The following is a 215,813-nucleotide window of genomic DNA, read 5'->3' on the forward strand; positions in this document are numbered from 1 at the left end:
CTTGGGCTAATATATGAGGGACAAGGCAGCCCGGAGGGAGCCTGGTGCGTGAAAGGCCTGGCCGGGCCCGCCTCCCCCACCAGACCTGGGAGTGGGGACAGGGGGACCAAGGCCTGGACCCTGCCCTCTGGCTCATGGCCACGGCCCAGATGAGCCTGGGAAAAGAAGAGGGAGGAAGGCAGGAGGCATGGAACAGCCTCGGCGAAGCCTGGGAATGCACCTCCTGGCCCAGAGACTTCCTTTGGCCAGGCTCTGGGGGGCAGGCCAGGGGGCAGGCGCCAGGGAGACCCTGGCAGGAGCCCAGCGGGCAGGAGGGGGCTCGGGCTGGGGCAGCCCAGGCCTCAGGCCTCTGGAAACCCCAGCAGGGTGGGGCTCCAGATGTGCTGACATGGGTGGGCCCTGGCTCCGGCCCGAGGAACATGGCTGCCGAGAGGGTCCAGGAGAGGCCTTCCGAGAACAGGTCCTCAGAGCCCTCCTCCCCCCACAGGATCCAGACCTCCCAGCGAGGCCCGTTAAGGCCCTGGCTGACCCTGTCTCCCTCTCCTCAAGCCGCAGCGTCTTGTCTTGTGGCTGAAACAGCTTGAAGGGTAAAGGGCCTTTGCTCACTGTTCCCTTTATACATGTGCTCAGTAGGTCATTCATCGAACGCTTGCTGAGGCCTCCCGGGGGCCAGAGGCCCACCAAGGCTCCGTGCACGCACACAGAGCGAGTGGTGTGGGTGTGTTCTGTCCTTCCGCAGTCCAGGGGGCAGTAGACTTGTCAAAGCCTCCCTGGGAAGGGGAGGCCAGTGCAGCCTTGTGACATACAAGGGGGGAACCCATGTCCAGGGGAATCCTTAACCCACTGAGCAAGGCCACGGATCGAACCCGCAGACTCATGGATACCAGTTGGATTCACAGCGGGAACTCCCACTCACGTGTATTTTGCGATTCGTCACCTTGACACATGAGGCTGTAGGCGGTGTGGCCTGCTGCTGCGTGGTTTTCTGGTACGAGCGCAGCAAAGCTCACGGGAGCCCGCGTGGGTCCTGGCTGCAGGCCGTTTTCACTAGGATTGCTGCTGGGCACATTGGCACGCGGGCCAGGCTTCCCCTGGGGGCTCCTGGGTGTTCAGTTTCACCAGTGTTCGGGATGGGCTGCCCTCTGGCCACCTCAGGAGCAGGCAGCCCGGTCCCGCTGCTCCTTGTCCACGTGGGCGGGCAGTTGGTGTCGTGCAGATCTTGGATTTGTGAGAATGTCAAGGAAGAAACCTCTTTGAGCGTTTACTGGTGTTTCCCTCTGTTACCAAAGAAATGGAGGCGTTCCTGTCATGGCACAGCCGAAATGAACCTGACCGGCATCCCTGAGGACGCGGGTTCAACCCCTGGCCTTGCTCAGTGGGTCGGGGATCAGGCGTTGCCTGAGCTGTGGTGTAGGTCGCAGGTGCAGCTCAGATCCCACGTAGCTGTGGCTGTGGTGGAGGCCGGCAGCAGTAGCTTCGATTTGACCCCTGGCGTGAGAACTTCCATATGCTGTGGGTGCAGCCCTAAAAAGCCAAAAAAAAAGAAAGAAAAAAGAAAGAAAAAAGAAATGGAGTCTTTCCTGTTTTCTGTGAATCATCTGTTCAAATCTTTAGTTCATTCTCCAGGGAGTTTTTGTTTTTTCCTTATTAATTTGTAGGAATGCCTTTTTTATCTTTTTTTTTTTTTTTTTTTGGCCACGCCTGCGGCATGCGGAAATTCCCAGACCAGGGATTGAACCCAAGACACAGCAGTGACCATGCCGGATGCTTTAACCACTAGGCCGCCAGGGAACTCCTGCAGGAGTCCTTTGTGTATACTCTGCATTTTTTTTTCTTTTTTGCCAATGCAGGTAGTACGCAGAAGTTCCTGGTTCAGGGATGGAACCCACGTGACATAGCAGCAATCGGAGCCATAGTGGTGAGAATGCTGGGTTCAATCGCTGGCCCAGGAATTTTTGTATGTTGTGGAGGCAGCCAAAAGAGGTATGTGTTAAGATTTCTCTCTGTGATGGGGAATGTGTCAATTTTTCTTTATAGTTGTATATTGCATATATAAAGCTATAACCTGTAATACAGTAGCCAGAGCAAGCCATTGACATTGGTACAATCTAAGGAGCTGCTGTTTCACCAGTTTTACATGCACTCATTTTGTGTGTGCGTGTAGTTTTCTGCAATTTTACCACGTGTTGTTGCCTTTTCTCCTCATTGGCTGTGCCAGTGGCATTCAGAAGTTCCTGGGCAGGGACTGAACCCGCACCACAGCAGCCACCAGAACCACAGCAGTGATATGCCAGATCCTTAACCCGCTGAGCCGCCAGGGAACTCTCGATGCCATGGCCTTCTGCAATCACCACCCCAACCGGAAACTCCTCTGACCCATCCCCACGAGACCCCTCGCATGACCCCTTCAGCCACCCATGTCCCTCCGTCACCATCATCACCTCATCCCACCCCCGGTGTGTGAGCGGATCACACATAATGAACCCCTGGGAGGCTGGTTTTCACCACCCGCATAGTTTCCAAGGTTCATCCCCGTTGGTACGGGTGCCCAGAGCTCCCTCCCATCTGTTGCTGAGCTGTGGATGGACCAGGGTTTGTTCAAACAATCACCCACAGGAGGACAGACGCTGAGCGCTTCCCAGTTTGGGGCCGTTACCCATAAAGCAGCGCTGAGAGTCCCTGTACGTGTTCCTGCGTGAAAATACATCTTTGTTTTTCTGGGATAAATGCCCAGGAATGACGTCGTTGTGTGTACGTTGGATTAGTCAGGATATTCCCAAGAAAGGAAAGAGAACCAACAGGCCTGTATATTTGGGGAGGAGGGAGAGAAACGGGCTTATTTGAAGAAAGTGGCTCCGCCCATGTGGGAGCTGCCCGGTCTGAAGTCTACAAAGCAGCTCAGCACGTTAGAACCCAGGGAAGCCTTGACATAGCAAACGTGAGTGCAAAGGCCTCTGCAGACCGGCTTCCTTCCTTTGGGCCTTCGACTGATTAGATCAGGCCCACCCATACCTGGAGGACAGGCTGCTGTGCTCAAAGCCGACTGCCGTCAATGCCAATCACATCAAAAACTTGCCTCCGGGGAGTTCCCACTGTGGCTCAGCAGAACTAGACGAGTACCCATGAGGACGCAGGTTCGGTCCCTGGCCTCGATCAGTGGGTTAAAGACATGGCATTGCCGTGAGCTGTGGTGTAGGCCAGGAGCTACAGCTCTGATTCGACCCCTAGCCTGGGAACTTCCATATGCCACAGGTGCGGCCCTAAAAAGATGAAATAATAATAATAATACCGCATACCTTCACAGCAACATCTGTGTCTGGCCAAACACCTGGGCACCGTCCCCTAGCCAAGCTGACATGAGATGAACTGTCACGTATGTTGAGTCAGTTTTGGTTTTCAAAGGAATTTCCTAATTATTTCCAGAGTAGTGTATCATTTAACATTTCCAAATTTCAGTTTTGTTTCTTTTCGGTCTTTTTTTTTTTTTTTTTTTTTTTTTGCTATTTCTTTGGGCCGCTCCTGCGGCATATGGAGGTTCCCAGGCTAGGGGTCGAATCGGAGCTGTAGCTGCCAGCCTACGCCAGAGCCACAGCAACGCAGGATCCAAGCCGCGTCTGCAATCTACACCACAGCTCACGGCAACGCCGGATCGTTAACCCACTGAGCAAGGGCAGGGACCGAACCCACAACCTCATGGTTCCTAGTCGGATTCGTTAACCACTGCGCCACGACGGGAACTCCTGTTTCTTTTCTTTCTTTTTTCTTGGCCTCGCCCATGGCTTGTGGAAATTCCTGGGCCAGGGATCAGACCTGAGCCACAGCAGTGACCCAAGCCACTGCATTGAAAATGCTGGATCCTTAACCCCCTGCACCACAAGACCACAGGAGAACTCCCCCAATTTTATTTTTTAATTGTTTATTTTATTTATGTGTTTATTTATTTTAGGGCTGCACCTGCAGCATATGGGAAGTGCCCAGGCTAGGTGTCGAATCGGAGCTGCAGCTGGCAGCCTACACCACAGCCACCCACAGCCATGCCACATCTGAGCCGCATCTGCAACCTGTGCTGTAGCTTTTGGCAACGCCTGATCCTTGACCCACTGAGCAAGGCCAGGGATCAAACGTGCATCCTTATGGATACAAGTCGGGTTTGTAACCCGCTGAGCCACAATGGGAACGCTCAATTTTTTTTCTTTTCTTTTGTTCCCCCCAGTTTTAGTTTTAAAAGGAATTACCAAATTATTTTCCGGGGGGATCGTACCATTTGACATTCCCACCAGCAGCGTGTGCGGGATCCCGTTTCTGCGCATCCTCGCCAGCATACAGAGTTGCAGTTTCTCACGTCAGCCGTTCTGACTGGGGTGCGGCTATTCTCACTGCAGTTTGTTGTTGTTGCTGTTGTTGTTTTCGTCTTTTGAGCTTTCAGGGCCGCACCCGCAGCCTAAGGATGTTCCCAGACTAGGGGTCGAATCGGAGCTGTTGCTGCCGGCCTACGCCACAGCCCCAGCAACACCAGATCTGAGCCGTGTCTGCAACCTACACCACAGCTCACGGCAACGCCGGATCCTTAACCCTCGGAGCGAGGCCAGGGACCGAACCCTCAACCTCATGGTTCCTCGTCGGATTCGTTCACCACTGCGCCACGACGCGAACTCCCTTTCACTGTAGTTTTAATCAGCATTTTTCTAATGGCTAATAATAGTGAACATTTTTTCATGTGCTTATATGCCATCTGCATGTCTTCCTTCGTGAAATGTCTGCATATCTTCAGGATTTATATTTTGTTATTGGGTGATTACAGCTTTGGGGTTGCTACATCTTACAGGTAAATTCAACTTTTTAGTATTAGGTGCGGGGAGCCGAGAAGATAGAAGGAGCCAAGGAAGGGAGCTTGCCTGGACGGCGCAATTCCGAGGACAGGCCCCAAAAGACAATAAGGCTCGCCCGCTGACCTTGGGGGAGAACCAAATTTTCCAGAAAACAATTTCCATTTTGCGCTGCCAAGTGGGGCTTGTTCCATGGATGACTTAGTCTTTTCTGTTATTCACTTGTTATTCTTATTTTTCATTCTTATTTTCCTGTGGTGATTTGTGATTTAACAAAGTTACAACAATAATATAATAAGGAGTTCCCGTCGTGGCGCAATGGTGAACGAATCCGACTAGGAACCATGACGTTACGGGTTCGGTCCCTGCCCTTGCTCAGTGGGTTGGGGATCCGGCGTTGCCGTGAGCTGTGGTGTAGGTTGCAGACGCGGCTCGGATGCCGTGTTGCTGTGGCTCTGGCGTAGGCCGGTGGCTACAGCTCCGATTGGACCCCTAGCCTGGGAACCTCCCTATGCTGCGAGAGCGGCCCGAGAAATGGCAAAAAGACAAAAAAAAAAAAAAAAAAAGTATATATATATATATATATATATATATATATATATATATATAATAAAAATTTCATCCTGAAGGACTTTCCCCTATTAAAATCCAACTTAATTAAAACACAGTGTTTATCTACTAACTAGTTACACAGTAAACTTTAGAGTTAGGATTTTAATGAGGTTCATGGACGTTAGACATATGTCATTCAAGACCCAGAGACACCTAGCTATGCGTTATAGAGGCTTTTAAGTGATAGCTAGGTGAGGTGGTTTATATTTCCTTACACTGTCTCCCTGCCATAACGCTTTAAAGATACGCGTCAGTCTAAAAACAGGATTTGTCAATGCCCAGTTCCTGTGTCCGTGGCCTCTTCCACTTGTGGAGCCCGGCTGGCCCTGGGATGATTGGCACTGCGTCTCCTCCTTTCCACAGGGTGTATTGTACCTAATTGCCCTTCAGTTGTACTCACTAAGTTCAGTGAAGAAAAAGATCTTAGAACGTGCTGTGTACTACAGATGTAATCAATTCGTTTGAGTAATAAAAAAAATGGAAAAAAAGGGCGTGATGCAGAGCTGCTGTACCACGTAAAGTTAACCAATGTACTTTCAATACTGCGATGTCATCTGTAGCGAAAACCTGTCTATATCATCAACCACTTATGCCAATAAAGTCTGAGCAGTCCAGCGCCCCGAAAGAAGGGACAAAGGGGCTGGCTCCATATGTACATTTTGCCACCGCCGCCCCCTCCGAAGGGGAAAGCGTCCACTCCCTGGCCGCCGGAGCTGGCCTCCGGCAATTCGGTAGCTACTCTCTTCGTCGCTTCCTCAGAGACGAATGTCTCTTTGCCTTAAAATATGTTTTGTTTTATGAATACAACTATTCGATCATTGTTTTTTGGTGCCATTATAGTATAGGCGTGCCTCTTACAACAGCTCATATCTGAGTTTTTAAAGATCCGATCTTGGAGTTCCCGCTGTGGCTCACCAGTAAGGAACCCGACTGGTATCCATAAGGACGCAGGTTCTATCCCTGGCCTCGAGCCTGGGGGTGAAGGATCTGGTGTGGCTGCGACCTGTGGTGTAGGTCGCAGATGCGGCTCGGATCCCGGGTCGATACAGACCAGCAGCTGCAGCTCCGATTCGACTCCAGCCTCGGAACTTTCCTATGCGCGGCCCTAAAAAAAGACTAAATAAATGAATAAAAATCGACTCTGATGACTCTTTCACTAGAGTTTAGCCCAGTCACGTGCGGTGTGACTTCAGAGGTCTTTCTTTTTTTCCTTCTCAAGTTGAACGTCCTTCCCCGTTTCCCCCATTTCGCCGCCCCGCCCCTCGCGGGGAGGTATCGCTGGCTTGCTCTCCTTTCAGCCGCTTCTCCCGGTCAGCTGAACACACATCCTTAATAGAGGCTGAGGTTGGCCTCGCCCCCGCCGCTGGAACCATTAGGATGCTTGAGCTCGGATCACTCCTCCCGACCTCTAGGTGCTACTCATCCGCGGGATTCGGGCTCCCCTCGCCCGCCCCCCGCAGCCCCATCACAGTTGTGATGCTGGCAGCGTCTTGCAAGTGGGGCCTGCCGCCCTGGTCAGCCTCCCAGGAGACCGCCTCCCCCAGGCCAGAGCCGCCCGGTCTTTAACCCACCGAGACACAGGAAAGGAAGTGTAGCTTTGAGCCACTAAGTTATTGTGAGTTGACTTGTTCTGCAGCAGCAGAAAATTCAGCCCTTCTTGAATTTCACCTCCAAAGTCCTTCCTCTGGAGCTTCCTAGAGTCGAGTGCTCTTGGCAGCCGACTCTCAACTTCGGTTCGTTTGAACAGGTTTTGGTGTTGCCGCAGCAGGAACTCCGAAACGAAACTGATTTTTTTTTTTTTTGTCTTTTAGGGCTACACCTGCAGCATGTGGATGTTCCCGGGTCAGGGGTTGATTCTGAGCTGCCGCTGCCAGCCTACACCACAGCCACAGCAACGCCAGGTCTGAGCCACATCTTCGACCTACACTGCAGCTGGTAGCAACACCAGATCCTTAACCCACTGAGTGGGGCCAGGGATCGAACCTGCATCCTCACGGATACCAGTTGGGTTCTTATCCTGCTGAGCCACAAGAACTCCAAGATTATACTTTTTTTTTTTTTTAAATAGAATAAGAAACTGTAAAGACGATTCCTTATTATTATTTTCAAAGACTTTTTTATTTCTTCAGACATACAAAACATAGTTATATTCTCCGGTTATTTGAATATCTGCAATGGCTATCGAATCTGCTGTTTCTGCTGGCTCTCATGGCTTTCCTTATGGTGTTTGTGAAAAGTTTTTTAAGCTGGAGATGCTCCTTTTCCTTGGTTCTTGATCCACAGGAAATCCTTGGTGGCCTGGTGGAGCTGCACTGCTCTGGAGTAGATGCCCAGCTAAGGGCCATTGCCCCTGCCGCCCCCAGGCCTCAGCAGCGTTTTGGTTGTCAGGGATGAGAGAGTGTGTGTGTGTGTTTCTGGCACCTTGTGGATGGAGGCCAGGATGTTGCTAAACAGCCTGCAGTGCAAGGATGGCTCCGCCAAGTCTTATGGCCCCAACGTCCCCTAAGAACCGCCGCTCCAGGCAGGGCGCCTCTTGCTTCTGCCGGCCGCTGCCAACCTGGGGCCAGGTAGAATTCTCCCTTTGATGTCTCGAGCCACACATACAGCCAGGTTTCAGGCTGTAAAAGAAGAGGTCTTTGCCCTGCGTGGAAGGCCAGCGCCGCCAGAAGCCTCTCCCTGAGTCTCCGGTTTACTCCTCATTGGCCCTGCAGCTGAAGGTCGGCGCCAGGGGGGCGGGGGGAGGCACCCCTGGGCTCCTGCTGTTCAGCTGCCCAAGCTCCGTAAAGACCCGGGCGGAAGCAGACGCCCTCAGGGCCAAGTCCTGCCGCCTTTGCTGTTTCGGCCCCTGACAATTGCACAGCCCAGAGTGGGCAAGCCTCGCTGGTGGCAGGGGGGCAGGGGTCTGGGGGGAACGGCTGAGCCTGCTCAGGGCTTGGGCCCGCCCTGCGTCCTGGAGGATTAGGGGCAGGGGAGGGGCAGTTTTTAGCTCTGGAACTAGCGAGGGCCATTTGGAGAGCCTGCAAGCAGAGGGACCCCTGGTGAGGGTGGCTCAGGGCCCAGGCTGGTGTGGGGGACCGGCCATGAAGGAAGAGAGGAACAGACCCAAGAACCAGGGGAAAGGCAGCCTTGGGAAGGTCCTGGTGGTGGGAGGACCTCTCCTGGGTGGACACTGGTCTAATGACCACACCGCAGGTCTGCTTGGGGCTGCAGGTGACATCTGGCCTTTGGGACCATGTCTCCTTCCTGTCTCCCACTCCCATCCGGAGCGGGGAGCACATGTCCTGGGCGGACTTGGGCCTGACGGGAACAACCCGAGGGCCGTGTGGGGAGCGGCCTCAGCCAGGTTGCTGCTGGTGTGGCCCAGGGTGGGGCTGGCAGGAGCTGCCACCCTGCACCCAGTGCCCCTCCGCTGTGATCAAGCCGGCTCCGTGCTGTGCTCCATACACGCCCACATGGGACCAGGGCCCAGAACCACTCAGCCTGCCTGAAATGTTATTGTCCTCTTAGCCTGGGGGGCGGTAGTGGGGGCACCGCCCCGCCTGAGATGCTATTGGCAGGCCCAGCTGCGTAGCGGCCCCCCTAGAGCAGGCCTGGTGGTGGGCACAGGCCATGACCCCCCAACAGGACCCTCTGCCAGCCCCTTCCAGAGTCCTGAGTCCCCGACCCAGGGCCAAGCTGAGAGTGGGAAGATGGGGGGTTTGGCAGGTCCGCATACCTGCAGAACCTTGAATCTGGTGGGAGGGGCCTGGGTAAGGTGCTCAGCACATGGGCGCCCCCGTGGTGACCACAGCCCCAGCCAGGTCACCGGGCAGGCCGCAGGCTCTGGGCCTGGGTCACAGGGTGCTCGGTGATCTTGCCCAGGAGGGAAGACAGCTGACTCCCTTGTTTAGCACCTAAGGTCTGTGGGGAGAGCAAGCAGGCCAGCACAAATCCAGGACACCATTCCTGGGTCGGGGGCTCCCCTGGAACCGGACACAAGTAGATCCCTCCTGGAGGCCACCTCCGCTGGTCCTGGCTGAGGAACAGCTTCCTTTCTGGAGCGGGGAAGAGGCCCTTGGACCCCCGGGCCCGGCGCGCCCCAGGCCGCGGGATACCCCAAACCCCAGCCCTTTGGGCGGCCGGGTGGTGGCGACCGGTGCGCGCAGCTCCCTCTGCTGGCCGCTCTTGGAAGTGCAGTGCGGTGTGACCAGTGCCTTTTAGGACAATGGCAGCAGCAGCAGCTTCAGGCTGTGCGGGCTCGTTGGAGTCCCACCCAGGTCAGCCCGAGACCAAGGTGGAGTCTGCTGAGGCCTCAGGACACCCTGCGGTGGGAGGAGGCCTGGGGAGAGCTTGGAGGAGCCCAGACTGAAAGGGAGAAGGGCAGGCGATGTCCGGGTGTCCGGGCTGGCCAGGGCGTCCTCAGCCTCAGAGGTGGGGCACAAGGAAGTGCCCGCCTGGGGAGGAGGGCCAGGCCGGGCTGCGGGGCCCCGTGTCCGTGCCTGTGGCAGGCTAGATGAAGGTGGAGTCCAGAGGCCCAGCGTCCTGCTGGGTGAGGGCGCGGGCCTCGAACAGCTGCTTGATGAGGGCGGATTTCTCCTGCTCCAGCTGCGTGATGCGCTCGCTCTTGTCCGTCACCTCCTGGGCAGGAGGAGGCCAGTCAGGCCGCCGGGCCCTTGGTCCCGCCCCACCCCCTCTCCGCACCTCACCTGGGTGAGCAGCCGGTTCTGCTCTTTCAGCATGAGAATGGTCTGCTGCTGCCAGCCTGGGGCCGAGGGTGACGCAGGGGCCGCGACAGGGCCCAGGGGCCCCACGGAGGATGAGGCCAGCGCCTATAGGAGGGCACAGTCAGGCAGCCCTGGCACAGCCTCTAGGGCAGAGTGAGGGCTGGGGCTGGGGCCGGGGCACTCACCCTGCCAGCACAGGCTGCAGCCAGCAGCTCCCCCAGGCACCGGGCCACCTCCTGCACCTTGGGCAGCAGCTGTCCCAGCAGGCGGGGGCTCCCCTCAGCCCCAAAGTCCTGGGAGGAAGGCAGGGCAGGGGTGCTCAGAGAGCAGAGCCTGCCCAGGGTCAGCACCAGTGCCTGCCCTGGGCGTCCTCATGGGGGGGCGGGGGGGAGTTACTGCCCAGAGCTGAGGGGGGTGGTATTGGGGATGGTGGGACAGCCATTGTGCCCGGGAACAGGACAGTCTCCTGCCCACTTGGGGGTGCCTGTGTTTGGGTGGGTGATCACATGTGGGTCACTCTGCCTGGGGGATGGATGCCCGGGGCAGCGACACTCACGGCGCTGGCCCTGCTCTGGCCCAGGCGGCGCTGGCGCTCCTGCACGCGCTGCAGCTGCTGCTGGTACCACTCCCGGCCCCGCGCCATCATCTCCAGACCCTGCAGCAGCACCTCCTGCTCCTGCTCCAGCTCCTTCATCTGCTTCAGCTGTCACACAGGGACCAAAGCCACCAAGCCCACAGTGGGTGCGTGCCTGCACCCGCCTACATGTGCTGGAGGAGCCCCAGCCATGCGACGTGTACCAGCCTACACGGACACGGGCCGAGCGGCACGTGCGCACACATCATGCACGTGCGAGCCCTCGCGTGCTGCTGCACTGGGGAGCTCGGCCCCATGTCCCCTCCTGGGGGCTCCTGGCCTTCCTCAGCCCCTTCACACAAGCAGCCCCGGGGAAGCTTCCCTTCTCTTTACAGCAGGGGCCGGGCACTCAGCAGGGCGGGGAGGCACGCTGCTGGGGAGGGGGCCAGGCCTTTCCCCTAAAGGACTTCCTGACCTGACCCTGGGCCACCATCTGGGGGTCCCGGGCAGAGCGGTGCTCCTGGAGACCCAGTGTGGGGGCCAAGTCCAATCCCAGGCCAGGGGGAGGCGTCCCAGAGCCCCGGGCCCCTGCTCACCAGGTCACAGTCCACACCGTTGGTGATGGTGTGTCGCCGACGCTCCCCTCGGGCCCGGGGGCCCCGCCGGGCGTCCCCCACGCCCAGCTCCCAGACCCTGCAGGCCACCGCACCTGCAGCAAAGAGGTGAGGGCCTGGCTCACTTCCGGGCCTGTCGAGTCAAGCTCCCCAACCCCACGAGGCCTGGCTTCTAGGTCCATCCCGGACCCACCCCGCAACCACCTGTGGCCATGCAAAGCCAGGTGTCCTGGCCTGCGTGCCTCTGGGATCGTCTGAAGTTCAGAGCCTCTGCAGGGCCTTCGGGCACCAGCCTGACCTGGCCCACCCCTCGCCGGTGCCTGGGGGGCCTGGTCCTCTGTCGACTCCATGCTCCCCTGACACACACCTTGGAGATCGTCGTGTGGCCACTGAGGCCGCACATCTGCACGCACGCTTCAGGCGTGAGCTCCTTGAGGGCAGGGGCTTCGCCATCTCTGCACCCCCAGGGGCCCGAACACTTCAGGCTCACCTGGGCTCAAAGGCTGCCAGGCACAGGGTGAGCAAGGAGGCCTCTCGTCTGCACAGGCCCTTTATGGGAGGCGGAGTTCGTGCAGGAGAAATGCAGGTGCCGGCAGGACAGTGCTCACGGCCCGCCCTCCGTGCAGCTGGTTTGAGGCCAGAAAGCCAGGTGTTTCCCTGTGAGCACCCTCTGGAAGCCTGCAGCTACTGGGGGAGGCGGGAGCATGTGCAGGGCTGTGGGGGTGGGGGTGCCGGTGGGGAGGAGGGCCCCCTCCCCCGACTCCCTAGCCCTATGCCCTGCTGGGCAGAGTGGTGGGTAGGCGATGCAAGAAGAGGGCACAGGCATGCCCCCTAGGGACTCATCCAGAGGGCTGGCACCAGCCAGCCAGCCCTGGCAGACAGGCTCCAGCAGGCCCAGTTCCAGTTCTAACCTGCCGTGCTGTACAGCAAGCAGAGGTGGCATAGCAGGGCAGAGGGTGCACCCCGGAACCCCTGGGCCCGTCTGCACCGCCAGGTCCACAGGGCAGCTCCGGGCCCCCAGATGGCAGCATGCCGGACGTCCAGCTGGCTGCACAGCAGGCAGAGGCAGCCCTGCCTTGTCTGGGCCTCTGGCACAGCCTACAGGGCACTGCGAGCACCAGCGGGGACAAGGAAGGAGGGCCTGCACTCTGGGAGGCTCGGGGGCCCTCTCTTCCTGGGGAGTGGGGGCTCTCAGGGCTCCAGGTTTGGCTCCCAGTGTCTGTCAACGGCCCCCTGCCTGGCCTCTGCCTGTAAAATATGCCAGTGAGAGCCCTGTCCTGTGAGTCACTCAGAGGGACTAGAATGAACGCTGTGCCATGGTGGGCACTGACCATGTGCGCAACCCTGGACCTCAGAGCCGTGTGGAAAGGCCCATACCACACAGGCCATCAGGGCAGAGCGGGGCTGTGCCACAGGCCTGAGGCCTCCAAACCCCATCCCATGGCTGATCTGCACCTGTGCGTGACACATGGCTGGTACGGGCCACGCACTCAGGGCCGGCCACACCCCCAGACTCAGACGGACGGCTGGATTAGGTCACCAGGGAGGCTGGGGGCTACCGCAGCTCCATCTCGCAGCTATAGGGCTGGGGGATTTGGCTGAGGCCAGGCAGGGGGTCCAATGAGGCTGGCAGAGTGGTGGGCAGCACAAAAAGGCTGGCAGCTGCCCTGGCGGAAGGCCTGCACCTGCACGGGCTGAATGGGAGTCCCCGCCCCCGGCCATAATGCAGGTCTTGTTCCCAGGGCAAGCTCTGGGGGACAAACAGGGGACCATTCAGCCACCTCCTGTCCCTGCCAACTGGACTGGAAGGCGGGCCATCCCCAGGGGCCCTGGCGGCCCCTCCCAGGTGTCAGGGGCGCCACAGCTCCAGGTCTGGAAGATTGGGCTGGAGACCACCCACCCCTATACTCTCCCTGGCAAGCTGGCCAGGTCCTCCTGTCCCACCTCTGGCAGCTCCTGCCTGTGCTGGCCTCACAGGGCAGTGAGGCCAGGCTCTCAGCGGAGCTACCAGATGGAGAAGGTTGCAAGGGCCCTTCCCCACATTCCCGGGGTCTGCCCCTACCACAGCAGGAACTGTGCCTGCCCAAGCCACCAGAAATGAGCCCAAGGGCCCAGGGGTCCCCAGGTGTATGCAGGAGACAGGGTGCAGAGCCTTCTCACACAGACAGGTTTCCCAGTGGGGTTTGCAAACCCCCTTGGCTGGTGGCCCCGAGCACCCCGGGATGGGGACGAGGCTTCTTTCCCTCCGGGCCACGAGGTGTGTTTCAGGCTCACAAGCCCACGAAGCTTTGCCCGCCTCGTCCCCCGCGGCTCCGGCAGCACCTCTCGGGCTGCGGCCACAGGCGCTGGCGGCGGGGGTTGTGCGGGGAGCTACGAGGCGGGGCTGGGGGCCGCCCCGCACTCACCAGTGTCTGTGCTCGGACTCCGCTCCAGCGCCGCGCCCTGGGGCCGCTCCGGCTCCGCAGGGCCGGGCGCCGCCTCGGCCGGGCCACACAGCTTCTCTAGGCTCCGGGCCGCGCCGCCGGGGCCGACCGGCGGAGGGCGCGCGCCCAGCGGCAGGGGCTTCCTCTCCAGGACCGTCCGCGGCTCGTCGGCCGGCGCGAACACCAAGCGCTGCGGCGGCAGCGGCGGCGGCGGCTGGCCCCCGGGCCGCGCCGAGCAGCCTCCCCGGGCCGGGGCGCGCGCCGGGGCCCGGGTGGCGCTGTCGGTGCTCAGCAGAGAGGCGCGCAGGCCGGCCACGAAGCGCTCGAAGGTCAGGTAGCCACTGGCCGGGGCCACCTGGCGCAGGCCCTCGAGCACGCCGCGGGGCAGCTCGCGCGCGTCGGCGCCCTGCCAGCGGGACTCGATCTCTCGCAGGTGCACGAAGCCGCGCCGCCGGTCGTCCAGGATGTCGAAGAGGGTGCGCAGGCTCTGCAGGAAGGCGCGCGGCAGCCCCTCTGTGCCGGGCGCGGGCACCGGCGCGGGGGGCGGCCCGCGGCCGGGTTCAGCCATTGCGGCTCCGGCCATGGGCGCCCGCCGGCGGGGCTCGGTCCTCTGCCGGCCGCGCACCGGTCCCCGCGCTGCCAGACGGAGGGCCCGGCGGCGTACAATCAGCCCCGACAATAGCGGCGACTTTTTGAATGGGCCTCCTCGTGGCGTCAGCGGTCATTAGCATTCTCGGCAGCCATTGGTCGAGACCGGCCTGTCTCCTCTCCGATTGGCTGAGAAGCCAACAGCCAGGTTTGATTTTCGGGCCGAGGGGCCAGCGCCTCGCGCGCTCCCGCCGTGCCTGGAGGGGCCGGGCGCGCGCATTGGCCCCAGGCTAGTGGGGGCTGGGGTCTGCCTCCGCTCTCGACTTCGCCGGTAGGGGAGGAGTCCTCAAACAGCCCCATTAAACTCCTCCACCCCTGCCACACCCGCCCTTCCGCCGCATCTTAGCCCTCGCCGGGTTTGGCTGCCCAGCCTACCTCTCCGAAGGGCGGGGCCAGGCGCCCAGCAGAAAATCTGTCCCCAGGTGGCCTTATGGGATAAGGATAAGGAGCACAACCCTCCAGGGATCCACCATCCCCTCCAGTTCCCAGGGGCACTCTTTGCTGAGGGTCCCCCGGCACAAGCTCCGCCTACCCTGGGGCCCCTTTCTCTTGTGCCAGGCCAGCCCCGGGAGGACTGTGGGTTCCAGCCAGCTGGGCGCTTCCCTTCACAGGGGCCTCTCTGTCTCCACTGCTGCTAGCTCCTCCTCTGGCCCCTAGGGATAGCCTCGCCTTTCCTGCTGGCCGTAGGACAAAGGCACTTTCCCTGTGTCCCCAGATCCCCATCTGGTGACCAGCTCCCTTCTCCCAAGGTCCTCTGCTCTGGCCCCTTCCTCAGCTGGGCACCTCCTCCAGCGGCTCTCCTGGCCTCCTCGGGCTGGCCAGGCAGCCCTGTGTCCCCCGCCCCCCTTCACTGCCCTGCTTCATGTCCAGCGGTGATCTGGGCACTGTCTCATCAGTCTGCAAGGGGACCAGGACTTCAGCTCTGGGAGCCCATCTCAGGGCCAACTGGTGGGACCCTCCCAAAGCCAGAGAGGTGCCCCAGATGCTGTCTGCCTGGACCCCTTGCCCTAGCCCACCCAGGCCCTGCCCTGCACGCTACCCCTCTGCAGTGGTTTTCCCAGATGCCTCCATGCCACAGGCACCTTGCCACTGAGCATTGCACAGGTATTATCTGCTGCTGGAGAAGCAGACTGTCCACCTCCAGGGATCAAACAGCACACCTCCTCCAGACAGGCTCCTGGCACAGGGCTCCGCTCCACCCTCTGGGTGGCCTGCCTACCTAGACTTCTGTGTCCTTGGGTCCCAAGGCACTGGTCTATGTCTCAGGCTGTAAGGGCAGCTGCCCTCGCTAGGGAATGTCCTGGCTCCACTTCTCTCCTGGGGTTACCCCTCAAAGTGAGGGCTCTTTGGTGGTAAGGAATTGGAGGGGGTACCTAGAAAGCTGTGAGCCAGAGTCCCCCCGTGGAGCCTGGTCTGTCCCTGCCTCCCCTTTAGTGGCAGCATTCAAGCCATTTGTCCTGCAGCTCATGGCTCCTTACCTTCTCTGCCTCCAGTACCACCCATCCATCCCACCCCTGCCCCAGTCCCAGTCCTTCTGGTATCAGCATTCCCTCCCCTCTGGGCTTTTGCACATGGTGGCTTTCCAACCAGGGTTGCTCTTCCCATGGGCTCCTGGCTGATCCCTGGTGCCCTTTGGGGGCAGGGCCCGGCCCACAGAGGTGCTCGGCAGATGGCCAGCCCACAGGAAACCATCCTGGAGGTTGCAGCAGAAAGCACCTTTGGGTGGGACACTGAGCCAGGGTGAGGCCTGTGGGATGCGGAGGCCTGGGGACAGCTCTGTGGGGGTGAGTGTGCATGTGGGGGCCGCCGGCTGGCAGCAGGTGATGCTGCTGCTGCTGCAGCATGGCCAGTGGTACCCAGGCTAGGCCAAATGCCCCTGTGAGCCTGAGCCCACCGTGAGAACAAACAAGGGTTTCTCAGGGCATCCGGAGCTGTGGGGAAGGCGGGCCTGGCTGACCCTTGGTTTGTGCACTTTCCCAAACTGGAGCCAGTGCCAGCTCTGGGTGTGGGACTGAGGCCTGGCCCCCTGTCCTTCTGATCCTGAACTCTGAGCACTTCCTCCTTCTGCTGCTTTCCAGCCTGGCCCAGCCCTTTCCCACCTGTAGCTTTCAGCCTTGCTGTCCCACTGTGGGGGAGGGGGCGAGCTTCCCAGACCCCCAGCCACGTGAGCCCTCTGGGGTCCGTGTACTTTTTGAGGGAGCCTTCCCATTGTAATTTTCACTGTGCCAGCCCTGCGTTCCTTGGAGTGGGCAGGGGCACTGCGCTTCTCTGTCCCCTGCTTAGCCCGGGGCCTGAAGGACAGGCACCTACCTCTCAGCCCAGGAGCATGGCCAGGGCTCTGTGGTCTCCGCTCCTCTGCTGTGACAACCAGGAACCCATGCCAGCCTCTGGGTCCTGCTCCCCTGAACCCATTGGACGAGGCCCCAGGACAAAGAGAAGGGGACTGCTTGGCCGCAGGCCTCCCTCTGGCAGGTGGTCCCAGAAGTTATCACCCACCTCTGCCTCACTGGTCCTCCGGCTGGCCTGTGCGCCCACCTGCCCAGGTGGGTCAGCTCCCCTTCTTTCCGCCCCACAGATGCCTCTGGCTGCACAGTCCCAACTGTCCTAACCCTTCCACTCTCAGCTCCACCCCCACCTTGGAGTGAGGTTTAGGGGTTACCTGGCCACCATGGGCCGCCAGGTCATGTCCTGACACCTGCCTTCAAGGGCACGTTGCAGGGGCAATAAAAGTCTCTGTGGACTCTGGCCTGGGGTGCAGCGCCTGCTCTGCTCTGATTCACTTCCTCCCACACGCAGCTCCTGCCTCCACCATCTGCCCTGGACCTACCGGAGCACTCCCTTCCCTCCGCTAGCTCACTCAGTGCGTGCTCCCACAGATCTGTGCAGCCCAGTCGCTTCTCGGGACCCAACATTCTCACTCCATCGCCTAACATCCACTGAGTGCCCACTGTGTGCTGGGCGGGGATCTAGAGTGATGGGGCGGAGCAGGAACCACACCGCATCCCGGTCTCATGGAATTTCCATCTCATGGGGAAGTCAGGAGTGGGGAACGCAGAAAGGCAGGAGGGGGCAGAAGAGGATGGGAGGGTCTCCCCACAGGGGGACTTGTCAGGAGAGATCTGGCCAAGTGGGGCAAGAAGTCCTGCGGCTTCCTGAGTTAGAGCCATTCAGGCAGGGAGAAGAGCAAGTGCAAAGGCCCTGGGGCAGGCCTATTTCTGTCAAGTCCATAGGAATGTATACCAGGGCCCCAGGGGGCTGTGAAGCTCCACTCCTAGGCCTGGAAGGTATGAGGACTCTATGAGCAGAACTGCCTGCTGGGGGAGCAATTGCTTTAACAGAGTTCCCTGGGATGGGGCGGGGGCGAGATCTTACTTCTCCTCTCAGGTCCTAAAGCACCATTGGAACTTTTTTTTTTTTTTTTTCGTCTTTTTGCCTTTTCTAGGGCCGCTCCTGTGGCGTGTGGAGGTTCCCAGGCTAGGGGTTCTAATCAGAGCTGTAGCCACCGGCCTACACCAGAGCCAAAGCAATGCAGGATCCGAGCCGCGTCTGCGACCTACACCGCAGGTCACACAACACCGGATCCTTAACCCACTGAGCAAGGCCAGGGATCAAACCTGCAACCTCGTGGTTCATAGTCTGATTTGTTAACCACTGAGCCACGATGAGAACTCCCCATTTGAACTTCTTTTAATCATGTGCATGTATTACTTACAGGCTTAATAAACCTAGTTTCTTTTCCTTTTTTCTTTTGGTCGCATCTGCCAAAAAAATATCCCTGTGCCACAGCAGGGACAGCGCCGGATCCTTAATGGGCTGCGCCACCAGGGAACCGCAAGACTCAATAAAACTAGTTTCTAAAAGAAAGTGGCTGGAGCTACTGTTTCATATTTTTCACAAGGTAGTTCATAAACAGCAAGACGCTGAAAACCTGATCGTTTTAATAACAAGGCAGGCTGGGGCACCTCCTCCAAGGTTCTGGTCCCCTGGCGACGGGAAGGTGAAGGATGGGAAGGAGGGAGCCCCCAAGGATGCAGGGTGGCCTTCTGGGGGCCTAGATGACTTTCGGACACCCAGCCCTGCTGGCGACCTGGCTCTACCGTCCCCAGGCCAGCCCAGCCCTGAGTCTGGAGGTCTCTTCACGGAGCCCCTGGCGCCAGGCGTCTTGATTCCCGCGAACACGGCCACGGGCAGGGACAGACCCCAGCCTCCCCGTCCCTGTGGGCAGTGGGGCTGAAACACAGCCGAAGCCAGCCCTTCAGCGCCTGGGTGGACAGGGGACTGGGCTCCAAGCGGCCTCCCGGGGCGGGGCCGAAGGGCGGCGGGGGGCGGGGGGCCGGGGCGGGGTCAAGGCGGGGTCAAGGCGGGGCGTTCTGGGCCCGCCCCTCTGGGGGTCGACCCCGCCCGCCGGGTCCCGTGACGCTGGTGGGAGCGCGCAGGTCACGAGTGCCAGCGCGGGCTACCGTGGCGGCGGCGACATGACCTCGGAGCGAGACGTGCGCGCCCGGCTGCAGCGCGCGGGCCAGGAGCACCTCCTGCGCTTCTGCGCCGAGCTGGCGCCGGGGCCGCGCGCCGCGCTGCTGGCCCAGCTGGAGCCCCTGGAGCCGGAGGCGCTGCGCGAGCACTGCCGGCGCGCGGCCGACGCCTGCGCGCGCCCCCCGGGCCCGCCGCCCGACCTGGCCGCGCGCCTGCGGCCTCTGCCTCCCGAGCGCGTGGGCAGCGCGATCGGGGGCGACCCCGAGACGCTGCGGCTCTGGGAGGAGGAAGGTAGGTGGGGCGGGGGTCCCGGCGGCGGGCGCCCCGGGCCGGCCGGAAGGGGCCTCGCCCGCACTGCTTGGTGAGAGGAGAGGTTGTGCTCAGGGTTTAGTTTGCCCTCTTACTTGGCAAAATCTCGGAGCCTCCTCGCACAGACCGGCTGGGGGCTGGGTATGGGAACCCGCCAACGCTGCCTCCAGGCGGCGTTCCCTAGGGAGAGCGTTTTGGGCATGGGCACACCTGGATGGCCAGCTGCCCAGCCCACGCATTGGCAGCAGGGGACGCCTTGGACACTTGCACAAGCTCCTCGTCACACCTGTGGAGGGGAGGCGGTGGCCCCTGGAGGCCAGGCCCCCTGTTGTGCAGCTCCGGCCCGGTGGACTCCGTGTTTCAGCTGAAGGACTCAGACTGGGAATGAACCCAGAGGACGTGGTCACAGCCTCCGCAGGGCCAGGGTCGGGCAAGGTTAGGTTTGGGTGAGGCCCTGGCCCAGATCAGAATGTTATCTGGAGATTTCTGTTCTGTGCTGCTCAGACTCAGGCGCTGCTTTGATTTGCTCTAAAATGAAAGGGGGGTTGTGTGGTGGGTTCCAGGCGTCCCCTCATGGCGCCCCATGCCCCCAGGTTTCCACCAGATCGCCCTGAACAAGGTGGCGGTGCTGCTGCTGGCTGGGGGGCAGGGCACTCGCCTGGGCGTGGCCTACCCCAAGGGCATGTATCAGGTGGGGCTGCCCAGCCGGAAGACCCTGTATCAGCTGCAGGCGGAGCGGATTCGGCGGGTGGAGCAACTGGCTGGCGAGCACTATGGGACCCGCTGCACCGTGCCCTGGTGTGCCCTCTGCATTACCCTGGCCCCAGAGGGATCCCCTCCGGTAGCCCCAGCCCTGCCCCACACCAGACCTGAACCCCAACCCCAGCACAGCCCCAGACAGAGCCCAGCACCCGCCCAGATGGAGGCCTGACTGCTGCGCTGAGGCTGGACCCTGCTGCCAGCCCCACATGCCAGCGGGGCCAGGCCCTCCGGAAGGCAGGTTCAGCCTCTCGTCCCCTTGCAGGTACATCATGACCAGTGAGTTCACGCTGGGGCCCACGGCCAAGTTCTTCAAGGAGCATGACTTCTTCCACTTGGACCCGGACAACGTGGTCATGTTCGAACAGCGCATGCTGCCTGCCGTGACCTTCGATGGCAAGGCCATCCTAGAGCAGAAAGACAAGGTTGCCATGGCCCCAGGTATGTCCCATCTCTGAGGCGGAAGGAGCTGCCTTGCCTACTCCCAGGGGTCAGGAGGCCTGGGACCGAGGCCGGACGACGCTGCCCGGAGGCTGCACGGTCCTGAGCAAGTGGCCTCCCTTGTCCGGGCCTTGATTCTCATCTGCCACGTGGAACAACCGCAGGGCTCCTTGGATAGTGACAGAGAGCTGCCTCAGGCACAAGGTCCAGCCCCGAGGGGCCTCCGCGGCCTCTGGCTGGCTGGGGCGGGGCTGGAGCCCTCTCAAGGCCCGTCCTTTCTTCCTGCAGACGGCAATGGGGGCCTGTACTGCGCGCTGGCAGACAACCAGATCTTAGAGGACATGGAGCGGCGAGGAGTGGAGTTTGTGCACGTGTACTGCGTGGACAACATCCTCGTGCGGCTGGCGGACCCGGTCTTCATCGGCTTCTGCGTGCTGCGCGGTGCAGACTGTGGCGCCAAAGTGAGCCCGCGGGGGCTCCCCGCTCGCCCCGCCCTCTGGCCCCGCCCCCGAAAGCCCCGCCTCCTCCGGCCCCGCCCCGCCCGTCAGCCCTCCCTTGGTGGCGGCAGGTGGTGGAGAAGGCCTACCCCGAGGAGCCCGTGGGCGTCGTGTGCCAGGTGGACGGCGTCCCCCAGGTGGTGGAGTACAGCGAGATCAGCCCCGAGACGGCGCGACGGCGCGCACCCGGCGGGGGCCTGCTCTACAACGCGGGCAACATCTGCAACCACTTCTTCACGCGAGACTTCCTCCAGAGGGTCACTAGGTGTGCATGGCAGGTGGCCGCCCGGCCAGCCAGGCAGATCTGAGCTGGGCAGGGACTCTGGGCTGGGGTGGAGAAAGGGGCTTGCGTCTACACAAGAGCCCCCTGGCAGCTGGTGCAAGGCTCTGTGGCCACCCTGGCTTGGCCCTCTCTCTGGTGGAGTGGTTTTGCCCACCGGCACCACCTCCAGCCGGTGGCTTGCCGGCTGCCACCGCGCTTGGGCGGGGATGGGGCTGGTGGTGCAGGAGCGCGCCCTGCCCTCCCCGAGACAGGCCTCGGCCCGCTGCTCTGTGCCTGGGGTCTGTCGCCCACCGGCCCCAGCAGCAGAGAGGCAGGGTGCGGCTGTAAGCTGTCCTGTCTGAACTGCGTGTTCCCTCCCCTTGTCCCCGGCCCCCCAGGGAGTTGGAGCCCTTGCTGAAGCCACATGTAGCTGTGAAGAAGGTCCCCTACGTGGACGAGGAGGGGACTCCAGTAAAGCCGCTCGAGCCCAACGGGATAAAGATGGAGAAGTTTGTGTTTGACGTGCTCCCGTTTGCCAAGTACGCAACGTTCTCTGTTTTGCTCTTCTTCCCACCCCCGCTTTGGCGGTGGGTTCCGAGGCGCAGCCGGGCAGGGGCGTGGAGGTGGGGGCTTCCCAGTGGGAGAGCCCCTTTGCGGGGGCTGGAGGGCTGCAGGCTGGTCTCAGGGCAAGAAGGCCCGAGGGAGCAGGCCCTGGGGGGGAGCCTCGGGACGAGGGGCAGTCAGAGCCTTGGGGTTGGGCCTGTGCCACCACCTGCCTCTGGCCTGGGGCTGGGAAGCTGTTTCCAGGCAGGGTTGCCGAGGGCTCCAGAGTGTTTGGCCCCCACTCTGGGGTCCCCAGTTCTGGGGGTGTGGCTGGGGGGAAAGGAGGACTTGAGGCAACTTGGGGTCTCAGGAACAGACCCCCATGGTGTCTGTGGGGCCCTCCCTGGCCTGCTGCCTGCAGAACAGACCCCCACACACACTTAGTCACTGTAACCCTGGCCTGGCCTTCACCTGCCCAGGACCAGGGCCTCTGGGCCAGGACGTTGGGTCCCCAGCTGTTGTCCCTGCCAGGAACTTCGTGGCCTTCCAAGTGCTGCGGGAGGACGAGTTCTCCCCGCTGAAGAACGCTGACTCCGCCGACAGAGACAACCCCTCCACGGCCCGGCGGGCCCTGCTCACGCAGCACTACCGGTGGGCCCTGCAGGCCGGAGCCCACTTCCTGGACGCACACGGGGCCCGGCTCCCCGAGAAGCCCAGGTGAGTGTGGGCTGCAGGGTGCCGCCAGAGGACAGGGCATCGGGGTGTTTGTCACGGCCCAACCCCCAGGCGCAGGCCAGCCCTCGAGGTCTGCTCAGGGCCCTGGGGAGGCGCGGGTGGCATCCTTCCCGGCTCATTTAGAAGTTCTGAAGCTGAAACCCAGCGTGACATCCAGAAAGCAGCAGGCAGGCCACTTTTCAGGGCTGGGAAAGAAGAGGACTTAGGTTCCCGCTTCCTGACTGTCCCCTCCACCACCTAAAGCCGGCTGCCCCGGTGCCGCGTGGGATGCCTGTGGGAGGGAGGGGGGTTTCCCAGCTCCAATCAGGCCCTTCGCTCAGACAGAGCTCGGGGGTCCGGGGAAGGGGAGATCGCTGAGAAAAGGGGGCGTCGTGGACAGCCTGGCCCAGGCCGGGACTGAGCCCGCTCCCGTGATGGGTGGTGCCGGGGAGGGGGGGCTGGGGTGCACGCCCCTGAGCAGGTGCTGACAAGTGGGCTCCCCCAGCCTGCCCAGCAGCGGAGAGCCTCCGGCCATCTGCGAGATCTCGCCCCTGGTGTCCTACTCTGGAGAGGTGAGAGGCACCTGGCCCATCTGGGCCTTTCTGGGGTCAGGCTTGTGTGATCGGAGGTGGACAGGGAGGGGCGCTCAGGTGGGTGCTCGGACAGAAAGTCACAGCTCTGCCCCATTGGCCAGTGCGGTACCCAGCCTCTCAAGGGGCAGAGGACGTCCTGGGTCAGGAGGTGTGGTGAGGGCTCGAGAGCCTGGGGGGGCTGGGATGACAAGCCAGAATCTGGGGTCTGACACTAGGGTTCAGAGCAGCCAGGCTTTGGCGGGATCCTTGCTGGCTCCCCCCCCCAGTAAGTTCTGGCCTCCACTCATGGGAGGGCCCATGCCAGCCCCGTGCTGGCCTGAGGTCTCGTGGTGGCCTATAGCCCTTGACCCTGGAAGGAAGCCCTTGATCTCCGGCCCCGCCCTCACCAGCTCCCGGCTGAACTGGGACCCACCCAGGGTCTCGGACGTGGACACTTGACCCTGTTCACGCCTTGTTCCTTCCCAGGGACTGGAGGTGTACCTGCAAGGCCGGGAGTTCGGATCCCCGCTCATCCTAGACGAGAACCAGGCCAGGGCGCTGAAGCCCTGACTCCCTCCTGGACCTGCCAGCCCCAGGGCCCCCAAGGCTGAGGACGCAGCCCTGGCCTGGGCTCCGGGAAGGAAAGCAGGCCGCTGAGTTTCTGAAACACAGATCACAGAAGGGAGCCTGCCGGTTTACCCCACGAGGGCGGGGACTCTGCCGTCACCCCGCCCCCTGGACACAAGTGCCCCCAGACCTGCCTCGGGCCCTGCGGGCTTTCCAGCTTGGGGTCTGGGTGGGAAGCAGAGGCCCTCAGGACCCTGGACACTGGGTTCAGAGGAGGCTGGGGCGGGGCCCGAGGGAGGGTGGCATCCTGTCTGAGGCAGATCCAAGAGGACAGGATGGCGGCCCCTTGGCCCCGCCCATGCCCCCCGGGGTGAGGAGGGAACACAGGAGGGACGGTGTCCTCCCCTCACAGGGTGACAGGCTTGAAGGGACAGCCCCTCCCACCTGGCAGCTGAACCTGGGGGGTCACAGCCAGCCCCCCGTCCCCGCCCAGCTTGAGGCCACAACAGAAGGTCCCCGACCCGTCGCTGAGCAGGGCTGGTTGCAACAGCGAGCCGCGGCTGTGGGGCAGCTTGGCCCACATGCCCGGGGCTGAATGCTCCCCATCTCTGCCCAAGGCCTCGGGCCCTGGGTCTCCTCTGCGGTGGGTTGGGGCTCCTGAGTTTGTGCCTCCCTCCGGGAACCAGGGGCCTCCGCAGTGGTTGGTGAATCTGGAATGTACTCACCAGGGGGCTGCTGCATCCTCTGCCTGGCCTGCCTGTAGCTGTGACGGATCTTGGGGCTCAGGCCCCTTGGGGAGGGGGGCATAACCTCCCAACTTGGGGCGGCAGACCCCTGCCTGCAGCCCGGCTGAGGCTGGAAGGAACCAGCTGGTCCTGGTCCCTTGCCTGGCTTAGCTGCTCTGGGCCCCGCTGCCGGCTTCTCTGTCTGGAAAGCGGTGCAGGGTACCTGCCTCTTCTGCGGATGCGGATGCGTCCACATGGCTGCCACTGGGCCTCGGCCGCGTGCCTCTCCCCCCGGGAAGGGTGTGCCCGGCCGGTGGGCTCAGGTGCTGTCTTCCCTCCAGTGGCCTGGAGTGGACACTGGGCGCACCCACATCCCTGACCTGGGCGTGATGGCAGGGTCAGGGCCACGGTGGCGACCCCGAAGACATCTCTGCACCGTCCAGGCTGCCTGGCTTTCCAAACCCCAGAACCCAACATTGTGCCTGAGCTGCCTTCTCCCTGCTGCTCCGCAGGCAGGCAGAGGAGGGTCCCGCCCCGGTCCAGGGCCACCACTGCTGCCACCGCCGCAGCCCCGAGGAACCCTTTGCTACAAGGGGAACTGGTTGGGCAAACTAGTCAAAGAGCTTGAGTCTGAAGAATCTTTTGTTTTCATATAATTGTGCCTTTATGTAAAGTTTCAAAGCACAGGGAGGTCTGGGGACCCCACGCATCAGGCCCGCAACATCTTGCGTCGTCTGTGATTGCGGGACACTGCAAGCCAGCCAGGAGACGCTGAGGGGCTCCCCACAGCTGTGGCTCCCCGCGCCCCCGCCTGTCCCACCCCCACGAGGCCCTCCTGCTACCTCGATGGCCACACACCCGCACCGTCCCCAACCCAGACAACCTCGAATGAAGCAGCTGAGTTTGGAAAGATGGCCAGACTCGTGACCTTGCATGTGATGCGGGGATTTCGAATAAACACAGGGTGCTGTGATCTCCTGGCCTGGGGAGGGCAGGTCTTGCGCAGCACAGGTCGCGGGAGTAGCACCAGGCATTCCCAGGTCTGTGTCCTTCTGAGGGCAGGAGTTTGTGGAGGCCCTCTGGGAACAAGAGCCCTCGCACTGAGCCCATGCCACCCTGGGCGGCCCAGGAACCTCCCTTGCTGCCACCAGCTCTCTCCCAGGGTCTCGGGGGAGCCTGAGACAACCTAGGGGGTCAGGCACCTGGAGGCAGCCCAGACCTGCCCCTTGGACCAGCTCTCCAGGGGTGGCCTCCTGGGCCCTCAGACCGGAGACCCTGGGGCTCCCGCTGCTGCATGTGCGCCCTCCAGATGCCACCGTTTCCCTGGCAATGGGCTGTGCAGGGAGGGGAGCGAGAGGGCACCGCCGGAAGGGCCGGCAGGGCTGGGTGCAGGCAAAGCCCTGCCGGGGCCTCAGGGGTGACCCCTAGAAGGGAAGGGCAGGCAAGGAGGAAGATCTTTCTGGAGCAGGTTCTGACAAGCCTGAACTGAGCAGGAGGCACACGCCCTCCCGGTGCCCAGAAAGGTCACAGCTGGGATGGCAGGAAGCGGTGGGCAGCCTGGCCTGGAGAGCACGAGGGAGGGCTGAGTTTGAGCTCAGGGGAGCTCGCCCAGCAGGCGCTGAGCTGGCGATCCTCCGGGAGGCCTGCAGGGGGCGGTCGTGGCCCTGTACCCTCCTCCCGCTCCCGTCTCCGGGCTGGAGGAAGGTTTGCTTCCCGCCCCGCGGAGCCCAGCCAATGAGGCCGATTGGGAGGCTCATCTTAGCTGGTACCTGGAACCTTCCAGACACATCCAGGCCTCCGAAGTTTCTTTAAAAAGTGCCGCCCCTGGAGTTCTTGCCGGGGCGCGACGGTATCGGCAGCACCTCTGTAGTGTTGGGACGCAGGCTCGATCCCTGGCCCCGCACAGTGGGTTAAGGATCCATTGTTGCCGCCACTGCGGCTTGGGTAGCGACTGCATCTGGGATCTGATCCCTGGCCCGGGAACTCCACATGCCATGGGTTGGCCCAAAGAAACAAACAAAACAAAATGCCACTCCTAAACTAACAGGCGAGCAAAGGACGGAAAGAAGATGAAATGGAGGTCCTGTCGTGGTGCACGAAAACGATTCTGACGGAACCATGAGGCTGCGGGTTCGATCCCTGGCCTTGCTCAGTGGGTTAAAGGGTCCGGCGTGGCTGTGGTGGAGGCCGGCAGCTGTAGCTCAGAATAGACCCTTAGCCTGGGAACTTCCATATGCTGCAAGTGTGGCCATAAAAAGCAAATAAAAAATAAAAAAGATGAAATGGCTTCTGAGGTTCTTGCCCCCCCAACTCGGCCACTCCCTCCTTCTAAGCGTCTTGCTGGACTTCCCTTTTTCTCCAGATCTCTCCCTGATTCCCCCTCCCCCAAACTTATGAAAGTTGAGCTTTCTGGGGGCTCAAATGCTAAATCCCTAGTTTTTGTTTTGTTGTTTGCTTTTTAGGGCCACACCTGCAGCACATGGAGGTGCCCAGACTACGGGTCGAATCAGACCTGTAGCTGCCGGTCTGCGCCACAGCCACAGCAATGCTGGGTCCTTAACCCACTGAGTGAGGCCAGGGACCCAACTCGAAAATCCCTCATTTTTTATGTTCCCTGAACTAAATAAAGTTGAACTGTGAGCCACAGTCAAAGATTCTCCCCAAGTAACTGGGGACACCCGCAGGTTCGCTGCAGAAGTGACATTAGGTGTCCAAACTTAACCAAGCCGGCTCTGCGGGTTTGTACCAGTCAAGTCCATGTGCTTGTTGGTGTCCCTTTAGGGCAACACTGGAGGAAACCTGCCAGGTGGGAAAACCTCAAAGGGGCTTTCTGACCGTTGACAGACAGCCCCAGGACTCTCTGGAGGTCATTACCGAGCAATTTCAAAAGGTTTCCCTCAGTCTGTTGATGGAAAAACGATTCAGGCTTTCACACCATGATCCAACAGACCTGTCTACCTGTTCACGAGCATTACAGCGATGCCTTTAAAGAAAACGCCGCTCTTCCTTTGGGGGCTGAACCCACTCAGGCAGCTGTTAGGTACCTCTGTGCTCGTGACTGGCTGAACTGGGTCCCCCCTCCTACCCAACGGACTGCAGGGGGGCGGAAAGCCCTGTCTGCTGCAGAGTCAGCTGACCTCGCCCAGCAACTCACCTGCACCCTGGATGATCCGACCAGGAGGAAGGCATTTAAACATTTTTTTTTTTTTTTGGCCACACCCTATGACCTATGGAGGTCCTGGGCCAGGGATCGAAGCCAGAATTGCGACCTAAGCTGCAGCTTCGGCAACGCTGGATCCTTAACCCACTGCCCGAGGCCGGAAACCGAACCTGTGTACCAACGCTCCAGAGATGCGGCCCATCCTGCTGCGCCTCAGCAGGAACTCCTCAAACGCTTAGCCTTCAGCTCTGGCACATGGAGGCCCCTAAGCCAAACCCAAACCCTCCCGGTTTCTGCTACTGCCTGGAGCCAGGCCACTGGACAACAGACTGTCACAAGCGCATGAGCCTCCTGCCCCCGGCATGGGGCTCCGAGGATGTACCGCGTTCTCCCCTCGCTCCCTCTGAATCAGCTCAGATAAACCACCCTCAGGCCCGGGGCAGAAGCGCTCTCACTGGCACCAGAGCCACCCTCTCAGGGCTCACCAGCGAGAAAGCGGTCCTCACCTCGGACTCAAATGGCCCAAGTAGGGGGGAGCTCCCAGGAGCACCCACAGAGCCCCACCTCTGAACCGGCTCCCTTTGGTTGAGCCCCCCTCCCAGAGACGCCGCCCGCCTGCCTCGGCTGGTCCCCCCATCACATTCGCTTATTAGGCTGGGGCGTCACCGAAAACGTCAAGCTGGATTTTCTTCCCCCCCAAAGGGAGAGATACTTCGAGAATTTGACAGTAAGAATCAAAACAGCCAGACAAGCGGATGAAGCGGCACTTCGCCGTCTCTGCTTTGTCTCTGACGGTCCTGACGCTGATTCTGGAGACACGGATCATTGGTCCCTATTGGATCAGCTACTGCCCTCCTTCCTCTTGGGCAAAATCCACAGAACTCTTCCCGCCCAGAACCCAACAGATCTCTCAAAACCTCTCGGCAGAACCAATCAAGACCAACAAATAGGAGTTCCATTGTGGCTCAGTGGTAACAAACCCAACTAGTGTCCATGAGGACACAGGTTCAATCCCTGGCCCTGCTCAGTGGGTTAAGGATCTGGGGTTGCTGTGAGCTGGGGTGTAGGTCACAGGCGTGGCTCAGGTCTGGCATTGCCGTGGCTGTGGTGCAGGCCGGCAGCTGTAGCTTCAATTCTACCCCTAGCCTGGGAACTTCCATATGTCACAGGTGTGGTCCTAAAAAAATGACCAAAAAAAAAAAAAAAAATCTGAGTCTCCCTCTTCTCACCAGTGTACATGCATTAAACCACATGAACCAGCACTGGTGGGGAAATATTAATAAGGCCACAAAAAACATCCCCCTTGCCTGCCCACTTGTCCAAAATATGATCCAGAGAAACCTTTCTGCTCTGCTCCCAGACATTTTTTTCATAGGCACACTATTTTATTAACTTAAATTTCAGAGTTTCTGTTGTGATGCAGTGGAAACTAATCTGACTAGGAACCATGAGGTTGCTGGTTCAATCCCCACCCTTGCTCAGTGGGTTAAGGATCCAGCATTGCTGTGAGCTGTGGTGTAGGCCGGCAGCTACAGCTCCGATTAGACCCCTAGCCTGGGAATATCCATATGCCGCAGGTGCAGCCCTAAAAAGACAAAAAATAAATATAAATTTAAAAAAAAACACTTAAATTTCACTATCAAACAATGCTGGCCATGCCTTGTTCAGACTCCTGACATCAAGACACACGGACAGAGTTTTAAGGGCACAGGGTTCAACGCAGCGTAACATGCTAACAGAAAACCTAAGAGGTGGCAAAACGACGCTTTTGCTCGCAAGTATGGGGACAAGCCCCGCGACTGGAGGACAAACCTGGACCGAACAGAGGGGCCCTTGGCTCCCAGACCCTCCGCACCGCCTCGCGAGCCCTGGAGGCCACCGTGGGTCCGAGTCTGGGCTACCTCGCGCTGTACGTTTTCTCACCGGACCAACGTGTCCCCTGTGCACAGGCCGCCGCTTCTTCCGAGGCCAACCCTTTGTTAGAAAGGAGTATCCTTCCCTGAGGGCCCCCCTCAAACTTCCCCGTGACGGGGGGACCACTGTACGGGTCTCCGACTTCGACGAGGCTCCCCTGTTGGGCGGGCTTTGCACTTTCCCGCCTCTCTGGCCCCAGGCTGCAGGCTCCGTTGAATGCACCACTGGCACCACCAACTCCCACCCGGCAGGATTTACAGGGAAACTCCCACCTGGCAGGATTTACAGAGAAACTCCCACCTGGCAGGATTTACAGAGACCCCTTCCCCCCGCCCCACGGTGGCCCAAAGCATCGCCACGTACCCTTCTCCCTCCCTCCCAGAGCCACTCCCTCGAGATGGGCCTCTTTTGACCCGCGGCGAAGGGAGCTGTTCCTCCTCATCCTGAAGGCCTGAGAGCTCCTGCTGGAAACGGTCCCGCTCTGGGAGGGCCGTCTGCTCGCCGGGCGCTCCCGGGAGCCGAGGAGCCCAAGGATCACACCTGCCACCCAGAGACTTTGTCTTTTGGAGAAGACGCCTCCGGAAGGACTCCCTTCCACCCCACTGGCAAGACCCCACTACTCAGCCACTGCTAACCCACCCGTGCTGCCAACTGACACACCTGGCAAAGCACCCACCGTCGACGGAGCTGCACACCGTCTGGTGACCCGGAAGCAGAGATGCCACGGAACTGAATGGATGACCCCTGACAGACGTCAGGACCAGGCCTGCAGGCCCTTCCCTCGCTGTTGCTTCTGCCCCATCTTCTCCCTCTTCTCTGGACCCTTATCTGCATTTCCCCATTTACTGCAAAGCAGGGAACCGGAGTTCCTGTCGTGGCACAGCAGTTAATGCATCTGACTAGCATCCATGAGGTTGCAGGTTCGATCCCTGGCCTCGCTCAATGGGTTAAGGGTCCTGCGTTGCTGTGGCTGTGGTGTAGGCTGGCGGCTACAGCTCTGATTCAACCCCTAGCCTGAGAACCTCCATATGCCACGGGTTCGGCCCTAAAAAGACAAAAAAGAAAAAAGGAAAAAAGAAATCTTTTCCTAACATGAGACCAGCTGGCCAATTCCCCAGCCGAGGGCGTGGCAGCCATCACTTAACTTGTTGGCTAAATTAGTTTTGACAAATGCAGCCACTCGTCCACCTACTTGCTCAGCAAGAAAGCATCTGTGTGATATCAAAGACTACCTGCTCTTTCTGGAGAGGAGAAATTCTGTCGCAAAATCAGGGAGCAGGTGCAGTGGTTGCATTAAATTGTCCTGATTCTCTGGTCCTTTGATTTCTTCAGCTGGCCATCTTTAGGCCTAGGATCATGGGTTAGAACCATCATATAATTTGGAATTATCACATTACTTAAAATTTTACTGTTTTTATGCTATTATTGTCATTATCTTGGGCTGTGCTCATGGCACGCACAAGTTCCCTGGCCAGGGATCAACCTGGAGCCACAGCCACAGCAGTGACAATGCCTAACCCTAACCCTAATTAATGCCTTGCACACTTTTTAGCCACATGCTCAGCGTATCCAAGTTCCTGGGCCAGGGACCAACCCTTCACTGTTTGCAGCCTGCACCCCAGCTGCAGCAGTGTTGGATCCTTACCTGTGCGCCCCAAGGGAACTTCCTGCACAATCACTTTTAACCTTTGTACCTGTTTCCTGTGGAGCCTTTGTAGAAAGGACACCTAAAGGGTGGTGTTGCTCAACTCTCGGGGGAGGAGCTCCCAGGCTACAGCCCTGCCGAGGTATGGACCTCAGACGGGAATGCCTGAGGCTGAGGCTCCCTGCTCACCTTCCTTCTCTCGTCAATGTGGCCTTAATGGGCTCCACGTGTGGTGCACTTTCCCTCTGACGGGGACGTCACAGCCGGGAAAGGCCCTTCCTGACACCAAGAGACAAGATGTACTAAACGGAAAACCTGATTCTCGATCAGTGATGCTTTCAAAGTTCCTGATCACAGCAGCACCGAATCCTTAACCCGCTGAGCGAGGCCAGGGATCAAACCCACATCCTCAGGGTTACACGTCAGATTCACAGCCCGCGGAGCCACGACGGGAACTCCGACCTTTCACATTCCCCCTTTCACATTCCCGGGCAAGAGGCTGCTTACTACCCAGCAGGAGGAAGATTTCCTTTCCGCCAGGCAACAAACAGTTCACCATTGAGAGATGAGACCAGCCAACGAGAAGCCACTAGATTTACAACTCCCAGTTTCCTCTAACGGACTCTGTTTAGAACAGCACCTACAATTTCCACTTCTTAGGAACAAAAAATGTATACTTCTTGGTTTCTGCGGACTCGCCTGTAGTTTTTCTATAAGAAGTTTACCCCAAATTGCAATTCTCTGTTTTTCCTGAGTGAACCCATTTTTTCTGATAACTGGCTGTTTAATTTGGCCCTGGCTGCACCACGTGAAAGTTCCCTGGCCAGGGAGGGAACCCACGCCACAGGAGGGACCCAAGCCGAATCGCTGCAGTGACAACTCGGGATCCTTAACCCACTAGTCGCAGACCTCCGCTGGCTATTTTATTTTTAAGGTCAACGGAGGTGTTGGGAGAAAGCAGCCCCTCCCAACTTTTTTTCTGTGCAAAATAACATCCCTTGGTTTCTAGCCTTGCATATTATTTGTAGACGTTGGACGTCCGTAATTGCAGTTTCTCTGCCGTTCCTGAATAATTTTACTTTGCGGGCAAAAGCGCTGACTAGACTATTAAGGTTCACAGGGCCAATGGCTTAAAACTCCGAGAGCCTCTGACTGCACCGGGCACTCAGATCCCTCGCTCGGCCGGACCCCAGGTGCAGGCTGGCACACGCCTCAAAATCCACCGGCTGGGCGGGCGAGGTCCAGACCTGGGGTCCGGGGTCTCACTGATCTCGAGAGACCCGGCCACCACCGCCCACAGGCCCTGAAGAAGCACGGCCCCGGGGAGCAAGCACCAGCAGGGCGGAGGAGACCCTCTGCAGCGGAGCCTCGGCACCTCCGCAGCCAGGAAGCGCGGCTGAGGTGGGCGCAGGCGCGCGCGCGCCGAGGGCGTGAGGTCACCGCGCACGCAAGCACGCACAGACGCGAGCGTCGTAGGACGTAGGGCGCCGCCGGAGAGGCGGCGGGCGGCGGGCGCAGGCGCAGAGGGACGCGGGGGCGCGGCAGAGGCGCATTGGTGGCGCCGCGCGATGGGCGGGGAGTGGTCCGCGCTGCGATGGCAGCTCCCGGCAGCAGCAGGACCGGCCGGCCTCTCAGCCCCGCTCGGAGCCCAGCCTCCTGACGCCGCCCGGGGGCGAGGTCTCGCGGACCTCCGCCGCTGTCATGTATCCGCCGCCGCCGGAGCCGCGTCGGGATTTCATCTCGGTGACGCTGAGCTCTGGCCGGAGCTACGACGACAGCAAGGGCCCGAGACGGCGCTCCTGCTGGCGGGTGAGGCGCGGGCCGGGCGGGGGCCTGGTTTGGGGCGCGAGTCGGGGGCCCAGCGGGTCCGGGCGGCGACAAAGCCACAAGGGGGCCTGAGCCGGGACGCTCGGGAGGCCGGTCCTCCTCCACGGGCCACGCACGGGGCCTGACGCTTTCAGGGCACGTTTTCCGTCCCCTCCTACGTGGACCAGGGCGACGTGTCACCTGCGGGGTCCCGGCAGCCTGGGACCCCTGCGGAGAGGGAACTGGCCGCGGCTCGGAAACAGCGGGGCTTCTGAATCTCTCGGCGTCCCGGCAGAGTCTGGAGCACGGGGAGAGGGCTCCAGTTGGGCCATTTTCGGTGAAACGCGTGCTCGCCCGTCCCTCTCGTAGCAATGGAAGCAGCTGTCGAGGTTACAGCGGAACGTGATTCTCCTCCTGCTGGCGTTTCTCGCGCTCTGCGGCCTCCTGTCCTTCGTCAGCCTGGCTGAGGAGTGGAAAGGTACCAGCTGCTGCGGGCGGCCTGAAGGGAGGCGTGTGGTCACGGAGGGGGACAAGACAGGGGCAGCGGTGGTCCTGCAGCGGCAGGAGGCAGGGGCCGCAGCGGATGGGCAGGAGGAGGCAGGAAGGAGAAGCCTCGGGGGTTTCCACACAGCCCCCCGGCCGGAGGGTGGCCGTGGCTCAGAGGCTGTGTGCTGTTCCCAAGGGCCCGGGCAAGGGCTGGCCTCGCGGCCCGGCTCCGGTCAGGGAGGGTCCGGTCCCGAGGTCGGACGCTCAGTGTCACCGCGTTCGTGCGCCTCTACCACGGGCCACCGGGTGTTCGGGAAGGCCGGGGCCGGGCCGGTGTGGCTGGAGAGGCCCCGTCTGCACTGCCCTGAGCTTGCTTCTCTGAGGAGGACAGCCAAGCGCCTCTGTGGGGAGCTCCCTCTGTGCCCCGAGGTGGAGACGGTGGCAGCAGGGAGCCGGGCTGTGGGCGGGGAGAAGGGCGAACCCCGGAGGCTCTAGAGAAGGTGGGATTCCCTCGGCCGTTCTCGGCTCCCGGCACCTGCTTTCCGGTGGTTCCGCTGCGTCCTCCTCCTTGTGCAGGAGTCAGGGCCGGGCGTGCGGTGCTCAGCCACCTGCCCCGCTCTCCTCCAGGCCTGGTGGCCTGTCTCGGGTGACCTAGGTTCTCTTGCTCAGCCCTGGAGGGCAGGTCGTCGGAAGAACTGAACGTGAGACCAGCCAACCCACCCATCCTGCCAGCTCCTCGGAAAGCAGAGGCGAAGCCGGAAACCCTCCCGGGGGGCCCACCGCAGGTACTGTGACTCAGCCGTACGTGGGGCTGTGGCCGGGTCCTTTCCAGAAGCCCTGGAGAACAGCGGGTGCCGTTTCAGATGGACGGGGAGGGTTCTGATCCTCAGCCCGCGTGTGAGGGTTGAGCCTCAGGTGTCTCGCGGTGGGCTGGTTGGACGGAGGATTCCTGGGGAGAGGAGGAGGGGCCCTCTCTCCTTCCTCCTCTTTGCAGGCCTGCTGGGCAGGCTCCTGGTAGGTGTGAAGGAGACGGGTCCCCTGTCCCTGGGAGCTGCTGGCCGGGGGCACTCAGGCAGGTGGCCGAGTTGCCAGGGCCCCGAGTGGCAGGGTCGGGCTTGGGACTCCTCGGGTGCGGGGTGCGTGTCCTCCTAGTCCTGCTCCACTGCTGCCCTTACGGGGGGGCTGGGCAGGTGGGCAGGGAGTAGGGGGTGTAGGGCCCAGGGGGTGGGAGGCTGCCACAGAGCCTGGGAAGGTCCCTGCAGAGGGAGGGAGGGGGCTCCAGGGGGGTGGCCCCGAGAACCCGGGTGCTGTGCAGCTGGGGACGCCCGGCACTGCCGAGGCCCCCCAGGGAGAGTCCCCGGGCCAGCTGCCTGCCAGACTCCCTGCTGCAGGGCTGCCGGCGGGATGGGGGCGGGGGGCTGCCCACAACCTGTCTTCCTGGAGGGGCTGCGTGTGAAAGAGCCGGCGGGCGTTCTTTCCTCCTCTTCTTTGTTCCACGGGAAGGTGGACGCGGCCTCCTCCGGGAAGGGACAGCCTCTTGGGGTCCACCCGCAGCGTGGGGCCGGCCCTGAGCCGGAGGCAGGTTCCAGCTGCAAGAGAACCAGCAGTTGAGTCGTTTCACGCGTGACTCTTGTGTTTGCGCAGAGGCCTCAGAGGCATTTCCGCCGGGGACCCCCCAAGCTGCAGATGAGAGCCCCCGAGAGCGACGCCAAGGACAGGGGGCAGGATGCGGCGGCCCCGGGGGCGGGGGCGGGCGGCGCTGGCTGGGAAGGCGCCGCGCAGAGAACCAGGTACCAGGAGCGGGCGGGGGTCTGAGTGTGGGAGACCAGGTCCTTCTCTGGGGCAGCTCTTCTCCGAAAAGCAGGGGGAAGCACCGGGCCGGGGAGGAGGGCTTACCCTTGAGGCGGCTGCCTGCGGGTGGCGCTCCCACCTGGGGTCTGAGCCAAACCGCAGCGCCCCGTGCCTGTGCTCCGGCTCTGAGCGCCCCTCCTCGTCCGTCCCCTCCAGCTGGAGAGGAGCCGCGACAGAGCCGGAGCAGGGCACCCGAGACCCCTTGAGGAAGGCAGAGGGCACCCCCAAGCCTTCCCCGCAGGCTGCGAGGATCCCACAGGATCCAGGTGAGCTTGCACCCGGGCCCCGGGGCCTCTCCTGGGCCTTCGGACGTTGGGGGCGAGGGGGCACAGAGGAGCATCGGGCGAGGGGGTGGCTCCCGCCGCCGTGCCCCGTGCCACTCTCCCTCGGACACCCCGCGGGCCCCGGTCCTCGGGTCGGGCCCTTAGAGCTCTGGTGACGACAGTGGCTCCTGGGCGGCCTGGCGGCCTGGGCCGAGCACTGCAGCCACGGGAGGCACACGCCAGAGGAGGCGCGTTTCTGGGCCGGTGTCCGGGGGGCGGGGTCCTGGGTCCGAGGCCTGTGGGCACATAGCTGGCCCTCATGGTGCCCCCGGGCCGACAGCTGTGGGCGACCTCGCGGGATCCCCGCCTCCGGCCCCGGTGGGTGGGGGCCGGCAGGGCTGGCGCCCTGTGAGCGCTGCGTGGCCTGGCCCCGTGTGGCATCGGGAATGGGCGCATGGCTGTGGGTATCGACACGGGTGGCCTGGAACACGTGAAGGGGCAGCTGTGGCCACACACGACCCCCGCATGGTCGCCCGTGTGCACGTGGTCTTGAGAGGGCGCCGTGGGAGGGTTCCTCGCGGCCTTGGCGGTGCTGGTAGCCTATCGCGTCCCCTGCGGACGCGCCCGGAGCTGATGGAGCCGGGGGTGGGCACTGGGAGATGAGGTGTCCTGTCCCCGGCACCCGTCCTACGTTGCGTCCCCAAGCCCAGATGGCGCAGGCAGCAGCACTGGTTCTGTGGCCTCGGCTGCCTTTGCCCGCTGAGTGTCCCCTGCCCTGAGGGTCGCGAGGGCAGGAGGGCAGCGGGCGTGGCTCTGAGCGTCGGTCCTGCAGCACCGCCTCCTGTCCCCCGCTGGTGCTCCTGGGGCCCTCGGAGGCATCCCCACGGCCCGCTTCCCTCCTCCCAGCCCAGCAGAACGAGCGCCAGCAGGCCGTGGTGGAGGCCTTCCGCCACGCGTGGGCCGGGTACCACAAGTTTGCCTGGGGCCACGACGAGCTGAAGCCCGTGTCGCGGTCCTTCGCCGAGTGGTTCGGCCTCGGCCTCACGCTGATCGACTCCTTGGACACCATGTGGATTCTGGGCCTGAAGAAAGGTACCCGCTCACGCCTGGCGCGCGGCCGGGTTCCCGCGGGTGCCCCTCGGCAGGCAGCCAGACAGCTTCCCGGGACGTCTTCCCTCCCGGGTCCTTCTGGGGCCGCGTTTGCCCTCGTCCTGGGTGCCGGGGTGGACGTGCTGGGGCCCGGGGGCGGTTCCTCTGTCCCCTGCTGTCCACTCGTTGGGGTGCTGTGTCTCGGGTTTCTGCGCTGGTGACGTCAGCACCGGTTTTCAGCCTGGTGATTGGGCTGAAGGCTGCCCGCCCCCCAGTTGCTCTGCGGTGCTCCTTTGTGTCGTGGCCTTGGATGGTCCGGCATTTGTCCTAAGCTGCCAGGCTGTGCCCAGCCGCGTTCCGCCCCCCGCCCCACATATTTGGCGCCGGGACGTGACAGCCCCGCAGGGACAGAGGCCCCGCAGGGACAGAGCTCTCCAAGGGCCGCGCGCGTGTCCCGCCGTGGCTCTTGACGCTCTTGACGCGTCCTGTACCGCTGCTGTCTCGTGTGTCAGAATTTGCAGAGGCCAGGGAGTGGGTGTCCGAGAAACTGTGGTTTCAGAAGAACGTGGACGTCAATCTGTTTGAGAGCACGATCCGGATCCTGGGGGGGCTCCTGAGCGCCTTCCACCTGTCGGGGGACGACCTCTTCCTGGAGAAGGCTGTGAGTGTCCAGTGCTCCACAGTCGTGCTCGGCTCGTGGGGTCCGGGGCGGGCGTTTGCTCCCACCTCCCGGCTCCGATCGATGCACACGAGTCGGTCCCCGCACACGTGCGTGTCAGCGCCTGCGGGAGAACCTTCCTGCGCTGCTGGAGTCCAGCTCGGTGTCTGCTGCCGTTGGGTGTTGGGGCCCCGGGGGGCCCCAAGCTCATGCTTTTCCACTTAATTGGATGAAAACGGGTGACGGGCCAGCGTGTGACGTGGAGGCAGGGCCGCTGGGGGGCAGCAGTGAGTGACTCCTCGCTGTATTGTGTCAGGAGGACTTTGGAAATCGCTTGATGCCTGCGTTCCAAACACCCTCGAAGATTCCGTACTCCGACGTCAACATCGGCACTGGAGTTGCTCACCCGCCCCGATGGACCTCCGACAGCACGGTGGCCGAGGTGACAAGCATTCAGCTGGAGTTCCGGGAGCTGTCCCGTCTCACGGGCAACAAGAAGTTTCAGGTACGGAGGGGCTGCGTTTCTGGCTGGAGCGGGTTTGTCGCGGGAGCTGCCTCTGCTCATCGCAGCGGGTGCAGTTTGCGTGGCCGGTGGGCTGGGCCAAGAGACGATGTTGTTTGGGGGACTGTCCCCATTCTTTCTTGGAGGACGGCAGCGTCTTGTGGTACCAGGCGCGCGGGCATGAAAGGCATCGACTGGGAGGGTCCTGTGCCCGGCCCGCCCTCGCTCGTGCCCGTCCCTAGGGCGCTGCCGGCGGACGGCCTGTCGTGCAGCGCTCTGCGGGGCCCCGGTTCCCCCCACGGTTGTCCTGGGGCCCGCCTGTGCCCTCGTGCGGGGTGGCCCTGTCGCGGTCACGTGCTGCGGGATGTGTTGAGAGGCCGGGTTTCTGTGGCCAATTCTGTGCTGGCGACCTGGTGGTCGTCCCTGCGGGGGCTCCCGGGGTGGGCGCCGTGCACACGTCTGCCCTGGTGCGTGGTCAGTACAGACCTGTCCGTGGATGGAGGACCCCCTGTAACAGCTGTCTTGCCCCCCGTTGCCTGAGTCCTCAGCAGTCACTGTCCCAGTCACCCGGGCCCCTGTGGACCAGTTCGCAGCATGTGGCTTTTCTCCACGTTGATCTGTTTCATCAGCTTTGCTTTTCTTGAGGTTGGCGTGGGGTCTAATTGGGGAGCCCGGCCTCTCCCGTGCACGCTGCGTGTTCTCCCGTGTTTGCTGCTGTCACCGTCATCTGCTTTTAGGAAGATGCCTGGCACTCTTGGCGCCTCGCCTGGTCGCTGCTCAGCCCTAGGTGGCTGCACGAGGCTTTGCTCTGGCGGTTCCTCCTCGTGGGGCTCTCCCGTCAGACGGCAGTGGCGGTCTGTCTGCCCCCCGGGCTCTCTGCTCTGCAGCTGCGGCCTTGTCACTGGGCTTCCTTTTCCTGGGCAGCAGTCTCTCCTCCTCCCTCCGTCACGCGGGCCTTGACCTATTTGCCGCCAGGGACATGAGCAACAGGCTTCCTGCCCTGGTCCCGCCCCGCAAAGGGTGCATCTTGCCGCAGCACAGACCGAACACGTACCGCCTGGTGCGGGGTGAGCCGGCTGGAGTTGCACGTGCCCTCACTGACCATTTGCAGAGCGCCGCGTGTGAGCGGTCGGCGTGCGCGTGTCCTCTGTGTACAGCTGTGGGTCCCGGTCCCCTGCCCGTTACTGGACTGAAGCGTTGGTGTTTTCTGTGTTGTTGGCAAACCCTCACCCAGGGTCTCGGGAGCGTGCTCCTGTGACATCTCTCAGGACCTGGGCAGACACCGCCCCTGCACTGGGGCTGGGAGTTGTCCCCGGGACCCGAGCAGCCCCGTCGGCAGGGCCCGCGGCCTCCGCGGCCCAGCGAGGCAGCCGCGTCTGTGGGTGGCCGCAGACCTGGGCGCCGTGCGGTGCGGCCGCTTCTCCAAAACCCCCCGGAGTGGCGGGGCGGAGCCGCTCACCCGCACCCCCTGGTGCCCGCAGGAGGCGGTGGAGCAGGTGGCGAGGCACGTGCACTCCCTGTCGGGCAAGAAGGACGGGCTGGTGCCCATGTTCATCAACACCAACAGCGGGCTCTTCACCCACCTGGGCGTGTTCACCTTGGGCGCCAGGGCCGACAGCTACTACGAGTACCTGCTGAAGCAGTGGATCCAGGGCGGGAAGACGGAGACGCAGTGAGGCCCGCTCCTCTGCCTCGGGGCCCCAGCGCTCGGGCAGGGCACGGCGGCCTCCCCAGGCCGGGCCTCGGCGCCTCCGTGGGCGGCCTCTCTCCCCACGGCCTGCGTGCAGAGGCAGGGCCTGGCCGGACCCCGGGGGCGGCGCGTGGTCCGCGCCAGGCGGGCCCGGGTCTTCCTTGGGGCCCAGCACCCGGCGGAGGGAGGGCAGCCGGGAAGGTCCGGGCCTCCTCTGCTCAGCACCCTGCCGCTCAGCCCGCACGCTGTCCTGGGAAGCAGCGCGGCAGCTCACGGTCCGGCCTGGAACAGGCAGACGAGCCCTCGTGAGGGTGCTGGCTCCGCCCCGGGGTGACCGTGACCCCGACTCGGGGGCGGGGCAGCCCCAGGCCGATGCCCGGGGGAGACACGAGGGTTGTGCCCCTGGGAGCCCGTGGGGTGGGCTCAAGAACCGGCGTGGGCGTGAAGGGTCCCGGGCTCTGCCCGGGCTGGTCTGGGGGGCCCTGGGGGCTATGGAGGCGGGACCCCTGGGGGGCGAGCCAGGCCTGGCGGCCCCTGGAACACACACAGCAGCTCAGGCTGTGCCCTGTCCCCGGGAGGCTGGGGCCGAGCAGCCGCCGGGCCTGAGCACGGGGCCCTGCTGTCTGCACAGGCTGCGGGACGACTACCTGGAAGCCGTGGAGGGGATCAGGAGGCACCTCCTGGGCAGGTCGGAGCCCCGGAAGCTCACCTTCGTGGGGGAGCTTGCCCACGGCCACTTCAGCGCCAAGATGGTGAGCAGGAGCCTGGTCCAGCGGGGCCTTGGCGCCCCCCCCCCCAACTTGTCCTTGACGCCCGATGGTGGAGGGAGCCGTGCGATTCTGGCCACAGAGCAGGAGCTGTCGGGGCGGCCTTGGGCTGCAGGGCCTGGGGTGTCCCGGGCCGGCAGGGGGAGCCGAGGTCTGTGGGGTGCCAGCGCCCCTCCCGCCCCCCGGCCCCTCCCCTGCCCCCGGGGCCCAGCCCTCCACTCCCAGCCCCGCCTGCAGCCCCGGCCCTCCTGTCGGCACTTGGGGCGGGGGTGGGGGAGCCCCGGATCAGGCGGGCGGTCCTCCCGGCAGCTTCTCCCTGCCCACGTGGAGCCCTGGGGGCTCTGCCTGCGGTTCAGCGCCCTGTCCGAGCCCTGCGGGCCCGCAGGCCTCCTGGGGTCCCCGGGGGGCGGGAGCGGAGGGGGCGCCGGCCCGCCGTGGAGGCCGTGCTGGTGGAGACCCTCTGGTTTCAGGACCACCTGGTGTGCTTCCTGCCGGGGACACTGGCTCTGGGCGCCCACCACGGCCTGCCCGCTGACCACATGGAGCTGGCCCGGGCGCTCATGGACACCTGCTACCAGATGAACCGTCAGATGGAGACGGGGCTGAGCCCCGAAATCGCGCACTTCAACCTGTATTCCCAGAAGGCCGCGAAGGACGTGCAGGTCAAGGTGAGCTGGCGGCGGAGGGGGGCGGTGCTGGGGGGGAGCGAGGGGGGCGCAGGGAGGCGAACCCTGAGCCCGCGTCCTCCCCAGCCGGCTGACAGGCACAACCTGCTGCGGCCCGAGACGGTCGAGAGCCTCTTCTACCTGTACCGCTTCACGGGCGAGCGCAAGTACCAGGACTGGGGCTGGGAGATCCTGCAGAGCTTCAACGCGTACACCAGGGTGAGCGTCCCCGGCTCCCGCCCGTCCCCTGCCCTGGCCTCGCCGTTCAGGGTGCACGGGACCCGGGGGCCAGGGGGCCGGGCCCGCCTCCTTCCGGTCTCGAGGGGCCAGCCCGTGTCGGGAGGGTCCCTGCAGCGGCCCGAGGCCACAGAGCGGGTCCTTTGCGGGTCCCCCATGTGGCCCGCGCAGCACTTTGCACCTGGTCACTGGAGGGCTGCTGGCACCCCAGGGCGCCTCGGGAGGAGCCCCGCCGGGCCCCCGGGCGGGCTGCGGTGCGTGGGCTCGGAGGGCGCCTCGGCCGGCCGCCCCGCACGGCCGACCTGCGCTCGTGACCCGGCGGCCTGGGCTCTCGCGCAGGTCCCCTCGGGCGGCTACTCGTCCATCGGCAACGTCCAGGATGCCCGCAACCCCCAGCCCAGGGACAAGATGGAGAGCTTCTTCCTCGGGGAGACCCTCAAGTACCTGTACCTGCTCTTCTCCGACGACCCGGACCTGCTCAGCCTGGACGCCTACGTCTTCAACACCGAGGCGCACCCCCTGCCCATCTGGGCCCCCGCCTAGGGCGGGCCCGCTGCCCGGTGGGCGCGGCTCGGGGCTCTGCCGCGCGTGGTCGCCGAGGGCGCCTGTCGGCAAGACCCTGGCCCTGCCCTCGGCTGTGCGGCGCCCACCCAGCTGGCGGGACGTGCTCCGGGCCGGGCCGATGGCAGAGGCCAGCGGCCGTCCGGCCCGGGACGTTTCGGGTCCTCGGAGGCGCTTGAGGGGGCTGCTGGCGCCCGCGCTCCGCCTCTGGCTCCGGGCGCCTCGCCTGGTTGTCATCAGGACACTGGCCATCAGGAGCCCGTCGGAACACGTCAGCGCTGTGATGTGGGGAGGCCCTGCCCCCGGGAGCCTTCCGCCTCCTTCCTGAGAAGATCAGATTCTGACTCGATTCCCGAGGCCCGGGTGCCTCCTGCTGCTGCGCCGCGCACGGGCTCCGTGGGGGTCCCGGGGCCTGCGGTCACCCTGGGCCACTCGGGGTCCCCGGAGGCGCGATGTGGTGGTCAGAGACGGGAGCCGAGGGGCCAGCCCGGGTGCGGCTCAGCCTCGAGGTCTCAGAGCCTGTGGACGTGCCCTGACCCCAGGGTCTCGGGGTGTCCGTGACCTTATGGGCAGCAGCCGGGCTCCGGCAGCTGCAGTGTTTACACGTTGGACTCAGGGATCCTCCCCCTGCCCTGCAGGTGCGGGGCGGGGCGGGGCGGGGCTGGGCGGGAAGGTCACCTGCTCCCAGGCCAGCTCCGTGGAGGGACTTTTCAGTCAGGATAAATGTACGTTTGTTTTAACTGGTGTCTGCGTCTTTTATTCCCTGAAGTGCCTGTGCGGTCTGCGGAAGGGGCAGAGTTTAGGTCAGGCCTCGTGTGTTGAGGTCAGCTTTGCTTGCTTGCTTGCTTTCAGAACCTGCACCATGTGCAAGTTTCCAGGCCAGATTGTTGAACTTGAGTCCAAGCTGCGACACCACCACTTCTGGAGTGCCAGATCCGTACCTCTGTGCCAAGGGTCGAACTGGTGTCTCCGGAAAGACAAGCTGGTCCATTAACCTGGTGTGCCAGGCTGGGAGCCCGAGATCAGCTTTGTTTCTGCCTGCAGGGGTGGGGCTGGGGGCGTCTGAAGCAGGAGCCCCATGTGCAGGCACTGGGCACTCGTGCTGGGTAAAGATGTGGCCGCAGTGGGTCCCAGCTGCCTCACCAGCATCCTTGGTACATGGGGTTTCTCCTGCGGCTCTTTAGGGTCCTGGCCAGCCCTGTCCTCCCTCCTTGACTCCCAGAGTAGGTGTCCCTTAGGCCTGACAGGGTATGGGTTTCCAGAATGAGGACAAGAAAGCTGTCCCTGGCCTGGCCGCCTGCCCAGGACCCGATGCCCGAGTGGCTCAGGCCCGGCCTTCCCTGCATGTACGATTGGGCGTGGTTCTCGCCAGCCCCGGAGCATGGCTTTCTCAGCAGCCTCTGCACCCGTGCGGCCCAGTACCAGGCAGGACCTGCCCCCCGGTGGCTCCTCTGCCGCCCTGCGGGGCTGCTTCCTTCCCTGGCCCCGGGCCCTGCAGCTTTCTGTCCTTAGCTGTGCGAGGCCTGCCTTGTCCAGGCCCTCATGGCTGCTGGCTCCCTGCCCTGCAGGGCCCAGCTGGACGATATGCAGTGGTCCCTGTCCCCCAGCCCGGGAGCTGCCTTGGCAGGGCTCCCAGGCTCCCCACTCGGATCTGTCCCCACCCAGGGCCTGAGGTAGCTGAGTGAAGCTGCTTGTCCAGCCCACCCTCAGGCCTAGCTCCCAGCAGGTGGATGGAGCCTGTGTGGCTCCCCGCCAGCCACTGCGTGGTCCTGGATGGAAAGGAGCTGGGGAGGCGCCGGGGTGGCCTCTTGTCTCGGTGTCACAGGTCGGGCTGCTGAGGAACAGGCCCACGTCCCGTCACCCGAGACAGCAAACAGTGGAGCCGAGTCTGCTTTATTGAAGAGCTGAATAGTGGAAGTTGTGTGAGCAGGTTCACGGTGTCCCAGGCTTCAGCTGGGACCAGACACGGGCCAGGACGCCCCTGCCAGGTCACCAGTTGTTTGACCTCTCTCTCGGGTGAGGCCCTGCCCACACTGGGGGTGTGGGGGGGCTCTGGGTTCAGGAAGTTGGGTCTTGGCTCCTCCCCTTGACTGTGCAAGGAGCCCAGCAAGTCCTCCACTCCTGCCAGGGGAGCATCCTCAGCCTCTGTGCTCTGGGTGCTGTGCCAGCCTCAGCCGCTGCTCCCGCCTGGACGCCTCAACCCACTTGCCGATGAGGGTGGCCTCCAACCTGCGAGCCTCCACGACGGATGCGGGGTCTGCTGGGTGGGACGCCCTGAGGAATGGGCATGGGGGGCCCTCAGCTGGGAGGGCAGGCCTCACGCTCCCCTGTCCCACCTCCAGCCATCAGCCCAAGGCAGGGACCACACCCCTTCCCAGGCAGGACTGCACCTGAGGTCCAGGTGATGTGCCCCCCCATGGATGGTGATGGCGAGGACTGAGGCACTCAGGTTGCTCTGGATCTGGGTTGTTAGGGAGACTTGTCATCAGGAGCACGGCACATGGTCTGGGCTTCACCCCTTGTAGCACCACTTGCTGATAGCTGCTTGTCCCAGCTTGTGGGGGCGCAGCTAAATCAGTAGCTTGAGGCAACTGCATAGCCACATAGCCTTGAATGATCTCATTACAAATTAGATGCACATTAATGAGTTAGGTTAATTAATGGTCAGATCCCCATAAGAAGTCAGCAACAGAACCAAATAAAGGAGAGGAGAACACAAATTTTGAAGCAAGATGAAGGAGCTACAGAGCCAAGAGCGCTGGGGTCCACAAAGGGGCAGGGCTGCCTGGCTGTGACTCACCCCACCCCTTGCCCAGGGGTCCAGGTCACCATTGGAGAAGATGATGTTGCTGGCAGCTGTGAGTTCTGAAAGGGACAGAGTAAGCAGTGGTGGGGACTGGGTGTGGCCCCCCGAATCTGTGATGCAGGGGCCAGATCAGACTCCAGCTGTATCCTGGGAGTGGGAAACAGCCCCCACCCCCCTGCATGCAGCCTCACCGCCCCCCCCAAAGCTGGTCTGCAGCCAGTCCTGCCGGGGCCACACGCCCCACATGTCCAGGCAGTACTGCTGGCGGAGAGTTTCCGTGAAAGGCAGGTCAGGGAAGATGTCCGATACATTGTTGCTGGAAAAAGTCAGGTTGATCTCAGTGCAGGCCTGTGGGATACCCACACCACCATCAGGCTCATGGAGCACGGCACCTCATTTAGCACCCTCACCCCCACTAGTGCCAGGCCCCCAGTTTCCCCATACCTGGTAGTCCCAGGCCTTGGCATTGGGACCTGAGCCACAGCCTGTGGGGTCTGCACAGGCCTGGTACTGCGCATAGATGTCATAGCAGGGCACCGTGCCAGAGGAGTTGTACACCAGCCCTGGGGGAGAACCTTGCTGGCGCCAGGTGCCTGGACACCCAGCCTGCTCCCTGTTGGGAGTTCTGGGATCCCATGGCTCAGGAGGAGTGGAGTGCCTGGGTTTGTACTATCAGCTACTGCCAGGCTGCTAGGGGCGGCTGGGCAGCCCTCCTGATGCTCCCCCTACAGCAGGGTGGGCTGGGGTGGGGTGTGCTCACCTTCGCACCTGGGGACCTCCCGGAGAGCCACGGGGCAGTGCTAGGTCACTAGGAGGATGGTCACTTCCTGCACTAGGCTTCTGTGTCCCCTGTCCCCCCACAGCCCTCACTGGGCCTGGCGGTCCCTTCACCCTCCTGCTCCCATATGCCAACTCAGCACTGGCCTGTGCAGGTGGGCAGATGTACCCGTCAGCTCTCGGAGCCCCTTGATCCTCTGGCTCTTGCTCAGCAGTCGGTCACAGGCCACCTGGGGAGCCAGCGGGATGCCTCAGCGGCAGCCCCCACTCAAGACCTTCCGTGGCCCCAGGTCCTCGAGTGGGTTCAAGGCCCTCAGGCTGACCAGCTCTGGCCACTCCAGGGCAGCTGGGCCCTTCCCTGTCCATGGGGCACTGCCCTCCCCAGCACCCAGCGAGCCAGAAGCAGGCGCCTCGCCTGGACGGGGTTGGCAGGAAGGTGCGCCACGAAGTCGGTGGGGTACGGGTAATCCATCATGGCCAGCAGGGTGAAGGCGTTCCGGGCAAAGCCAAAGAGCTGGGTCAGGTCCTTCTGGCCCGAGAGCGGCTGGCAGGTGCCGAACTCCTGGCTGACCGTGTCATAGGCTGCCAGGACAAGAGTGTTGGGAGGCTGCAGGCATGTGGGGGGGGGGGCGGGGAGGCCTGGGGGGCAGCCTCCTCACCTCCCTGTAGGAACAGGTCCTTGATCTGCCGGAAGGCGTCCCGCACGCCCTGGGCACACTCGGGACCCTGGCCCTCAAAGTCCTGGAGGAAGGAAGGGAGTGGCTTCACCCAGGTTGCCCAGCAGCAGGGGTGGGGGCGGGGGGCAGAGCCCTCACTTACTGCTGAGACGTCCCGGAAGAACTGGTAGGGGTCCCCAAGGCCTGCCACGGAGACAACAGGTGCGCTGGCCGCCAGTGCCCCCGCCACCAGGTGGGGGTACTTCATCCTCAGGTAGGCGCTGAGCATTCCCCCGTAGCTGGGCGGGGGCACCAGATTAGCATGGTGCCCCCCACCCGCGCCCACCACCCACCACTCTGCGCCACCTCCCGCCGGCTGGAGCGCATCTCGGACCCCACTCCCCCCTCTACCTTCCGTGGAGCTCCCCCACCCTCTGCCCCCGAAGCAGGTAAAACTCAGACCCACAGAATCTCTGGCCAGGACCAAACACGCCTTTGTCCCAGGAGAGAAAGGAGGTGAGGACACACCTCCCACCAAAGGCGATGGCGGGGGCATCCTGGGCCCCAAGGTCCTGCCGCAGTGCCCGGAGCAGCCTCGCGAAGTCAGCCAGGGCCTGCTCCACCGTCAGCAGCTCCGTGTAGCCGCGCCACGTGGACCGCTCACCGAATGGGAGCGACTTCCCATAGTACCGCTGTGGGCAGGCGACCGGCAGACGCTGAGCCCGCGCCCGCCCTCGCTGGGTCCCGCCCTGCCCAGGCGACCCCGCTGGTACCCACGTGCTCAGCAAAGACGACCAGGGCCGCCTGCTGCGCCGCCAGCTCCAGGATGAACCCCGAGTTGTTGGCGAAGGACCACACGTCCCCCTCGTTGCCCGTGTAGAAGAACAAAGGCCCCTCGCCCTTCTTCCAGAACTTGTCTGTTGGAGGAAGGCGAGGGGCCGGGTGAGGGGTGTAGCCGTAGGTTCTCCCCCGACACCCTGAGCGGTCCCCAAGTGACCTCACCTGACACCAGGAACCTCTGGCGAAAGGTCTTGTTTCCAAACCTCTCGAAGTTGAAATGATCCAGGAGCTGCTCGAAGTAGACCTCCCGAAAGCCGGGCTCTGGGGGGCTGTGGGCTGGAGGGCGCGACCTCAGCGTCTGAGGGGGCGGGGCGGGGTGTGGGGGGGGGCGGAGGGGTCGGGGACCGGACCGAGGGGAGGGGCGGGGCGGGGGTGGGAAGCGGAGGGAGGGGGCGGGGCGGGCTGTGGGGGGGGGCGGAGGGGTCGGGGACCGGACCGAGGGGAGGGGACGGGACGGGGCGGACGGGGCGGGCGGGGCGGGGGTGGGAAGCGGAGGGCACGGGGCCCGCGGGTCTGCACTTACCCGCCGCCGCCAGGCTGCGCAGCTGCAGCGCCAGCAGAAGGGCCAGGGCCCAGGGCAGGGCCGGGGGGGGCTGCGAGCTCATGTCCAGGTCGCCTGCCGGCTTCTGTCGCGAGGGCGGGCTCACGTGACCGGCGGGCCCCTCACGTGACGGCCTGGGCGGGGCAGCGAGCCCTTTCCTCCCGCCGCTCAGCTTCCGCTGCTTTCCGCCCCGGTCCTCAAGCTTCCGGCGGCGCCGGCGTCGCCGTGGAGACGGTCGCCGCGGGCCCCGCCCTGGGCAGGGGACGAGTGTGCCCGGGCCCCGTCCTCCGGCGGCCCCTGCTCAGGGCCGGACCCACCTCCGGCAGTGGGAGCCGCGGAGGCGAGGAGGCTGCTGGGCGAGACGTGACCGCCTGCTGCTCGGCGCCGTCGCAGCCCGCAGCCGGTCCCGGCCCGCGCCCCGGGGGAGGGCCTGCGGCTCCGCGGGAGCCTGGGTGGGGAGGGGCCTGAGCGAGACGGCGGAGGGGGGCCTCTCGCTGAGGGTCAGCGGCGTCTGGCCAAGCGATCCTGAGGGCCCCGGCGGCGGCGGCGGCGGCGGCGGGGGGCGGGCGGGGCCTTGGCAGTCGCTGGGGTCGCTCCGGGGGCCGAGAAGGCGGGGAGGCCAAGGCTGGGACCTGCCACCCTCTCCCCTCCCCCTTGAGCCAGTCCCCTCCCTGGCTCCGCAGTGGGACAGGGCCTCGGGGGGCACCGGCGCCCAAGGACACAAGGGCCGCTTTTTCCCAGTGTCCAGGTCAGTGCCCGGAGAGGCCAGACTGGCAGAGCTGGGGACATGGGCAGTGAGCCAGGCCCCGAGCAAGTGGGGGAACGTGGTCTCTCCCAGACAGCAGAGGGAAGGGGAGTCACCTGTCCTCACTCCCAGGACTGTCCCTGGCCAGCGTGACCCCCGGTCTGGGGGATGGCCTGGGACGCTGGCTGCAGCCAGGAAACCAGAGAGCCGGCCAGCCTGGGGCTGCCTGGGCAGCAGCACTTGAAGGGGGCTTAGGCTTCCCCTGCACTGATCCAGGACTGTGGCTGTGGCAGTCAGCATGGTGACCACAGCTGTCCATCATGTGACACCATCCTATGGGTGTGGTCACTGTGAGGTCACCCCAGTGCCACACCACAATCAACCCAGTCCCTGACCCATCCCCATGTCCCTGTGTCCCCGTCCCTGTGTCCCTATCCCTGTGTCCCCATGTTCCCGTGTCCCGTTGTGCCAGCCCCCATGTCCCCGCCCTTGTGCCCCTGTCCCTCCGTGTCCCCGCCCCTGTGCCCCCATGCCTGTGTGCCCACTCCCATGTCCCCGTCCCTGCGTCCCCATCCCCCCGTGTCCCCGCCCTTGTGCCCCTATCCCCCCGTGTCCCCGTCCCTCTGTCCGTGTCCCTGTGTGCACACTCCCGTGTCCCCGCCCTTGTGCCCCTGTCCCTCCGTGTCCCCGCTCCTGTGTCCCCATCCCCCCGTGTCCCCGCCCCTGTGCCCCCATGCCTGTGTGCCCACTCCCATGTCCCCGTCCCTGTGTCCCCATCCCCCCGTGTCCCCGCCCCTGTGCCCCCATCCCCCCGTGTCCCCGCCCCTGTGCCCCCATGCCTGTGTGCCCACTCCCATGTCCCCGTCCCTGTGTCCCCATCCCCCCGTGTCCCCGCCCCTGTGCCCCCATGCCTGTGTGCCCACTCCCATGTCCCCGTCCCTGTGTCCCCATCCCCCCGTGTCCCCGCCCCTGTGCCCCCATGCCTGTGTTCCCACTCCCATGTCCCCGTCCCTGTGTCCCCATCCCCCCGTGTCCCCATCCCTCTGTCCTTGTCCCTGTGTGCACACTCCCGTGTCCCCGTCCCTGTGTCCCCATCCCCCCATGTCCCCGTCCCTCTGTCCCCGCACCTGTGTTCCCACTCCCATGTCCCCATCCCTGTGTCCCCATGTTCCCGTCCTGTCTTTGTGTTCCCAGGTTCCCATGTTCCCACATCCCTGTATCCCCGTGCCTGTGTCCCCATCCCCACACCTAGGGATGCCTGTCCTGTTTTGAGAGAGCTGTCCTTGCGGGCCCCCCCACGGCCTCTTCAGGGTGGGGGCCAGGGCAAGACTCAAGGACTTGCAGCCCTTCCCCAGGCTGTCCCCGCTCCCATCCCTTCCTCTGTCAGCTCAGGGGCCTGAGCCCAGCACCCCTCCCCCACCCTGCAGACCGCCGGGTCCCCCCCCCAAACCATCCGGGCAGCTCCCCTGTGCCTGGGGTGGCACCAGGAAGGTGCATTCTGACTCCCTCTGGGCCTGTCCTGCCACACCTGGTGGCCCTGCGCATGCGGGTATGTCTGGGGGTCCAGGAGCCCTTCCCCCCACTGGCCGGGGCCACTGACTTTGGGAACAAAGCTGGGGCCTGATCCCCCTCCACAGCCCACATTTTTGGGGAGCCAGGCCCCAGCTTTGTCTCAACACAACCTGCTCTGCCCCTTTCAGACCTCAAGGCTGCCAGGAACCGGGGGTAGGGATGGGGGGGGTCCCTAAGCAGTTCCACGGCTCTCAGCTCTGACTCAGACAACCCCTGCAATGATGGCCACGCTCGTGTGTGTCTCCTTCAAACTCTGTCTGACCTTATGGGCTGTAAGTACACCCCCGCTGTTGTGCACCTGCCGTCCTAACCTGTTTCCAAGACCGCTTCGTCTTCCCGCACCAGAAACTCCCCTCGTTCGACAGCTCCTCGCCACCCTCCCCGGCCGGGTGCCCGCTGTTGTCCTTTCTGTCTCTGCGTTTGCCTGTTCCGACACCTCATCAGTGGGATCGCACAGAATCTTCTTTTTGTGTCCACCTTGTCTCACTCAGCATAACATCTTCCGGGTCCACCCATGTCGAAACGTGTTAGAATCGCCTTCCTTTTTTTTAAAAAAAAAACTCAATGAATTGTATTATATGTTAGTTTTATTGCCTTCCTTTTTATTTATTTATTTTTTCCTTTTCAGGGCCACACCTGCAGCACATGGAGGTTCCCAGGCTAGGGGTCCAATTGGAGTTGTAGCTGCCGGCCTATGGCACGGCCACAGCCGCGCCGATTTGTGCCGTGCCTGCGACCTACACCCCAGCTCACGGCAATGCCGGGTCCTTAACCCATGGAGCAAGGCCAGGGATCGAACCTGCAACGTCATGGTTCCTAGTCGGATTCGTTTCCGTGGCGCCACGACGGGAACTCCCTTGCCTTCCTTTTTAAAGGTAAATAGTGTTCCACTGTGCGCACGGGCCCCATTGTGCATGTCCAGTCGTCCGTCAGTGGACTTGGGGTTGTTTCCTCCTCTTGGCTGTGGTTAAAGATGCCGCTGTGGACCTGGGTGTGCAAATATCTTTTCAAGACCCTGCTTTCAGTGCGGGGGACGTATGCCCAGAAATGGGATTGCAGGAGCCTATGGTAATTCCATTTCATTTTTTGAAAAACTGCCAACCTGTTTTTCACAGCAGCTGCACCATTTTACATTCCACCCAGCTGTGCCCAGATGCTCTAATTTGTCCAAATCCTCGCCAACACTTGCTTTGTTTGTTTGTTTGGGGGGCCATGCCCACAGCATGAGGAAGTGTCCGGACCAGGGATCCAACCTGCACCACAGCAGCGACTCAAGCCAAAGTGGTGATGCTGCTGGGTCCCTAACCTGCTAGGCCGCTAGGGACCTCCCATTTGCCGCCCAGCGGTCTCCATCCCAGTGGGTGCGAGGTGCTCCCTCTTCGCGACGGGGCTGTGCCTGTTCCGGATGGTTAGGATGGTTAGCGATGTTGAGCATCTTCTCATGCGCTTAGTGAACACTTACGAATCTTCCCTAAGGAAGTGTCTGTTCAGGCCCTTGCCTGTTCTCGAATGGGCACAGGCTCTCCCCAAGCAGGTCCCAGTGCCGCCAGCTCTAGCCCACCTGCCGCTGTGTCCGCGCGCGTGTGTGCAGGTGTGTTACACTAGACAAGGCGCCCTGTTAACGTCCCACAAGATCTTTTCATTCCTTGTTTATTCATTGTCGAGTCTTAGGAGTGTTTTTGTTGTTGAATTTGGGGTTTTGTTTGCTTTTGAGGATTTTTTTGTTGAGGTTCAAGAGCTTTTGCTGCTGAGTTTTTAAACGTCTAAAAATATAGTCGGGTTAGGAAACCCCTATCAGATTTATCGTTTGCAAATATTTTCTCCCATTCTGTGGGCTGCCTTTTTACTCTTGATTGTGTCTTTTGGTGCTCAAACATTTTTTATTTTGGCGAAGTCTTACTCATCGCTCTCTGTCTTTCTTTTGCAGCACCGGCACCAAATGGAAGCTCCCAGGCTACGGGTCGAATTGGAGCTGCAGCTGCCAGCCTATGCCACAGCCTCAGCAACACCAGATCCAAGCTGATTCCGTGACCTACACTGCAGCTTGCAGCAACACCATATCATAAACCCACTGAATGAGGCCAGGGATCAAACCTGTATCCTCATGGATACTAGTCAGGTTCTTAACCTGCTGAGCTACAACAGGGACTCCCAGGTCAGTGTCTTTTATTGCTTGTGCTTTTGGAGTTTTATCTAAGAATCCAAGGTCAAATCAAGGTTGTGAAGATTAACCTGTTTTTTTCCTAGGGTTTTTATGGTTTCAGCTCTTATATTTAGATCATTGATTCATTTTGAATTAACTTTTTGATTATGGTGTGAGGTAGGGGTCCAACTTCATTCTTTGCAAGTAGAAATCCTGTTTTCCCGGCATCCTTTGCTGAAGAAACATTATTTCCCCCATTGAGTAGACTTACTATCCTTGTACAAATCCACGGGCCATAGACGTGTGAGTTTATTTCTGGCCTCTCAAGTGCATTTCATCGGTCTATATGGCCATCCTCACGCCAACACTACCCTGGTTGAACACTGCGCCTTTGGAGGAAGTGTTGGAATTAGGAAACGTGTGTCCTCCAACTTTGTTCTTAAGATTGATTTTGGAGTAGAAATTGGCAGAATGCTGTAAATCAGCTACAATGGAAAAAATTAAAATCTTATTAAAAAAGGATTTATTGGGGCGATTCAGGGCCCCTTGCAATTCTGTGTGGATTTAGGGATTGACTTTTCAATTTCTGCAAAAAAAAAAAAAACAAAATGCTGTTGGAATTTGCACAGGGATTGCGTTGAACACGTCGGTCACTTCGGGCAGTTCTCACGTCTTGAAGCCCACCCACCTGTGAACAAAGGGTGTCTGCATGTATTGAGGCCGGCTTTTTTGTTTTGTCTCTGGCCTTTTCTAGGGTCGCTCCCGTGGCACACGGAGGGTCCCAGGCTAGGGGTCCAATTGGAGCTGTAGCCACTGGCCTACACCGCAGCCACAGCAACACAGGATGCTTAACCCACTGAGTGAGGCCAGGGATCGAACCCAAAACCTCATGGTTCCTAGTCAGATTCGTTAACCACTGTGCCATGGCGGGAACTCCGAGGTCTGCTTTAATTCTCTTTCAGCAGCGCGCCACCGTTTCTAGCGTGCAATTGAAGCATCCCTTGGTTACACTTATGTCTAGTTATTGTAATCTTTTAGAGTTTGGTTGGTTGGTTGGTTTTGTTGTCGGCTCCACCTGCCAAAAGGGCAGGCCAGGGATCAAACTGTGCCACAGTTGAGACCTGCACCTCAGCTGTGGCAACGCCGGATCCTTAACCCACTGTGGTGGGCCGGGGATCACACCTGCGTCCCAGGGCTGCAGCGACACCGCTGGTCCCGTTGTGCCATGGTGGGGACTCTGAACGAAACGGGCTTCGTTGATCTAGTAGCCTGCACCTTTGCTGAGGCTGTCAGCTCCGTAGCTTTCTCGTGGATTCTCGTGTGTGCGTCTTCCAGGTATTTCCCTTGATTACCACGGAGATTGCACGTACCATCGCAGGTGTGTGACGACGGGCATCAGAAGGACAAGGACGTGCCTCGTGTGCCCCTCAGCGCCCCGCCCTCTCCCCTCTGTTACTGTCTGCGAACTACACACCTGTGCGCGCGCAGTAAAATTGATGTGTGACCATCGCTTATGCGTTTGCCTTCGAAATCCGGCAGCAAATAAAAAGTGGAGTCAAAACTGAAAACAGGCCTGGCTTTGTACTTGCCCTGCTCTCGCCTTTTGCAGAGATCTTCACTCCTGCCCACGGCTCTGAGGCACTCGTGTCTTCCATTCAGTCTGAAGGACGCAGCGTCACTGAGGCTCAGCAGAAACAAACCCGACTCGCATCCATGAGGACGCAGGTTCCATCCCCGGCCTCACTCAGTGGGTTGAGGATCCCGTGTTGCCGTGAGCTGTGGAGTAGGTCGCAGACGTGGCTCGGATCTGGCGTGGCTGTGGCTGTGGCGCAGGCCAGTGGCCACAGCTCCAATTTGACCCCTGGCCTGGGAACCTTCATATGCTGCGTGTGCGGCCCTAAAAAGACAGAAAAAAAAAAAATCTGAGGCACTCCTATGAGCACTTCTTGCAGGTCAGGTCTGGCGGCAGCAAACTGCTTTAGCTATTATTTATCTGGGATGCCTTAGATTCTCCCATTTGAAGGTCACCCTTGCAGATTTCTGGGCTGGCACTTTTTCCCTCCATCACGTTAAACCTCGTACCACTGTCTTCTGATCTCCATGAGCGTCCGGTACCGAGTTACCTGTTAACCTCACTGCAGACGCTGCTTAGGCAGCGCAAGCCATTTCTCTGGTGCTCCTTTCAGGACATTTTGTCTTTCAACAGTTTGATCTGTCTTGGTGTGATTTTTTTTTTTTTTTTTTTTTGTCTTTTTAGGGCATACCCGTGGCACATGGAGGTTCCCAGACTAGGGCTCCAACTGGAGCTACAGCTGCCGGCCTACACCAGAGCCACAGCAACGCAGGATCTGAGCCACATCTGTGACCTGCAGCACAGCGCATGGCACCGCCGGGTCCTGAACCACCTGAGTGAGGCCAGGGATGGAACCTGGGTCCTCATGGGTGCTCATCGGGTTCATTAACCGCTGAGCCACAACGGGAACTCCTGAGATTCTAGCTCTTTTAACGATTTCTCTTTACGATATTCTCATTTTGTTCATACACAGTTTTCTGATTTCCTTTACGTCTAGGAGCGTATTTCCCTTGAGCTTGAGCTCTCTTGGCATTTTTTGGCCTTTCTGAATTCTCTTTATTAATTCTTGTGGTTTCTATAGATTTGTTTCTGTGTACAATGATGTCATCTGCTAATACTGTTGGTTTCATTTCTTCTCTTCCAATTTTATCTTTAAAATATATTTTATTGGAGTTGATTTACGATGTATTAACTTATACTGTGCAGCAAAGTGATTCCGAAATACGTATATATCCTTTTTTCCTTTTTTTAAAAATTACAGTTGATCTACAAACACTGCCAATTTCTGCGGCATGGCAAAGTCACCCAGTCCTATGCACATTTTTTTGCTTCATATTGTCCCCCATCATGTTCTATCCCGAGAGACGTGACTGGAGTTCCCTGTGCTGCACAGCAGGACCTCACTGCTCATTCATTCTAAATGGAATGGTTTGCATCTACTCACCCCAAACGCCCCGTCCACCCCGCCCCCACCCACCTCCCCCTTGGCAACCACAAGTCTGTTCTCCACGTCTCCGGGTCTTTCTGCTCTGTAGACAGGTTCATTTGTGCCTTATTTTAGATTCCACATGCAAGTGATATCATATGGTGTTTCTCTTCCTGACCTGTTTCATTTAGTATGAGAGTCTCTAGTTGCATCCATGTTGCTGCAAATGGCATTATTTTTCCTTTTTATGGCCGAGTAGTATTCCATTGTGTGTGTGTACATCTTCTTCATCCATCCATCTGCTGATGGACATTTAGGTTGTTTCCATGTCTTGGCTTTTGCGAATAGTGCTGCCGTGAACACAGGGGTGCAGGTATCATTTTGAATTCAACTTTAATCTGGATACATGCTCAGAAGTGGGATTGCTGGACGATATGGTAGTTCTGTATTTAGTTTTCTGAGGAAATTCCGTTCTGTTGTCCAGAGTGGTTGTACCACCTTACATGACCACCCAGAGTGCAGGAGCGTTCCCTGTTCCTCACGCCCCCTCCAGCTTTTGTTATTTGTGGACATATTAATGATAGCCACGCTGACAGGTGTGAGGTGGCACCTCGCTGGGGTTTTGATTTGCATGTCTCTAATGATTGCCTACAGCATCAGGACATTTCTCTTAAAAGTCCTTTGCTAATAATTCGAGCGTCTGCAGTTGCTCAGGGAGGGTCTCTATCAACTAATTTTGTTCCTTGGAGTGGACCATGCTTTCCTGCTTTAAAATTTTCCTGTGACTTTGTTGTTGCTGGTGTTGAAAGTGGGCTCTGATGGTTCTGGTTTTTTGTTGTCGTCGTTGTTTTGTTTTTTGGTCGTGGTGTGCAGCAGCTTGCTGTGGGATCTCAGGTCCTAGACAAGGAATTGAACGTGGGTGTAGGAATTCCCTTCTGGTGTGGTGGAAACGCATCCAACTAGCATCCATGAGGATGCAAGTTAATCCCTGGCCTCATTCAGTGGGTTAAGGATCCGGCGTTGCTGTGAGCTGTGGTGTAGGTTGCAGATGCGGCTCGTATCCTGTGTTGCTGTGTCTGTGGTGTAGGCCGGTGGCTACAGCTCCGATTGGACTCCTAGCCTGTGAAGCACCATATGCTGTGGGTGCAGCCCTAAAAAGACAAAAAGCAAACAAAAAAACCCAACCTAGGTGCAGAAGTGAAAGTGCCAAGTCCTAAACACTAGACCTCCAGGGAACACCCTGATTTAAAATAAAACATTCCCATTGGGGGAACGGGAGCTCAGAGCTGCCGCCCGGCTGCTGGCTGACGACCGTCTCTCTGCTTTGGCTTTGCTGGTCTCTCCCATCATCCTAAGTTCTTTAATTCATTAACTTCTGTTCCACAAAAGTGACCACACCCCTTGGCACTTGTTTCTGTGGTGAGCTGGGTAGGATGGCACTGCCCCACCTAAAACTGAACATGCATCCTGACATGAAAACAGGGAAGCTGCAGGTGTATTATCCTAAGGACCGAGGAGCAGATGGAAACGGGGGTCTCGGGGGCTGAATGTGGAGGTGAGACCATCAAAATTTTGGTCTCCCCATCCACACCCAAACAATATCAATTTCACCAAAACCGAGATCCTACGGACACGGAACATCACACTTGGAGCAAACTGCTTTTCTCCCCACGAGAAGTCCCTCACGGAGCTGGCCTGGGAGCAGGTGGCCTTCCCGCCCAGCCCCGCCCCGCCCCGCCCCGCACCTGCAGGGCAGGGGGAGGATCCCTGAGTCCAACGTGTAAACACTGCAGCTGCCTGGAGCCAGCTGCTGTCCATAAGGTCACGGACACCCCCTGAGACCCTGGGGTCAGGGCACGTCCACAGGCTCTGAGACCTCGAGGCTGAGCCGCACCCGGGCTGGCCCCTCGGCTCCCGTCTCTGACCACCACATCGCGCCTCCGGGGACCCCGAGTGGCCCAGGGTGACCGCAGGCCCCGGGACCCCCACGGAGCCCGTGCGCGGCGCAGCAGCAGGAGGCACCCGGGCCTCGGGAATCGAGTCAGAATCTGATCTTCTCAGGAAGGAGGCGGAAGGCTCCCGGGGGCAGGGCCTCCCCGCATCACAGCGCTGACGTGTTCCGACGGGCTCCTGGCGGCCGGCGTCCTGAGGACAACCAGGCGAGGCGCCCGGAGCCAGAGGCGGAGCGCGGGCGCCAGCAGCCCCCTCAAGCGCCTCCGAGGACCCGAAACGTCCCGGGTCGGACGGCCGCTGGCCTCTGCCATCGGCCCGGCCCGGAGCACGTCCCGCCAGCTGGGTGGGCGCCGCACAGCCGAGGGCAGGGCCAGGGTCTTGCCGACAGGCGCCCTCGGCGACCACGCGCGGCAGAGCCCCGAGCCGCGCCCACCGGGCAGCGGGCCCGCCCTAGGCGGGGGCCCAGATGGGCAGGGGGTGCGCCTCGGTGTTGAAGACGTAGGCGTCCAGGCTGAGCAGGTCCGGGTCGTCGGAGAAGAGCAGGTACAGGTACTTGAGGGTCTCCCCGAGGAAGAAGCTCTCCATCTTGTCCCTGGGCTGGGGGTTGCGGGCATCCTGGACGTTGCCGATGGACGAGTAGCCGCCCGAGGGGACCTGCGCGAGAGCCCAGGCCGCCGGGTCACGAGCGCAGGTCGGCCGTGCGGGGCGGCCGGCCGAGGCGCCCTCCGAGCCCACGCACCGCAGCCCGCCCGGGGGCCCGGCGGGGCTCCTCCCGAGGCGCCCTGGGGTGCCAGCAGCCCTCCAGTGACCAGGTGCAAAGTGCTGCGCGGGCCACATGGGGGACCCGCAAAGGACCCGCTCTGTGGCCTCGGGCCGCTGCAGGGACCCTCCCGACACGGGCTGGCCCCTCGAGACCGGAAGGAGGCGGGCCCGGCCCCCTGGCCCCCGGGTCCCGTGCACCCTGAACGGCGAGGCCAGGGCAGGGGACGGGCGGGAGCCGGGGACGCTCACCCTGGTGTACGCGTTGAAGCTCTGCAGGATCTCCCAGCCCCAGTCCTGGTACTTGCGCTCGCCCGTGAAGCGGTACAGGTAGAAGAGGCTCTCGACCGTCTCGGGCCGCAGCAGGTTGTGCCTGTCAGCCGGCTGGGGAGGACGCGGGCTCAGGGTTCGCCTCCCTGCGCCCCCCTCGCTCCCCCCCAGCACCGCCCCCCTCCGCCGCCAGCTCACCTTGACCTGCACGTCCTTCGCGGCCTTCTGGGAATACAGGTTGAAGTGCGCGATTTCGGGGCTCAGCCCCGTCTCCATCTGACGGTTCATCTGGTAGCAGGTGTCCATGAGCGCCCGGGCCAGCTCCATGTGGTCAGCGGGCAGGCCGTGGTGGGCGCCCAGAGCCAGTGTCCCCGGCAGGAAGCACACCAGGTGGTCCTGAAACCAGAGGGTCTCCACCAGCACGGCCTCCACGGCGGGCCGGCGCCCCCTCCGCTCCCGCCCCCCGGGGACCCCAGGAGGCCTGCGGGCCCGCAGGGCTCGGACAGGGCGCTGAACCGCAGGCAGAGCCCCCAGGGCTCCACGTGGGCAGGGAGAAGCTGCCGGGAGGACCGCCCGCCTGATCCGGGGCTCCCCCACCCCCGCCCCAAGTGCCGACAGGAGGGCCGGGGCTGCAGGCGGGGCTGGGAGTGGAGGGCTGGGCCCCGGGGGCAGGGGAGGGGCCGGGGGGCGGGAGGGGCGCTGGCACCCCACAGACCTCGGCTCCCCCTGCCGGCCCGGGACACCCCAGGCCCTGCAGCCCAAGGCCGCCCCGACAGCTCCTGCTCTGTGGCCAGAATCGCACGGCTCCCTCCACCATCGGGCGTCAAGGACAAGTTGGGGGGGGGGGCGCCAAGGCCCCGCTGGACCAGGCTCCTGCTCACCATCTTGGCGCTGAAGTGGCCGTGGGCAAGCTCCCCCACGAAGGTGAGCTTCCGGGGCTCCGACCTGCCCAGGAGGTGCCTCCTGATCCCCTCCACGGCTTCCAGGTAGTCGTCCCGCAGCCTGTGCAGACAGCAGGGCCCCGTGCTCAGGCCCGGCGGCTGCTCGGCCCCAGCCTCCCGGGGACAGGGCACAGCCTGAGCTGCTGTGTGTGTTCCAGGGGCCGCCAGGCCTGGCTCGCCCCCCAGGGGTCCCGCCTCCATAGCCCCCAGGGCCCCCCAGACCAGCCCGGGCAGAGCCCGGGACCCTTCACGCCCACGCCGGTTCTTGAGCCCACCCCACGGGCTCCCAGGGGCACAACCCTCGTGTCTCCCCCGGGCATCGGCCTGGGGCTGCCCCGCCCCCGAGTCGGGGTCACGGTCACCCCGGGGCGGAGCCAGCACCCTCACGAGGGCTCGTCTGCCTGTTCCAGGCCGGACCGTGAGCTGCCGCGCTGCTTCCCAGGACAGCGTGCGGGCTGAGCGGCAGGGTGCTGAGCAGAGGAGGCCCGGACCTTCCCGGCTGCCCTCCCTCCGCCGGGTGCTGGGCCCCAAGGAAGACCCGGGCCCGCCTGGCGCGGACCACGCGCCGCCCCCGGGGTCCGGCCAGGCCCTGCCTCTGCACGCAGGCCGTGGGGAGAGAGGCCGCCCACGGAGGCGCCGAGGCCCGGCCTGGGGAGGCCGCCGTGCCCTGCCCGAGCGCTGGGGCCCCGAGGCAGAGGAGCGGGCCTCACTGCGTCTCCGTCTTCCCGCCCTGGATCCACTGCTTCAGCAGGTACTCGTAGTAGCTGTCGGCCCTGGCGCCCAAGGTGAACACGCCCAGGTGGGTGAAGAGCCCGCTGTTGGTGTTGATGAACATGGGCACCAGCCCGTCCTTCTTGCCCGACAGGGAGTGCACGTGCCTCGCCACCTGCTCCACCGCCTCCTGCGGGCACCAGGGGGTGCGGGTGAGCGGCTCCGCCCCGCCACTCCGGGGGGTTTTGGAGAAGCGGCCGCACCGCACGGCGCCCAGGTCTGCGGCCACCCACAGATGCGGCTGCCTCGCTGGGCCGCGGAGGCCGCGGGCCCTGCCGACGGGGCTGCTCGGGTCCCGGGGACAACTCCCAGCCCCAGTGCAGGGGCGGTGTCTGCCCAGGTCCTGAGAGATGTCACAGGAGCACGCTGCCGAGACCCTGGGTGAGGGTTTGCCAACAACACAGAAAACACCAACGCTTCAGTCCAGTAACGGGCAGGGGACCGGGACCCACAGCTGTACACAGAGGACACGCGCACGCCGACCGCTCACACGCGGCGCTCTGCAAATGGTCAGTGAGGGCACGTGCAACTCCAGCCGGCTCACCCCGCACCAGGCGGTACGTGTTCGGTCTGTGCTGCGGCAAGATGCACCCTTTGCGGGGCGGGACCAGGGCAGGAAGCCTGTTGCTCATGTCCCTGGCGGCAAATAGGTCAAGGCCCGCGTGACGGAGGGAGGAGGAGAGACTGCTGCCCAGGAAAAGGAAGCCCAGTGACAAGGCCGCAGCTGCAGAGCAGAGAGCCCGGGGGGCAGACAGACCGCCACTGCCGTCTGACGGGAGAGCCCCACGAGGAGGAACCGCCAGAGCAAAGCCTCGTGCAGCCACCTAGGGCTGAGCAGCGACCAGGCGAGGCGCCAAGAGTGCCAGGCATCTTCCTAAAAGCAGATGACGGTGACAGCAGCAAACACGGGAGAACACGCAGCGTGCACGGGAGAGGCCGGGCTCCCCAATTAGACCCCACGCCAACCTCAAGAAAAGCAAAGCTGATGAAACAGATCAACGTGGAGAAAAGCCACATGCTGCGAACTGGTCCACAGGGGCCCGGGTGACTGGGACAGTGACTGCTGAGGACTCAGGCAACGGGGGGCAAGACAGCTGTTACAGGGGGTCCTCCATCCACGGACAGGTCTGTACTGACCACGCACCAGGGCAGACGTGTGCACGGCGCCCACCCCGGGAGCCCCCGCAGGGACGACCACCAGGTCGCCAGCACAGAATTGGCCACAGAAACCCGGCCTCTCAACACATCCCGCAGCACGTGACCGCGACAGGGCCACCCCGCACGAGGGCACAGGCGGGCCCCAGGACAACCGTGGGGGGAACCGGGGCCCCGCAGAGCGCTGCACGACAGGCCGTCCGCCGGCAGCGCCCTAGGGACGGGCACGAGCGAGGGCGGGCCGGGCACAGGACCCTCCCAGTCGATGCCTTTCATGCCCGCGCGCCTGGTACCACAAGACGCTGCCGTCCTCCAAGAAAGAATGGGGACAGTCCCCCAAACAACATCGTCTCTTGGCCCAGCCCACCGGCCACGCAAACTGCACCCGCTGCGATGAGCAGAGGCAGCTCCCGCGACAAACCCGCTCCAGCCAGAAACGCAGCCCCTCCGTACCTGAAACTTCTTGTTGCCCGTGAGACGGGACAGCTCCCGGAACTCCAGCTGAATGCTTGTCACCTCGGCCACCGTGCTGTCGGAGGTCCATCGGGGCGGGTGAGCAACTCCAGTGCCGATGTTGACGTCGGAGTACGGAATCTTCGAGGGTGTTTGGAACGCAGGCATCAAGCGATTTCCAAAGTCCTCCTGACACAATACAGCGAGGAGTCACTCACTGCTGCCCCCCAGCGGCCCTGCCTCCACGTCACACGCTGGCCCGTCACCCGTTTTCATCCAATTAAGTGGAAAAGCATGAGCTTGGGGCCCCCCGGGGCCCCAACACCCAACGGCAGCAGACACCGAGCTGGACTCCAGCAGCGCGGGAAGGTTCTCCCGCAGGCGCTGACACGCACGTGTGCGGGGACCGACTCGTGTGCATCGATCGGAGCCGGGAGGTGGGAGCAAACGCCCGCCCCGGACCCCACGAGCCGAGCACGACTGTGGAGCACTGGACACTCACAGCCTTCTCCAGGAAGAGGTCGTCCCCCGACAGGTGGAAGGCGCTCAGGAGCCCCCCCAGGATCCGGATCGTGCTCTCAAACAGATTGACGTCCACGTTCTTCTGAAACCACAGTTTCTCGGACACCCACTCCCTGGCCTCTGCAAATTCTGACACACGAGACAGCAGCGGTACAGGACGCGTCAAGAGCGTCAAGAGCCACGGCGGGACACGCGCGCGGCCCTTGGAGAGCTCTGTCCCTGCGGGGCCTCTGTCCCTGCGGGGCTGTCACGTCCCGGCGCCAAATATGTGGGGCGGGGGGCGGAACGCGGCTGGGCACAGCCTGGCAGCTTAGGACAAATGCCGGACCATCCAAGGCCACGACACAAAGGAGCACCGCAGAGCAACTGGGGGGCGGGCAGCCTTCAGCCCAATCACCAGGCTGAAAACCGGTGCTGACGTCACCAGCGCAGAAACCCGAGACACAGCACCCCAACGAGTGGACAGCAGGGGACAGAGGAACCGCCCCCGGGCCCCAGCACGTCCACCCCGGCACCCAGGACGAGGGCAAACGCGGCCCCAGAAGGACCCGGGAGGGAAGACGTCCCGGGAAGCTGTCTGGCTGCCTGCCGAGGGGCACCCGCGGGAACCCGGCCGCGCGCCAGGCGTGAGCGGGTACCTTTCTTCAGGCCCAGAATCCACATGGTGTCCAAGGAGTCGATCAGCGTGAGGCCGAGGCCGAACCACTCGGCGAAGGACCGCGACACGGGCTTCAGCTCGTCGTGGCCCCAGGCAAACTTGTGGTACCCGGCCCACGCGTGGCGGAAGGCCTCCACCACGGCCTGCTGGCGCTCGTTCTGCTGGGCTGGGAGGAGGGAAGCGGGCCGTGGGGATGCCTCCGAGGGCCCCAGGAGCACCAGCGGGGGACAGGAGGCGGTGCTGCAGGACCGACGCTCAGAGCCACGCCCGCTGCCCTCCTGCCCTCGCGACCCTCAGGGCAGGGGACACTCAGCGGGCAAAGGCAGCCGAGGCCACAGAACCAGTGCTGCTGCCTGCGCCATCTGGGCTTGGGGACGCAACGTAGGACGGGTGCCGGGGACAGGACACCTCATCTCCCAGTGCCCACCCCCGGCTCCATCAGCTCCGGGCGCGTCCGCAGGGGACGCGATAGGCTACCAGCACCGCCAAGGCCGCGAGGAACCCTCCCACGGCGCCCTCTCAAGACCACGTGCACACGGGCGACCATGCGGGGGTCGTGTGTGGCCACAGCTGCCCCTTCACGTGTTCCAGGCCACCCGTGTCGATACCCACAGCCATGCGCCCATTCCCGATGCCACACGGGGCCAGGCCACGCAGCGCTCACAGGGCGCCAGCCCTGCCGGCCCCCACCCACCGGGGCCGGAGGCGGGGATCCCGCGAGGTCGCCCACAGCTGTCGGCCCGGGGGCACCATGAGGGCCAGCTATGTGCCCACAGGCCTCGGACCCAGGACCCCGCCCCCCGGACACCGGCCCAGAAACGCGCCTCCTCTGGCGTGTGCCTCCCGTGGCTGCAGTGCTCGGCCCAGGCCGCCAGGCCGCCCAGGAGCCACTGTCGTCACCAGAGCTCTAAGGGCCCGACCCGAGGACCGGGGCCCGCGGGGTGTCCGAGGGAGAGTGGCACGGGGCACGGCGGCGGGAGCCACCCCCTCGCCCGATGCTCCTCTGTGCCCCCTCGCCCCCAACGTCCGAAGGCCCAGGAGAGGCCCCGGGGCCCGGGTGCAAGCTCACCTGGATCCTGTGGGATCCTCGCAGCCTGCGGGGAAGGCTTGGGGGTGCCCTCTGCCTTCCTCAAGGGGTCTCGGGTGCCCTGCTCCGGCTCTGTCGCGGCTCCTCTCCAGCTGGAGGGGACGGACGAGGAGGGGCGCTCAGAGCCGGAGCACAGGCACGGGGCGCTGCGGTTTGGCTCAGACCCCAGGTGGGAGCGCCACCCGCAGGCAGCCGCCTCAAGGGTAAGCCCTCCTCCCCGGCCCGGTGCTTCCCCCTGCTTTTCGGAGAAGAGCTGCCCCAGAGAAGGACCTGGTCTCCCACACTCAGACCCCCGCCCGCTCCTGGTACCTGGTTCTCTGCGCGGCGCCTTCCCAGCCAGCGCCGCCCGCCCCCGCCCCCGGGGCCGCCGCATCCTGCCCCCTGTCCTTGGCATCGCTCTCGGGGGCTCTCATCTGCAGCTTGGGGGGTCCCCGGCGGAAATGCCTCTGAGGCCTCTGCGCAAACACAAGAGTCACGCGTGAAACGACTCAACTGCTGGTTCTCTTGCAGCTGGAACCTGCCTCCGGCTCAGGGCCGGCCCCACGCTGCGGGTGGACCCTGAGAGGCTGTCCCTTCCCGGAGGAGGCCGCGTCCACCTTCCCGTGGAACAAAGAAGAGGAGGAAAGAACGCCCGCCGGCTCTTTCGCACGCAGCCCCTCCAGGAAGACAGGTTGTGGGCAGCCCCCCGCCCCCATCCCGCCGGCAGCCCTGCAGCAGGGAGTCTGGCAGGCAGCTGGCCCGGGGACTCTCCCTGGGGGGCCTCGGCAGTGCCGGGCGTCCCCAGCTGCACAGCACCCGGGTTCTCGGGGCCACCCCCCTGGAGCCCCCTCCCTCCCTCTGCAGGGACCTTCCCAGGCTCTGTGGCAGCCTCCCATCCCCTGGGCCCTACACCCCCTACTCCCCACCCACCTGCCCAGTGCCCCCCCCCGTAAGGGCGGCGGGGGGGCATGACTAGGAGGACATGCACCCCGCACCTGAGGAGTCCCAAGCCCATCTCCCAGGCCCGACCCTGCCACTCGGGGCCCTGGCAACTCGGTGGGGGCAGGTCCACACGGAGCACCTGCCTGAGTGCCCCCGGCCAGCAACTCCCAGGGACAGGGGACCCGTCTCCTTCACACCTACCAGGAGCCTGCCCAGCAGGCCTGCAAAGAGGAGGAAGGAGAGAGGGCCCCTCCTCCTCTCCCCAGGAATCCTCCGTCCAACCAGCCCACCGCGAGACACCTGAGGCTCAACCCTCACACGCGGGCTGAGGATCAGAACCCTCCCCGTCCATCTGAAACGGCACCCGCTGTTCTCCAGGGCTTCTGGAAAGGACCCGGCCACAGCCCCACGTACGGCTGAGTCACAGTACCTGCGGTGGGCCCCCCGGGAGGGTTTCCGGCTTCGCCTCTGCTTTCCGAGGAGCTGGCAGGATGGGTGGGTTGGCTGGTCTCACGTTCAGTTCTTCCGACGACCTGCCCTCCAGGGCTGAGCAAGAGAACCTAGGTCACCCGAGACAGGCCACCAGGCCTGGAGGAGAGCGGGGCAGGTGGCTGAGCACCGCACGCCCGGCCCTGACTCCTGCACAAGGAGGAGGACGCAGCGGAACCACCGGAAAGCAGGTGCCGGGAGCCGAGAACGGCCGAGGGAATCCCACCTTCTCTAGAGCCTCCGGGGTTCGCCCTTCTCCCCGCCCACAGCCCGGCTCCCTGCTGCCACCGTCTCCACCTCGGGGCACAGAGGGAGCTCCCCACAGAGGCGCTTGGCTGTCCTCCTCAGAGAAGCAAGCTCAGGGCAGTGCAGACGGGGCCTCTCCAGCCACACCGGCCCGGCCCCGGCCTTCCCGAACACCCGGTGGCCCGTGGTAGAGGCGCACGAACGCGGTGACACTGAGCGTCCGACCTCGGGACCGGACCCTCCCTGACCGGAGCCGGGCCGCGAGGCCAGCCCTTGCCCGGGCCCTTGGGAACAGCACACAGCCTCTGAGCCACGGCCACCCTCCGGCCGGGGGGCTGTGTGGAAACCCCCGAGGCTTCTCCTTCCTGCCTCCTCCTGCCCATCCGCTGCGGCCCCTGCCTCCTGCCGCTGCAGGACCACCGCTGCCCCTGTCTTGTCCCCCTCCGTGACCACACGCCTCCCTTCAGGCCGCCCGCAGCAGCTGGTACCTTTCCACTCCTCAGCCAGGCTGACGAAGGACAGGAGGCCGCAGAGCGCGAGAAACGCCAGCAGGAGGAGAATCACGTTCCGCTGTAACCTCGACAGCTGCTTCCATTGCTACGAGAGGGACGGGCGAGCACGCGTTTCACCGAAAATGGCCCAACTGGAGCCCTCTCCCCGTGCTCCAGACTCTGCCGGGACGCCGAGAGATTCAGCAGCCCCGCTGTTTCCGAGCCGCGGCCAGTTCCCTCTCCGCAGGGGTCTCAGGCTGCCGGGACCCCGCAGGTGACACGTCGCCCTGGTCCACGTAGGAGAGGACGGAAAACGTGCCCTGAAAGCGTCAGGCCCCGTGCGTGGCCCGTGGAGGAGGACCGGCCTCCCGAGCATCCTGGCCCAGGCCCCATCCGGGCCTTGCCGCTGCTCAGATGCGCTGGGCCCAGGCCCGCAGCCCAGGACCAGCGTGCAGCAAGGGCCGTCGGCTCATACCCCATCGCCCCTTCGGTGTGGATAAGATCCTTGTCTGGCATCCTGACTCCTTGCCAGTCATCTTTAGAACAAACGGAAGGGAAATGACTGACTGGTTGGCCCTGTGTGGTTGGCCACGGGACACTCCCGGCTCCCCAGGCCTGGTGATGGGACCTCAGTGAGCTCAGCAGACACCTTTTATTGCAGTGATGTCCCGTTCAACTTTCAGGACTGCAGTCTGGGACCAGAGATGTGAAGGCAACTTAAGAAGCAGAGGGACTTGGGACAAGGCATTAAGAGTTTTGTTTCTCCTCAAATATTCTGAGACAACGGGAATCAGAAATTACAGAATGAAGGTCGGGAAGATCAAGTTAGGCTGGGGGGTTTTGGTGTCCCGTCAGTAGCGCGACAAAACCCTCTTATTCCGGGCAAAAAAGCAGCCCTCCGGACATACACCTGAGTCCGAGCAAGACATCCTTCGAAGGTTTTAAGCGGCGACCAGGGCAATGTTTCTCTAAAGGAAGTGGGTTTGAGAAGATAGTTTATGAGTGTCTTAGCTCTAGAGGCCAGCTGGAGCAGGTACGGACAGACGCCATCAGGACATGACAAGCGGACAGAGAAGCATCAGCAAGCTGATGTTAGGGACCAGGGGAAAAGGGCGTCAAATTAAAACAGACATCCCATCTGACCGGAAAACCAAAATCCCACTGAGGGTCTTATTCCCAGGCGCGCGCACGCAGAGCGATGCCGAGGGTGTCACTGAAACACAAGCTAAAGTCGGCGTGAACTCACTCCCCAGGCAAGGGACAGACAGGGACACGGGGGTCTCGGCTGGGCACCGCTGCCAAGTCCAGGGTCCAGTCCAAGGCTCTTCTGCCAAAGACCACACAAACAAGCGTGGTCATCGGGTGGCTTTACGACTCCCCGCCACCACAGAGAGTCACACCGCGGGGGACTTGGGGCTGGTCAGGAGGAGGGTGCCAGGAGAAACCTATACAGGATTTGAGCGCTGCCTGGGAGGTGTGGGGGAGGTTCTGCTCCAGACAGGCCGCCGGCAGAAGGCGGGTAGTTCTTCGACGGGGTCCTCGGCGGGTGGCAGAATGGCCTCGGCTGCAGCTGTGGAGCTCAGGCCAGGGTGAGGTCCCTGCCTCATCCCTCGTCGTGGCCTGGGACCACCCGCCACACGCCCCATCTGCCCCGTCGCCGGGAACAGCGCAGCCGCCGTCCGTCCTCGGCGGCCCCTCCCCGCGGCGCGGGGGCGCCTCACCCGCCAGAACCAGCAGCCGCAGCAGCTGCCGCCGTCGGGGCTCCGGCCCAGACTCGACGCCAGCACCCCGAAGCCCCCACGCGGCGCGAGCCACGAGTCCCTGACAGCGGGCGGCCCTGGCGCCTCAGGAGGCCAGGCTCCCGGCCGCGCCCAGCGCTCAGCCGGCCCGACGCTGCGGGCGGCCCCCGCAGCGCCTAGACCGCCAGCCTCGGAGGCCGCGGCGCGCCTGCGCGGGAGCGGGACCCGAGCCGCGGTCTTCTGCGCCTGCGCCGGACCTTGCCCAGCCCGGCCGTGGCCATGGCAACGGGAGGAGCCTGCATCCGCGCCTCCGGGTCTCCGGGCGCTTCTGGGATGGAGCCCTTCCGCGCCCCCCGCCCGACTGCCCCAAGGCCTGCGGGCCGTGGGCTGCGGCCGGACCTTCTCGATGGCGCTGACCCCAGGCAGATGTCCACCGCTCCGCCACATCTCCAGGGAGCCTCTGTGCTCCACCCCAGGTCTTGACTCTGCCCCCCGCCACCACCAACCAGGTGATTTGACACAGGTGCCTGGCTGTCGGGCGAGGGGCCGGGCTCCGTTAGAGGACAGAGGTCCCGTGAAGAGTCAGAGTCAGGCCAGCTCTTGGGGTCTTTTTTTTTTTTTTAAATAGTTGATTTACAATGTTCTGTCAATTGCTGCTGCTCAGCAAGGTAACCCAGTCACATATATATATATATAATTTCATATCCTTTTTAATATTATCTTTCGTCATGTTCTGTCACAAGCGATTGGATGTAGTTCCCTGTGCTACACAGCAAGGCTCTTGGGGTCTTGATCCACTGGGCCTAAGAAAATTAAAGGGGAACCTCATTAAAATGGAGTCGGGGGTGCTCTCACACCCTAGTCGCAGCCTCAGCTGCAAACCCCACCAAGGGTTACCACTTACTCAGCAGGAGGAAAAATTTCTCTCTCCGGCGACAGCAGCCCAGCCAATGAGAGCGGGTCACAGCGCAGCCAATGTAAGCCCACTAGTTTCCAACTCCCTGTCCCCTCCTGTGGACTCCATTTAGAACAGACCCCTCCCAACTCCCCCTCCCACTGCCAACGAGTTTTTCTGTTCCCTGCACTTGCTTGTGGTTTGCACTTGGTTGCTTCCCCTGAATTCCACTGCTTTACTGTTCCCGAATTCAACCCATTTTGCTGGTAAAACAACAGTTTTCTTGTTTCAGGTCAACAATTACAAGCTATGACGGAAGAATCATGACAGGAAAGAATCATCCATCAGGCCCCAACAGGAGAAGACGTGCAATGCAGCGCCCACAGACAACGACCAGAGCAACTTAACCAATGAGAAACCTTCCTTGCTCTGAACTCTCACTCTTTTCCAATGAGCTTGCTTGCTTGCTTTTTTTTTTTTTTTTTTTTTTTTGAGGCCTGCAGGTGCGGCATATGGAAGTTCCCAGGCTAGGAGTCTAGACGGAGCTGCATCTGCTGCCCTGTGCCAGCCACAGCAACACAAGATCCAAGCTGCATTGCTGACCTACACCATAGCTCTGGGCAATGCTGGATCCTTAACTCACTGAGTGGGACTAGCATTCAAACCCATGTCCTCATGGGTACTCCTTGCATTAATTACTGCAGAGCCCGCCCTAATGGGCTTTCATTTAATTAATTAATTTATTTATCTTTTTAGGGCCGCATCTCTGGCATATGGAAGTTCCCAGGCTAGGGGTTGAATCGAGCTATAACTGCCAGCCTATGCCACAGCCACAGCAATGCCAGATCCGAGCCACATCTGCAACCTACACCACAGCTCATGGCAACACCGGATCCTTAACCCACGGAGCAAGGCTAGGGATTGAACCCGCAACCTCATGGTTCCTAGTCAGATTCGTTTCCGCTGTGCCGCAAGGGGAACTCTTGGATTGTTATTCTTAAGATCAAAAGATTCAGTCAGGAGTTCCTGTCGAGGCTCAGTGGTTAGCGAATCCAACTAGGAACCATGAGGTTGCGGGTTCGATCCCTGGCCTTGCTCCATGGGTTAAGGATCCGGCGTTGCCGTGAGCTGTGGTGAGGGTTGCAGACGCGGCTCGGATCCTGCGTTGCTGTGGCTCTGGTGTAGGCCGGCAGCTGCAGCTCTGATTTGACCCCTAGCCTGGGAACCTCCATATGCCGCAGGAGCAGCCCCCAAAATAGCAAAAAGACCAAAAAAAAAAAAAAAAATTCAGTCGTCTGCAGGGCACATTAAAGGTTGTGCCCTTGGTTGTGAGCAGGTTTTCCCTAAAAACACATGGCAGAACCGCCCCGTGCTGCCCAAGATCGCTGAGCGTAGGGCCCTGCCCAATGCTTTTTGCTGCCAGACTTCAAACTCAGCCCTCCCTCGTGCTTTCCAGGCCAGGCTGCCCAGTGCCCTGGTGGGTGAGCCCACCGCTTCCTGCCATCCCAGCTGTGACCTTTCTGGGCACCGGGAGGGCGTGTGCCTCCTGCTCAGTTCAGGCTTGTCGGAACCTGCTCCAGAAAGATCTTCCTCTTCGCCTGCCCTTCCCTTCTAGGAGTCACCCCTGAGGCCCCCGCAGGGCTTTGCCTGCACCCAGCCTTGCCGGCCCTTCCGGCGGTGCCCTCACGCTCCCCTCCCTGCACAGCCCATTGCCAGGGAAACGGTGGCATCTGGAGGGTGCACGTGCAGCAGCGGGAGCCCCAGGGTCTCCGGGCTGAGGGCCCAGGAGGCCACCCCTGGAGAGCTGGTCCAAGGGGCAGGTCTGGGCTGCCTCCAGGTGCCTGACCCCCTAGGTTGTCTCAGGCTCCCCCGAGACCCTGGGAGAGAGCTGGTGGCAGCACGGGAGGTTCCTGGGCCGCCCAGGGTGGCATGGGCTCAGTGCGAGGGCTCTTGTTCCCAGAGGGCCTCCACAGACTCCCGCCTTCAGAGGACGCAGACCTGGGAACACCTGGTGCTACTCCCGCGACCTGTGCTGCGCAAGACCTGCCCTCCCCAGGCCAGGAGATCACAGCACCCTGTGTTTATTCGAAATCCCCGCATCACATGCAAGGTCACGAGTCTGGCCATCTTTCCAAACTCAGCTGCTTCATTTGAGGTTGTCTGGGTTGGGGATGGTGCAGGTGTGCGGCCATTGAGGTAGCAGAAGGGAGGTCCTCGTGGGGGTGGGACGGGCGGGGGCGCGGGGAGCCACAGCTGTGTGGAGCCCCTCAGCATCTCCTGGCTGCTTGCAGTGTCCTGCAATCACAGACGACACAAAATGTTGCGGGCCCACGGCATGGGGTCCTTCTCAAAATCTTCTGAAAGACTGAACAGGAGGGACCACTCCCATCCTATGAAGTCACCACCACCCTGCTAACAAAATCAGACAGACTACCAAGAGAGAAAATTTTAGGCCAATAGCTTTGGCGAATACAGATGCAAAAATTCTCAACATAATATTGGCAAACTGAATCCAACAACACATGAATAAATCATACAGGAGTTCCCGTCGTGGCACAGCGGAAATGAATCTGACTAGGAACCGTGAGGTTGTGGGTTCAGTCCCTGGCCTCGCTCAGTGGGTTAAGGATCTGCCATTACCATGAGCTGTGGTGTAGGTCACAGATGTGGCTCAGATCTGGCGTTGCTGTGGCTGTGGCTGTGGCTGGCAGCTATAGCTCTGATTCGACCCCTAGCCTGGGAACCTCCATATGCCATGGCTGTGTCCCTAAAAAAGAGACAAAAAGACACAAAAAAAATACAATCTTTTGCCATATGATCAAGTTGGATTCATCCTAGGGTCTCAAGGATGGCTCAGCACCTGAAAGTCAATCACTGCGATTCACCATATTAACAAAAGAAAAGACAAAACCACATGAATGTCTCAATAGATGCAGCGAAAGCATTTGATAAAATTCAAACTCTTAACAAAGTGAGTATAGAGGGAACATATTGCAGCATAATAAAAGCCGTTTATGGCAAACCCACGGCCAACATGACGCTCAGCAGCAAAAACTGAAAGCCTTCCTGCTGAAATCTACTCTCACCATATTTCTATTCGACATAGTATTGGAAGATCTGGCCTCAGAAATCAGACAAGAAAAAGAATGTAAAGATACCCAAATTGAAGGAACGTAGTAAAATTATCATTGTAATCAGATGACATGATTTTATATATGGAAAACCCTAAAGACTCCATAGAAAAACTACTAGAATTGATTTTTAAAAATTTAGCGAGGTAGCAGGATATATGATTAACATATAGAAATCTGCTGCATTTCTTTAACAATGACATATGAGAAAAGGAAAGTAAGAAAACCATCCCTTTTAAAACCACAGCAAGAGAGGTCCCTTGTGGCACAGTCAGTTAAGGATCTGGCATTGTCACTGCAGTGGTTCTGGTCACTGCTCTGGCATGGGTTTGATCCCTGGCCTGGGAAATTCCATACACCACAGGTGTAGCCAAAAACAAAAACAGTTGATTAAATTGAAGACAATTCAAAGAAATAGGAAGATATCCCATGCTCTCAGATTGGAAGAATAAATATTGTCAAAATAGCCATGTTGCCCAAAACAATCTGTAGATTTAATGTGATCCATATCAAATTACCTGTGACGTTTTTCACAGAGCTAGCACAAATAATCCTAAAACTTATATTGAACCATAAAAGATCTGGAATTGCCAAAGCAATTCTGAGGAAAAAGAACAAAGCTAGAGGCATAACCCTCCCAGACTTCAGATAATACTACAAAGCTACAGTAAACAAAACAGTACGGTATCGGCATGAAAACAAACGTGGGAGTTCCCATTGTGGTGCAGTGGAAACAAATCCAACTAGCATCCACAAGGTTGCGGGTTTGATCCCTGGCCTTGCTCAGTGGGTTAAGGATCCAGTGCTGCCGTGAGCTGTGGTGTAGGTCACAGACACGGCTCGGATCTGGCATTGCTGTGGCTGTGGTATAGGCGAGCAGGTGCAGCTCGGATTAGACCCCTAGCCTGGGAACCTCCCCATGATGTAGGTGCAGCCCTAAAAATAAAAAAAAAATTAATTAATTTTAAAGAAATAATAATAAAAGAAAATTTAAAAACCAGCCCAACCCAGAAGACCTAAATCAACGTTTCTCCAAAGAGGACACACAGGTGGCCCATAAGCACAAGAGGAGATGGGCGGAGTTGCAAATGAACAGTGGGATGGAGTCACGTTCCCATCTCGGCTCACTGGGCTGAGGACTCAACGTTGTCTCTGAGGATGCAGTACCATCCCCGGCCTCACTCAGAGTTGCCACAAGCTGCGGTGTAGGTCAGAGATGTGGCTTGGATTGAGTATCGATGTCACCGTGGCATAGGCCTCAAGTGCAGCTCCCATCTGACCCCTAGCCTGGGACTTTCCATATGCTGCTGCTGAGGCCGTTAGAAAAAGAATCTGTCAAGACATCAGCCAGGGTTGCAAAATCACTTGAAGGCTGGAGGGCCTCTGGTTCACTCCACTGCTGGCAACTAGGTGCCAGCCACGGGCAGGAGGCCATGGCAAGGAGTCCTCTCCACACTGGCCTCCCCCGAGCAGGTGACCCAGGAAGGACAGTGCCAGACAGAAGCTGATCTTTCCAGACCTTATCTCGGACGTCACGCATCCTCACTCCTGCCATGTTCCAGGCAGTGGCAGAGTCATTTAATCCGTCCCACACACAAGGAGGGGGGACCTGCGCCCCCCTTTCGAAGGGCGTGCGTCAAAGAAATTGCAGGAGTGTAAGAACCACCCACACAGCTCCGCCGGCCCGTCATCTTATCCGCTTTCTTTCTTCCTCAGAGGACATCTTGCCATCTGAAATGGTCTAAGGTGTTTATTGGTTTGCCACGTGCCAAGTCAGGGATCTAATTGTCCGCTGCTGTACCCCAATCATTCAGAGCAATGCCTGCCACCCCTGCGGGCACATGTCTGTGAGTTAAGTGTGAAAGTCCAGCCACGCCTACGGTGGGGTCTGTGGGGACGTTGTGGAGCTGGGAAAGTGGGCTTTGGAAAGAGGAAGGGGGCTGATTGGGTCTCGTGGTGGAGGCGGGCAGGAGAACCGCGTGGACAAAGGTGTGTGAGTAGAAATCACCAGGAGGCCACACAAGGTGGCACGGTGGGTATCTGCCACTGTCCTCCGCGAGGGGTCCTTGGCTCCCCTAGATCGAGGACAGAGTCCCAGGGGCCAGGCCTGCTGACAGCCAGCCCCGCTTCCCCAGGCCTGACCTGGAGGCCTGGCCCTTGCAGCGGCAGGACACCAGACGGAGGCTCATCCTCTGCCCGCATGGCTGGCCACAGGCAAGGTGTCTGGACGTGGCACCTACCAGCCTGTCAGCTTCCTCCTCTCCATCTTGCTTCTTCATGATGGAAATGCGTCCGTGGGTGGCTCAATTCTCAGACCTTCACCTCCAGAGAAAACAGAGCGGGTTCTTGCCCTAGTTTCTGATCTGGCCAAAATTGTAGGGAAGACCCCTGAGTGGTCGGCTTGGGTTGTGTGACAATCTTTCGGTCAAGTGACCGAGGCCAAGGAGGGGCAGGGTCATGGTGGACAGCCCTTGCTGGAGCCCCTTGGTTGGAGTGGGAAAGGGGGAGTAGGCGCTCCCTGCCTGCGGGGCTGCAGTCCCCAGAGGAAGGAAAGGATTGCGAGGAATGTAGGCAGGTACCCGGAGGGCTCCTCCCTGTGGGGCAGACCGGGCCTCCCTCCCAGCTGGAGGCCCGAGGCAGCAGGTCTCCTTGCCCTCCCCCCCTCCCCCAGATTTGATGCAGATTTGAGGCGGGCTCCAAGTCCTAGCAGTGCCTTTCAGAGCGAAGGCAAAGCAAGGTCAAAGCCGTCTGCAGCCGCGCCCCCTGGCTGGGTGCTGGCCTGTGGAAGAAGCCACAGGCAAACGGGAGAACAGGACACAGGAGAGGCTGGGCGGGGGGGGGCTGAGGCCTGGGACGTGCAAGGGGCTCCAGACAGAAGCCTGAGCACCGACAGCCTGCGGAAGGCAGTGGTGTGTTGGTAAACTGGCTTCTCAAGGGAAAAGCAGAGCCCTGATTTGCGGGGACTGGCCAATTCTGTCACACAAGCACTCCGACCACGGCCAAGTTCAAGCTCCCAGCTGGGTAACAGCCAGTTCACAGGCTTCTGAGCATTTAGAAATTGTCTCCCCAGGGCCAGCAGGGGCCTCTCCGCACCCCAGTGGGGAAGTGGGGCGGACATGAGGGGCCAGACACCCTGGCGGCAGCTCTTGCTGATGTCCTTCCTCCTTGAACTGGGCTGGAGCTGCGGGCCACCCCAGAGCTGGCCACTCCATGCAGCAGCCACGCGCTGAGCGACCAGAGGCCACAGACCCTGCGGTGATGGGGCCAGCTCTGGGCCTCTGAGCACACCCTGCCTGCCTCCCTGAGACCCCACAGGAGGAGGAAATGTCGCCAGGGCTGGTTCTCCTTCCACTACGGACCTCAATCCCAGAACAGAGAGAGGTGGGGGCCTGCAGCCAGACGCAGGCGGATGAGCCCCCCAGCAAGGCTTTCCTCACCTTGAGAGAGACGGGGACCAGAAAGGGCATGTGCCAAGCACGGCAGCCACTTCCTCAAAGCCCAGGGTCCCGCAGCGTCTGTGTTGGGTGGGGGTGGGGAGGGCAGCCTAGTGGTGAGAACTGCAGGGGACAGGAGTGGGACTGCGTGGAGAGGGACAAGGCTCTTCCCTCTCGGCTGCTCAGGACGTCCCTCAGGTGTGGGGACAACCCTGCTTTGTCCCCATTGGGGGCTTTTGATGTTGGGTCTGCAGGATCCTCAGTTGCTATTGGAAACGGTGATGTCACTGGCAGGGGGCGGAGCTTGAGCTATGCTCTGAGTTAGGGAGAGGAAAGCTCACTCGCGCGTGGGGAGTGGCGAGGACAATGAATTGGGGGGATGAGGACCAGAAGGACAAGGGGCAGGAGGGGCGCTGGGAGTGAATCAGGAGCAGGGGCGCTGGGGAGGGAGAGTGGAGCGGGCAAGGCATGCCTGCCCTCGCTGAGGTCTAGCCTTGGTCCCCTCCGCTGCAGACACCACTCCCTCTGGATCTGGTCTCTCCACGACTGGTTTGGGTTCAGACCCCCAGCCTCTCCTGGAAGGTCCGGTTCAACCTGGGGCAGCCTCTGTCACCCTTTCTGTTCTTCTCAGCCCTCTGGGGGTGTCCAGATCACGTGGCCAGGCAGATGGGGGTCTGCCGCCCATTCATGAGCCTTCTGGAGAAGAGAGCCCCACTGCGTCTGTCCCCGCCGCACGGCTGAGGGCCTCTCCGCACGCGCAGTCAGGGCCGTCCGGCCCCAAAATGTCACTCCCTCTGGGTGAGGACTCGTGCCCGAGCGTGCGCGCACACACGCAAATTGGCACGACTCATTCCGTCATCTCAAAAGACACGCAGGCTGCACGGGTGACACAGACCCTCTCACCTCACCCTCGGCTCCCTGCAGGTTCGAGGCAGCCCAGGCACCGTCTCGGCGACCTCTCCGCGCACCCGCGCGCACACGGGCGGCCCCCCTCGCGCTCTGAAAAGCGCTCGCACCAACGCAGGCGCGCACTCTGGCGCGGGAGGCGCCCCCGCTCCGGCTCCGCGTTGGGAAGCGGGGGCGGCGGGAGGGGTCGGAGACGTCGGCCCCGCTCGACGCGCCGCAGTCGCCGCAGCCGCCGCAGCGTCGGGACCGCGACCAGCGAAGCCCGCGCGGGGGCTGCCGCCGCGGTGTCCTCTCGGCGCGGGGCGCCCGGAGCGAGGCGGAGACCCGCTTCAGCACCGCGGACAGCGCCGGCGGCGCGGGCGGAGCGCCGGGCAGCCCCGCGCGCCCCGGGAAGCCCCCGCCGGCCCCAGGCTCGCCGCCCCCTCCGCTCTCGCAGGCGTCCCGGGACTAAGGCTCCAGGGAAGACGTGGCGCCCTCGGCTCGCGGGAGCCGGCGCGCGCAGGACGGCCGGCGCGTCCCGCTGGGAATGCGCCAAGGGCCCCGAGGTTGCGCTGCCCGGAGCCCATGAGCACCATGCGCCTGCTGACGCTCGCCCTGCTTTTTTCCTGCTCCTTCGCCCGCGCCGCCTGCGACCCCAAGATCGTCAACATCGGCGCGGTGCTGAGCACGCGGAAGCACGAGCAGATGTTCCGCGAGGCTGTGAACCAGGCCAACAAGCGGCATGGCTCCTGGAAGATCCAGCTCAACGCCACCTCCGTCACCCACAAGCCCAACGCCATCCAGATGGCCTTGTCGGTGTGCGAAGACCTCATCTCCAGCCAGGTGCCCGCCCCCCCCAGGGCTCACGCTGGGCCAGCTCCTGCCCCTCCCCCGCCGCCCCGCCATCCTCGCTCCTTCACCCTCGAGCCTCCCGCCGGCCCGCTTTCATCCCATCCTTTCCTCCCCTCTCTCCCTCCCCCTGGGAGGGGACTCGGAGGGCTGGTCTCGCTGCCCGTCCCCCATCTTAGCCCCAGACCGGTCACCTGCCACCCTGGCTTGTCATCACAAGGGTTCCAGGGCTCGGGGAGCAGATTGGTGTGTGCAGACCTGTGGCCATTTGGCGGGTGGGTGTCAGTGTGGGGGCGGGCATGCTGCGCCTGCCTAGGAGGTGCTGGTCCCAGCTACATGCAGGACCGCAGGGCGTGAAACTGGATGGGGCCCGGGGCCATCTTTGTTCCTGCTTCCAGGGCCTCTTCCTGTCCTCCTCGCCTTCCCACCCCTCTCGGGTCTGCCTGCCATGGGAAGTGGCCCAGGCGGGAAGCAGGGTGCTCCACGGGGCGGGGGTGGGGACTGCATGAGGGGGGAGGCATCTGGCAGCCGGCACTGCGGGGGAGGACACGACTCCAGGATTGTGCCTGTCGGAGCTGTCCGCCCCTGGGCGCACTGCCTGCTGAATTCCAATGAAGCTGTGGGATCACTGCAATGCAGCCCTTTACGTAAGAGGCGAGACCAACACCGGGCCCTGCCTTGCTCACACACGCTCACCTGACAGGCTCGCTACACCCATGGGCAGGGCTCACGCGTGCACACATATTCATCCATGTTTGGGCACTGAGATGCCTAGACTTACGCGAGCACCCGCTCACGCACACCAGCATCCCACAATCAATTGCACACGCTCATTCATACCGACACCTGCCCCCCCATGACTATCCATGGACACACATTCTTGCACCACACTCGTGCTCACACACACTCACTCAGGCATCTGTGTGCACATGCACATACACACGCGTTGTGGCATGCAGTTTACACATGCATACCCAGCACACACTCATGAGCACCTGCGTGGTCACATGCGTGCACACACACGCCTATGAAGACATCGACCAGGCAGGGTGCAGAGTGGAGCGGGGCTGGGGGGGGGAGCAAGAGCCGGTCCAAGCAGCTCCAGCTGCAGAAGTCAGGTCAGCGCTTTACTCAGAAAGATCCCTGTCTCCACCTCACCAGCCACCACCATGCTCCAGCCCAGAGCACCACAGGGACAGGGGGGGCTGGCATCGCTGCGCAGGGGAGGGGCAGGAATATGAGCAGTCAGGTAGGGCCCTTTCCCCCCTCCAGCTGACAGCATGGCTGCCTGTGGGCATGGTTTTCCCGGGAAACAGCCAGTGCCAGGAGCAAAGATGACAGCAGCAGTTGTCACCTACGGTCACACCCTGTGGGCCAGGCACTGCCAGGCATGGCAACCATCGCCCCCACCACGTGGGACGAGCACACCCCCAGCCCCACCTGCACAAGCATGTAGGCTTGTGGACCAGAGAGGGGAAAGCAGAACTGGGACAGACACAGGTCCTTCCAATGTGAGGGCAGCACGGAACTGCCAAGCCACCTACCCCGTATCCCTGCCCCAGGGCCTGAGCCATCGGCTTCAGACCTGTCTGCAGGTGCCTTGGTCCAGACAGGAAGGCTGGGCTTCCTTGAGGCCGTGGTCAGTGCTGTGTCAGCACCAACCTTGCTCCCACCCCACAGGGCTCAGCCTGCTGTGGACAACACCAGCAAAGGGGCCCAGGCCTCTGGGGGGGGGCCTCGCCCAGCTTCTGCTAGTGTTTGGTCGGCCATGTCCAAGGCAGGCCTTCTGAAGCTGCTTCCACCTGTGGAACCATGGCCTCCGTCCATCTCTGAGCAGGATGAGGCTCAGGGGGTGGTCTGGGTGTGGTTCTCCCATGAGGGGGCCTCGCATAGAGCTCCAGGACGCCAGAAGGACAGGTCTTTGCCCTCCCCCCTCAAGGTCTCACTACCCACCTCTCGGTGACCCTCCAGCCTGTGTGGGAACCCGGGACAGGGGAAGCATGGGGAGGGGATCTGTCGACTCCCCGTGGGTTTTCTTGGTCCCTGGAGTCTCGCCCTGCTTCTGCCTCACCCCCATGCTCTGTTTACCCTCAGGAGGTGCTATGGGGTCTGGCACTCCTGCCGCGTGGGCAGGTGCCCCCTGGACACCCAGCCGTTCGTTCAGCCTCTGCTGCTTCTGGAGATCCCGCTCCAGTGCAGAGCCCCGCCTGCCCCTGCTCGAGCTGACCCTGTCCCCTGTGTCCACAGGTCTACGCCATCCTAGTTAGCCACCCACCTACCCCCAACGACCACTTCACTCCCACCCCCGTCTCCTACACAGCCGGCTTCTACCGCATCCCCGTCCTGGGGCTCACCACCCGCATGTCCATCTACTCAGACAAGGTAAGCCTGACCGCTCGACGGGACCCGGCCAGGGGCCACAGGCGCAGGTGCTCAGACCAGGGGCTCTGGGCTCCAGGTGTGGCAGGGTGATGCATTCAGCACGCCCACGCATTCCCACCCCACACACCCCTCGTCTCGCGGACACACTCACCAGCACTCATGCACACCAACACACGGACGCACAGACACAAATCTACACACTCACACCTACACACACTCCCCGGGACACTCGCACACTCTTGTGCACCCACACACTCACATTCACGCCCATCGGCACAGCATCAGACACTCACGCTCACGTGCCCGCTCCCACCCCCCTCAGTCACACTCAGACCCTCCCACACACACACTGACACACAAGCCCACCCACACTGCGGCAGACAGCCCACCAACAGGGGACAGGTGCCAAGAGCAAGCCCTCAGAGGCCACAGAGGTCCTCATGGGCCAGAAGAAGGCATAGACAGGGCAGCTTCCTGCACAGCAAGACAGGTGGACTTTGGAGAAGGTGGGGCTGCAGGAGGAGGAAAAGCCCAGAAGGGGCTGGTACAGAGGCAGCAACGAGGGCGTGGATACCAGCCCTTCTCACAGCAGGGCAGGTGCAGCGGGTGGGGGGGGGGTGGCTGGACGAGGAGGCGGCTCGTGGCCGGAGGGGCTGGCCTGGGGGCGGCAGGCACCACCACTCAGCATCATCGCCCCAGGCTGGGGTGGGGGACACATCTGGCTGGAGCCGTGCAATCCTGGAGCGGCAGCTGAGAGAGCTGAGAAGTCACTGAGTCAATTTTGCAGGCAATACCCCCACAGCGGTGGGGAACTTGGACTAGTTCACACCACTCTCCCACAGTGTCTGCTTGCGACTCTGGGAGGATTGGTCAGCTGGGGATGCAAACTGGCCACCAAGAGGCTGAGAGGGGCAGCGCTGCCCTACGCATCCCTCCCTGCCTGGGGCCACCTGCAGACGCCTGAGAGGCCAGAGGCAGGGCTGTTGGAGGGCGCTTCCCAGCTCCCCCCCAGCTTCCCCAGCTTCACACTGCTGGGGGCCCTGGGTCCGAGATAACACTTCCTGCCCCACGGAGGGCATCTCAGCCGGGGATGGGTTTGCCTGGGGGCAACAGGGAAGCAAGGCCAGATGGGGGTTCTCTGGGACAGCCCATGGGAGGAGGCCAGTGGAGGCTGGAGCAGCCCCCAACTCCTGTGGCACAGAATTCCCCACCCCCAGCAGAGGCCCCCAGCCAGACAGCTCCTGCCCACACCTCCCAGCCTTGCTGCCTTCCTCTCTCCGGGCACCAGTCCCCTCGTAGACAAGTGGGAGAAAAATTCCTCTACTGGGGAGAGGCTGGAAAGGGGAGCCCTCTCCCAGGGCAGGAATCAGCCCATCACGTGCCCCACCCAGATCCAGGTTGTGGCCCCACTCCCCAGCCCAGCGTGAGGGCAAACCTCATGGCCAAATCTCCGAGTGCCACCTCGATGCCACTCATGGTACCCACCCATAGACCCATCTGAGCCCAACACGTGAACCACAAAGGCTGGGCCAGAGCCAACCCAAGACCCCAAAGGCAATCCCCTTGCAGCTCTGTCACCTGTTGCATGACAGACAGAGGCAAAGGGGCATTACTATTATTGCTATTGTTATTTTTGCTTTTGAGGGCTGCACCCGCAGCATATGGAGGTTCCCAGGCAAGGGGTCCAATCGGAGCTGTAGCCACCGGCCTACGCCACAGCCACAGACAGCAACGCAGGATCCCAGCCGTGACTTCAGCCTACCCCACAGCTCATGGCAAAGCCGGATCCTTAACCCACTGAGCGAGGCCAGGGATCGAACCTGCAACCTCATGGTTCCTAGTCCAATTTGTTTCCGCTGTACCTCGCCAAACTCCCAGAGGGGCATTCTTGCACTCAGATTCCAAGGCCCCAGGAGGGAGCAGGCGAAAGAAGAACCTGGAGGGCTCAGAGGACCCCCAGATGGGTGCGGGTCTGAGCTGCGGAAGGCGGAGCCTGCTCCACCCCCCGCCCCAGCAGTTAGCGTTAGAGAAGCAAGGCTGGGCCAGGCCGCTAACAACCCCTGGACTTGCCCAAGAGTGAAGACTTCCCAAAAAGACTAGTTCTGCGGTCTGGGAAGGAGCCGGTGGGATCTCGGAGAGGCTCACGTCAGCACGAACTTTCCGAGCCCAAGCAGCCCAGCAGGGGCTGTGGCCGCTGCGGAGGTGGGGAGCCACCCAGAATCAAGGCCGCAGGCAGGGTGCTGCGAGCCCCGAGCCTCTGTGTCTCGGGCTGGACGGGAGGAGCGCGGAGGCGGCCGGTGCGCCGGCGCCCCCTGGCGGAGGTCGCGGTCGCGGCCCCTCAGCCTGCCTGTGCCCCGCAGAGCATCCACCTGAGCTTCCTGCGCACCGTGCCGCCCTACTCCCACCAGTCGAGCGTCTGGTTCGAGATGATGCGCGTCTACAGCTGGAACCACATCATCCTCCTGGTCAGCGACGACCACGAGGGCCGGGCGGCCCAGAAGCGCCTGGAGACGCTGCTGGAGGAGCGCGAGTCCAAGGTGAGGCCCGGGCCGGGGCGCCCCGCGCAGGAGCAGGAGCCGGCGAGCCGCCGCTGTGTCTGTGGCCCGTGTGAACACCCTTCTCTTTCCATCGTGCATGGTCAGCACCACTACGTCTGGCGAGCGCCCGCCCCAGCCTGTCCTCGGCTCATTTCACTCGCTTTTGCCATTAGTCGAAATCTCCTTCGTGTCAGTCCCTGCGGGGCGAGGGCAGGACCACCTGGAGCTCCGCAAACACCCCGCCCCGCCCACGCACCCCTCCCGCCGCCCCGCGGCGCCCACAAGTCCGAGGCCGAGGCCGGGCAGGGAACGCGGGGCGCCGCCCCCGCCCCTCCCAGCCGCTCCCCTAGGGCACCCACTCAGTGTGACCGCACCACGTACCCCGTCCCCCCTCCCCGAGGGACCCAGTCCCCTCTCTGCTGTGACCCATTCCATGTTCCCGCGCTGGCCTCACTCCGCCGCAGCCCTCCACCTCCCTGCTGCCCATCACCCTCACCAAAGCCCCATCCCCGGCCATCTGCCCCCCCACCCCCCACCCCCAGTCTTGGCCCTGCCCCTCGTCAGGCTTCCCCGTCCCCGCTGCACCTCGGGCCCCTCCTCTCCTCACCACCCACCAGGGGGCGGCCTATGACGCCTCCTGGGGACCCATTAGACGCCGGGCTCTAACTGACCCTTCTGCCCCAGCCGCGCCCCTGGCTGTGGGCTGTGGAGAGATCAGAGGGGCGTTTCGGAGGGTCCAGGCGACCCCCACCGCCCCTGCCCGCCCCCACTGCCGGCCTGAGGAGGAGCTGGTGCTCACAGAGGAGGCCCAGGGCCCCGCCCTTGCCCTGGGCGCTCAGCACCCGGGCCATGGCCCCTGGGTTGGGTGGAGGCCAAGCTGGGCAGAGAGGGAGGGAGGCCCAGGCTCGGGAGGGCCCGGGAGGCCAGACCAGCGGGAGGCCGGGAGCATATGCTCTGCCTGCGAAATCAGTTGGCTTCACTAAGCTGAGTGCCAACGCGGGCCCTGAAGGGAATGGAGGGCCCCGGCCGGGGGTGGAGTCAGAGGGGAGACCCGGAGGGCCCTGGGGGTCCTGCTGTGGGGGACTGGCTGAGTCGGGGAGGGGGGTTCCAGGCCCGCAGGGCCTCCGGAGACAGCACCCCAGCCCCAGATGGGCGAGTCACCTCCTGGTGTGCCCGCTGTGGCCGCACACCTGCCTGGGGCATGCTCACACACCTGCACACCCAGCCACACACACCCCCTCTCACAGGTGCACGCGGTCGCCCCCGAGACAGTCCCTTCACGCTCCGCTCCCCCTGCCACAGACTCAGACCACGCGCGCCCTCCTCGTGCCCCCACCGTTCAGCCCAGGCTGGCGCACGGCACCGGCCCACAGGCTGGCTTGCCTTTGACCCGCTCGCCCACACGCCCGCACACCTGCCCAGACACACAGCTGCTCAGGCGGCACTGGCCCCTACTCCCACCCCAGCACAGGCCAAGGCAGGCTGTGCTCCAGGCAGACACCCACTGACCTGCACGGCCTCACCAACTCCGGTCATACCAGCCCTCCAGCGCCCATGTGGGCCGATGGGGCCGCCCATCTCACACCAGTCAGTGGGAGCAGAACACCCAGACCTCTGAGGGGCACAGGGGGGTGCTGGGAGGGAAGGGAAATAGGGGACAGGGCTGGGGGAGGGGCTGTCACCCCCGTTCAGGACTGACGTAGGTGGGCTGGGAACTGCTGGGGCCACACAGCAGGTGCATGTCAGGGGCGGGGCGGGGGGCAGATGGGACCCCCAGGGGATGCGTTTGGCCTGGGCACAGACAGGGCCTCCCTTTCTCCCGAGCGTGACCGTTTCCAAGAGCACAGCTCCGTGGCAGGGAGCCTCCGTGGCCCCCGTGGCCCCTTGTCCCCCAGCACCGCCCCGGCCCCCAGCCCGCCCCGGGCCTCGGTGTTTGCGAGCTCCAGGAACGTGCCCGTCTGCAGACGTGCCGAGGAGGTGGTGTGATTGCTTTAGCGCCGTCATTTTCAACCGTTTATAATCTTCTTCTGTGTCTGCATATTTTCTCTGTGCACATTATTCATCAGAGTAAAAAAAGGAACTATGAAAACCTCGACCAACTGTCCTATGACAACAAGCGCGGACCCAAGGTATATATGCATGGACGTGCACGCCACCCACCGACTAGGGAGCCCTGGCCTCGGCGCCTCGGCCACGAGGGCCGCTGTCCGGCCCAGCGCGCCGCGCCGCCGGCCTGCGCAGAGAGGAGAGGAGCTCGTGAGGCAGGCAGCCGTAGGCAGGAGAGGACAGGTGCCGGCTGCGGGGGTGCCTGCGGCCCACCCCCCGTGGCCTCGGCCTGCGCCCGCGAGGCAGGCCCGGCCGCAGAGGAGCTGCTCTCTGGGAAGTGCATGCGAATCTCTGGGACCCCCAGGGTTTCCTCGTGGAGCCCAGGAGGGAGCCCACGGCCCAGCCGCCCGCCTGCCTGCGGTCCGGGCCGCTCCGGCAGGGCCTGCGGACCAGGCCCGAGAGGAACTCCCGTGGTTTTGAAAAAGTCGGCCCCGTCTCTGCTCCCGATTGCATTCCAAAACTGTTTTCTGTTTCCTGTCCGCTGCACGCCTCTTTCGGAGTCTCGGTCCACTTCAGCTTGCATGCTCGGTGCAAAAGTGAGGCCAGGAGTGAGAGGTGGAGAGAGGCACGCAGAGCAGAGAGTGAGCCCAGGCGAGCGAGCAGGCTGAAGAAAGGACGAGCGAGGCCAGCCGGGCCTGGCGAGGAGCCAGGAAGGCAGGTGGACAGAGCAGGTGCAGGTGCAGGTGCAGGTGCAGGTGCAGGCCGTGGCAGCCCTAGCTAAGCTGCCTCGGGGTTCCTAGCGGCTGTGGCTCGACTCTTGCCCCCGAGGCGCTGTGTGCCCTACCCCGGCCACCTGCTAACACTCCCGCTCACACCGCAGGCTGAGAAGGTGCTGCAGTTCGACCCGGGGACCAAGAACGTGACGGCCCTGCTGATGGAGGCGCGGGAGCTGGAGGCCCGGGTCATCATCCTCTCTGCCAGGTGAGGCCCCTCCGCCCGCTTCACCCAGGGCCAATGTCGGGCATCAGCCTCTAAGACGCCCTCACAAAAGACAGCTGTCCGGCACGAGCACACTGGGCCTTGGAGATGGGGCTGGACATCCCCGCCCTGGGAAAAAGCAGACGCAGCCCTGGGGATAGAGGGGGCAGCACGGGGCTCTGGGAGCTGGGTTCAGGGAAAGGGCCTAGGGAGGGGACGTGCAGCCCGCAGGTGGAGCTGGGCGGGAGGACCCACAGTGGGAAGAAGCCGGGGTCCTGGGACCGAAGGGCTGGAGCAGCCGCAATGGGTGGTGCGGGAGGGGAACCAATTAGGGACCCTAACTCCAGGCTGCTGCCGGCTGAGCCTGGCCCCGACTGTGACCTTGGGGATGAGCCCACGGTAAAAAATCTCCCTTTTTGCAAATGGCTCTGTCCTCCTGGGAGGGGAAAGCCCAGGTCACCAGAATGGGAAAAGGACGAGCCTCGCCCCATGAGACATGGCCCGACCCCGCTGTCTGCCTGTCCCAGAAGCTGTGCGGGCTCCAGCGGTGTGGAGGAAAACAGCAGGGGCCACCCTGCAGCAGGCCAGAAAGAACCAGCCACACTCTGAGCAGCAGGGCAGGTGCCTGTTGGCATGGTCAGTCAACAAACCTTTGGTCCAGTGCCAGGTGCACCCCTCCTCCTGGGACAGAGCAGGGGGCGGCCAGCCAGGGCTCCTTGGGCTGGAAGGCAGGGAGCAGCCCCTTCTCGTATTCAGTGGGGCCAGATGGCTGGGACAGGTCAGCACAGATCTCCCACTGTCCTCTGCCTGTGTGCACAACCACACGCTCACACACACAGACATGAACACGAATCACACACACACGTGCCTTGTGTGATGAGACCCATTTCCACCCACACATACACGCGTCCATGCCGGACGCACAGGACCCGACCCCCCCAGCTCCAGGAAGCCAGGCTGTCCCCCGGGATCTCCTTGACCTTGGCCTCCAACCCGACACACTTGGATCCTCCTCCCGAGGCCGCTGGGAGCATTTTGCAGGACGAGTCCCACGAAGTCCGTCCTACTCTCTGACGCTTTTCTACTGACTGCCTCGGAGTTTCTCCTTCGTTTCCAAAACTTAATTTTTTTTCCAGGAAATCGACAGAACAATGTAAATCAATGATAAGTTAAACAATTTTTAAGAAAAAATTTTGTTCTGGAAACTGTCCTGGAGTCAGTTACTTCCATGAACCATGTCCAGGTTGATCAGGCCTTTGTCTGTGACTGTTCCATCAATTTACACGGACACAGCAGGGCTGCGGGCTCCCCCCAAGTCCAGCGTCACAGACCTGGCAGACAGGCCTCCCCGCCAGGCTTTGAGGGCACAGCTGACAGCGGGCTGCTGCCCTGACATGCACAAACCGGTGTCACCGGCCGTCTTGGCTGGATACCAGCTGGACCGACTCTTATTCTGTCGCTTCCATCCCAGGGCGGCAGTTCCATTCAGAGCAAAATGAGCAGCTGCATTTCTCCCTGGGGAAACTGGGGGTGGGCCCCCCGGACCCCTGGGGCCATCTCGTTTCCAGGGCCGGTAGTTGTGAAGCTCTCTCGGCACTCAGACAATCTGCCCAGACTCTCTGTACCCCGCTGCCCACTGCCTGAGAGGAGCAAAGTGCCTGGTATGGTCCAGGTCCACCTAGGCCAGGCAGGGATGAGAAGGCAGTGCCCGCAGACTTGGGGTCCTTGTCCTGTGGACCCTAGAGGACTGGGTCCACAGAGGCTTGCCCATGAGGACACACCAAGAGCTTAGGACCACGTGTGCCCAAAGGGCTGGGCCTGTGCTCTGCCCTACTGGTGGCCCCAGCCCTGGGCCCGGGAGTGCACAGCTGCTTGTGTGGACCCCAGAAGGGGAGCAGGAGCCCTCACCTCTCTACAGTGGCATCTGCCGCGATGCTCGGGGCAGCTCCCAGGCACGCGGTCCCAGAAACATCTGACCGACCAGAAAGCTGCCAGCCCCTCACCTCACAGGTTCAGACATGGAGACCAGAGAGGGTATGGCTTGTCCAGGAAGTCGCAGGAGCAAGGGTGCAGGGGTGGACAGTCCCCGCACAGACCTGACGCTGCCACTTACCACCTGTGCCCTGGGCACCTTGGTTTCACCTCCTGCCACAGGGGTAGCACTAAGGCCTGCTCACAGGGATGATGTACGAATTAACTGAGAGAGTCCATGGAAAGCATTCAGAATAGTGCCTGGGACCCGGTGAGAGAGTTATCAATCGTTAATGACCCAGCCCCACATCTCATGACCCCTAACCCTGCCCACCACAGGCGAAGGGCCTGCAAGAGACCCTGGGAAGCTCTGGGGGTCTGGGCCCCACCCCCATCACCTCTGTGGGGGTCTCCTGGCCCAGATGTGGTGCAGGCTGGGGGTGGGGGCCGGGGTGGGGGCCTCCCCCCACCTCTGCAGTGTCTCCCAGCCTGGGTCCCGTCAGGGGAGGGGCTGGGAAGAGGCAGGGGCAGACCACACTGCAGGAGGGCCCTGGAGTCTGGAGCCGCTGCCGCGGGCCACGGGTGGGGAGGGTTGGAGTCCTGGCCCGTCACCCCCCTCTGCCCCACAGCGAGGACGACGCTGCCACTGTGTACCGAGCAGCCGCGATGCTGAACATGACCGGCTCGGGGTACGTGTGGCTGGTCGGGGAGCGCGAGATCTCCGGGAACGCCCTGCGCTACGCCCCAGACGGTGAGTGCTGGGCTCCCGGGGCCGGTGGACAGGAGCCGTCCACGGGCTCTAAGCAGACACTCCCCTCAGGCATCATCGGACTGCAGCTCATCAACGGCAAGAACGAGTCGGCCCACATCAGCGATGCCGTGGGCGTGGTGGCCCAGGCAGTGCACGAGCTTCTTGAAAAGGAGAACATCACCGACCCGCCGCGGGGCTGCGTGGGCAACACCAACATCTGGAAGACAGGGCCGCTCTTCAAGAGGTAGGCGGGGCCGCTCTTCCCACGTGGGCGGGGGCTCACCTCTGAGGTGGGCGTGACCGCTCCTCCCGTGTGGGCGGGGCCTCACCTCTGAGGTGGGCGTGGCCGCTCCTCCCAGGTGGGCGGGGATCGTTCTTCCCAGGTGGGCGGGGCTCACCTCTGAGGTGGGCGTGGCCTCTCCTCCCAGCTGGGCGGGGCCTCGCCTCTGAGGTGGGGGAGCCTCCGTTCTGGAATTGGCCCTCCTCACTGGGTGGTCCCGCCCAGCTTGCTGAATCCTACAGATCAAGCCACCGTCCCCAGTTTTCTCCTCTACCTCCACCTCCCCTCCGCCAGCACTTCCGTCTCTAGTGCGAAAATCATTTGCCGCATTTCCCACGCTGACACCGGTGCCTTGAAGGTCATGGCTGGCGTCATGGCTGCCTTCATGGCTCCTGCCCCCACCTTTTAGCGCTGCAGCCCACCCTGAGACCCCACCCCACTCCCTAGGGTGGCTAACAGCCCTGGGGAGGAGGGTCCTGCTGCAGCTGAGGATGGGGAGCGTCCTCAGACACTGAACGCACCCAAGCCGTAGAGAGACGGGGTTAGGCGGAGGCCCAAGTGGATGGCAGAGTGGGGCAATAGCCAACTCACAGAACCCTGGATGACATGCCCCTCGGGGGGCAGGGAGGCCCCGCCCATCCGCAGCACCCCCACCCCCAAGTAGCATGTGCAGAGCCACAGTGCCTGGTGGCACAACAGGAGTACACATACAACAGGCAGCATATGTGCACACAGGCACCTGCATGTGTACACAGGCAAATTCACACACGTGCCACAAGTACGTGCTTCTGATTGCACCCCACACAAAGATCTTGTGTGCACACATATATGGCCCAGTGGACACCACACACACACACACGTAGGTGTGCGCAGGTGGAAGACGGGACCTCAACCCTGCCTCCCCTGCTCGCTGGTGAATGGGCCACTGCATCCCTCTGGGCTTCTGCCTTCTCAGCTATTGAGCCAGGGCAGCTGCTCTAAGAATCAAACACCCCAACACACAGAAAGCCTTCAGGGAGTTCCTGTGGTGGCGCAGTGGAAACAAATCTGACGAGGAACCATGAGGTTGCAGGTTCATTCCCTGGCCTCATTCAGTGGGTTAAGGATCTGGCGCTGCCATGAGCTGTGGTGCAGGCTGGCAGCTGTAGCTCAAATTAGACCTATACGCCTGGGAACCTACACATGCCGTGAGTGCGGCTCTGGGAAAAAAAAAAAAAAAAAAAAAAAAAAAAAAAGCAAAATAAATAAATGACTAAATTTGGAAAAAAAAAAAAAAAAAGCCTTCAGAACAGGACTCAGCACCCTGGAGCTGCTTGGCTGGCCCGGCTGTGCTGTCCATCTGGTGCTGGCAGCCGGGCCCGCCATCCGCCAGACTCACAGGGTGAGGGTCTGACATGCCCTGAAAAGTCCAACCCCCACCGCCCTGTCCAGGGTGCTCATGTCTTCCAAGTACGCGGATGGGGTGACCGGCCGCGTGGAATTCAATGAGGACGGGGACCGGAAGTTTGCCAACTACAGCATCATGAACCTGCAGAACCGCAAGCTGGTACAAGTGGGCATCTACAACGGCACCCATGTAGGTGGGGGTCATGAGGGGGTGGGGGCTGGGGCCTTAGGGTCCTGGGGCCAAGACCCCTGCGTGGCCACCCTCCATCTCATACTCCCACCCCCAGGTCATTCCCAACGACAGGAAGATCATCTGGCCGGGTGGAGAGACAGAGAAGCCCCGAGGCTACCAGATGTCCACCAGGCTGAAGGTGGGGCCTGCCGCGCTGGCCTGGGCTCCACACCCATGCACTCCATCCAGCCCCTCAGGGGCAGAGCGGTGGGCAGTGAGGTCACTGAAAGTGACTAAAGGAAGTGGGGACGGGGCCAGCAGCAGGATTGCACTGCAGAGGAAGCTGGGGAGTGAGGGGAGGGAAAGGAAGCTGCCAGTGCCTCCAGGGCTCCCTCCAGGCCCCTCCTGCCCCAACCCCACTTAAATCTGGGGGAGCCGGGTGGGCAAAGACTCCCCTGAGGATGAGCCAGTCAGAGGCAGAGGGACGGCCCGGTGGTCCTTCTGGGATCGTCAGCTTCAGGACTCTCTGTGCGGAGCCCTGGCCCTGGAGCCAACACCCCACATTCTTCCTCGCCAGCCCTCAGCCCCAGCCTCATGGCCTCTGGGTCAAGCTCTCCTTCCGAGTCTGGCCTCCCAGCAGCAGCCCAGGGGCTGGCTGACCCCTCTGTGACTCCCTGGGCTCTGGGAGCGACTGCCTTGGGTGGTCTTCTATTTATTTATTTATTTATTATTATTTTTTTTTAGTACCTCATTTTTTTTTTCCCCACTGTACAGCAAGGGGGTCAGGTTATCCTTACATCTATACATTACAATTACATTTTTCCCCCACCCTTTCTTCTGTTGCAACATGAGTATCTAGACAAAGTTCTCAATGCTATTCAGCAGGATCTCCTTGTAAATCTATTCTAAGTTGTGTCTGATAAGCCCACGCTCCCGATCCCTCCCACTCCCTCCCCCTCCCATCAGGCAGCCACAAGTCTCTTCTCCAAGTCCATGATTTTCTTTTCTGAGGAGATGTTCATTTGTGCTGGATATTAGATTCCAGTTATAAGTGATATCATATGGTATTTGTCTTTGTCTTTCTGGCTCATTTCACTCAGTATGAGATTCTCTAGTTCCATCCATGTTGCTGCAAATGGCATTATATCATTCTTTTTTATGGCTGAGTAGTATTCCACTGTGTATATATACCACCTCTTCCGAATCCAATCATCTGTCGATGGACATTTGGGTTGTTTCCATGTCCTGGCTATTGTGAATAGTGCTGCAATGAACATGCGGGTGCACGTGGCTCTTTTAAGTAGAGTTTTGTCCGGATAGATGCCCAAGAGTGGGATTGCGGGGTCATATGGAAGTTCTATGCATAGATTTCTAAGGTATCTCCAAACTGTTCTCCATAGTGGCTGTACCAGTTTACATTCCCACCAGCAGTGCAGGAGGGTTCCCTTTTCTCCACAGCCCCTCCAGCACTTGTTATTTGTGGATTTATTAATGATGGCCATTGTGACTGGTGTGAGGTGGTATCTCATGGTAGTTTTGATTTGCATTTCTCTTATAATCAGCGATGTTGAGCATTTTTTCATGTGTTTGCTGGCCATCTGTGTATCTTCTTTGGAGAAATGTCTATTCAGGTCTTTTGCCCATTTTTCCATTGATTGATTGGCTTTTTTGCTGTTGAGTTGTATAAGTTGTTTATATATTCTAGAGATTAAGCCCTTGTTATTTATTTATTTTATTACTCAAATGAATTGATCACATCTGTAGCTGTATAATGATCATAACAATCCAATTTCACAGGATTTCCATCCCACAGCCCAGGCACATCCCCTCACCCCCCCAACTGTCTCCTCCGGAGACCATAAGTTTTTCAAGGTCTGTGAGTCAGCATCTGTTGTGCCAAGAAGTCCCGTCTGTCCTTTTTTCGGATTCCACATGTCAGTGACAGCATTGGATGTTGGTGTCTCGTTGTCTGACTGACTTCACTTAGCATGATAATTTCTAGGTCCATCCATGTTGCTAAAAATGCTGGTCTTTCGTTCCTTTTAATGGCTGAGTCATATTCCGTGGTGTATATGTACCACATCTTCTGGATCCACTCCTCTGTCGATGGACATTGAGGTTGTTTCCATGTCTTGGCCATTGCAAATAGTGCTGCAATGAACACTGGAGTACATGTGTCTTTGCGAGTCGTGGTTTTCTCTGGGTAGATGCCCAGGAGTGGGATTGCTGGATCACATGGCAGTTCTATGTTTAGTTTTCTGAGGACTCTCCTTACTGCTTTCCACAGTGGTTGCACCCGTTCACAATCCCACCGACAGTGTCACAGGGTTCCTTTTTCTCCACACCCTCTCCAGCACTTACTGTTTGCAGACTTTTGGATGATGGCCATTCTGGCTGGTGTAAGGTGGTGGTACCTCCGAGTGGTTTTGATGTGCATCTCTCTAATAATGAGTGAGGTTGAACATCTTTTCATGTGTTTTTTTGCCATCTGTATGTCTTCTTTGGAGAACTGTCTGTTTAGATCTTCGGCCCATTTTTTGATAGGCTTGTTTGTTTTATTGGTATGGAGCTGCAGAAGGTGTTTCTAAATTTTGGAGATGAATCCCTTGTCAGCTGATTCACTTGCAAAGATGTTCTCCCATTCTGTGGGTTGTCTTTTTGTGTTGTTTAGGGTTTCCTTTTGGTGTGCAGAAACTTGGAAGTTTGATTAGGTCCCATTTGTTTATTTTTGCTTTTGTTGTCAATACTCTGAGAGGTGGATCTGAGAAGATGTTGCTGTCGTTTATGTCCTGGGGGGCCTTCTTGCTCACAGCTTCTCTTCCTTGGCCTGACTCCTCCATGCTCCTTTGGGCTCATCCCGGGCCCCCCCTCCTCCCAGGGTGCTCTCCCGAGACCCGCCCACACGGACTCACAGCCGCATGGGATGGTATCTTAGCTCACTGAATACAACCTCCCCAACCGGCCTTCTCCCAGTGTCCCCAGGTCCTCAAATGTCTCCTGACCTTGTCACCTTTCTGAGCTGACCCCTCGTGGCCTCTCATGTGGACCCCCTCTCACCTGGACCTGCACCCACCCCCTCAACAGGCAGAGTAGTTTCCCAAAGCCACTTTTCTGTCGTGTTGCAGTCGGAAAGTAAAACAGCCAAAACGGATGTCCAGGTGGCTTCGAGAGTCAGACGGCTTTTTGCAAATTTTTGGTCTCACTGATTGTGCACAAGCACACTGCTTAATTGTAGAAAACCATGAGGAAAATTTTAAAGGCAAATACGCTCCTTGAGAGCCCTCCAGCCCCCTCGTCTTAGCCGGGGCGTGGGCCTGCCCACCCTGCAGGCAAAGGGGCCTCTCCCACCAGCCCCTGTTCAGCTTGCAGGCTCAAAACCAGCGTCCCTTCCCCTGGGACCCCTCATCACAGGCCGGGCTGGGTTCAGCCCCCTCTGCCCATATCAGTCCTCCTCACCCCCCGGCTCCAGGGAAAGGACAGGGCCGAGAGCCCCAGCCCAAGCCCCAGGAGCCTCCAGACTGTAGAGGCAGGCCATGGGCGAGAGGGCCGCACCAGCAGGCGAAGGAGGAAAGGAGGAAGGACAGAAGGTCTGACCAAGACCCGCTGCCGGGGGAGGCCAGGGGTCAGGAGAGGCCCGCTGATCGGATGAGGGCAATGCCTGCAGGTCCCTGGTCCTGGGCAGGCTCTGAGTGGACCTGCCCCGTCCTTGGGGCAGGGGGCAGGCTCTGGGTCGGAGCAGGGAGTCTGTCATCCCTGACCAGTCTGAGAAGGGACCCAGGGCGGACTGGACATGCAGACGCCTCTGATGGAGGGACAGACTCTCAGGAAGCTAGACGTCTTTGGAACGCTGGGGAGGCCTGGGCCGCGAGGCCCCTCCTTCTTCCGGAGGCAGGGCGACTGGCTACTCGGAGCTTCAGAAGAGGGCAGAGTCGAGAAAGCTGGGAGGGGGGAGGCCTGGGGCCCGGTGGGGGGCGCGGCTGGGGGGCTCCCGGAGAGGACAGCCCCCAGGCAGCCCTGCGCAGGTGGTCCACCCTGAGCCCACCCCCGCCCCCGCGCCCCCCGCAGATCGTGACAATCCACCAGGAGCCCTTCGTGTACGTCAAGCCCACGCTGAGCGACGGCACGTGCAAGGAGGAGTTCACCGTCAACGGGGATCCTGTCAAGAAGGTCATCTGCACCGGGCCCAACGACACGTCGCCGGGCAGCCGTGAGTGCGGGGCCGGGGCGGGCGGCGGGGCGCGCGGGGCCGCGGCGCCCCCGGAGCCCCTGCTTACCGCGCCCCGCCGCCGCCGCTTCCCCAGCGCGCCACACCGTGCCTCAGTGCTGCTACGGCTTCTGCATCGACCTACTCATCAAGCTGGCGCGGACCATGAACTTCACGTATGAGGTGCACCTGGTGGCCGATGGCAAGTTCGGGACGCAGGAGCGGGTGCGTCCGAGCGGGGCCCTGGGAGCCGGCGAGGGACGCGGTCCAGGGGGGGCCCGGTCCCGCCAGGGGGCCGTCTGGGGTGGGCGTGGGGGGCCGCTGAGCCAGGGCGGCGTCCAGAGCGGGCGACCCCGGAGACGGGAGAGTTCGGGCGGGAGCGGGACCGCCGGCGTCCGCGTCCCCACCGTCTGTGTTGCCCCGCAGGTGAACAACAGCAACAAGAAGGAGTGGAACGGCATGATGGGCGAGCTGCTCAGCGGGCAGGCGGACATGATCGTGGCGCCCCTGACCATCAACAACGAGCGCGCCCAGTACATCGAGTTCTCCAAGCCCTTCAAGTACCAGGGCCTGACCATTCTGGTCAAGAAGGTGCGCAGGGGCCCGGCGGGGCGGGGCGGGGTCCTGGGCGGAGCTGGGCGGCGCTGACGGCCCGTCCGCCTGCAGGAAATCCCCCGGAGCACGCTGGACTCGTTCATGCAGCCCTTCCAGAGCACGCTGTGGCTGCTGGTGGGGCTGTCGGTGCACGTGGTGGCCGTGATGCTGTACTTGCTGGACCGCTTCAGGTGAGCGCCGCCCGCCCGGGGGCGGACCCTCCACCCGCGGGGCCGGCCGAGCGCCGAGGGGCGGGGCAGGGCTGCCTCTCCCGCCCTCTCCCGCCCGCCCTCTGCGCCCCCGCAGCCCCTTCGGACGGTTCAAGGTGAACAGCGAGGAGGAGGAGGAGGACGCGCTGACCCTGTCTTCCGCCATGTGGTTCTCCTGGGGCGTCCTGCTCAACTCGGGCATCGGGGAAGGTGAGGCCACGCCCGGCCCGGCTCAACCCCGGCCTCGCCGACCCGCGCGGCGCTGACCTTCCCCTGCCCGCAGGCGCCCCTCGAAGCTTCTCGGCGCGCATCCTGGGCATGGTGTGGGCTGGGTTCGCCATGATCATTGTGGCCTCCTACACCGCCAACCTGGCGGCCTTCCTGGTGCTGGACCGGCCCGAAGAACGCATCACCGGCATCAACGACCCGCGAGTGAGGCCCGGCCCGCGGGGGCGGGGGCGGGAGGCCAGCGGCCGTCGGGGCGGGGCCGGGGAGCAGCCCCGAGCCCCGCCCTCGGACCCCGCCCTCGGACCCCGCCCTCTGACCCCGCCCTCGGGCCCGCAGCTGCGGAATCCCTCGGACAAGTTCATCTACGCCACGGTGAAGCAGAGCTCGGTGGACATCTACTTCCGGCGGCAGGTGGAGCTGAGCACCATGTACCGGCACATGGAGAAGCACAACTACGAGAGCGCGGCCGAGGCCATCCAGGCCGTGCGCGACAAGTGAGGGGTGGGGAGGGGCCCCGGGCCGGGCGGCTGGACAAGGGGGCGCCCGCCTTCACAAAGCCAGAGGGTCCCGGCCGCCTGGGAATCACAGGAGGGTGGACGCGAGGCGTCCAGGCTGGCGGGGGCGGGGGGGGGGGGCGCTGCGAGGGGGACAGGGCAGCTGGGGCGCGCCGGCTCCAGCGACGCCCACCCCTGCCCACAGCAAGCTGCATGCCTTCATCTGGGACTCGGCGGTGCTGGAGTTTGAGGCCTCGCAGAAGTGCGACCTGGTGACCACGGGCGAGCTGTTCTTCCGCTCCGGCTTTGGCATCGGCATGCGCAAGGACAGCCCCTGGAAGCAGAATGTCTCCCTGTCCATCCTCAAGTGAGTCTGCTCCCTGCCACCTCGGCGCCCCACTCCTCCCTCCCCCGAGGCATGCCAGCGCCCAGCGCGCCCGCCTGCCCTGCCCGGCTCACTGCCCTGCCGCCCAGGTCCCACGAGAACGGCTTCATGGAAGACCTGGACAAGACGTGGGTGCGGTACCAGGAGTGCGACTCCCGCAGCAACGCCCCTGCTACCCTCACCTTCGAGAACATGGCAGGTGGGCCCCCCACCCTGACGCCCCAGCTGACGCCGGGTGGGCCCCCCGGGGACCCGCTGCCCGGCCAGCCCGCAGCTGAGGCGCTGGGTCCTGGCCCCCAGGAGTCTTCATGCTGGTGGCTGGCGGCATCGTGGCCGGCATCTTCCTCATCTTCATTGAGATCGCCTACAAGCGGCACAAGGACGCGCGCCGGAAGCAGATGCAGCTGGCCTTCGCGGCGGTGAACGTGTGGAGGAAGAACCTGCAGGTAGGGGGGGCCACCCTCTGAGGCCTGGTGCCCATGGCCCGGCCTGGCCCCGGCCCTCCTCCATCCCCACAGGCCGGAGCGCGGGTCTGGCTTCCAGGAGCCCGTGTGGGAAGGACTGGAGCTAGGAGCCGCAGCCAAGGGCAGCGCTGGCGGGGGGCCGCCTGCAGGTGGCCGCCGCCGCCAAGCCGGGCTCCAAGCGTCCGCCTGGCCCCTCTGTCTCCAGAGCCGCCCGCTGGCGCCCATTCCATAGGAAGGCAAACTGAGGCAGGGTAAGACAGGGACCCACCTGGGTGTAGCATGCCAGTCCAAGACGCATTCTGCCCTCGCCGCCCCACACCCCGCCTTGGCGCCCTCCAGGGGACCCCCTTCCCTGCTGCCCTGCTGCGTCCTGAGCTCCACTCTGACTCCCGTCTCGACTGGCCGGCTGGTCCTGCCTGGCAGCCCAGGCTGTGTCTGTGGGAATTTGCTGCCAGCGGGGGACAGGCTGCGTGTGGGGTTGGCACAGCCCACCGGGGATGGGCTGGTGCCCCACTGTCCTGCCCCGCTCTGCCCCATCTCTTCTCTTTCTCTGGGTGCCTCCCCAGAGCCTGCGTTCTGGGAGGAAGCTGGTGTTGCCGAGGAGGGCGGGGGGACAGGGATGCTGGAGCCCCCATGCCTCTCATCTGCCCACTCTTGCTCTTGGGACCTGGCCGCTGCTCTCACCGCTGGGCGCAGCACCATCCTGGCCGCCAGACCCGAGGCCGGGGCCCGGGAGCCGCCTCTGTCTCTCAACCGCTCCAATTCATCTTCAGCCCCTCAGCCCCTTCCAGAATCTTGCTGTGCTTCCTCGGGGGTCGGCGTGGCCGGCGGGGCCCGTGGGGCCCCCCCTCCAGTGCTCGGAGGGCTCCTCCTCCCTGGGACGCCCGGAAGCCAGGGGCGCCTAGGAGCCAGGCGGACCTCCCAGGAAGAGAGCCAGACGGGACCCCCAAGCCCAGCCCCAGCACGAGCAAGCTCAGGCCCGGGCCCTGGGCAGGAGCAGAGGCCGCCAGCACGTGTGCGCCGGCCGGCCGGTCCATCCAGCGCAGAGAGGCAGGCAGGAGTGAGGGCCCGCGTGGCCAGCCAGGCCGGGCAGCAGCCCCCAAGGAGCAGGCGGGGGCAGGTGTGGCCGCCACCTTAGCCATCTAATCACTTATACATATTCATTTTAGGATAGAAAGAGTGGTAGAGCAGAGCCCGACCCTAAAAAGAAAGCCACATTTAGGGCTATCACCTCCACCCTGGCTTCCAGCTTCAAGAGACGTAGGTCCTCCAAAGACACGGTAAGGGGAAGAGCGCCCAGTTCCACGTCTCCGACTCTGATCTCGCCTCCGTGTCTGTGTCCCGTGCGTCAGGCGTGCCCGCTCCCTCTCCCCGCCATCCCACCCCGCCTCGACCGCCGTGGCCCCTCTGCCCTCACCTCCACGTGCCCAGCACACCAGGTCTTCTCTCTCCGACTCTCTCGACCCTCCTCTGGTCTTTCTCCTGCCGGCCCTCGCCGGCTCCTCCTCCCGTGTGTCTCTGCGTTAGTCTCCCCCCCCATGCCATGACGCCACACACCATCTTGAAGCTGTGTCGTGTCGCTGGTCAGCCAGTCAGCCTCACCCCCTCGGGCTGTGCCCGGGGCCCCGGGAGCCGCCCTGTGCCAGGCTCCCCACCGTCAGGAGGCCACGCCACCTCTCTGTACGTCCGTTTCTCCAGCCCTCGCAGAGGGCCCAGCACCCTCTCTCCCTCCCTGCGACGTCCGTGGAGGGGGGGCTGTGGTGTCCCATCCGTCCATCTGTCTGGCTGCCAGCCCTGCCACCCAGACACCTGTCTCACGTGTCTCACCAGAGCCATGCCTGTTGCATCCCCTCCATGTGGTCTCTGTGTGGGCCGGGGCTGGGGGCCGGGCCTGGCTCCATCTGGGTGGACGGCTGGGGCCTGGAGTTGGAACAGGCCCCTGGCCACGGGGACCATCAGGTGGGGAACGGCGGGGGGGACCAGAGGCGGCGGCTCCCACCCCAGGCCGAGCAGGGGCCCTGCAGGAGGTGTGCCGGCGGCACCCGGGGTCTGAGAGGGGGCTCTGGGGCTCCCAGACAGAGGCCCAGGAAAGGAAGGTCTCCCCGGAGGAGACTCGTGCCTCAGCTCCCCAGCCCCAGCCACTCGCAGTCTAGGCCTTCTGCCCCGGGGCCCAGCACTGCCTGCCCTCCTGCCTGGGGCAGCCTGTCACTGCCCCAGATGGGCGTGGTCAGTCAGACCAAAGGCCCCGACCCCGACTGCCGCAGCCCGGCTAGGGAGCATCCCCAGGTGAGCAGGGGGCCACCCAGCCCTCAGCCCGGTGGCCTCCCTGCCGTCCAGGGCGGGCAGGCCTCCAGCCCACAGGAAGCCCCCAGTTCACGGGCAGCGCCACCCCACAGAGTCTTAAGCCCCAAGGCCGAAGCAGGATTTGCAGCCCCCACCCCAGCGCACGGGGAGAGGGGCAGACACAGGACCCAGACAGGGATCGGCCCAGAGCCATCTGAGTCCAGGGCAGAGCCAGCAGCCTGCCCCAAGAGGGGCCCGTAAGGCCTGGCTGCTCCGCTTCCCGGAGGTCAGCACAGGAGGGTGGGCGGACGGGGAAGGCCTGCGGGGCTGGGAGAACCGGCCTGGGGCTGTCCAGGCCCCTGGACAGCGGGCAGAGCCCGAGACAGGAAGAGGAGGGCCAGAGGGAGCAGAGCCGGGGCGCGGTCCCAGCAGGAGGGGAGCATGGCAGTCCAGCAGGCAGTGGGCCGCTTTCCGAGGGCACGACTGAGCCCCCCAGCCCCCGCCCGGAGCAGACACGCAGGCCCCTTAGCTGTTCGGGTGCAGCTCAGCCACCCTCACAGTCCTTTCCCGGGTCACGCTCCCAGCAGACTCCTTGCCCGAGCCTCCCCAGGGACCATCCTCCAGGCCAGCTCTGGCACCACGTAGCCTCTGGGGCTGGCCTGCCCCGCAGGGGTGACTGGGGACACTGCCCGCTGGCAGCTGGGTGGGGGAGGGCAGCCCAGCTCCCACCGGTTCGGGCTGGGCGCCTGCTCGGAGGGAGGCCTGGGTGGGGGGCTCTGTCGGGAGGGGTGGGGTCAGTCCGGCTGCTGAGATCCTCTGCCTCTGTCCCGTGGCCGGTCTGGCCCAGGGCGGCACTGGGCGCTCAGGGCTGGGGTCCCTGGCGGCCGGCGGGGCCAGCGGGTATTGATTGTTGGTTCTTATTTATAGAGCACCGGGGGTGGACGCGGCGCTTTGCAAAACCAAAAAGACACAGTGCTGCCGCGACGCGCTATTGAGAGGGAGGAGGGCCAGCTGCAGATGTGTGCCCGTCATAGGGAGAGCTGAGACGCCCTGCCCGCCCTCCTCTGCCCCCCTCCCCCGCAGACAGACAGACAGACGGACGGGACAGCGGCCCGGCCCACGCAGAGTCCCGGAGCACGACGGGGTCCGGGGGAGGAGCGCCCCCCAGCCTCCCCCAGGCCGCGCCCGCCTGCCCGCCGGTTGGCCGGCTGGCCGGTCCACCCGTCCCGGCCCCGCGCGTGCCCCTGAGTGTCGGGCTAACGGGCACCTTGTCTGTGTATTTCTATTTTGCAGCAGTACCATCCCACTGATATCACGGGCCCGCTCAACCTCTCAGATCCCTCGGTCAGCACCGTGGTGTGAGGCCCCCGGAGGCGCCCACCTGCCCAGTTAGCCCGGCCAAGGACACTGAGGGGTCCTGCTGCTCGGGAAGGCCTGAGGGAAGCCCACCCGCCAGAGACTGCCCACCCCGGGCCTCCCGTCCGTCCGTCTGCCCTGCTGCCTGGCGGGCAGCCCCTGCTGGACTCAGGCGCGGGCCAGAGCTGAGCTGGCTGGGCAGGGCTGCAGGGCACTCCGGCAGAGGCAGGGCCCTGGGGTCTCTGAGCAGGGGAGACGGGCTACCTTGGCCCCCGGGCGGAGGGGCCTGGAGCAGAGACTGAAGCCCCATCCTTCCCCAGCCACTACCAGCGCCACCGTGGGGGCCCCTGGCCCCAGCTGGCGGGGTCGCCTCCTCCTGCAGCGCCCGCACCTCCCAGCCTCCGCTCCACCTCTCTCCTCTTCTTGCCCACACCCTCCTCCGCTGGACCCTGCCCTTGCCCACTGCAAACCCTGACCCCCCCCTTCCCCTGCCAGCCGGCGGCCGCCTCCCAGGGGCGCGCGCTCGGGCTCCCCACTGCCTCGCACCTTCTCCGGACTCCGCGAGGGCTGAGCCTTCTCTTGGCCTCCTCTGGCCTGCTGCCCAGGATGGGCCTCCCCAGACGCTAGCTCGGGACTGTCCTCAGCCCTGCGCGCCGCCTTGTACAGGCCCAGCCCTTCCCGTGTCCAGGCGCGTGCCTCCCCCGCTCCTCGTGCGCGACCGCGCGCTGCCCCGCTGCCCCAGGGGCCCGGCGCGCACCGACCCCCGACCCGGTGTGTGCAGTGGTGATGCCAAAAGGAATGTCACGAAACTTTCGCTCAGTGTCGCTTGTTGCCTGCAGGGAGTGTGAAAGAGGGGACCGGGCAAGAGCCGAGGGCAGCCGCAGCCCGCTCACGCTTGGGCGGTGCCGGCCGCGGGGCTCCCGGGGTCCGCGGGCGAGGCGGTGCCGGAACCGGGCTCCGGCAGTCTCTTCAGCGGGTGGCGGGCGGCGGCGGCGGCGCGGTGGCGGCGCGCGCGGCAGGCGGTGAGCAGCGAGCCCAGCCCCAGGCAGGTGGCCAGGCTGGCGAGGAAGGAGGCCGGCCCGAGCGCGTAGACCACGGCCAGGTCGCGCAGGGCAAGCGGCTGTGCGCAGCGGCTGAAGGCGGCGTCGGGGAGAGCGGCCAAGGGGCTGAACGTCAGGCGCCCGGGTGACACGCAGAGCAGCGTCTCGGCCTCTGCGGGACACGGGCGCGGCGTCAGGCGGCGGCGGCGGCGGCGGCGAGGGCCCGGCCCCGCCCGCGCTCCCGAGGGCTCACCTGGCGCGCTGCTCGGGTGCCGGCGCAGCCAGGCGCAGAGCGGGCGCAGCGCGCAGCCGCAGGCCCAGGGGTTGCCGCGCAGGCGCAGCGTGTCGAGGGCGGGCAGGCCGGCCAGGAGGCCCCGCGCGAGCGCCGGCAGCTCGTTGTCCCGCAGGTTGAGCGCGCGCAGCAGCGGGAGCGCGCCCAGCGCGGCGGGCTCCAGGCGCGCCAGCCGGTTACCCGCCAGCGAGAGGTCGCGCAGCGCCCGCAGTGGCACGAAGGTGCCGGGCACCAGCACCTCCAGCTGGTTGGCGCTGAGGTCGAGCTGCTGCAGCGCGCCCAGGCCCCAGAAGGCCCACGCGTGCACCCAGCGCAGGCCGTTCTCGTGCAGGTCCAGACGTAGCAGCGCGCCAGCGCCCACGAAGGCGCCGGGAGGCAGCGCCCGCACGCGGTTGTGGTCCAGCAGCAGAATACGCACGCTCTTTCTCAGGCCCCCCGGCACGGCGGGCAGCGCGCGCCCGGAGCAGTTGGCCTGGCCGCCCGGCGCGCACACGCACGCCTCCGGGCAGTCCGGGGCGCCCGGGGGTCCGGAGGGGGTGGCTGCTGGGAGCGCCTGGGTCCAGACTGGCCACGGCGACAGCAGCAGTAGCCACAGCGGCGGCAGCCGCCGCGAGAAAAAGGAGGGGCTGCCCATGGGGGCACCAGTTGGAGGCCAGCTGCCGGCGCGTCTCTGGAGCCTGTCCGTCCCCGGGGCGCCGGCACAAATATTAACTCTCCGGCCCAAGTGCAGGCAGTTCCTGTCCCACAGCTGGTCCCGCGCCTAGGGCGGAGGCTGGGCACACAGCCAGCGCCGGGCACTGCCAGCCACCTGTCCCGAAGCTCTGAGCTCTCCTTGGCTCCACTCCAGCAGCAGTACTGACAAGAAGCCACCCCTCTCTTGACCTGACCATGGGCGTGGTCCACCACCCCACACCCTGGCGAGGCCTGAGCAACTGGACCACACCGTCCGTCGCCCCCCCACCAAACTCAAACTCAGGGATGGACACACGGAATGGGACCTGGAGGGAGCCCAGTCTCCGCCTGTCTCTGGCACCACAACGTGATCCTGGCGCACACATGCACACGCAGTCCCATGGCGAATGACTGCTGGGGCACAAGCACCCTATTCAGCCCGAGCCCGGAGGACAGGCGAGGGGGGCAGAGGGCTGCACACCTGCAGAAGCGGGGGCATTGTCACCCCTGCCCAACCTTGCCCTCCAAGGACTCTCCCGGAACTTCAAGGAGACTGTGGGTGGCGCAGGGGCACCAGCCCAAATCCTCCTGTCAAACACTGCTCCCTCTGGAGTCACTGGAGTTGCATCGGTTCCCTGGGGTGGGGGTGGGTGGCAAGGGCCCACCCGGGCCTGCCAGCTTCAGGGACAAAGCAGCAGGAACGAGCCGGGCTGAGGCCACGACAGGAGGAAGTGGAAGGACCAGGGGTGGGGCTCCCTACCCTGGAAGGTGGACAGGAGGCGCCTAGCACGGGCACTGGGCACCCCACTGAGGATGAAGGAGGCGACCCGAGTGTGTGTGCCCACACCCCTCCCACGGCCCAGAAGGCATCTGCACAGGGGCTCCCGGGGGCAGCAGGGGGAGGCTCAGAAGCACTAAATACTATTTATTTCCCCTCCCTGAGCTGCCCCAAGCCCTACTCAGGTGGTGGGGGCGGGCGGCTCCTCCAGGTTCCCGGAGTCCATGGTGATAGCTGTGAGGCCTTGATCTTCCAGGGGAGGCATCATGGAGGCGTCCAGGTCGGGGTCCATGAGGTGGGACTCCACGTGCACCGTGTGCAGGTCCATGCGATCCTCCTGAACCCCAAAGTGCCCCACCAACCTGCACAGCACGGTCCAGGTCAGGCAGCCTGACGTATCCGAGCCACCCTCCCCGGGGCCAGCAGCAGGGGCCCCAGCTCACCCTCAGGGTCCTCCCCTGGGGTCACTCACCTGCTGTCCATGTGTCCAGGGCATGTTTCACTGGGGAGCAAAGATAAGATGTGAGTCCGGGAACAGTGGGGGTGGCCTCCAAGAGCCCAGAAGTGCTCCGCACACCTCTCCCCAGTCCAGCCTGGGAAACGCCATTCCCAAGTCCCTGGTGACCTCGCCCAGGAGCAGAGGGCCCTCCCCCGGCAAGACCAAGGGCCTGGGATGGGCAGCGTAGCTCAGAGGCCCTCATCCACCCACCCTGACCCCGGGGCTCACGCACCCCTTGGCTCGAATGACGCCCATCGCCACAATGACGAGGGCGCAGAAGCAGCTGGCGCTGACACCCGCCAGCACCACCAGCAGGGCAATGAGGGCCTCGCGGCTGAGGCCAAGGCTGCACTCGCAGTAGGTTCCAGCTGCAGAGACAGGGCCCACAAGGCCAAGGGTCTGTCGTCACCTGCCAGCGGATGGCCCCAGAGGCCACCCCGCACCCCGGTGGCCAGCAGGACGAGGGAGGGGCCCTGGCTGGGGGCGGGGCTTGGGGACAAGAGGAGGCACCTGCAGCAGGGATGGACAAAAGGGACAAACACAGCAGGCCAAGCGGGCTGCCAAGCAGGCAGGAGTCAGGCTGGGGACAGGGGGCCATGTCCAGCCCCCGCCCCGCGGCACACCTCTGGACGGAACTCATCGGAAGGTGCTGACCTCACAGTGGGGCTGTGAGGCCGGGGGCGGGGGCAGGGCCCGTGCGCTGCACTGCCCTCGGGCGCTGGGATTCGAGGCGCCCTGGGCGGGCGGCCCCGGCGCAGGGGGCAGGGGCCTGGGAGTCATCCAGGTGTGCCTGGCCGGGTCCAAGGCAGAGGCTGGCAGGGCTGCCCTGGTCTTGGAGGGACAGCGCTTCATAGTGAAGGGGGCAGGGCCTGCAGCTGGGCCCTGGGGCTGCGGGGGCAGTGGTCGGGAAACCCAGCGGGTCCACGGTGGTCGACCCAGGTCAGGATAAGGACCGCTGTGGGTCACCATCCTCCCCCCAAGACTGGGACAAGCAGGGACCTAGGGCGGCTGGGGGTGGGCCTGCCCCCACACTGGCCGAGCACTGTTCCCAGGCACCCTCTAGAACAGGCAGCTCAGAAACGGACACAGACAGCACCGGAGGCTCTGGCTAAAATGTGTCATTACAGCCAGACCCCACTGCCCCCTCTGAGGTCTGTTCCCCACGCAGCTTCCCGCAGAACAGGCAAGCACTGCCCACAGGAGGCTGGCTCCCCGCCCTCCTCCCCTAAGGCCCTGCCAAGCAAACCCAGGCAGCAGGAGGAAATACCAGCACCACGGCTGACCCTACAGGGAACGGGGGGGCAGGGCGGAGGGCACCACTGGGTTACAGCCAACCCCTAGTCACTGGGGACCTCCCCGACCCTCACACAGGTGCCCCTCCTGGTGGCAGCTCCTGGCACACCTCTGCACCTGTTGGGTGATGTATGACCTGAGACACTGGGTTTTACCACACTTGTCCACAAACAAGTCCGAAGGGACACAGAGCAGGTGTGTCCATGCCTGGCAGCTGGCACTACCATCCTGCCAGGCCAGTCCAGCGGGTCTGCCTCCTGGCTGGGGAGGCAAAGGCAAGGCCAGCCCAGTGCCAGGCAAAAAGCCCCCCTTGTGACCAAGAGCATAGCCTGCCCCAGCGGGGTGGGCCAGGTGGAGCCCAGGTGGGGGGGCGCTTGGCCTGTCTGTCCCCACGGCGCTAAAGCCGAGCGTCTCGTCCCTTCTTCCTCTGTGGCAAACGGAATCCTCTGGCTAAGAAGGCAAAGCCCCAGAATTGGGACCCACGTTAGGGCCCCCGTGCAGAACAGGCCAAAGAGGAGGGCAGGGGGGCTGTGGCCCAGCCTGCCTGAAGCTGGTGTCAGGCCTGGGAATGCAGTGGGCAGGACAGAGGAGACGCTCGTCCCAAAGGGCCACTGTCACCTGCGGGGACAGGGACACCAGGCTAGAGCGGCTCCAGCCTGACAAAGCAACATCGGGGCCATGGAGGCTGCACTGCTCAGCACAATTCTGAAGGCCCCAGGGCTGGCAGAGCCAATGCCTTCCCTGCCTCCTGGAACCTCAGCACAAGGACAACGCTGGCACCCAGTACTGGCCTTGGAGACGACAGGCCTGTGCGGCAGCCCGCAGACAGCTGGATTCACTGGGCCCCCGGCTGGCTCCTGACCCTGTAGTGGGGCTGGGGCAAGAACTGGCCTTTTTTTTCTTTCTGGCTGCACCCACGACCTCCTCATTCCCAGGCCGGGTGAGCCACAGCAGTGACAACTCCACGTCCTTAAGCGCTGAGCCACCAGGGAACTCCAGGAATTGGTCTTGCTGAAAGCACATGTCACTGTAAGCCACCTGACCCTAAGCAAGTCCCAGGCAGCTCCTCGTGCCTTGGCTTAACTGGGGACTCCCGGCCACCACACACCCCACATGTTCTGACAGCGCCCACAGGCCCCAGCAGCAGCCGTGGGGAGCTGGACCCTCAGGACAGACAGATCGAGGGTGACCTAAGGGTTCCTGTCTGGGGCCAGAGGGGTGCAGAGTTCCCCGGTGGCCCAGCACTTAAGGATTCAGCACTGTCACTGAACTCAGGCTGGATCCCTGGCCCGGTAGCTTCTGCATGCTACAGGTGTGGCCAAAAAAAAAAAAAAAAAAAAAGGCCCGAGCAGTGAGGCTCGAGCTGGAGCCAGGCTGCTGAGCCCTGTGAGCTCCAGCCAAGCCACAGGCCTGGCCGAGCCACAAGCCTGACGTGCCAGGACCCCTCCTGGCCTGGAACCCAAACAGCCGCGCGGCTTCCTGCATGTGCCCCCCGGGGGCCAGGCCCCGCCAGAGGGACAACCTGCATCACGTGCCCGCAAGGGCCCACAAAGCCAGCAGGACAGCGAGAGGCAGAGGAAAGGTCTGCTTTACTCGGCGCGGGGCGGGCGTGTCAGCCGCAGCTCTTGGGCAGGCGGTAGACGCCGGCGGCGTAGACGAGCTGCTGGTCCCGCACTTTCTTCTGCAGGAAGCCCTGGAGCTCCTGCAGGTCGATCTCAGCCAGCGCGGGGCCGGTCACCACGAACATGCGCAGCATGCTGTAGATGCGCTCCAGCGAGAGGCTCTCCAGGTTGGTCAGCATGGCCTGGATGTACGTCCAGAAGAGCTGGGGGACAGCGGCGGCTCAGCGGGCGGGCAGGCCCCCCGCAGGGCCGCCACCTCACGGGGGCCAAGCCCGGCGCCGCCCCCGCCCCCGGCGCACCAGCAGCTCCTCCTCCTTCTGGTCGGCCTGCGAGGCCATGCCCGAGTCGCTCTCATCGTCACTGTCGATGAGCACCATGCTGTCCCGGTCCTGGGGCCGCTCCTCCTCCACCACCGAGAAGGTGCCGGCCGGCTCCTCGCGCAGCACACCCTGCTGCAGCCACACCGACATGCGCCGCCGCAGCAGCGCCACGGGCATCTTCACTGCCTTGCTCAGCTCCTCCAGGGTCCAGCTGGCTGTGGGCGGGGGGGGCAGGCACACTGGGTGCACTGGGGGCCACCGTGCCTCCCAGAACCTGGGACCCAGCTCAGCAGGACTCAGACGGCCCAGCTGGGCGAGGGGGTGGGGGGCACAGGAAGGGGTTGTTGCCTGCGTGGCCTTGGGCCACCTGGGCCCGGGCCGCCCTCTGCAGACACAGAGCAGTGCCCGGCACCGGCCCTGGGAGCATGGGCTCACCTTGGTCCTGGAAGTACAGCAAGACCACTGCCTGCACAGGGGTCACGGCCACAGACAGGGTGCGGTCGGCCAGCTCCACATCCATGGTTACCAGGCCCAGGGTGTGCTTCCAGCTGAGTGTCCGCATGGCCTGGGGAGGGCTGGGGTCAGCACAGGCAGCCCAGCTGCTCTGCTGGCTCAGGCCCCCCTCCCCACCACCACAGGCAGAGGAGCTGCGCAGCAGCTCAACCGAGTGGGGAGGGCCGCCATGCCCCCGGGACGTCCCGTCTCAATCCCGGACCTCAGATTGTGACCTGACGTGGGAACAGTGCCTCTGCAGATGTCACAAGTGAAGACGAGGCTGGTGGTCCTGGAGTAACGTGGGCCCTCACCTACCACCACTGGTGGCCCAGAGCGCGGTGGCTGCACACACACGGGGGAAGACAGAGGCGCCTCTGCGGCTGCACGAGGCAAGAGGGCTCGCCTGCGGCCCCCAGAAGGCACACAGCCAGGCTGACAGCTCCAGCCCAGACCCTGGCCTCCGCCACTATGTTCCTGTCGTTCTAAGCCACCTGCTTCTTGGTCCTTTGTGACAGCAGCCCCAGGAGGAGGCTGAGGGTGCTGCTGTTACAAACTTCAAGAAAAAAAAAAGTGCAAGCAGCCGTGGTGTTGAGGGGCAGGGGGAGCTGGGAGAGCTGGGAGCTGCGCGCTCCCAAAAGCCTGGATTGCCCCGCGGAGAGCCTTGGTAGAGAGACGGCAGAGGCCGTCCTCAAGAGGTCTGCTGAAAGGAGGACCCTGTCGCTGGAGCTGGAGGACAGGCAAGCTTGTTGTGCAGTGGCAGGGACGGGTCGTGGAGGGTGGCAAGCGGCACCTGACGTTTGGCTGCGATTTCCAAGCCGGGAAGGTGTGGCCTGGCTGCTCCTTACAGTTTGCAGGCCACGGGAGGGAAACCAGGAAGAAATTGGTACAAGCACCAGGAACCAGCACCCGGCGCCTGGCATCTTCCCACGTGCTCTGGGGAGTCGAGGGGCCCCAGAGGTGATGTACGTCAGGGTGGCAGCAACCAGCAGCGGCCGCCAGCAGGAAAGCCAGGACGGTCAGAGCCCCATGGAGGGACTGGACCGTGAACTGCGCGGAGGTCAACAAGGGTTCGGAGAACTTTCTACCAGTGGAAACGACATCAGCCTGAACGGAAAGGGAGGGCCGGCCAGGCAGGAGACTGGCTCGGCTCGGGCAGAGCCTCGGAGATGTAGATACCAGATGCCTGGCCTGGCCGAGCGCGCCCCAGCCCAGCCCAGCCGCGGGGCCAAATTCCCTCCCCGGATTTCAGCCCTGCTCAGGGGCGGGCCCTTCCCTGTCGCCCGTGGAGCGGGGCTGTCTGCCCATCACCAGACGTGGGAAGCAGCGAGGTGCTCAGCTGGCTTCACAGGTTCACAGCTGAAGAACTGTGCCCCAGTTCTCCCCTCACCCAGCCTAGATGCTATTTGTTTGCTTTAAACTTTCTTTTTGGCCACGCCCTTGGGACGTGGACGGTCCAGGTCAGGGATGGAACCCACGCCACAGCAGAGACCTGAGCCGCTGCAGTGACAGCGTCAGGTCCTTACCCCGCTGTCCAACAGGGGAGCTCGCAGACATGGTTTATATGTGGAGGTTTGGGCTCTGAGCTGCTGGAAGGGGAACACTCCAGGAAGGCTCAGCTGGGCTGAATGTACTCTGCACGTGAGAAGGATGTGAGGTTTGGGGGTCCAGAGGACAGGCTCCTATGGCCTGAAGTGCGACCCCCCCAAAAAAGATGCTGAAGCCCTGACCCCCGGGGCCTCCGAAGCTACCTGGGAAATGAAGTTCTTCCCATGTGGTTAAAGCGAGGTCGTCCTGGGGTACAGTGGGCCCTTAATCCGGTAGGACTGGTGTCCTTGTAAGAAGAGGGACAGGGACAGCAGGAGAGGCCGTGGGCCAAGACGCAGGGGACAGAGCGATGCGCCTACAGGCCAAGGAGTGAGGCCTGAAAGAGGCAGGGACGCCCTCTCTTGGAGCCTCAGGAGGGAGCCCTGTGGACCCCGATCCTCAGCTTCTGGCCGCCTGACCTGAGACGAGAGCTCCGTGCTGCCTAAGGCCCATCTGCGGGGCTCGGTCCTGGCCGCCACGCCGGGCCAGGCGCTGCTGGGTCGGCCCACAGCCCCTTAGCTCTGAGTGGGGAGGCAAGGACCCAAGCCCACTTCGTGGAGAGAAAACGGAGACACGGCTGGCAGCTCGCCCGGGTCACCAGCAGGCCCTCTGGCACCAAGGCCATGACCTTTACCACCCTCACGCCAGCCCAGAGTCGGGCAGGTGCGAGGCACGAGGTCGGCACAGCCCTGGGGCTGGGAGCCTGGCTGGAGGGAGTCAGAGGCACACGGCCGCGGGCCTGCCTCTGGCCCAGCTCCGGGGCTGGCTGTGGCCACTCTGGTGTCCGGCTGGGTTTAGACCAGGTGTCCTGGGCTGCGTCTGGGTCAGGACGGAACTCGGGTGGAAGGCAGTGGGGCCTCCGCTGGCAGGTGTGCTGGAGCAGCGGGAGGCCGTGTGCAGCACAGGGCGCCGAGCACACGGGCTGCCACACAGACATCTCCCACCAGGAAGGTGGGCGTGCAGTGCCAAGGCCCCACACCCAGGTAAGAGCAGGGAGCGTGGGGGGGCCCTGCACCTCCCTCCTGCGGGGCTGACCACACCCCGGCTCCCCGCCAGGCCACCCCCCGCAGGGACCGGCCGCCCTGCACCGTCCTGTCCCTCAAGGACGAGGCGCCTTAACAGCAGCCGCATCTAGACAGCTAAGCTGGACGAGCCGCCACCCCTCTCGCTGGCCTGGCCCTGCCGCTCCGGTGCGAGGGGTCTCCGAGCCCTGACTTCTGGCCCCCCATCTCCAGGGGTGTCCCAGGTCCCTCCAGGGCTGGGGGTCTGCACCCTGGAGACCTGTGGCCACGCGGGCCCCACACCCCAGTCAGCCTGATGGGCCAGAACCTGCCTCTCCACCTGCGCCCAGAAACCCGGGAGAGCCTCCTGGCCCCGCCTCTCTGCCGAGGCGCCTGCGCAGAGCCCTCCGGGGAAGGAAGGGTCCTCCGGGCCGCAGACCCCGCCCAGGCCAGGCTCCACCCACCCTCGCCTCTGCCCCAGACGCCGACCCGGGCCCCAGGACGGATGGGATGAGGGAGACACTCGGCCGAGGGGCCCCCCTCACACTCTCGCCCGATCCTGGGGCATCCTGACCCCAAGGAGCAGCTCCCAGGGACGAAGCCGCGGAGGCGCGGGATGGGGAGGGTCACGGAGCTCAAGCGCCTCAGGCGCAACCGGAGGCTACCCTGGAGGCGGCTCCCGGGCAGACACCCCCGGGGGAGGCCTGGCCCCCGACTCTGTGAGCACAGCAGCGGCCCCTAGTCCTGAGGCCGAGGGGGCAGGCGCGGCAGTACCTTGAGCTTCTCGTACTTCCTGCAGTAAACCTCCAGCGCCTCCCGGATGTCCTCCGGGACCTCCAGCTTCTCGTCCTTGAAGGGCGGCCAGAACTCGCTGGACAGGATGACGGCGTAAACCCCGAACGGCGGCTGCTCCTCCGGCGGCCGCTTCTCGTCCTCCTCGCGGATGTTGGCGTTGATGCGGCGCGAGTCTGCCATGTCCTGGGGTTGGAGGGGGGGAGACGGGGCCTCGTGACGGCCGGGGCCGCGGGGCGGGGGCCGGGCTGCGGCGGGGAGCTCCGGGCGCCCACCTTGAGCATGACTTCGCAGAAGTGCATCGGGGCCTCGCCAAAGCGCAGCTTCAGCAGCTCCACGTTGCGGATCTCCCTGGAAGGACGCCGCGTCAGAGGGGGCGCCGTGCCCACCCAGCCAGCCCCTGCAGCCATGCACTGTGTCCCCAGGGGCTGCAGCCGCCCTCCCAGGGCAGGACACACCCGGGCAGGAGGCGAGGCCGAGCCCTGCGCCTGCCCCATCCCCAGGAGGCCAGGAAGTCCCGCGTCCCACAGCCCCTCGCCCCCGGCCCCCCGGGGCAGCAGCTGAGCACAGGCCCACCCTGCCAGGCTTCAGGGGCCCCGCGCGCGGCGCCCCAGGGCTGACAGACGCCGTGGAGGCCCTGCCTCCCGAGGCTCAGGGGCGCAGCAGGCCTCACCGCTCGGGGCTGAAGCTGAACTGGTGCAGGAGGCGGTCGGCCAGCAGCGAGCGGTACTCGTTGATGAAGAGGTCCTTGCTGCCGTAGATGCTGACCAGCAGGCTGATGATGTCCGAGGAGCGCCGTCTGGAGCTGGACTTGCCTGCACGGCACAGGGCACCGCTGGCGCCTCCGGAGATGGAGGCGGGGCCCGCCCGAGGCACACAAAGCACCTGGGGAGCCAGGCCGAGGCGGGCACAGCCCCCGGGCTCCCTCAAGCTCCAGAGCAACCAACAGAGCAGAGCGCTGGCCCAGCTGCACCCGCCCCACAGCTTGGAGCCCGGCGGGCAGGCAGGCTCTGACCTGGGTCTGCGTCCACAGGGTCGGGCACCCAGTCCTCCGGCTCGCCAGAGTCGTCCTCGCTGTCCTGGCCGGTCTCCAGGCTTGCCGGGTCTGTCTTGGACAGCTCGACAGCCAGGTCCCCCGTGCCATCCGAGTCCCCGGTCAGCCCCGCCACGATCTGCCGCACCGTGTCCTCACGCGTCCTGCCAGGTGCGAGGGCCTCACTGCCGGCCCCGCCGGCCCCCACGACCCCCCGTGACGCCAGCAGCCGGCAGCCGACGGCCACATGCTAACGGTGAGCCTGTGTGACCGCTCCCCCCCCTCCTTGATTAGAAAGCCACGGTCGTCCGAGAGCAGGAGCCAAGGACTACACAGACCCAAGGCCAGGCCACTGGTGGCCGAGGCAGCAGCCGTGAATCGGGCCAGCTCTAGATGCTGCCCGCAGGCACTGGGTGGCTGGGCGGGACCCCGCTTCGCGCGCTCTTTTGCTCTCTCTCTCACACACAGACACATAAGACACACACTCTGTCTCCAACAGACAAGCGGAGTCTATCCTTCGCGGGAGAAAAAGCAGAACACGAGGCGTCTCACTGCTGCTCAGCCCGGAGCCCAGTGAGGGCCAGGCACCGCTGCGCAGGGCGGGGGTGGGGGTGTGAGGTGCGTAGTGACGCTGGGCAGCGCCCGGGTCGGCCCGCGGGGCCCACCTCAGGTAACGGCGGATGGGCTCACAGGCCACGTCCAGGACGACCATGGATGGGTCCAGCGCGCGCAGCGCCTTGATGGCAGAGATGTACAGGGTGATGATGTCGCAGGTGCTCACGCCTGGCCGGGTGGGGGGACCAAGGTCACAGGAGGGAGACCCAGGTGATGGGCGGGGAGCGGCCCGTGTTCGCCGCCGCCCCCTCCACGTTCCCCTCCCGGGCAGGGGCTACTCTGAGCCAGGAGTGCCCAGGGCCGCCTCTTCACCCCACCCGCCGCAGGCCCCGGGGTTGGGAGCCTGGACCCCTGGCTCCCGGGTCTGGGCCCCGAGATGATGGGCGAGCCGGCAGCCGCGGCGGACCTGGGTGGAGGAGCCGCGTCTCCAGAGCAGCCTTGAGGGACACGAGCAGCTGCTGCCGCTGGTCGGTCCTCTCCAGGCAGTATTTGAGGTCCTCGATGGCCGGCCGGGAGTCTGGGAAGTCTGTGGGAAGAGGCCTGGTCCTGGCACACGCACACGGGCACGCACACACTGTGCACGTAGAAAGACGCTCGGCAGCAGCCCAGAGCGAGCAGCCAGGCCTCTGCGGGCTGCGGCAAGGCGCCTGCTCGGGCCTCGTGCAGCCCTCACGCTTCCTGCGCCCGCACACTTGACCACCGCCACCCCGGGGAGACAAAGTGATGCCCAGAGCCAGCCCAGAGCTGCCCAAAGGGCCTGCCCAGAACAGAGACCAGGCTCCAGACCCCGGGCTGGGGCCAGCTCTGCTCAAGACCCCAAGGCCCAGATCTGCCCCCCACAGCACCCCCTGCCAAGAGCTGAAGAACAGAGGGGCTGGGAAGGTGCCCCGGGCGGGCGGGGCTGACCTCGGATGATGCTGAAGAGCTCCTCGATGCGCAGACCCGCGTAGATGCGGTAGAAGAACCTCTGCACGTGGCAGCGCCAGCGGCGCAGCGTGCTGCCGGCCTCCGCCGACGCGGGCCTGGAGGGGCCTTCCTGCAGGAACACCTTGCCCAGCCAGCCGACCACCCTCTCGATCCACTGGGGGGAGAGCACAGCCGTGGGGTGGGGGGGAATCCCCGAGGCCAGAGCACCCGGAACCCACGCTCACCTCTGCCAACAGTGGCCCTGATGCAGGGCGCCACATCCGGGTGGACAGACACACCCGGCGGGTGACACACCCAGCAAGCCCCCCAGGCAGCGTTTGGCAGGACGTCCCTGAGGGTGGGCAGGTGGGCTGACAGGAGGCGCTGCGGCACGGAGGCCTCGCGTGTCCCCCACCGCTGCCTGGGCGCGGCAGACCTTCCCTGGGGCCTTGGGCTCGCACCAGACCCCACAGCGGGCATGCTCATTTTAAACACCACTGCCACGCGCAGCTCATCCACAGTCAGGAAACCCAGGCCAGGACGCGGGGGAGGGGACAGGGGAAGTGGGAGCAGCGTGGTGGGCCCCAGAGCAGAGCCCTGAACCACGCCCCACAGCCTGGATATCCCGAAGCCCCCTCAGTGGGACACCTCAGGCCCTGGCACTGCCTCCAGCCATGTGATCCTGCACAGACCTCACGGCAACGGCATAGACGCCTCCTCGCTGTCACCGGGGTGGGCACAAAATGGCCAGCCTCCACCCAGCACCAAAACAGCTTCCATCCCCAGCAAAGTGCTAATTCACCCCAGTCTCCACACACTGACCACTTTTCTTTTGTCTCTTTAGGGCCGCACCCGAGGCACACAGAGGTTCCCAGGCTAGAGGTCTAATAAGGGCTACAGCTGCCGGCCTACACCACAGCTCACGACAACGCCAGATCCCTTACCCACTGAGTGAGGCCAGGGATCGAACCCGCAACCTCACAGTTCCTAGTCGGATTCGTTACCCACTGCGCCGCGACGGGAACTCCAGACCAGCCCCTTCTAAGTCCAAGAAACCTCCACCCTAGTCTCCGGGGACAGAGCCCGAGGCGCCTCACCTTGTGGAACTCGCGCAAGAAGGAGCGCTCGTACTCGCCCCGGCAGCGGTCCTCCATCCTCTCCCGGGTCGCCTGGCGCAGGGAGCTGGTCACGGCCTCCGCGCTGACCCGCTCCAGCAGACTGAGCCTGTGTCTGGAGGGGGGTCCTGGCCGTGGAGCCCACAGAGCACACATGCACCCGCCCTCGCCCCGCCTCCCCAGGGCCGCCCTCTCCGGGGCACAGCTGTTCCATGGGCTCAGAGGAAAAGCCGCCAGGAGGACAAAGCACTGGCAAATCCCTGCTGCCCTCCCCTGCGGGCCTCTGCCCAGGCTGGGGCGAGGGCCTCCCCCACGTAATCGCCATGGCTGGCTGCTGGGGCCGAGGACGCCTCTCCTGGAAGGGGCCCTCAGACAACGGCTAAATACAGCACTACTCTGGCCACATACAAATAACTGCAGCTGCCTGAGTCATCGACGCATGTCGTGACTGCGACAGCAAGACTCCCGAGAAGTACAGGTTCTGTGTAATGGGCCACACCTCGGTCCAGCCCAAAGCCTAAAGCTGCACTGCTGCCCCTTCACTGAAAGGAACAAAACTGTCCCAAGTGGCCACTGAGAGCAGAGGGTCCACACGACAAGACCTGGCTGTGACACCAACAAAGTCCTCTCCTTTCAAAGGCCGCAAAAGCAACCTGTTCGCCCAGCCTGTCGGGCTCATCTCCTAACTTGTCTTAAAGACAGAAGAACAGCAAGCCCATCTTTCGCGAGTACAGGCAGGATAAACGTCATTCCCCCACCGCCACCCCGACAGGCTACAGAAGGCACAGCAGAGCGCTGTAGGGCCCAGAAAATTTGGGATCCTGTCGGTCTTAACGGAAGCAACGTGTGAAACCCTGAGCTAGTGTGAGTGACAAACACGCCTGTGACCAGGTGGAAAGGCATAAACTCCCAGCACAATGTTCCCGGAGCCCCTCCTGTGGCCATGTCCCTGACTTCCAGGACAGGTGACAGAGACCGCCCCCAGCCGGCTCGCCAGCTCTCTCCAGAGGAGCAAGCAGGAGCCAGGAGGAACAGGCAACGCAGGTGCAAGTACTCACAGGACTTGGCTGAGGTGGTGGAACTGCTCCAGCGCCTGGCGGCACCAGCACTGTTGCTTGTCACTGCCACACCCGGCGCACAGCGGGCTCTGCAGAAGGCGGTAGTACCGGCGACGGGCGTACCTGCTGTCCAACTCCCCCTCCAGTTCAGGATCTGTGCCCCCTTCCCCTTTTCTCTTACTCTGCATGTATACCCTCAAAAAGCGCCCATAGAGACGCTGGATCATCTCCTGGAAAGGTCTGGGGGTGGAAAAGAACAGGACGCCCCGCACGGTGGTGTGGACCTTTTCGCGAAGGCCCTGGGCACCAGTGCCCATGAGCAAGCCCAGGCGAGTCCACTTCTCCAGGAGCTCTAGACTCCGCAGGTAGGGATCCAGGCGGCTCTCCAGCAGACCGAAAGCATCGAGGAGCAGCAGAAGGCACTGGGGCTCGTCCGCGCAGTTCTCGCGCTGGGAGATGGTATTCCAGAACTCGAGGGCGATGCTGGCCTGCAGGTCATTCTGGAGCACCTCTACGAACCATTCCTCCAGGACCGAGTGCAGTCCGTGGCTCCTGAGAACCTCCACCGCCGCCCGGAGCTCCTCCTCCTTTGGAGGGACCGCGCCGCTGGTCCGGGAGGATGCCTGGATTACAGAAAACTGTGAGTGGAAGGAAACACCACGCAGAGATGGAGAAGACGGTTACTGGCAGGCAAAGGCGGGAAAGGCAGAGAGGAGGGGAGCCCACGGAAACGCCGCTGCGCTTCGTCGCAGGGATGCACGGCCGACTCTCGGAAAGGGCTGTCGAACCAGGAGGGAGTCTGGAGAAAAGCGGCACAGGGACCCGTAGAAACCCGAGGAGAGGCCGCGCAGGGTCCTGGGCACCCCACGCGGGCCCGCCGCCCTCTTCTCGGGCCTCACCAGTCCCAGTGCGGCCGGCGGCACCAGCCCGGTGCTCACGGTATTCCACGCTACCAGCAGCTCCTGGGCAGGCCCGGGGTCGTTCTGCTGCTCCGCCGCCGCCATCTGCGCCCACCAGCTCCCAGAGCCGCCCCGTGTGGCGCGGGGAGATGACGCAGGGCTGGGCGCGCGCGCGCGCGGCGGTGACGTAATCCGGGCCCGCCGGCAGGGATGCGGTAGCGGCGGTTGGAGCGGCCGGGACCCCGGACGGCCACCATGACCCAGCAGGGCGCGGCGCTGCAGAACTACAACAACGAGCTGGTCAAATGTGCGCGGCCGCGCGGCGGGGCTCCCTGGGCTGGCGGGGAGGGCGTGGCGTCGCCGGCCCGCAGGGCCCGGGCGGTGGTCGGCTCGCAGCGCGCGGCCGAGTGTGTTGTACAGTCCGTAAGCGGCTGTTCCTGTCCGGGCGGCGCCAGCGCCGTCGGACCTGCCCGACGCACAGCCCCGGTGTGGGGCCCGCCCCGGGCGCTTGGTATCTGTGGAGCGAGCGAAGGACAAGCGGCTTGAGCACGCACGGCCTCCCAGCCCCGCGCCGAGGGTTCTGGTGCGGTGCCTACTTTAACCCTGAGTCCCCCGGGACGTAAGACACTGGCCTGGCTCGGGCGGAAGGTGGTCCAGCCGGCAGCCGGTCCTCCGCTGCCTTTCTCTCTCCTACCGAGCAGCGGGCTTCAGAGTTGGGGGGTGGGGGGCGGTGCCTTCTTGCCTGCCCTGGGCCCACAGCCCCTGCCCCTCTCGGCCCACCCCAGGCATCGAGGAGCTGTGTCAGAAGCGGGAAGAGTTGTGTCGACAGATCCAGCAGGAGGAGGATGAGAAGCAGCGGCTGCAGAATGAAGTGAGGCAGCTGACCGAGAAGCTGGCCCGAGTCAACGAGAATCTGGCCCGAAAGATCGCCTCTCGTAACGAGTTTGATCGGACCATCGCGGAGACAGAGGCCGCCTACCTCAAGGTGGGACTTGGGGCCTGCATGTTGGGACAAGTCCCAGAAGGGCCCACCGACAGGCAGGCCGAGGGCCCACTGTGGAGTGACAGAGCAGCTGCTAGCGTGGCTTGGACGGTACTTCTTCCTGCGTAACTCCCTAAGACCAGCAGGAGCCAGAGCGACTCTGCAGGGAGCGTAGGGTAGACTCAGGAGGAAAAGGGCCCTGGCAGGGAAGGGCTGTGGGAGCTTCCCAGAGGGGGGATGGTGTAACCACTGGCGTTTCTGCTCCCAGATCCTGGAGAGCTCGCAGACTCTGCTTAGCGTTCTGAAGAGGGAAGCAGGGAACCTGACCAAGGCCACAGCTTCAGAACAGAAGAGCAGTGGAGGCAAGGATAGCTGACAAGGCCGCCGGCAGAGGGGCCCGCCTCCACCGCGCCCACCTAGGGCTTCGCCTCCAGCAAGTCTTCACGGCCTCTTTGTTCTTCACGGCAGCGGCTGCTTTCTCTCCTTGTTCTGGGTGCCGAGAGGCAGCTGCCAGCCACCACTGGCTCTGGGTGACAAGGAAGGCCTCGCTGCAGCCCACCAGCTGGGTGTCCTGGCCCTGTGCTCACACAGGTTCTGGGTCGGTCAGTTCTGCTCGGCCTCTGAGGGCCCCCCCACACCCCTGGGCTGCAGGGAAGACCCCGCTTCTAGTCTCGGCATCATGTCACCCTCACCTTATCACTTGGCCAGCAGGTGCCCAGGCAAGTGGGAAGGGGCCAGGGCCCTCCTTCACCTCAGAGCTGACCCTGGGGCCGTAACGTCAATAAAGGTTGTCTTTGTTAAGATACACGCCACCCTGCCGCCTGTGTCCTGGGTGGGGCTGCTGGCCACCCTAAGCCGGAACACAAACCCCTGCTCAGCTGTAGTGGGGCTCCTCTGTGAGCGGGCGAGGAGAGGGCCTGGCATGACTTTCCCTGTGACTGGCCTTGCTGGCCTTGGGGACCGCTAGGGGTGCCGCTAAGCATGTCCCGAGACGCTTGTCGCCCACCTTCCCCCTCAGAACTGCTGACCCCTTCCCCAAGCCCAGCACCCAGCCCAGCTTCAGGGAAGGCACTCTGGCCGTGGGCCGTGGTCTCGGCCTGGTGCAGGGAGACACTCTTCCTGGGGCCGGGTCCCCCGGCCAGGGATGCAGCCCAGCTCTGACTGCTGACTGCCCCACCCTCCCTGGTCACACTGCCTGGGGCCCAGCTCTCATCCCGAGTCCCCTCCGGGTCCCTCTCTCTTCACCTGTCTGTCCCTTTGGGGGTGGGGTGGAGGTTGGAGGTTGGGAAGCACGTGTTGTTGACCGAGTCTGGAGAAAGCTGGGCCCGCCGCTCCCAGGAAAGTGCCTTCCTCCAGCCCAGGCCTGGCCGGGGCGTCTCCCAGATGTGTCTCTCCAGGAGGAAAAGCCCTGCATTGGCTGCTGCACCGGGGTGGCCTGGCTCCCCAGGGCGGCCATCCTGCTCCCTGGGGGCAGTTCCATCCGCCACCTCTCTAAACCCATCGATTTCCCTGCTGGCCCCGCCCCAGGGGAGTGGTCTGCCTGTGGCGCAGGGACCCTTCCAGTCCAAGCAGAAGCCAAGGCCCTCTGAGCTCTGCCTACCCCAGGCTCCTGTCCCCTCAGGGAAACTGCCAGAGCCCCAGCCCCTGGGCACACAGTTCCAGAGCCCTGCCTCCGCCACAGCCCCCACTATGCCACCTCTGGGGACAAGGGGAGCCCCTCTCCCGGCCGGGGTGGGGAGAGCCTGGGTCACGAGGACTGACGTTTGAAGGTACTGCCAGGGCCACCTCCCCCTGGCACAGAAGGCCCCGCTGGGCCTTCATCACAGCCTGTGTGGGTGGCCGCCTCACTGCGGTGCCGCCCCGCTGGCCCCCCGCTCCCCCTTTCCCAGGCCCAGGACCACGCAGGGAAGGCAGAGGCAGCCTCACCCAATGCTGTTTATTGAGTCCATCATCGGGCAGAAGAGAGACTCCCATTCATCACAAAGGGAGTGGCCGACGGGGGACGTGGCGGGACTCAGCGTCCTGTCAGCCCCGACGACACACACGCAGTGGCCACAGGCAGCCCCGGGTGCCCCGGGCCAGGCTGAGGGCAGGCCCGCCGGTGAGGCCCCAGGGCGGGGAGCGGCCGTGGGAGGCATCCTGGAAGGGCCGGGTCAGAAGTAGAGGGCTGGCTCGCTTCGGAAGTCGGAGAAGTCGCTGGGACTGGCAGGGGTGAGCTGAGGGGACACGCGGGCAGCAGATGGCGCTCATCCGGGTGTTAGTGAGCCCCCCCCCTGCCCCCCGAGGCCGCGGCCCCCTGGCCCCTGCTCACCATGACCTCCGGGCCCGGGGGCTCCACCACGCTTGCCGCTGCCGCCGCCGGCTCCTGCCACTTGCTGAAGGCCACGGAGTGCTTCGGCGTGTAGTGGGACAGGCCTGCGGGCCGAGGGGCACAGGGGGACGGGTGGACACGTGCCCAGGCTGCCCACGGCGTCACCCGTCCCGCAGGCGGGGGCACTCACCTGAGCGGCCGGCCGGCAGCCGAGGGCTCTCGGGCCCCGCGCTGCTCACCAACGAGGCGCGCGGCAGGAAGAGCACAAAGGGCTTCTCGGCTGCCCCGCCGGGGCCGGGGCCGGGGCCCTCCTCCTCGTCCTCGTCCTCCTCGTCCTCCGCCTCGGCCTCCCTCTCCTCTGCCTCGGCCTCCTCCTCCTGCAGGGAGCCCTCGGCCGGGTACTCAAACGTGGTCTGCAGACTCTTGTCGTTGAAGGAGATCTTCATCTGGGGGCGGAAGGCCCGTCAGCCCGGCCCCGCCGCCCGGCCGCCCACCCGGGCTCCTCCAGCCCGGCTGAGCCAGCGCGGCCACGACCCCGCGGGGGCCGGGGGGGTTAGACCAGGGCACGAGCAGGACACGCCACTGGCCCTTGGGAGGTTCCGGCGCGAGGGGGCTGCCCCCCATCAGGGAAGACCTCCGCTCTCACTCTGCAGGCCCCATCACACCCCGCTGAGTGACCCCCCCCCTCCCAGAAGCCTCTGGAGAGCCGCTTCCCGGGGCTGCAGGGCTGCCTTCTCGGGGGAGCCGGGCACCAGCCAGTGGCTCCACGGCAGGAGTGGGGTCCAGCTGCACCCGGCGAGCCCATCTCTGGGGGGACCCGTGTCTCCAGGGAGTCGGGGGCGGGGGCTCATCCTTCAGCTTCCGGCAGCTACTCCTGCTGGCTGGGGCCTCTCCAGAGCTGAGTTCCTGTCCCAGCCAGCTGGGCACCAGGACGCTGCTGCCCGCCCAGTGCAGCAGGGACCCCACTGCTCCGCCAGGCACACCCAAGGGCCCATGTGCCAGCCAGGTGGTGGCCACGTGCCAGCGCCAGGAAGGGGGCACCAAGAGCTGCCACCCCATTTCACAGACTGCGTCAGGCTGCCCACAGGGCCCTCGTCCACCCCGCCCGCTCTGCAGGATCCAGGCAAATCCTTTGTGTCTCCACAAGGCCTCAGAGCCCAGACCGGGCTGCCGAGCCAAGGGGCGATGCAGACAAGGCAACAGAAGGACTCCTCACCCTCTGCGACCCAGGACCAGGCCCCCCCCCCAAGAGCCGCAGTCCCCCCAAGGCCTGCTCAGCAGAGCTCAGCCAGGCCCGGCGGGTTAGTAATAAACATGAGAGCCGCCCTTGCGGCAGATGGGAGCGGCCCTGCTGGAGCTCGAAATATTAAACTCCTGGGCACAGGACGCCGGCAGGCGGCTCAAGTTCCTCCTCTTCCCCCTGGAAGGAGCCAGGGGCGGAGCCAGGCCCCCGGGCAGAGAGCTTGGGGCCCAGGGCCAGCGGGACGGGGAGGGGCCTTGCAGGAGGGCTGGGCCTGCAACACTGGGCGGCAGAGGGACCCTGGCCTCAGGGGACACCGTAGTGCCGGCCAGAGCAGAAGGCACTGCCCTGCCGAGCCGGTGTCCAGAAAAAAGGGTACCCACAGCCGAGGGCAGCTCCTGGACCCCTCATCTCAGCACGGTTCACAGACGCCTGCGGACCAAGTCCAGCCCGGCCGCAGCTCCCCTCCGCCCGACCGTCTGCAGACGAGCGGTCAGGGTCACGAGTGGACATGCAAGGCCACCATCAGCGTGGATGGAGATGGGTGCTTCTGTCCACATCCTGCTTGGTTCCCAGACAGACCCCCCCAACCCCCCCCGGGGAGGCCAAACAGGGCAGAGGCCTAGCCCGAGGGTGCCCATCCACTGCCCAGAGACCACTGGAACGGGCCTGGACCCTCCTCCACTCAGCTTCCTCGCTGGCAGGAGCCTGACCCGGCCTGGGGACTGCTCCTGACGGGGCGTCTCGCTTGGAAGGCTGTGGGAACTTTTCAGGGGCCTGCAGGGCAGTCCTGCGGCCTGCTGGGGAGGGGCCACCTGTCCCCCACGCGGGACTGGCGCTGAGACTGAAGGACAGAGCGCCCAGGAGGAGCCCTGGGCAGGATGGGGCCTCCCCTGACCCACGGCCCCAGAGGACACGGGGCTCTGGAGACCCGGCTTGGCCCCGCCGCCCCTGGGCCCTCTGGCCCCGCCCCCACTGCTGAAGACGAGGGACGGGCCGCCGGATTAGCGCGGCCTCATCAGTCCGCGTGACCAGCTCCTTGCCGGCGCACAGAGGGGGCTGGGAGCAAGTAGGCACTGAGCCTGGCACGGCCTGGCCAGGCAGGGGCGGGCGGGGCTCCCAAGCCTGTCCGCCCCCAGCCGGGGCCTGGGGCTCCGGTCACATCCCGCCTCCCGCCGCCCTCCTTGTGAGTGCAGGTCCATGTGGGTCACAGGACACCCTGTGACTCAGCTGGGGGGGAGCGGGTGTGGCCAGGGGCTGGCACTTGTACACACCTGGCCACTCGGCTCTCAAGGACTTTGCCCGCTGTGCTGCGCCTCCTTCCCACCTCCCCCGGGGAGAGGCCCCCTGTGCCCCGCACCCCGCCCTTGCGCACCCAGCGCCGGCTACTGCAGGGCGTCCACCCCGGACTCTGGGCTGGGAGCTGGCTCTCCCCACCAGCCCGCCCGCCCCAGCGCGGGCTTGCCTGCTCCCATCCCCCACTCAGCCTGAGCTCCAGGGGCCACGGGACCAGCCCACATGGCCCCTGAGGGGCTGCCACCCTGCCAGCGGGGAAGCCGAGTGGAGGGAGATGTGGGCCTGCTCCACTGGTCCCTGGGCTCTAGAAAGACCTGGGGTGGCACCTGCAGGAAGAGCAGCGGAGCGGGCAGGAGTGGCCCCACCAGGAGGAACGGTGGGGGCAGGCCCCTGAGAGCAGCAATACCACCACCAGACATGGCAGACGAGGGCGAGGGGTGTGGAGGCTCAAGCCCTGGGGACAAGGCCCGTTGGGCTAGACAGGAACCAACAGGAAAGAAGGCGAGGAGGACCAAGGACCGGCCAGACAGGCAGGAGCCTGGCCAGCTGGCACCTCACAAAGGGGAGAGGCCCGGAGCGCCAGCCCCAGGGAAGGCAGGTGTGCAGAGCTGCTGGATGGCCCCACCCGCCAGGACAGCCTGGGGGCCAGGCAGGGTCGAGGAGGCATGGCCACCATGTCCCGCAGAGGCAGCCACCGCTGGACCATCAAGGGCAGGAGAGGCAGAGATAACTAAGTGGGGACGTGTGCCCCCCAGGCATGCCTCCCGGTACTTGGCTGCCTTGGTGCCCCCATCACCCAGCCCTCCAAGGCCAGGCGAGTGCACAGCACCAGCAGTGAGGTGACAACCAGAGCCATGCTCTGCCCCCCACCCCCCTCCCCCGGCAAAGGCACCAGCACCTCCCACCACTGCCCTGGGTGGTCCCCAAGTTCCCACTCGCTTCCAGGCCACCACACCCCTGAAAGGTGGGACAGTGATGCAAACAGCGGCTGGCCAGAGGCCCAGCGGCCCTGGGCCTGGGGAGCAGCAGGCAAGTGGGACGACAGGGGACCGGCAGAGCTGAGAGGTAGCCCAAGGTCATTCTGAAGGGCTGGGCGGTCCCAGCCTCCCTCCCACCCAACGGACGTTCAGCTCTTCCTGGTCAGGGCAGCTGGTGTGTGCCCAGGCAGAAGATCACCCCAGCAGGTCCTGCTGCTCTGGCAGGGCCGTGGCCAGGCCTCTCCATCTGGACCCCCAACCCCTCGGGCTGGCACAGAGATGGCGGCCGGGCTGGCCCGAGCGCTTCTTCATCCGGGCCAGGGCCTGCTTCCTCCCTCCGCATCCCCCAGCCCCCACAGGCCTTCTCACCCCCGACCCAGCCCAGTGACGCGCACAGCTCTGCCCCGGCTGGGGCCAGAGTGACAGGCTGTGGGCTGCAGCCCCCCAGCCCAGGAAGCAGGCAGGCTCACAGCACATGGCAGCCCGGTGAGGGCAGGGGCTCTGAAGCGCAGCCCATTAGCTCCCGGCCCACAAGCTCCGTGACTCCCGCCACCCCCAGCTTCTTCATCTCGAAGCAGGGAGCTGCCATCACTTCCACTGCCAGTATCTGCCTCCAGGGCGGCTGGGGTCAAGGGTCAGGAAGCAGAGGGAGCAGACAGGGTGGAGGGCGAGCACGGGGCTGGGGCTGGGGCTGGTGACCCTGGCTACTGGATGACCGCAGCGTGGAACAGAGGACGAGGCGCAGCACATAGGGTGGGGCGAGGTGGGGCCGGAGCCCGGAAGCGCTGCGGGAGACGGGCGTGGATGCCTGGCCGGCAGATGGAGCCGGCAGGAGGGCCAATGTCCTCGCCCACAGAGAGGAAGAGGCAGGGAGGAAGGGCAGTGCCAAGGCCACTCCCGAGGCAGGAAAACACGTCTAATTAGCACAGGGGGCCCGCAGGTAAGGGGGCTTCTGTGACACAAGGCACATCACCGCCCCCCACTGCCCCAAGGAAACCGAGACTGGGGGGCAGAAGTGGCCTAACCCTAACCCTAACCCTAAGGGGAATGAGCCGAGATGCCAAGAGCCAGCAGAGAAGAGCCTGCCAGCCACCACCCTGGTTCCAGGGGGAGGTGCACCCACCTGCCCAGTGAGCCTGCTGATGGGAGTCACATGGGGCTGGCCTTGGAATCTGCCCCCAGGGCCAGACACGGGTGCTGGGTGCTAGACGCCAGAATGACCGGGAAGAATCTGAAGAACTTTTCCTTGTGGGCAGAGGGTTCCAGGCCACAAAGCAGCCCTGACAGGAAAGCTCCAATGGGCCTCGCCTCCCAGCCAGGAGTGTCTCCCAGCACCGCAGCCTAGGCTCAGACCTGGCCTGGCACACACTAGGTGCTCAACAAACACTCGCAGGAGACCACGTCCTGCCAAGCTCGGGCCAGTACGCCTTCGGGGGAGCCGAGAGCCCTCCCGTGCATGGCTCCCGGCACCCAATACTGCACCCTGGGAGAGGTGTGGCTCTGCCCAAATCAAAGGCCTCCTGCTCTTTCCACTTCCGTGCCAGTACCTGCTACCAGATAGTCGGGACTCCAGAAGAACAAGCCAGGCCACTCCTCAAAGCCAGGCCAGGGTGGAGCCCACAGCAGGACCCACGACGGGACAGGCCTGCCCAGCCAAATCCAGACACAGCCACAAGAAGCAAGAGGTAGAGATGCTGCTTTCGTGGGGTTTTTTTGGTTTTTGGTTTTTTTCCTTTTTAGGGCCACACTGGTAGCATATGGAAGTTCCAAGGCTAGGGATCGAATCGGAGCTATAGCTGCTGGCCTACACCATAGCTCACAGAAATGCTGGCTCCCTAACCCACCGAGTGAGGCCAGGGATTGAACCCGCTTCCTCACGGATGCTAGTCGGGTTCATCGCCACTGAGCCACAAAGGGAAGTCCCTGGGACGCCGCTTTGGGAAAGAGCCCGGGGCTCTCCTTACTTGCTGCAAGAAATAAAGCCTTCTTTCTCCCGCAACCAAACAAAACCCAACAGTCAGACGCGGCGCTGGCTGGACTGACCCTCCCCACCAGCCCTTCAAGGTACAGAGCAGGCAGGCCGTCCCCATGGTCCCTGCGCTTCCACTGGAACCCAGGTTCCCCTGGCTCAACCTCTCCTGGAGTGGGCACGGCCGCCCAGCCCAGCTCTCCTGTGGTCCAAGGAGAAGCTGTCCCACACGCAGGCCAGGTGTCCTGGGAACAAGGAGCTCCGTCACCTCCCCGGCCGCCCTGCTGGGGGTTCTGTCCCCACCACTGACCTTCTTTCTCGAGGAGCCAGCCTTGGTGAGGCAGGACTTCTGCAGAGCCAGATAACCACCAATCACCTCGATCTCGTGCACGGTCGGGTAGCGCTTCTTCAGGGAGGGTCCCAGGGCAGCAGGGGGCTCTGAAAGGCCACCCGGCCCCTCTTCCTCGGCCTCCCTTGGCCTGGCCTCCCCATTGGCCTGCAGGGCCACAGGCTTCCTCTTCGGCACCACTGTGAAGGTGTTGCCAGTTCGGTGCTGGAGCTCTGCCAGGTGCCCGGGCCCAGAGGGATGCGGGTGATACTGGGGAGGCGCACTGGCCCCAGAGCAGGGCAGTTTGGCTTCTTGGGGGACCTCGTCCTCCGAGTCCACCTCATCAATGAAGGTGACTGGCAGCCCTGGCCGCCCAGACTCCCTGCCATTCTTGGCCAAGCTGGGAACCTTGAAGCCCTGGGCAGGCTCAGCTTCAGTGGCAGCCAGTGGAGACGGTGGTGGGGAGGAGGGCCGCTGGCACCTAACGGCCCGGTCCACAAGGGCAGTGGCTGGCCTAGGGCAGCCCCCCTGCTCGACTCCCAAAGGGCTCCTCCCACCGGCACACACACCATCCGCTCCAGGCACCAGTTGGGCTTCATGCTCCTGGTGCCGCAGGGAAGCCCAGCCAGCTTCTCCCTCCGGAGGCCCCACGGACTGCCTCCCTTCCGCAGGGGGGGTCCCAGAGGCCTTGCGCTTGGGGATGAACACGAAAGAGTTTCCAGAGTTCATGCGAAGGTTGGCCAGGGCCCGGGCCTGAAGGTCCTCAGTGGGGATGGTGTCCATGTCGGGCTTGGAGGCTGGCCGTATCTCGAAGGAGTCGTTGGCGCTGGTGGCCGCAGAGACCCACTGGCGCTGGCTGGGAGTGGCACTGGCAGGGCTGAGAGTGGGCAAGGCCAGGGGTGCGGCTGGACTGGCACTGGGGGTCCCGGGGCTGAGGGGCGGGTGGGAAGGGGCCTCCGCCACCTCCACCTTTGGCTTCCGTTCACCCGGCCCAGGCGCAGAGCCCGCCAGGCCGTTGGCAGCGCCAGCCCGGGGATCGGGGGCCGCGGGCCCGTTGGGGAGTGGGCGAGTGCCTGCGCTGCGGCTCAGGCCCCGCGGATGGACAGTGAAGGAGTTGCTGCCGGTCTTGTGCAGGAAGTCGCTGCGCCGGGGTCCGGGGCCAGGGCTTGAGCCGCAGCGCTCGGGCTCCGGCTTGAAGCAGGCGGCGCGCTCGCCCACGCGCGGGACGGACCGGCCAGGGGAGGGCGGCGGCGCTGGGCGGCCGCGCTCTGGGCTCCCGCGGCGGCACGGCGCGGCCGGCGGGTCGAACTTCTGGAGCAGGCGACTGACGCGACCGGGAGGCGGCGGCGCCTCGTACACGAGCACCTCGGCGGCGCGGATGCGGGCAGCCGGGCCCGGGCCGGGGCCGGGCTCGGGCGCAGGAGCCGGCGGGAAGCCGGGCGCCGACTCGATGATGAGGATGTTGTCGGCGCGGATGGTGCGCACGCCAGGCACGCAGCGGTACAGCTCCAGCAGCGGCGGCGCCTGCCGCGCCCCCTGACCCGCCACGCCCGCGCCCCCGCCGTACCGCGCTCCACGCCGCCGCTCCGACTCGAGCCGCATGAACGGGTTCTCGCGGAGCGGGCCCAGGCTCTCGGCCAGCACCAGCCGCTCGGCCGCCGGCCCCGGGGGCTCCGCCGCGCCCGCCCCGGCGCCCGGCGCCGCGCCCCCACCCAAGGCCGCCAGTTTGGCCCGCTTCCGCTCCAGGATCTCTCGCTTCCAGGCGGGCATCGCGGTGCGGGATCCCGGGCCCGGCCGCCCCAGGCCGGCCATGCTGCAGAGCGGCCGCCGGAGCCAGCGAGGGCCAGGAACTGCGGCCACCGCCCGCCGCCGGCCTTCGCGCCGCGGCCACGCCCTCCCGGCCGCCGCACATTGGAGGAGGTCCGTTCAGACCCGCCCGGGCCCGGCGGCCCCACCTATGGCAGGGAAGGATGGCGGGCCGTGCTGATTGGAGGGCGCCCTCCCCGACCCCGCCTACCCGCGAGCCCCGGTGGACAGTGGCCTTCGCCGCAGCAGGCCCCCATTGGCGAGGCCCTCTCGGACACGCCCCCGACGCCTCAGGTCGCTCCTCGGAGGCCCCCACTTTCGCCTCTGCTCCCTCGGCCAGACCCCCGCCCCCACCGGACTGAGCCCGGGGAGAGCAGGTCCCGGTCTGCGTTACCCCCGTGGGAAGATCGATGGAGGAAGAGCCAACCCAGGGCTGGAAGCTTCCGTGAGCAGGGAACCGGCTGCACACCTGCCTCATGGTCCAGGAACTGCCCACCTGCAGTCCTCTGTCCCCCGCGGGACTTCTGGGGGATGCCAATGCTAGGGCCCCATCCGGTGCTGAGGAATTGCTTTCTCGGGAGTCCCTAGCTCTTGCCGCCCCCAGTATCCACTCAGTTGCTCAGAGTAGTAGTGGAAACTCCACTCACGCCCAGAGCCCACCAAACACAGAGGGGAGTGTGGAAGCCGTGAGCAGGTACAGAGGAAGGGGGCTCCCTCCCCGCACGAAAGCAGGCCCACAGCTCTCCAACGCAGACAGAACCTCGAGTCAGAGCGTATACTCCGTTCACGTGTGGAACCGCCCGTCCCAAGGCTGGTATGAGCGCCACTGACTCTGAGAACACAGCTTCTCTGCCTACTTGCCAAGAGGAAGCTTACTCCCCTTGGAGGGCTGCACAGTGCCCACCCACAGTGCCTGTGGGTGCCAAGGAGAGAGGGGGAAGGTGGCCGTAGACAAGGACAACGTCACCTGCCCTACGTCAGCAGTTGTCCAGTAATGACACCACTGCGTCCCACACTGCTTACCTTTCAGGGACCAGGCTCCAAGAGCACCTGGGGCTCTGCAAAATCCAGGGGCAGGCTTCGACCTGGGGGTGTCCGGCTCAGCCTGGGGCCCTTGGCAGTCTGTAGCTGCCACTACTTTAACAGCACTCCAACAGCCCAATCTATTCATCTAGAGAGAAGAAACTGCAGTTCTGCCTTCCAGAGCCCAGATGTCCCTTCAGGACGCGCCTCAAACCACCCTTCCAAAGAAGTTAGGCCTTCTTATCACTTCTAGGTCGACAGGATTACCTCATTCTGAACTACCAGAATACAGCGGAGGGACACCAAAACACACAACCTGAAAAGAACATTAAAAAGAAACCCACTCCCAAGGACCAGCTTGTGTCTGGCTTCGACACGTTGAGCGGATCCTGGGTAAGAGACATTTTTGAGGCTGTGGGGCAAACGACCAGTTTCCAGCTCAAGCATCTCAGTGGTTCAGGCCACGTGGGATCCATCCCAGGAAAAGTTCCCAAAGGTGCTTCGCTAGAAAAAGGGTCCACAAACGTGTTCTGTAAAGGGCCAGCCAGTAAATATTTTAGCCCAGTGGTTCTCACCAGGGACAGCTTTGTCCTCCAGGAGACTTGGCAATGTCTGGAGACACTTTTGGTTGTCACAAGTGAGGGGTGCCACTGGCATTTCGTGAGTAGAGGCCAGGGTTGCCACTAAACACTCGACAAGGATCAGGACAGCCACTCCCCATGCACACACAACGAAGAAGGACCCGACCCAAAAGGCCAACAGTGCCGAGACTGAGAGACCCTGTACACTGCAGACCACATTCCCATCCTGGCACATGCTTCTTTGTTTTTACAACCCTATGAAGATGTACGTCATTCTTAGCTGATGGGCAGTACAAAAACAGGCCTCAGGCCATAGTCTGCCAACCCCTGCTCTGCAGCTCAGCCAAGGCCCACAAAGACTCTGAAGCCACACAAACTTGATAGGTTCTCAACCCGAGTGCACCCTGTGTTGACTACCCCCTGCCTCCCCAGGCAGAATCTGGGATTCCCCAAGGGAACCACCACCACTCCCCCGGCCCAGGAAGCTCTGCCAAGTTCCAGCCCCCCTTACAACCTCAGCTCTGTAACCTGCTGCACCCCGCAGCAGGGGGCGTCTCAGCATTCATCTTATTTCACCATCAAGAGGTCAAGCAACCACTGTGCACGTCAGCAAAACATGCTTTTATTTTCATCTCAGCAGATGTTCTCATTTGGCACCTGACTGACACCACACCAAAGCCCTCAGGCCAACAAGCATGGGCTGAGACCATGTGCAGACTTCTCGTTTGTAGGTCGCAATGCCCACGAGCCTCAGGGTACCTGGTCCTCTCCCTGGTCCCCTAGGAAGGCCTACATCTGTCTCAGGTACGCTAACAGGGCCGGCCACAAGGTGATGCACAAGTCACGACACTGCAATCTGCTGGGACAGGAAGCCAAGCAGTGCCTGGAAAGCACACAGCTATGTGGAGAACTCCACATAGGGTTCCAGTCGTGATTATTCAACGTACTCCTGTCTGCCTGGGCTGGAATGAAGAAGGCCTGTCCTCCCCAGGGAAACCAGGAAGGAGACACAAGCACGTTTACACTTTCCAGAGCTCAGGCATCGAAGGAGGTCTTCTCCTGGATGGGCTGGGGCTGGGGCCGGGAGCGCTCAGGTCAGCGCTGCTGGCCAGAGGAAAGCTCGAGTCCAGCTTCGCAGCCTTTGCACAGGGGGTACCTCCCCAGGATCCATGAAAGTACTCAGAGCCGATCAGAGCATTTTGCCTACATGTAGTTTCCACCTGTCAGAGGTGTTCAGTACTGTGTGGCCTGGGGCCCTTCTCGGGATCTCAATTCAAAGTTAGCTATTCAAAGCATGAAAGAAGAGGGAGTACATTTCAAGGATCATGGCTGCTCTTTTTAGCCCTGCTGAGGGAACAAGTTCAGACATGACTGGAAGAGAGAAAACTGGGCACTCGGCAGGGCTCAAGCTGGATGTCAGACTCAGACTTCTGATGCAGTACAAGTGGGACCTCAGCTTGGGGTCCAGCATTCCAATATATCCTCTGCGAGGCTAGTTGACCCGGCAGGCACGGATCATGAGCAGCTGCAGAAGAATGAACACCGGGGACGTGATCAGGCCGAACCAGAGCTCCCGAGTCTGCTCCTCCAGCTTCTGGCACAACAACATCTCGAAGACGAACTTGAGGCTAAGAACTGTGAGGACCCAGAAAAGGCGGAGCACGGCCAGCCGCTTCTCTCCGTCCTGGAAGAGGCGCACGGAGACGATAGTGGTGAAGTAGGTGCTGAGCCCGTCCGCTGCGAAGAAGGGCACGAACACGTTCCACCAGGAGAGGCCGGGAGCCAGGCCATCCACACGCAGGGCCAGCAGCACGGAGAACACCAACAGGGCTAAGAGGTGCACGAAGATCTCGAAGGTAGCGAAGCCCAGCCACTGCACCAGCTCCCGGAGCGAGAAAAGCATCGCGCCGGCTGAGCGCGGGCCAGGGCCCGGCAGAGCGTCCCAACCTCAGGGCTGGGCCTCCACTCCTTACGGGCCTCGCCGGCGCCTGCCTCCGTCGGCGCCGCGGCCAGCGGGAGGCAGCGAGCGGCCCCCACCTGCCCCGGCCCTCGGCCCCGGCGCGCCGCCGACCCCCAAGCCCCAGCCCGGGACCCGACACTGGCCGCCAGCGGACGCCCGCGGCGCTCGGACGCCATGCCCCGCCGGGCGCAGCCCTAGGACGTCACTTCCGGCCGACGCCGGAAGCCGGAAGTCGGAGCGGGTCCCCGCCGCCGGGGTCCCCAGGAGCTGTTTGCTGGTCGCATCGCTCAGTGCAGGCTTCGGCGGCGCGTGCCCCGATGCTGAGCCCACAGCTTCTGGTGCTCTTTGGCAGCCAGACAGGCACAGCCCAGGATGTGTCGGAGAGGCTGGGCCGCGAGGCCCGGCGCCGGCAGCTCTGCTGCCGGGTGCAGGCCCTGGACTCCTACCCCGTGGTGAGGGCTCCCTGGGCCTCGGCGGGGAGATCCAGCAGGCCTGGGGCGCTGGCCCCCAGAGCTCTAGAAGTCAGGGACCTGCATTTCGTCTGAGAGCGAGCCCTTCCATTACGGCGGATTCAGGGGACGGGAGAGCTTAGGAACAGCGCCCAGCTTAGCACCTGGAGGACGGGGCAAAGTAGGAGGGTGGAGCCCGAAAGAGTAGGCTGGCCGGGCGCGCGCGGGCGCTAAGTCCCTTTGCCCATCACTGTGAGTGAAGGAGAGCGACCCAGGCTGCTAGGAAGATGCCTGGCCATTACAGCCTGAGGCCTTACACGTATGTCTTTTTGTTGAGGTGAATCTGATTAATGAGCCCCTGGTGATATTTGTTTGTGCAACTACAGGCCAAGGAGATCCCCCGGACAACATGAAGGTAAGGCTGACCTGAAGTGGCTTTCTCTGCTCAGGAGCCCAGATCCCTGCCCTCAACCCACATCCCACTTTCATTGCTTGGAAAGTCTTGAGAGGAACAGTAGGTGCCTTCTTGTATCTGCTGCACGTTAGCCATGGATTTGGAAGGATGTCTTTGGGTGGCCCTGGGGGCTCGGTTGTCTTCCCTAATAAACTATTCACAGGCTACCACTGTAACTTTTCATATTTTCCTAGGGCTATGTAGAAATCTGATATGAGTCATGTGTATTTCAAAACTGTTCGACCTTCAGGGAACATTCTTCAATTCTTTGGCCATCTTCTGAGCACACACCGTATTCCAGGCATAATCTGGCGCTAGGACTCTGGCTGTGAACCTTGTAGTTACACTTCTACCCTCACGGAGCTCAAAACATAGCAAAGGCAAGAGTTGAACTGGCAGTTACAGTACCAAGAAGTGCACGCTGCCAGGAAAGTGCCGGATGTTATGGGAGCACTAACGGGGGCTCTCTGGCCCAATCCGGAAGTTCAGGGAGGGCTTTTGGAAAGCGTGGAGTATAGGCAAGCCCGGAAAGATAAGGGGCGGGGGGGGCTAGCCAGGCACTAGGAAAGAGGGAGCAGCCCCTGGAAAGAGCAGAAAGCAGTTTCGGATAGTTGAGCCAAGGAGTGAGTCAGAGTTGGAGGGGAGAAGGGTGGCCGGCAGCCGGGCTGGATCCCAAGGAGCCCAGCAGCCACAGAGAGGCGGATGGACGTGAAACCAAGGGCCGTGGGATCCGTGGGGTGACGCAGTCATGTCCATATTCTAGGAAGACCAGCAGTTGTCTGCAGGGGAGACGGGCTGTAGGAGAGCAAGAACAACCCCAGGGTGCACAGAGCAGCCCAGAGACTGGCGGCTTGAGCCAGGGTGGGGGCAGAGTGGAGAAAAGCCAACGTACTGCAGAGATGTCAGGAAGGTGAAATGGACTGGACATAGAATCGAATCTCAAAGTTGAGAAAGAAGGTGGAATCGAGACAGGAGTTTGGGCTCAGGTACTAAGATGGACGGCAGTTGCACACGCAGATGTGAGAGAATGGGGGCGGGTGAGGTACCTGGCTGTTCAGGTGGCAGCACAGTGGGTCCGGAGCTCTAATGAGCTCCTAGGTGGAGGTAGATGTCGGAGTGGCCAAAATACGGAGGCGTGCGAAAGGAAGCTGCCCCCTGCCCCCAGGACAGGCTGCCCTGTCCACTTTGAGCCTGGCAGGTGGGAAAAGCCTGTGGCCGCAGCGGCCAGAAGAGGGCGTGCGCCCCTTCCAAGGTCAAGGCAGAGAGGTGACTCTCTTCAGAAGGTCTCCCGCACTCACACAGCCGGGAAACAAGGTCAGATAAGGCCTGAGGGGCCTCAGCGGGCTTGATCAGCAAAGGGCTGTTCCGAGACCTTGAGGAGGAACCGCTGTACATTCAACAATTCGAAAAAGCTTGGGCTGTGACAGGGGCTAAAGGGTTCAAAAGAGGCTATTTAGGTGGGGAAGCGAGGCCTGTCTAAATGCTGGTTGCGGGGGTGGGGGGGGGGGAAGTGGCAGGAAACTGAAGAATGGGATTGCAGTGGGGGAGGGCTCCCTGGACAGGAAGGAGGCGGGCAAGGGGGCAGGTGTGTGGCCATCAAAGGCGGGCGGGGGGGTGGGGACGGGACAGACGCACACAATCCGGACAGAGCTGGGGCTGAGGAGACACTCCTTACAAACGACGTGACCAGAACATGACGTTGAGAACTTTTCCCAGCAAGTGTGACAAAAAGACGGGAAACAAGAAATGTGATATTGGGATTCCAGGATTATCCCAGCAGCCCCAAAACGCAAAGAAGAGTGGCGAGGGCCGGGCCTTCAGCCTGGAGAGCCCGCCTCGTGCCCAGGGGGGGGCCTGCCAGCTGCGAGCAGGGCTCCCACTGACCACACCTGGGGCGGGTTTCAGCTGCTGGGGACAGAGCAGGGCACAGAGGGACACTGGCTTCTCAGCAGCCACCACCCAGCTGGACCAGCTCAGAGCAAAGCTTTGGTTTCTTGGGAAGGTGGTCTCAACTGAAATGCGCCCCTGGGGTCTGCCTCCGCCCCGGCCCCTTGCCGGAAGCGCCCTGGAAATGGTCTCAGCGGGGTCTGGGGAGGCCGAGCAGGCCTGGTCCAGCCAACAGGGTCTCGAGAAGGCAGGGAGCAGCCCAGGCCCATGGGCAGACCTGTGCCCTGACAAGGCCAGGACCCTGCTGGCGGAAGGCAGACGGTGAGGCGAGGCTGGACCGCACACACGGTGGGGGAGTCAGGCTCAGGTCATCAGGGGCTGAAGATGCCAGTGCCTCTGGGCCCACAGGGAGGCCTGGGCAGGACATGGAGCAGGACGTGCTCCGGAGGGGCCACCCCAAGGGGGACGCTATGGTCAGGGAGGGAGGGACTCGGGCCGGCCCCTTGGAGGTGTGGGTGTAAGGCGCCTGGGAGAGGGTGACAGCCGTGGGACCCCTGCTGGCCTATGGACAGGCTGAAGCCCTGAGGGAGGGGAGTGCCCGAGCAGCCCAGGAGAGGAGTTGCAAAGGAGAGCAGAGGCCACGGAGCTGGGGGAACTGGGGCCCGAGAGGGGCCTTGACGTGTCAGCCCAGAACCTGTTCTGTGGCCGCTCAGGCCCAAGCCTGTGGCTGAGGGCTCAGGGCCGAGGCGGAGCTGCGCAGCCCCCTCTGGGGAGGCCCCTGCCTGCCTGTGCCCAGCGGGGCTCTGCAGCCTCCCCTGAGAGCCCCCACTCGAAGCCCCTCGCCCAGAGCCCAGCTCCATGGTGGTAGCTCTCGGCAGGTCTCTCCTTTACCGTTTTCTCTTTTTTCCCAAGCCTCTTACCTGTGTGATAGGATTTATTTAAAAGGGTCTTGTCTTGGAGTTCCCATCATAGCTCAGCGGTTAGCAAACCTGACTAGTATCCATGAGGTTGCAGGTTCGATCCCTGGCCTTGCTCAGTAGGTTAAGGATCCAGTGTTGCCATGAGCTGTGGTGTAAGTCACAGATGCGGCTTGGATCCGGTGTTGCTGTGCCTGTGGTGTAGGCTCGCAGCTGCAGCTCCGATTTGACCCCTGGCCTGGGAACCTCCATATGCCCGGAGTGCGGCCCTAAAAAGACAAAAGACCAGAAAAAAAAAAAAAAAGATTTTAAAATGGTCTTATCTTAATAACAAAGCTGTCGAGGAGCAGGAGAGCAGGCCCCTGGGACCCCCACCCCACCCGCGGGCCCTGGTGGCCCAGAGCCGGCCCGAGCCTGGTATTTCCTGGCTGTAGGGCTTCTGGAAGTTCATATTCCGAAGAAACCTGCCGTCGACCTCCCTCTGTCAGATGGACTTTGCCGTCCTGGGCCTTGGGGATTCCTCTTACGCCAAGTAAGTGAGGGCAGGGGGCTTCTGGCCGCCAGGGGCTATCCTGGGGCACGTGACCAGCCCCCAGGCTCCCCCTTTGGGACCTGACCCTGGCCATGCCCAGAGACCCTCCCTGGTGGGCTCCTCCCCCGCAGCCAGAGGCCTGGGGCTCCAAGGGCAGGCCGGCGGCAAGGGCTGGGGCTGGCTTGGGCCTCTTGCAGGGCAGGGGTGCTGTCTCGAGCCAGACTTCCTGGGCCTGAGCCAGTGTCCTCTGTCGACATGGGACTTAGGGCGACCAAGGCCCACCCTGCCCTTGCCCGCTTTTAGAAACAGGCTCTTTGAGATGTTCGGGCTTAGGCAGAGTGCAGAGAACAGCAAGAAGCGAATAGGTGGCTAGCATGGGAGACAGCAGCCCCAGGGCCACCCTGAGGCCGCCGCCTCTCCAGGCACAGCCGTGGGGCCTCCCGTCTCTGCTTTTTGCTTCTCCCTGTTTTCAGGACACGCTGTGTCCTAAGCAGAGAACAGGGGAGGGCCACGGGCTCTGCGTTCAAGGGCAAACAGCCTGAGTTCCTGAAGCGTTAAAACCCCGACTGTCAGCTCAGGGGCTAAGGGCGGGGCCCGCACTCGTCCAGGCGGACGGGACAGGAGGGCGGCCACGCATCCACGACCCGTCCACGGGGCTTGCGGTTCTGTTCTGTGCGTGAGGCAGACATCTGTCGCCGCAGGAGGGGTGAAGGGTCTCTGTGGACAGTGTCCTGGGAGGTCCTGTCATTCAGGGAGCCGCAGTGACAGCCAAGGACCCCAGGAAGAGCAGCTGGGCTGTCCCTTCCGCCTCCAGCGCGGGGCCCGTGCCAGCCTCGTCTCTCCACAGGTTTAACTTTGTGGCCAAGAAGCTGCACCGCCGGCTGCTGCAGCTGGGGGGCAGCGCCCTCCTGCCCGTGTGTCTGGGCGATGACCAGCACGAGCTGGGGTGAGTGTGGGAGGGGGCGCCCTCCCGCGGGGCCCAGCCACGAGCAGGGCCCCAGACCCGCATGCACCTGTGCTCCCTGCAGGCCTGATGCCACCATCGACCCCTGGCTACGTGACCTGTGGGAGAAGGTACTGGGGCCGCATGCTGTGCCCCTCGACCTTGGTGTGACCGCGCCCGCAGTCCCGTAAGTGTGGGGCGCCCCAGACCTGGCCTGGCACGAGGCTCCCAGGGGCGGCGCTTCAGGCCAGCGGGGGACTGACAGGTGTCCGCCCCCTTGTAGCTGGCCCTCCAGGTTCACCCTGCAGCTCCTTCAGGAGGCCCCCAGGAAGTGCTCGGAGGAGCTGAGCGTGGCCGGGACAGACCCTCAGGGACCGCCTTCAGAGCTGCAGCCCTTCCTGGCACCCATGGTCACCAACCAGAGGGTCACCGGCCCCTCACACTTTCAGGATGTCCGCCTGATTGAGTTTGACATCTCGGGCTCCGGGATCAGGTGAGGGTCTGTCCCCAGGCTGCGCAGGGCCCGGCCCCGTCGGGGGGCAGGGCTGTGGGCTGCGGGCCAGCAGGTCCTCGCCCAGAGCAGGCGCTCAGCAGGGTGGGGAGCTGAGATGATGGTGCGAGTCGGGGGCCACACCTCCACCCCGTGGACCCCCCGCCAGCCCTCCCTGGACACCTGTTTCCTTCCTCCGCAGTGTCCCCGGAGCCCCCAGCCTCCTCCCCCGCAGGCAGGCCCCTCCCCCCACCCTCGGGGTTCTTCCCACACCCTCGTGGCTTCCCCACACAGCTTTGCAGCAGGCGACGTGGTGCTGATCCAGCCCGAGAACGCGGCCAGCCGCGTCCAGCAGTTCTGCCAGCTGCTGGGCCTGGACCCCGACCAGCACTTCATGCTGCAGCCCCAGGAGCCAGGTGAGTCCCCAAGCCCAGGGTGGGGCCCCCCTCGTGCTGCCCTCTCCCCTGCCGCCCCAGTCCCTGGCCCCCACAGCCTCCCATCCCCTGCGGCAGGTGTCCCTTGCCCAGAGCGGCTGCCCCAGCCCTGCTCCGTGCGGCGCCTCGTGTCCCAGTATCTGGATATCTCCAGCGTGCCCCGCCGCTCCTTCTTTGAGCTCCTGGCCTGCCTCTCCCCGCACGAGCTGGAGCGGGAGAAGCTGCTGGAGCTCAGCTCTGCCCGAGGCCAGGAGGAGCTGTGCGAGTACTGCACGCGGCCCCGCAGGACCATCCTGGAGGTGGGCAGGGGCGCGGGTGGGCTGGGGATGTGGCCTCGGGGCCCTGCCAGCCGCACCTGCTGAGGCTGCCTCTGCCCAGGTGCTGTGCGACTTCCCACACACGGCCAGCGCCGTGCCCCCGGCCTACCTGTTCGACCTCATCCCCCCGATCCGGCCGCGGGCCTTCTCCATCGCGTCCTCCCTGCTGGTGAGGGGCCGGCCTCGGGAGGCTGGGCTGGGGCCACGGGGCTGGGCGGCAGGGACCACGCAAGGGGACGTGGGTGGAGCCTGAAGCCAGGCAGCAGGCAGCCCAGCGGGGCAGGCACCCACTGTGCCCTCCGCCAGGCTCACCCTGAGAGGCTGCAGATCCTCGTGGCCGTGGTGCAGTACCGGACACGCCTCAAGGAGCCCCGCCGGGGCCTCTGCTCCTCCTGGCTGGCGTCTCTGGACCCCGGGCAAGGTAACCCTGGTTGGTCCTCGAGCGGGGGGGCGTTACCTTGCACCACAGCCAGTCCTGGGCCTCTTCATGCCACCCCCTCCTGCACCAGGACCTGTCCAGGTGCCCCTGTGGGTGCGTTCCGGGGGCCTGAAGTTCCCAGAGACACGAGACACGCCCGTGATCCTGGTGGGGCCTGGCACGGGCGTGGCCCCCTTCCGAGCAGCCATCCAGGAGCGCGTGGCCCGGGGTCAGATTGGTGAGCATGGAGTCTGGGAAGGGTGGTGGCCGGGCTGAGCCTCGAGGGCCCAAGTCCCGGCTCGAGGCCCCTGTGCGTCCCCAGGAAACGTCTTGTTTTTCGGCTGCCGCCAGCGGGACCAGGACTTCTACTGGGAGGCAGAGTGGAAGGAGCTGCAGGAGCGGGGCTGCCTGACTCTCATCACAGCCTTCTCCCGGGAGCAGGTGGCTGTGTGGCGGCCGGGAGGGCGGCGGGGAGGGCGGCCGGGACGCAGACTCATCCCACCCACCCCTGCTGCGTCCTCCCCGCAGGAGCAGAAGGTATACGTGCAGCACCGGATCCGCGAGCAGGGGCCACTGGTGTGGGAGCTGCTGGAGCGCCGGGGCGCCCACTTCTACCTGGCGGGGTGAGCCTGGCTGCGGGTTGTGGGGGAGCCAGACCTCTGGAGACTCTGTCACGCTGACCTCGTCCTCCCTGCTCCTCCAGCAACGCCAAGTACATGCCGGCCGGCGTGTCGGACGCCCTGACCTCCATCTTCCAGGAGGAGGGTGGGCTCTCCAGCCCCGAGGCGGCCGCCTACCTTGCCAGGCTCCAGCGGACGCTGCGTTTCCAGACTGAGACGTGGGCCTGAGGCGCCGTCGTGCTGGTGGCCGCAGCCACTCTGACCACTGTCCTCCGGGGGCCGTTGCTACCTCCCGCCCTCATGCCAGCGGGAGGACAGGCAGCTCTCCGGCAGCCCGCCCGCCCGCACTCCAGCTGACTCCCATCCCACCCGCGCCCCGGCCCTGCGGCCCACCCCCACCACGAGGGCTGCAGGCTCCTGCTGGCCCCGCTCGGGTCCCGGTCAGGCTGGGGCCTGGGCTGCACACACCTTCCTGGCCTGGCTCCAGGAAAGTCTCAGCAATAAATGATGTGCTCTGAGTGGCTGATTCCTGCCTGCTCTTCCTTGTGCTGTCAAGGTGCTCGGGGCAGGCGGGCCCCCAGCGCCTCTGGATGGGAGCCGCCTGCCCGCCTTGGGCACGGGTGCACCTTTGCTCACCCACACGCTTTCACGTCCGATCCTAATGCTGCGGATGCCGGCTGTTTGCCCTCCTCGTGAGGCCGGGCCCTGGCCCTGACGGCCAAGCACTGTGGGGGTGGGGGCGCTGGCTGGGAGGCATCTGCTGGCATGGACTGTCCCTTCCCAGCCCGGGCGGGGGCAGGGGGCAGGGCGGGCCCAGGATCAGAGCAGGTGTGGGCGGTGGCCCCGCCCCTGGGAGGGGACTTCCTGTTGGAGGAGTTGGGCCGGCCTGCCCACACCGCCACCACCGCCACCACCACCGTTGCACCTGGGATCCGGCTCTGTCCTCCCTGGCTGACGGGGACGATCCTGTTGGGGTCGGCACGCTGGGCCCAGAAGCTGGCTGAAGCTGGCACGGGGGCCCAAGTGACGTTGACTGAGAGGGACGAGCGCTACCAGCTGCGCTTCCTGACAGGGCCTGTCAGAGCCGGGAGAAGGCAGCCGTTGCGGCAAGGTCAGTGCCAGACTTGCCCCAGCCCTGGAGGCCGCCCTGACCTTCAAGGCTCCAACCACCCGCCACTGTCTCTGTCGCCACCCTGGGGTCCTCACCCACCCATCCTGACTCCTGCCCTGGGGCCCCCACCCATGGCCCCACTGATCTCAGCTCTGGGCTCCCTCATTTGCCTCTGGCCTCCCTGGGCCCTGAGGACCTGGACCCGCTGTGCCAAGTGCTGGTACACGGTGGGTCAGAGGGCAGGGCCCTCGGGAACCCTCAAGATGCCAGGATTCCAGACAGTGAACCCCTGCTGGGGGCCAGGCCCATGGAGAACGAGGAGGGGCAGCTGGGGGAGGAGGACGAGTGCCCCATCTGCACAGAGCCCTATGGGCCCGGAGAGCACCGCCTGGCCCCACTGAACTGTGGTCACGGCCTGTGCGCAGGGTGCCTGCACCGGCTGCTGGGCACAGCCCCCAGTGCTGACCTGGGCCGGGTGCGCTGCCCGCTGTGTCGCCAGAAAACACCCATGCTCGAGTGGGAGATCTGCCGCCTGCAGGAGGAGCTGCTACAGGCCGATGGGCCCCAGCGGCCACCACCTGCCGCCCCCCCGCCGCCCCCCCGCCGGGGCCCGGGGCCCTGGGGCTCCCTAGAGCACCGCTACCAGCTGCGCTTCCTGACAGGGCCTGTCGGTGGCCGAGGCTGCCTGCCCTTCCTGCCCTGCCCGCCCTGCCTGGGCACCTGGCTCTGGGCCCTGCGGGAACGGGGGCCCTGCGCCCGCCGCCTGGCGCTGCTGGGCCTGCTGGCCCTTGAGCTGCTGGGCCTGCTGCTCATCTTCACGCCGCTCGTGCTGCTGGGTCTGCTCTTGGTGCTGCTGGACAGCTCCCGCCGCTGAGCAGCGCCTACTGTGTGTGCCACTGGCTGGCCTGGGAGAGCCATGGCCACCAGCGGACAGAAGGCCCGGACTGACCCGAAGCCTGGGTGCCCTGAGGGCCTCGGGGGCACCTTGCCTTGAGGCCTAATGACCAGGCAGAAGAACCCCAGGTCGACCAGAGCACTTGCCTTCAATCGAGACCCAGGACTGGAGCCCAGGGCGCCTGCCCCCCTCGGAGCCTGTGTTCAGCATCTGCCCCAGCCAGAGACTCCAAACTGCCCTTCTGCCCAGACATGGGCCACCGGTGCCCCAGGGCAGCACAGAGGTCTCTGACCGGGGCCCCAAGCGCTCCTCGGTGGACAGGCACCACGCTGCCACCTGGCCTGGCTGCGAGAGGGGCAGTGCCCAGTGGACAACAAAGTGAACAGAGGCACCTGGCAGTGGGTGGAGCCCAGGCAGGGGCCGCGGCGCCTACTTGCCCATGTCCCAGATAAGGGCCGGCATGTGTCCCCTGAAGGTCAGGGCAGTCGCCGGGAGGGGACTGTGCAGCAGGGGCCAGACTGGGAGCTGAGCGGCAGCCCTGAGCCACTGGTGGGGTCAGCAGTGCCCCTCAGCTGCAGGGGATGTGGGCCCAGCCGGGCCCTGGAGCCAGACAGCACCGCACCGGGTCCCAACTCTGCCCCCGATGCCCTGCAGCGTCCCACCGCTGAGCCTGGGGCCTTTACCTGAGGGACAGAGACCATCACGGCGCCATTTCGTGGGCCTGCCCGGCACGCGAGCTGGCTCTCAATAAATAGCATCCGCTGCGGCCCTGCTGTATTGCACCGTTGTCAACTTCCTCTGCCTTCATCAACCAGGGACAGAGTCCCTTCGTATGACCGCAGCCAGCCATTGTCCCAACCCCGGCTCAGAGCGGGCCCAAGGCCATTCTCACACAACCTCTGAAGGTCAGGGAAGCACCAGGAGCCAGCTGGGCTGAGGGTCCCCCTTCGGCTGCGCTCACATCCTGTGGCCGGTGCAGAGGGGATGTCCTCCCGTGCCCAGCTGGGCCTGCCTTGCACACCTGCCCACACGCTCCTGCCTGGCACGTCCAGCTGGCCCTGCACAGATGCCTGGCGCATTCACGCACACGTGCACACACACGTCGGCCCAGCCTTCCCGAGCAGCATGCCTGGCCCGGCCTGGCGCCTGGTGAGCAGAACAGGCTGACCCCGAGCAGCACTGGGCCTCCCTCTGGCTGCTCCAACCTGGACCCTGTCAGGGCAGCCCTGGGAGCCCACCCTGGCCCAGGCCAGAGTGCAGGCCTAGGCAGTCTTCAGTCCAGGGAACAAGTTGCAAACTTTGGCAAAGAGTTTTAATGGCAAAGTTGGCTGCAGCGACAATGCCACGCGGGTAGGGGCCAGAAGCTGTGGTGCGCAAGGGGTCAGCAGGCAACAGGGCAGGGCCGATCCCTGAAGAAGCGGCGAGCGAGGGCGGGTGGGCGGCGGCAGCTGGGCAGACGCTACATGATGGAGCAGGCGGACAGCGGGTTCCGCACGTGGCAGGTGCACGCGGCCCCGCAGTACTGCCGGAAGGTCTGGTAGCAGCTGCCCTCAGGCTCGCCCCCCCACTGGCCACCGGACGGGGCGGTCAGCGCCTCGGGAGGCAGGCGGCTCAAGATGGACGTGTTGACGGCCAGCGCAGCCAGGCCGTAGTCAGTGAAGAGCACAGTCTCACGGCGGCAGGTGGGGCAAGAGATGAACTTGTACTTGGGGCAAGACTCGTAGAGAATCTGCAGGCACTGCTCGCAGACAGAGTGCAGGCAGGACAGCACGCGGGGCCGCCGCTGAGTGACGTTGTACGTGTGCCCGCAGGTGGGGCACTCCAGAGGCTCGCCCGCGGCTGGCGCCGAGGCTGCCGGGCCGCCCGAGGCCGCAGAGCCCGGCCGGATCACGTACTGATTCGCGATGACCTCGTCTGCCGGCGCCACTCGGGGGAAGCCCAGCTCCGCGCTGCCCTTGCGGGGCCGGCGTGGCAGAGGCGGGGTGCGGGGCGCCCCTTCCAAGGCAGGCATGTCCCCCCCACATGCCTGGTTGGCGATGATCTCCGTGTCTGAGGGCCAGGCTCGCTTGGGCGCCAGAGCGGGGGTGGGCCGGGGCGCAGGTGGGAAGCAGGGGGCGGCCGCCGGCAGCTCGGGGAACTTCTCGGGGTGCACGATCTTCATGGCCTCCATCTTGAGGATGACATGGGGGCCCTTCAGGCAGGACATGAGGAAGCCTGGCCAGCCACTGCCCGCCTCGGGCCCGGGGTCAGCCGGCATCCGGCTGTCTCCAGTCAGGCTGGGCGTTCGGGTGGGTGGGGGAGTTGGGTGGGGCCGGGGGGGAGGCGAGGGGGCAGCATCCTGGTCCCGCCAGGCCTGGTGGGGACCCTGGCTGCTCTGTGGACTCCTGGGGGAGGCTGGCAAGAGCTTGGGTGGGAGGGCCCCCCCCAGCGGCCACAGCGGCTTCTCGGGTCCAGTCCTAGGAGGAGGAGGGAGAGGCGGGGGAGGAGGAGAGGTGCAGGGGCAGGGGGGTGTGGGAGGCTGCCCTGGGCTGGAAGTTGGGCCCAGGGACTCACCCAGGGTCTCTGGCTGCTGAGGCTGGCGAGGGGGCGTTGGGGGGGGTCCCCCTGCAGCCGAGATCAGCAGTCCCCGGGCCGGGACATCCGGGCAGGCAGGGGCTAGGTGGGCCCCATGGCTCCAGGACAGGGCGCCCAGGGAAGGCAGCTAGCCTGAGCCCTGGCTGCCGAAGGACTCGGGCCGCAGGCTCGGCGGCGGCGGGAGCAGAGGAGAGGCCTGGACCGGGCCCGAGCTGCAGGTGAGAGACAGCGCGAGGGCAGCAGCGCCCGGGCCCACCCTCGCCCTCGCCCTCGCCCTCGCCCTCGCCCTCGCCCTCGCCCTGCACAAAAGGCTGGGTGCCCGACCCTGCCCCTGACCCTCGCTGGACTCGGAACCTAGCCCCGTCCCCAGGCCCCGCCCCCAAGAGCCGACCTCTCCTCCGGAGCCGGGGCCGGCGAGCGGCGACCCCGCGCCGTCCCGCCCCGCCCGCGCTCACCTGCCCCAGCCTGGCGTCCCCGGGCCGCGCGCCGCCGCCGCAGAGGTTGTCTCAAAGGCAGGCCCGGATGCGGCGCCCGCGCCTTAGCCCGGCGGCTCCGGCGGCTCCGGCGGCTCCGGCGGCGACCTCGGGCGATGGCGGGGCCGCGGCGGCTCCCGGGGGCGCGGGGCGCGGGGCGCGGGTCTCGGCGCGGCGGCGGCGGCGGCGGCAGCGGCGGCGGCGGCGGCGGCGGCAGGTGCGTGCCGAGCGTGGCGCGCTCTGCGGCGGAGGCGCGGGGACCGCAGTGCGCGCGGCGCCCGCCCGCGCTCGCAGCGCCACCCCCAGTCTGGGGACCCGCGCGGGGTCCGCGGGGCGGGGCCAGGCTCTCAGCTGCCCCTCGATCCACCAAGGGCCCTGCGCCCGCTCTCGGGGTCGCCCTTCTCCCTCCGGCCGCGTGCGGATCAGGAGCCCCGCGGCGTCCCCCCTCCCGCCTCCCCCGGCCCCGCCTGGCGGACCCTGAGTCCTAGTCAAGTCCCCCTCCCCAATTCCGGAAGGGATAGCTCGCTTGGAGATCTCACGAAGTCAGAGAGAGAAGGGGTTCCCAGACCCAGCGAGGGACTGACTGCCTTGTGTCTCCCCGCCCCAGAGTCAGGGTCTCTGCTTGTGCTTCCGCTAGGCCACGGCCAGGCTCTTCTGGCTCACAGGTGCACCAGGCTTAGTGTCCAGCGCTGGAGGCTGAGAGGGCGGTGTGACCAGAGGAGGACGTGCAGGGGCAGGAAGTAGGTACCAGGGGGCGCGGGGGTGGGGGGAGCTGGGGAAGGCTCCAAGGACAGGACGCTTGGCCAGATGGGTGGTGTGAGGGGTTTGCGGAAGGTCAGACAGCTGGACAGGCCGCCGTGGGGCAGTGCACGGAGGACAGGTGCCTACACTGGGCGAGGTGGCCCTTTCGGCATCCCAGCAGGTCACCACGTGTCCCACATACAGTTGTGTGTCATACAGTTGTCACCTGACCCCACCCAGCAGAGAGGCCCCATTCCTTTCTGCTTCTTCCTGAGGCCAGGCTTCCCTGCCCCCTGGGGTACACCCTCCGCCTGTGAGGAGCCCTCAGGTGAGAGGGAGGACAGAGGACACGCTGGCCACTACAGGGAAGGGGACCAGGGCTGCAGGGGCCCCCAGGGTGACAGTCCCTCACCTGCCAGGGCTACCACGTGTAATGCTGGCACTCCTTGGATCAGCACTGGCCCCTGCGCCTGACCCCGGACCGTCCCCACCTGGCCACGGCCCCTCTGTGCAGCCACACTGCACCTGGCCGTAGGCCTAGCCCCGAGTCCTGTCAGGCTGCCGAGCCGAGAGGTCGGCGACCCTGACGAAGGGGCCCACATGGGCAAAACGGGCTAGAGAGGCAACCCCGGCCCATAGGCTTGACTTTGCTGCTCTTGGCCACCTCAGACTAGGGCCCGCGCCCCAGTTTCCTCCACCGTTCAGGGAGAGCGAGTGTGAGAGGTGTCAGGTGAGCAGGTGCCCCGTGGGAGGGGCAGCGATGGCCTTATCGGGCCCTAGCATAACTGAGGCAGCATAATTGGCCACGGGAGAGCTGGGGGCTCCAGCCTCACGCAAGGCCTCTGCTCATCTACAGGCCAGCTCAGTTTGGGCGCGCATCCAAGCTGGTACCGCCACCAAGCCCCACCCCTTGCCCAAGGCCCCGCCCCTAGGGTTGACGTCCAACCAGGTGCAAGCCTCCCGCCTTGAGCCCGCCCAAGTCCACGCCTCCCTGAGCCTAGCGGATCAGAGCTGGGGCAGCCCAAGCCGGATCCAGGACGGTCTGGGGCCGGCTGACCCCGAACAGGGTGTTTAGGGAAACCCTCAAGCGCGGAGGCTTCTGGGGAAGAAAGTTCCTACAGGTCGTCCCCGACCTCGGCCTGGTTTGCGCATGCGCCAGCCTCCTGCTCTCCAAGAGGGGCAGGGTCCGTAGGCGGTGGGCGGTGCTTCCGGCGCCTGCGCAGTGGGCCACTGTTGTCCTCCCAAATCCCGGGCTACCCGGCCAGCGGCCGCCCCCACGGTCTGGTAACGCATCGGCAGAACTCGTGTCGGGGCTGGTCTGACCCGCCCCACGCAGCTCACTCTGGTCACCTGGCTTCTCGGTCAAGTCTGACTTGATCCCGCCCTTCCTGGGGCTTACCCCCGGAGCGCCAAGGACTAGAAGTGCGGGTCCAGCCCACACCTACTGCCCGGGTCGGCCCGGGGGGCGGGGGGTGCGGAGGGGGAGCTCGCATCTATTGTCACCTCTGCATGCAGTGACCCTGTATGGCAGGATCTATGCGCCACTTTACACATGAAGGTGGGAGAGGGCCCAGGGGCCCAGGATGGGGACCCTGAAGGGGGCGCTTCTGGCCCAGGAGTCCACCAACCAGAGGTTAACTGTAGTTTCAGAAGTGAGCTAGAAGCGGCGCTTGCGTAGGAAGCCCATGCCGCAGATCATAAGTTTTATGGGCAAAGGTGTGTAAATCAAACTTTTTTTATCAGTTTAAAAAAAAAAAAAAAACAGCAAATCTCGGAACATTGTAACACCTTGATCTCTGCCTGCCAGGTAGAGGCAGGGTCACAGGGAGCACCTGTACTCTCTGCTTCAGAGCAGGGGCTTCGGGCGTGTGAAGGGTGGCTGGGACCGCAAGACCACCTGCAGGCCCCCCCCCCGGGGGGGGGGCGTGCTGTGGGCCTGAACCCAGGCTCGCTTCCTGTCCTGCTTTCTGGTGAGCTGCAGATCCTTGGAGGGCCAGGACATGCCCCGGATGCGTTGAGGATGAATCACCCAGGCTGGCAATGTCCCTCGGAGCCCTGGCGGTGGTCACCCGCCCATCCAGAGAAGGAAGGGTGGGTGGCCACTGTGCCCAAGAAGCTGGGGCCTCCTGTTTCCTGGGAACCCCATCTCTGAGCCCCGCCCATAGCCCCACCCTCCCCAGGAGGGAAAAGGCAGCAGCCAGCCGCTCAGCTCACAGGTGCTGGGACCTGACCCAGAGCACAGGAGGACAGACTGCTGCCGTCACCCCTTCAGGTGGGTCCTGGGCTTGAGGGGCTTCCCTGCACTGGGGCCTCTCCCCCGCAGAGCCAGCTGAGCTCCATCTCCCAGCCTCCTGCACCCTGCTGCCAGCTCTATGGCAGGACACAGGTGGGGGTGGGAGTGGGGGTGGGGGGTAGCTGGGAGGTGCCGGCCCTTGCTCTCCCTGTGCTCTGCTCACCTGCACCGGCTCTGACGCTGGGCCTCACGCATTCCTTCGCGGACTGGCTTTGCTCAGGGCTGTGGGCGGTCCCCTCCACTGAGTTGATAGCATCTCCCCTGCCCATCCCTGCCAGGCCGGCCATGGACCCCCAGGAGATGGTCGTCAAGAACCCCTTTGCCCACATCAGCATCCCGAGGGCACACCTGCGGCCTGAGCTGGGGCAGCAGCTGGAGGTGGCTCCATTCTGTCCGGAGTCCCAGGCTCTGCCTGGGGGGTCCTGCACCCTGGAGCCCACCGAGGAGAACACAGGGCCCAAGGGTGCCAAGGGTGCTGCTCCCTTCCAGGGCCAGCAGGCCTGGCAGCAGCCCAGCAACCCCTATGGCAGTGGGCCGCGCCCGTCAGGACTGACCTATGCGGGGCTGCCACCGATTGGGCGTGGGGATGACATTGCCCACCACTGCTGCTGCTGCCCCTGCTGCTCCTGCTGCCACTGCCCCCGCTTCTGCCGTTGCCACAGCTGCTGCTGCGTCATCTCCTAGCCCGGCCCCCGCTGGGCCACGGAGCCTGCCTCGGGACCCCCGGCATGGCAGCCGCAGCAGGGCCTGGACAGTCGGGACAGCCACTGGGCTGTTGTAATGGGCTCTGGCTGCTCCCCACTCTGGACAGAGACAGCTGCCCGCCATGAAGGCTGCCCTCTCAGCTCAGGCCCCCGAAACAGAGCCCCTGTCGTGACGGCAGCCGCGGGGTCACGTCTCTTCAAGGCCCCAGGCCCAGGCAATAAAGCAGAGTGAGCACTGTTTCCACAGTTCTGCTCCTTTGCGCCGCCCCTTTGGGAGGTGTCCCAGCTAGGGGACACCACAGGCCAGCGGCTTCTGTGGGACATTCAGGGATGGGGAAGCCACTGCCTCGGGACAGCGTAAACCGCACCGCCCTCTCAGGGCGGCCGGAGGCCAGACAGGAAGGCCGGCCAGGCCTGAGTTTGAGCTGCCTGCCTTCCCTGGGGCTGAGGTCAAGTCTGGGAGGCAGGTCAGTCTGCGGGTCAGACAGCAGGAGGATGCTGCGTGTGGCACTGCAGACGGAGCCCAAGAGGCCTCCAGCGAGAGGACCAGGTGGGTGGCACAGTGGTGGATGGGACCCGCGCTGGAGGCTTCCCAGGCGGGGAACCCCCGTGCCAGCACCAAGCCCTGCGCGTCCTGAGGCACTGCTCTGCCTCAGCTGGGGCATTTTTCTGGCTTCTCGCAAAACATCCAGTCCCTGAACACCTGCTGCGCGCTGCTCCCGCTGTCCTGCCTCTGAGGTCTGGGCTTCCAGAGGTGGGCAGAGAAGGCGCCGGGCCAGACCCAGCTCCCACCCAGCGGAGCAGCTTAGAGGCCCAGCGGGGGATGTGTGGGGCACAGGGCTGCTTGGCACTGGCATTGCCTCAGTGCTGGGGTGAGGCCGGGATGCCGGCGAGAAGAGCGAGCACTGGGCCCCCTGACGTTGCCGGGGGAGCAGGCCCAGCTGGCCTCGCAGGACAGACAGGTCCTGGTGCCGGGCCTCTCCTGAGCCCTGGTGACTGGCCGCACGGCAGGACCCATCTCTGGGTGGAGGCAGACCTGTCACTGGCCTGACTACATGGGGACTCAGGTGTGCCCCCACTGAAAGCTCACCCCACCCAGGCCAAACACAAAAACCTGTCCAACCAGTCCAGGAGCCGGAGGACTGCCTGGTGGTAGGAGTTAGGAGGGGCTCCTCTGGCCCTTGGCCTCCTCCAGCAGGGCCGAGAGGATTCTGGGGTCCCAACCCGGCCCCAGCCCGTCCCCACACGCCCCATCCTGCTGTACCCACAGTCCTCGTCATCGCAGGCTGGCCCTGGGGCTTTGGCCAGGCAGATGCTGGGTTGGGGGGTGGCCTCTGACGGGGGCGTCCGGGGCTGCCCACGGTGCCCTGCACCTCAGAGAGTCTCTGGGGGCCTCTCTGTGTGGGCGGGATCCTCGCACTTGCGCTTGAGGGCCTCCTTGGAGCCCCGTGATGGGAACGTGACAGGCTCAGCCCAGGCAGGGACATGGACACACACGCTGTGATTGAGCCGCTGAGAAGCAGGGCTCTTCAGAGCTCTGAGCAGGTGGGGGTCCTGGCAGGCTTCCTGGAAGAGGTGATGCTTGAACGGAAAGCTGAAGAAGAGGCATTATCACCCAGGTCGAAGCTTTCCCATCGTGAGGTTGCGGGGGGCACGGTTAGCATGCAGGAGGGGTGGGCACAGGTTTGGAGCTCTGAAGCAGGAAGATGGGCAATGGTGAGTGGCAAAGCCAGGCCTTGGTGCGGGGTTAGCGGAGCTGGCTTTGGACAGGGAGGGGGCGGGGCAGGCTGAGTGGGGGGGGCACCTTATCTCCTGCCCCGTTGGTGGTGCTGGTGGATCCAGTTGCAAGCTCTTTGAGGCTGAAAGGGGAGCCCGCGCCCTCGCGCCCCCCCTTCCCCCGCAGCCACCAGCTGCCTCCCCGCTGACTGGTCCGTGTTCAGCCAGTAACGCGAGCCCTGAGAGGGGAGCTGCGGCAGCCCCGGGTCCCTGCCACCCCAGGCCACACAGTGGAGCCGAATGCAGGTAAGAGAGGCCACCTGTGGTGGGTGGGTGCTGGGATGGCTCAGGCGGCCCATGGAGAGACCAGGCAGTAGGCCAGGATGCCGCCCAGCTGACAGCCCCAGGCATTCAGCTAAGCCCCTGGCATCCACTGGCCCCACTGGCCACCATCCACCCTCCCATGTCTGCAGACACTTGGGCTCCTGTCCGGGTGCCGGGGCCCCAACCGGGCAAGACACTTGCTGAGGCAGACGGGGCGGGCGGTGGCTTCACTGCATGCCTCCCCCAGGATGCGACAGCCAGAGGGTCTCCGGGCCTCCCGAGAGGGCACAGCCGCTGGCCCCCAGCGAGGAGACTGCATCATTTGCTACTCGGCCTACGACCTCGCGGGCCACCTACCCCGCCGCCTCTACTGCGGTCACACTTTCTGCCAGGCGTGCGTGCGGCGGCTGGACGCGCCAGCCCATGAGCAGCGCTGGATCCTGTGCCCACAGTGCCGCCAGAGCACGCCTACACCCCGGGGAGGGGTGGCCATGCTGGACCTCGACCTGGCCGCCTTCCTGGCCATCAAGGCCGAGCGGGAGCCGTCCCGCACGGAACCCCAATCCCCCATGCCCCTCAAAAGCGGCAGTGCCACCATCACTCAGCAGCCAGGCCAGCTCTGCCCCCCCTTGGGCCCCCAGCCCCGCTTCCCCCAGCCCCGCCGCTGCTGCTGGGGCTGTGGCAGCTTCTGCTGGGACCCCCTGGGCGACCCTCAGGTCTGAGTTCAGTTCTGGCCGCTGCCACTCCTGGCAGGGGAGCTGCTGCCAGCAGTGTGCTGGCCTCGGAGCTTCTGACCGCAGCACTGCCTGCCCAGGACAGCCCGAGGGCAGAGCGTCCTGGGTGCCATCCCAGCTGTTCACCCTGGGGCCACAGCCTAAGGTCGGGAGCTGTGCTCACAGCAACAGAAGAGGTTTCCAGAGGCCGGGATCCTGGAAAATGCCCAGGCCCCACATTAGCACGCACGCCGGGCCAGGGTGCCACTGCCAGAGTCGCCCGCGAGCCAGGTCCCGGTCTGGACCCAGCTCAGAGGATACCTCCTGGAAGGGGCTGGGGGCTGGTCCTCGGGCCCTGGGCTGCAGGCCGGAGGGGCAGGGCCCGGCAAGGGCTGTTCCCGGCCACGCTGCAGCGGGTCTCCCTGCTCCACAAAAGATCCCAGAGGTGGGAGCCGGGAGCCGAGCGAGGGCCACTGTCTTCACCTCTGGCCTGTGCAGCAGCCCTGCCAGGTCCATTCACTCCTCCAGGCTCAGGAGCTCCCACTGCGTGCCAGACACTGCGTCCCAAGGGTCCCCTGCAGGCACAGTCCCTGCTGCCACAGGTGTCCAAGGAGCCCCAGGCCCAGGGACAGTGGGGACCCACCTGCGACAGCCCTGGCCCCAGGCCGGACCTCCTCTGGGCCCTCAGCTGCCTTCTGCCTCCCGGCGGCCACCGCACAAACACCGCAGAGGGACCAGAGCGAGGGCTGGAGACCGTGGGCACCGACACCCACCCGTCAGGTGACAGGATGTGCGTCCTGATGGGGAAGGAGCTGCCCCTCTGGAGCCCCAGGAGACGGCGGGGCCCGCCTGGGGCAGGGGGCGGCAGGGCAGGGAGGCACGGACAGGAGAATGTGCTGAGAGGACAGCCAGGCACCGTCTTCCGCTCCAAGGACAAAGTCCCCTGCACGCAGCGAGCCGGTGGGCAGCAGCCGGTGCTGGGGAGGCCAGGCCCCAGGGCAGGGGTCGGCTGCAGCAGCCCAGGAGCACGGAGGGGACTGCCCCCAGTTATAGGCACCCCGCCAGCAGGGGGGCTGGTCCTGGCTCAGTGGTGGTGGAGAGAACAGGTGGCTGAGGCTCCTGGTCCCGGTGAGGCCGGGCAGTGGGTGGGGCAGTTATGTGGCCTGGTGGAGGGGCCTCGCCCACCCTCCCCACCCGCAGATGGAGGCAGGGCACCTGTGACCGTGACCACTACCGGCCACCCCTGGGGCCGAGCGTGCTGGGGGTGCTGTCAGGCTCAGCTGGCCTCGAACCCAGACCCGCCCTGGATGACCTCAGGGGCTGTTGCCCTCCCTGGCCACCTCCCGCTGGCTGGGCAGGAAAACGATCCTAAGGCCCACAGGGCCCAGGGCAGCCTTCCCAAGGGGTCCCTAGGCCAGCCGGCCAAAGTGCCCACACCCTGCCCTGGCTCGAGCAGGCACGTGCAGTGTCTGACAGTGTCACAGAGGTGGCTACTCTGGAAGTCCCGCCCTAAGGGCCAGCTGCACAGCCCTGCCACCCCTGGGGTGACAGCAGGACCTGACGAGGCAGGCACCGGGGCTGTGATGGTCCCCTGGGGGCCTCAGCTCCTGGGTAAACATTAATGGGACTCAGGAGACACAGCAGAGTCATGTGTGTGCGCCCGGAGGATCTTTGACCTGCAGCTGCTCCCGCCCCGTCTCCCGCCCGGAGGTGCCCCTCGCACTCACACAGGTAGGAGCTGCTAGGAACGGGCGGGGGCCCAGGGCACCGGGGTCAGGGTTGGGTGACCTCCAGGCCCGGGGCTTAGCCCCCCACCCCCACCCCGAGCCTCCAGGAGCTGAGGACCAGAGACCTGCTTGGGGGCGGAAGGAGGGAGGGGTGACAGCAAGCCCTGGAGGACCCGGGCCTTGGGGACTGGGGGCCGAGGTGGGGCTTGATGGGGGCTCCAGACCCAGCAGGCTGCCGAGGGAGGCTTGAGGTGGGGTGGGGGTGCCCAAGCCCCCTGTCCCCCTCTGCATCACTGAGGGTGGGGCCTTATCAAGTGGAGACGTTGCATCTGGTATCAAATGCCAAAGTCTACGCCGCGACCATCTGCAGCGGCCTCCGTGACACCTGATAGGAGAGGTCCCCGAGTTCCCGGCTCCCAGCACTTCCGGTCCACACCCCAGCACCTGGGCCGCCCACCAGGTCCTCTTCCAGCCAGGACCAGCCGCAGAGCCCGGGTGCCCTCAGCTCTGTCCCCGCAAAACTGGACCGGGCTCCTCTGACAGCCACTTGAGGTCCCTGCAGCCGTCTCCCTGTGGACAGAGGAAACAGAAGGTCACCAAGGCCAAGAGCGGGTGGGAAGGGAGGACAGCGGCGAGGTCTCAGGTCAGGACACCCCAGGACCTGGTGGGCAGAGGGGGGGAGGGGCTGCCTCTGACCTCCCTGCCCCCCACAGATCTGGACTTGGGCCCCAAATCCATGCCGAATTCCCTCACCGGCGGCCAGGTGCCCCCCCGTGCTCTGGACACAGTTGGCCTGGTGGACCAGGGTCTGGGAAATGCAGGTATCAGCAGCCCCAGCGTCCCCGGCCTTGGCCACCCCCTGGCCCCTGAGCCGCTGCTCTGGATGAGCTGGGAGGAGCAGCTCCAGCCCCTCCCCGGGAGAGCCCAGGGGGCTCCTGACAACCCCGGTCAGGGCTTGGCCAGACCAGTTAGAAGCCCCCTTTCCCTTCTGCTTCTGTCCCTTCCCCCAAGCCCATGACGTGACCCCTCCACCCCCTCCCGCCCCCACCCGAAGGTGCCCAGGAGACAGCCAGGTCCCTGGCCCTGCCTGACCCAACCCCTGCAGGGACCGCCGGTTCTGCTCCCACCTTGGAAGAGGGGGACACAGACCCCTGGGCCCTCCCCCAGCTGAAGGACACTGGCCAGTCCTGGAAAGGTAGGTCTGAAGGTGCCCCGCGAGCCTTCGCCTTGCTGAGTCTGAGGGCGGAGAGGCCTCCGGGAGAGAGAGGAAGGGGCCTCACGGAAACCTGCTGTGTGGACCACCGCGAGGGGCCCCTTGTCCCTTAGCTTGCCCTGCACACCCTGCCCCTCCCCGCTCCTGCTGGCTGTTAGGCGTCCGAGAGGCCCCCAGGAGCCGCCTGCCTGGCCATTCAGCAAAGGCGCAGAGGAGGGGACCCAGGCCCTGCCCTGGGCGGCGGGGAGAAGGAGCCCGGGAGGGTGCAGGGGAGGCAGGGCGGGGACCGGCTGGGGACAGCCCTGCCCTGTGTCCTCAGAGCTCAGCGTGACCGGCAGGGCGCTGCAGGTGGTGGTCGGCGTCCTCAAGGCCTGCGGGCTCCTGGGCGGCCTCTACCTCTTCATCTGCTCCCTGGACATCCTCAGCTCTGCCTTCCAGCTGCTGGGCAGTGAGTGACGGGCCGGGCGGCCAGGGGCAGGCCGGGCCGCCAGCCGTGCCCCACCTCAGCACGCGTCTCTCCCTGGCACAGGCAAAGTAGCCGGGGACGCCTTCAAGGACAACGTGGTGCTGTCCAACCCCGTGGCTGGGCTGGTCCTCGGCGTGCTGGTCACTGTCCTCGTGCAGAGCTCCAGCACGTCCTCCTCCATCGTGGTCAGCATGGTGGCCTCCAAGCGTGAGTGCCCCCTCCCCTCGTGGGATGGTGGTGGCTGGGTAGGGGGAGGGAGGCTGACACGGCACCCCCACAGTGCTGACCGTCCGGGCATCTGTGCCCATCATCATGGGTGTCAACGTGGGCACATCCATCACCAGCACCCTGGTCTCGATGGCACAGTCGGGGGACCGGGATGTGTTTCGGAGGTGAGTGGGCGGGGGGGGGGGGGGGGGGACCAGGGGCGGGGGCGGCGGCGGAGGCTGAGGCCTCCGACCACCTCACCCCATGTGACCTCAGGGCCTTCGGGGGCTCGGCCGTGCACGGCATTTTCAACTGGCTCACGGTGCTGGTCCTGCTGCCGCTAGAGAGCGCCGCCGCCCTGCTGGAGAGGCTCAGCGCTCTGACCCTGGGTGTCGCCAGCCTGCAGCCCGGGGGGCACGCACCAGACATCCTCAAGGTGCTGACCCGGCCGCTCACAGACCTTATTGTGCAGGTGAGGTGACTGCTGCTCCCGGCAGGACCTCCGCGGCCCCGCCCCGAGCCCTGGCACGAGGGGGCGGGTACTCCTGGGGAGGTGGCGGAGAGGGGCGGGGGCTGCCCTGGGCGGGGGAAGAGAGCGTAGTGGGCTGGGCTGCGCTCCTCTGAGTCCTAGGCAAGTCCTGCGGAGCCAGCCCGAGCGCCAGCCCCCTCTGTCCCGCAGCTGGACGCTGATGTGATCGTGGGCAGTGCCACGGGCAACACCACCAACAGTAGCCTCATTAAGAGATGGTGCGGCACCAGGGCGCAGCCGGTGAGGTGCCTCTGACCCCTGACCTCGCACCTGCTGCATGACCCAGGGCTGCCCATCCGGCCGTCCTGAGTCCTACCTGCCTCGCCCTCCCAGACCGCGGGGAACAGCAGCCACTGCGGAGCGGCCGGCGGCTGCGGCGGCCCGGGTCCCGAGAGGAACAGCTCTGCCCCGGAGGAGCTGCTGCCCTGTGAGGCCCGGCGCCCGCCCCCCGCCCCGCCCCCCGCCCCCCGCCCCTCCGCTGCCGCTCACCCGCCCCCGCCCGGTCCCCAGGCCGCCACCTGTTTGCGGGCACAGTGCTCACGGACCTGGCCGTGGGCTTCATCCTGCTGGCCGCCTCCCTGCTCGTGCTCTGCGCCTGCCTCGTCCTCATCGTCAAGCTGCTCAACTCCGTCCTGCGGGGCCGCATCGCCCAGGCCGTGCGGACGGTCCTCAATGCCGGTGCGGGGCGGGGCCTCGGGAGCCGAGGGGGCGGGGCCAGGAGGCGGGGCTGGGCGGGACCGGCTCCCCCTCCCCAGACTTCCCCTTCCCCTTCAGCTGGCTCAGCGGCTACCTGGCCATCCTGGTGGGTGCGGGCCTGACCTTCGTGCTCCAGAGCAGCAGTGTCTTCACCGCAGCCATCGTGCCACTCATGGGTGAGCACACTGGGCGGCACCTTGGCTGTGGGGAACGGGGCTCAGGGCTTGCGATGACCCCCGGCTCCCCCCAGGGGTCGGGGTGATCAGCCTGGACCGGGCCTACCCTCTCTTGCTGGGCTCCAACATCGGCACCACCACCACGGCCCTGCTGGCCGCCCTGGCCAGCCCTGCGGATACGCTGCTCAGTGGCGTCCAGGTACCCCCGCCCGCGCCCCCGCGCCCTCCCACTCCCAGGACAGGTCCTGGGCTTCCCCTCAGGCTCATCCTCCACCGCCGCCTGCGGCCCAGAGCCCCCCCCGCCCCCCCCCCCCCCCCCCCGCCCTGAGACCTCAGGCCCAAGCTCTCCTGGGACCCACCTCTGGCTGCCGCTCAAACCTGCGGCCCCACCTCCTGGGGCCCCAAGGGCATCTCTTAGGACCCCAGGCCCCCTCCCTTCCCCTGCCACCTCATCATTTCCCGCACCGTGCACCCCTGGGGCCCCCTCTTCCTTTCTCACGGCAGCTTCTCTGCACTCTCTCCTGCCTACTCCCGGCTGTGTTCCTTTGAGACCTCCTGGCCCTGAGGGAGGGGTGCTCAAGCCCCTCTCTATCCCTCAACCTCCAGGGCGCCCTCCACCCCCAGCAGCCCAAACCCAAAAGGACCCGGACTCACCATCCTCCTTCGGAGGCCCCACCCACCTGTGCCGGCTGCTCCCTGCATCCTGGCCCCCTCAGGACACCTGACTCTAGCCCCCAGCTGTGCGCTCCACACCCAGTCCTCTATGCCCCACTGCCCTGGCTGGGACCGCTCTCTTCCACTGTCTCTGTCTCAGCTCTGACAGCTGCAGCTCCTGAGAGCCTGGATCCAGCTGGGCTGCTGCCCGCTGGAAGGGGAGGCACCCCAGCCCTTCACAACTCCCATCTGCTCCCTTGCCTTGCCTCTATCTTTGTCTATTCAGAACCTCCCAGGGCAGGGCCCTGCTCCACCCCCTCCAGGAAGCCCTCCAGACTGTGCCCACCATACTGACTCAACTTCTCTGGCGACCCGTCTCTGGAGGGAGTTGTGTCCCCTCTGTGTGGGCCCCTGTAACTCCTCCCTACAGGAGCCAGGCCAGAGTCCGGGGCTGGGTGGCCAAACTCACTCAGGGATGAGGATAAGCAGGGTCGCTGTGGATGTCGCATCGGCGAAGCTAAGCCAGCTCTGGAGAAGGGCGAACCGCGGAACCATCAGTGATGCAGTTACCACACGGGGGGCTGTACTGGGCTTCTGACCCCCACAGTGCGGCGGGTGTGGGCGGAACGTGCCCTCCTAGGGGGCCATCTTGGCCAACAAGCAGAACCCCAGACAGACTTCGGTGCCCTTTCTGCCAGGAAGGGGAAGGGCAGGCATCATGGGGAGCCCAGAGGACCCTGAACCACTGAGTCCAGGCTCCTGACCCCCGCCTGCCCTCCGCCCCCCAGGTCGCCCTCATCCACTTCTTCTTCAACCTGATCGGCATCCTGTTGTGGTACGTGGTGCCCATCCTACGGCTGCCCATCCCACTGGCCAAGCACTTTGGGGACCTGACTGCCCGCTACCGCTGGGTGGCCATCGCCTACCTGTTGCTCGGCTTCTTGCTGCTGCCTCTGGCTGCCTTCGGGCTCTCCCTGGCGGGGGGTATCGTGCTGGCTGCAGTTGGGGGGCCCCTGGTGGTGCTGATTGTCCTCATCGTCCTGGTCACAGTCCTGCAGCGGCACCAGCCAGCCTGGCTGCCCCGCCGCTTGCGCTCCTGGGCCTGGCTGCCCCTCTGGCTCCGTTCTCTGGAGCCCTGGGACCGCCTGGTGAGCCGCTGCTGTCCCTGCCAGGTCTGCAGCCCTCCTCAGGCCGTGGCCAAGGAGGCCCACTGCTATGAGAACCCCGAGGTCCTGGCTTCCCAGCAGTTGTGAGGGGGTTGACCTCTGGGTGCCCTGGGGGATCCTAGAAGCTGTGGACTTCTGACTCACTCGGGTGGCTTTCTTAGCAAATAAACCAGACTCTGCCCAGGCATGGGTGGTCTTCTCTCTCCAACCAGGGCTGCCAGGGGGTGGAAGTGGGTTCCGCCGGCCTCCGGAGGGATCTGGGGGTGTAGCAGCGCCGATGCTGCCCCCCAGCGGATACTTGGGGGCCTGCGTTGAGACCGCGAGGGAGCTGGCCGCCCTCGAGGGGCGCCCACGCAGCTGACTCCAGATGGCCAGGGCTGTAGCTTATCTCCTCTCGGCCCCTGGGAACAGAAGGCCCTAAGTAGCAGTAGGTCCGGAGCTCGGAGACATCCTGCAGCAAGAATCTGGGCTCCTGAGTGGCTGGAGCCCTTCCGCGTGGGGTCAGGAGGGACGGGGGATTGGCTCTCCGGCGCCACTGCTCCGAGGACCCGCGCGGGCAGCTCCTGAGCCGTCCAGCCCCACTGTGGGCGGTCGGACTGGAGGACGTCATGTGGCCCTGGCGGGGCCCGAGTCCCGCAGGTGCATCGGGGCGTAGGGAGGGTTCAGGTAAGAACCGGGCGGCCCCGAGGCGCCCTACTCCTGCTCTCTCATCCCCGTTCCAACCCCGCTCTCTTTCTGGGTGCAGGGCTGCAGGGCAGGAGGCTGCCGGAGTGGCGCGTGGGAGGGAACGGGCCCACGGGGGCCCGGTGGTGCCCAGCTAGTACGCAGTATCCTGGGTCCGCCAGCTTCCACCTGGCCCACCGCCAGGGGCGCCACCTCACTCGCCTGGGCAGAGCAGGTACTCAGCGCCCCCCACCCCAGCAAGTGAGTCCTGCCCGCGACGCCTGGCACCTCTTGCACCTGGAGGCCCCAGCTATGCAGAACATCTCGGAAGGGGGGCCTCTGGGCCAGGTGCCCACGTGGGGGTGGCCAGCGGGAAGGGGTCGCCCCTGCCCTTGCCCACAGCGGGGCGGGTTTCCACACAGGAAGCCTTTTGTCTGTCCGCCAGCCGGTAACCCGACTCGCCTCCAGCCCAGGATTGCCCACAACCCCAGCCCGACCCATGCCACCACCTGGAGAGAGGAGCCTTGGCGTCTCTCACCCAGAACTGGTGCGCTGAGCCGGCCGAGCGGGCGCAGACCTGCTGGCACAGGGGCTGACCCTGCTCAGGGGCTGCTTTGCCCCGTTTGTAGTTTGCTGCTCTAGCAAGTCCCCTCCTTCAGTGCAAAGGTGCTGACCTAGTGGTGGGCACTTCCTTCCCAGCCCCCAGATCTGCCCGGCCAAACCCAGCCAGGGACAGGTGTGAGCGGTCAGGAAGGTGAGACCAGGGGACCCCAGGAGCGATGATGGCCCCTTGACCACGTTTCACTTCTCCTCAGTCCCCTCCGTGTCCCCCTGCCCCTCTCAGGCCCCTCTGTGCCCCCCAGCCCCTCAGGCCCCCTCCATGTCCCCAGCCCTCTCCGTGTCCCCCAGCCTCTCTCAGCCCTCCCCAGGTCTCCTGAGTCTGGGGTTCACCCTGGCCTTGGGAAGAGTTAGCCACCTGTTCTGAGAGTCACAAGGGGCTTCATGGGAGCAAGACCCCCGCGATAGGCTCACACCCCCCTCCTTTTGGCTTCCCCCCAATTTTGTGACCTCAGGATACACCAGGGGTTCTGCCATCAGCCTCCCTCCCATGGAAGTCCCCTGCGGAGGGGCTGGGCCTGGCTAGTTCCCATGGGACATGGTGGGGGGCCCCCCCCAGTGGGAAGGCACTGAGAGGGGAGGTCGGCACTCCCGCGCCTCTCCTTCCGGGGCGGGTGAGGCCGCCCACAAAGGCTCACTGCTGGGTCCTTTGAGGCTGAGGATCACTGTCTGCCTGCTGCTCCTGCCGGCGGTAACGCACCCTCCCGCTGGGACCATGGCCACGGGTAAACAGAGCCGTCGTTGTGGAAGCTTCCAACAGCTGCAGGCTGGGGCGGGAGGGGCGGGTGCCCGGCACCCCCGCAGTCCCGGCCCAGGCTTCCCTGGGTCTGGCCTGCTCTGCCCTGCATCCCACCAGGCCACAGACCCTCACTGGGCCCAGACACCTGGACCCGGGCCCTCTGCCCCACGCAAGGCCAGCTCTCCACGCTGTGGCAGAGGGCGGGGACCTGCAGGGCCTCCCCCCGCCAGCCCTGTGCAGCAGTGGCAACTGTGGTCCTTGGCTCAGAGCCACAGGGAGGCTCTGGCTGTCTTGTTCCCAGCCAGTGTTCACTTCCGAAAGGCAAGGCAGACAATCTGGTGCCCCGGAGAGAGCTCTGGGGCTCTCTCCCAGGTGAGTGACACAACCTCTCTTGTTTCCTGTAAAGGAGCAGTGCCGCACTGGACTCCCAGGCCCATGGGCACCAGTCACAGGGAGTGGGCCTGTACCAGTGGGGTCCCAGTCCAGGGGGCGGCTGAGGTGGGACGGTTTTGACAAACACCTCAAAGAGAAACCTCAGCAGGCTTTGCACAGCTCACTTGGAGAAAAATCGGAGCTTCTCCCTTTCTCACCAATTTGTGGATTTGTGACAATTTAATGCTACCAGGCCCAAGAACCCCCCTGCTGCAGTGCCAGGGCCTTGCAGACTGCTGTTTGGGCAGCTAAGCAACTTTGCAGGGCACTGTGAGAACCCAGAATGCCAGGCAGTGACCCTGCACACCCCATATGCCACAGCCTGTGGCCAGCAGAAACCAGACCCACCTTCCTGGACGGAGGGGGCTGGTCCCCAGGCCCCGCTGGGACTGACAAGCAGCACCTGGTACATGCTGACTCACCCTCCAGGTCAGGACTGCAGCCCCGAGGAGCACAGCGGCAGCCCACCCTCAGGGACGGGAAGGCGGCATCTATGCCAGCATGTGGCCTGACCCAACAGTGTCACCCACCACGAAGTGTACGGTGATGTGTCGCAACCCTGCAGTGTGCCATGACCCTGGGCATTACGGATTACATGGAGAGGAGGGAAACGGTTCTCTCTAGATAGAAATGACCAGGTATTGTCTTCAACGCCTTCGAGTTGGGGAGCAAAGGAGAGTAAGAACCTTACTGAGAAAATCAGAACCTAGAGCCCCCCCCCCCGCCCCCCCGTTTAGCACGGCAGGGAGACTGCACGGGAGGACCCAAGTAATTCATTGTGTTTTAAGATGTTTCCCAAATATAACGCAACTGTACTCTTTCTAGAACGATTGATTAAAGGTGTGACCGCATGTAATTTAACAGTTTTTCCTTCATAAGTTGGCCCCGCCTCCGCGAACAACACACAAAACGCAAAAGCAGTTGTCCACCCGGGCGTACCGATCCACGGTTGCCTAGAGGCCTGGGCGCCGCCCTGCTCTCCACGCAGCTCTGTGCACCCCTGGGGCCAAGGCACCAAGGCGACGGGCGCGGAGCCAGCGCGGTCTCCACAACAAGCCGCTGCCGGGCAGAGCCCCGTGCCGCCCCGCCCTCCTCTCCCCACCCGTGCCCACCTCTCCCCGCCTCGGCCCCTCGCCCCAGCCCCGCGCAGCGGGCCCACGTGCTCCCTCACCTTGCCCGCGACGGGTGCGAGCCTGCGGACCAAGGAAGGGAGCAGGGAGCCCTAGGGCCTCCGCTGCTCTGCGTGGAGGGTCCGACTCCACCGAAACGCCCGCCCCGGCGCCGCCGTCCCTTGGCCCCTGAGCCCCGCGTGTCTCTGCCGTGAACCGCCCCGCGGCTCGGAGGCCCGCCAAGGTGCGCCCGGAAGCCCACCCGAAGGCGCACGGCGGGGCCCGGGCCTGCGCGCTCGCCCACGGGGCGCGGCCCGCCCGCCCTTCTCCAGCCCTCTGCCGTCCCTCCTCCGCGGCCGGGCGGAAGGGCTCGTCCCCGCCCTCGCAGTCTCCGCGGCACTGCGGCGGTTACCAGGACGCTCGCCCTGCGCAGCCAATAGCACCAGCCTGTCGGCGTGCTCTCCGGGACCAGCCAATGAAAGGACAAATCAATCATTTGAAACATCCAATGGACAGAGCACCGCAGAGCGAGGGGGGGCATTTTGATAGGGAGAGCTGAGGCCGCGGCTGACCAATAAAGAGTGCAAGGCGTTGGTAGGGTGGGCTTTAGGACCCTCGATTGATCGGGCCTCAGCCAATCAAACGAGTTCGCTCGCCAGCCTCGTTCCAGTAGCCCAATACCGGGCTGACGGGGGCGGGTGCGGTGAGTATATAAGTGCCGGCGGTGCGTCGGTTGTAGCATTCTGCGCGCCCGCTCTTCGGCTTTTCTTACAGGCCTTCTGCTGCCGCCGCCGTCGCCTCCGCCCCTGCCGTCGCCGCAGCAGCCATGAGGGAGATCGTGCACCTGCAGGCCGGCCAGTGCGGCAACCAGATCGGCGCCAAGGTGAGCTGGGGCATCGGGTCTGGCGCAGATCCTCCGGGCGGGGCCGGCGGGCGCCAGGAAAGATGGCGGCAGCGGGCGGACGGCGCCCCCGCATTGCGGCCCCGCGCGGCGCTGGGACCCGAGACCCGGCGGGGACCGCTGCGCGGCCGGCGGGGGCATGCTGGTGGCGGCGGCGGCGGCGGCGGCGGCGGCGGGGGGGAGGGGAGTGGAGGGCCGCGCCGTCCCGGGCGGGGCGGGCTCCGGGCTGCTCCGGCGTGACTCAGCCCCGGTCCGCCCGCGTCTCCCGCAGTTTTGGGAGGTGATCAGCGACGAGCATGGCATCGATCCTACCGGCACCTACCACGGGGACAGCGACCTGCAGCTGGAGCGGATCAACGTGTACTACAACGAGGCCACCGGTGAGACCCCCGCGCCCATTCCCCACCCACTTGCGCCCGGCGGTCCTTGCCACGCTGACGCTCTCCTGTCTCTCAGGTGGCAAGTACGTGCCTCGCGCCGTGCTCGTGGACCTTGAGCCGGGCACCATGGACTCCGTGCGCTCGGGGCCCTTCGGGCAGATCTTCAGGCCGGACAACTTCGTCTTCGGTGAGCGGCGGCTCCGGTTGGGTGGCGGCGTGATAGCTAGAACGACTCAGAGGTCAAGGGGTGCCCAAGGTCGCCGTCTTCAGGACCGCAGGGCCGAGGTCCTGAGCCACTGTGCCCCCGTAGAGGCTGGGCTCCGGGGCAACCCCCCGCCTTGAATCCCTCAATCCCCTCTCCTAAAGCGGCTTTGGGGGGAAGGCCCAGCTGTCGGTGCTTCGGGAAGGAGCAGATGTCATCTCCCTGCTGACAAGGCTGGGGTGGTGACAGCGGCAGCTCGGCTTCCTGTGGGAATTGGCAGGCGCTGCCTGTGGGAGCGGCCAGCTTGTTCAACGACCTTAGCTTGGCTCCTTAACTTTTAATGGGGTGATTGTCGTCTTATCAGTTTGGGGGGTTTGTCGGCTCTTGTGCAGGATGGGTTTTGTGCGTCACCACACGGTGTGTTATTTGGCCTCTTTGGTGGCCCAAGAGTGACCGGCTGCTCTCTTACAGGTCAGAGTGGTGCCGGGAACAACTGGGCCAAGGGGCACTACACAGAAGGCGCAGAGCTTGTCGACTCGGTGCTGGATGTCGTGAGGAAGGAGGCGGAGAGCTGTGACTGCCTGCAGGGCTTCCAGCTGACCCACTCGCTGGGTGGGGGGACCGGGTCTGGGATGGGCACCCTGCTCATCAGCAAGATCCGGGAGGAGTACCCCGACCGCATCATGAACACCTTCAGCGTGGTGCCCTCGCCCAAGGTGTCGGACACGGTGGTGGAGCCCTACAACGCCACCCTCTCCGTGCACCAGCTGGTGGAGAACACGGATGAGACCTACTGCATCGACAACGAGGCCCTGTACGACATCTGCTTCCGCACCCTGAAGCTGACCACGCCCACCTACGGGGACCTCAACCACCTGGTGTCGGCCACCATGAGCGGGGTCACCACCTGCCTGCGCTTCCCCGGCCAGCTCAACGCCGATCTGCGCAAGCTGGCTGTGAACATGGTGCCCTTCCCGCGCCTGCACTTCTTCATGCCTGGCTTCGCGCCGCTGACCAGCCGCGGCAGCCAGCAGTACCGCGCGCTGACGGTGCCCGAGCTCACGCAGCAGATGTTCGACGCCAAGAACATGATGGCCGCCTGCGACCCGCGCCACGGCCGCTACCTGACGGTGGCTGCTGTGTTCAGGGGCCGCATGTCCATGAAGGAGGTGGACGAGCAGATGCTCAACGTGCAGAACAAGAACAGCAGCTACTTCGTGGAGTGGATCCCCAACAACGTCAAGACGGCCGTGTGCGACATCCCGCCGCGCGGCCTCAAGATGTCGGCCACCTTCATCGGCAACAGCACGGCCATCCAGGAGCTGTTCAAGCGCATCTCGGAGCAGTTCACGGCCATGTTCCGGCGCAAGGCCTTCCTGCACTGGTACACGGGCGAGGGCATGGACGAGATGGAGTTCACCGAGGCCGAGAGCAACATGAACGACCTGGTGTCCGAGTACCAGCAGTACCAGGACGCCACGGCCGAGGAGGAGGGCGAGTTCGAGGAGGAGGCCGAGGAGGAGGTGGCCTAGGGCCGTGTGGTACCCGAGGGACCTCTTTATTCACTCCCAGCCTGTTCTCTGATAGCTCCGTCTCATCGTGTGTGTATCTGTTCTTCTTCCTGTCTCGACATCACATGCTGTACAGACACCACCATTAAAGCCTTTTCATAGTGGCTGCTTTCGCCTCTCCATTTCTTTCTGATAGGCCTTTCGGGTGCTGTTGCCGAAGGTCAGCGCGTAGTTGTCCTGTGCGGCTGCAAAGGGCAAGGCCGCAGTGAGCTCAGGGTGAGCGTGCAGGTGGCCGTTGGGAGGGTGGGCGCAGCCTGGGAACACGCAGACTCCTGGGGAGTGGAGGGTTCCCTGGGCACCTGCCTCTTGGAGGCGGGCCTGGCTGTGCACAGGGAAGCTCTGGAGGCAGCCGGCTTCTAGTTTTCGGTGTGAGCCCCTGCCCTGCCACGCCGGGGACAGCAGGGAGTCTGACTCGAGGGGAACCCTGTGGTCACCCGGGGGGCCTGTCTGTGGCTTGGTGGGGGTGAGGGGCCCCAGCCACCGTCCCCTCTCCGCAGTGGCCTGTCACCATGACCTTGCTTGTCAGGTGGGCAAGGAGTCTACTGCACTCACATGGTATGAACCCCATGTAGAAAGGTCTCAGGCCCTGGCTGTTGTAGATGGCGTTGCTGGGCCAGTGCGTTCTGGGCAGCCTCTCCCCCAGGGCGCAGATGGGATTTCTGAGCAGGAACTGGGGAGACAGGCAGGCCCTGCCCTGTGCTACCTCCCCCAGCTGGAAACCGGTAAGCAGAAGGCCCCAGTGGGTACGGGGCTGGCATTCATCCTCCTGGGAGGTGGCTCAAGCGTCTCTTCTGTCCCCCCCCCGCCAACAACACTCCAGAGCTGGGGGCCCAGACCTGGCCGGAAGGACTGGGAGGAAGGGGGCAGAGGGGAGCAGCCTCTCTGGGCCAGCAGAGCCCGCAGAGGGCCGAGGCGTGGCATGCTGCAGTGGGCACCTGGGAGCAGGTATGGGCATAGTGTGCACGTACCTGGCTCTTGTCAAATTCATCCATGGCCTGCATGAGCCCATCATGGTAATTCATCCCCATCACCCAGGCAAAGCGGGGGATGAAGCCAGCATAGCCTGGGAGGGGAGGAGGAGGTCAGAGTCCCCCCCCAGGTCTCCCACCTTCCCCTGGGCTCCCAGGGCTGTCAGGTCAGGACCCCTCTTTCACCCTAAACGCTGCTGGTGGGGTCGGGGTGGGGCCAGAGCCCTTGCACGGCCTGTCACCTCAGTGCGCTTCCCCAGACCTGCCTGGGCTCTTGCAGCCCTGGGAGGGGGCAGGGTCGGATGTCCCCCCGCCAGGGGCCTTGCAGCCTTGGGGGGCTGTTGGCTGTCCCCTAGCCTGGGCCCCGGCACCCACCTGAGATGGCCTTGCGTTGGATCAGGTTGGGGTGGTCCAGCTGCGGCAGCCCGTGGAGCCTGCCCACGTCTAGGGTCTCCTGCTGGCGCCCTGGGGGCGGGTACTTATCCTGCCTGCAGTGGTACAGCTGAAAGCAGGCGGGAAGTCACCACCCCAGCCCCCACCTGGGCCTGGCTGGGGTGAGGCTCCTCCCACGGCTCCCTGGGCTCCCAGTTACCTGGTACTGCCCGGGGGCCTCGTGGGCAGGGGTGGTGCTCTTCCAGCCCTCTTCCCCTAAGGCCAGCCGCAGGCCCGGGTGTCCGAGGTCCCTGGAGTCCCCCTTCCTGCCTGGTGGGCATGGCGGGTAGGGGGGGTAGGGCATGAACCCTGCAGGCAGTGGGGCTGGCCAGGCAACCTTCTCTGCCTCCAGTGGCCCCTGGGCATCCACCCCCTGTGGTGGGAACCGGCCCAGGACCTCAAAGTTCTTGTAGGGCTTCCGACCTGTATGGACAGAGCAGGCTTGAGCGACAGCGGGTGGGAGGACGTGCCGGGAGCAGCAGGGCCCGTGGGCAGGCGGTTACCAGTGTAGTGGGGGAGGTAGGGCTCGGTCAGGTCACGGCAGGGCACAAGAGGCGGCTTGGACTTGCTGAAGTCCTCGATGAACTTGGGCTTGGCTATGGGGGACAGCACAGAGCAGGGGCTCTTGCGCACGCTGGGGTCTGTGAGCAGCTGCGCCGTGGTGCGCCCGTAGGTGTCCCCCACCTGGTAGCGCAGCTGCGGGTAGAAGCCAGCATAGCTGCAGAGGAGAGAGGAGGAGGCCCCTTCGAGCAGGTGTGCAGCCGGCCTGCTGGCCACAGGCAGGCTGTTCCACCTCCCCTGCAGGGTGGGGTCACAGCAGCACCTGCCTTCTGGGACGCTCTGGGCTCCAACGGGCAGCCCTCGCCAAGCACTGAGAAGAGCCCCACCCCCAGGAGGGGTGCTCCCTCGACACGATCGCCATTGGGGTACCCCCCGTGCTGGCACCCAGCCACCTTCCAACAACAAGGGGCTCAAAGAGGAGGGAACGGAACGGGGAGCTCTGTCCCCTCAGAGCGAATAGGGATGGTGACAGGGTCTGGGCTGAGGCACAGGGGAGCCGGCTGTACACGAGGTGGTCCCACCAGGAAGGCGTGGCCGCTGGCTGCCCAGGCGGCTGGTGGGAGGTGAGGTTGAGCTGAGCGTTGTGGGGGTGTCTGCTGCTAAGCCCTGAAGGGTGGCCGGTGTGACACCCACGGAATGTGAGTTGTTTTCTTTCTAAATCTGCTAAAGTGAAGGCAGGTTGGTTAACGAGCTGAGCAAGGCTGAAGGCAGAGCCTCTTCAGGGTCGTCTCGCCCAAGAGAGGGGTCTGGTCCTTTTGTTTGTTTGCTCGCTTGCTTTTTAGGGCTGCACCCGTGGCACATGGAGGTTCCCAGGCTAGGGGTCTGATCGGAGCTGTAGCCACCGGCCTGCACCACCGCCACAGCAACGCCAGATGCTTAACCCACTGAGCGAGGCCAGGGATCGAACCCGCAGTGTCATGGTTCCTAGTTGGATTCGTTTGTACTGCACCACGACAGGGACGCCAAGATGAGTCTGGTTCTTCCCAGGCTTTTCCTTGCACGTGGATATGTGTGCAGGTGTGCACACACACGCTGGGGACGCCTGTCTCTGATTCTGACGTGGGGGTACCCGCTGAAGCAGCCTGGCTATCCGCGGCCATCCGTTCACTCTGGATGCTGATCTCCTCTGTAAAGCGTGGAGCACTCTTTGGAGTGAGAGGCCAGTCTCCCCAACTGTCAGGCTGTCCCCCGTTTCTGCTCTCCACAAACATGCTGACAACCAGTATATGCCTGCAGCAGCAGGGGGGTCACCAGGTCCCTGCAGCCCCACCCCCACTCCCTGGCCTCCCAGGTCCACAGGCCAGGCTCCTGCTCAAGGGCCCCACCCTCCGGCCGCTGCCTCCTGGGGCGCCCCTCACGGCTGGCCTTGAGCACACAGGCCCCGGCCTTGCTCCCCGATGCCTGGCCCCAGCCTCCCTCCGTCCGGGGCTCCGGGGCTCACCCAGGGATGTAGTGAGGTTCTGGCGGAAAGAGGTTGTGCTTCTGAGTGGTTGTCATCACGGCTCAGCTCTGCCGTGTCCAGCTCCAGCCCTTCTGCTGCCTGCATGGAGAGGAGCCCTGTTGCCTGGCAACCATTGTGACGAGGCCGCCGAACACGCCCATTTCATGGTCCGGACACTGAGGCCCAGGCAGGCCGGGAGGTGGCAGGCTGAGGACCCAGAGCTTGGAAAACTGGGACTAGTTGCAGCTGAGTCCGCCCCGCGAGGAAGCGAGGGTCGGCGTGGGGCCTGGGCTTGCTGCCTGCAGGACGCCAGTAGCCAAGTGAACAACAGCCCCCAGCGTGAGGCTAGAGGAGCCCCCCCAGGCCCCTTTCTCAGACGAGAGGCCCCGGGAGCTTTGGCAGCGGCGTCGCCTTCCTCGGAGGGACGGTCTAGCCGCGGAGCTGCGGGGACGCTGTCCTGGAGGGCACTTTCCCTGGCGCTGAGCACTCTTTTCCATTTTAAACACGTCCTGATTGTGTGTGTGTGAGGGGAGGACTTTCTCACCATAAAAATGAGGAAAACCACCAGAAAGGAAAAGACCAGCGGGTTCAAGGACACGTCACGCAGACGTGGAAAAGAAAAGCAGTACACGCAGTGTTAAAAGACGGACGACAAACCGGGACAAACGTTTGCAGCAAGTGTTCGGTGCAGATATGATATCGGTAGAAGGAACCGACAGAACAAACCTAAAAAAAGAGTCCCCGAGAGAGAGAAGCACGCACATTAACGTCGCCGCCTCAGGGACCGGCGTCTGTGCACAGACAGGCAGAAGACGGAGCCTCCCCCGGATAAACGCGGCCAGGACGACGCTGCTAGCGGTTTCAGACACACCTGGGCAGCATGAGAACCACCTGGAGCCTGGGGACATGGGGCAAGTGCCTCCAGACGGCTCCGCTTTGGCCCAGGGCTTCCGCTTGGTGCGTCTGTCCTGAGGACGTGATGGGTGTTCGGGGCGACGGGCGAGCACGTCCCCATCCCTGGGAGAGGCCCGCGCTCCCCATGACCGCGGCACACGGAGGGTCCCAGGCGAGGCGGTCACATGGGAGCTACAGCTGCCGGCCTCCACTACAGCCACAGCCACAGCCACACGGATCCGAGCCGCATCCACGACCTACACCACAGCTCATGGCCGGGCCAGGGATGGAAGCACTGAGCCAGGCCAGGGGTGGAACCCGAAACCTCGTGGTTCCTAGTCGGATTTGTTAACCGCTGAGCCACGTTGGGAACTCCTGCATTTTTTTTTTTTTTTTTTTTTTTCTTCTTAGGGCCGCACCTGCGGCATACGGAGGGTCCCAGGCCAGGGGTTGAATCAGAGCTGTAGCTGCCGGCCTACACCACAGTCACAGCAAGGCAGGATCCAAGCCAGGTCTGCAACCTACACCACAGCTCATGCGCCAGATTCTTAACCCACTGAGCGAGGCCAGGGATTGAACCTGTGCCCTCATGGATACTATTGGGTTTGTCACTGCTGAGATACAACGGAAACTCCAAAATGTGTATTTTTTCTAAGAGTTCTCTACCAGTCTGTCCATCTGGACCGCCCGCCGAGCCAGGCAGGGTCCGTGCTGGATGGGAGGGGTCTGGAGAGGACACGGAGGGTAAGACGTTCGGGCCGGGTCCTGCCTAGCTTAGGCCAAGGTCAGGGCCAGGGCTGGGGCTGGCCGGCTGGTTGGCTCTGGAGGGCCCTGCTGGCCAGATGGACTGTGGCTCACTCAGCCTCGTTGTTCCTTTGCGTTGCAGCCTAAGTAGCTCCGTCCACTCGGGATAGCTTGCAGCCCCTGTGCCCCACACCTCAGCCCTGCCAGGGCCGCCGGGCCTGCCTGAAGGTCAGCCCGGTCCACGCAGCCCCACCCACTGCTGCCCTGCTTTCCCCAGGGCAGTTTCCAGGCAGCTCCTGGACCCCCCCGCCTGACACCTCCTTCCACTGGCCCTGCACAGCTCGGCACCCCCAGCTCTGCCAGGGCCTCGGTCTCCCCAGAAGCCCTACTAGAGTGGACCTCCAACTCCCTGGGAGACCCTAAAATCCAGGAAAGTGGAAGGTTGGGCCAGGAAAGGGGGAGGGAGGAAAGGAGGCAGAGCCAGGGGTGGGGCCGCGGGGCTGCTTGCCAAGGCCGGTCCCAGGCACCCACCTGGCCGGTCAGGGCAGGGGCTCCTCCAGGGCTGGACACTGCTGCTTCTCCAGGGAGGCCCTGGCAACGGTGGGGGCACTGCCAGCCAGTGAGGTCACAGAACCCCACGACGTCCCTGGAGGAGGGAGCCAGAGACCCCAACAATGAATTTTGACCAGAAGGCCGTTAAATTCCTGGCAAATTTTCACATCTATGGAGGCAAACACTGGACCCACGGCCCCCTGAGACAGATGACACTTCTGCCTTCCCTGTACCTCCCGGGCGACGGGCGGGCTGGGCAGCAGAGGGGGTTGGCCATCGGGCTGGGCCAACAGCGGCTGTCCACGACTCTCGCAGGAGGCCCGGTGCTGCTGTGCTGCTGTCAGCCCTGGAGCTGGAGCTGGGGGCCGCCTGGGGTGAGAGGTGGCCCCCAGGGGTGCAGGAGCTTCCAGCAGGCCCCAGGATGCACATGGGCCTCCTCTCTGAGCCCCCACCCGCCTGCGCCTGGACCCAGAAGGAGCCGTGTGAGGAAGGGTTCCTGCTACCCCAGCCCCAGTTCCTTCAGAAGGCAGGCAGGGGCTGCGGGGGCGCCCCCGGGAGGACCCAGACCCAGAGCTTGCTTTCTGCCAGTGCTGGAGCGACGCTCTCCCGTCGGGACCGACATGGATGTCCCCGGCCCCGCCAGGTACCAGGGGCCAGATGCTTCCATACGCTCGTCCTTCCCACACCCTTACTTCAGCATCGGCCGCAAGCACCCCCCCCCACGGTTTGTGCCCCTCCCCGCGCCCTCACCCGCCCCGGGAGTGGGACCCCAGCCACCAGCCTCCCTGGTGTGACACGGTCCTCCACTGCAGAGGGCGGCGGCCGCAGGGCCTGGCAGACCATGTGGTTCCAGAGCGAAAGCCCCTTCACCCAGAAAGCTGACTTCAACCAAGAGCAAAAGGTGGGGAGCTCACCCCGCGGGTCCAGGGGGGGCCCTCCAGGGACGGTCCTGTAGCAGCTTCTCCCCGCAGTGGCCGTCACCTGCTGACTACCAGCCGCTCAGCCCGCCTGCAGGGCCGGCCTTCAGCTTTGGGGGCCACCCCGGCTCCAGGACCCCCCGGGCCAGAGCCCTCCCCGGGCAGCTGCAGGCACGGGGTGTGGGGCCCTGGGCCCAGCGCCCCCTGCAGCCCCCTCCTCCGGCCCCACGGGACGAGACGGGCCCCAGCCCCAACAGCTACAACATCCTTCCTGGGTGCCGCCTGAGGAGCCCGAGCCCGCCCGCCTTCTCCATGAGCCGCTCGCCGCTGCTTGCCTCCTGGGTGGGCTCCTGTAAGGGAGCAGGGGCCTGGGGGAGGGGGGTCGGGGAGGCATGTGGGGGGTGGGGGGCAGGCCTTGCGCAGGGCTCCTCCCTTCTTTCTATGCAGCCTGCACCCCGGGCCCCACCGCCTACGACGTGGAGGACCGCTACAGCACACGCTTCCCCTGGGCACCCCGGGTGGTCATCCAAGGCGTGCGAAGACCCAAGCGCCACGACACGGGCCCCTTCTGCACACTCTAGAGCCCGCCGGGTGCGGGGGCCGCTCGGTTGCCAGGGGCTACCCTGGCCTCCCTCTGTAACTCAGTGCCCCCACCTGGCCTTCTGACCCTCTGGGCACCCCAACCCAACCTCCTGGCTGGCCGATGCTTCTGCAAGCTGAGGGTGAGGAGGGCTCAGCCTGAAGCCTCCTCCTTCCCACCCCCTTGCTCTATAGAGAAGCTGCTGCTTTTTCTGAATTCTGTTGTGTGCTTGGCCGCTGTCCCTCGCCCAGTGGGCTATCCTGCAGGTGTGGCCCGCAGCTGACCTGTCGTGTCTGGTCCTCCCTGGCCAGGGCTGGCCCTTCACTTGCTCTCTTCTCTAGGGTGGCAGGGGTGGCACTGTTGGGGTGGAGGTGGGGGCATGATCCATTACCACCTTGACGTGAGATCTGCCTGCCCGTCTGCCAGGTAGGGCCCAGAGGACCAGCTCGTCAGGGCCTGGCCCTGCTTCCCCCAGCACCTGCCCAAAGAGCCTGTGAAGTCACACAGCCATGTAGGCCAAGCTGCAGCCAACAGGCTCCCCGGGCCTTCAGGCCTTCACCCGTGAGGGCCGAGCCCAGCCCACAGCGGCAGTCCAGTGGCTGGACTCCTCATCCCAGGAGCCCTGCCCTCCTACTCAGGGCTCTGCCCAAGACTGCCTCCCTGCAGGGGCCTCACCTGCAGCTCGTGGGGTCTCCAGTCACTGCACCTATTCCTCCGAGGGTGCTCCTGTGCCACCCAAGCCCTGGGCCAGGCCCCCTCCTCCGTCTCCTCTGCGGGAGCTCCACTTCTTCCCAAAGGCCCTGCAAGAGCGGCTCCCCCGGTGTTGGTCTCATGCCTTGGTTGTCGCAGAGGAACCAAGGACAAGGGAACATGGGTGCCAGGCACCTGCAGCCTCCTCCGGGGCCCAACCAGCTGGGGCCCGAGCCTGGCACCCCGGGAATTGGAGCCGTGGGACTGCAGACCGTTGGCACTGGGCCCTGGGCTGACCAGCTCGGCCAGGGGGCAACCGAGACAGGGCTGTAGGAGCTCCGACCTTGGGAGTTTGGTCCAGGTTGGGGGGACCAGGAGCTCTGCTCACAGCGGTACCACCAGCAACCACTAGGGCTCTAAGCCAGGAGTGGGACCAGCAGAAAGGATGAAAAAATCTCCAGTTGTGCTGAGGAGGGAGGGCTTCCTGGAGGAGGCAGGGGAGGAATGGGCTTTCAAAGATGAGCTCAAGTTTGCCAGGCAGCAGGAAGGGAACTTCTGGCCGAGCAAACTTTGGAAGCCAAGGCACACGAGAAGGGAGAGGGTGTGGGGTTTGGTGTGGCCAAGCTTGGGAGAACCTGGGGCCGGGGGGTGGAAGGTGAACCGGAGGGGTGGAGAAGCTGCAGAGGCTGTGCGCTGGCTCCAGGGGCTTGCACCCTTGGCAACCGGGAGCCCGAGGAGAGTGCAGAGCAGGTGGTGCCCACTGTCCCTGTAGGAGCTTCTTGTACCGCAAGGGACAAGGAACGGCCTGGAACCAAGAGAGAGTCAGCCTGGACTTTAGCTTGAGGGCCTACCACCTTGGGTTAGCCAGGGGGGTACGTGTTCAAGGTGACCAGAGGACAGCCATCCTTTGTCATGCTGTCACTGCAAGGCCACCCCCTCCCCAATTTGAGGCACACTTAGATTTCGATCTCAGCTGTGAACTTGGTCAGGCTGGACAAGGAGGGAACCAAGTTCCAGAAAGAGAGAGGGCCACAGGGGCAGGGAGTTTCTAGGGTGGCAGGGCTCCATTTTCTCAAGCAAAAATATTCTCAACATCAAAAGAATGCCATGAGGTCAGCAACACGATTTTTCAAGGTTAAAATAAAATGCAGGAGTTCCCGTCATGGCGCAGCGGTTAACGAATCCGACTAGGAACCATGAGGTGGCGGGTTCGATCCCTGGCGTCGCTCAGTGGGCTAAGGATCTGGCATTGCCATGAACCATGGTGTAGGTCGCAGACGCGGCTCGGATCTGGCGTTGCTGTGGCTCTGGCGTAGGTTGGAGGCTACAGCTCCCATTCGACCCCCAGCCTGGGAATCTCCACATGCCGCGCGGGTCCTGGAAAAAACAGAAAAAAAAAAATCAAAAAAATCAAATAAAACGCACTTGGCTAAAATGTTCCTTCTGAAACCCACGAAGCAGGCCGACCCTGCAGGCGACGCCCCTCCCGCAGGCGTCCCCGAGCACCCCGCCCGCGGTTCTTCGGGGCCCAGGGGCCGCACCTGCCTGAGGCCGCAGGCGCCGCGTCGCTGGGCGGGGCCGCGCAGGGGGCGAGGCCACGCGGGGCGGGGCGGGGCTTCGTCCGGGGCCTGCGCGACGTCCGGGCGTCGGCTTCGCGCTGGGTCTTTGCCAGGCGCCGGCCGCGGCTCTGCTTCCCGGAACCTCTGCGCGGCGGCGGCGGCGTTTCCGGGGAGCCGGTTGGCGGGCGGACCTGGCTGTGCGGGGCGGAAGTGGGCAGCTGCGGTCCAAGCGGAGCCGCGCTGCGGGCGGGACCTGGCCGAGCTGGAGGGCGCCGGGGAGAGGAGCTCGGGCGGCCCCCGAGGCCCTGGCGAGCGGGCAGCTGCTGGGCCTGCGGCTACCGGATCGGCGCCCGGGGAGCGCGGAGGGGATGGGGCGCCGAGCCGGGTGGGGGCGGGGGCCTCGGCCATGTTCGCGGGGCTGCAGGACCTGGGCGTGGCCAACGGCGAGGACCTGAAGGAGACGCTGACCAACTGCACGGAGCCGCTTAAGGCCATCGAGCAGTTCCAGGTGGAGCCGGGTGGAGGGGCCGGGTGGAGAGGCCGGTGGCTTGGGTGTGTGAGTCCGGCGGGGGGGCGGGGTCCGTGGGAAGTGGGCGGGCTTCTCTCCCTGCAGGTAGCTGCGTCTCTTCCCCGGGAGGGAGGAACCGGGTGTCCTGAACTAGGACGACGTCGACTGCGATCTGAGCGGTTTCCAGCTTTTGCAGTTACAGCCCAGCCAGCGCAGCTGGGAACGTCCTTGCAGCTGCCTCCCTGTGTACTCAGCATAGGGGTGCCTGGCCAGATGTGGCTGTGGCTGAGGTTTCTCTTGCCGCCCGGGGTAAGCAAAATCGACCTCACCTTGGCCCTCCGCTTCCTTAGACAGAGAATGGCGTGCTGCTGCCCTCCCTGCAGTCGGCCTTGCCCTTCTTGGACCTGCATGGGACACCCCGGCTGGAGTTCCACCAGTCGGTGTTTGATGAGCTTCGGGACAAGCTGCTGGAGCGGGTGTCAGCCATCGCCTCCGAGGGGAAGGCTGAGGAGAGGTAGGTGGGCAGGTGCGATGTGCGGCCCCCTCCCAGCACTCACGGTCCGCATGTCCCCCGGGGTCCCGCCTGCGCACACCACCTGTCTAGGGTCAGGCAGGTAGGTAGTTGCTTCCGACTTCTTCTGTGCTGCCTCCCTCAGTCGTGCCCGTTTTTCCAGGTACAAGAAGCTGGAAGAGCTTCTGGAGAAGAGCTTTTCTCTGGTGAAGATGCCGTCTCTGCAGCCGGTGGTGATGTGCGTCATGAAACACTTGCCCAAGGTAAACCTGCGAGGCCAGCTGGGCCAGGCGTTGGCTGGCTCCTGGGAGGTTTCCCGAGCTGCCTGCTGGCGGCCGCACAGCTCCGGGCCTGTTTCCGTGCTGGCCTCTCCCTGAGCCACGCCGCCTGAAGCTGGGCACGTGCTTTGGGGCACGGAGCTCTTTCTGGGTAAAAACTGACTACACCTGCCAGGGCCTGGGGGACCAGTCCCAGGTGCCCCCCCGTGGGTTGGACTGGGCTGGATGTGATCTCTGTGGGGGGGGCTCTTGATTTGTCTTGAGAGACCCCTGGGGCCCAGGGGTTGCTCACAGGTGGCCCGTGGGGTCGTGTAGGTGCCTGAGAAGAAGCTGAAGCTGGTGATGGCTGACAAGGAGTTGTACCGGGCCTGTGCCGTGGAGGTGAAGCGGCAGATCTGGCAGGACAACCAGGCGCTCTTCGGCGACGAGGTCTCCCCGCTGCTGAAACAGTACATCGTGGAGAAGGAGAACGCGCTCTTCAGCCCCGAGCTCTCCGTCCTGCACAACTTTTTCAGTCCTTCCCCCAAGACGAGGCGCCAGGGTGAGGTGAGGCGGGGCAGGGCTGTGCGGGGCGGGCACGTCCAGGGCCACCCTGGCCAGTCCCGTTCCCACTCCCGTGAGCGCTGGCTTGTCCGCTCCAGGGCAGTGGGCCTGGCGCGGCTGGATCGCAGCGCTGTGCTTGGCGTGGGTCTTCTGGGTCTTTGACCTGCCTCCACTCGGCAGCTCGGCAGGCCTTTGCGTTAAGCTCTCGTGTCTTCTTTCAGCCGTGGGGATTTTCCTCTTTTTATGTTGGTTATTCCTTGTCTCAACACATGCTTCTGGGTGGCGACTGGCTGCCTCGGAGGTCAGGGCACTGCCTGGGTCCTCAAGCTCTGGCGCGGGGCGGTTCCATGCAGCAGACGTTGCTGTCAGTCGTCCGGAGCTCCAGGGCTGGCTCCAGGGCTGGCTGACGGCTGTGGAGGCGTGCGGCCGTGGGGCGAGGCGGGCTGGGACGGCCAGGGTGGCCTCTGGAGGTGAGGAGGAGCTGGCTCCGGGCGTGAGCAGAGCCGAGGAGGGAGCAAAGGCCAGGGTGTCTGGGGTGACAGGCGGCCCTGTGTGCTCCCTGGAGCACGCTGGGGAGGCAGGGTGAGGTTGGGGGCGTTGGAGGCCTTTCCTGGTGAGGTGGGGTCCAGGGGCTGGCCAAGCGTCAGGGTGACCCCTCACCCCAAGAGGCCAAATGTTGGCCGAGCAGCGTTGGCTGCTGCCTTCGCGGGCGGCCTCCCCACCTGGGTGTGTGTGTGCGGTGAGGCAGCTGTCGCCTAACCTCTCCTGGACGTCGGGCCAGTGCTCACAGCACCGCTTCCTGGCCAGGCCGCTGAGCGTGCCTCTGAGCGCTGCCCTCGTTCCCTGGCATTTGTCCTGGGGGACGCGTGGTCCTGCTCCTCCTTCACTCTCCCCTCCAGCCAGGGGCCCCTGGGGGCTGGGGCCTTCCTGCCGCCCCTAAGTGCAAGGGCAGAGCGAGCGGCCGCTGACAGGTTACCCAGGGCCCTCGGGTGGGTCGGCTGCAGGGGCCACAGTTCTGTGCCCCGCCTGCCCGCGGCCCGAGCGTCGCCCCCTCCTGGTGGCGGTGGGCAGGCCTGGCTGCGCAAGGCCGTGCACGTTCCTGTTCCACGTTAGAGGTGCTGGGGCTGGGTGCCGAGACTTTGGGTCGTGCTCTGGGTCTGCTCGGCTTGCCCGGGTCCCTGAGGCCAGCTGCAGGGGCCTGGCCGGGGCCCTGAGGTAGGGGGCTGTCCCCGCGGGTGTCTGCTCCTGCTGCGTGTCCCCCAGCTTGCACTGTGCATCCTCACGGCCTGTCAGCCCCAGGGGAGCGCCTCCTGTTGGCTGCTGCCCCCTAGGGGCAGGTGCGGAGGTGGGGCCCCAGCGGGGCGGCTCCGGGTGCTGGTCTCCGCGCACCGGCAGCTCTAGCGGAGTCAGGTCCCGGGCCGATGGCCTCTCCGAGAAGCAGCAGGGCCAGATGTGGGGTTCGCCTCCCTAAAACCCGAAAACGCCGCCACGCAGCACGAGCTAATGTTGCGTGAGGGGGCCTCAGCCCCCAGTGGGTGGCGGCCGGGCGGCTGGCCTGGTGACGCGCCGGGGTGTCACCGGCAGGTGGTGCAGAAGCTGACCCGCATGGTGGGGCGCAACGTGAAGCTGTACGACATGGTGCTGCAGTTCCTGCGCACACTCTTCCTGCGCACCCGCAACGTGCACTACTGCACGCTGCGCGCCGAGCTGCTCATGTCCCTGCATGACCTCGACGTCGGCGACATCTGCTCCGTGGACCCCTGCCACAAGGTGGGTGCCCCCCTCCCCTCGGGGACAGTGGTCCTGGTGCCGTGTCCCACCTGGGTGCCCGGCCCGCAGCCGGCTGCTCTGCGTTGACCCCCCACCCCCGGCCACCTCCGCGCCCCCCTGTGCTCCCCTGGGGCAGCCCCGCCCTCTTGTGTCCCCCCAGAGCTCTGGGGCCTGCCCACCGGCCAGCTCCATGCTCCCGGGCCAGCGCTTTCTGTTTCAGACGTTGTCGCCTCCCAGAGCCTGTGCAGTGTCACACTCAGACTGCACTGCCCCCTTCTCCTGCTGGTCGGGGACCCTGGAGAGGCCCTTAAAGAACAAAACACAAATTTTGCTTTTTCCCTGCACCACCTGACCCGGGATGACGTGGGTCTGTTTCCTCTGTGCTGTCCTGTGGCTTGGCACCAGGCCGGGCCTCAGCGGTACCAGTGGGCACCTCAAGGCTCAGGCAGTGTCACTGCCGCCTGGAGGGTGCGGTCTCTGGCCGGGTCCTGACCCCTTTGTCCCCGCAGTTCACCTGGTGCCTGGACGCTTGCATCCGAGAGCGGTTTGTGGACGGCAAGAGGGCCCGGGAGCTGCAGGGGTTTCTTGACGGAGTAAAGAAAGGGCAGGAGCAAGTCTTGGGGTGAGTGTTGGCTGTGTGTGGCACTCCAGCCCCGCAGGGTCCTCTGTCCACGGGTGTCCAGCCCCACATGTCCTTAGGCAGGAGCGGTGTTTAGTTCAGGGTGTTTTTAGCACTGCCTGGCACCTGTGCCCGTGACTGAGAGAATCAGCTGCTGGGGACGAGGCCGTCCCGGGCTTGGGCGAGCTGGGTGCCAGGCTGGGGCTCTGGCATGTGCACGGTGTGGAGCCGGCCTGTGAGCGGAGGGGTGGTGGGTGGCTGGGCCCCGGGGACCTGCTGTGCCTAGAGTGGGATCTGGTTCCTGGGTGGGCTTCTCTTCCCTGGAATTGTCTCTGGGGGAATCTGCCCAAGTCTTTGGAATCTGGGTCAGATTCTCCGTCACAGTGGGACCTTGACTTAAAACAACTGGTGGCTTTGTAGTTTGCTGACTTGGCTCAGGCGGGTTACAAACGTCAAGCTTTCTGAAGGCAGTCTGGGGTAGGGGCTTGGTCCACGTGGCGGGCCAGCAGCGTCTCTTTCGAGTGCTGTGGCGTGTCCTCACAGGGACCTGTCCATGATCCTGTGCGACCCTTTCGCCATCAACACCCTGTCACTGAGCACCGTCAGGCACCTGCAGGAGCTGGTCGGCCAGGAGATGCTGCCCAGGGTGAGCAGGCCCGACTGGCCACGGGCCGCCTCCTGGTGGACGTGGGGGTGTGGACCCCAGGCTGCAAGAGCACTCAGCCCCGCCAGGCGCAGGGCGTGTGCCGCCTGAGGGCGGCCAAGGGTCCCGCGCAGCGAGGGGCGCCGCTGGCCAGTGAAGCCCAGCGTTTCCCTGCAGGAGAGCCCGGACCTCCTCCTGCTGCTCAGGCTGCTGGCGCTGGGCCAGGGGGCCTGGGACATGATCGACAGCCAGGTGTTCAAGGAGCCCAAGATGGTAACGCGGAGGAAGGTCGGGGAGGGGGAGGAGGGGGGCGCGCGGGGCGCGGGGCCAGCCCCATGGCCCCGGCTGGGAGGAAGCGCGGAGGGAGGGGGGTGGCGGGGCTGGCGCGGGACAGCTGTTGGGCCCCCGCCCCAGGAGGTGGAGCTGGTCACCCGGTTCCTGCCCACGCTCATGTCCTTCGTGGTGGACGACCACACCTTCAACGTGGACCAGAAGCTCCCGGCGGAGGAGAAGGCCCCCGTCACGTACCCGAGCACGCTGCCGGAGAGCTTCACTAAGTACGGGCAGCAGCGGAGGCCGGGGGCGGGGCTGGGGCGGGGCCGGGGGCGGGGCGGAGGCCGCGGGCTCCTCCCGGGCTGATGGGGCTCGGGCGCAGGTTCCTGCAGGAGCAGCGCATGGCCTGCGAGGTGGGGCTGTACTACGTGCTGCACATCACCAAGCAGAGGAACAAGAACGCGCTCCTGCGCCTGCTGCCGGGGCTCGGTGAGTCTTGCGGGCGCCCTGGCCCCGCCGCCCGCCTCCCTTGGTGGTTATTTTGGCCCAGCAGCGGAGCCCAGCCGTGGCCTCTCACGAAGCCTCCCCCGTGTTCCTAACCGGGGAGGGCGGGGAGCCCTGCCGGTCCTCAGAGCCCCCCCCAAGCCTCCAGCGGCCTGGGGGAGGGGCTCCCAGCCAGGACTGAGTGGGCCTCGGGGGACCTGCTGGGAGGAGGGGCTCTGGGAGCAGCCAGCCTCCCCCCACGGCAGGTCCGGGGGCCTCTGCTGGCTCAGGTCCTGTCGGGGTGCTGCCGCCTCTTTGCGAAGCTCATGCGGGGCAGCGCTCGCTAAACGTGCATCTGGGTCGTTGGCCTCACGTCGGGGCCCTGTTTCCCGACTCTTCTGTGTGGAGGAAGCTGCCTGCTGCGGGTGTTCCGTTCGGCCGGCCACCACCCGACTGAGCACTCCACCGACCCGTTTCTCCGGGCTGAAGGCAGGGCTGGCCCCTGGAGCCGGACTCTGGCGAGACTCCCTTTCTCGTCCCCTCCAGCTCCTCCAGCTCCTCAGAGCCGCATCCTTGGCTCCAGGCCCGTCATGTTCACCCCTCCAACCTCTCCCGTTTGGGGTCTCTGGCTCCCACTCTGGCCTCTCTGTCTGAGGGCCCTGTGATGCCATGGGCCCCCCCGGAGCGAGCGGGGCCATCTCCCATCCGGGGGCAGGGGCTTCCTACGCGGGTAGCGTGTTCCCTGGCCCCGGGATCAGCACGTGGGGATCACCCGGGGGCTGTGGTTTGTCTGCGTGTCTGCCTGCCTCGGGGGGCTTCCAGGAGCACGTTTGGAGGGAACTGAGGGTTTCCTCGTTTTCACACCTTTGTGTCTTTCTTGTCTGACTGTGTCTGTGGGACCCCCAGTGGCTCGGGTGCCCCTCTGCAGCCGCCTCCTGCTTTGGCGTTGCTAGCAGGTCCTTACTAGTAAGGGTGGATGTGGATTTTTAAAATTTTCTTCATTTTTAAACTTTCTTGTGGGAATGTTCGATGAACTTGGAAGAGGGCCGGATGGGAAGCCCAGCACGCAGCGCCACCTCCATGGGGGTCCGCGTGCGGCCGCCATCCCCTTGGTGTCTGGACAGAAGCCCACACCCAGCTCTGGGCAGCCTGGCAGGCATCCCGGCAGAAGACAGACAGTCTCAACAGCCGCGCGTGATCCGTCGGGGTCGAGGTCCCCACAGAACTGGCTGCGTTTCCCTACTTGTCCCCCACGTCTTCGTGCACGTGGTCTGTAAGATCAGGGGTCACACAAGGCCCCCTTCGCCTCGCCTTTCCTGGCTGCCCCTGAGGTCTCGCAGTCTGTAGGGCCGCGTGGGCTTTGCTGGGGGAATCGGGGCATTTGTTCTATGGAGACTGCTGGCGCGTCCCTTGCTGTCGTGACCACACACCTGCCTGAATGTCCTGGAGACTGGCCACTGGCCGTGAGGTCCGCCAAGACTGCAGTCAGCTGCAGGGCAAGAGCGCACCCTGGTGCAAGGAGGGGCGCCCCGTCTCTCGCTGAAGTAGGGGCTGCGTGGCTCGGGTTGTCACGAAGTGTGTCGGCGGCTGTGGCAGCTGCTGTGCCTGGAAGCACAGGCCCAGGGGTCCTGTCACCGGTGATGAGTGTAATCTGTTGGTGGTTACTCTGGCCGTCTCTTCCTGAGTTTTGCTGGCCGTGGCTCCAAACAGAGAAGGCCCGTTTTCTGTCCGCTCTCCGCTAGGACGCTGCCGACGGTGACCTGGTGGACTCACTGGGCCGCCCCACGGTGGTTTGGCTTCTTCTCTAGTGGCAGGTCTGCTGAGGTTTCCCTCTGCCGGAGCTACGGCGTCCAGTCTCTTGGCCGCTGGTTGGAGCCAGGCGTGGCAGGCTCTTGTCCCCTCCCTGTGCGCTGCAGCATAGACCTGCCCCCCTGGCCGCTGCCCCCATCTGTCTCCCTGTCCAGGCCCAGGTTCTGGCTCTCAGGAGAATTGGGCCCCCAGTTCACAGGTCCCGGGTGGGCGATGGGTGGTGGGGGAGCTGGGGACGCCTGCTGTGCTTGCAGTGGAGACCTTCGGTGACCTGGCATTCAGCGACATCTTCCTGCACCTGCTCACGGGGAACCTGGCGCTGCTGGCGGATGAGTTCGCTCTGGAGGATTTCTGCAGCAGCCTCTTCGACGGCTTCCTCCTCACCGCCTCCCCAAGGTACCCGTCCTCTCGGTCCATACCCACAGCAGCCGGGCCGGAGGGCTCGGGGCACCGGGTGCAGCTGGGGGCAGGGCGGCCCTGCAGCCACCTGCCACCGGCTGTGGCCTCTTCCAGGAAGGAGAACGTGCAGCGGCACGTGCTGCGGCTCCTCATCCACCTGCACCAGCGCGTGGCCCCGTCCAAGCTGGAGGCCCTGCAGAAGGCACTGGAGCCCACTGGCCAGGTGGGCACCCTTCCCCGCTGGCACCCCCAGGGGGCTGCCTGGGCCGGCCCACCCCTCTGGATGTGTGCTCCCAGTGTACATGCTCCAAGCTGCCCTGGTCCGGCCCCAGAGCCACGTGCTTCTCCCCAACAGAGTGGAGAGGCGGTGAAGGAGCTTTATTCCCAGCTCGGTGAGAAGCTGGAGCAGCTGGACCACCGAAAGCCAAGTCCGGCCCAGGCTGCGGAGACCCCGGCCCTGGAGCTGCCCCTCCCGGCCGTGCCTGCCCCGGCTGTGCTCTGAGGCTCCGCCTGGGGCTGCTCGGCCAGAGGAGACCCCCTTACCTGCGAGAGCCAGGAGCCCGACTTTCCTGGATGGGCCTGGGGGTGGGCTGAGCAGGGCCCCCCTGCCCACCCCTTGGCCTCGCCTGAACTCAGACCTGGGAGGTGTGTGCCTCTCGTGGGAAGGGGTTTGCAAGCCCTCGCCAGCTCGGGATCTGTGCTCCCAGGCCCAGGACAGCTGCTGGCTCCCGCCTTGCGTTGTGGGTTTGTAGTGCTGCTGGGCAGGCAGGCAGTGTCTTGGGGAAAAAGTCACCTGTTTTCCGAGGCCCGAGGGGAATTAGGTGGCTGGTGGGTTGGCGCGACATCACCGGGTTTGCTCTCCGAGGGCGTCCTCCCATGTGGATGCTCCCCAGTAGCCTGCCTGGGGGTCAGGGCCTGGCCCTTCCTGCTGCCTTGGTTTACCCTCAGGTGACGTGCTCCCGGTTCAGCCAGGCGGGTGGCTCATGGTGACACTTTTACTCATGTAAATAAAAGGCGTTTTGGTAAATCCAGCAGTAGATGAGCTGTTTCTAGGCAGGCGCAGGGTTGTTTGCAGTGCAGGCTGGCGGGTGCTTCCCTCTGTGGGCACGGGCTGGCTGCCCTGCCCTGCCCAGGGCAGCAGCCATGGATGGTTTGGCCCGGGTGTGGCTGCGCTGGGGCCACGAGACTGGGCACAGCCATGGGTGAGCCTCAGCACCCATCCTGCACAGCGATACGTTGCTGAGGGTCAGGCTGTGTGGAGGTCACTGTGACCTTGCCGGTGCAGCACTTCAGGTGTGTGGGGGGGACAGAAGAAGGTGCGGCTGGAGACCATAGCAGTCACGGAGGGAAGCAGGACCCTGGACGTGGGCATCAGGCATTGGAGGTCAGGAGGGGCGCAGATGGAGTACGCAGTGTGTGTGCTGCCACGAATGACCCTGTAAGTGCAGAGTGGCCGGGGCCCAACGGGGCTGGGGTGTCGCTGGGTTCAGGCGGGGCCGGGCCCGGGAGGGGCCGCGTGGGAGCCCGAGCTTGGAGGCGGGGCAGATCTGGGCTGCAGTTGCTGGATCCCCTTCCAGCCGCTGCTTTTTCCCCAGGAAGCAGGGAGCCAGGCCCTGGGCTGGGAGACAGGACTGGGGTGGAGGTGGGGCTGGTAGAGCGGGTGCGGGAGGAACTGGGCCCCGGGGGGGCCGGCACTCGGAAGGGACCCCCTGAGGCTCACGGGCAAGACGGTCAGAGGCCCAGAGACCGGCTGGGGAGGCCCAGCTCCGCACGAGCCCTGATGTAGGGACCAGGGACGGGAGGCCCAGTGGGTGGGGCTTTTCCAGGGGATGAGCCGCCAGGATGGGGCGTGAAGAGCCCCAGGGTTACGGCTGGAGGGGCAGCTGAGCTCAGGGGATGTCAGGCACAGGGCAGACTGGGGGGTGGTGACAGGGACCCCTGAGCAGAGGTCGGAGGTTAGGGAGGAAGGGGTGGGAGGTCTGGTCTGAGGAAGAGGGAGGGGGTCCACACTGGGGGGCCCGGAAGAAGAGCATGTGTGTGCCCGGGGGACCTGCTTACCTCCAGGCCGGTAGTTTGGGGAACTCGGGGGGGCCCCCCCCCGACTGCTGGAGGGGTGAGGAGTGGGCAGCAAGGGGAGGGGTCGTGGAGATGAGGTTGACCTGAAGCTGGGGCTGGGGCGCCGGGGAAGAATGGGGGGCTCGCAGGGGAGGGTGCGGGGCGGGGTGGGGCTGGTCCTGAGGGCTCAGGAGGTGGGCCCTGGAGATGAAGGCAAAAATGCAGGGAGGGCCGACGGGCGTCAGCCTGGGGCTGCGGTTTGCCCTTGACCTCGCTGCGGGCCCCAGGTTCGGCGGAAGCAGCAGCTGGTCAGTTGGAGCCAGGCCCGGCCACCGCCGCCTGCTGTTTCTCCTGCATCTGCCCCGCAAGACGGCCCTGGCGTCTTTGTGTCAGAGAAGCTTGGAGACCACACAGAGCCCGACCACGAAGGACCCCACCCTCCTGCTGGGGCCGCAGGGACCTGGCGACAGACAGCGTCCTGTCCATATTCTCAGGAAGGCCTTGGCGTGGGTGAGGTGCCCAGACCCCTAAGCACCCGGCCGCTCACAGAGAGGGGCAGTGGCCCCCGGGGAGCCAGGCGCGGCTGGTTTCTCAGTGGTCCCGCCAGAGGGCACTGGACATGTGGACAGGCAGGAACCCCGTGTTCTGGGGAGAAGGGAACCCCCAAGCCCATGACCCAGAAATTGCATTTCCCTGATGCGGTCCGTGCAGGGCAGGTGGAGGGAAGCTGGGAGAAGGAGGATGGCTTGCCGGGCAGAGGGACCCGTGTGGGCAAAAGCGTGGGGGATGAAGGGCCGGGAGGCTGTGGGGTCCTGGGCAGGGCAGAATCTAGGGCTCAGGACTGCCAGCACCCATGGGACACAGTTGGGCAGAAAGCCAGGACTGGTTTGGGGACATTACTGGTTGGCAGGCCGGCTCTTCGGCGAGGGGCTTCTAGACTGAGCTTGGCAGAGACCAGGTCTCTTGGCCAGAAGGGGAGGAGCAGGGAGTGCCCCCGCAAGCCACCCTGTGCAGAGATGGGCTGGGGGCATGGCCTCCATCTGCCAGTTCCTGGCCCAAGTTCTTTCTAAATTTGTGCTCTTAGCAGGGCCCTGAGCCATGCATAGGTCTTTGCCAGCTCTGGCTCTTCTGTCCCAGCATGTGCTCCCTGTGCTGGGGCTCTAGGCTGGGGTACAGGGAAGAGAAAGGGGACGATGAGGGCGACCGAGCCCCAGCCCTGGTGGAAGAGGAGAGAACAGAAGCAAGGCCTCCTGTGTGTGCCCCCCCCCACCATCGGGGCTGGGGGAGGGAAGACGGGGGCGGGGGGCCTGGAGGACCCCAGCCCAAAGGACCCTGCGTGGCCTGCACTCCTGCTTACCGGCCCCCTGGACACACCCACACCCCTCTCCGTGGGTCCTGCAGGGAGTCAGGGGCCGGAGGTGTCCCTGGGGAGGTGGGGGTCTGTGGAGGACAGGCTGAGGTGCAAGGGCACGTGGGGGCCCAGGGGAGGTGATGCCCTTGGCCTCACTGGGTGTCCTGGGCCTGGACTGAGCCAGGAGGGCAGGGATGGCTGCAGGGCTGAGGAGGCAAGGTGACCCACCAGCCCAGGTCTCCTGGTAGAGCCAGCCAGGCCTCCCCCTCTGGCGCCTCCGTCCAGCCTAAGTCCCGCCCGTGCCGCACCCCTGACTCACTTCCTCTGCACAGAAGCGGAAACCTCCCCAGAGCTTCCTCCGCTGCAGACGCTCCCTGGGGACCCGCAGGTGTCGCTGCCCCTCCAAGCCTTGGTTGACCATTGAGGCCCCTGACCCCACACGGACCCTCCCCAGGAAGCCAGCTCTCTCTGCTCCCTGAGGCTCAGGCCCCAGCCTCTGGCCTGGGCAGGGGGCCGCCCTGGGGGACGGGGGCCAGCAAGAGCCTGACCTGAGCAGCCGCAGGTAGGGGGGTGGTTTGGGGGTGGGTGGCCGGGGTATCCATGCCACCTTTCTCCAGCTGTCTCCTCAGTGGCCTTATGCCTCCTTTCCCAGTTTGTCTTTCTGTCCATCTTTTCACCCCACCCCCAGCCGTCTCTAGGGGCCTCTCTGTCCTGGGCTGCGCTAGTGCGTCCCCCTCCCCCAGCGGGGGGGGGGGGTTGCTGGGAGGATCCTAGCTGGGGGGCTTTGGGAACAGAGCCAGGGCCCCTTCTCAAAAGCAGAAGTTCTGGGCAGTGTTCGTTCGTGGGGGGCCATCTCTGATCTCCAGGGCTGCTGGGGCCTCTGTATCCCCTGGCACCACTAGGGACGCCGCCGAGGGTCCCCGGCGCCTGGCAGGCGGAGCTGTGGCAGGGGCGGGGTCCGGCCTTGACCCTGCTCACCCCTAATCGGCGCCTGGTTGGCACCGACTCCTCCTCCAGGAAGCAGGGCCGGCCGCCCGATAAGCTTCGCCCCCCCTTCCCCCGGCCACTTCCTCAAGGCCCAGGGCTGTTTACGGGAGGGCTCGAGAGATTTGCATTGGGGCCCCGCGGGGAGCTGCTTCCTGGTCAGAGGGGAGAGCCGGAGCCTGGCTCTGGGGCAGCGGGCTGCACGCCGGGGCCCTCCCGGGGCGAGATCGCGGGGAGGGGTCCCAGGCCGCCGGGGAACAAGTCTGGAGACCCTCCCTGTCTTCTCGTGGCAGGGCGAGCGACCTGCATGCCGAGCGCCGCCCCTGCGCCATGGACCGCGGCCAGCCCAGCCCGGAGCCCGCGGCCGCGGCCCCGGCCCGCGGCCCGAACGTGATCGCCCCCGTGCGCGCCGTGGTCCGGCTGCGCCGCCGCGTGTGCCTCCTGCGCACGCGGCGCCTCCCGACGCCCGGAGCCGGGCCGGACTTCGGGCCTGGGGCGCCGCGCGCAAACCTGCACCAGCCGCAGTTCTTCACCTTCGAAGGCCCGGCGGAGCTGTCCTCGAGGGCGCCGCGGAAGAGGCGCCGGCGCAGCCGCGTGGTTCTCTACCCCGAGACCTCGCGCAAGTACCGGCCGCAGGCGGAGCGCCGGAGCCGCGCGCAGCGCTGCTTGTTGCTGCTCGTGGCCATCGTGGGCTTCCAGGTGCTCAACGCCATCGAGAACCTGGACGATAACGCGCTGCGCTATGACCTCGACGGGCTGGAGAAGGCGCTGCAGCGCGCCGTGTTCGGCCAGCCTTCGGCCGTGGGGCGCATCGTGGCGCTGCTGCGGGACTACCTGGCCACGCACGTGCACAGTCGCCCGCTGCTCCTGGCGCTGCACGGGCCCAGCGGCGTGGGCAAGAGTCACGTGGGCCGCCTGCTGGCACGCCACTTCCGCGCGGTGCTGGAGGACAGCGCGCTCGTGCTGCAGTACGACGCGCGACACCACTGCCCGGACCCCCGCGCCGCGCAGGACTGCCGGGAGGAGCTGGCGCAGCGCGTAGCTGACGTGGTGGCGCGGGCCGAGGCCGAGGAGAAGACCCCGCTCCTGGTGCTGGACGAGGTGGAGCTCCTGCCGCAGGCGCTGCTGGATGAGCTGCACGGCTTCCTGCAGCCGCAGCGCTCACACCACTTCCACAACGCCATCTACGTGCTCCTCAGCGGCGCCGGCGGCGCGGAGGTCACGCGCTTCGTGCTGCAGAACGCGTCCCGCGCGCTGGCCCTGCGCCCCGACGGCGCCCACGGGGCCCGTGCCGCTGCGATGGCGGCACAGGCCGAGGAGGAGCTGCGCGTCCGCCTGCAGGCGCTCCTGGTCCGCGAGCACCCGCTGTGGCAGGCCGCGGCCATCGTGCCTTTCCTGCTGCTGGACAAGCGGGATGTGGTCAACTGCTTCCGGGATGAGATGGCCGGGGAGGGCTTCTTCCCAGAGCAGGCCCACGCCGAGCTTCTGGCCGCGAGGCTCAGCTACTACCGCGTGGCGGGCCGTGAGTTTGCCGTCACTGGCTGCAAGCAGGTGGTGGCCACTGTGAACCTCCTGTAGCACAGCAGACGCCAGAGGGCACAATGGGCCGGGTCGCCGGGACGATGGTGGCAATAGGAGGGAGGGACCCCTGTGGGTTTGCCCCAGGCTTCTGAGGCCCTAATAAATCTGTCCCTGACTCCCCGCTGGTTCACACAGGGACCTGGGGCGGCGGGAGAGCGGGCGGCTGGGGCGGCTGGGGCGGCTGGGGGGGCTGGGACAGCGCCCAGCTGCTGCTTCCAATTCCAACACCCGCCTGGAGCCCCAATCTGCCACCTGCTGGTCCTTAACTCAGCCTGCATTCTTCAGCATCCGCAGGGCGTGCACCCAGGAGGTGGGCAGTCTGTCCCCATGGTACAGGGGATGGATGACCTCAGAGAGGGTGAGCAGACCCCAGGGTCACATAGCTGGTCCTCTGCAGAGGTAGACATGACCAGGACTCTGCAGCAGACACACTCACACTCACTCACATGGACCCCAGCCCAACCCCGGCACACCTGCTCGCTCTGGGGCAAAAGTCCTGGATGCTTCTCCATGGCAGGAATCTTGTGGGTCTAGGGAGTTCCCTGGTGGCTCAGTGGGCTAAGGGCCTGGCCTTGTCACTGCTGGCCTCAGGTCACCTGTGGCCTGCGTTCAATCCCTGCCCTAGAAATTTCCACATGCTGTGGATGCAGCCAAAAAGAAAAAGAGAGAAAGGGAGAAAGAGAAAGAAAGAGAGGGAGGGAGGGAAAGGGAGAGAGAAAAAAAGAAAGAAAGGAACGAAGAATAACGTGGGTCTGCCTGGATTTCTCATGGCCTCGTGGGCCCAGGAGCTTCCCAGAAGGCAAAGGGTGGGTGAGGGGGCCCCACCCAGTGAACCGATTCGGGGGGGGGGGTCCCCAAATGCTCCAGAAGGAGGCCTCTCTTGGGGTGACAGCAGTAGGATGTGGCCCAAGTGGGGGCCCTGACCTCTCAGACCCCCTGCCCACCTCCTGAGCGGATCCTCCGGACTTCACCGCAGAGGTGCAGGCCCCGGCCCCTCTGCTTTCCGGGCCTGGGCAGGGCCTCCCTCCTGGATCCCGGATCCCCCTCAGTGGCCGCAGCCTCTCCGCCCACCTCCTGCTCCGCAGGCTCAGTTCTCTTGCTGGCCGCTAGAGGCTGGTTGAGTGCCAAGTTTGGGACCACCTCCTGTGCTGGGCTCCAGGTGGGGGGTTGGCAGGTAGCCTTGGTGCTGCTGCTCGGTGGGCATGCGGGTCAGCCTGGAGGAGGGCGCCGCCTGGGGGGTGGGGGGTGGAGCACAGCTACTGGGCAACAATCCATCCCAAGGAGGAGCCGCCAGAGGTAAAGAGGCTGTGCCAGAGCTCCAGCCCCCGCCTCCCAGGACCTCAGAGATCTCCAGAGCCCCCGGCAGGGCCCTCCCCGAGGGAGCCACACTGTCAGGGCCCCTGTCCACCACCCCTTCTCTCCGTGGTGGTCCTCTGAAGACCTCGACGGGCCTGGATCTCCTGTACCTGGAGTGGCTCCGGGCAGAGAGGGAAGAAGCTGGCCCCCCAAGCCAGCACGAGGCCCCTGGCCTGGGACAGGAAGGGCGGGGAGAGCACATGTCCTGCCCAGAAAGCGAGAATCCTCGCAGCCCCGGGGCTCCCTGGGGCCGGGTGGGAGGGCCAGTGTGCAAGGTGACTCTAAACCAGGAGCCGGACACGTGATGGGTTGTTGGTGAAACGCTGCCGCCTCTGAGCTTGCTCTTTGTTTCTATGTAACTGGGTCTCTACTGCCCCAGAGGCATTTAACCACTTGCAGCAGGAGGAGTTTACTAGGCAGACCCCTCATTGCCCAGCAAGCTCATAATCACCGGCTCCAAGGTTTTCCAAAACCGCCTTGGCCGCCGAGTTAAGTGGCCGTCGCTGAGCTATGGAGTCGGCTCGTTCTCCTGGTGTCGGCAAGATTCCTGATCATTTGTTCCTTGGCCCTCACTCCCATCCTGGGAGCAAAGCTCTCCCTGCAGAGGCAAAGTCGGAATCTCTGGGGCCTCCTGGAAGTTCTCGCTTAGGGTGGACAGATGGGTTACTGGGCCCGACCAGTGCGAGGCTTCTGGGCAGGTCTGTAAGGAGGAGAGGAGAGTGAATAAACAGCAGGGTACGCGCTCCTGTGCTCTGCAGCCAACGGGACAACGGGTCACTCCAGCATCAAGGCCCCTCTCCAGACTCCCACATGTGGAGCTGTTACCGGGGGCCCTGCATGATGCTACCTCCGGATCCCCTCACTGGCGGAGAGGCGCTGGCATCACTTAGCCAAGGCTCAGAGGTCCTGTAGTTACACCGCAGGAAGTTCCCCAGACACAAGGGTATGTCGGCAAGTTCACAGATGACTCAACGTGCATCGGCAGCTCCGAAGAACTTGTTTTCCGTCCCAGGGTTGGGTCAAATTGAAGCAAGGAATGCGTTTAGGTGAGCTGAGCTCCCTGACGCTGTAAGATGGGCCTCGGAACAATCCAGACCCCCAGGGACATTACTCACAGGGTGACCCAAAGGGCCGATGTCCCCCTTTCTCCGGGGATTGGGAACTAGGCATGAGGGCATGGCCCTCCCGCGGAAGGGAGGGAGGAAACAGGGCGAGGTGTACAGGCCTGGTCCAGACGTCTTGGGAAAGCTGTCAGCCTCGGATGTCCTTCGCTTCAGGTCCCTGTGGGGGTTATCTTCAGGTCGCTGGACAGCGTGCAGGTCCACCTGGGGTTCGGGGCCTTCTTTAGGGGCGGCGCTGGACCCAGGAGTCCACCCGCTGGAGTGTCTTGGTGGCCCAGGGGCTAGTCAGCAGGACCTGCTGGGGCCCTTCCAGAGAGGCCGGAGGAGGTCCTTTTGGGGGTGCCTTTTGCGGTGGGTGCACAGACTCTCCGGGCTGCAGGTGATGTTTGGGGTCTCGGCCTTCCGGGAGCGCACTGCAAACGGCGTGCCCACCAGAGCCCGGTTCTGCTCAAGAGAAGCAATGAGGCCTTTACAGGCCAGAAGCGTGGCTCCCCCTTTATCAGCTGTGGATCAAAGAGGCAGCAGCCCTGTGCACTGGGTGTCCTGTTCCAGGGAGAACAGCCTCGCGTCAGACCCGGGCGGAGGCATCCACTGCCGTGAGAAGCAAGAACATTTACTGAGAGTTTCAGAACTCTCGAGAGACACTTTCCCAAACCGCTCTAAGTTTCACAGCTTCACGGGGAGGGAAAAGGGGGCCCTTCGTGTCTGGGGAACAAAACATTAAGCGATCGGTTTTCCAGTAGAGCTTCAGCAGCTCTCACCAGGTTGGCCTTACGATCTCAGAGGTGTCAAGAGCTGTGTTCCAGAGTGTTTGTCAGTGTCCTTTCCGTGAACCTCTTTAACCATGAAACACACGTACAAAAGCATCGGAGTCAGGCAACCCCTGTAATGACAGAAAGACTTGAAAGTGCCCAGGATTAAAGATCTGGTGAGGACTCATGATGTCGGGGTCGGAGAGGGCATCTGCTTGTCTCTGTGACCAGGAAACTGCCGGAGGGAGCTCAAGGGGCTTGAGGCTTCAGAGGCCGTTTTGCTCTTTCCTACGTTTGAAACGTGTTTGGCCACTTTCGAAGTGGTGTCTCGCAAAGAGGCAATTTTAGACTCTTGTGCGTGTTTGGAAGCTTCCAGGTACCCGTGGAAACACACACACCATTCATTTTGTTTAACTGTAGAGCCACGGCCTCCAGTTTACTCTCTAGAGAGCAAGTTTGGGGCGATGGAGAGTTCCTCGCGGAGGCCGTGATAACTCCGGACGACTCTGAGTGAAAAAACGAGCTTGTCGGGGTCCGTAGGTTTTAAACATGGACCTGCCGGAGTCCCCGAGGGAGGGCGTCCACAGGGCAGCCCTCAGATCGGGATCTTTTCCCTAAGGCCCCCGGAACCCCCCAAACTGCTGGAGTCCGAGCGCAGGTTCCAAAAGGGCCAAACCATGCTCCCGGATTCCAGTTAGCTCAGGTCCCCAAAAGAACCTCACCGTTGCGCCCCAGAAAGCAACTGAGTGCCCCAAGGACGACGCCTTGAACCGGAAAGGACGAAACCTCTCCCTGAAAGAACAAAGCCTCTCCAGACCCGAATAAGGTCTGAGAGCTCAAAACACAGGGAGGGCAGACGTCGGGCCCAAGAGGAGACTCACGGAAGGGATGAGCAGGAAGGGCTCCGCGTGGGCACCGAGCTCCGCTCCTGGGTCTCTTGTCACCTCGGGGTCACCGCCTCAGATCCCACTTCTGACACCATCCACGTCAAATTTGCTAAGTGATAGCCAGTTATGGTACCAGCAAAAGCGTTTATTCAGAAACAGCAGAGGAGGAGTTCCCGTCGTGGCGCAGCGGTTGCTGAATCCGACTAGGAACCATGAGGTTGCGGGTTCGATCCCTGGCCTCGCTCAGTGGGTTAAGGATCCAGCGTTGCCGTGAGCTGTGGTGTAGGTCGCAGAGGCGGCTCGGATCCCGTGTTGCTGTGGCTCTGGTGTAGGCTGGTGGCTGCAGCTCTGATTAGAGCCCTAGCCTGGGAACCTCCACATGCCACACGCGAGTGGCCCTAGAAAAGGCAAAAAGCCAAAAAAAAAAAGAGAGAGAGAAAGCAGAGGAATTGCTGCTCGGCATGTGGGAACTAGGGCAGACAGAAGCCAAATTCAGAGAAGCAGGAGGGGGAACTTGCTTTTACAGGGAAAAGGGGGAGGAGGGCGGGACTGTGGTAACTGAAGAGCCCATTGGAGGAGGTGGGGTGCGAGTCCGAAATATGGAGGCTTCCATTGGCTGAGGCTGCAGTCTCTGACTGGCTGGGCGTCCTGGGGCGGAGGGACGTTTCCTTCCTTCCGCAGAGGTAAGTGGAGGCACCTTCCTGCCCAGGAGGTAGGCAGGGATCTCTTCCTGTTTGGGGTAATTGACTTGTGTGGCCGCTGTGAGAGCTCCCGAGAGGGGCATCCACGTTTCAGCTCTAGCTGAGGATTCGGTAACTAATTCCAAAACGTAAACTTCTTTTTGTGACTTTATTTTGTGTCTTTTACTTGTCCTGCTTTTTCCTTCTTTTTCTTTTTGTTGGCGGGGGTGTGGGGGGTGGAACTGGAGGTTCCCGGGCTAGGGGGTCCCATGGGAGCTGCAGCTGCCAGCCTGCACCACAGCCACAGCAACACCAGATCCGAGGCGCATCTGCCACCTGCACCACAGCTCAGGGCATCGCTGGATCCTTAACCCACTGAGCAGAGCCAGGGATAAACCCACACCCTCCTGGACACTAGTCCGGTTCCTTACCCCTGAGCGAGCCACTGCGGGAGTTCCGGGGTCCTGCTTTTTCTGTTTCTTTTTTCTTAATTGTTGCTGCTTTTCTGTAGCAGTGCCCTCACCTGCTCGGTGTTCCATTTTTGTCTCCTTGATTGGTTGGCGGTTTTTGCAGGAACCCTCAACTCATCTTAAACCCTCACTTGGGTCGTTAAGGACTTTCCATCCCCTTGAGCTCTGGGTTCGCCTTCTCCAGCCCAAGAGCTGTTCTTGTCAACGTGCCTTAAGTCCGTCCTTTGCATTCAGCACCGCATATCAGATATTGTTAGAGTTCATTCGTATTGCGTTTCATGTTTTATTTTATTGACGTGTTTATGAATATGCGTTCCTTCTTTTTCGGAGGCTCTATAATCAGGTTTCCAGGTTCTGATGCGCTTGCGGCGCTGTTCAGGACTCTCTGCTGCCTTCTGTGCATCCGTTTTCCCTGGGCCGACAACTCGCAGTCCTTGTAGCTGCAGTTATGTCTTTAGAAGCCACGATGGCCAGCAGGCTGTCATTACTCGTGAAGAGTCACTTGGCTGTTCTTGTGATTTTTTTAACCCGATTTTGTCAGATTCCTTGGAAAGCCTCTTAGGATTTGATCGGGATGGCGTTGACTCTGCACAGCAGGTTGGGGGATGATACCCTTTTATTACCATGCATTTATTTGGGCCCGATTTCACGTCTTCAGTAGAGCTTTGTGATTCACCGGAGACAGATCCTGCTCGTTTCTGTTCGATTTATTCCCAGAAACTATGTTTTGGGTTGATACTGTAAAAAGCTACTATTGTACACTATAACACACAGCAAGAAGGATATATAAAACAAAATACATATTTAACTTTTTTCTTTTTACCTTTATAGGCGCACAACGCTCAGCATTTCCAACCCGAACCCCCAGCACATCCCCCCACCCCCCTACCTGTCTCCTTTGGAAACCATCACTTTTTCAAAGTCCGTGAGTCAGAATCTCTTCTGCAGAGACGTCCTTGTGTCCTTGTTTTAGCTTCCACCTGTGAGCAACAGCAGGTGGCATCGGGGTCTCGCTGTCTGACTGACCCTCACTCTGCGTGAGCATTTCTAGGTCCCTCCATGTTGCTGCAAATGCCATTATTTCTTTGCTTTTCATGGCTGAATATGTATTTAAAGTTTTATCACAAAGCTGGCACCCATGTGCCCACCATCCAGGCTGGGAAACAGGACAGAGTCAGGGTGTGTGTGTGTGTGTGTGTGTGCGCGCGCGCGCGCCTGTTTGGGGGAGCACCCAGGGTGTGTGGAAGTTCCAGGACCAGGCATCAAACCTGCACCACAGCAGTGAGCCGGGGCAGCAACACCACTCGGTCCTTAACTGTGCCACAAAGTAACTCTTTAGTTTGTTTTTTATGTTGTATTTTTCCTGTTTATTTAAAAAAAAAAAAAAACTGCTTCATTGAAATGTCGTTTTCATAATGGAAAAAAATAAAAATCATTTTATATATATATAAAAAAAGGCATACTGTTTTCATGCCACACAATTTAATCATCTAAGTGGGCAGTTTATTGATTTGCAGTAAATTTGCAGAATTGTGCAGATTTCACAATTCAGTCTTAAAATGTTTCCGTCCCTCTAGACAGACCCATCCTGCTTATGTTCCATGAATTCCTGCTTCCAGACAACCCGCTAAGCTCTTTCTGGCTCTGTGAGTTTGTCTTTTTAAAAAAGCATTTCATACAAAGGGAATCTTTTGTAGCTTTGTGGGTCTGACTCCTTTCACTTAGCGCGGTTTGGGGGTTCACCCATGCCCTGGGAACTAGGGCCAGTTGAGTGCCTTTCTTTCTGCTGCTCAATAGCAGCCCATTAAATGGATCAAAGACGTTTTGTTCACTCACATTCACCACTTAATGGACACTCGCATTGGTTCCACTCTCAGGCTCTTAAGCATAAATGGAGCCAGGAATATTGGACCAAAATTTCTTCGTGTGGACACGTGTTTTTATTTATCTTGAATAAACACCGAGGAGGGGAATTGCTGAATCTACAGATTTTTGGTTTTGTTTAGTTTTTAAAGGAATTGTCAAATTGCTTTCCAAAGTGGCTGCTCCATTCCCCCCCCCTCCACCGTCAGCAGTCTATAGGGGACAGGTTCTCCATATGCTCGCCAAAACTTTTTACTCAGACTTTTGTATTACAGCTACTCCAGTGTGTGGGTTTTTTTGGTGGCCCTGCGGCATATGGAAGTTCCAGGCTAGGGGTCGAATCGGAGCTGCAGTTGCCGGCCTCCACCACAGCCACAGCCCCAACCACGTGGGATCCGACCCTCATCTGCAACCAACACCACAGCTCACGGCAACACCAGATGCTTAATCCACTGAGCGAGGCCAGGGATCGGACCCAAGTCCTCATGGGTACTAGTTGGGCTCTTTACAACTGAGCCGCAACAGAAACTCCTGTCTTATTATTAAGTTGTACGATGTCTTTATATAGTTGAGCTATAAGTCTTTCATCAGGCATGTGATTTGCAAATATTTTCGGCCAGCCTGCACACTTTTTAATTTTCATAATTGAAACTGTCTTTGGGAATACAAAAGTTTTTTACTTTTATGAGGTCAAATTTATTAATTTTTGATGTTTTGCTTTGATATTCTATCAAAGAATCCCATCCGAGAATTCCTGGCTTAATCCGGGGTCATAACGACCTTTCTATGTTTTGCTCTAAACGGCTTTGTGGTTTTAGCTCTTGCGTTTAGGTCTATGAGCCATTTTTGTGGAACTTTCCCAGACGGTGTGAGATGAGGCCTAACGGGATCGTCTCGACGTGGAGCCTCGGGTTCCCCGCGCCATTAGCTGAAGAGGCTCCTGACACCTGCCAGTCAGGCGGGCACCTCTGGGAGACAGAGACTAAGGGGTCCGTCACGAGAAATCAGCGTACAAGACAGTAGGGCTAACTAGACGAATTAAAAACCTTAGGGCAGGTGTTGGACGTGGCCGGCCGCACCCCTGGCGCAAGCAGCCCTGGGCAGAATTTCTCTTGTTCAGGGAAGCCTCAGCCGTGCTCTTAGGCCTTTCCATGGATTTTCCTTTACCTAAGGCCAAATGGGAGTTCCCTGGTGGTCTAGTGGTTAGGATTCAGCACCTTCACCGCTGCAGCTCGGGCTCAGTCCCTGGTCTGGGAACTGAGATTGCACATCAAGTGCTACACACGTGGCAGAAAAAAAAAGCGTTTCTGTTGTGGCTCAGCAGGCTACGGACCCGACGTTGTCTCTGTGACAATTTGGGTTCCATCCTGGCTTCGTTCAGGGGGTTAAGGACCCAGTGTTGCTGGGAGCTGCAGTACAGGTGGCAGATGTGGCTTGGATCTGGCATTGCGGTGGCTGCGGTGTAGGCCGGCAGCTGTAGCTCAATTAGGTTTTGATTGACTATAACTGGGAAATTGAATACCAAAACGGTCCATCATAACATTTTTTAAAAAATTAACTGCTCATTGGATTTCCTGTTGTGGTTCAGCGGTAATGAACCCAACTAGTATCCATGAGGTTGCGGGTTCGATCCCTGACCTCGCTCAGTGGGTTAAGGATTCGGTGCTGCCGTGAGCTGTGGTGTAGGTCGCAGACACAGCTTGGATCCTTTGTTGCTGTGGCTCTGGCGTAGGCTGGCAGCTACAGCTCCGATTCGACCCCTAGCCTGGGAACCTCCATATGCCTGGGGCACAGCCCTAAAAAGACAAAAGAAAAAAAAAAAAAGTTGAATCACAGACTGAGAACTGCTTGTCAGTTGTTTAGGTCTTTAGTTTCTCTCAGCAACGTTTGTAGTTTTCAGGGTGCAAGTCTTGCATGTCTTTTCATCAGTGTGTTCCTGAGTATTTTATTCTTTTTGATGCCCTTGCAAGAGGAATTGCTTTGTTATTGTCATTTTAAGGTAGTTCATTGCTGGTGTGTAGAAATAAAGTTGATTTTGTACATTGATCTTGGAGCCTGTAACCCTGGGAAATTCATTTATTAGTCCTAGTGATTTTTTTCTTTTCCTTCTGGCCACACCACGGCGTGGAGAAGTTCCTGGGCTGTGGGTCGAAGCCCCGTCACAGCAGCAACCTGAGCTTCCACAGGGACAACAGCAGGTCCTTAACCTACTGTGCCACCAGGGAACTCCTAATGATTCTGTATGGATTCCTTAGGATAATTTTTTTGTCTTTTTATGGCCAAACCTGCAGCATATGGAACTTTCCAGGCTAGGGGTCGAATTGGAGCTGCAGCTGCTGGCCTAGGCCACAGCCACAGCAACGTGGGATCCAAGCCACATCTTCAACCTACACCACAGCCCACGGCAACGCCCGATCCTTAACCTAATGAGTAAGGCCAGGGATCGAACCTGCATCCTCGTGGATACCAGTCGGGTTCTTAACCCACTGGGCCACAACGCAAACTCTTCCTTAGTATTTTCAACTCAGAGGATTGTGTTTCTGTGAATAAAGAAAGTTTCCCTTCTTCCTGTCCTGCCCAACTGTACTGGCTGGAACTTGTCCAGTAGCATGTTCTCGACCTTAGGAGCAGAGCCCTGAGTCTGACCGGTAAGCAAGATGCTGGCTGCGGGTTTTCTTGTAGACAGTCCCACCACGTTGAGAAAGTTTCTTTCTGTTCCTTAAGAGTTCAGAGTGTTTCTCATGAACGAGGGTTGGATTTGGTCGGGTGCTTTTCCCTCATACATTGAGAAGATGGTATGGTTTGTGTTCTTTGATTAATATGATGTATTACAGCTGTTGATTTCCAGGTGTTAAACCAGCCTTCCTTTCCAGGGTGCAGTTCCCTTTGGTCATGAACCATGAGGCTTCTTATGTGTTGCTTCCTCGGTTTGCTGATATTTTTTTTTTTTTTTTTTTGTCTTTTGTCTTGTTGTTGTTGTTGTTGTTGTTGTTGCTATTTCTTGGGCCGCTCCCGCGGCATATGGAGGTTCCCAGGCTAGGGGTTGAATCGGAGCTGTAGCCACCGGCCTACGCCAGAGCCACAGCAACGCGGGATCCGAGCCGCGTCTGCAACCTACACCACAGCTCACGGCAACGCCGGATCGTTAACCCACTGAGCGAGGGCAGGGACCGAACCCGCAACCTCATGGTTCCTAGTTGGATTCGTTAACCACTGCACCACGACGGGAACTCCGGTTTGCTGATATTTTGTTGGGGGCTTTTGCATCTATATTTATGAAGGATTTTGGCCATGCCCACAGCACGTGGAAGTTCCCAGGCCAGGGATTGAACACATGCCGTAGCAAGGACCCAAGCTGCTGCAGTGGCAGTGCTGGCTGTGTAAACTGAGGGGCCACCAGGGGGGCTCCCTGGTCTGAAGTTTCGTGCTCTTACAGTGTCTTTGTCTGGCCTTCATATCAGGATACTTGCACTGTTTTCCCATTCACGCCACGGCCACAAGCTTGGTGGCCTGAAGCAACAGTGTGTCGTTGTACATTTCCGTGGCTCAGGAGCCCAAACTGGGTCAAAGCAGCCTTCCCGAGGCTTTGAGGAGTGTTTGTTTCCTCGTCTTTTCCAGCTTCTAGGTGTGGCCTGTCTTCCCCGACTCATGATTCCCTTTCTCCACCTCAAAGCCGGCACCTCTGGCTCTTCTGACCCTCCGCTGTCCTCAGAGCTGTCTTTGACCACAGCCAGGACCATGGCTCTTATTTATTTATTTTTTTTGTCTTTTTGCCTTTGCTTGGGCCGCTCCCGTGGCACACGGAGGTTCCCAGGCCAGGGGTCTAATCAGAGCTGTAGCCACCGGCCTGCAGCACAGCCACAGTGATGTGGGATCCGAGCTGCATCTAAGACCTACACCACAGCTCACAGCAACGCCGGATCCTTAACCCACTCAGCGAGGCCAGGGATCGAACCCGCAACCTCACAGTTCCTAGTCAGATTCATTAACCACTGCGCCACGACGGGAACGCCACAGTGTCTCTTATTTTAAGGACCTGTTGGACTAGTTGGTTCCACCTGGACAATGCAAGCTACCCACCCCCCACGTCAAGGTCCCTATCTTTAATTACATCTGCAAAGTCCTACTGAGTTTGTTTCCGTAATTAGTGTCTTTCTAAGAATTTCTAGGAATTCATCCAGTTCATGTAAGTTGTCTAATTTATTGGCATAAAAGTTTTTTTTATAGTAAACCCTTATAATCTTTGTAGGAAAAAACTGCTTCGACTTGTGTTTATGCCTCACCTAGTGTATTCTTCTAGATGTGCTGGTGGACTCTAGCCTTTAAGAGTTGTTGAGCTATTTTAGGACTCCTTATAAACTGACACACGTGTAACTTCTGTATGTTTCTGCAGAAAAGGCTGTTGGAAGTTTCAGTCATGTAATTTGATTACACTGAAACTGCTGGGCACTTTTAAGGTATTTTGACATCTTCTGCTCCATAAGTGTGGAATGTCTTTCCGCTTACGCAGGTCTGCTTTCGTTTCTTTCAGCAAACGAAAGGGTTTTAGGCTTTAGTTTGTAATTTTTTTTTTTTCCTTTAGGGCCACACCACGGCATATGGAGGTTCCCAGGCTAGGGGTTGAATCGGAGCTGCAGCTGCCGGCCTACACCACAGCCACAGCCACACAGGATCGAGCTGCATCTGTGACCAATGCCGGATCCTTAATCCACTGAGCAAGGCCAGGGATCGAACCCGCAACCTCATGGTTCCTAGTCGGAGTCGTTTCCGCTGCGCCAGGACGGGAACTCCCATGGTTTCAGTATATAATTTTAATGATAACTTTGATGACTGTGGAATTCGTGGTTGGTAGTTTTTTCTTTACACTTAAAAACCCATCATCTCACTGCCCTCAGGTTTCCACGGTTTCTGACAAGGAGTCCGCTGTTAACTTTTTTCGGGTTTTTTTGTGGCCCTGCACATCAGGGTTTTTTTGGTTTGTTTTTGTTTTTTTTTTTTTTGGTCTGTTTAGGGCCGAACCTGAGGTATAGGGAAGTTCCCAGGCGAGGGGTCAGATCGGAGCTGTCGCCACCAACCTACACCACAGCCGCAGCAACTCGGGATCAGAGCCACATCTGTGACCTGCACCACGGCTCACGGCAATGCCGGATCCTTAACCTACCGAGTGTGGCCAGGGATCGAACCTGTGTCTCATGGATGCTCGTTGGGTTCGTTACGGCCGAGCCACGATGGGAACTCCCTGCAATCACTCGTTTTGTTCTCATTTTGCTGCAGAGTCTCTGTCTTTGCGTCAGGACTTTGTCTCGCTTGTGCTCAGATGTGCATCTTGACTTTCCTTCCTGTGTGGATTAAAGCTGTGCATCAGATTTGGGAGTTTTTGGCTGTTGTTTCTTCAAAAATGTTTTCTGCTTCCTTTTTCTCTGCCCTTCCCTTCTGGGGCTCCCACGTTATGCACAGTTTGATACCTTTGATAATATCCCACAGGTCTCTCAGGCTCTGTGGATTTGTCTTCATTAATTTTTCTTTACTTTCTTTAAAATGGATAGTTTCCATTCCAGGTGTACTGATGGTTTCTTCTGACCTTTACAAAAACAGACTTAAGGAAGAAGAGAAAAAGAAAAAACAAATAAATAAAAAATAAAAAAAATAGACGTAAAGAGTTCCCGCTGCAGTGCAACAGGGTCAGTGGCATCTTTGCAGCCCTGGGATGCAGGTTTGATCCCCCGCCCAGCGAGGTGGGTTAGGGATCTGGCGTTGCTGCTGTGGCGTAGGTCACAATTGCGGCTCAGATCTGAGCTCTGACCCAGGAACTCCACATGCTGCAGGGCAGCCAAGGAAATAAAAACAGAGACTTAAAACTGGGGGGCAGCCTTAGGTTCACAGCGAAATGAAGCTGAAGGTACAAAGGTTTCCCACATACTCCCTGCCCCTGCACGTACACAGCCTCCGCCACCTGCAACGAGCCCACCAGACGGGGCCTTTGTTACAGCAGGTGGACCTTCGCCGACGTGTCTCCCCGCTCAGCGTCCACAGCTTCCCTCAGTGCCCATTCTTGCTGCGGTGTGTTCTGTGGGTTGGGTCATTTATGTGATGCGTCTCTATCGTTACAGTATCACACAGACTATTCTCACTGCCCCCCAAATCCTCTGTGCTCATCTCTCTTTCTCACTCAACTCTCGAACCCCCCTGCCCTTTATTTCTTGGTCTTTTGTCTTTTGTCCTTTTAGGGCCGAACCCTTAGCATATGGAGGTTCCCAGGCTAGGGGTCGAATCAGAGCTGCAGCTGCCAGCCTACACCACAGCCACAGCCACGTGGGAGCCAAGCCATGTCTGTGACCTACACCACAGCTCACGGCAACGCCCGATCCTTAACCCACTGAGCGAGGCCAGGGATCGAACCCGCAACCTCGTGGTTCCTAGTCGGATTCGTTTCCGCTGCGTCGTGATGGGAACTCCACCCCCCCCCCCCCTTTTCTTTACTGTTGCCATGGTCTGGCCTATCTCAGAATGTTGCAGTGGGATTTTACACCAGGTCACATTTTCCGACTGGTCTCTCTCACATCCTCATGTGCGTTTCAGTTTCCCGCATGTCTTTTCATGGCTTGACAGCTCATTTCTTTTCAGTGCCGAATAATATTCCACTGCCTGGCTGGACCTCAGCTGTTCATCCGTCCACCTGCCGAAGGCCATCTCCGTTACTGCCGAGCTTTGGAATTCTGAGCAAAGCTGCGATAAACCCTTGCGTGGATGGGCTGTGGATATAAGTTTACAACTCTTTTGGGTAAATACAAAGGCGCACGACTGCTGGATTATAAGGTAAGTTTATGTTTAGTTTCGTGAGAAACCACCAAACTGTCCTTCCAAGTGGCAGCACCACGGCCTATGTCTGCCAGCAAAGTATGCGGGCTCCTGCTGCTCCACAGCCTCGCCAGCACTGGCTGTTTTCAGAGTTCCGGATTTGGGCCATTCTCTATGGTGTCTTGTTATTTTAGTTTGCATTTTCCTGATGACACATGATGTGGAGAATCTTTTCACATGCCTACTTGCCATCTGTGCATCTTCCTTGCTGAGGTGTCTGGTGAGGTCTTTGGCTTTTTTTTTTTTTAGGGCCACACCTGCAGCATGTGGAAATTCCCAGGCTAGGGGTCGAGTTGGAGCTACAGCTGCCAACCTACACCACAGCCACAGTAACTCGGGATCTGAGCTGTGTCTGTGACCTACACCACAGCTCACAGCAAGGCCGGATCCTTAACCCACTGAGCGAGGCCAGGGATGGAACCTGCATCCTCATGGATATCAGTCGGATTCATTTCCACTGAGCCACGATGGGAAATTCACTCTTTGGCTCATTTAAAAATCAGGTCATTTGTTCTCTTGATGTTGCGTTTTAACAGATCTTTGTATGTTTTAGGTGACTGTTCTCTATCAGATATGTCTTTTGCCAATGTTTTCTCCCAGTCTGTGGTTTTTCTTTTTATTCTCTTGACAGTGTCTTTTAATTTTAAGGACGTCCAGCTTACCAATTCTTTTATGGGTCATGCCTTTGTTTTTTTATCTCAAAAGTCATTGCCCAACCCAAGGATAACCAGATTTCCTCCTGTGTTAGCTTGCAGGAGTTTTATAGTTTTGCATTTTATGTTGAGGTCTGGTCCATCGTCAGTTAATTTTTATGAACAGTGTAAGGTTTTGGTCTAGATTAATTTTTGGCATGTGCACGTCCAGTTGTTCTAGGACCAGAATCTCATGGATTTTTCATTTCAATTTGTGTGCTTTTTAACTTAATTTTCCTTTTTTTTTTTTTCCCTTGTCTTTTTAGGGCCACACTTGCAGCATTTGGAAATTCCCAAGCCAGGGGTAGACTCAGAGCTGCAGCTGCCAGCCTACACCTGAGCCACAGCCACACAGATTGAGTCTCATCTGAGACCTACACCATAGCTTATGGCAACGCTGGACCCTTAATCGCCGAGTGAGCCCAGGGATCGAACCCTCATCCTCATGGATACTCGTTGGGTTCTTAACCCTCTGAGCCACAATGCGAACTCCTCATTGGATTATTTTTTATTTTATTCTTTCGGCTGCACCCGTGGCATGTGGAAGTTCCTGGGCCAAGGACTGAATCTGAACCGCACCTGCGACCTGTGGCGCAGCTGTGGCAATACCAGATCTTAACCCTCTGCACTGGGCTGGGGCCTGAAACCGCACCTCTGCAGAGACCTGAGCTGCTGCCATCCGATTCTTGACCCTCTGCGCCCTGACGGGAGCTCCCACTGGGTTGTTTTTGTCTTCCAGTTCTTTATCACAAAACTATTATTTTCAGTCTTGAAAGCCTTAGAGCAGAAGCATCTTCTCGCTCTGAAGAGCTGAAGTCTTTGCACACAGTGGATGGCGCGGGCAGGAAGTTTTGAAGGTCTGAAGGGCAGGCATCAGCGCCGCCTCTGGAAGCATCTGTGGCTGAGATGAAGGCCTTCACGCAGCGTCTTCTTTAGAACGCCAGACTTGGGGGTCAGGGCTTTGCACACTGTCGGGGTGGCTGCATCTTCTCATGTGATACAAGGATCAGCCGAAGCTGAAATGAGGGAAGTGGGACGCACGCCCTCTCTCCGTCTTTCCCGAGTGGCGCTCCCCCCACGGAGACCCGCCCGCCCGAGTACCAAACGCCTTACAGGTCTCTGCGCGCAACCGGGGATGGAGAGAGAAACTGCAGGCAGCTGCCCGTCTCCACGTGCGGTCCTCGGTGCTTGCAGGAGGGTCCGTGCAGCTCCCACCGAGAAGCCCGCCGCCGCCAGATGCCAGCTGCAGCGGCAAGCCTGCCTCCCACGCGTTGCCCTGGGTCTTGTCGGTGACAGGCAGCTTTTCTGCTACAAGGTGCTCCAGAGGAGAGGCATGGAAGACTTGCCAGCACGAGGTGGCTGCCTGGGCGGCAGAGCTGGTGAGCTCCCCCCTCTTGCCTTTGCAGGTGATCGGGTGGCTAGAGAGCGCCTTAAATGTTTTTTTTCTAGGGAGTTCTCATCGTGGCGCAGTGGTTAACGAATCCGACTAGGAACCATGAGGTGGCGGGTTCGATCCCTGCCCTTGCTCAGTGGGTTAACGATCCGGCGTTGCCGTGAGCTGTGGTGTAGGTTGCAGACGCGGCTCGGATCCCATGTTGCTGTGGCTCTGGCGTAGGCCGGTGGCTACGGCTCCAATTGGACCCCTAGCCTGGAAACCTCCATATGCCGCGGGAGCAGCCCAAGAAATAGCAAAAAAAAAAAAAAAAAGACAAAAAAAAAAAGTTTTTTTCTAGAAGGGATGGAATTTATGGACCCAGAAGAGTGTTGTCTGGCCGCTTTTCCCAGGAAGGTACAAAATGCTTGGAACCTTTTTTGGAATGAACTTCAGAACCAGGGGCCCGTTCTGTGGAATATCCTTCATGGTCAGAAGCCGTCATCCTGTGAAGATGTTTTGCAGGTTTTGAAATGATCCAGCGTCACTCAGGACGAGTCTGATGACACATCTGGGCATCGAGCTGTAAAGTCATGGGACTAAAGTGTCTCCAAAGTGGTTTCAGGGACAAGAGTTTTGCATCACGGGGAAGCGTGTGTTGCTCTAGAAGATGTCGCAGCTGCGGAAACACTGCACGCACCTGTCCTGATGCCACTGTGTGCTGCGGCTTTTAGCGGCAAGCGGACATTCTGAATCCCATGTTCATGGCAGGAAGCCACCCAGGGTCTTTTCTCACTGTTCTCTGCATTTGATGGCAACTGCATTACAGGTACTTGTAAAAGCCCATTTTATCTTTCAAAGCTATTTTTTTTTCAGTCTTTTTAGGGCCACACCTGTGACATATGGAGGTTCCCAGGCCAGGGGTCCAATCAGAGCTGCGGCGGCCGACCTACACCACAGCCACAGCAACCCGGATACTTAACGTGCTGAGCAAAGCCAGGGATCAAACCCCATCCTCATGGGTACTAGTCCGATTCTTAACCTGCTGAGCCACAATGGGAACTCCCTGTGTAAGTCCTGAAGTCCTTGGAATCCTCCACCTTTGTTGTATATTTTCTTTTCTTTCTTTCTCTTTTTTTTTTTTCTTTTTTCTTTTGCTTTTTAGGGCCATATCAGCGGCATATGGAGATTCCCAGGCTAGGGGTCCCGCTGGCCTACACCACAGCCGCAGCAACATCAGATCCCAACCACGTCTGTGACCTGCACCACAGCTCACGGCAACGCCGGGTCCTTAGCCCACGGAGTGAGGCCAGGGATCAAACCCACAAACCTCAAGGATCCTAGTCAGATTCGTTTCTGCTGTGCTGTGCTAAGAACTCTGATTTTCAAGATTAATTTGTCTAGATTAATTTTTGTCATTTGTTTTTCCAAGTGAAATTTAAAAATTATCTTGTCCATTTACACACACACACCTGCTGGAATTCTGACTGTGATTGTGTGGAATCTACAGGTGAATTTGGGCAGAACTGGCATCTGTAAAAACTTTTTTTTAAAATTGAAGTCTAGTTGATTTACAATGTTGTGCCAATTTCTGCTGTACAGCAAAGTGACTCAGTCATACATATGAAAATGATCTCTTTTTTTTTTTGATTTTAGGGCTGCACTTGCAGCACATGGAGGTTCCCAGGCTAGAAGTCAAATCAGAGCTACAGCTGCCAGCCTACCCCACAGCCATGTCTGCGACCTGCACCACAGCTCACGGCAACGCTGGGTCCTTAACCCACGGAGTGAGGCCAAGGATCAAACCCGCAACCTCCTGGTTCCTCGTTGGCTTTATTTCTGCTTTGCCTAGTTCCATTTTCTTTTTTTATAACCATATTTTTTAAAGATTTAGTCCATTTCATGAACTTATGAGATTTAAAGTCAGTTATTTCCTTTTTTTTTTTTTTGGCTGAAGTTCCTGGGCCAGAGATGAATCCTGTGCCACAGCCATGACAAAGTTGGATCCTTATCTGCTAGGCCACCAGGGAACTCCAAAGTCCATTATCTCTTAATCTTGGGATACAAACTATTTCTGTCACATATATAAGCCAATTTTTTCCTGAGTAGCTTTTTTTAAATTGCAGTATAGTTCATTTACAATGTTTCACATATGCAGTGAAGCGATTAGGTTTTACATATATATATATAAAATACATTGTATATAACAAACAAAATAATATAAAATAAATAAAATATCTGTTTATATATATAAATAAATAGATATTTTTCAGGTTCTTCCCTCTGTAGATTATAAGATATTGACTATATTTCCCTTTGCTGTGCACTAGGTCCCCGTTTTTCTCTACTTTATATGTAAGCAGTGGGAATCTATTAAGCACAAACTCCCAGTTTATCCCTCCCCTTCCCCCTTTGGTGACCACAAGTTTATTTTCTATGTCTGTGAGTCTATTTCTGTTTTGTAAAGAAGTTCACTTGTATCCTTTTTTTTTTTTTTTTTTTTTGGTCTTTTTGCCATTTCTTGGGCTGCTCCCGAGGGCATATGGAGGTTCCCAGGCTAGGGGTCCAATCGGAGCTGCGGCCGCCAAGATTACACCAGAGCCACAGCAACGCAGGAGCCGAGCCGCGTCTGCGACCTACACCACAGCTCACGGCAACACCGGATCCTTAACCCACTCAGCGAGGCCAGGGATCGAACCCACAACCTCATGGTTCCTAGTCGGATTCGTTAACCACTGCGCCACGACGGGAACTCCATGTATCCGTTTTTTTTAAGATCCCATATATAAGTGGCATCATATGATATTTGTCTTTGTCTGACTGCACTTAGGATGCTCATCTCTAGGTCCATCCATGTTGCTGCGAATGGCATTCCTTTCCTCCTTTTTTATGGCCGAGTAGTATTCCATTGTATGTGTGTGTATGTGTGTGTGTGTGTGTGTGTGTGTGTGTGTGTCTGTGTATATATGTACCACATCTTCTTTCTCCATTCATCCATTGATAGCATATATAAGTATGTTGCCAGGCTAGGGGTCGAATTAGAGCTGCAGCTCCTGGCCTACACTGCAGCTCACAGCAATGCCAGATCCTTAACCCCCTGAGCAAGGCCCGGGATCGAACCTGCGTCCTCATGGATACGAATCAGATTCGTTTCCGCTGTGCCACGACGGAATGGACACTGTTGATGGACACAGAGTTGCTTCCGTATCTTGGCTACTGTGAACAGTGCTGCTTCGAACACTAGGTGCAGGGATCTTTTTGAATTAGACTTTTCATCTTTTCTGCACATACACCCGGGATAAAGTTTCATTTCCTAATATTAATTTGATAAGATGATTTTCTGAGGACACTCTGGGCTCAGAGTCCCAGTCCTTAGGGCTCAGTGCCTAGGCGAAGGGAATGGAACCTTTTGGAAACACAGGGGGTGGCCGTGCTCCACAGGGCGCTCTGAGAGCCCTGGGCTGCCGTCACCTTTAAGGATAATTCTGTCGACTAAAAATCTACCAAGGAAAACCATCCAAAACTACAGTTTTGTGTGATACAAGCCAGATGCTTCTCATGGGAGAAAAAACAAACACAGAAAAAAGAAAAAAGACCTACCCCCAACCCCCAAGTTACTGCAACAACACGTGTGGGTCTGGCGCCAGGGCCAGAAGCCAGGACGTGCCGGCCACAGCGACCCTGCACAGACACTCCGTAGTCTGTGGTGACAGACATCGGGTTGGTGGCGACCTGGGGCCAGAGCAGGAGCGCTGCCTAGGAGGGGCCCAGGAGGACTTGTTGAGCTGATGGAAACGCTTTCTCTTGGTTTCGGAGCAGGTTACGTGGGCAGAAACAGCGTCCATCCTTATCACACTCTAAATGGCTGCATTTTGGAGGTCCCTGGTGGTATGACAGGTTAAGGATCAGGCAGTATCACTGCATTGGCTCTGGTCGCTGCCAAGGCACGGTTCAGCCCCTGGACTGGGCACTTCCACATGCCTCAGGGGCAGCCAAAAAAAAGAAGCTACATTTTATTGTTGTCAAATCTGCCACTTAGGGAGTTCCTGTCGTGGCTCAGCGGTAGCAAGCCCAACTAGTATCCATGAGGATGAGGGTTCGATCCCTGGCCACGCTCCTCTGTCCCCTGCCCCGCTTGCACCGCCGCGGGGAGCCAGGCGTCCGCGGGCGCCTCCTGGGCCCCCGAGCAAAAGCCCGGCTGTTTCCCCGGCCGCACAGGCGCCTCGCCGTTCGCCCAACCCGCCAGCCGCGTCTTCCGCCCCCAAGGGGCTGGGGCTCCGGCCCGGCTGCCTCGCGCGTCCCGGCTCCGCGCCGCCGGCCGGTGCGCCCCCTCGAGCGTCCCCCTGGGCGCTGAGACGTGCCGTCGGGCTGGGAGCTGGGAGCCCGGCACACGCGGCCGCCTCCGCTCTTCATTCCGCCCAGTCTGCTGTCGGACAGTTTTCCTCTGGGCAGGTGCTTCAGTACCAGCCGCCAAAGGCAAGGAGGAGGGTCTTCCCCAGGCGGGCAGTCGAGGAAGGGCACAAATCATCGCCAGCGCGGCCGGGCCTGGGACAGTCTACCCCACCCCACCCCCCACCCCCCGACGGGCAGCTCTCCTTCCTCCGTGGCCCCACCTCAAGCGGCGCACATCCTTGAATAGAGACTACATTTCCCAGCCTCCCTCGCGGTGAGGCTGGTCACGTGGCTGGCGTCTAGCCAGCAGGCCCTGAGCCGATTTGGCCAAAGAGACTTGCAGGGAGAGGGGGCCCAGGCTGTCCTTTACTCCTTCCTCCTCTCTGTTGGCTGGAACGTAGACCTGATGGCTGGACCCGGGCTGCCATTTGAGCCACGTGAATGCAAGTTCCACCCAGCAGAACAGCCTGTGCTCTGATGCCACACACCAGCCCTGGACCACCCATTCTGGCGTCACTGATGAGAAATGCATTGTCTTGTTTACATGGCTGCTGTTTGGAACACTTTCACATCTCTTTGGAAAGAGCGTGGGACAGTTTGGGCTTGGCTCCCCTAAGGGCTCTTGTCCTTGGGGTACCAACGAGCATGGGGGCCCACAGACCTGCAGAGGCAGATTTTACCCACTGGGGCAACATGTACTGGGGTTAAACCTAGTCTCCAGGCTCCACCTCTGAGCCGGGCAAGAGTTCGGAAGGAGAGAGTTCTTTCCTTGCTCGTGCCCAGCACAGACGCTTCCTTTGGAATGGGGATGCGGTGGGGAGATGGCCAGAAGACTGCAGTCCCAATGCCAGCCACCTGGCCGTCGGACTCCACTGGCCGTCAGAGCCTTGCCCACCCCGGCCCCCTCTGCTGAGGCGCCAGGCCCCGTGGGGTGAGCTGGTAGCAGCCCACGACTGGTCCTGATGGTTCTGATGGAGGTGGTCTGCGGGTTTTTTGGCCTCATTCGTGGCATGCAGAAGTTCCCAGGCCGGGGATCAAAGCCACACCATAGCTGCAACCCAAGCCTCAGGAGTGGCAGCACTGGGTCCTTAACCCCCGTGCCACCAGGGAACTCCACTTGGTGGTGGTTTTTTTTTGGGGGGGGTCTGTGTCTTGAGGTGATACACATCCTGTGTCCTGCTGACCACCCATTCTTTGTGGCCCTGGGCCCTGGGATTGTCCTCCCTTCTCCTTTTGACCAAATGGGAGAACAGCTCACCCCTGCCATTTGCTTCATGAAGGACCGTGATGGGGTCGCTTCCCCAGGCCCCGGTTTGGGTTTCTTTCTGGGGACCGCAGAAGCCAGAAGCTACTATGGGGCTGTAAAACAAAGACTGTTGCCCACCACCCAGTTCTAGCAAGATCAAGTCATTAACCACTGCGGTCACTGACCTTCAGTGCACCCTGAAGGGAATTCAGGGTGAAGCACAGGATGAGGGCCCTTGTGCTCTGGGAAGACAGGCCAAGCAGGCCCCCCCGCCCCGAGAGGCAGCGCTCTCTCGGGAGGAATTCGGGCGAGGCCAGGCCCCTGCATCTTCCCAAACACAGAAAAGCGAGAAAAGCGTGAACGGAGGTGCCCCTGCTCCTCAGGGACCTTCCGCGCACACGTGTGCCCGCCGCCTCCGCACTGCCCAGCCTGGACGGCACGCAGGCCTGCCGCGCCCCGGCTTCCCAGCCAGCCCCAGGGCCACCGCAGGCTGTCTCCCCGCCCGGCGTCCTCAGGAAGACCGAGGGTAGAACTCGGCTCTCCGCTCCTGTCGTGCATTTTAAAGTTTCCATCCACAGGGCCGACAGGGCGGCCCCTTCCTCAGACACGCTGGCGAAGCGAGGGACCGCGGACCTCGATGACAGCGCTGCCCAAAGGGCCCCCAGGCCTGGCCCCAGCCCCTCCCTCAAGCCCCGCAAGCCAGGAGTGTCCCTGCAGCCACGACTGCCCAGGGCCTGGTGGGCGTTTCCTCCCGCCACCACCCCCGCGAGGCCGGCCGATCCCGACCTACTCTCACCCTGGCCGGCTTTTCCCTCTGCGCCCCGGGCCCCTTCACTCTGTCCTGACGCAGTAAAGCCGGCCGCCCGGCTGCGGCCGAGCTCCTTGCTCAGCGCTGGCCTCGCTGCTCCAACCGAACCCTGGCTCCCCAGCCGTGGCCCCTGGCGCCCCCGCCCGGCGCACCTCGGCCAGCGCCCCATCCTGGTCTCCGCGGCCACCTCTTAGGAGACGGGGGTGGGCTCCGGGCAGCCGGGTATGGGCTCCAGGCCCGCGAGGGTGGCGCGGGCCCTCGCGACCGCTTCGGCCCGGCTGCCCCCATCAGGCGAGAGCGCCGCCTGCCCGCAGCCCAGGGGCCGGGGTGGGAGCGGGGCGCCGCCTGGGACCCGGGGCCCCTGGACTCAGTGCCCGCTGCGGCCACAGGGCGGCAGCACAGCCCGCGCCGCACGGCCCCGGGCCGGCGCCCCCACCCGGGTCGGAGCGCGGCCCTTCGAAATCTCCCCACCCCCTGCCGACGCTTCTGCTGTCCCCGCTCGAGGGAGTCCCGCTCCAGGCAGGAGCCGGCTCTCGGGGCCCCTTGTGTCTATCTATCCCTCGTCGCCCCCGAACGCCGGCAAGCGGCCCTCAGAGTCCCCGTGTGCCGCTCGGGCCGCCTCCGCCCCTCCCGCGTCGCGCCGCGGCCCGAGGTCCCTAGACGCCGCCTCGCCCGCACCCTCTCCGGCGTCCAACCACCCAGGCCGGGGCCTGCAGGAATGTCCCACCGCCTGCCTCGGCTCAGACCCCACCCGCGCGGGGCGCGCCGGAGCCCCGCGCGCAGCGGCGTCGGGTGGGCCCGGGGGTCGGGGGCCTCCAAAGCGAGCCGCCCTCCCCAGGCCGCGACCTCAGGACAAGGGGGACAGCTGGTCTGTACCCCTCACACCCGCTGCCCGGCGAGCGGGCGCGCGGGGCGGCGGCGGGGCGGCTCCCGTGCGCCCACGGTGCTTTGCCGCTGCCGGCGAGTGGCCCCCCCCTGGTTCGCAAGGCAAAACTCGGGCCTCCGTGAGCGCTCGCCTCCCCTGGGCCAGGCGCGCACTGCCCAGCCCCGGCCCCCACGGCCGAGCCCCCAGCCTCCGAGCCGGTTTCCCCCTGCGGGCGCCCCCGCCCGCCGGCCCCCGCCTCCCACCCCGTCCTCATTAGCATAGCAGCTGCTCGCCGAGCGGGGACCCGCGCGCAGGAAAGGGCAGAGGCCTCGGGAATGAATGGGGGCCGCGGCTTTGGAGCGGGCAAGAGAAGAAAGACCGACAGACGGACGCGCGGAGGGACGGCCCGACGTACAGCCAAGCAGAAGAATGCGCCAGGCGGAGGGGAGGGGCGGGCTGGTTGCGAGCCGGAGCCCAAGCCCGCAGAGGAGGGGCTGCGCTGCAGGCCTTGGAGGAGCGCTCCCCGGGGTTCCCAGACCTCCCACGGCCTCAGGCTCACGCTCTGGCCTCAGGCTTTGTTTCTAAATTGCCCCATTGCCAGGCCTCCTTTCCTGTCCTCAAGGCCCAGGGGACCACCGGTCGCCTTTCGGCCGGCTCCACGGCTTCGGTCGGCATCGGCCACCCTGGGGTCAGGCTGCACCCTGTGCCACCATGTGCCAAGCTGCAAGGCCTTCGAGGGACGGAGACCAGCGGCCCCTTCCCGCTCCTTCCTCCACCCGTGTCTTTGGCCCTTGGCCCTTAGTTCTGGCCTCCAGATCACCGCCTCCCTGCTCTGGGTAGCCCTGCCCTGGCTCCCACGCCTGCTGGCTTTGGACATCGCAATTTCTGGCAGGCCGTTTTCCTGCATTTCCTGGTCTCTCTCTGGCATCCCTTCCAACAGTAGACACTTCCTGAGTCCGGCCGGGGTCAGGTCAGAGAGATGGACCAACTGACAGGAGCCGCCAGCACGCCCAGCTGGGGAGGGGGCCACCCCGCCCTCGCCCACTTGGTGCGTCCCTTTCCCCGTGGGCTTCTCCGTGGCCCAGCCCCTGCCTGCGGGGCCACACGGCCCCGGGTCTCCACGGTGCCTCTGGCTGGGACCCCGAGCTGGCCTCTGCGCACAGCGGCAGATCCTGGCCACAGAGAGGCTTGAAGAGCTGGCCCCATCCCTGAAGGCCTGCCTGAGGGTGGGCGACAGAGACCCAGGTGACAGGTGCCAGGGCCATTTCCTGATGGCTGAGCACAGAGGCCCGGGAGCAGGAGCCTGCAGCCCCTGCTCAGGTGTTTACAGCTTTGACCCCCCCCATGGCAGAGCGCCCCCCACCGCCCCGGCCTTAGAGTGTGTGTCTGCACTCAGGGCTCTGCCCAATGACAGGGAAATCAGTAGCGTGTCCTGCACGGCACCCGGAGTCCCTCACCGCCAGCCTCGGCCCAGGCTGACGGGGCCCTCTGTGCACAGAACCCTGCTGAGGTGCCCCCGCCTGCCCCACCGCTGACGCTGACAGGCTGAGGGGGCCTGGCTTCCCTTCCGTCCACGCTGGAGAGAAAACTCCCCGTGAGCAGCACAAAGTCTCAAGAAGTGTGTCCTATGGTGGCAGCCGCGTGTCCGGGAAGCACCCTGATGTCCATGCCGCAGGCTGGCTGGCCTCTCCACCCTGGGAAACTTGAAGGGGCAGCGCCTGGCCGGGGCCCCCTCGCCCCAGGCTAAGGCCACACACAAGCCACCTGGGATTCTTGAGCTGGCCTCCTCCCTCTCCTCCGGCGCGGGGCCCCACGTGGTGCCCAGGTCTGGCTTCCTGCTCCAGATGCCCCAACGGACGTCCAAGTTCTTGGAGCAACGCTCCTTCGGGGCCAGGCCCCCCTGGAAGGCTCAGGGCGGACCTCCCCACTCAGCCTGAGCGAAGGGCGGACACAGCCTCCCCGGGGGCTCACTGGCATCAACTATTCCCCTCGCTCCTGTGTTGTCTAAGCACGGAGCCAGCCCCAGTCTAGTGGGCCAGCTGGGGGTCAGTGCATGCTGTTTAACCAACTGAAAATTCACTCAGAAGACCCTCAGGGCAGAACAGAGCTGGAGATGCAAAGGGTGTCTTCGGGACAAAAGGTAGCTGACACCCTCAGGCCTCTCACAGGGGGTGTGAAAGCTATAAGGAAAAAAAAATTACCTTGTAACTCTTAGCTTCCTTTTGCTGGGCCCTCCCAGTCTATGGGTTGGGGGCAGCTGTCCCCCCACTGCCCCCAGGCCAGCCTCAGGGGTGGACCCAGAGTCCCCACACTCACACTGGGGTCTGTGCTCTGGGGGAGGGGCTGCTGTGGGGTGTGCTGGCCTCCTCAGCCCCGCGGTGGAGAAAGGGCCTTTGACTCTTCCGAAGTGACCCACTATGTCCTCCCCAATTTGAAAGATACCCTTTCTGTGCAGCAGGTGGCCCAGCATTAACCCACAGTAGTGGGTGGGGGTGGAGAGACAAGAGGGGCCTGATTCCTCTTAAAACCCCTGGCTTCTCAGGTTGGCTTTGGGTGGGGGGTGCATGGGAAGAGCTTCAAGCAGAACTTTCCACGTGGAGGCCTCAGCTGCTGTGCGGGGGGCGGGGGTGGGCGGGGGGGGGATCCTGGGCTCCCCTGAGCGCCCCACTCCCACGGCTGGGGAAGGCTGATGGGCCCAGGCCCTCCCAAGTCCCGTGGGTGGCCAGCCCGGAGCCAGCTTCGCAGGCTCTGTCCTCAGGTGGAAACGAACAAGCTCGGAGCAGCTGTCCCCAGCAAGCAGCACCTCGCAGCCCGACCTCGCCCCAGCGCCATGCCCAAGAAGAACAAACAAACGTTTCGTTATATATAAAAAGATCAATGAAAAATTTATTTATAAATTTTTCACGCTGGGCTACAAGTCTCTATCGTACACTCAGGACGTGCTGCAGCCTTCATCCAGTTAGACGTGATCACACCAGGACCCATGCACGGCTTCCACGTAAGCCTAGGAAGTCTTAACGTTAATTAACATAATTAAAAAGGTATTTGCATCTAGAAAAAATATACAGAAAAACTCCTTTTGGAGTAATCTGTGCCTCAGTTTCAATGTCTGCTTGTTTCACTGACATTATCAATATATTCTTCTCACACAAGGTTTTATAAAAAGCCACAGATGACGGCCCAAATCTGACCAGCCACGCACAAAGGGCCTCCACCCACCTGTGTCCTCAAGTGCTCCCCATTTTTGCACGAAGGGTCAGCAGCACTTCTACCCTGGGGAAGCCTCATTTAAATTTGAATAATTCAGCCTCCCTTTTATTTCTCAGGATCAAAACAACAAGGGGTGTGGGGTTGCATAGAAAATTGGAACCTCGGAGACCAGGAAGGGCGCCTTTCGGGACAGAACGTGACGCAGAAGCCCCGCCTCCGTCCCAGGTCCTCGCGCGGCCCCTCCCGGCGGCCCCTCCCCCGTGGCAGGATTTTTGGATTCGAATCGGGTCCTTGAAGCTCCAGGAGGCTGAAGAGGGGCAAAGCGGCCCAACTTACTCGGCAATTAGCACAAGAGATTCACAGTCTTATAGGTATTTTATAAAAATATAAATATGGGTACAGTTGCCTTCACAACGCTGGATACAACGCCCTTTAAAATTGGGTTTATAACCAAGATTCAAAAAATACACCTAAAACTTGGCTTAAAATATGTTAATATTTTATATCCTGTCATAAATGTTATGACATTTAATCGTGGCAAATTCGTTTACTTTTTTTTAAAAAAAGTGTGCAACCGACTGTTAACTATAATAGGACTCACTAGAAAAGGTTCGATTTCCTCCTCCCCGCCCGTCACCGCCACACCCGAGCACCCGGCTCCCGCGGAAGCTCTGCAAACCGGCAGGCTTGGGGGATGGTGGCCTCTCACCGGAGATGGGGCGGGAGGCCCGGGGCTTCCAAAACTCACGCGGACTTGGGCGTGTGAGTAAGAGGGAGGGAGGGCGAGGGGAGAGGAGAGAGGTGCGGGAGAGAAGCCGGAGGGCGAGGGAAAGCACGGGAAACCGTCGGGCTGGGCGGTATTTTCAGTGCAACCAAGAAATGACAGACTCAAGTTTTTAGCTTTAAGACTAGGAAAAAAAAAAAAATGCATCTCCCCCCATAACCACATTGACCACGCACAGTATCTTCCAAACAAACAAACAAACGAAAAAAACCAGGCGCACAAACTTCACCCACAAATACGCACACACGTGATAAATAGTTTGGAACCCCGGGAACAGCAGAGCGCCTCCTCCGTCGCGCGTCGGCCACGGGTCCTTCCACCTTCAGGAGAAAACGCTGCGAGCGGAGGATCCGGTGTCTCGGGATTCCGAACTTGCTGGTCGCGAGACTCAAATTTCAAAGGGGCTGAAGCCCGCGCCCCGCCCCCACCCGCACGGCGGCGGGCGGGGCCGTGGGAAGCGCTCCGACCGGTCCCGGGCGGCTGCGGGGGGCGCCGGCACCGAAGCCGCGGGCGGGTGCTTTGCGGCGCCCCGTGGGCACCGAGGTGCGCGCCGGACTCGTGGTGGCCGCGGGCGCCGAGGGCAGGGCGCACACCGAGGTAGTTGGAGGGAAGGTACAGCAGGGAGGACATATGCGCGGGGCCTGAGTGCGGGTCGGGGGTCCAGGCCGGCATCACCGGCCGCTGCCCGAGTACTTGGCCTTGGTGATGAGATAGAGCACGATGTCCTGGTGGCCGCCGAACGCGGCGATGTGCAGCGCGCTCCAGCCGTCGCGGTTGGCCAGGCGGATGTCGGCGCCGAACTTGACCAGCAGCTTCACCAGCTCCAGGTTGCCGTCGATGACCGACTGGTGCAGCGCCGTCTGGCCCTCGGGACCGAACGAGTTCACGTTGAACTCGCAGTTGGTCATGTTCTGCAGCAGCGACTGCAGCTCCTGCGTGTTGCCCTTGCGCACGGCCTCCTGGAAGATACGCTGCGTCTGCGGCGCCGAGCAGGTGGACAGTTCGGCCTGGCTCATGCTGCCTCCGGGCGCGGGCCGCGGGCCGGGCCGGGGCTCAGTGTGGACGGCGGCTGCAGCTGCGGCGTGGGCCCCCGGCTGTCTCGGGGAGCGCCTCGGCGCATGGAGGGTGCGGCGCCCCCGGGCCCCGCACGCCGCCCCTGGGCGCTCCAGGCGCTGGGGGCCGGGGGCCGCCGCGGCGGGACCCCCGCCACATCCAGCTGCGCCCGGCGGGCGGGCGACGAGGGCAGGCGCTGCGGTCGGGTCGCGGGGCCGGTCGGGCCCGGGCGGCGGCGCCGCGCGCTCCCGGTCCCTGCTCCCTTCGGTTGCGGCTCCCACGCGCCTCCCCACGCGCCGCTGCACTCACCCACCCGCCGCGCCGGGGCGCCTTTTACCTCCTTTATATTTGCATAACAATAGAGCGCCCGTGACGCGCGCGCCGGCCGTTCGCCGATTGGGCGGGCCCGCGTGGGGGCGGTGCCGGGGGGGGGGACGGGCCCGGGGGCGTGTCCAGCGGGGCGCGCCGCGCGGCAGGGGGCGCTGGTCGCCGGCCTCAGGCCGCGAGGAGCCAGGTGGCCCTGGGGGCGGAGGTCTGCGTCTCCGCCGTCCTCCCGCCCACTCTCCCTCCGGCCACCTGGGGAAGTCCAAGCTCCCTGCGCGCGGACGGGCCAAGCCCCGCCCCGGGCCGAGCGCGACCCCGAGGAGACCCGATGTTGGCCTCCCCTGGGTGGGTCTTCGCGGGCTTCTCAGACCCGCGTGCCGGGGTAGAGACCTCAGGTCTCCCTCCGCGCTGCCGCAGCGCTGGCTGTGGACTCTCCGTATCCCCAGCACCCCAGGCCCTCTCCGGAGCAGAACCCGCCCAGCTCGGCCTGCAGGACACAGTTCTGCGAGGTCTCAACCCCACGAACTGCTCAGGCGTGCTGATCTCAGCCATGCGGGGCCCTCCCGCTCGAGAGGGCTCCCCTGGCCGCCTGGCTCACCCCGACTAGGGTTGAGTCCCTAAGTTGACCCGCACGAGGAGCCAGACCCCTGGGTTTCAGCCCTGCCCTGTGAAGAGTCTAGGTGAAGAAGCCCAGGGCTGGAGGCGGCTTGGCAGGAAGCTCCTCAGGTGGGGGCAGTCAGCAGGACCGCGGGGCCTGCCTCCCTCCCCTAGGCCACCCCTATAAGCACTCCTGGGGACAAGTAAGGCCTGGCCAGATGAGCAGCCCCAGGTAAGGCGGCAGTGCTGCTCCAAAAGGGAACTCTGAAATGAGTCATTTCCAAGCAGTAAACCCACTTTTTATGGACACTAACCCTGCCTCCAAATTTCCTCCTTCGGACGTTATAGTTCCTAGCTCTGCTGAGGTTGCTGCAAATTAAGGAGGAGTGACTCTCCAAAGCAGTCGGCCTGGGGCAGTGGAGCTGCAGCTAGTGCTGGAATTCCTTCAAGGCCGCTGGGAATTCCCGGGCAGACACCCTGCTAGGCCTTGTTGGGGGATGAGCTCCTGTGGGTGTCCGCCCTGTGTTCCCCTGCTTGACACCCACGTGGGTGCGCACCCTCCTTGCTTGGCCACCTGGGGGTCGGGTCACAGCCAAGCAGGGAAAACTGGGCAAGACCTGAGACCTGACCCTGGCTGCCTCCCCTGTCCTTCTGGTGGCCAGGGCTTTACTTTGGTCATCTGAGGCCAGTGGTCCAGCTGCTCTGCTCAGACCTCCTCCCCCCGGAGGCTCCCCACTATGCGGGTGGGAGGCCCCGGGCAGAGCAGAGACGGAAAGAAGCCCCAGTCCGGCCCCTGTGCTTAGCCTGGCCATGGGCGTGACCCAGGGGGTGCTGGTGCTCGCAGGAGCCCATCCTTTGCCCCGCTCATCCTGAGGGGATGTGTCCCTGGGCCCAGTTAGGGGGCCTGGGCTCAGTGGCTGTTGAACTGTGACCCCCTTGAGGGTGGGGCCCTGAGCACCTCGAGCTCCCTGCCTCCCCAGCACCAGCCATGAGGCCTGGGCTGCGAGGGCGGCCGAGCCAAGGCTGTGCCGGGGCTCCGTGCACCCAGGTCACGTTCACCTCCGGACAGGGACCATTGGAGTGGGTAGGCGTGACCCTGCTGCTGGCCACCCACCCGCTACCCCACTGCTCCCGGGAACAGCATGGAGGAGGGGCACTCTGAGAACACGTCTGGGGGCAGGAGCACCTTCCCAGGCCATCCCCAGAGGGTAGTGGGTTCACGGACAGGCCCCAGGCCAGGTGGGCTGGGCCCCCTGGCCTGGAGAAGAGCATCTGGAGACCCTGCTGGGCCTGGGAGCAGAGCCTGGGAGAAAAGTCCCATTGACACCCGCGGCGGGCGTCAGGGCTGCAGACAAAGGGGCCCTGTGAGCTCAGTGTGGGAACACGAGGCCGC

The 215,813-nt window shown here is 63.2% G+C and overlaps 26 protein-coding genes and 1 long non-coding RNA gene across 59 annotated transcripts; 16 read left to right on the plus strand and 11 right to left on the minus strand.

The window, feature by feature from the left end:
• Positions 1-7,534: 7,534 nt before the first annotated feature.
• SAPCD2 (suppressor APC domain containing 2) lies at positions 7,535-14,420 on the minus strand. Its single transcript, XM_021081120.2, has 6 exons — positions 13,735-14,420; positions 11,312-11,424; positions 10,698-10,844; positions 10,327-10,434; positions 10,124-10,246; positions 7,535-10,055 (listed from the first exon to the last, which is right to left on the minus strand). The coding sequence occupies exons 1-6, from the start codon at positions 14,333-14,335 to the stop codon at positions 9,927-9,929; spliced, it is 1,221 nt and encodes a 406-aa protein (XP_020936779.1). The 5' UTR covers positions 14,336-14,420; the 3' UTR covers positions 7,535-9,926.
• A 4,393-nt stretch (positions 14,421-18,813) lies between these two features.
• On the plus strand, positions 18,814-26,540 carry UAP1L1 (UDP-N-acetylglucosamine pyrophosphorylase 1 like 1). Of its 4 annotated transcripts, none has more exons than XR_002340960.2 (9): positions 18,814-19,164; positions 19,776-19,980; positions 20,207-20,382; positions 20,671-20,843; positions 20,951-21,144; positions 21,540-21,680; positions 22,164-22,401; positions 22,904-22,970; positions 23,457-26,540. XR_002340960.2 is itself a non-coding variant. In XM_021081055.2 (9 exons), the coding sequence occupies exons 1-9, from the start codon at positions 18,876-18,878 to the stop codon at positions 23,538-23,540; spliced, it is 1,515 nt and encodes a 504-aa protein (XP_020936714.1). In that variant the 5' UTR covers positions 18,814-18,875; the 3' UTR covers positions 23,541-26,540. The 4 variants fall into 4 exon arrangements, 2 of the variants coding, with proteins under 2 accessions (XP_020936714.1, XP_084857571.1); XM_021081055.2 differs by having other exon boundaries at positions 22,216-22,401; XR_014830664.1 differs by lacking the exon at positions 19,776-19,980.
• Positions 26,541-32,562: 6,022 nt separating this feature from the next.
• MAN1B1 (mannosidase alpha class 1B member 1) lies at positions 32,563-42,296 on the plus strand. Its single transcript, XM_021081050.2, has 13 exons — positions 32,563-32,790; positions 33,157-33,265; positions 33,943-34,058; positions 34,918-35,063; positions 35,281-35,390; positions 36,294-36,479; positions 36,989-37,137; positions 37,451-37,639; positions 39,118-39,308; positions 39,958-40,078; positions 40,564-40,761; positions 40,846-40,977; positions 41,335-42,296. Exons 1-13 carry the CDS (start codon positions 32,683-32,685, stop codon positions 41,536-41,538), a joined length of 1,959 nt encoding a protein of 652 aa, XP_020936709.1. The 5' UTR covers positions 32,563-32,682; the 3' UTR covers positions 41,539-42,296.
• A 1,137-nt stretch (positions 42,297-43,433) lies between these two features.
• Positions 43,434-47,263, minus strand: DPP7 (dipeptidyl peptidase 7). 2 transcript variants are annotated; one of them, XM_085001446.1, is made up of 13 exons: positions 47,159-47,263; positions 46,798-46,911; positions 46,573-46,712; positions 46,324-46,487; positions 45,959-46,094; positions 45,799-45,880; positions 45,555-45,721; positions 45,309-45,369; positions 44,807-44,925; positions 44,554-44,710; positions 44,357-44,421; positions 43,947-44,017; positions 43,434-43,830 (listed from the first exon to the last, which is right to left on the minus strand). In XM_085001446.1, exons 1-13 carry the CDS (start codon positions 47,238-47,240, stop codon positions 43,695-43,697), a joined length of 1,494 nt encoding a protein of 497 aa, XP_084857572.1. In that variant the 5' UTR covers positions 47,241-47,263; the 3' UTR covers positions 43,434-43,694. The 2 variants fall into 2 exon arrangements, with proteins under 2 accessions (XP_084857572.1, XP_084857573.1); XM_085001447.1 differs by lacking the exon at positions 46,324-46,487.
• Positions 47,264-48,119: 856 nt separating this feature from the next.
• Positions 48,120-66,507, plus strand: LOC146407354 (uncharacterized). 2 transcript variants are annotated; one of them, XM_085001645.1, is made up of 3 exons: positions 48,120-49,470; positions 63,715-63,874; positions 64,330-66,507. In XM_085001645.1, the coding sequence occupies exon 1, from the start codon at positions 48,257-48,259 to the stop codon at positions 49,319-49,321; it is 1,065 nt and encodes a 354-aa protein (XP_084857771.1). In that variant the 5' UTR covers positions 48,120-48,256; the 3' UTR covers positions 49,322-49,470; positions 63,715-63,874; positions 64,330-66,507. The 2 variants fall into 2 exon arrangements, with proteins under 2 accessions (XP_084857771.1, XP_084857776.1); XM_085001650.1 differs by having other exon boundaries at positions 64,504-66,507.
• On the minus strand, positions 56,109-67,259 carry LOC110258087 (endoplasmic reticulum mannosyl-oligosaccharide 1,2-alpha-mannosidase). The gene is made up of 12 exons (XM_085001443.1): positions 65,349-67,259; positions 64,556-64,671; positions 63,514-63,659; positions 63,187-63,296; positions 62,098-62,283; positions 61,440-61,588; positions 60,938-61,126; positions 59,269-59,459; positions 58,499-58,619; positions 57,816-58,013; positions 57,600-57,731; positions 56,109-57,242 (listed from the first exon to the last, which is right to left on the minus strand). Exons 3-12 carry the CDS (start codon positions 63,615-63,617, stop codon positions 57,039-57,041), a joined length of 1,584 nt encoding a protein of 527 aa, XP_084857569.1. The 5' UTR covers positions 63,618-63,659; positions 64,556-64,671; positions 65,349-67,259; the 3' UTR covers positions 56,109-57,038.
• On the plus strand, positions 65,910-68,439 carry LOC146407355 (uncharacterized). The gene is made up of 3 exons (XM_085014966.1): positions 65,910-65,934; positions 66,946-67,599; positions 68,278-68,439. The coding sequence occupies exons 1-3, from the start codon at positions 65,910-65,912 to the stop codon at positions 68,310-68,312; spliced, it is 714 nt and encodes a 237-aa protein (XP_084871092.1). The 3' UTR covers positions 68,313-68,439.
• Positions 68,440-75,567: 7,128 nt separating this feature from the next.
• On the plus strand, positions 75,568-99,818 carry GRIN1 (glutamate ionotropic receptor NMDA type subunit 1). Of its 8 annotated transcripts, none has more exons than XM_085001217.1 (21): positions 75,568-75,740; positions 75,832-76,278; positions 78,532-78,666; positions 81,027-81,203; positions 83,270-83,332; positions 84,130-84,230; positions 86,828-86,949; positions 87,019-87,193; positions 88,661-88,805; positions 88,903-88,986; positions 92,853-92,994; positions 93,089-93,216; positions 93,418-93,582; positions 93,658-93,776; positions 93,892-94,004; positions 94,078-94,226; positions 94,359-94,516; positions 94,722-94,883; positions 94,991-95,100; positions 95,202-95,347; positions 98,942-99,818. In XM_085001217.1, exons 2-21 carry the CDS (start codon positions 76,021-76,023, stop codon positions 99,008-99,010), a joined length of 2,721 nt encoding a protein of 906 aa, XP_084857343.1. In that variant the 5' UTR covers positions 75,568-75,740; positions 75,832-76,020; the 3' UTR covers positions 99,011-99,818. The 8 variants fall into 8 exon arrangements, with proteins under 8 accessions (XP_084857343.1, XP_084857339.1, XP_020936820.1 ...); XM_085001213.1 differs by lacking the exon at positions 83,270-83,332 and adding an exon at positions 96,535-96,645; XM_021081161.2 differs by adding an exon at positions 96,535-96,645 and having other exon boundaries at positions 75,642-76,278; positions 98,576-99,818.
• LRRC26 (leucine rich repeat containing 26) lies at positions 99,815-101,936 on the minus strand. Its single transcript, XM_021081191.2, has 2 exons — positions 100,298-101,936; positions 99,815-100,216 (listed from the first exon to the last, which is right to left on the minus strand). Exons 1-2 carry the CDS (start codon positions 100,968-100,970, stop codon positions 99,894-99,896), a joined length of 996 nt encoding a protein of 331 aa, XP_020936850.1. The 5' UTR covers positions 100,971-101,936; the 3' UTR covers positions 99,815-99,893.
• On the minus strand, positions 101,919-102,925 carry TMEM210 (transmembrane protein 210). The gene is made up of 4 exons (XM_021081196.2): positions 102,796-102,925; positions 102,518-102,653; positions 102,259-102,288; positions 101,919-102,148 (listed from the first exon to the last, which is right to left on the minus strand). Exons 1-4 carry the CDS (start codon positions 102,923-102,925, stop codon positions 101,968-101,970), a joined length of 477 nt encoding a protein of 158 aa, XP_020936855.1. The 3' UTR covers positions 101,919-101,967.
• Positions 102,552-115,152, minus strand: ANAPC2 (anaphase promoting complex subunit 2). 4 transcript variants are annotated; one of them, XR_014830518.1, is made up of 15 exons: positions 115,019-115,152; positions 114,120-114,742; positions 113,044-113,176; positions 111,947-112,121; positions 111,447-111,566; positions 111,091-111,208; positions 110,408-110,589; positions 110,066-110,207; positions 109,668-109,743; positions 109,375-109,578; positions 107,764-107,846; positions 106,236-107,647; positions 105,956-106,085; positions 105,500-105,735; positions 105,149-105,403 (listed from the first exon to the last, which is right to left on the minus strand). XR_014830518.1 is itself a non-coding variant. In XM_085001287.1 (14 exons), the coding sequence occupies exons 1-13, from the start codon at positions 115,121-115,123 to the stop codon at positions 105,191-105,193; spliced, it is 2,457 nt and encodes an 818-aa protein (XP_084857413.1). In that variant the 5' UTR covers positions 115,124-115,152; the 3' UTR covers positions 102,552-102,653; positions 105,172-105,190. The 4 variants fall into 4 exon arrangements, 3 of the variants coding, with proteins under 3 accessions (XP_084857413.1, XP_084857404.1, XP_020936828.1); XM_085001287.1 differs by lacking the exons at positions 106,236-107,647; positions 107,764-107,846 and adding an exon at positions 102,552-102,653 and having other exon boundaries at positions 105,172-105,403; XM_085001278.1 differs by lacking the exons at positions 106,236-107,647; positions 107,764-107,846 and adding an exon at positions 102,786-104,589 and having other exon boundaries at positions 105,172-105,403.
• Positions 115,153-115,205: 53 nt separating this feature from the next.
• Positions 115,206-116,803, plus strand: SSNA1 (SS nuclear autoantigen 1). Its single transcript, XM_021081195.2, has 3 exons — positions 115,206-115,325; positions 115,804-116,003; positions 116,269-116,803. The coding sequence occupies exons 1-3, from the start codon at positions 115,274-115,276 to the stop codon at positions 116,374-116,376; spliced, it is 360 nt and encodes a 119-aa protein (XP_020936854.1). The 5' UTR covers positions 115,206-115,273; the 3' UTR covers positions 116,377-116,803.
• Positions 116,804-117,917: 1,114 nt separating this feature from the next.
• TPRN (taperin) lies at positions 117,918-125,999 on the minus strand. The gene is made up of 4 exons (XM_021081170.2): positions 124,104-125,999; positions 118,502-118,757; positions 118,312-118,415; positions 117,918-118,216 (listed from the first exon to the last, which is right to left on the minus strand). The coding sequence occupies exons 1-4, from the start codon at positions 125,931-125,933 to the stop codon at positions 118,154-118,156; spliced, it is 2,253 nt and encodes a 750-aa protein (XP_020936829.1). The 5' UTR covers positions 125,934-125,999; the 3' UTR covers positions 117,918-118,153.
• A 2,134-nt stretch (positions 126,000-128,133) lies between these two features.
• Positions 128,134-129,695, minus strand: TMEM203 (transmembrane protein 203). The gene has a single exon (XM_003122349.7). The coding sequence runs from the start codon at positions 129,432-129,434 to the stop codon at positions 129,024-129,026; it is 411 nt and encodes a 136-aa protein (XP_003122397.2). The 5' UTR covers positions 129,435-129,695; the 3' UTR covers positions 128,134-129,023.
• A 24-nt stretch (positions 129,696-129,719) lies between these two features.
• NDOR1 (NADPH dependent diflavin oxidoreductase 1) lies at positions 129,720-137,470 on the plus strand. 3 transcript variants are annotated; one of them, XR_014830548.1, is made up of 14 exons: positions 129,720-129,943; positions 130,278-130,355; positions 133,633-133,730; positions 134,578-134,676; positions 134,759-134,860; positions 134,957-135,166; positions 135,458-135,579; positions 135,656-135,896; positions 135,976-136,083; positions 136,221-136,335; positions 136,424-136,570; positions 136,655-136,773; positions 136,861-136,955; positions 137,036-137,470. XR_014830548.1 is itself a non-coding variant. In XM_021081174.2 (14 exons), the coding sequence occupies exons 1-14, from the start codon at positions 129,809-129,811 to the stop codon at positions 137,178-137,180; spliced, it is 1,794 nt and encodes a 597-aa protein (XP_020936833.1). In that variant the 5' UTR covers positions 129,720-129,808; the 3' UTR covers positions 137,181-137,470. The 3 variants fall into 3 exon arrangements, 2 of the variants coding, with proteins under 2 accessions (XP_020936833.1, XP_020936831.1); XM_021081174.2 differs by having other exon boundaries at positions 135,676-135,896; XM_021081172.2 differs by having other exon boundaries at positions 135,458-135,896.
• Positions 137,471-137,822: 352 nt separating this feature from the next.
• Positions 137,823-139,735, plus strand: LOC102161013 (ring finger protein-like). Its single transcript, XM_085001884.1, has 2 exons — positions 137,823-138,063; positions 138,489-139,735. Exon 2 carries the CDS (start codon positions 138,572-138,574, stop codon positions 138,935-138,937), a length of 366 nt encoding a protein of 121 aa, XP_084858010.1. The 5' UTR covers positions 137,823-138,063; positions 138,489-138,571; the 3' UTR covers positions 138,938-139,735.
• A 521-nt stretch (positions 139,736-140,256) lies between these two features.
• RNF208 (ring finger protein 208) lies at positions 140,257-142,199 on the minus strand. Its single transcript, XM_005652750.4, has 2 exons — positions 141,988-142,199; positions 140,257-141,744 (listed from the first exon to the last, which is right to left on the minus strand). Exon 2 carries the CDS (start codon positions 141,213-141,215, stop codon positions 140,418-140,420), a length of 798 nt encoding a protein of 265 aa, XP_005652807.1. The 5' UTR covers positions 141,216-141,744; positions 141,988-142,199; the 3' UTR covers positions 140,257-140,417.
• CYSRT1 (cysteine rich tail 1) lies at positions 141,466-145,983 on the plus strand. 2 transcript variants are annotated; one of them, XM_003122346.5, is made up of 4 exons: positions 141,466-141,750; positions 142,643-142,745; positions 144,728-145,018; positions 145,318-145,983. In XM_003122346.5, exon 4 carries the CDS (start codon positions 145,325-145,327, stop codon positions 145,721-145,723), a length of 399 nt encoding a protein of 132 aa, XP_003122394.1. In that variant the 5' UTR covers positions 141,466-141,750; positions 142,643-142,745; positions 144,728-145,018; positions 145,318-145,324; the 3' UTR covers positions 145,724-145,983. The 2 variants fall into 2 exon arrangements, with proteins under 2 accessions (XP_003122394.1, XP_084857998.1); XM_085001872.1 differs by lacking the exons at positions 141,466-141,750; positions 142,643-142,745 and having other exon boundaries at positions 144,959-145,022; positions 145,318-145,928.
• An 896-nt stretch (positions 145,984-146,879) lies between these two features.
• Positions 146,880-150,227, plus strand: RNF224 (ring finger protein 224). The gene is made up of 2 exons (XM_021081194.2): positions 146,880-147,765; positions 148,031-150,227. Exon 2 carries the CDS (start codon positions 148,032-148,034, stop codon positions 148,503-148,505), a length of 474 nt encoding a protein of 157 aa, XP_020936853.1. The 5' UTR covers positions 146,880-147,765; position 148,031; the 3' UTR covers positions 148,506-150,227.
• SLC34A3 (solute carrier family 34 member 3) lies at positions 150,192-158,638 on the plus strand. Of its 12 annotated transcripts, XR_014830583.1 has the most exons (16): positions 150,192-150,815; positions 150,937-151,044; positions 151,278-151,418; positions 151,756-151,884; positions 151,966-152,109; positions 152,183-152,294; positions 152,386-152,581; positions 152,789-152,878; positions 152,972-153,065; positions 153,149-153,316; positions 153,394-153,510; positions 153,585-153,709; positions 154,953-154,999; positions 156,076-156,228; positions 156,693-156,747; positions 158,212-158,638. XR_014830583.1 is itself a non-coding variant. In XM_085001364.1 (14 exons), the coding sequence occupies exons 2-14, from the start codon at positions 150,960-150,962 to the stop codon at positions 155,467-155,469; spliced, it is 1,581 nt and encodes a 526-aa protein (XP_084857490.1). In that variant the 5' UTR covers positions 150,192-150,815; positions 150,937-150,959; the 3' UTR covers positions 155,470-155,517. The 12 variants fall into 12 exon arrangements, 11 of the variants coding, with proteins under 11 accessions (XP_084857490.1, XP_084857505.1, XP_084857470.1 ...); XM_085001364.1 differs by lacking the exons at positions 156,076-156,228; positions 156,693-156,747; positions 158,212-158,638 and adding an exon at positions 155,337-155,517; XM_085001379.1 differs by lacking the exons at positions 156,076-156,228; positions 156,693-156,747; positions 158,212-158,638 and adding an exon at positions 155,337-155,517 and having other exon boundaries at positions 151,329-151,418.
• Positions 158,639-159,628: 990 nt separating this feature from the next.
• Positions 159,629-162,049, plus strand: TUBB4B (tubulin beta 4B class IVb). The gene is made up of 4 exons (XM_003122352.6): positions 159,629-159,774; positions 160,064-160,172; positions 160,249-160,359; positions 160,846-162,049. The coding sequence occupies exons 1-4, from the start codon at positions 159,718-159,720 to the stop codon at positions 161,904-161,906; spliced, it is 1,338 nt and encodes a 445-aa protein (XP_003122400.2). The 5' UTR covers positions 159,629-159,717; the 3' UTR covers positions 161,907-162,049.
• Positions 160,697-167,614, minus strand: CIMIP2A (ciliary microtubule inner protein 2A). Of its 2 annotated transcripts, none has more exons than XM_021081192.2 (8): positions 167,517-167,614; positions 165,348-165,446; positions 163,849-164,063; positions 163,506-163,768; positions 163,289-163,415; positions 162,914-163,008; positions 162,498-162,615; positions 160,697-162,130 (listed from the first exon to the last, which is right to left on the minus strand). In XM_021081192.2, the coding sequence occupies exons 2-8, from the start codon at positions 165,401-165,403 to the stop codon at positions 162,042-162,044; spliced, it is 963 nt and encodes a 320-aa protein (XP_020936851.1). In that variant the 5' UTR covers positions 165,404-165,446; positions 167,517-167,614; the 3' UTR covers positions 160,697-162,041. The 2 variants fall into 2 exon arrangements, with proteins under 2 accessions (XP_020936851.1, XP_084857791.1); XM_085001665.1 differs by lacking the exon at positions 167,517-167,614 and adding an exon at positions 164,173-165,032 and having other exon boundaries at positions 165,348-165,416.
• STPG3 (sperm-tail PG-rich repeat containing 3) lies at positions 166,770-169,247 on the plus strand. 3 transcript variants are annotated; one of them, XM_085001742.1, is made up of 6 exons: positions 167,660-167,766; positions 167,856-168,019; positions 168,126-168,251; positions 168,341-168,438; positions 168,509-168,806; positions 168,902-169,035. In XM_085001742.1, exons 1-6 carry the CDS (start codon positions 167,660-167,662, stop codon positions 169,033-169,035), a joined length of 927 nt encoding a protein of 308 aa, XP_084857868.1. The 3 variants fall into 3 exon arrangements, 2 of the variants coding, with proteins under 2 accessions (XP_084857868.1, XP_084857866.1); XR_014830818.1 differs by having other exon boundaries at positions 166,770-167,766; positions 167,853-168,180; positions 168,350-168,438; positions 168,902-169,247; XM_085001740.1 differs by lacking the exons at positions 167,660-167,766; positions 167,856-168,019 and having other exon boundaries at positions 168,187-168,261; positions 168,350-168,438; positions 168,509-169,247.
• A 2,214-nt stretch (positions 169,248-171,461) lies between these two features.
• Positions 171,462-180,150, plus strand: NELFB (negative elongation factor complex member B). Its single transcript, NM_001310162.1, has 13 exons — positions 171,462-171,791; positions 172,142-172,305; positions 172,466-172,565; positions 172,896-173,126; positions 174,708-174,893; positions 175,403-175,515; positions 176,056-176,158; positions 176,333-176,428; positions 176,570-176,712; positions 176,811-176,917; positions 178,975-179,116; positions 179,234-179,342; positions 179,475-180,150. Exons 1-13 carry the CDS (start codon positions 171,537-171,539, stop codon positions 179,619-179,621), a joined length of 1,896 nt encoding a protein of 631 aa, NP_001297091.1. The 5' UTR covers positions 171,462-171,536; the 3' UTR covers positions 179,622-180,150.
• Positions 180,151-182,861: 2,711 nt separating this feature from the next.
• Positions 182,862-185,210, plus strand: TOR4A (torsin family 4 member A). Its single transcript, XM_003122341.5, has 2 exons — positions 182,862-183,087; positions 183,803-185,210. The coding sequence occupies exon 2, from the start codon at positions 183,840-183,842 to the stop codon at positions 185,085-185,087; it is 1,248 nt and encodes a 415-aa protein (XP_003122389.1). The 5' UTR covers positions 182,862-183,087; positions 183,803-183,839; the 3' UTR covers positions 185,088-185,210.
• A 4,675-nt stretch (positions 185,211-189,885) lies between these two features.
• On the plus strand, positions 189,886-201,987 carry LOC106507771 (uncharacterized). Its single transcript, XR_001304032.3, has 3 exons — positions 189,886-190,018; positions 198,844-199,035; positions 200,537-201,987. It is a non-coding gene; the product is annotated as an uncharacterized LOC106507771 (long non-coding RNA).
• A 9,327-nt stretch (positions 201,988-211,314) lies between these two features.
• On the minus strand, positions 211,315-213,817 carry NRARP (NOTCH regulated ankyrin repeat protein). Its single transcript, XM_013989287.3, has one exon. It carries the CDS (start codon positions 213,460-213,462, stop codon positions 213,118-213,120), a length of 345 nt encoding a protein of 114 aa, XP_013844741.1. The 5' UTR covers positions 213,463-213,817; the 3' UTR covers positions 211,315-213,117.
• Between the last annotated feature and the right edge of the window lie 1,996 nt (positions 213,818-215,813).

The sequence above is a fragment of the Sus scrofa genome, chromosome 1 (genome assembly GCF_054392235.1).
Source record: "Sus scrofa isolate SSC_HxYL_T2T_F1_AM1 chromosome 1, Sscrofa_HxYL_maternal_Yorkshire_Landrace_v2.0, whole genome shotgun sequence".
NCBI lineage: Eukaryota > Metazoa > Chordata > Mammalia > Artiodactyla > Suidae > Sus > Sus scrofa.

Excerpts from the sequence above, each read along its gene's own strand:
- TMEM210 (XM_021081196.2), bottom strand. The coding sequence starts at position 102,925 with ATGAGTTCCGTCCAGAGGTGTGCCGCGGGGCGGGGGCTGGACATGGCC. Across the intron at positions 102,289-102,517 it reads GGCGTCATTCGAGCCAAGGG|TGAAACATGCCCTGGACACA; the intron begins GTGCGTGAGCCC and ends TTTGCTCCCCAG. Across the intron at positions 102,149-102,258 it reads CCTGGACACATGGACAGCAG|GTTGGTGGGGCACTTTGGGG; the intron begins GTGAGTGACCCC and ends CGTGCTGTGCAG.
- RNF208 (XM_005652750.4), bottom strand. The coding sequence starts at position 141,215 with ATGCCGGCTGACCCCGGGCCCGAGGCGGGCAGTGGCTGGCCAGGCTTC.
- LRRC26 (XM_021081191.2), bottom strand. The coding sequence starts at position 100,970 with ATGGGCAGCCCCTCCTTTTTCTCGCGGCGGCTGCCGCCGCTGTGGCTA. Across the intron at positions 100,217-100,297 it reads GCACCCGAGCAGCGCGCCAG|AGGCCGAGACGCTGCTCTGC; the intron begins GTGAGCCCTCGG and ends CGTGTCCCGCAG.
- NRARP (XM_013989287.3), bottom strand. The coding sequence starts at position 213,462 with ATGAGCCAGGCCGAACTGTCCACCTGCTCGGCGCCGCAGACGCAGCGT.
- TUBB4B (XM_003122352.6), top strand. The coding sequence starts at position 159,718 with ATGAGGGAGATCGTGCACCTGCAGGCCGGCCAGTGCGGCAACCAGATC. Across the intron at positions 160,173-160,248 it reads GTACTACAACGAGGCCACCG|GTGGCAAGTACGTGCCTCGC; the intron begins GTGAGACCCCCG and ends CCTGTCTCTCAG. Across the intron at positions 160,360-160,845 it reads GCCGGACAACTTCGTCTTCG|GTCAGAGTGGTGCCGGGAAC; the intron begins GTGAGCGGCGGC and ends GCTCTCTTACAG.
- GRIN1 (XM_021081161.2), top strand. The coding sequence starts at position 76,021 with ATGAGCACCATGCGCCTGCTGACGCTCGCCCTGCTTTTTTCCTGCTCC. Across the intron at positions 76,279-78,531 it reads AAGACCTCATCTCCAGCCAG|GTCTACGCCATCCTAGTTAG; the intron begins GTGCCCGCCCCC and ends CTGTGTCCACAG. Across the intron at positions 95,101-95,201 it reads CACCTTCGAGAACATGGCAG|GAGTCTTCATGCTGGTGGCT; the intron begins GTGGGCCCCCCA and ends CCTGGCCCCCAG.
- TMEM203 (XM_003122349.7), bottom strand. The coding sequence starts at position 129,434 with ATGCTTTTCTCGCTCCGGGAGCTGGTGCAGTGGCTGGGCTTCGCTACC.
- LOC102161013 (XM_085001884.1), top strand. The coding sequence starts at position 138,572 with ATGCTCGAGTGGGAGATCTGCCGCCTGCAGGAGGAGCTGCTACAGGCC.
- CIMIP2A (XM_085001665.1), bottom strand. The coding sequence starts at position 164,267 with ATGGCGATCGTGTCGAGGGAGCACCCCTCCTGGGGGTGGGGCTCTTCT. Across the intron at positions 164,064-164,172 it reads AGCCCAGAGCGTCCCAGAAG|CTATGCTGGCTTCTACCCGC; the intron begins GCAGGTGCTGCT and ends TCTCCTCTGCAG. Across the intron at positions 162,131-162,497 it reads CTACATGGGGTTCATACCAT|CCGCACAGGACAACTACGCG; the intron begins GTGAGTGCAGTA and ends TGCCCTTTGCAG.
- NDOR1 (XM_021081172.2), top strand. The coding sequence starts at position 129,809 with ATGCTGAGCCCACAGCTTCTGGTGCTCTTTGGCAGCCAGACAGGCACA. Across the intron at positions 130,356-133,632 it reads ATCCCCCGGACAACATGAAG|GGCTTCTGGAAGTTCATATT; the intron begins GTAAGGCTGACC and ends TCCTGGCTGTAG. Across the intron at positions 136,571-136,654 it reads CGTGGCCCGGGGTCAGATTG|GAAACGTCTTGTTTTTCGGC; the intron begins GTGAGCATGGAG and ends GTGCGTCCCCAG.
- TPRN (XM_021081170.2), bottom strand. The coding sequence starts at position 125,933 with ATGGCCGGCCTGGGGCGGCCGGGCCCGGGATCCCGCACCGCGATGCCC. Across the intron at positions 118,758-124,103 it reads CTGGCTCCTCGAGAAAGAAG|ATGAAGATCTCCTTCAACGA; the intron begins GTCAGTGGTGGG and ends TTCCGCCCCCAG. Across the intron at positions 118,217-118,311 it reads CCCCGGGCCCGGAGGTCATG|CTCACCCCTGCCAGTCCCAG; the intron begins GTGAGCAGGGGC and ends GTGTCCCCTCAG.
- STPG3 (XM_085001742.1), top strand. The coding sequence starts at position 167,660 with ATGAATTTTGACCAGAAGGCCGTTAAATTCCTGGCAAATTTTCACATC. Across the intron at positions 168,252-168,340 it reads CAGCATCGGCCGCAAGCACC|CCACTGCAGAGGGCGGCGGC; the intron begins CCCCCCCACGGT and ends TGACACGGTCCT. Across the intron at positions 168,439-168,508 it reads ACTTCAACCAAGAGCAAAAG|TGGCCGTCACCTGCTGACTA; the intron begins GTGGGGAGCTCA and ends TTCTCCCCGCAG.
- LOC110258087 (XM_085001443.1), bottom strand. The coding sequence starts at position 63,617 with ATGAGAGCCCCCGAGAGCGATGCCAAGGACAGGGGGCAGGATGCGGCG. Across the intron at positions 62,284-63,186 it reads GAGGATCCCACAGGATCCAG|CCCAGCAGAACGAGCGCCAG; the intron begins GTGAGCTTGCAC and ends CCCTCCTCCCAG. Across the intron at positions 61,589-62,097 it reads GATTCTGGGCCTGAAGAAAG|AATTTGCAGAGGCCAGGGAG; the intron begins GTACCCGCTCAC and ends CTCGTGTGTCAG.
- SLC34A3 (XM_021081180.2), top strand. The coding sequence starts at position 150,960 with ATGCCGAATTCCCTCACCGGCGGCCAGGTGCCCCCCCGTGCTCTGGAC. Across the intron at positions 151,885-151,965 it reads TGCCTTCCAGCTGCTGGGCA|GCAAAGTAGCCGGGGACGCC; the intron begins GTGAGTGACGGG and ends TCCCTGGCACAG. Across the intron at positions 153,511-153,584 it reads AGCCATCGTGCCACTCATGG|GGGTCGGGGTGATCAGCCTG; the intron begins GTGAGCACACTG and ends GGCTCCCCCCAG.
- RNF224 (XM_021081194.2), top strand. The coding sequence starts at position 148,032 with ATGCGACAGCCAGAGGGTCTCCGGGCCTCCCGAGAGGGCACAGCCGCT.
- SAPCD2 (XM_021081120.2), bottom strand. The coding sequence starts at position 14,335 with ATGGCCGGAGCCGCAATGGCTGAACCCGGCCGCGGGCCGCCCCCCGCG. Across the intron at positions 11,425-13,734 it reads GAGTCCGAGCACAGACACTG|GTGCGGTGGCCTGCAGGGTC; the intron begins GTGAGTGCGGGG and ends TCTTTGCTGCAG. Across the intron at positions 10,056-10,123 it reads AGAACCGGCTGCTCACCCAG|GAGGTGACGGACAAGAGCGA; the intron begins GTGAGGTGCGGA and ends CCTCCTGCCCAG.
- LOC146407354 (XM_085001645.1), top strand. The coding sequence starts at position 48,257 with ATGGGTGTGGTCACTGTGAGGTCACCCCAGTGCCACACCACAATCAAC.
- SSNA1 (XM_021081195.2), top strand. The coding sequence starts at position 115,274 with ATGACCCAGCAGGGCGCGGCGCTGCAGAACTACAACAACGAGCTGGTC. Across the intron at positions 115,326-115,803 it reads CAACAACGAGCTGGTCAAAT|GCATCGAGGAGCTGTGTCAG; the intron begins GTGCGCGGCCGC and ends GGCCCACCCCAG. Across the intron at positions 116,004-116,268 it reads CAGAGGCCGCCTACCTCAAG|ATCCTGGAGAGCTCGCAGAC; the intron begins GTGGGACTTGGG and ends TTCTGCTCCCAG.
- ANAPC2 (XM_085001287.1), bottom strand. The coding sequence starts at position 115,123 with ATGGCGGCGGCGGAGCAGCAGAACGACCCCGGGCCTGCCCAGGAGCTG. Across the intron at positions 109,744-110,065 it reads TTCAGCTTCAGCCCCGAGCG|GGAGATCCGCAACGTGGAGC; the intron begins GTGAGGCCTGCT and ends GCGTCCTTCCAG. Across the intron at positions 109,579-109,667 it reads TCTGCGAAGTCATGCTCAAG|GACATGGCAGACTCGCGCCG; the intron begins GTGGGCGCCCGG and ends CTCCAACCCCAG.
- CYSRT1 (XM_003122346.5), top strand. The coding sequence starts at position 145,325 with ATGGACCCCCAGGAGATGGTCGTCAAGAACCCCTTTGCCCACATCAGC.
- DPP7 (XM_085001446.1), bottom strand. The coding sequence starts at position 47,240 with ATGAGCTCGCAGCCCCCCCCGGCCCTGCCCTGGGCCCTGGCCCTTCTG. Across the intron at positions 46,912-47,158 it reads GCGCAGCCTGGCGGCGGCGG|CCCACAGCCCCCCAGAGCCC; the intron begins GTAAGTGCAGAC and ends CGCGCCCTCCAG. Across the intron at positions 46,713-46,797 it reads CCAGAGGTTCCTGGTGTCAG|ACAAGTTCTGGAAGAAGGGC; the intron begins GTGAGGTCACTT and ends TTCCTCCAACAG.
- UAP1L1 (XM_021081055.2), top strand. The coding sequence starts at position 18,876 with ATGACCTCGGAGCGAGACGTGCGCGCCCGGCTGCAGCGCGCGGGCCAG. Across the intron at positions 19,165-19,775 it reads GCGGCTCTGGGAGGAGGAAG|GTTTCCACCAGATCGCCCTG; the intron begins GTAGGTGGGGCG and ends CCATGCCCCCAG. Across the intron at positions 19,981-20,206 it reads ACCCGCTGCACCGTGCCCTG|GTACATCATGACCAGTGAGT; the intron begins GTGTGCCCTCTG and ends GTCCCCTTGCAG.
- TOR4A (XM_003122341.5), top strand. The coding sequence starts at position 183,840 with ATGGACCGCGGCCAGCCCAGCCCGGAGCCCGCGGCCGCGGCCCCGGCC.
- MAN1B1 (XM_021081050.2), top strand. The coding sequence starts at position 32,683 with ATGTATCCGCCGCCGCCGGAGCCGCGTCGGGATTTCATCTCGGTGACG. Across the intron at positions 35,391-36,293 it reads GAGGATCCCACAGGATCCAG|CCCAGCAGAACGAGCGCCAG; the intron begins GTGAGCTTGCAC and ends CCCTCCTCCCAG. Across the intron at positions 37,640-39,117 it reads CGGGCAACAAGAAGTTTCAG|GAGGCGGTGGAGCAGGTGGC; the intron begins GTACGGAGGGGC and ends TGGTGCCCGCAG.
- LOC146407355 (XM_085014966.1), top strand. The coding sequence starts at position 65,910 with ATGACTGACTGGTTGGCCCTGTGTG. Across the intron at positions 65,935-66,945 it reads TGACTGGTTGGCCCTGTGTG|GTCCCTGCCTCATCCCTCGT; the intron begins GTTGGCCACGGG and ends GGCCAGGGTGAG. Across the intron at positions 67,600-68,277 it reads CCCCCGCCACCACCAACCAG|GTCAACAATTACAAGCTATG; the intron begins GTGATTTGACAC and ends TTCTTGTTTCAG.